Source organism: Aulonocara stuartgranti (genome assembly GCF_965226115.1).
Source record: "Aulonocara stuartgranti genome assembly, chromosome: 4".
Taxonomy (NCBI): Eukaryota; Metazoa; Chordata; class Actinopteri; order Cichliformes; family Cichlidae; genus Aulonocara; species Aulonocara stuartgranti.
Window position 1 is genome coordinate 16,649,405 of NC_138942.1, and position 277,377 is coordinate 16,926,781.

Here is a 277,377-nt window from a genome sequence, read left to right on the forward strand (position 1 = left end):
TGTTGAAGGACTGGGTGCTACCCTGTAAGCTGCTTCATGTGGTGTTTGAGGTATGAGGGGTTTATACATCCCTCCTGCCTTTAAAGCACATAAGAAGAGGAAAGGATTATTAGGATTACTGTAATTTAGATTAGTTGATTACATGAAATCCACCTAATTTTTTGCCTAATACCTAACTGACCATCAGCAGTATCATTGGAAACCTGCAGGTATGTGCGACCTGTGCTACTTTTTATTATCCTTTAGGGCACTGCTGACAACAGAGAGACAGAAGTTACTCAGTAGTCAGTTGCTGTTATTATTTATAGGAACTACCTTGTAAACACACTCTTCCACATATGAAGGGATATTCACCCTCCCTAGTTGTTGAAACTCAACTTGGTCTCTACGCACAACATATAATGCGCTTATATTTATCATACAAACATAAAGGATGTGATATGAAAATACAACTACTTAGTTCAATATCTTTTTAAAGTGTTTACAGTAGTCTGCTAGTGTGCAGTTTTCAATATTTAACTTGGCTGGTGGTACTGTATTATGTAAATAGTCATTCCCTGGTTGAAACTAAGGTGTGGTTCAAACAGGTTACATAATGTGGTGAGCATACTTTGTACTGCTCAGGTCAAATCAGTCCAACCAGTACCTTATTTTCTCATTTCAATGGCACTTGGTCTAGCTTTCTTTGGAACTGAGTTCATTCTACTTTTTTTGTTGCAAGTTGTTTGGCCACAACTTACAAGCATATTGACACAACAAGGAACTTGTCACACATCCATGAACATATAATTAATGTGATCTGTATTTACTACACTCAATGTGTTTTCTGTCTTTTTCTGTTATCTGCTCAGATGCTCACTAACTCACCTGGGCTTCTACAGCATAATAGCCATACAACAACAGGGCCACAGGTGTAAACTACTTCAGTACTGTGCTAAAATTAGGCCTACTCCATTAAAAAAAATGTTCATTCATTTTGGTGCTTCTTTTGATCCCTGAGCTTTTAACAAGCATTTTTAACAATTGGACAGAACATGAACCCTCATATTTTGTGTTTTCCCCCCCTAAATATTCAGTTAATGCTCTCTGGACTTTGGAAGTATTTTTGTGTGTGTCTGCATTATTATACCTACATTATAATCAATCCACTACTTTTTGGCTACTTGATATATCTTTTTAGAACTGTGATATTGAATTTGTTCCAATTTATGCTGCTTTTGAAAAACACATTTTTAATGTCACCGATCTGACACCGACGTACCCGGATGAACAAAAAGCGACTTTGCCAAAAAATGACTGGGGGATCGCCTTGTTACAGGAATGTTCTTTCTGGCTCAAAATGACTTGATATCATTTATGAGAGATGTGTTTGACAGATTATAGACCAACAAGTCATTTATAACAGGCCTGTCATCATTTTTTTTTTCCAAACACATACCGGAAATCCCTTTTTGGCAGGGTTTCTCCAAAAACGAAACTGTGAGCATACACTGTTTGCAGCACACCGTGCAAACAACATATCGCACACAGGCGGCACTGCTTTCTTTGTTCCTCTATTAGCCTGCATTCTGGAGCAGAGAAAAGACTCTGTCGGTACTTCGCCAAGGTAAGATAATTGCCTTGCCATGTTTTGTTCCATATTACAATCTCCATGCGTAGTTTTAAGTGACCCGGTTAATGCACTACAATATGATTCTAATATATTGAACTTGCTTGGTGTAACATGGTATTGTGCAGAGATGCAATGGGCATGAAAATGTGGAATATTGAAATGTCTTGTAGGCTCATGGTGGTTGCCCGGGGCGGCATCGTGGTGGGGGGCGGATAAAAAAATTGCTCGTACTTATGCTGCCCCGACATCAGCCAGCGCGTACTGGGAATGGCCTAGGCACCGATCGGTTTTCTATCGCCCATTTGCTGGGAGTAAGGGCGCCCTCCGTTAGCGAGGTGCGCCTGCTGCTTGCGGCACAGGGAGGAGAGGGCGGCGGAGGATTCTCTGGCTGGAGCAGCATCTAATAACCAGCTCGCAGAATAAAACAAAATAAAAGCAAACAACAAACACGAAAACACCAGACATTATGACACAGATTTATAATTTGCACCGATGTTTTTTCGAAACGTGAAAAGTGAGCGCGACAGCCCTCGGTGCGCCTGCTCGCTGCTGAAGTCAAAGTAAACTTTATTGTCATCTCCGCTACATACAGTCCAGTATATAGAGAGACGAGGCTCCAGTTACAGCAGTGCAAGTAAACAAACAATAAATATAAAAAGAGTAAGAAAATAAATATACACTTTAGGACCAGGGGTAAAGGGATCAATAACAATTTATAATTTACAGTTTGATGATTTAAAGTCTCACACACAACCTGCCGAAAGGGGAGGGGGGCCGGCTGCTTCCAAATAGAGCACATTTCATTCATAATGATGTAAATCCAAGCCCATTATGTATTCGTGATTTGAATCCTGGGTTGTGTGAAATCCCAGAAATACACCTTAGACAAAGTGAATCTGTGAACTAAGGTGTAGGTCTATTAGGTTATGTTGTGGTGATCCTCGAGTTGGTGGATTTGTGGTCATACTGGAGTGCAAAATTAAAACCAGTGGAAGATGGACAAGAAAAGTTCAAAGCCATCAGGTGCTCAGTTTAGAAAAAATAGAAAAGAAGAGGAGAAACTAGCAAAAGATACAGGTAAGCAGGTGTGTCATTGGATAATGGCAGGGCATGTATCCTGAAACAATCAGAATCAGAATACTTTATTAATCCCTAAAGAAAATTATGTGGGTTACAGTTGCTCCAAGAAGAAATGGTAAAAATAGTAACAGTAACAGACTAAACTCCAAAAAATATATTAGGTTACAGATTTTAATATTAATTAGTCATTGTCAATTGTTGATTTGTCCTGTTCTCATTGTATGACGAATTATGATGGCGGTTTAGTAGCCGTTTGCATGTAATGCATACTCTCTCTCTCTTCGTGTGTGTGTTTCTCTGGTGAAATTCAGTATGGTTCCGACAACAGTTTTATGTTAATTTACAATCCTTAATATGTTTTATGTGTGTGTGTGGGCGGGGGAGGAGGGCCAGAGGGAGTGTTCGCCCGGGGCGCCAAACAGGCTAGGACCGCCACTGTTTACGACTAAAAACAGACCTGCAATACAAATGCATTATTTGGGAGCAGGTTATGAATAAAAACGTGTGATCACGTTAAGCCCACACAGCCCAGTTTTTAAACAGAAAAAAAAAAAAGATGCCACAACAGCAGCAGTGATGATGACGCTAGCACACTAACGTGGAGGCAGAGTCTGTTTACACAACACAAGGAGCAAAGAGACGGAGCCGTTACCGAAGCAGTGAGCTCAGAGTGAAAGAAAATGTGCTTCTAGCGTCCAAAACAGCAGCGCTGTTCCTGTAATCACCGTTAACACCTTTACTGGGGAAAAGGTAGCAGGAATTTGCTCTGAGGATATCCTTCATCAAAGCACCTGATCAACAAACTCCATAATGAAGAAAAGGGAACTTTTTAACTGCTCCATCGACCGCCGTTTGTTTTACACAGCAAAAACAAACTGCACTATTCCCCTGCACTAAATTGTATTAAAATCTGCAGATTAACTGTTTACTTAGTCTAACACCTGACTGGTTTAATTATACAGATTGCTGAAGGCTGACGGCGGCCATCCTATTTAACATGGAAGCGATACCTGCAGCAAACGATGGTAAGTCGAAAGGGGAGTGTGAGGTGTACTAGAACATGTTAATTTCAAAGGCTGTAACATTTTTAAAAGATAAAAAGTGAAATGATATGAAATATTGTATTCATGAAATTGCATTATCATTTATTACCAGGCAGTTAAAGATTCAGGCCGCACAGCTGTGGACTTTTCTATGTCAGGCAGTCTGCACACGGAGAAGTGAAGTACAATTCACAATTCAAAACATATATTAGACATATGAAAACACGAAATATTTGTGATTGGCTACTGATGGGGAAATGCCATGGTTCAGATTCAATGCTCCCTGATTTGTTCCTCTCGTGGTCCTTCCACATGGCAATGGTCTTTGACCTCCAGTCAGGGATCTTGTCCTGCGTGAGAACATTCCTCCCTACTTTACAGTTGTTACCAGGGATGTTTTATTTCCATGCTGATGTCAGCTTTAACCCACACAATAAAGTCTCCATTTCTTGTTGACTAGAACACCCGGTTATATCCCCCCACACACAAGGCCAAGGCAGTCTCTCCTATCTGAAACTGGTGTGTAAGCCTGTAGCAATTGATAGATGATCTGATATCCTCGTGTTGGTAATGTTCCCACATCATCATAATAAATGTTGTTCCAGGTTCAACATTGCAAGGGACCAATCACATTGTTGTGACATCATACTTTTGCAAGCCAAGTGATTCATTCATTTATGAAATTCCAATGTTGCAAGGACATTATGTATAGTGCTTACCGTTTATTAAAGAACAGTATCCGGAAATGCAACGAATTGCTGGATTGGCGGACAGAGGCGGTTTCTTGCACGTTTAGTGATGTGTCGGTCGCGAACGAAACGGCTCTTAGAGCCGCCTCTTTGAAGTGAACGACAAGAGCCGGCTCCTTATTGGGAGCCTTGTTTTTTTTTTTTCTTTCTCTCACCCTCTCTCTCGCCCTTTTTTCCGCTTCACTCCGCACGCGAGCCTTGTGTTTTGCGCTGGGAAGAGGAGGGAGGGGCGGTAGTTGCACTCGCAGTAGCACAGGAACAGAGCAGGAGGGAAAGAGAGAGAAAGAGAGCCAGGGACAACAACGTCACATTAGAAAGGTATAATAATCATCCACAACTATTTTCAGTTGCGGATGATAAAGGATTCAGAAAGTTTATTCCTGCAGGCCCATATGACAGAGAATGTGCATCTTCTTTTTGTCTTCATATATTAATTTATATTTCATTGTGTTGTGGTTTGCAGTGTTTTGTGTTGTTTCACTTTAAATTTGTTTAAAAGGAAAAAGCTGAAAATTTAAATAGTTAAAAGTTTAAAATGTAAATAGTTGGGTTTTGTATCATATGATTTATTTATTACATTTTATGTGGAGTGAATAAATAAAAGTATATTTACGGTGGCCCCTACAGACAAAGCACATACAAACTCCAAAACACTTACAAACTCCAATATATATTTATATATAAACACATATAAATAAAAACAGAGTTGTTTTTTACATTAGGAATTCATTTTGTGCACAATTTTATATTGTTGTTAATAATAAATTAATTAAAGCAACAAAACAACTTGAAGAGCCCGTTGGGAGCCAAAAGAGCCGGCTCTTTTTAGTGAGTCGAGCCGAAAGAGCCGGTTCTCTAAAAAGAGCCGGAAATCCCATCACTACGCACGTTAAGTAGATTCTTTTTTTTTTGTTTTTTTTTTTAAGGCGTTTTTTTCCAAAGTCGCAAAAGTATGACGTCACAACAATGTGATTGGTCACTTGCAATGTTGAAACTTGACACAACATTTATTATGATGACGTGGGAACAACACCGACACGAGGATATCAGAGGATATCAGATGGTGCGTAGCAATTTACCTTCAACACTCCACTCTCTGTGCCTCTTAGTTAACCATTGTTGGTGTGATTTTGATGCTATTTCAATAGAATAGAATTAAAATGAACTGAAAATTTCTAGGCGCAGACAGGAAGTAGAGGTTGGAGAGATTAGTGGTCACAGTGTCACCTGAGTGTGAAGTGTTTGTGAACAGAATCGACAGCCCCAAATCTGCAGCCATTGCTCTTAGTTGGGAAAAGGGCGAAGTGTGCGTTGCGAATGAGTTGCTGCCCCAAGCAGAGTTTCTTAAGGTCTTGTTTACCAGTGAGGGGAGGCTGAGGGGAGAGCTGGGTAACTGGCAGACAGACTAGTGCAGCATCAGTAGCAACACTGTACTGGTTTGCGGTGGTGAAGTGCGAGCGGGAAACAGTCGATTTACAGTCCATCTACATTCCTACCCTTACCAATGATCATGAGTTGTGGATAGTGATTGAAAGAATGAGACTGCAGACAAAAGCGACAGCAGTTAGCTTAGAGATAGGACGAGGAGCTTGGTCATTCGGGAAAGGCTCAGAGTATAGCTGCTGCTCCTCTTTATTGGAAAGAGCCAGTTGAAGGGGTTCGGACGTCCGATCAGACGTCCGAACCCCTTCCGTCTGTCAGGAATGTTCCACTGTGAGAAGGCCTCGGGGTAGACCCAGCACACTGGATAGATTTTGACTCTGGGCTGCCTGGTTGTGTTTTTATTTCAGTTATTTTATATTGGAGTCTAAATGACCCAGATTAGTTCATCATTAAAATGCAAATGAAAACTAGTACAGATTTTTGGTTGACAAAATATGTAAAGAAACAAAAAGTAGCAAAAATAATAATAATCTATGTTTTCTTAGACGACATTAATTACCTTTGGTAGTCCATGAATGCAAAATATGTTCATCAGATGAAGGTTAACATGCACCTTATACTATACATTAGTGTCTAATAATAAATTACACAACACTGCGTGAGTTTTTTTTCTCTAGTATTCTGCCTTAAAGATCCTATATCAGTAAGCTCTATTCTTGAATATTTGTAATGTGTAAATTCTAATGTAAAATCTGACAGTATTTCGCATTGGATTCAGGAGACATTTGGTACAATAACTCTATCAGGAAAGATAAAATTTACTAAAGTTATAGTCAGTTCCAGTTTCAAAAGTTAATGATAAAATTTGACAACATAAATGACCCAGCAAAAATAATACAGGACTTAATGTGACGGTTTTTCTTTTTGACAGATGGAATGTGATGATAAGTAAAAACCAATACTGATGTGTGACAAAACAAGAAAGGAAATCATGGGTGAGTGAAGTTTGTTTTTATGAGATCCCTTTTTTTTCTTTTTTCTTTTTTTTTTACATACATGATACTTTTAGGTTTCTGTAGACTAATTGTATTTTGTTGTTTTAAACATTCCATGTTTAACTGGCTTTATCATCAGTGTATAATAACCAGACAGCTGAAAATGACTAACTATTTGCTAAATCTGGGCTATGGTAACTGCTTTAGTACAAACATCATCCTCTACTACAGCGGTCCCCAACCCTTTTTGCGCCACGGACCGGTTTAATGTCAGACAATATTTTCACCGACCGGCCTTTAAGGTGTCACGGATAAATACAACATGCTCTCTGGTTGCTATAGTAAAATGCGTAAGCATTTCGCATAAACACGGGAAAAGACCCAGGGAAACCAAGTTAACAATAAAAACTCTGAAAAACCCTGAAAACCATAAATTTCACACCTGAGCCTCAACTCTCGGGGCCCGGTACCAAACGACCGGTACCACTGCTCTACTACACCAACTTAACATGACAAAATTAAGTCAGATTAAAACATATTTAGATGTATGCACTTTACATGGACATCTTCACATCTTCACCATATTGTCCTTCTTCCTGGCTTAAGAACTTTTAAATGTTACAGCTTCTTTAGTTGAATAAATACCTACTATATTACCAAAAATATAGTAGGTATTCATTATTATTATTATTATTAATAAAGTATTGTTAATATAGTAGGATTTATTATTAGCTGAAAATGACAAGTTGTGGGGGAATTTTCAAACCATTCTTTTAGGAAAAGGCAATAAAATACTATGAAAACACCTCAATACACATAAAGGTATTATTAGAAAATTGTACATAAAGTTTCAAAAGTAAAAATAATATATATACATAATATACATAATCTTCTGTAAAGCATATATTTGCAGTGGCTGTCCTGTGAGAAAAAAAGATCAGTTGTTTGTAAGCTCAGAATCACAGGCTTACATCTTTTTTTTCCCCACAAAGTGTATTCAAATATTAGTAACAAAAAAAACATCTAAAAAGGCTTGAGCCATGTGTGACATAGTTAGATATCATTATTTACAAGCAGAATATCAATGCACAATGAAGATATAGTGTTGGCAAAAGAGCTCATTAAATCTGCTAAATTCAGACATTCCTATAGATGCTAATCTGACAGTTCTGTATTAGTGCTGCTGTCCCCTCTCCATCATCTTCAAAGTCATCTTCAAACTGCTTCCCCCTGCTCTCAGCCTACCAGGCTGAGCTGTTTCGGGACTTGGGCCACCTGCTGGATAAAGGTACTCCTACAGTTTGGGTGGAGATATTTATCGTCACTGATCTTATTCTCTGGACCTCTATGGGCGATAAAAAAATAAATAAAAACGCCACTACCACAGCCACAGCCAGGCATAGAGTCAAGGATGTTTACAAAAAAAATCTGAAAGTGGAGGTCAGTCTGTCACCTGAGACATCCCCCAGGTCCATTAGCTGCCAGAGATGCATGTGCAGTCAATCCATGGGTGTTAACAACTGTTGCCAGGGATTACAGACTACAGTTTGCAACAAAACTACCCACTTTCAGTGGCGTGGGTTCAGTTGCTACAGGGGAAGCCACAAAGGCTTTAGAGAGCAAAATCTCCTCTCTCTTTAGCCGAGGGGCAATAAGAGGAAATTAATCTAGACTTTTATTCCAGATATTTCCTCATTCTGTCCCATTCTGGATTTACGCTCCCTCAATTCTCATCTCAGAAACTACAAATTTAGAATGTTAACACAAAATGTGCTGTTTTGATCTATTTGATGGAGTGACTGGTTCACATCTACAGAATGATTTCCACATAAGCTTTAGTCCAGCACACAGGAAATTCCTAAGGTTTGTCTTCCAGGGCATAGCCTACAAATATCAAACCCTCCATTTGGGATCGGCCCTTGCCCCAAGGGTTTTCACCAGGTGTGTTGAAGCAGTTCAGAGCAACCATTTGACCTGCTTCAACACACTTGGTGTGTTGAAGCAGGTCAAATGGTTGCTCTGTTTCGCAACAGAAAGCTGGTCTCATTAAGAACTTGTATTTAACTGGGCTGGTAGGCACTGAAAACTGCTGCAGATCTGCTCTCCAGATCTTCTTTATGGAGAATGGGCACTCAATACAGAAATAGTGCACCAGTTGTGCATAGAGGTTTGGCCAGGCGAACCTCTATGCACAGTTCCTGTCTGCAGTTTTTCCCAAATTATAGAAAGGTGGCTCTGTGCCCTAAGCCTACCTTTGTGTCTAAGGTTAGGGAGTCTACCATTGGAGCTATCAGCTTTTCATCCACCGGCCATTTGCTGATTAGAGCCAGAGGCGGCTTAATTCACTTTGTCCTGTCTGCGCATTATGCATTTAGCTAAACAGGACTCAGGGGTTTAGGAAAAGCAACCAATTCTTTGTGTCCTGGGCTACCTCTCATAGAATGAAGCCTATGTCACATCTATGGCACAGGGGCTATTATAAAAGGATGTCTGTGTATGCAGCTTGCCTCTCGCCACATACATAATGCGATTAGGCGGAACGGCGAAAAAATGTTTTAATATACAAGGAATTTCAAAATAAAGAAGCAGTATAATATATTGTCAGTTTTTGTCATAAATAAAAAAAGTTATTGTCACACATATTATTTAACTGATGTTTTTATGCATAGGGTAATTCATGTTTTGTTCTGCTTTTTTGTCCTTTCGCAGCTGACACACCTCAGCAGTCACCCAAGAATTGGACTGAATCTGAAGTAAGCACCTGGCTAAGATCAATTGGAGTGAAGGAACAGTACATAGAAAAGCTCCATGAAGAAGAAGTAAATGGACAAATCCTACTTGCACTAAATGAGGACTTTCTAAAAACAAAAATCTACATGAAGTCAGGGCCTGCTCATTTGATTATTCAGAGAAGAGATGAGCTTATCAACTCTCAGCAAAAATGTCAAGAAAAGAAAAAAACTACTGGTTCCAAAAGAACTGAGTTTGAGGAAAAGAGGAGTCAGAAATTGGTTCAGTCTCTTTCAACAGTAAGTGATGGTCCTCCAGCACAAACTACAGAGACAGAACAAGATGTCTTTGAGGAGAACCACGCTTCTCAGGAACAATGTGTGTTAATCTCAAAGGAAGACTGTAAACCAAGGCCATTTGATCAAGAAGGGATTGATTTTTTATATGTGAAACACAGAATCCTGCAGCCTGAATCAGGTGCTTTTAATCTGATATCGCCATGCCACGAATTTAAGTCTTTTGCTGTAGCTGCTACATTGGATCGCACAAGACTCCAAGCTAAGTTTGCCAAAGAGGTTCTTAAATTTGCAGCTGGTTGTATGAATATCAGATCAAATGGCACAATACACTTTGGTGTGATGGACAGCAAGGAGGATGGAGAATATGTGCACGGTGAGATAACTGGTATCCCTGTAACAGACAAGGATATTTATGTCGATGCTTTGGACTACATTGAAAGGAGTTTCTCCTCTGACAAAGAGCACATACGCCAGTGTGTGCGACCGCCAAGGTTCATTGAGGTTATAGATCGACAAAGTACAGAAAAGCGATATGTGGTAGAGGTTGACATTGTGCCATTAATAAGTATTGTCAAGAACAAAGTGTATGCAGTCCGTCTGCCAAATTTCAAAGAATCGGCAAACAAAGTAGAGTATGAGAAAGAGATGATTTTGCGAAGAGTGGGTTCAAAAACGGAGCCAGTGAGTGACAAGGACCTAAGTGACTTTTACCAAAGAGTCAAAGATCGTGATGCTCAAAGAGAAGAAGCAGAAAAAAATCATTTCCTTATTGCTCCAGAAGTGTGTCAAGACCTTGGAAGGAAACTCACCATGCTGATGACCAGTGGTAAGAAATTCATTGAAAAGGAAAAATGGTTCATACTCGTAACAAACAAATTCAAACCTGATGACCTTTGTAACATTGACTGGCTGATTAACATGAATATTTTCTGCGTGTTTGACTTTGACCCAGACTCAAAGATATCAGGTCTTTGCAGTAGATACCTTGAGTACCGTGCTGCAAACATGCATTTTTTGCAAAGCTACAGAATATCCACTGGCACAAGCATCAAAGAATTCACAAACCATCTGCATTTATTTGATCAAACTAGTTGGATCTTTTGCAATGGCCATACTGACTTCAAAGGAAATGAAACTTCATGTGACGAAATGACTTGGATCAAGACAAAAATGACTTTACTCCGAGAGTCTGTGTCTTTGATCTGTAAACAGATTTTGCCAAAAGGTACATTCCAGGTCATATTCCTATTAACATCACCAGTTGAGAAACCACTCTTGCACACCTTCTATGAGTTTTTCACAGACATGGAAGGCCATGAAGACATCATCTGCATCTGTGAATCAGAGGAAAACTTCCATAAGTGGCAAAGCTTTGCAGAGGGTTCATGTGGGAAAGAAGCTCTAAACAATTCCAGTGTTGTTGGAATGAAAATGAGCCACATTAATGCAACTCTGCAACATATACAACCTATGAAAGTGTGTTTCACCAAACACTTGCCGGTCTTTGTGAAAGGAACATGTCGTCTTGAAACACAAGTAGAGGAACAGATGTACTCACTGGAGATTCTAACGGTCAATCATTGCAATGAAACATGCAAAGAATTCATCAATGAGAAAAAAGAAAACATTGAGCGCCAGTTCTACCATGGTGGGAGAGTGACCTGGTTGAATTTCTGGCTTGCTGAGAACAAATATGCTGGAGAGGTCATTGAAAGAGATGCTTATCACGATACTTCCAAACTTCTCAACGATGCCTTGAAATACAATGCAGACCAGACTCCAGTGAATATCATAAACATCTACCATCACCCAGGAAGTGGTGGAAGCACTGTGGCAAGACAAGTGCTGTGGAACAACAGAAAAAGTCTAAGGTGTGCGGTTGTGAAGCCCTCATATCCAGTTTCTGTTGTTGCACAACATGCAGTTGAACTAAGAGAATATGAAGAAAAGGATCCACAGAGATGTCTTCCTGTGCTGCTCCTCACTGAAGACTCAGACAAAGAATATCTAGATGATCTCAGGAATGAATTAGAAGTTGCAGTTAATGTTAAACAAATCCAGTATGGCACCCTGTGTTTCATTTTGTTGAGCTGCAGACGCTCCCATGATCCAGAGAGAAGATGCAAGGAGTCTCCTTTACAGAATGTGTCTGTCACTCATAAACTGTCTGATCAAGAGAAGAGAAAGTTTTCTGGAAAACGGCAGGCACTCGAGGAAAGATATGAACCTCAATTCATTCTGACATTTGTTTTGATGAGTGAAGGATTCAGTGAGGTTTACGTTCATCAGTTTGTGAAACATCTGCTCCAAGACATTGACCGTCACTCTGTTGTCACTCGACTCATTCACTATGTAGCATTGCTGAACACAAATGTTCAAAACTCTTTCATCTCTCAATCGCACTGTGAAGCTTTGCTTGCCTTAACGATCCACTTGGAGAGGTTTCGCCACTACGAGTTTGAGAGCTCTCTAAGTGATCAGGCTAAGCTAGTCTTCTTGCACCTTCGAGATGACAAGACGCACATTGAATCAATCAGAATCATCCACCCACTTGTTGCAAAAGAAATTCTTCAACAACTTCTGGGACCCCAACAAACTCAAAGCAGTTTGGCGATGGATTTGCTCCACGAGGATGTGCTCTTTGAGCACAGATTTGGAAGGGATGAGTATCTCACATTTTTGAGACAACTTTTCATTCGGAGATCCAGGATAAGCAAAGGAGATAAATATGATAGCTTTTTCTCTCCTTTCATTGAGCATGTGTGTGAAAATGAGAAAAGCCCGGACAAAGCAATTGAGTTGCTCAAGGAAGCATTCGAGCGTTTCCATAATGATCCATTCTTTGCACAACAACTTGCTCGTCTTCATTATACTTATGAAAAGTTTGAAGAGGCTAAACACTGGGCAGAGACAGCAGCTAAACAGCTGCCCAACAACTCTTATATACTTGACACAAAGGGACAGGTATATAAGAAATGGTTCCAAGCAAAATGTAAAGCAATTGAAAATGTACCAAAGACGGTGCAAAACACAGCAGATGCTGTGGAAACTGCACTGAAAGCACTTGAGTGTTTTCAAGAATGTGAGAGAGCAGCTGATGCTGATATGGAACATGTCAACACTTCAGGATTTTTTCACGAAGTTGAGGTTGGGTGCAGCCTGCTCAAACTGATTTCTTCATTACAAGTGTTTGCAAACAGATCCAATGGCCATGCAGAATGTATGAAGTACCTGTTAACTGATTACATCCCAGAGGAAGTTGAAGATGTTTGGGAACCATTCCATAACCGTTTGAAAAAACTTCACAAGACAATGCAGGATGCATTGGAGTGGATTTCAGAGGACCTGAGTTACTTCCAGACAGACATTGGTGCAGATGAAGAAGAAACACCTGAAAGTCCCGAGGAGAAAATAAGCCATCCACTGACATGGCTGGCAAAAAAATCCTCTGAGTATGGAAAGTACTTCAGTGAAGCGTATTCCACTGCAGTCCTACAGCATGGTAAAGCAATCCCAGCCAACCTCACTCCTTTCCAAAAACGCATGATCATCTATCATCTTGGTGGCGGCAATATAACATCCATCCTTTCCAAGCTAACTGATCAGAGGGATGCAGTAAAACTTCTAGAGCATATAATTTCTCTCTACCCCAGTAATCCATTAAAAGCCAAATTCGGTCAAAGGGACATTGTCAATTACATTGTGGCCCATATTTCTCTGAACTGCCTGTCACCGCAAACTCACAAGGTAGCTCATTTGAAAGATCTACAAGCACTTTGTTGTCAGTTTCCATCTGATAAAAGGAAATGTTTGCCAAATGCCCTGTTCTTGCTTACATTGCTATTCTGGCCAGAGGATGACGACACAGAGCATGAGAAAGAAACCAAATATGAAATTGTACAATCAGCAGTTGAACACCTTGAAAAGGGTTACTGGAGCAAGATGAAAGACATTCCTCAGCGGAAGAGAAGGATTTATAGCCATTTTTTTCTGGGCAATGGGAATGGATTGGACAAGTTTGTTCACAAGAAAAAGTTTGAAAGAATCACCAAGTGGTTCTCAGTCACTGAAAAACGCATGAAGTGGGTTAGTGGTGAGGCATGGAAGATGCCACAGATTGCCACAATGCTGAAGCGGGTTTCTGGGTGGACTGAAGATCGTGTGGTTTATCTTGAAGGTCCTAAGAAAAAGAAGTTCAATATCCTGCCTCTCTATGTACCTTCAGTGCCTCATAGTAATGAAAACATCACCTTCTACCTGGGGTTCACCTTTAGAGGCCCTGTTGCCTGCAACATCCTTGTGAAAAAGTAGTTGGTTGTCAACTTGCTGAAGCGTGGGCCTAGAATCCAGCTTACTCCAAAGGGAAAGAAAAGATTGTGGATGATGACTGAAAAACCCACAAGCTTTAGACTGTTAGTCAGTTGGTCAAAAAACAAAACTTAAAACATGATTATATTCGTGAAGGTATTTAAGGTTCTTAAAAATACAACTGAACTTGCTTTGTTATAATATTGGCCTCACCTAGAAAGCACTTTGGGGTCATTTCAGCTTAAAATTGTTCTTTTTAAGTGTACTATATAAAGGAAAAAAAATTATATATTTACTCTGAATTTACAAATTAATACAAATGTATTCCTTAGCTTGTTAAATGTAATTTTTTAGGGTTCTGGTTGTTTTTGAATTCCTCTGTTTTCCTGTTTGTACTTATAGTTTAGAAGGACTGAAGTTCATACTTGGCTGACCATTTGTACACTGATTTTACAAGGTGTCTTATACATGTTTATGTAAGCAAACCTAACGTGCAACCATTCAGAATGCATAGCAATATCAATGGTTGTCAAATTGTGTTCCATTTTACATTATAAGTGTTCTTAAAACATGTAAAGAAAAAGAGAAAAAATTAATACATTAAACTCTTTTTCCATTTATGATTTTCTGTTGTTGATTCTTTGACATTTCTTCTCAATTTGATATCTCCACTCCAGCTTAAAATAAAATTATGATTTAACATTGGAACAACTGTCAGCTTTTAATGCAGACTTAACTGGAAGATGAACTTCCATTACATCAGAGGGTGTGGGACTGATAATTCATGAAGTATGTGAGAAGTTTTGTCTATTGCATGATGCATAAATGCAAAAGTAACATGAAGAACTGTGCACCTTTGAGTTAACTATCTTAGAAAAAATGTGGGTCCTGAAGGAAATCAGAATGGGGAAAAATGGAAGTTAGAAGCTGTTAATGTACCAAAAAACAAAATGTATTGCATTTTTTTCATAATCTCTATCAAAGCCTTATCATTCTTGCTTTTTTTGTTTTGTTTTGACTTGGATCAAAACAAAAATGACTTTACTCCGAGAGTCTGTGTCTTTGATCTGTAAACAGATTTTGCCAAAAGGTACATTCCACGTCATATTTCTATTATAATCACCAGTTGAGAAACCACTCTTGCACACCTTCTATGAGTTTTTGACAGACATGGAAGGTCATGAATACATCATCTGCATCTGTGAATCAGAGAAAAACTTCCAGAAATGGCAAAGCTTTGCAGAGGGTTCATGTGGGAAAGAAGCTGTAGACAATTCCAGTGTTGTTGGAATGAAAATGAGTCACATTAATGCAACTCTGCAACATATACAACCTATGAAAGTGTGTTTCACCAAACACTTGCCGGTCTTTGTGAAAGGGACGTGTCTTCTCGAAACACATGTAGAGGAACAGATGTACTCGCTGGAGATTCTGACGGTCAATCATTGTGATGAAACAAGCAAAGACTTCATCAGTGAGAAAAAAGAAAACATCAAACACCAGTTCTGCATTTTTATGTCCTTATAATATATAAAAATAATAATAATGAACTAAATACATTAAACTTCTTTTTTCAGTTTCAGCTTCTACAGTTCTGCTCAAACTAAAAGAATTATTTCACAGTGGAACAAATATCACCTAATAACGCAGACTTAATGGGACAATGCCATTACATCACGGGCTTGAGGAGATACTCAAATTAAAATTTTCTGCATTGAGGAACATTATTCTGTAATTTTTTTATATGTTTTTAAGACTGGTAAATCTCTGGTTTCTATACTTCTGAGAAACTCTGAGATGCTCTTTTTATATTTGTCATGTTACTGCTGCCAGTGAACCTAGTTAGCTGCAAAATGTTTCTCCAGCTTTCTCTTTTCAGTGCCACTTACTTTTCAAGACTTGTGTCGTGCCCATTATGTTATTCTAATTTAAATATTTTGTTTGTTTTCTATGTTTTATTGTGAATAAAATATGAGTTTATGAGATTTGCAAATCATTAAACTTTGTTTTTATACACCTTTTTAATAATGTCCCAATGTTTTCTGGAACTTGGGTTGTAACTGCCACTGCTCATTTGTACAATACAGAAAACAGATTTGGAGGTAAGTTATAATTATTTTATGAAATATAATTAATGTTTTTAATGATAAAAGATAACCATCTGGTTTCTGTTTTTCATCTAAACTATTGCTATTTTGATCACTTTTGTCCCAGTATAGTGATGGGATTTCCGGCTCTTTTTAGAGAACCGGCTCTTTCGGTTCGGCTCACTAAAAAGAGCCGGCTCTTTCGGCTCCGAACCAGCTCTTCAGGTTGTTTTGTTGCTTTAATTAATTTATTATTAACAATAATATTACGCACAAAAGGAATTACTAATGTAAAAAAAAGTGGTTTTATTTATATATGTTTATATATAAATATATGCGGTGGCCCCTAGACAAAACACGTACAAACTCCAAAAAGCACGTACAAACTCCAAAAAGCACGTACAAACTCCAAAACACATTTCTAGCATGAACTGAACTTCCAAAACAGAGCTACCTAGATTACTGAAATTACACAATTGAAAGCATGAAAGCATATGTGTATTGTTTGTGTATTTATACACAAGCATTCATATATAGTCAAATAATAAAAATAAAAAAAGTTCATTTACCTGTTATTGCCACATACCAAATCCAGTCGTTGGTACTTGCTGGCTTGTATAGCCACTAGGTAACAAAAGCACAACACTGCGCCTATCATCCTGGAGCACTTCTGTTGTCTTTTGTACGTGTTTTGGAGTTTGTATGTGTTTTTACATGTTTTGGAGTTTTTACATGTTTTGGAGTTTGTACGTGTTTTTATGTGTTTTGGAGTTTTTACGTGTTTTGGGGTTTTTACGTGTTTTTGAGTTTGTACGTGCTTCAGGGTTCGTACGCAGTGTTGGGAAGGTTACTTTTAAAATGTATTCCATTACAGAATACAGAATACATGCCCCAAAATGTATTCTGTAACGTATTCCGCTACGTTACTCAATGACAGTAACGTATTCTGAATACTTTGGATTACTTAATATATTATCATGCTTTTTACAACAACGTGAATGTACTATTGCTGTGTGATTTATTACTGTTACTGAAGGTCCGCGACTCCGAACTGTAGTAAAGGGACCTCTGACTAATACGGCGGGGTCCCTGTCGGCTCGTAGCCGAAAAATAGCTTTACTTTGTTGTGTGGGTCAACTTTTCTTGACAGAGAGACAGAGAGAGGCGTTGAAAGGCTGCTCCAACAGAACTTATTGTTTTCGGAGGAAAACACGAACACGGTGTACAGTCGAGTCTTAATAGCTTACTTACAACTGGGCTCCTCAGGCACTCTTCTTGGCTGCAGTGGTTATTATTATATTTACATGCTTCCAGCTCCCGTTTTTCCTCGATGACAACTCGTACCTTTCCACTCCCCTTTTTCTTCCTCCTCGCGCTCACAGACCCATAACGTGTATGGCAGTCCATTCTCCCTGCAGCACGGACTACACTGCCCATGATGCTACATTCTTTAGAGCTATGCTTGTAGCATTCTGCCTGTTAGCTTAGCACAACAACAACGAAAAGGCGCTCTCTCACCCAGGAAACACACAGTCGCAGAGAGAGAGAGAGAGCGTCGCCCTGTAACCATGGCAACCGTAACACAACAGAACGTAGCTGTCAAACAAAACCCAAACAGTCCTGACCCGCAACAAAATGAAACAGGAAAGTACCGCAGTGTAATCCATTTATTTCAACAAAGTAACTGTATTCTGAATACCACCTTTTTAAACGGTAACTGTAACGGAATACAGTTACTCATATTTTGTATTTTAAATACGTAACGGCGGTACATGTATTCCGTTACTCCCCAACACTGTTCGTACGTGATTTGAAGTTTGTATGTGCTTTGTCTGTAGGGGCCACCGTAAATATACTTTTATTTATTCACTCCACATAAAATATAATAAATAAATCATATAATACAAAAATCAACTATTCACATTTCAACTTTTAACTATTTAAATTTTCAGCTTTTTCCTTTTACAAATTTAAAGTGAAACAACACAAAACACTGCAAACCACAACACAATTAAATATAAATTAAAATATGAAAACAAAAAGAACATGCACATCCTCTGTCATATGGACCTGCATGAATAAACTTTATGAATCCTTTATCATCCGCAACTGAAAATAGTTGTGGATGATTATTATACCTTTCTAATGTGACGTTGTTGTCCCTGGCTCTCTTTCTCTCTCTCTCCCTCCTGCTCTGTTCCTGTGCTACTGAGTGTAGCTACCGCCCCTCCCCCCTCTTCCCAGGGTAAAGCACAAGGCTCGCATGCTGAGTGAAGCGGAAAAAAAGTGCGAGAGAGAGGGTGAGAGAAAGAAAAAAACAAACAAAAAAAAAATCCACAGCTCGGGACAAGGAGCCGGCTCGCGTCGTTCACGTCAAAGAACTGGCTCTAAGAGCAATTTCGTTCGCGACCGACCCATCACTATCCCAGTATGCTTGCCCTAGTTTTGCGTTAGCCTTCATGTTGCTGTTTTTGCTATTAATGGTTAACCTAATTCACTGTAGACGTCTTGATTTAATGTGTCGCAACTTCACAACAATGTCTATTTTCCGACACTGCGGATAATTTGATTAGAGGGAACAGATAACCGCTGGACACCGGACTGGGACTGCTACATGTAGCTACATGACCTACTACATACCCTACTACCACTGAATATTTTCATGAAGACAGCGCAAAGTTCATTTAAGGATAGACTGAGCAATGCACGATGGGTCTGTTGTCTCACTTCACTGTAGCCGTGCTCCTCTTCGCATTTTCTTTATTAGCTTGTTTGTTCATGAACCGCTTTTTCACCAGTGAAGCCCGACTACAGATTGGGTCAGTTCGGGATGAGCAACATGACATCACGGCACATGGACGGCTTGTTTATAATCCCGCAAAGCCACAGAACAATTCAAGTCGGGGTATACACCCTGAAAGATCCCAGAAATGTAATATTTCCAGAGGAAGTGAATGCGCCATGGCCCCAGAGAGTCGGTTTGACTGTGGCAGGGACAAACTGCTCAGCCAGAGCGAGTGTGAGGACAGGGGATGCTGCTACGCCCCTCTGCTTGACTCCGCAGGACCACCCTGGTGCTTTTACCCCCGTGTGTATCCTGGCTATAAAATGGGACCCCTCATACCTACTCCTCGGGGTCAGGGTGCCACACTGACTCGTGCCAGCCCCTCCTACCTCCCCAAAGATATCTCCACTCTAAGACTAGATGACATTCAAGAGACAGCAGACTGTTTCCACCTAACAGTAAGCATTCATCCCCAAACGTGATCAAGACAACACAGTCAAGGATAATATTTTAATTTTATTTTGCTTTATTTTTATGTTTGAAATAGTCCAACAAATCTATTTTATAAAAGCACGTTTGTCTTGAATGTCCTTGAATTAACCCAGGAATGAATATTTATGCTGACTTTTCCAGTAATTTTCAAATGAAATACACAAATAAAGAGTCCCACCAGTAGGACAGGCACCACAGTTTGAAAAAAAACTGAGTATTGGACCCTCTATTATTTTACATACTTTGTCATTTCAAAGAAAAATAGTTATCAACCTTTTTTTTCTATGAAGTTAAAGGACCCATCATCTCAGCGGTATGAAGTTCATCTGCCAGGCGGTGTTCCTCAGAGCAAAGCCAATACACAGAGTGTCCTCTATACCACTGAATACCAGTCTGACCCATTTGGCTTTATGGTGCGACGGAAATCCAATGGAAGGGTGATGTGAGTAGTTCACTTCATTTTTAATGTATTTGAGGATGGACTATATAGTGAATTTCATCATAGTGTCAGTCAATAACTTACTCTTATTTAGTCAGCTTGTTCATATTTGCTCTGTTATCTCTGTTCATATTTATCATTTTGTGCTGGTAGTTTTTTCATTTCACTTATATGTTTAAATCACTTTATTTTTTGTTTGTACACATCCTCTGCCTGTTTAGTATGAACACCACAGTTGCTCCTCTGCTGTTTGCTGACCAGTACCTGCAGCTGTCTACCACACTGGCCTCTTCTTTTGTGTCTGGCCTTGGGGAACATTACACCTCTCTCCTCTTGGATCTAAACTGGACTTCCCTGACTCTCTGGAATAGAGACATGGCACCTCATGTGAGTCTATTGCAGTGGTTCAATAACAGTCGTCAAACTCAAAGGTTAGGAGCGCCCCCTTCTGGACCGATACTCAAACGATTTAGACTATATGTCTGGCAGCAGACATTCATATTAAACAGTCTTTTGTAAGCTTTCTTTATGATGTTGACACTGTCTTTCCCCACAGGCTGATGCCAACCTCTATGGCTCCCACCCATTTTACATAGTACAGGAAGAGGATGGCTTAGCACATGGAGTTTTCCTTCTAAATAGCAATGCAATTGGTACTGAGCTCTCTGATCCAACATCCCACACTTTTTGAATTCGCTTTCCATAGAACAGATTCTAGCATCTGATGCCATTTCACTGACTTCCCAAATGTTTCTGTAGAGGTGATTCTACAGCCGACCCCTGCTCTCACCTGGGTGTCCACCGGTGGAATCCTGGATCTCTACATTTTCTTGGGTCCTGACCCTCAAAGTGTTATACGACAGTACCTTCAGATCATTGGTATGCAGCATGAGTTGTCTGGCTGACATTCACTAACACATGTCCATGCAGTAATAAGCATGTATACTTACTACAAGAGATGTGAAGTTTGAAAATAGTAATTTGTAAAAGCATGTGAGCGTTTGTGCATTTGAACGAGTCCTGGGGCATCAGAAAAAGAAGGAATGCATTTATGTGTTTCAGAGTTATCATGTATCTGTCCCCAGGCTATCCTATGATGCCTTCTTATTGGTCGCTGGGCTTTCATCTGTGCCGCTGGGGTTACACGACCACTAATACGACCCGAAAGGTTGCACAAAGCATGCATGATGAAAACTTTCCGATGGTATGAAATTCATAGAAGATTCTCCATCTGTGCATTTGCTTTATACATTTGTTTAAGAAAGTATTCAAAATTTTATTTTTCATTCTAAATTTTCATTTTAGATTGATAACATTAACGATCCATGTGTAACAACAGTAACTCTAATGATAGTTAAAAAATGAATTGAAGGCAGTTTGTCCTCAGTTTTTCATGTTTATGATTTTAATGTTTACTTTTTTAATTATTTGTTTATAAGGTGGCTGATGTGCCAAACTGTCTAACTAAATGAAAATATCTTTAGAAGTCTTAGGCACTCACTGATTTTATGTGGCAGCTGGAGTCTTCATTAAACTGCCTTTTTCCTGAGAATATTTAACCGTTTTCACCAACAGGATGTACAATGGAATGACCTGGATTACGCAAACAAGCGAAGGGTATTCACCTTTGACCCCTGGAGATTCGGGGATCTGCCAGAAATGGTGGAGGAGTTTCACAAGAGAGGCATGAAGTACATCCTTATTCTGGTGTGACATCTTTGTGTTTAAAAGACCTGACAAACTACTATATACATATATACATTTGCATTTGAATTTGATGCAAACAAAACATTTTTGTTCTTGCTTTCACTGGAGCTAAAAGCAGGTATTAACCATATTTTTCCAGTGGAGGGCAGCAAAAATGTCCTAAGTTTTGACTGAGGCTCCTCGTTTATGTTACAGGACCCAGGGATAAGCAGCAGCAGCACCCCAGGAATGTACCCTCCCTTTGATGATGGACTTAAAAGAGATGTCTTTATCAAAAACGCTACAGGGCAAATCCTGATAGGGAAGGTGAGATAGGGTCAGGGTGGGTGGGGGGCGATATGTATGTAGCATTTTTTTTTATCTGAAAATGTGGGGTTGTCATATTCTGTATACGCAGGTTTGGCCAGGCCCAACAGCCTTTCCTGACTTCACGAACCCAGACACCAGACAATGGTGGGAAGACTGCATCAGAGATTTTCACTCTAAAGTTCCTGTAGATGGTCTCTGGATTGTATGTGTACACAGGACAGGGTTGTAATTCACAAATAATGTGCATGACTTTTTTGAAATGTGGACATTTATTATACACTATCAAATAAAAATTGCTTTCCATGTTTTTCTTTCCACACAGGATATGAACGAACCAGCCAGTTTTGTGCAGGGCTCGGTGGAGGGCTGTCCTGACAGTGACCTTGAGAACCCACCATACACACCAAGTAACACATTTAAAAGCACATAAACATTCAGATTTTATGTTGTTTTTTTAAGACAAAATGTTATTCTACAAAACTCTCCGACACACAGGTGTCGTTGGAGGACGGTTAAACTCAGGAACCCTCTGTATGTCGGCTCGGCAGAAGATGTCATTTCACTACAACCTGCACAATCTTTACGGACTCACAGAAGCTTATGCAACACACAGGTTGGGCCAGGATGTGATTAGACACAGTTGCACAGTTAGTTGTTTTGTTGTGGATGAAAGAACGAGTAATAAATATATAGTAACACTTTGTAAACATGATAATTTTATGAAACAGTGATTTTATTGTTGCATAAAAAAGTCAATAATTTGAGATGAAATGACAGAAATCGAATGCTTTTACCACCTGGTCATATAACTTCTCACTTCCTGTGATGTCTTGTAGGATTCAGAATTTGAATTTGGAATAATGGTGCCCAGTGTTACAGATTATGTACATGTAGCTGTTCTTTGTGGGGGGGGTTTTATCCTGGGGTTTGTTCCCATCCTCAGTGCTTTGCTGAAGATACGGAGGAAGAGACCCTTTGTGCTGTCACGCTCCTCTTTCCCCGGCATCGGACGCTTTTCTGGAGTGTGGACAGGAGATGTCAGGAGTGACTGGGAGCAGCTCAGATTCTCAATTCCTGGTGAGGAAATGTCATTTCTGAAAGGTCACATGAACTGGCTTTTTGAGATCCTCTCAGCTCGTAAGAATATTGACCCAAAACATCAGAATTGGAATGTATTTTTGAAGTTACCACAGCTTAATAGTGAATTGACCTAAATGGAGCTTTTGTACCTGTCCCCTCCAGCGGTGCTGCAGTTCAGCCTGTTCGGGGTCCCTCTGGTGGGAGCGGACATATGCGGCTTTGGAGGCAACACCACTGAGGAGTTGTGCGTTCGGTGGATGCAGCTTGGGGCCTTCTACCCATTTATGAGGAACCACAATGACAAGCCCAATGCTGTGAGACATGGACGCTGATACTGGTTATGTTTATGGTCTGTTAATTCAGATGCATGTGCAAACTGTTTAGTGACAGTAACTGTCGGGGGAGTTATATGATGAAGAAGAGGTTTATCCAGCATGTTTTTCTTTTCTCGGGTCATGTAGAGACGTCCATCTGTTTCATCTATTATTGAAAAGGAGTAACTCAATCTCTTCACTGTGTGTGTGTTTGTCTTGTCCCTCAGGCTCAAGAGCCCTATGTGTTTGGGCAGCGGGCCCAGGCAGCCATGCGGAGTGCGCTGTATCTCCGTTACTCCCTACTGCCGTTCCTTTACACACTCTTCCACCATGCACACGCCTCTGCTGAAACTGTGGCCAGACCTCTATTCATGGAGTGTGTGTCCTCTTCATAGCTATTCTTCCCTTACTTTTTTGGTACTCTATTGTAATGCATAAACAAAGCCATTTAGGCCATCTCATTTCACTTTTCATCTTTCTTTTCCTCTTCCCTGTATGTCCATCGCTCTTAGGTTTCCCAATGACCCTAACAGTCGGACCATAGACAAACAGTTCCTGTGGGGGAGTTCACTTCTTATTAGTCCAGTTTTAGAGCAAGGGGCTGTAGAACTGGCTGCATACCTGCCCCCCGCCACTTGGTACAGCCTGCACAATGTGAGTCACTCAGTCATATTCAGCCGTCTCTGACAACACCACTAGAATGTATGAGCCACACAATAATAAATCATGTATGAATCATGTATGAACCATGGAGGGACGTGACATTAGTGTTTACTGGATTTACAACCTTATGTTGTGTTTTGGCCTCTCAAGGGTCAGCCTTTCTACAGTAAAGGGCAGTTCCTGCTCCTGCCAGCTCCTCTGGACACCATCAATGTTCATGTGAGGGAAGGACACATCATTCCCCAGCAGGTGGGTGTTTGTTTTAGGGGAAAAAAAAGCAAATGTTTGAAGATCTTGATTCTGTTTGGAGACACAATTTACAGGTTTGATGGAAAAACTGATTTTAAAAAGGGCTTGTTAAGTTATGCTTGAGTTCAGTATAAAAGAACAAAGCAAAGCACATCGTTTACTGGATAGTTATTCATTCAGACAATGCAATTTACGGTAGTCATTATCAGTACATCACTTCACCCTGTGATGCTTTTCTTTATAAGCAATACAGCTCTTTGAAGGAATTATTTCGCTACATGGGAGAAATCTCTTTTCATCCACAGTTTCTATGATCAAATGTTGACCCATTACTGTCACGACTTCCTAGATGAGGTGTTAAAGTTCAAAACTAGCTGAGACACTTGGAAGAAAAGAGGATGTTTTGTAACTTAACATCATATTTTCTTTGATCTTCCCTTTTCTTGCGCAGGAGCCTGCTTTGACAACCACAGCCTCACGCAACAACCCTTTCTTCCTGACTGTGGCGCTGTCAGCGGGCGGCTGGGCCCGGGGCGACTTGTTTTGGGATGATGGCGAGAGCGTCGACACTTTTGAAATGCAAAATTATTGCTACGTTATCTTCTCTGCTGAACAGGTAAGTAGAGATTATTTATATTTCCATATGGAAAGCAGCAGAGACTTTGCTATGCATTGTGATGCACGACTGCTTGATGCAAAAAGTGTGAATGAGGGACAGTGTTTCACACACATCTCTGGCTTTACTTCAGTCTCAGGTTGTGAGTAACCCTCTAAAGCTGAATGGGGCACTGGACAGTCTGGTGCTGGGAGGGCTGCAGGTTTTCGGGGTGCCTTCACCACCTCGCTACATTTTAGCAAATGGGGAGAAAGTCAGGGACTTTACATATCGCACTGACACCAAGGTGAGCTTTTAACCAGCAACATATGAGCCCCACTACTTCCATCATTTCTTTGCCTCAAATAAACTTTTGTCTTTCTCCTCCCTGTCTCTTCTCGTAGGTTTTAGCAGTGACTAGTCTGGCCTTACCCATGTCAGAAGTGTTTACGGTCCAGTGGGTTCTCTAATACACTGAGTTTCATTTAAAAGAAAAAAACACTCATTTTGTGCACCGTAGACTTGCTGCATCTCTTCTTCAAAATTGCCTGGAATTTGGATCAGCAGGTTTGTTGAAAAACAACAACAAAAAAACAAAACAGGACATGATAATATCAAAGAGCCACCGTGGTATATCTGGTTTGCATGTCCTAACTGCTACACTCAAAACGGTTTAATGCCTTGAAATGTATTTATTTTTTATAACTATTTTAATTGTTTTTATTTTTGAAAATGATTTTTGCATTTATTTTTTTGTGAAATAGTTAAAAAATAATTCAAAATTGTTTGTCTGCAGCACTTGTGTAGCATTTACTATGATGAGATGTCACATTTACTGTGTCCTCTGAACAGTTTGATAAAAGCCAACCATGATGTAACTGACTCATAGCTGGATGAATCCTTGGATGAGGGTGATCATGCTCCCTCTGAGTAATTGGACTTGCATGCCCCACTAGTGTATGCATTTGACACAAAACTACTGCACACTTTGTATTCTGAGTGGTATGTATGTATGTATGGTTGTATGATTTACATTAAGCATATTATTCTAGTGGGAAATAACCTAAAAAAATAATCAGGTTTGTACTGGCAGGTAAAGGCAGCAGTGCTGGTGTGTGAAGAGCCTCTGACCAACTGTATTCAAGCCTTTGCCAGTGACCTTTAAAACGTCACTTATGATGAAAAAGCTCTGCTTTTTTATGATAGGCTGGGCCCGATGACGACTGCGGATGGTGTGAAATGCATTTGTATTTTCAAATGCAGCCATGCTCCAACTTTTCTTTCACTATTTTGAATATGAAATCTACGCCCAGGCTTTTTTGGATTGAAAAACCCATTTAAATTTCCGGAAGCAGCAATAAATTTGTGGATTGGTCTGGGAGCTGTGAAGTCAAGTAGGACGCAAACGATCGGGTAGTTGTAGGAAGCGCGACATGTGCGGGCTACAAATTAAACCGCACGCATTGTTAGTCTAGCGCGAGCTTTTACTTTGAAAATTCGAACCGGAAGTGTATTTTTTCCGCTGTAGAAACCGCAGCAGTCAGACATGTAGCGTGCCCTGTCGGAAAACAAGGATACAAACAGGACTTACAGTTAATAACAACAGAGCCGGATCTGGGAGAAAGGAGGCGAGACAGCGCCGGTACGTCCCGCTCGGCCCCTGCCTGCCCGGTGTGATGGCTGTCCGGTGTGGGCTGTAGACTCCTGCGGCGGGACTGACGGTGAGAGCTCAGCTGCTTTAGCCCCCTTCCCCTCTCGCTCCGCTTCTCTACAATTTGCTTGTTATTCATTCATTTCTGCCGTTGGAACAGGTGTGTGCCAAAGCGCCGAGGAGGACGCTTTTCTCCGGTACGAGCCCGAAGTGTTTTTGTCTCCCGGCAACTTTTAAGTTGCATGCAAACGCGGACGGCTTTAAAACACCAGCCAAGCAATCGGATTTCGGCCATGGCTCAGCTGAGCTAAAGTAAAATATTTATGTTCAAGGTGCTACAGAGTGAGGCTCAGGCCACAGAGCCACAGTAAAAACTCGTAAGGGCCTGCGTGTAAATAGGCTTGTCCATCCTCGCCTCCGCTGTCAGGCGGATGCTGCCTGTCAGGACTGTATTGATAGCTGATGGACATCACGGCACGCCTCTGCTGCACAGGCTGCCCCACCGCAGTCAGGGCAGGGATCAAACCACCCCCAGGCACCCTTTTATGTCCTCAGAAACGCGTTGACCCACGTCACGGGTGCACGTCTAATCTGTATAACCTGAGCGCATCGTAATTAAGTCAAGTTTCTCAAAGTGCTCCCTATGTGTGGGACCTGTTAGAGACAAGTTGTAGTTTGTGGTCTGTTTCTGTTGCAAAATGAGATGGATACATGTTATCACTTCATATTTAATAAAATAAAATTAAAAAAGGTGAATCATCTTTTCAATTCTATCTATAAAAAAGCTACTTATCTTTGTCCTGTTTGTACTGCAAGTTATCAACACCATATCTGAAAAAACTTAATATTGGTTTACACTTAAGTCATTTTAACATGTAAAACACCAAAAAGAAAAAATGAGAGAACTATGCTGTGTTTATAACCATTTCCCAGAGTCACCTGTAACATTTTATCATAACTCGCTGACTTCAGAAGAATCTTGTTTCTCAGCCTTCCTTTTTTCCATCTGCCTTAGGCATTAATATACAGTGGTGATGAAATAGGAGTGTTAAGTATTGGCTCCTTCATTCATATGTCACAATGTGACAACTTAATTAATGTAGCCCAGAGGTGAGAATTTGAGATCGTGGAAGCTTGTTGCTTTCTACATTTTCAGCTCAGCTTCAGTCTTGCAAAGTTTCATGTTCACATTAAGAGTTTCAATCTTTCTGGCAGGTGATCCGTTAAAAGTTTGCGAAAAATGTGCATCATTCTGTCTGTCACAGCAGGACTAGACTGAGGCGAACATGGTGTTTCAGTCTTGAGCATGTGAGCGGTTTGATAAAACTGAAAGGTCAGAGAAGAGAGGGAATGTGCGCGCACGCCAAGGCATTGACAGCATAAAGATGAAGGGGGAAGGAAAGAGTGAGAGGACGCTGTCCAGCCTGATTGAGAAGATGACCCGGTTCACCCTGTAATCGCATACAGACCAAAATAACTACACAGTAGCAGGGATTTCACAAAAGAATCATTTTTACGGTCTAGCCCTCTTATTATTTGAATAATGGTCAGTTTGCATGTTTTATGTGCATGGATCAGAGTATGCAGAAATACAACTATTCTTTTTCTTCATTTACTGCTAGTCTGAAGTATTTATGTATATTCACTCATAGGCTACTGTATTAGCTGTACTTTCCGAGTAGTGGTTAGAACCCCCTTCCCCCTTAAGAATTGCCTTCATTCTTTGTGGCACAGATTCAAAAAGGGTGCTGGAAACATTCCTCATAGATTTTGGTCTATATTGACATGACAGCATCACACAAATCTTTTTTGGCTCACATCCATGATGTAAATCTCCTGTTCCACCACATCCCAAAGGTGCTCTGTTGGATTGAATCTGGTGACTGTGGAGGATTGCCAAGAAAATATCCCCTACACCACAACACCACCATCACGTGACCTGCGAATGGATCCATGATTTTTATGTTGTTTACCCTTCAAATGTGGCAGCAGAAATTGAGACTCATCAGACCAGGCAATGTTTTCCAATATTCTGTTGTCCACTGTTGGTGATCCTGTGTGGACTGTAGCCTCAGTTTCCTGTTATTAGCTGATAGGTGGTGTCGACTTCTGCAGCCCATCTGTTTCAGTGTTTGAGGTGTTGTGGATTCATTGATGCTGTTCTGCAAACCTTTGTTTCATCAAAGAGACATTTTTACGCAGACAAATGCCGCTCACTGGTTATTTTTTTCCTCAACCCTTCTCTGTAAACACTAGAGATGGTTGTGTGGGAAAATTCCAGGAGATCAGCAGTTTCTAAAATGCTCAGAACGGCCGTCTGGCACCAACAACCATGCAATGAGCATTTGTCTCTATTCTGATGCTCAGTTTGAACTAGAGCAGGGCGATATGGCCAAAAATATTTATCACGATATATATTTGAAAATTTGCGATAACGATATAACTGACAATATAATTGATGGGAGACAAAATACAACTCCACAACTTTACTAGCGCAAAAAAAGCAGCTGTTTTTTATGTGCATTAAAGCTATATAAAAATTTAACAGTGCAAATGCAAATTTCTTGCTGAAAGTTTAATCCAAGGGCATTTCCAGTAGAAATGGGCAGATGTATCCTGAGCATAACCATGTATAATATCCACTGAAGTTAAAAAGAGGTGCTTTGCAACATTAAACTGCATTGTGCCAAATAAAAAAGTCAAATACGTATTTTTCGGACCATAAGGTGCATGAGATTATAAGGCACATTAAGCGAAACAAAGCAGTCAGATAAATCAAACTTTATTCAACTCATACTTCTTGCTTCCTCCACTTCTGTACCATTGATTCCTTAATGCTGTATTCTATCACAGCTGCTCTATTCCCATGTTGTTGCAGTATATTAATGACTAACCTTGTATTGTGGCTGGATTATCTCAGACTGAAGTTTGGTCCGTTTATAGCATGCTGCCATGCGATTGCATTTGTCTCTAACCATCGGGAACCCTCACGTTTATCGAGTGGAAAAGTGTTAGCATTCATCCTGCAGCTTCACTGTTTTTACTATGCTAACATAGCTGTGTCGCTAGCGATCACGTAGCACATCATTATATACCAGCTAGCCCAACTTCAGTAACCCTACAAACGTCACTGCTATTTAGTTTCCTGTCTTCATTTATGTTGGAAGTGATAGCAGAGCTGTACGTTTTAATTTTTTCAGAAATCTCTCCGTCAGAACATGCAATATCATGCTTAGGTAGCTAGTGAAACTAGCGAGCTAACTTCCTGCTAACTTCTAACTCCGTTAAATGTAATAAATTCTGTTTTCATGGATGCTTGGATGTTAAACTTAATTGTTACACCTGGTAAAGCAGCAGTGCTGATCATTTTATTAAAGGTGAAATCATTTAGACAGTTTTTAACTCTCAATATGCCACAGTTGTTCGTTTGACTTTGGGACCCGGCCGCTTGCATGTTCTACAAAAAAATGTCCTTTGGTGGGTATCTGACAGACAAACACCAAACCAGTTCAACATCACTGAAGTTGCACCATTTTTACAAACCAATTCTGGTTCATCCATTGCACTCAACGATCCGCTTCCCCCCTTCTCATTCTCCGTTGCCGCCATGCTTTTTGGAACAAAGGCACTGCGCATGCGCGTTTTACCCATATTCTATCGCGATATTTTATTTTCTTATCGTTGCCTAACATTATACCGGTATTACCGTGAAGGGTATAATATGGCCCAGCCCAAGTTTGAACTTCAGCAGGCTATCTTGACCATGTCTTTGTGCCTGAATGCTGTCATGTGATTGGCTGATCAGACATTTGTATTAAGCAGCTGAACCGTTGTACTTAATGAAATGGCAGGTGAGTGCACAATAGATTGTCTTATGACGGGTTCAGTAGCAGACTAATCTTGTGCCAAATTCAACAAAATGTTAATGTGTTAATCTACTAATTAATCTACTAAATTAAAAACAGTGATGAGCAAAACTAGTAAAATGGGACTAAGCCTAAGATTACTGACATCTGCAAGAAACCACAGACACTTTCTAACCCCCACCCCCCAAAAAAGTGGTCCTGCACCGGATTTCGTGCCAGTAGCTTTCCTGTCTGGGGCCTGGCATCAGGAAGTGGGGTGGCTTCTTAATCAAGCAGAGGTAAACATGCCCTCTGAGGAAAAAGCAGGGAACATTCCTCAGATAGTGAGGAGTACATGCCGGGGTGTTCAGCCTGCAAGAGAACAAGGTTACACACTTGCATTGGATTCAAAGATACAGGCACAGCTAAGATAAATAAAAGTTATCATTGCATTCTGCAGTTCTTTGATGTCAATGAAGAGAAGTTAAATGCAAAAGTAAGGCTTTAATTAGTTTTCTTTGAGTCTGCAAACTAAGATCCCCTTTAAACCTTATCATTGACGAAAGCCTTCAACAACACGCTGAAGCAGAAGCTTCAAAAGAGCCCTGTTACATCTAACTTGACATCGCACAAAGCTTTCTTTCTAAAGCAGACAAGTTAAACACTGCTGGTGTGACAAGCTGATCCCAATTCATTGCTGGCATTGATGTCATCTGCTGGCTACTGATAACTGCCCTGAATTTCACACAGATGGAGTAAAGTGTGTTTGCGCACGTCTTTCTCTCCGTGTGTGTACACACAACGGCATATGTGTGTGCTGTTTGCAAAAGGTGGGACACCCTCGGCTACACAGTAGTACAGTATGCAGAAGGTGGTAATGTGTTTGGGAGCGCAGGTGCATGGCAGAGAAAATGTGGGATGGGGAAGTGCTGAACAAGTACGGCGGGGAGAGGGGATCCTTGTAGGGCTGGGCGTTGCAGTAAGGACACTGCAGTAAATACTAGCACACGTGTGACAGAGGATCAGTGCAGCTCTTAAACCAATTTGTGCTGCACCTTCTGTCAAATATTTACCTTACTGAAATTATACTTTTAATTTTTCCTTTATATCCTCCCCTTCACCTGATGACTTTTTCTACTCCCTAATCTCTCATATTCAGAGGATGGGCGCAGTGTCCTGGTGCCTGAGGAGATGTCTTTGGGTCGGCTCCTACGGCGTGCCTCCTCCAAGGCCTCCGACCTCCTGACCTTTAACCCTGGGGCGGGGGGCTCATCGTTACGCTCGGGACTGGATGGCGAGATTATCTTCTCCAAAAATAATGTTTGCGTGCACCCCGCGGAGCCCCTGCCTGGCCTGGCTGAGCACCACCCAGGTTAGACTGAACCAAGTGTTTCTTCTTCTAAACTTTTCAACTTGACAAATACAACAGAAGAAAATACATAAATGTGCTGCAAGTAGCCAAGACAGTAATACAGTTGTTTATAGAGGTCATGATGAAAAAGTGAAAATGGCTGAGACACTTGTTAAGTGTTTTGTACCCTTTTAATTTGCTCAAGTCAGCTATTTGTCCCCAGCTGTTACTTAGACTTTTTTGCAGGGTATTACTGACTTTGCAGTGCATTTGTCTGTTTGATTGTGTTGTATTTGCAGCGCATGCATTACATTACATTGTGTTTTATCTATCTGTAGCTGGCATGGAAGTGCTTTTTACACCTCGGCGCTGGCAGCCGCCACAACCGGAGGTGTTATACTTTGGGGGATGTGTGTTCATTCCAACTTGTGAATGTGATATCTCTTTGGCGGTTTGGCACAACTGGTCAAAGTGCAAAGACGGTCAATGTGACATGCCTCGTTCTTCAGAACATGTTATTTGAGAAACTCCAGGAGATTACACTACTGTGCAAAAGTCTTGATTTACCCTTCATTTCTTTTTATTTTGCTAAAAAATGGGAAATGGGTGCAGCAATTTACAGTATATATAAGGCAAACACAGCAGTTAAAAGTCAATATTTAGTGTCACGGCACAGCGTGAACTCTTAGCAATCTCTCTTGTAATTTCTTTAAGCAGTCTTCAGGAATAGCTCTCCAGGCTTCTTGAAGGATATTCAAAGCTCTTCTCTGAATGTTGGATGCCTTTTGTTCCTCTATCTGTCAAGATGATCCCACACTGAGGTCTGGGGTCTGGGTTGGCCAGTCCGTGGCTAATGTTCCACTCTGTGTTTTTTCTATCCCTGTAAGCTTTTAACGTATTGGCCGTGTATTTTGGGAACGCTGTCATACTGAAAAATAAAGCAGGTGCCACGTCAGACATCTTTCAGATACTTATGGTGGATGAAAATCTGAAGGTATTTTTCTGTACCTCAGTTTTGACAAAATCCCCAACACGGGCTGAAATGCAGCACCAAACCATGACAGTCTCCATCATATTTTACAGATGGGTCTAGACACTGTTATCCCTCTCTCCCGACCTCCTCCTTAGATATTGACAAGTTCTCAGCCTTCTTTTTCTTCTTAACAGCCACCCTGACAAAGCTTCTGTGAACAGTTCATTGATCAGCTGAATAGGATGTGACTTTCAGACACTCTCCAGCTATAAATTATAGCTGGAATTATACTAATTAATAAAAATTATAATAATTCACTAAAAGGACTAGATGTCCTTTTGCTGAATTATTATAATTATTATTTTTTTGTTAACGCCTGACACTTCTTCTCTTGTCTCTTCCTCAAATGTTTTCACCTCATGGCTCTGTAGAAATCACTTTGTTGGTGCAAACATTTCACACTCGTCCAACTGTCTTATCTTTGGCTACCTTTGGTTAGGTGCCGTTTTGTATGTTTGAGTAACTCCCAGGTCAGTGTTAAGTGGCTTAACCAACAAAAGTGTTCCCCTGGTATAATTGAAAATATATTCAGAAAGCCTGAAAAGCTACTGCTCAAGACCAGGATTGAAGTATGAACTCAACAGTCAAAGGTCAAGGTCACTTTGACCTAATAAAACGTGTTTGTGACCACAACTCAACAATCCACATGCCAGCGATGATAGAATTTCACACCAGTGTCAAATATGTAGAAATGATCTAGTGATAACCTTTGGATTTGAATAGATGGAATATAAATTTGCCTGTTTGGGGAAAGTGTTCAACTGTGAAGCAAGCGATGTCACACTCTTTTAGCTATCATGCATTTAGATATAGAAGAAACACAAGGGAATATAAAAAGACAAACATGAAAACCATAAAACGATAAATGAAGAAGAAAATGTGAGACGACGTTTTAAAAATATAAAAAGAGCAGTAAATTTAATTGAGTAAAAAGGCACTTGATTTAATATAAACCTATATAAACCTCACTGATACTGCTGCTAATCCAAAAGAGCACACTTTTGCTTTGAAATCAAGGTTAAAATAGCTAGAGTTATACTTCTAACCTCTATCTAAAAGGTAAGATTAAAGGGGCTCTAAACCATGTGACATTTATAGCTGTGTCCGATAAGCTGCTGTAAACTTCATTCAGGTTTTTATTGTACTGCCTCATAAATTCAAACAAGAGCTGTTCCTCTGTTTTATGAAGCCTTATTCATACATGTAAAGACCGTACACGGCTAGTGGAGTGGTTTTGAATACGTGTTGTCTTTTTTCCTGGCATATATGAGCAACACTTCCTCTGTCATCATCATCTCCCTGTTCTCGAGTTATGTGTTTGTTTTAAATTGGCTGCTATATATAAAATGCTTCACAAGCTCTTCTTACATTCCCAAATTACCTCCACCATAATTAGTCATAACACGATCAAGGTTTTGTTGCCCTCTGCAGGCTACCTCTGTGTCCATGTGGAGAAGGATGAGAGCCTGGGCACCACTCTTATCCTGACCTGGGTCCCCAACTCCCGCATCCAGAGGCAGGATGAAGAGGCGCTGCGATACATCACTCCGGAGAGCTCGCCTGTACGCAGGAACGCCCGCCGCAGAGGCAGACGGTACAAGAACGTGTTACTTAAAATGTGTCTCTGGGTTGTTTATGCGGTGCTGATATCTCGATCAGCACCACACAGTAGTGGGAAGCAGTTTTCAGTAAAGCATGAACTGAAATACTCTCAAGGAACTCAATTTATAAACATCCTTTCCAGACCTCACTCCCGTCCCCCAGCAGCCCAGGAGGAAGACGAGGATGAGGAGAGGAACATTACGAGCAGCACCTCCACAGAGAGCCACAGCCTGGTGGTCGAGGCTGGAGCCGATCCGTCCTCACACCAGCAGCAGCTCCCCTCAGGTGGGGAGGAAGGCGACGAGGGCTCCTGTGAGCTGTCTGATGAAGTGAGCCGGGACAGCACTATGGGTTCGGACTCGGACACCTTCTCCTCTCCCTTCTGCTTGTCCCCCGTTAGTGAGGCCCTCTGTGAAAGCAGTGGCTCCGTTTTCCTGGACAACGAGAGCAGGTCAGTGAGAGGATTGAAAGTCGCCTTATTAATAATAGAATAGAATAAATTTATTGCCCACATTAGTGGAAAATTTGGCTCACCAAGTCACAAATCAATTAATAATAAAAAGACTGACAATTATGAGCAAATGTTGCATTTGGCACAAATTATCTTTTATACAGCTTTTTAGTAGCTAGAGGCAACTTATAACCTTGTCCTGAATAAAGACAATAATCTTTATTATTAGTTATACATAGGAGAGTTTAAACTGTTTAATTTTGTATGTTTTTTTTTCCCTTCAAGGTTGAGTAAAAATAATAATTATTAAAAAATATTATTATTATTATTATTATTATTATTATTATTATTATTATTATTACGAAAACACACTAATTGGTCAGGTCACTTTTTTCCTTCTCATATATATATATATATATATATATATATATATATATATATATATATATATATATAAGCATATATATATAAGCATGCTACTAACTTTAGCCGAGTGATTTAGACAGCTGTTAGCACATGATTCTCCTTATGCTGCTGAGAATATAGCCCAGAAGAAGCGGATAGTATAGCTTTTATTTTGGAAAGAGACATTTCTCTGTAATAAACTCTCTTTTCCAAAGATGAGTGATTCCTCAATCAGATACAGGGCTTGCAATATCGCTAGCCCGACGTCCTGGAGCTAGCGATTTTTTTCAGTCGGGCTACCAAAATCTATCTCTGCCCTGCCCGTCGGGCTATTGTAGGAAGGAAAAATATATGTCAATGCTTTTGCATTCTTTCAGAAATGTAGCTGGGTAATTATGTCATTGGCATCGGTGAGCCACTGTCAATATGTGACATATTGAAATTGCGTTTGAATTTGCGCTTGTTTTTTTGCTTTCACTTTGCAATCGCACGAACTGTGTATAGAGAGCGACAGCACTGATCTGTGAGTGATGATAATTTGTGCACCAATTCCTCTGACATCGTCTTATTAATCGTTAGCTTACTATGCAAACATGACAAGTGAAATCTCCTGCAGCTTAAACATGTGAGAGGTTGATCGCGCAGAGAATCGCTGAGCTTATGTGAGTCCGTGTGTAAAAGCATTTCAGTTCTGCTGAGCCAAATAAGACAGGTCAGGGTGAAGAAGTGACAGCCAAAGAAAAGCTTACCACAAAACGGAGAAGTTATGACAAATCAGACTATAAGGCAAAAAGAAAGTGCAGCTTTATGGTTTCATGGACAAAAGAATTTCTGTGGCTGCAATATGACGAGCTAAATAACCAGGGCTGCACATAAGTGGTCCGCAGGTGCGCATTCGCTGTCAAAATAAAAAACACGCACAAGGGTTAGGGTTAAATTTAAAAACTGTACTTTTGAGTTAAAATATATATTTATAATTTTAATAAATGACAAATTAAAAAGGCATGAACATTTTTTTTGCACCCCTAATATATATATATATATATATTAGGGGTGCAACGATACACAAAATTCACGGTTCGGGTCGGTTCGATACCTTGGTGTCACGGTTCGATATTTTTTCGATACAAAAAAAATGTTCATGCCTTTTTAATTTGTCATTTATTAAAATTATAAATATATATTTTAACTCAAACGTTCAGTTTTTAAATTTAATGTTGCAGAAATCCCTCATCTTTGGAAAAGAGAGTTTATTACAGAGAAATGGCTCTTTCCAAAATAAAAGCTATACTATACGCTTCTTCTGGGCTATATTCTCAGCAGCATATTAAACATATCAGGTCCCCATAAGGAGAATCATGTGCTAACGGCTGTCTAAATGACGGAATAGATGAATGATGAAATAGTTCCAAAGGCCAGATCTGAATGAGGGTGGGGGAGGTTCAATTTCCCATGTTGCAACGAGCTTAGCTTCTGTCTTGCTAGCTTGTGCTGTGCTCAGTGGATCTGCGCTCGACAGTGCAGCCTAGGCGGAGTAGTCGAACGCAGATCCAGTGAGCTCTCAACACAGACAGCATCGTCAGAAGCAAAGTTGATAAAATAAATTAAAAAATTTGTATTGTTCGATACATATGCTTACCGAACTGAAAGCACTGTATCGAACGGTTCAATATCGATACGAGTATCGTTGCACCCCTAATGTGTGTGTGTATGTGTATGTGTGTGTGTATATATATATATATATATATATATATAAAAATAAATTTTAAGCACAATGCAACACTAAATCCTTCAGTGCGTGCAAACTCAGTTTTAAAATTATTCGAATGTAATTATTTGTTGGGGTTTTTTGAGGGATGGTGTGACTTAGCATTTTACATATTGTTTTGTGTTTGTATTTGTTATCATAAAAATAAAGACACTGTGTGAAAACTACAGTAACTGACCCGTTGTTGTCCAGGTTCTCAAGTTTATTTAACAAACAAAGAAAGGTGAAGCTAAACCGTTTACACTTCTGTTTCATACAGCAGGGTTCATACACACATCTCTGTTGACTGGATAACACTTCTAACCAGTCACCAAACAGGAACTAACACATTCAAAGCCTGTTATGCGCAGTTTTAAGAAAATATAATCAAAAACTTTGGACAGCTTTTTTCAGACTGAGCCTGCCACGTGTTTAGGAACTAACTTATGGGAAGGGTTATTTTGGGTTATTTTTGCATACATTTAAAGATCATGGAAGTGTTGTGTGAGTAGATTGTGTTATAAATATTATGAGATTGTGTGTGTTTCTTTTAAAAGCGAATGAGGCTATATTAGTGGGCTGTTCCTACATTCCTCGAGGTATTCAGTGGTACTCCAAAGTAAATTTATAGTAAATATTTCATTCTATTTAATATCAGCTAAGTTGCTCCATAAAGTCAAAATGATTGATTTCTTTCCCTTTCTTGTTGTGGCTTCGAATAACATAATGTTAAATTTTCCCTTACTGTAATTTTTTGTGTTATTTTTATTCACAAATTGTTTTTTTTAGTTGCCCTAAGCTACCAGAAGGTGGAGCCAAAAAGAAAAGAATTGATTGCATGTGAGCTGGTTTACAGTTTGAAGCCACAAGGTGGCTCACTGCACTACAGCTAAATGTCCCGAGCGACCTGAAAGCAGGTAGATGACTTCAGCAGGAACCATGAAATGTTATCAGGCTTCACAATTTCAATTTTTATTTAAATTGGCCTTCGATCTAAATGCTGTGTAATGTCACAGAGGTCTTTAAATAAGTCTCCAAATCCTAAAAAAACAAACAAAAATAAAGCAAGCCAAACCACAATCCCTCCACACACTGTTCTGTAGTCAGGGGAGCCATCTGTACAGTAATTGCGTTGCTGTTCAGACCTCGCGGTCGTGTGATTTTATGATTCCCTTCGCGGATGTTTCCTCACGCAGCTATGTGGCCTGATATGTTGCCCAGAAATGTGTAAGCCTGTGTCAGTGTCCCCCCCCCCCCCCCCCCCCACCGCCCCACCCCCACCGAAAAAGAAAAAAAAGAGTGAGACAGTGTGACTTTAAGTGTTTTTAGCCACTTTTTCACATTCGCTGTAAGTGCAGTCAGTGTGTGACTTGGCATTGCTCTTTGCTTCACAGCTTCTAACCTTTACTCCGTCCCTCTCTTCATCCAAAACTCTCTGCCTCACTTGCTGTTGGTGTCTCTTCACAGCTCTCTGGCACTGTATCCATCTTTTCCTCTGCCTGTTATTTTTTTCCCCCCTCCTTCTTTTTCTTCTTCTTTTGGATTCTCCTCTGTTCTCCATATCTGTCAACTCCTCCCACTTTTCTCATTATTATTATTTCACATCTCTTCCTTTTGCATATTCTCGAGTTGTTGTATCGTTTGGTGTTGTCCACCTCTCAAATACTTCGGCCCACCACCACCACCCCCTTTCCCCTTCCCCTTCCTAAAGTCTGTGTGAAGCCCTTTGATTCTCAGTGCTCCCAGGGTTGTTGTGCTGGGCTGAATGTCAGCTCTCTGGATTAGAGGACTGAAGAGAGCAGAGCAGCAGCCAAAACCCTGGAACCCACTCAATCTCTCTTTCTCTCTCTCTTGCTTTAATTGACACTGTTAAGGGGCCAGGAACTGGAAACATGTCACTTGGAATCATTCAAAGAGAAAGCTCTGCGAATGAGAGTGAGAGCGGATGAAAAGGGGGGGCAGAAAGAGGAGAGCGGTGGGAGAGGGCAAAAAAGAGGGAGAGAGAGAAATCTGCAGCAATCTCTGTCGAGCTTCTTAACAAGTTTCTTTAAAGTTTAACATTAGTTTATGATGCTGTCAATGCGTACTGCCTTCTTGGGGCTGCACTTTGTGGAACGTTTAGTATATGATTATGTCTAAGAACAGTGGTTTTTTACTGTGACGCCTGAAAACGTTTGCAACCATTTGTTACGTATATTTGGTCTGGCAGTTGCGATCTTAGTTTTTCCTTGTTTTTCCAGTTTTCCATGTTTAAATATTTTTTCAACTACCTAATTGTTATGTAAGGGGGAAAAAATCGGTAAACAGGATTTTTTTTTTCAGCAGAAATATTTCTTTCTTCTTTATCTGTTGGTTTATAATCAGATTAAAGTACATTTAATATGGACAAAAGAGTGTCCAGAGTGCAGAAAGTGCCTTTGAGGGATTATTTCCGAAAAGGATAAGATGATGCTGGATGTTTTTTCTCCTTTTCTAAAACTTCAAATTGTGTGGGCGCACACTTTTCAGTGTGCGCCCACACCGCCCCCTTCATCTGAGCCCTCCCTTAAACTCCCTGTTCTCTCCAGGGATTAGCTAGAGGACCTGGGAGTCTCTGTAGGCCTGTTCACTGCGTGGTGGTTCTCAGGGTGACCTGGCAGCACTTTCCCCCGGAGTAAAGCCTTATGTGTGTGGAGGGAAGCATTACACAGGGCCTCAGGGCAGTTTGATCTCACCCTGGCCTGGTGGGACATGATGGTTACAGCAGTCTCACTCAAGCAAAACAGCTTGTTTATATAATGTACACTGTGCAGAATTTATGGCGTGACTGCTGCCTACTTTTGCTCCCTAATATAAATGAATAGAATCGAGCTCTAAACACTGACAGATGTTGTTAATCACTTCTTGAGTTTACGCTTGAACGCAGCACAGTGAATGACCCATGCTCAGATTTCAGAAATCAAGTGCTTTTTCACTCTGACCTTTGTTACTTTTTTTTTTTGTCTGTGTGGCGAAATATACAAAAAGATTTTAATGTATGAGTCTTAAGCATGCAGGAAAGAGAGAAGGAAATGTCAGCTGTAAATGGGCTTATGGGCCTTCACAGTCACTTAACAAAAAAAAAGGGGAAACACAGTTGTCCGTTAAAAGATCTCCTTCATAGTTCACATTGCCTAACTCTCTTACCAGAACTCTCTGCGCCTCTCTCCCCGTCTCGTAGTCTTCCACAGTCTGGTTTGTGGCATGATACATGAGACAGAGAGCAGTAAATCACCAGATAGCATAAGGAAACAGTGCAGCTTGGATTGATCAGCCTTGTTATTTTCCCATCTGCTAACAGGCAAATTATTAGCAAGACGTGATTGATTCGGGGCGTAAAAGGCTCAGCCGGCCTCCCTCGTGATCAAAGAAGCCAACGTGTCAGCTGATGCGAGCAGAGTGGAAAAAATATATACATTTTTACAAATTGATATTCTTCTCTTACTAAATTTTGATCGTGAATGACCTTTTCTTGGCTGTATTGTTAAAAAATATATTTCTGATGCATATATATATATATGTGTGTGTGTGTGTGTAGGATTTATAGCAAGTCATAATCAGGCAACTTAATTTACACGTGTGCTTCTCAAATGTCGCCGGGTTTAATGCATTTCTGTTTCTCAGCGTTAGCAGGTCTGGAGACGTGTTTGCGAGTGCATTTTGGTCATTAGCTATGGTCCATTCTTGAGCGTCTGTGTGTGTGTGTGTGTGTGTGTGTCTACATGTGTGTACGTTAGAGAGAACACGCCAGCCAGCGAGCAGTTTGGCTGGCGTGTGGTTTGCTGCGGTGCGCAGTGCGTGTTTGTGTTGGCCACGTACATATTTTGGCATTGTCGCATGCATGTTTCTCTGCACACACGTGTGATTATAATGTGTGTGTTCTTGTGTGTCTCCTCGTGCAGCAGAGGAGCCTTCAGCTCAGGTTTCAGTGCCGGGAACAACATGCTTGCCATGAGGGAATGACAGGGGAAATTGGACAGCGGACAGTGTGATTTGTGTGTGTGTGTGATTTGTGTGTGTACAGATTTCCTTGTGTGTTTGTGCATGTGTGTGTTTCTGTCCTCTGACGCCTCCATGCATTCCTCCTATTCTCAGCCTCTTGGTGAAAAACATATTGAGACATAAAACAACAGGGGAGAGCTGAGCCGAGGAGTGTCTCCACCAACGGCCTCTGACTTTGTGATATTCACTGTCAATGCTTCACGTTGAAAAACACAACTTTCTATCTGAATGTGAGGTTAAAGAAGCAAAGAGAGAGAAACTACATTTAAAGACTCCCTATTGTGATGTAAAGGGGAAAATACTTGAATTAAACAAACCCCCAAATTCTGATTCCAAAATCTTTTTTCTTTTTTTTTTTTTAATTTATTTGTTTTCCAGGGAGCTGTGCGAGGAATCCATGAACCACTCGGCCAGCTCTGCTTCAAGTTTGGACAGCCATGCCCCCTCTGAGAGCAGCAGCCAGTCGCAGGGCATGCGGTGGGAGGAGCAGCAGAAGCTCCTAGCTCTGGAGCAATTGTGTGGAGTTTTCAGGGTCGACCTGGGTCACATGAGGTCGTTGAGACTCTTCTTCAGGTCAGTCGGAGAGTGCAAAAGGTCGGAGAAAGGTCGCGAGGGGTCACTTTGCTGCGCTACTGCGTAATGTTTCACTCTCTCTCACAGGCTCTTTGTTCGCTGCGTGAGGTTCTTTATTACTACAGTAGTTATTGACTTTATCATTCACCATTGTGTTGTTGCAGTGACGAGGCCTGCACTAGTGGCCAGCTGGTGATAGCTAGCAGAGAAAGCCAATATAAGATCCTCCACTTTCATCATGCTGGCCTGGACAAGCTGGCTGAGGTGTTCCAGCAGTGGAAGTGCTGCAGAGAAACTCAGCTCAAAGACCAGGTCGGGTTACAGCCCAAATTCCCAGTTTGGCTTCTAGTTTTATTGGAAAAGGAAGCATTTTTTTTTAACAGTTTTTATTCAGTTGTATTGTCCTCGCCAATGTGTTTCTCCCCTTTGGTCTCATTTAACATCAGGTGTCAGATGAGAAGTCTTGCATGCAGTTTTCCATCCAGAGGCCCACCCTGCCATCGGCCGAGACTCACCCAGAAGAGAGGCTTTATCGAAGGCTGGATGTCACCACTTGGCTACGTCACCTCAACCAGAACGGACAGGTGGAGGAGGAGTATAAGCTGCGCAAGGTATGTATGCAGGTGTGAACACAAGCAGGCTATTATAATTCTGAGGAATCAGTCAGAACGTAATCAATCAGCTAATATGTTAAGCTCAGTCATACCTATCCATACTGTAAGCATCACATTTTCTGGTAGCACATGCTTCGGAAAGTCATTTTGAAACTCAGCCCTACACTGAAGTTTCAGTTTGAATCAGCACTCCCAGGTTGTAAATGATGAGAGGATTGGTCTTGGCCACTGTCCCCCTGTGACTCATTTCAGTCTTCTTTGATTGACTCAGTTTAAACTTTACCATATTGTTGAAAATGACTCAGAGGCCGTTAGACTCAGACCAAAACATTTCCTCAGTAAATGCACAAGTGCAGGAATTGCAAAAGAGGACTGTTCTTGCTGGACCTGCTGACAAAGCAGTGTTTGTTTTTTTGTTCACCCCCCCCCCCCCCCCCCTTAACATTACAGAAGTTTCAGTTTTGCAACATTTTGCAGCACTTGATAAACAAGCCTAGTGAGGTGATAGTTCCATTGCAGGCTGTGCCGCACTGTCTGCATGCCTTGTTTGCATAAAGTATGGTTTGCTCTTATAGTTATCAGTTTTGGCCCCTGCTTGCCCTTTGAACGCAGAGAACACACTCCCTCTGTGCTCACCTCTACACTCTTTTTACCAGGCCATCTTTTTCGGTGGTATCGACCCATCCATTCGTGGTGAGGTGTGGCCCTTCCTGCTGCACTACTACAGCTATGACTCCTCTTCCCAAGAAAGGGAAGATTGGAGACTGCAAAAGCGTAGCCAGTACCATGACATCCAGCAGAGGAGGTATGTTTGTGGAAGTACAGTGTTAACATCATGAAGTCTTTTTAAAAGTATTAAAAAAAAAGAAAAAGCTTGTATTGAGAGACATCTGTATGCTTCACTCTCTGAAACACAGATAAACTATCATGTGGCTGCAGTGTCTGCTGCCAAATGCTCAGTCAGTCAAACATTAAACCATATGTGAGCCTATTGTGGCTTTTCATCGCAGGCGCTCAGCAATCAATAGGCGCAATCAGGAAAGTGTTAAGGGGAGGTGCTGGGTGTGAAATAAAAGGTCTCTTGAGAAAAAAACATGTCAGCGCTTATCAGATCATACTGTCTTGTCGGATGGAAAAAATAAAACAAAAACAAAAAAACAGAACACAGCTTCGGTATGCACGGCCAACCACACGCACACGTCACACACACACGAGCACGTTCCCCAGTCTTCATTTGCCTCCAGCCTGCCATCAAAAAGGTTAAGTGTACACATATTTTCACACATTGTGCCCCTCTGTCTGTAATGAATATGATAATTGGACAGGTTTCATGTGTATGGCCTATTAACATTTTGAGTGCTTGAGAAGGTCTTATTGAAGTCAGGTAATTAGAGTCCTTGTTCTGACTGTGATGTGGATTCCTGTAAAGAGCCTTTGAGTAGAGCCAGCCTCCGGGGCCACTAGTTGATCATTAGGAGCAAAGAGACATGTCTTTTCATTCTGTGTCACTGTCAGATGTGATAACTACCTGGCCGTCAATGGAAATGGGGCAGCAATAACAAGTAAAGCAAAACTAACCAGACTGACACTAGATTATTGTGATTACTGTGTATGACTGTGTACGTGACAAATAAAATTTGAATTTGAAATGTGAGCGCACAACAAGAAAATATGCGAAACTAACAGAGGAATGTGAACATACATTAAGCATACCAGTAGTTGTCCTTTTTCTTATCCCTATCATTTAAAAAACATTTCAAGCTGTTGTCATAATTTTTTTTGTTTGCAGCTTTTATTACATGATATATATTGAATAAGAAAATGTCCTCTGGCTAACTTGAAGATAAATTGTTTTATTTCATTTTTTTTAGAGCTTATAAGTATAAGTATACTATACTATAAATAAAAGTTATTTTAATTTTTTAAAGTGGTCTTGAGCAATAGCTCTCCAGGCTTTTCTGAAGACTTTTCAGAGGTTTTCTTTGGACATTTTTTGGACTTTTTGGCTGCTTTTTCAGTCATTTTCACTCTAGTCCTTCTACCTGATGATTTTTGTAGGAGATTTTTTGTTAAGCCACTGAACTCTGACTTCTGAACCATTCAAGGATTAAAAACGGGTGACTAACTCAAGGGATGAACCAGTTTAGGGTCTATACACACAGACAACTTGGCAAAGAACCAATTTTAAATTGTATCTGTAGGTTAGCTATTTTTAAATTAAGACTGCTCAACTTTTAAAAGAAAATGGAGCAGATCTGTCCTCAAATTACAAATAACAAAACAAAACAATAAAAACACATTTAAAAGATCTTACCTATACTGCTACAATGAGAAGCCTTTGGCCTTTAATCACAGTCTAGTTATTGGATACCAAATAATCCAGTTGATAAGGCTTCTGAGCTTTTATACTTACCATACATATGTCAAATTTAACTTGCTGCTTCTCACTTGTGGCATGACAGGAATCATGTCAATCGCATTTCTGGTCTAACCTGAATAATGTCCGGCAGATGATATCATCCGATTAGGTTTCTTTTTAAAGCAGATAAAGGTTTCATTGTTTTCAGTTCCTGCTTGAAGAACGTTTAAAAAAATATATCAATGCCATCAAGATTAAAATTAAAAATAGTTCATTATTGGTTTAAGAAAGTTGTTAAGAGCCAGGTTTTCTTGTAGTTTTTAAAGGGGTCTTGAGCAATAGTCTTTGGACATTTTTTTTTACTCATTCGTCCAGTCTTTGTATAGTATATGACCGCTTTCAGAGTAATGTTGTTTGTTGATTAAGCCACTTAACAAAGACCTGTGAAACATTGAAGCATATAAAAGAGACCTAATTCAGGGGATGAACCAGTCTACACATAAAAGACAACTTGGAAGAGAAGCAACATTAAATTGTATCTTTAGGCACTTTGTTACTTGCAGCCTGCCACAAAAAACACACAATTTATTTCTTTAGTTAAAATTTGAAAAATCTGAAGAGAGCGTTTGATCCACCATGAATTGCCACGTGGAAAGAGTCTCAAAGTCTCCACGACTGCATCCCACACACAGTGCGATGGAGTTGGTCATGGATTGGCCTCCCCAGAGCCTGGAGGTCAACATTATTGAAGCAGTGTGGGATTATCTTAACAGAGAACAGAACAAAAGGCAACGAACATCCAAAGAAGAGCTTTGACTGTCCTTCAAGAAACCTGGAGAAGTGTTCCTGAAGACTACTTAAACACAATACACAAAAACGTGCCTAAGAGAGTTCAGGCTGTGCTCAATAAAGGTGGTCACACCAAATACTGACTTTCAAGGTTGTTAGACTCATGCAAACCAGAATTGTTTTTGCCTTATATCCTGTATTTCCATGTATGTTTGCACATTTTTCAATAAATTGCTGCACCTATGTCCCATCTTTGCAAAATACATAGAAACGAGGGATAGATTAAGACTTTTTTTCCCTCAAAAAAAGTCTCACCTCAGAAAAGTCACATAAAAATACAGATTTTTGCCTCATTCAATTATAACTATCTATGTTCTTATTGTCTAGGCTTATGAACTACAAAGTGATGAAAACAATTCAAATTTCAAGTCAAAGAGAAGTAGAAGGGTCCAAGGACACGAACACAACAAAAACTAAACAGTTGCGTGGCATTGCATCAGGTGTGCGCTCATTATTCCTGGTGGGGCTTCATGGAAAACAAACAGTGTTAATTAAATCCCCTCTGCTTGTTAGGACTTGAGTACATTAGTGCCACACTCAGAGTACATTGCTAATATAGTTGCTAACATCTACAGGGAAGGATAGGGGGAGTTTTATGGTTGTGGTATTATTCTCAGTGGAACACTTGATTGTAAAATACCCTGCCAGGCCCACTGTTTACACACCCCTGGATTTTTTGTTCATTTCTAGCTAAGTGTTAGTGTTACACCTGAGTCACATTTGCATCAACGATCACTTGATAACCCTTCATTTTGTGATTCTAATTACCAAGCATTTCCTAAGAGACTGTGCAGTGAAAAACTTTTTTTTAACGCCACCGCTTTAACAGCTTTATTAACTGCTGCAACTTTAAGTTTGCCTTTTCTTTCGCTTAATATTTCTGTTGCTTTCTGGTGTTTATATGAATTTTTCTCAGGTTGTCCATGAGCCCGGAGGAGCACAGTGAGTTCTGGAGAAAGGTCCAGTTCACGGTGGATAAAGACGTGGTGAGAACGGACCGCAGCAACCACTTTTTTAGAGGCGAGAACAACCCGAATGTGGAGATCATGAGGTCAGACCACCATCTTTTTCTCATTTTTCCCATCCACTTTAAATTTCTATCTGTCACCTTCTCCCAGTCCAGCCTTATCGTTCCTCAGCCCAACGCACAGGCGTACCTATTCATTTCATATTCTGAACCCTGAGGGAACGGCAAATGAGTTTCATGCTTTATTGACTCTGACTAAGCCGTCTGAGCACTTTTGATGCATACTCAGAGCTAATAGCTTTCCAAACGAGGAGCAAGAGGATTTAAATAGCATATTAGTTTAGTGACTCTCATCAAGGCTCCTGGTATTTGTCCTGGCATTATGTCTCATATTGTATGTGAGCTGGGGTGATACCAGCACTGCACATGTCCAGATAGAGAGCACTCATCTCATAAGTTAGCTCACAGCTATTACTGATATGTCAAATAGACATTTGTCTGGATCATTTAGTCTAAGCAGAGAGACCGGCATCCTCATATTGCAGTCTCCGTCTCCACAAATTCAGTCTTTGTTTTTAATTTAGTGCTCAAACAACAGAAACTATCTTTAGCCTGTTTCCTTTGTTTATGCAGTACTTACTAAGGTCTGAAAACAGCAAAGGAAGTTTTCTCAAAATTGGTAACCATGCAAGAAAAAGGGAAAAAAAAACCTGAGAGTGTTTGGGTGGGACTATACATTTGGTTTGGCAGGACTGTGTAGAGGCTGTATTGGAGACTGTGAAAGGGGTTTATGTTTATGGTTCTACTGTGGCCACTTACAGCGCTTTTTTTGAGATGCTGAGATGTTATGACACCACTAAGATGTTCGTGGTTGTTGTCGCCTCAGGCGGATTCTGCTCAACTATGCAGTGTTTAATCCTGACATGGGCTACTGCCAGGGCATGTCTGACCTGGTGGCCCCGCTGCTCACTGAGATCCAGGATGAAAGCGACACCTTCTGGTGCTTTGTCGGCCTCATGGAGAACACCATCTTCATCAGCTCCCCGCGGGACGAAGACATGGAGAGGCAGCTGGTAGGCAGTTTCTCTGTGCGTCTTTTGTGAGTTGTACGAATGTCTGAATTGATTCTGCAGAGACGCTTTACACCACAGCTTTCTGACACTTCAGCTTCAAGTTGTCTCTAACAATTTCTGTAACTTAGACATTTATATCTATTTTCTTGACCAGATGCAAGTGGCTAGATTAAGCTTTCTTTGTTCATTCTTTAAACAACTCTTTCAGTTTTCTGATGAATCACATTGTACAAAGCTACTTTGATCTACTCCCTTATTCATAAGTCATCACCACAGTTGTTGGTGCTGCATATTTGATGCCGAATGCCCTTCCTGATGCAATCCTCAAGGGATTTGTCTCTCCTCCTGGGATCTTTTTGCTTGTTAGGTGACTGTATAAATCATTACGCTATAGAGCCACTATGCAGTATAAAACTCTGACTCTGTGATGTCAGTGAGGGTAGATATCCCTAATATGGTCATCCCAGCCACACAGCTCCACAGCCTGCTGTTCAAACTTTGAGTTTATGAAGGGCAGCCAATCATAAAGTTGGCTTAAATAGAAGGAGAAATAAGCTTAAACAGCTCTATGATCCTGCTTCCAGATGTACCTGCGGGAGCTGCTGCGCCTCATGCTGCCACGTTTTCACCAGCACCTGACCAGGCTCGGGGAGGACGGCCTCCAACTCCTCTTCTGCCATCGCTGGATCCTGCTCTGCTTTAAGAGAGAGTTCCCCGACACCGAGGCCCTGCGCATGTGGGAGGCGTGCTGGGCACACTACCAGGTCAGGTCAAAGTCCGAACGGCTCCTTTGCATACACAAGTTTGAAAGAAAAACTTTGCATATACTACGCTGCATGTTACTCCTTTAATGCTTCCCACTGCAGGCTTCTGTAATCCTGCCTTTAAAGCCTGTAATTGCTCTTCAAGGGGTTTAATGGTTTTGTTTATTTTTGGGTTTTGATTCCCAGAGATTACAGTGACCCCTAATAGCATATTAGCTTAAAAAACAAATTGTAAAAAGTAAAAATACTGTGTTTAAAAAAAAAAAAAAAGTCATTTGGCTTATCTTGAATCGATCTACCCAGTGCATATTTTCCCACCCTTTCTGTATTTTATCAGAGTTAGTCATGCCTGTGTAGTGCGTAGTGAGAAAGAGGTTAACACCTCTCCTCAAATATCAGCCTCACTGCTTCGTGCCATCTGCTCAAACTCTCTTCTAGATGTTCTGATCTGAAGCTACAGGTGGTGATAGAAGAGATATGAGAGTGAAACCTTGGTTTAGACAGTTGAGTGTCACATACCAGATGGGCTAAAAGCAAGAATTTCTGATTGATATCTGATTTTTCTGTGAAAGGGAAGAATCGTGTAATATTGGGTCACACAATATTTATCTCGACAGTTCTTGCTAAACGAAATGTTTGGGGTTAGTCCAAAAATAGATTTTTCATGAACAATGTTTTGCTTTTCTTAAAGAATTTATTGCTTTCTTAATGATAAAAGGACAGGTAAACTGTAAAAGTCTGGCTATTCCACCAGGAGGTGAAAACAGACCTATAATAAAGGCATGGGGGAAGATATTTTAAAGTGTTATGGACAACTGAACAAATACTATTGCACATCAATAGCTCATTGTGTACAGTAGATTTAATAAAGGCCTTATTTAATTTCGTATTGAAAATCATGGTAATTTTTGGGCTTTTAATGATTTATTTGAACCTGCATCCACACAGGGTCAAACGTAAATATACACTCACTTAAATCTTTTAATAAATGGTCCTGAAGGTTCTACAGTGTCTTTGAACTTGCCAAATCATATCAACTTTTCATTAGTGATCATGATTGGCTACAGCTGGTAGTTTCTGGTAGACACCTCCCATTGGATTAACCAACACTCAGAACAATGAGAAGGTTCGAGGAACTCAGTGATCATCTAGATTTACATAAGTTACAGACAGTTATACGTAAGGACAAGTTATTCTGATCTTACACCACTCTGGTGGCATATATTCCACAAAGTTGCTGGAATTAACCACTCAAATCAGCAGCTAGATGGTTGTAACTTGGATACAACTGGGTGTTTCAACAGGATAATTATCCCAAACACACAAGAAAACTGGTTTTTAAATGGATAAACCAGGCTAACATTAAGCTTCTGAAATGGCTTTCACAAAGCCTCGACCTCAACGCTATTAAAAATCTATTTACTATACTTAAAACTCTGGTCTATGCCAGTAAACCAAATAATTTAAACGAACTCTGCCAATTCTGCCGGGAAGGGGGTCAAATATCCAGCCATAATCATGCCAGAAAATTATGCCAGAAACTTGTTGATGGCTACCAAAAGCATCTGATAGAGTTGCAACTTGTTAACGGACATTTGAGCAAATATTAGTGAGCGTAGATGTATCCTTATCCTAGACGTGTCCTTAACGTTGTTCCTTATAACAAAGGCATGAATAAATGCAAAGCACTTACTGAAATTTAAATTTGCATTAGTAACATAACTGACTGTACACCACAGAAGCTGATAATATGCATATTTTCCTTCTACCTTTCACTTCTTTGCTGATCTCCTCCTCTTTAGACGGACTACTTCCACCTGTTCCTGTGTGTGGCCATCATTGTTCTCTACGGGGAGGATGTGACAGAGCAGCAGCTCGCTACTGACCAGATGTTGCTGCACTTCAGCAATCTCTCCATGCACATGAACGGAGAGCTGGTTCTGCGCAAGGTATCACAGTAAAACCTTTTTTTTTTGGTTTTCATGCCTTTATGTTACCATTTCATCTCACTACTCCGCTTCCTTCATACCAAAAATAAAGGTTATCACGCAGCAATCTCCAAATATGAGAATAATCGGTTGTTTACGATCATCATAAGAATTCTTCGACAGACTGCTGCATTGCTACACATTTAAACCAAATCCAGTGCTGCTTGCATTAAGGCAGCCCTGCCCCAATGCTGCAGCAAAGCAACTGATGCACATTAAGTTGCCCACAGAGGCCTTGAGGTACTAAATGGGAGGCTGCCATGCCAAAGTGGAGGATTTATGATCTCCATCCCGGCTATTGTGTCCATGCCTGCTTCCTCATGTTTATGGATACTGTGTGTTACTACTGCAACCACAGGCAGCGAGTTCATGTTAGCATGCAGGTGGTGTAACTCCACAGCTTTGCTGCATGCGATGCGGACTTTGTAGCTTTAGGCAACATCACGCTTTCTGACCTTGAGAGTCTTTTGTTATCTTTTAGCCTGGAGTCGAGCCCATTGATTTATTTTGGTGTTTTAATGCGCTGTTTGATATCAGCATCGATCTGTGTTGCATTTATTGGCTCCGCATCGTGGCAAACTAGAACTCCTTTCCTCTCGTCCTGCTTTCCAGGCCCGCAGTCTACTCTACCAGTTCCGCCTGCTTCCCAGGATCCCGTGCAGCCTTCACGACCTCTGTAAACTGTGCGGCCCGGGGATGTGGGACAGCCGCTACATCCCCGCCGTGGAGTGTTCGGGTGAACATCCAGACTCGCAGAGCTGCCCCTATGGAGGCACCTCCACCCCCCAGCCCTCCTCACCCTCCCCGTCATCCACACCCTCACCGAACCTCACCCCGACACCTCCACCGGAGGGCAAGAGAGGCTCTAAAACTCGAGACATTTTCACCTTTCGGAAACAGACCTGAGGTGGAGGTTATGAGGTGCTTTTGCTTGTCACCGTGCAGCACCTGTCCCCTCCCCATCTCTCTCTTTCTCTGTGTCTCTTCATCGTCCATGCTTCTAGTTTTACACTCTTAAAAAGGATATTTTGCCACACATGGAGCAATGTAGAACACTGCCTTACCAGAATGTTGTTATTAACATTCATTTCACAAGACTCCGTGATGAGGATTCGCTGTTGGATAGATCAGAGGTCAAGAAGCTACTTTCCTCCAGGAGCAAAATGGACAATCACCAGCCTCTATGTTGGCTGGAGTTACTTTCAGGTTCTAGTCTGCCGCTGGCTTGGCTTTCTTCCAGGGGCTTCGTGGGTAGGGGGTCACATCAGGGTCCGAGGCAACTGGGCTGAATTCTTGCGGATGCTGACCCAGGGTCAAAACAAACTGGAGATTCATTCACAATAACTTGAACTTTACATTTTGAACACTGTTCCCATGTCCTGACAGTGGAATATTTGTCTGAGTATCAAGTTTATACATGCATATCTCAAGTCTGAGCAGGACATTTTTAACGTGAAACCTGATCCTTTGGTGTTAACAGAGAGGCGTTAACCTACATATGATGAATTTGAATGGATTAGCGGTCTGTTTAAGTTTTGTTTGATTTTTAAACAAAGTGAATGTTTTGCGTTTATATCAACAGTTACAAATATTTAGCAATATTATATCCTTGCATGAGCAGTTCTTTACATATAGAGGGCACAGCGTACAGTAATTGTTTTTAGAAAACACAGAGGTAAGAATGTGTTTACAGGACAAACACATCCTGAGGGCTTTCTTGTATTTCCTCATCAGATGATGGGAAAGAACCTTCTCGTAGTTTCTCCTGAGGAGCCGGAGAAAAACAACAACATTCTTCCTTCTGAGAAAGTCAGGCTGTCATGTTACCTGTTGAGTAATAGGATATTTATTTTTCTTCCCTTCCCGTTTTCACATTAGCATAAAAAAGCAAATGAAATGTATTTTCTGCTCGAGGTGTCGAATGGGTGTGACGCCAGAGAGAGCGCGGACGGCGGTTTTTATCCAGACAGGAAAAACTGATGACTTTCTCTCCTACTTGAAACTTCATCCTCGTCTGTGTTGAACCATGTTTAGACAGCCTTGTGAAAAATTATCAGCACAGTTTTTAGTCTGTTTTCCCCCCTTTCCTTCCAGAAGTCTTTCCACTTCACCTTAAAATGAATGACAACACTCAAGAATCAGTTCACATGAATGTATTTGTGTTTTTTTGTTTTGTTTTTTTGCTTCGTCTCACTCGACAACAGAAGTGTTAAAATCTTTGATATATGTATGTGTGTGTGCGTGCGTGTGTGTGTGTGTGTGGAAACTCGATTGGCCGCTAACATCTGGTGAGTCACAGAATGCCCTACGACCAGATTAGCAGCAGCCACCCTGCAGAAAAAAACCTGGTAGATAAATTAGAAAGACAAGCCAGCCGCTTTAGCAGTTAGGCTTTGAGGAGGGATGCGTGCTGATCTTAAATCAGACTTAAAGGCAATCTCCACTTGGAAAACGTCCCTGAGACATTTTGAGCAACAGGCCTCTAAGTGAAAACATCTTTAAATTGTTGCTAAAACGCAACATTAAGATCTTCAATCGGGCTTTCTCCACCGCCCCCACACCGCCGCACTTCCCCCTTCTTTCGGTTCTCTGCATCTCTCAGCAAGCAGCCTCAGTAAATGACATATTAGTTATCATGTGCAGCTGTTTGCTGGAGATGCCCGCAGAGTTTTAAAGATGGGGAGGCTGCGGCGAAGTGAGCAAAGTCAGAAAAACGGAAAAGCAACGGTTGGCGCGAATGTGTGTGAAAGGGAGCTCATGAATTGTATTAGCATTGAAATCACATTTGTTTACACGGACACTGCAAGTCACAAGCTTGATTAATGAACACTCCGATTTCCAGGGGTGGTTGTTGTGAGTTGTGGTCACGAATGTACAGCTGTTAAGCTCTATGATATGTTGATGCATTATTGTACACGTCACAGGGAAAAAAGAGCCTATTCTTATCATTGGTATCATTGAAAATGACTGAAATAAAATGACACTAATGCTTTCATGAAGCACTTCTGAAAGATTGTTGTTGTTTTGCTGATTAAATAATATTTCAGTTTATTTCATTTTGAGGATAAATTGTTTTGATCTGGTAGAAAATAAAGCAGAAATGGGGTTTACTGCACTAGAGCCAGCATTTTTCTGTATAAAGATTAAAAAAATACTAAAATTTAGTATTTTTTTAATCTAATAAATAAATGCAAGTATCAAGATTATGCCCAAATGAACCAAAAGAAAAAATACCTAATGTCTCAGCCATGTAGATATTATAGTGTATTATTACTAATACGACATATCCAGGCTACAATATTTTCTTTAAGTAGTCTTTAGGAAAAGTTCTCCAGGCTTCTTCATGGACATTCAGAGCTCTTCTTTGGATGTTGGCTGCCTTTTGTTCCATCCTCGGTCCAGATGATCCCTCACTCCCTCAGTAATTTTGAAGTCTGGACTGAATAAAAAACTGAACTGAACAGCTGTACTGAAAATGTTCAGTGATTTAATTGGTGAAAGGTATATTTTCTGTTTTGAGTTTTTCTATCAGGCATGTTTTTACTGGAGATCATTGCCATGAATCCAAATTTGGATTCAACACTGCATCAGACCGGTTGCCACTGATTTTTTTTTTAGTCTTGTGTAATTTGGGATACCTGAGCCTTTTTCCTCCCTCCTTCCACTAAGAATGACTTCTTGTCAGCCAACCTTCCAATGAGACCATTTCCGATGAATTTTGAGTGAAGAGCAGATGCATCTCTGAGGATTTTCTTTCTAAAGAACACTACTTTCAGTTACTGTTCACCTACTCTAGACTTGTTTCTGTCCTGCCCCTTCTTCATTTGTCCTCTTCACTCTTTTAAGGACACACTGCTCACCATGCTGAGCTATATCAAGCTTTAGGTTTGTAGCTCTTGGGAGTCGCCTTGTTGGTGCATAAAATATTATTTCATGCCAGTCAAACTGTGTTATCTTTGGCATTTCTTTGTGGATTCACTAAAGAAATGTGAACCAATCAATGTTTATGCAACAGGCAGTTAGTAACAAAGTGCCTAAAGATCCATTAAAATTGATTCTTTTCCAAGTTGTCTGTTATGTGTCGATGCAACACTGGTTCATTCCTTAAGTTAGGTGCCTTTTTATGCTTGAATTATTCATAATGTGTGTTAAGTTGTTGTAATGAATAAAAAAGAAGGAAAGAAAAATCTGAAAATGATCAGTATAAGGACTGGACTGAAAATGAGTGAAAAAAGCAGAAAACGTGAAACTTTTAAAGATCTCCAGAAATCTCTGGTTCTCCAGGATCTTGGAAGTAGCATATAAAGACACGAGGGAAGACTTAAGACTTTATCACAGTACTACACCTGTGTTATGTTTGGTTAGTCAGATTCTTCTTATTAATAATAGCAATAATGGTACCAAAACCTTTTAAAGCCAACAGTAAACCAATAACTTGAACAGCAATGACGCTTTGCGGATCCCTCTGTTATTTTTACTTAAACTCATTCTTCCAGCATGGACTTCAGAAACCGAAAGTCATGGGTTCCTTTATTTAAATTGCTTTTTTACTTTTAAGAGGAGGAAGAAGCTCCATTTTTCTTTTTAAAGTTGCGCGGTCTTGATTTAATCTCTGTGGTGATGTGCAGGAAGATGTTTTGTATTTACACTTCGGGGAAGGGATGGTTTTTGAGATCGATATCATATAGAAAGAAATAAGATAAATGATTATTTCACATAAAGCTACTAGCTCCAACATATCCAGCTGATTCCACAGTTTTAATCTCAAAAACTAAACTGACAAATGATGCTAGCAGTATTTTGGGGGTGAACTGTTGCCAATGTAAAACATGGTTAACAATAATGCCTTGAATATAAGCCACATTTAAAACATTATTTACTTGTGGGTTTTAGAAATCCATAACACCTGACCAGATTTGGCATTTCCACAAAATACTGGCATTCCTGTGAATCCCCTAAGCACACAGTGTTGTTTGTTCCCATTTCATTTTGCCTGCGAAGATGGAAAAAGACAAGGTGTGAATTCTGTCGAATTCACGAGGGATTTCCTTTCCGGTTTTCTGACAAACATTTTAAGGCCTCCCATGAGAAAAAGAAGCCATGAGAGGCAGACGGCGTGTTTCCCAGAGTTCAACCCTAAACTGTCTAGCAAAGTCTTTTCAGCCTCTACCGTTTGCCGTGTGTGTGTGTGTGTGTGTGTGTGTGTGTGTGTGTGTGTGTGTGTGTGTGTGTGTGTGTGTGAGAGAGAGAATGAGAGTGAGTGATGGCTCAGGCATTTGACAGGAATCGAGTGACTATCACGGACAGCTATAGAGAGTATCAGATGCTGTCATTCCTTGGAAACGCTGGAGCAGACGGAGTGTTGTTTTTTTTGTGTGTGTGGAATGACTCAGAGCAGGTATTCTGGTTTAGCCACTCAGCAGTTCCAGGAAGACCAAATTTCAGACATATTTCTCTGGAAAAATCCTCAAATCTTATGAATAACACAGTCAGGGTTCCCCCCCCCCCCCCCCTGAAACTCCCTCGTACTTCGTCCATGTACTTTTGTTTAAAACCATAAATATACTAGCCGGGGTGATTATTGCACTGAGATGAGTGTAATGGTTTCAAAAGGAAAATGACTTGAGAATTTCCTCTAACCTGGGATCACCCAGGGACCGAATCCACTGTAGGTCTTTCTCTACTGTACAGGGACCCCGTCGCTTGTGATGTGGGTGCCTCCCTGCCTGCAATTACAACCCATTAGCTCCCTGATTGATAGCTTCTTTCAGGGCTAATGCATTTCTATAACAGGAAACTAGATAAAAGGAAAATGACAATAAATACATAAATGAATAAACTCCCACTTTTCATTACTCAAATCTTTGGCCTCTGCCCCCTTTAAAAAAAAGAAAAAAAAAAGAAGCACAATTGCCATTTTCATTCGCAGAACATCCAAATGTATCAAACACCACAACGGAGGCACAAAAGACACAAAACATCACCTTGTTTGTTAAGTCTACCTGAGAACTGCAGTTTCCGTTGGAGGCTTTTTGCTTATTTCTACTTAGATAATTTTTAGTGCATCACTTTGATAAAATCTGTGGTTTAACAGTAACATGGAAATGGGTGTGTGTGGAAATACATGGTCGACCTATTGTAGCACACCCCCAACAGTGCTGCAGCTTCACTTTGTTACCTGTGGTATCATAAGCCCCACACACGCTATCAGTGACCTACGCAAAGCACTTGAGTTCTGTGGAGGCTCTTTGTGTTCTCTATCAGTCCTTGCATATACTCTAAATCCAGCCGGAGTATACATGTGTTATTGTTTCCAAGTTTTTTTTTTTCCTCACCTCTAGACAAATGCACCCCTTGTTGAATTATAGCCCTTAACCCCCACCTCCTCCTCAATTCTCTAGTTTCCACTGCCTCTGACTGAGTGACAGTGTGGGGCCTGGCTACTATCCTGTCTTAAGGCCTGCACTGAATGCTGGGTTATTACCCCCTAATTATCAATTACAGGGCTCGGCTTCCACACCTGCAGCAGGCCAGGCTGGGAATGAGCTTAGCCCATTAGGAAGGACCTCCGGCTGGGCTGTTTATAGAGGGGGCTGGGCTTTACCCTCTGGAGGTGTTAATGGGCCTTCCAGGGCTGCAGTCAGCAGGCTGATCCACCGGGGTGTCTGATAACAGCATGAGAGGACAGACTCATGCTGAACTGCAGTGGGGATTCTGGTGTTACTGCAGTGATAGATCGACTTTATTAGCCAGAGCTGCACATGCACTTTTCCACATGTGTCACTTGCAAGTCCTGACATGATTTTTCTCAGTGAGCATTCAGAGGCAGTTGCAAGGGAAGAATAATGGCGACGTTACTTTTAATGTGCAGCTTTGTTTCAGTGGAAAGATTGCCATTACATACTGGGCACATTGCTTGAGCTGTCACCATGCAGTAATATACTTAGACTGTAGTTTTATGCTGTCAATCTGTTGCAATCTAGAACAAATGTACTGTTAAATATCAGCAGTGGGAGAAAATAATTATTTGATCCCCTGCTGAACATGTAAGTTTGCTCAGATCACAAAGGCATCAACAGTGTCTAATTTTTATAGTAGTGTTGTTTTTTGTTTTTGTTTTGTTTTGTTTTTAACAGAGAGAGAATATCAACAAAGAAATTGAGAGAAAAACTCATTCAATTAAAGTTATAAATTGATTTGCATGTCATTATAATCCAGACAGAATCCTGATCTCAAGTTCTTATGTGTATGACGCACACTTGTCCATCCTGTCCACCACCGTGGGCAAGAGCAATGAGCAATCAAAGGACACCAGGGACACATCTTAAGTTTGACCGTGAACATCTAAATGGTTCAGAGAAGGGAAGGGAAAACGTGCTTTGGTCAGATGAAACTGAAATTGAGGGCATCAGTTCAACCCACCGAGTTTGGAGGACGAGAAATACTGAGTACAAGTCAAAAAGCACCATTGCCACAGTCAGGCAGAGATGTGGAAACATTATGAAACATTATGAAACATTGAAAATGGGTCATGTATGGGTCTTCCAGCATGACAATGACTCAAAACATACCACGAAGATAACAAAGGAGTGGCTAAAGAAGCACATTAAGGTCATGGAGTGGCCTCACCAGTCTTCGAGTATCCATACAGCAGCTAATAAACCTAAAGGATTTAGGTTTCTGTAAAGAGGAGCAGACTAAACCCCCCTGAGACGTGTGAAAACCTGGTGACCAACTACAAGAAACGTCTCACTGCTCTGCTTCTACTAAGTCATGCTTTGCTTGGGGGTCAAATACTTATTTCACTCAAATTTAATTTATAACTTTTATCTATGTTCTTTTTTCTGGATTTTTTTCTCTTACTGTTAAAATGATTCATTTGTTTGTAAGTCAGCAAGCTTACAAATTCAGCATGATAGCAGTATGTATGGTGCTGCAAAGAATATAACATTACTCAGTTCAGTTATGTTTTGATTACCTTAAATTACATAATCACTGTGGAATGCACATTACAAGTGGTACAAAAATAAAAGACTACACTAACTCATCACTGCATCTCTTACAGTAGTGACAAGTTAAATTAGGGCCATCTCATTTTTAGCTGTGTTTTTAAAGGATATACGAAACAAACTACGCTCACACGAGTGCAACACTACATTTATATATTGATCAGTTACACTGAAATTTGAAGAAGGGCAAAGCAGGTTCACCTATTGAATTTACCCAGCAAGTATGAGAACCATGTCTCTGTACAGTCAAGGTCTGCAGCGGCATTAAAGAAGAATCTGCTTCTTGAATTACTGCCTCATTGCTCTGGTAAAGTGCTCATCCAGCTCGGCTTACGTTTGATCTTCAGACCTCAGCAATATTCACAGTGCGATACATTCAGAAAAAGAGCCACTATCTCCCATACAAATTCCACTCTCCGCGTAGCGTGTCATTTGCTTATTGCTGCCGATATCATTCAGCAAGGAAAACCGATCGAGCGTGACAGAAGACACAAGCTGATCGGTGGTTTCGTACTCCCATATACATCTGTGTCCTTGTCTCTTTTTTTCTTCTATTCATGCATAAAAAATGCAAAAAAAAAAAAGGATTTCTTTTCATCCATAAATGCAAATAGATTGACTTGCCCTCTTATCATCACAATAGGAGCTCTTTCAAATGCCTGTCTTTTCAGTGCTCTGTTCAACTGTTGCTGTCATTTAGGTGAAGGAGTCAGCTTATGGCAGCCATGCACTGTATCATACACAAGATTGAAATGAAAATGAGGCGTTTCTCAAAATAGCTACAGGCAGACGGGGACGGCGGAGGGGTGGGGGAGTAGTAAGACGGGGGATTGAGGGTGACAGGGGTGAAGATATATGTTATGACTTTGTGTGTATTTTAGAGCTTGTGGGTTGTTTTAAGTCTCTGAATGCTTCTGAGATATGTCACAGGTGTTGAGATGGATTGCGGAGCGTGCTGTGTGCCGCATTAACTTTGCAATTGGTTGTGTGAATGTGACATGCAGAGAAAGTGCAGGTGAATGCGAACACATATCTCTATTATTGCATGCATATCTCAGATCCCCTCCCTCTCCCTGCCGGGTTTCCTGGTGGTGATGGTGTGTGTGTTCGCATATTTTGGTAGAGGCAGAACAAGGAAGGAAACACAGCATTTCCTTTACTTTCATATTATGAAAGTTCAGTAAATTGCACAAGATTGAACATGTGCTTTTTTTTTCTCTATCTGCTAATGGTGCTTCATTGTGTTTACAGCCATGTATGTAGGTTACAGCTGCCTGAAAGTACACACAAAAACACATCAGTGAGTTGCACTGTGGGACATGTTTCTTTATTATTACAAATGTAGACGAGGTGTTGTACATCATCCCGGCCCTCTAAAAACCAAACCAAACACGCATCAATCCACAACTTGTAATAGTCTCCTCCAACAATTGTACATCTTTAAACCTTTTTTTAAAAATACATATCTAAATATTTATGAGGATTTAAAAGCTTATTGTCTTCACTGGGCACGAATGGATGTACTGAGTGGCACAGACAGGACTGAAAATCCTAAAACAACCAAGAAATGGACTAAAATTTTGCAGAATGGCAAACATCCAGAAGAACATCAGCCTTTAGATAACTAAACAAACTTATTTGTCCATTATAACAACAAAAATGGGTAGAAGTAGCCACTTTGCACTTTATTTACCCAATCATGATGATGAAATTGACAGTTTGGAGTCATCTTGAGGTGTAGCCACGATGTGTCCACACAGACGCTCAGTGTATTAAGCCTCCCTGCTGTCCCTGCCGTCCCCCGTTGTGCTTCACTGGGGCCGTGGGATGTGTGCACTGACGCAAACTCTCGTCTCTCTTGGGCAGCCATGCAGGTAGATAAACTGGTGATTGTGTGCTGAGGGAGGACATCACATGCCCAGATGGAAAAGCCTGTTGATTACTGATTAGTTAGCCACGGTAATACTCTGTGCCCTGACTCTCAGCCTCGGGATGAGCTTTGGATCAATCTTTAATAGGGTGACCGAAATACAAATCTTCTATTGACCTGCAGGAAAAACTCTCCAGAGCGCGGTGTCATTAATTTGCATTTAATTGCATCTATATGCAGGCTTGGCAGAGAGTCATCGATTTAGATAGAGAAGATGATGAAAATTGCCTTTCCCTTCAGTTTAAGGAGAAAGCCAATTTGAAGAGATTGAAAGTGTCCTTTCATTTAATGTGCAGCTACATCTTTGCTCAGTGCGTGCGGTGGGGGTGGCAGTACAATCTATGTGGATGACTTTTCTTCATCCCCAACATGGTTTAGCTTTCACCTTAGTCGTCATGAGAAACGTGACACATGTTGAGTAAAATCTTGTGTCACTATTTGTGATTGTTTTGAGCATCTGTGTGGTTTCCCAGCAGACTGTGAAGCCCTCAGCTGAAATATGTCTGTGTTTGTCAAGATGGGAACACACACATATGCGCACACACGTTTCAGGGATGTCATTAAGAAAACTGTTGCCATTCCAACAATGCATCAATTAGTGTGTGTCCCGTTGTAATAAAGTGCTGGGGGCTCAGTTCTTCCCAGTCTTCAATCTAAATCTTTGCATTCAAAGCGCTTGTAACATCACAAGGCCTATCCACCATTATCCCTCTTTACCATTATTCATCTCCAATAAGCACTGCAGCTCCCCTCAGGGTGACAAGGCGAGGTTTGAACCAATTCACTACTAATCAGACACTGTTTGCCTGTTTTTGTTTTTTTTTTTCTTTCTTTCTTTGGATTGGCTGCTATGTTCTCTCACGACGCCTCAGGCACAGCTGACTGTGACGGGGCCCCCACAAGGGACCCCACGGTCGCCCCACTGGGAGACTTCCTAATCCAGGATTATTCGCTCAGACCCCGTACCCTGCTGGATTAGAGGATAGTAGATGGAAAAGGGCACCGTCAGCACTCTTTCCTGAGCAGCTCAGTGGATTAGAACCGCGCAGACGCCGAGCTGCCAGAGAGGTGCAGAGAAGGAGAGGAGCAGCAAGCCTCGCCGGTCCCCTCACAGCTTACTCAGGAGCACCATACATGGAGATGGAAAAAAGGGGATGGTTGAGTGCACACTCATACAACACGAAGAGTTGATTTTTCCAGTCTCAAATATGGTGTCAGGAGATAATAGGTTTAGGTGGACTGTGCTAAACTAAATAGCCGAAAAGGTCATTTAAATAAAAGCTGCATTCATCCTATTGTTGTCGTATCTCACGGACATGTATGCAGCATCCAGACGGACCGATGACAGCTTCCATACAACTGCAACCTCCCATCCTCCTTCAGACACATTATCTATACTTCAGTGTCTGTCAATTTGCACATTTTACAGCGTGCTTTGTGTGAGAGCAATTTTGAAGAGCAGTTACTGGTTTTTAAGTCTATATCCTGTGCTCACAGTGGTCTGTATGTGTGAAAACCCAGTGCATAACCACAGCAGCAGAACAGATACTCTAGCTAGTTTCACCAGCCAGTAATCAGCTACTATTGATTGTGAAGTAGTCAATGAGACTAAAGTCTCAATGCGCCCTCAAAGCTGCCGACGGATCGATCACGGCCTGCTGCTGCTGCTGCTGCTGAGCTTTTGTGTGACCGGCATAATGGAATGTGCACGACAGTGTGCAGTGTTTTTTTTTCCTTGTCAGGAAAGGGAAAATAAAATAAAAGAACATCTTATTCAGATTTTCCAGAAGATTTGCAGGTATCTTGTTCTTGCAATACACAAAAAATACAAACGCAAGTTGTTTACCTGTGTGCAAACAAATAGGCATGTTCATCCATGAGGCTGAGATGCATGCAACCACATTACCTCCCCATCAAAACCACATCCTATCAACTTAATGCAGATAAAGAGGCCATATTGAAATTGCCAGGTGCCTAATTTGGTCTTTGTCGCACATAATTGAAACCACTCATCCCTCCCCCCACTGAAGAGGAGAAGAGCGAGAGAGAGAGAGAGAGAGAGAGAGAGAGCGAGGGCACGGTGGGGGAGAGAGAGAGATAATTGCCTTATAAGGCAGTAGGCTCTTATGATTGTGACGTCTCATTCCCAGCAGTGCTGGCAGATGATACGGTAAAGCCCACATCTCAAATCCATCTGAAGAAAGCTGGCTCTCTCAGGCTTTGGTCTGATAGCTCCAGCTGTCTCGTTTAGGACTGCATGTGTGTGCAAGTGTGCACATATACTGTATATGTATGCGTGTGCTTTGGGGTTGGGGGTGGTGGTTGGGGTGCATGTATAAGCGTGCAGATTTGAAGAGGAGCGTTGTGTGTGTGAGTGGGTGTGTGTGTGCTGTGATATTGACTCCTGAATGACTTCTCTGGAAGGGGGGAATTTTTGCTGGAATTTTGTGTTTGTGTGTGGTGGCAGACAGAACAGGAATGATGAAAAGAGAGGCGTGTTTGTGAGCGTGTGTGTGGACAGAGTGGTATGCTGAGTCAGGTGGGTGATTTATAGTCTGACTGTTGGCGAGCAGATGGAGACGCAAATGCAGTGATGCCATATGTAACGTGATTTTTCCTTTTCTTTTGTTACCGCCGCACCACCTCCTCGCCTCTTCGCTCGCGGTCCTTTTTTTCTCGACATCCCCCAATTCCGTCTTTCTTTCTTTTTCTCCCAATCTTATCAACCCCTCCCTTTTGTTGCATCCTTCTCCTTCACTGTCTCCTCACCAATCCCTTTTTCCCCTCTCCATCACTATCCCTCTCCATCTCTCTGAATCTCAGCATACCCTTCCCCCAACCAGACAGCCAGGCTTGATTTTGTGTGTGTGTGTGTGTACGCACATGTGTGTATGTGTCTATGTGTGTGTGCGCTCCCAGCTGGGGGCAGCAGTAGGGAGGGATGTTCTTTGGGGAAATGGAGGACAGCATGCAGTCTGCTCCTCTTGGAAAATCAGTGCATCATGTCTTTCTCTCCCTCTGATTTCTTCTTCTCTGTGTATAATAAGCATACCTCTAAAATGCTCCATCTAAATTGGCACTGTTCTATAAAATAAAGAAAAAAAATCTACCTGACACCCTTCCTTGTCTTCTCCTGCTCTCTCTACATCTCTCTTCACATTGATGTGCCAGGATTTTTTTTCTTTTTTCATGCCGGTGTCCTCTCAGCATGCGCATCTGTCCCCCACAGAGAGGGTTTTCTCCTGTCACTACACACTCCTCACAGGGCATCCTCTTGCTACCACCAGTCCCTTTAAAGCACAGCCCTCCATTTATCTCAGCTCTTCTTCTTCTTCTTTTTTTTTAGAAGTGCCGCAAGCTCCTTTCAATTATCTTCCCTTCTACTCTCGCCGGTCGCTGGGAGACTGCTTTTCAGTGCAAATATTTGCGTTTCATGAATATGCCATCATTAAGCACCCTGCATAGGTGCAGGCACGGCAATGACGAAATGTTAATTGCGACTCGGTGAGGCCCTCCTGTGCATTCCTCCCCTTGCAGGAATCTGGCAGGAGCTCAGACAGGGAACAGACGTCTGGGTCAGGGCTCCGACGGAGAATAAGGGAGCAACAGAAAGAAGGAAGCATGTGAAGGGAGAGCGAGGAGAAGAGAAGGAAAATGAGCAGGGTGGATAAGAGGAAGGAGAGTTCGATTGACCCAAGTGTAAATGACATCTGAAGCATCATCAGGTCTAGGATCCCTTCTCATCCTGTGGGCCTAAGGTGTAACATAAAGCACAGGGGGCTTAGAATTTTGGAGGAGGTGTCTTCTCCATCTAGAATGCACACCCTGTCCACCTCCAAGCACATTTAGGCAATCCTAAGAACACTGATCCACTAATAATCACAATATTTCCAAGTTATCACTAGCTGATCTCTAATTCTAAACCCTTGCACATTTTTTCTTTTCCATGCTGTTTTTACCTGCTTGTAATTATCACGTAGCTTAACCCCCCACCACTCTCCCCATTTCCCCTGCGAGATTTGCATGTAATGAAACATGTGTTATTTATAAAATGCATTATCACTGTTATTACTAAAGCCAGAAAAAATGAGAGTGCACATGCCCGGGGGAGTTCAATTGTCAATACTAGTACAACTGGATGAGGCCCAAGAGGCCAGCATGAAAGGGGGATTAGAGTCCGTTTTAACATGGAGCTGGTATCTGTTGCAAGATCGCCTTAATATGGTGAACAGCAATGGCTTTGTTTTAGGCGAGGAATGTAGCCGGTCCAGCTAAATTAGAGGAGGCTATTTCCGTTGGCATAGGGGGCTTGGCTAGGTTGGCAGAGCTCCTCGATGGAGCGGCCATGTGACATGGAGTAAAAGCAGCTCCAATCTCAGTCAGAGGAAACTGAGAGAATCAAGTCAAGTGCAGAAACGTTTCTATAAAATCAACAGATTATATATTTATTTATGTATTTTGGAACATGCTTGTTGTTGGTTTCACGGCTCCATAATTAATGAAATTATCTACAGACCAACAGAAGCCTTGTGCGAAAAAGATCATAGCTTAACAGTAGCTGCAGCGCAGGTGAAATACGCTCAAAGCCTGACAGAATATGTCTAAAGTTCACCTTGTTTTTATCACAGGAAAGCATAAAATTGCTCATGCCGTGAGAGCTTTTCAGAGTACAAACTGCCATGCTGTGTGTGTGTGTGTGTGTGTGTGTGTGTGTGTGTGTGTGTGATAAGCCTTGAAATGAACAGATCTATTACTGAAACCGGGCTTCATGAATGTCAGCGGTGCCTAAAGCAAGCCACCCCAACCAATGCTGCCCTTTGTGTTTAATCAGCTCTGTTTTTGGTCTCAAGGCCTGCTTGAAAGAGTCCGCCTGTGCCTCCGCCAGATGGCTTTGGTGACTAGTCTGTCACTGGAGGAAATCTCAATCCAAACTCTTTTCCTGTGTGGTCTCTCTGTACTGACATGAGTTGCCAAACTTATTTGGGCCAACAAAATCTGTCTTCAATAACAATCTTGACCTCATGAACGAAATACTAGTATTTAGTATAAGATCTTGTTTTTTTATTCTTCTTTCTGTCTCTCAAAAAATGCTGCTTCTTGTTTACTGATCCACCTGCAGTCTGGAGGAGCTTGTGGTAAAATAAGCTGGACTTAAACAGAGCACCTTTCAACTCAGCTGGGTCTACTACTACATACATGATATTTATGCCTAAGTGCTTTCTAACATTCACACACATGCACTCTCATGAATGCATCGTGGGCAACTTGGGCATTAGTGTCAAGCTCAAGGTTATTCCAGCATGCATTCAGGGATTAATCCACTGACCTGCAGATTGGTAGAAAACCCGCTCTACCACCTGAGCCACAGCCCCTGCTGTCAGAAGAAATGTTGGACCTTTTATTTTTATTGCATCCATTCTGAATCCAATTCAACAATTGCTAAAAGCAAATAAGACTTTTTGATGACGACGTAAGACAGTATACAGTAAAAGCTGATGGCTGCAGGATGTGATTTGCCGGTATTGTATTTAAAACACTGCTCTAATCTCTTCAAGCGCATCAGCTTCCTCTGCTGCCGACAGACAGGACGTGGTCTCCTGCGCTAACACATATCTGACCTGAACAGAGCCAAACTTATGAGATAGTTCACATAGTTAACTTAAGCTGCATTGCATCATTCACACATACAATGAGTCACTTTTCTCAGAGTCATTTACCAAACACACATTCGTAAATTAACTTTATCTTTTTAAGCTGCAGATTTCTCACTCCTTTCTCCAGTGCAGCGCTGACCCCTCCACCACACCAGCAGGGCTGGATCAGGTGACCATGAACCTTTTCTTAGTTGTGCTGAAACAGACCTCAGCTGGCCGAGGCTTGTCATGATGTATTGAATCGTCTTCACTCTCCCTATTACACTCACCATGTGTTCATACATCACTCTCTATTTAATCATTAATTATTACCAGTTCTGCCTGAAGTTTCTACCTGTTAAAAGGGAGGTTTTCCTTCTCAATGTCAACAAGTGCTTGCTGATTGTTGAGGTTTTTATTATAAAGTTTTTACCTTGTAATATAAACTGCCTCATGATGACTGCTGCTGTGATTTAGCGCTTTATAAATTGAATTGAATGGAACGTATTTGTGGGGTGTGGTGAGCTCCTAGACTCCGTAACCACCGTATTCTGCTGCTGTAATAAGCTATTTTAAAAATGTGAGTAACTGAACTGTACTTGGGCATGCCAAAAGAGTCTGGTTTGATAGGCCCATCCCAGCAGCTGCTTCTTGTGTCTGTCTCTAGTCTGCCTCACCGTCGCCTCACTTCATAAGGTTGGGTTAGGCTTATTTTTATGTAACAGGGGGAGATGGAGTCGGGGGACATGATTCTTCATGTCTGCAACTTTGGAAATCCTCCAGTTTCCCCCTTGCATTGTTTTGCCTCCCACTCCACCTTATTTCAATGGAAATCCCTCTTTTCTTCACAACTGTCATCAGCAGTCTTATTTGAAAGTGTGAGGTTCCTGCCTTGCAGGTGTGTGGGTGGTGTTTTCTCTGCGCCAGATGCCTCGTTATCCCCTGTTTTATCCTCCCACTTTAACCCTAAAACATGCTTCCTTCCTCCGGCTCCGTTCTGTTTCCTTTCCACAGGTGAATTTTTGCTGCACCTTTCCCTTAGTCTCCGCACCATCACCTTCCTCTCCCCCTCCCCCTCTCCCTCTCTGTCCCCGCTGCTCTCCCAGAGTAGTCAACCTGTTATCGGCAGGGTCTATGAATAGAACAGGGTTGGAGTTGCGACCCACTCACCTCCCCACCATTGCTTGTGCCTTATGTATGGCTCCAGCGTGCCAGAATCACTTAAGCTCCATTTCTAGCATTACTGCAGCTCCAGTACTGCTTTTTCCCCCTCCAATTACCTGAAGGTGTGAGAGAATTACACACCTTATAATACATTCAGTAATTCATTGCAGTTTAAGGGAATTATTTTACAGTGTTCAAATATGTGTGAACAGATCTCTCAGTGAATTCATTCTGTCTGTCTGAATGCAGGTGTCTCAGGTGTCTGCATGTAATCTTTAAAAAACTGTGGAGCTTAAAAAACGAAGAAAACTACGTGTGAAACTGCTAATAAACAATTACACACCTTTGCATTCTTGATATTCACCCAGCTTTTCCTCCTCCAGACACCAGCTTACACCATATAATCATGTAAAGATTGTGGCTCAGCATTTAAGGCTGGCTGTGTATACCCAGATGCAGGACAGAGATAAGCATCCATATCACTCTTCCTCTATGTCGCGCCTGAAAATTTGGGTATGGGAAGTTGCTTATTTTCCTAGAACCTGTTTATGCTGAACGAGAGGTGGTATCATCCTCCTAGTGTTTCTCTTCTATGCCACAGCTTCAATAATACACTAGGGACAAGGAGCTTAGCAGTGACAGCCCCCAAATCCCTCTTTCCACAGCACTGATTTCTGGATTAAGGAGGGGAGATTTCCACACCTCTGAATTGTATTGTGTTACAGGGCTCACACATCTTTTCATGCATCTTTTTTTTTGCGGTTTGCATCGAAATGGGAGCGTTTCCTTATTTACACAGATTTAGAGCGATTCTGGATGTCCCAATCCATGTTCCAGCATCCAGTGTCCCAACTGGAGGCTGGAACATGGATGAGGCTCGAGGCAGGGAGAAGGTGGAGAATGAAGACGGTTGTTGTGGCAAAACCACCTTTATGGAGGGATTTCAGAGCCTCATAATAAACCGAGCACCTAAGCAGTGTGCGTATGCTTGTTTTTTTTTCTTCCTTAAAAGCATGCTCCACACAGTGGTTTTTTTGGGGGTGGCTGAGAAGAGGCTATAAATTCCAACTATACTTAATAGTTTTCCCATTACTTTGACATATCTGGATGGCACTATTTTTATTCCAGCATGACTTAAAAAAACCCCTCATTTGATCTTTTCTTCCTCCTTCTCTACTTTTTGGCTGGTTCTATTTTGCATCCCTTACCCTGGTCCTGTCATCCGCGGCCCTTCTTGGGTCCTTCGTCACTTTTCCCCCACATTCCTTTGTCGAACATTGTTTTGACTTTCCAGGTTCCGCATTCCTCTGGACAGCATACCAACCTGCCCAGTCACACTGCCAGAAAAATTCCTGGCCTGCGATTATCCACTCGTATTTCATTTATACACACCCACACCCACACAGAGGCAATAAATTAATGGAAGGGACTTTACTCTTTCATTACCTCTGAAGGAAGGTTTATTGTTTCGTATTGTAACCAGTTAAACTGATTTACTGATACGTTCCTAAACGTCCAAATGCCATTGATTTGCTTTTTAGTGATCAATCTGAGGAGTGTGTGTGTGTGTGTGTGTGTGTGTGCGTGCGTGCGTGTTCTTTTTAACTCCAAGTTTGTGTGTGTTGCCCTAATTTGCCTTGTTTGCGAGCCAAATCAAACACAGCTTTACTGCACACTTATATCAGATTTACTGAGAAATTAACTTCTGAAGAGCAATTAATTAGGAGTCGGAAATGATGAAAACATAAATCAGTCAAACAGAAATTTCCCTCATGATGCGTGTTTAGATATGTAAACGCATTAATAATCGAGACAGGGCGCTCATTCTGTCAGGAAAAACTGTATTTTTCCTAAATTAATAGAAAAAATAAATTAAAGCTGTTTATGTGTGCACTGAGATGTTTGCAGCTTGCACACACACGCACACACACACACACACACACACACAGCCTACCAGTTGGCAGTGGGTGTTAATTGTGTTGGGCCTCAGGGCAAAAATAACATTGCACCAAAGATAGAAAGACAAAGTGTGTTTTTTCACTCATCAGCCTACGCCTTTATCCTCAAGACTAAACAACATGTTCATGCTGGAATCATAAAGCAAGCAGTAGCTTATTTATTAATATCCCGAAACAATCACTCATTAGATTCATTACACGTCATGAAAGGATACAAGTACGAGTCTTGTTTCAAATGCTCTTTCTTTTCTTATTTACAGCCGTTATCCCGCAGTGAATCCCGGTGGACGGTGTTTTCATCACTATAGGACTGTTAATTGCTAATTAGGCTGGGGTAGCAACAGACCTCAGTGTGAGGTGATAGCACTGTGTCGGTGTACACAGAATAATTACAATGAAAGGTGTTGTGGGAACGTGTCAGCTTCTGCTCCCTGCGAGGATGTATGAAACAAAAAAAAAAGATTGATGAGAGAAGCTCTCACAGACTGACGGGTTCTTTTCATCTGCGCTGTGTTTTTGGGGGGATTTGGAACATTTTGCGGGTCATTTGCTGCAGAACAGCTGACGTGGAGAAGTAGAATAGAATAAATGAGCTTTTCTAATAATTATTTGGGCAGCATTACTGTAATTTGCAATTTTCTATTTAGATTTTAACAAATGGCTGTCATTTTTTATTTCTATTGTGCCGTTACAGTTGGTGATTGCACAATGGAAACCAATGAAAAGACCAAAGAGCACCAGTATTAGTATGATTATCTCATGATGACATCTCTGGTTAAATCTACCAATGCTGCTGTGGCAGTTTCTTGTTCAAGAGATAAGTTTGATGTGATGTAAGCCTACATGCGTGGGTAATCGGATGGCTGTCTTTGTGAGGCCTAGCACCAGTTTGAGACCTTGGAAGTGAAGACTTGATGAATCAATGAGCTGTTTGAGGGTTCCGTTTAGTTTTAGGTCAACCAGACAATGAATTATCATCACAAAGACAGCCATACAAATTTGAATGTGAGCCAGCTAAATTGTAAAGATTAAGAACAAAATGTTCTGTAAGTAACCAGTAAAACAGGACTGAAAGGTTGGTGCTGTCAAAGATCCTCTTAATGCAATAATTACAGTGTGCCGCTCTTATACTGTAGCTCTCATGCAACAAACATGCATCCCCCCCGTTGTCCTTTACTCACTGTGTGTGTGTGTGTGTGTGTGTGTGTGTGTGTGTGTGTGTGTGTGTGTGTGTGTGTTTGAGGTTTGGTGCTGCAGCATGCTGAAAAGCTTTTCTGCGGGTAACCCTTTGCTGAAAACACATGTTGGTCTAATGTATTTAATATGGCTGTAAATCACAGTCAACTGAGTGCTGTAGCATCAGTACCACTCACATGGAAATGAGAACTACTTGAGTGCCTTTTAATGGTGTATTCAGAGCTTTATCAGCTGTGTATGTGTGCATGTGTCTGCAAGTGTGTGTGTGAGCGCTGCATCTTGAGTTCCATGCATCTTTCAGCTGGTTGAGCTGACTGTGTTTGAGGTCAGTTATGTGTTTGGTTATTCTTTTTGTAAAGATCACTTCCACTTACGATCATAAATTTTATGCTGGTTTTCATGCACTGGAGCAGACTGGATGGATCATTAATTTAATGCTTCGTTTAAACCGATTCCCTAATTAGTCAGGCAACTGATCACACACACACACACACACACACACACACACACACACACACACACACACACACACACACACACACACACACACACAGACACACACACATATATGCACAATATCTTTTAAAGGCTTTGAATTTGAATTGCAATAGTGTGTCTCTCAATTAACCGCCTCCAAAATTAGAAACTGAAGAAGCTCTCAGAGATTTCTCTCCAACAGTAGCAACTTCAGCAGCAGCGGAGCAATAGGCGACGACTACACTACATGGATGCAAGCGAATGCGTGGTTGTGTGTGTGTAGGTGTTTGTTTAAACTGTTGATTGTGTGAGTGGTGCTTGTATGCAGGCATATTTTAACCTGCCTCATTAGGCCTGCCTTCCGTTGCCATGGTTGTCTATTAGAGCAGCAGAGATTAAAGACTCATTTACATGTGAAAGAGGAGAGTGGTGAGAGAGGGAGAGAGAGCAGGAACTAACTGCGCTCTTCTCACATGAGTGTAATCTGGAGAAGAGGTTCAGATGGGACACGAGGCCATGCTTTACCCATGCATGTTAAGTATGCGTTTGGGGGATTTTTGCATTTTTTTTTACGTATCATGTTAATGTGCTTGCTGTTTTTTTCTTTATTAGCTTTAATGCAGATAAAGATGTTCGAGCATCTAACCACTTAAAAACGTTGATGACTGAGCGCTCTGTGGCCTGTGGTTTGACACACGCACCATGGGAACTATGCTGCCTTCTCCTTGTGTTTCCTGTTGATCTTTACCATCGAATGAAGGCACAAATGCTTAAAAAAATGGTTAGATGTATTTCAAATTATCTGTACACACTGGATTATAATGATGACATAAATCTGTAATGTAATCTCTCTAATGACATAAATCCCCTGTGTTATGCAGCTTCCTGACCTTAATATCCACCCAGTAGCCACTTTATTAAACACTGTAGCACAGTCTACTGCCAGCATGATGCTGATTTTACCGTAATATTATGAGATTTAGTTGCATTAGACTCAATATATAAACTTGGCTACTTGGTATAGGGTGTGTGTGTGTGAGAGAGAGAGAGGGAGAGAGAGAGACAGCTGGAAGTTTTGCATATTGCATGTAGGCCAACATCTGGCATCTGCCACACCTGATCCTCTAAAAAACAAGAAGTAATAGGAAGAGAAATGCATATTTAAGTAAAAGAGACAAGATCTGGAAATTTATTCCAGTTTTAAGGTTTGGAGAAGCAAACGTTATAGTCAGACTGAGGGAAGAAGAAGAGCCGTAATGTTTTTGCCATTGTGGAGCTTGTTGTTCTGAGATCTGCAAGGTGATTTAATGAGTGTAAGCATGTAATTAATGAGGCTGTTCATGGGAGACATGAGTCACCTTCCTCTTTCTCTCTCTCTCTCTCTGCACATCGTGAACCAATGCAGAAAAGGCAAAGTAGAGCGATCTTTTTCACTCTGACTCACTCCACCACAGTGGCCAAAACAAGCCGCAAGATCAACCAGTCAGCCCTGACTGAGCAGCACAGACCTTTGAATCTGTTTCTCAGTACAAGGCAACAAATTAACAAAAGACTGAGCGGCAAAAAAACAAAACGAAACAAAACAAAACAAAAAAAAAAACAACAAGTCCAAAATGGTTTTACTGAAAAAACTAAATAAGCATATGCACATAATGAGAGTTACTGCATCAATATAAATAGTCTGCAGTATTCATAACATGACTGATGCCAAGTATCACCCTCTCTCTCTCTCTCTCTCACTCACACACACACACACACACACACACACACACACACACACACACACACACACACACACACACACACACACACAAATCACAATAGCCTTTCCCATCAGAGAGTCTGCAAACCATATTTTAGATTCCTAATAAGCCAAGTCTGTGGGCTACAACAACAGACAGCAAAGAGAAATCTTCTCTATGAATATTAATGTGTGGTATGGAGGAGGTTGGGGGGGGCAGGGCGGGTGGGGAATCAAAGCCTCCTCCAAATCCTTCGCAGATAAACTGAGAGAGAAAGAGAGATGATTACACGCATGGTTTTTCACAGGGCTCTCCCAAATCTCATTTTCTGTAGTGCATTTTAATGGGATCCCAGCGCACACCTCAGCCCGGCTAAGTCCCTGGATGCTGCCTTTAAAGACACTGCCGTTAAATTCGCAGCTCGCGTGAATGTTTTATGCGGCGCTGTGAGGTCGAGTCGCGCCGTGGTCTTGTCACGGTTTTTATGCGAGCAAAAACTGGGCCTTGTCCACCTTTTGTCTTTGTAATGCGCCATATGTATCACTGTCATTTAAATGCGGCTTCAGACAATGGAGAGAAGCAAGAGATGGATGAGACGAGGCGCCGAAACAGGAATCAAAGTCATTCTCCGCTGCAGATGATGGAAGAGGTCACCGCGCACGAGCCCAGAGGGAGAAGGATTTAGATATACGTGTGACAAGGAAACATGACACAAAATTAGATCGTGTGAGGAAGAATTACGCATATTTGATGGTGATGTTCAGATTTCTGGTTGCACTTGTAAATTTTGTTGTTAAATGCCACAAAATTGCATTGGGGGAGGGGGCGGGTAAATCTGTGTTTCCGGGTTTGAAATCCGATACACTCGCATTGATCTCCAGCCCCTCGCTGTCCACCTCCTGTTTATTGCTGATAGCGATCAGGATGACCTGAGTGCACACCGGGGACTATTTAATTACACGCTTTCTCCGCGTGCCCATCAATAACGCAACTGATGCAATCATTCATGTGGCCATTTTTATCAATACTTTCATGAGAACTGCAGTCAAATTGTGGGTCATAGGGCAGAGGCAGCACTAGTTAATTCATCTGTCCAGAGTTTGCCTGCCTGTGACTGACAGTGTGTTATTTAAATGGGCCCCTCATTAGTCCCCGTGGAATGACTTCACTTTCTTATGGAGGATTCACAAATATAAGCAGCTTTAGAAACGTGAGTCAAAATTAAATATTGCAGAAAATTTGTGTTTTATTGCAATAACATGAACAGGAAGCAGTTTATTTATTTCACAAAAAATGTTTGCTGATGGGTGATTAGCAGATATCAGGGGACGTTTTTATCGCTGTTAACATTTTGCACCTCACATTCAGCAACAGGTGAAAACAAATGAAGTTAAAACTTGCCTTTTACTTTAAAGCTAAGTTCTGCTTTTCCTTTGAGCCAAGAAAGAGACTTTGCTTACACTCTGTTTTTTGCCAGTTTCGGAGTATTTTGATGTTATACACATGCATCTTTGCAATGTTTATATTCAATTGAATTGAATTGAATTTTATTTATATAGCACCAAATTACAACAGCAGCTGCCTCAAGGCGCTTAATATTGTAAGGTAAAGACTCCACACTAACGCAGAGAAACCCCAACAGTCCGATGATCCCCTTTGAGCAAGCGCCTGGTCACGGGGGGAGGAAAAACTCCCTTTTAACAGGAAACCTCCGGCAGAACCAGGCTGAGGAAGCAGGAGGGAGACAGGACAAAAGACACACTGTAGAGCGAGCCAAAGATTAATAATAATGCAATAATGAGTTTTATAAGAAAGGTTGTGGTTGCTTTTTTATTGTGGCGACTCAACAGCTGGTATATTCTCCTTAACAAGCCCCCTCTTGTTCTGCTCCCACCTAACTTACTGGCCTGCATCCATCAGAAAAATACAGGAAGTTATGATCTTTGGTTTCAAGTCCTTCTATCTGCCCCTAAAGCTGGCACTAAGTTTAAATTTGAAGCTCCTTTTGCCTGGAATCAGGTGCAAAACGAATTAAGTCTCATGGAGTTTGTTGCACTAAATAAACTGGAGGTGATTTGTAAATGATGTGCAGGCAGTAACTTCAGGCTGCAGATGTTGTGCCTGAACATTTCTGCCCCTGTTCGGGACACTGGCTGGTCCTTTTATCGACTGGAACTTCAGGATGTATTTTATTAGAGCTTATTTTGTGTGTTACAGGACACTCTTGCATCTTTTCCCCTACCTCATAGATAATGTTTAGTTAAAAATAAAAATACTAAAAGAGTCACATTTGCTCAGTTCATTTTAGTCTGGTTTTCAAGTCCAGTGAACACATTTTTGCACTCCTCATTTCCAACCACTACTGAGGGAGCGAAGCCTTTAAGATAGCTCGAGAAGTCAACTCTCAGTCATTTTCTATTTCCCTCCCAATTCGGCAGTCTATTTAAGCTGGAGAATTTCACATCCATCCAACATGTCATCTGGCTGCTGTTTCAACCCCTTCACCACCCCAGCATCCACCCATAGACTGGGGAGATAATCCTAACTCATCACTCCCCAAATTCTGTTCGTAATATATGTGTTTGGAGCTCTGAGCTCACAGCCTGTACGGCAAACTCCCAGAGCTGTGGCTCAAATTACACTATCCAGTCACAGTACTAAACTTTAAGGAGACTATATGTCCTCAAGACGCAATTAAGTGTGGAAGGTCCCTCTGGTTTTCCTGATTTTAGAACCTTTGCAGTAGAGAAAATGAGTGGACTTGTGAATGTGGCACTTGATCTTTTGTTCACCTTGCAACATGTGCTCATTGTGGTATGCACACTGAGCCGCGTTGCTAGAAACAACATGATTTGGCAGTTTTGCAGAAATAGGACAGAGCAGATGATCAAGTGGCTGCTGTGCGTGTTTTCACATGTATGATTGATAACTAGAAAGATTTTGTTAGTGTCTGCGGTGTGTGTGAGAAGGAGTCCAACCAAGCATAAAGCTTTTTTTGTTGTTGTTTTTTTGCATAGCTTGTTAGGTTGTGTTTCTGTAGCTGCATCCATCCTCTAGCAGGATGTGTGAACATTGTGGTGTGATTCTGCCTAGACCACAAGGGTTTGTCTTTGAGAGTTGGGTACTTTCACAAGATAGCACTTTATCCAATCAGTAAGTTGCATTCGACAGAGCAATCTGCAGAATTTTGAGGGTGTATATTTTTGTCTAAATGATCTGTTATTGGTGAAATTAGAAGATTCAATTCAGCCTTCTTTAGCTTCAAGTGTTTGAGAACAAAGCCATCCGAAGTAAGAAAAAGGTGACAAACAAGCCCTGTGTGCACATTTCTACACGTATGCATGACTCTGTGAGCGAGATAATGCACACGATAAGTCAGATTCAGCTGGAAGTTGGAAAAGTGAGAGTTCAGCATTAGTTTAATGTTGCACATCCCAGCTCTCCTCCTGGCTCTGTCTTCTATTACTCTGACTAGACTCAAACCAGGCAATCCAGTATATGCAGAAAATGTGTGTGTGCGTGTAAATAAACCTCACCAGCCTTGTGTTTAAGAAAAACCTGTGAAACTGTGATGTTGCCCATAATCCACTTTTAGTAATATCAGTCTAACCTCTGAGCGTGCACAGGGCACACACTGTTTATTTGTGGAGTTTTTGCAAAGGTACGAGGCACACCCCAAGATCTGCGATATGATAAAGTGACACAATATCATCTATAAAAAAAATTACACCAGAGCTCTTCATCATCTACTGTGTTGTGTGCATTAGGTAGAAAAAAATTTCTTTTCAGCACACTGCCTAAAATGCTTTGTGTTGGCCACTAAACTTCTAAACTTCTAATTCATGCTTTCATTGCCAATGAAAGCATGAATTAGAAGTTTAGTGTGTTTGATCTGATTGCGCCCACGTGGAGAGAAGTGGGATCAACCTGACAGCCTGTTAGTCATCAGCGCTTCTCAGCCAAAAGAAAAAGACAATAAATGCTCTTTACAACAAATTTCCAACTAAGGAACCAAGATTTTGGCAAGCTTCACCACAACGAGGGCGCTCCAACTCGCCACACAATTAAAGAAGACAACCTTCAGTTTGGTCAGTGTGGGAGTGAAGCTGAACAGTCACAAACTGTTGCCTCAGCTGTCATGATATCTGGATGTGTGGTGCAACTCCCTTATTTCCCACCCCCACTATCCCCATCCTTAAATCGTACCCAAAGGCTATCAGCAGCAGCGGTGGCGGGAATGATTAAGCAGGATTTGCTGGTGATCCTCAGCCCTTCCCTCCTCCTCCCGCAAAGACAGGTTCGCAGCACTTCAGAGCGCAGTGAGTCACGGAGGGCTTGCGAGCTGTGTCAGAGATAAAGACTATGGAGGAGGCACTGACTGACAAAATGGAAAGTGTAAACACAAGAAGACCTCCAGGCATTTTGACAGCTGTCTCTTCTCTCCCCTGGTGTTTGTCGTCACTACTGGTGGTTCATGGAGATTCATTTCCTTGTTTTTCTTTGATTTCAGTCTTCTCCTCATCCTTCTGTCCTGACCGCTTCCACTCTGACCACGGGAAGAAAGGAAAGAAAAAAACCCAGCATTCCTCTGTGTAACCACTCCTGTGTTCTCTCTGCTCAGTAGGAACTGCTTTCCAATCCATAAGTCATGATAACAACCATCTTCCTCCTCCTACACCCGCCCCACCACACACACACACACACATATATTATAACTCAGGCAGTGGAAAACCTACTCGCTCAGTGGATGATGTCAGACATCTCCTGGCTGACAGGCCTCACCATGGGAAAAACATGCATAAGTAGGTGTGCACACATACACACACACACACACAAACACAACAAAAACACACACACACCTGAGACCTTTCAGGCACAACACACTCCTCCACACGCCTGTCACATGTTCAGACACGCTAGCTGACCTGCACATTAACAAAATCCCCAAATTTAAAATTGTTGCACATTTGAACTTTCAGAAACAATCACGCAGCTTAACAGCGATGATGATGATGATGATGATGATGATGAGGAAGAGGAGAAATTTCTCATTCAGACCCACAAAAGACAAGAATGATTACACATTTATTTTTAATGCAGTTTTAAAATCCATCTACCCCTCCTCCCCCCTTTTTTTTGCCAAAACTCCAGTTCAATTTAGCCTCCCATCCTTTAGGCTGCTCTATGAAAAGCCCACTCTTCCCTGTATGTGCTATTGATTTGCCATTATGTTATGCGGGGGAGAAAATCCATGGGCCTCCCTTTAAATAACCATCACAAGAAGACAAGAGAGATATATCACGGAGAAACCATATCGAATTGGAACACACAGGACGCCCAGTGTAAGCAAGGCAATATTTTCTCGGCATCTTACGGCCAACAAAGAAGAAGCTGGTGTATTATCTTAAGCTTTGCTGATTCAGGCGTTACTAGAGAGCCTGATGGCGCTTATTGTTGCGAGGGATTTCTCTCGACATTGAGTTCCACCAATAAATCTGAATGTATTTAAATCACAGAGGAATCACAGTGTTGGCACGCTCAAAGGTTCCTCCCTGACTTTAGAAACGCCAAAAAGAATATAGGCTTTCTGTTTCTGGAGAACAGAGTGGCTCACATTTGGTTCACGGTGACATACTTTGTCCAATACAAGTACTGTTTCAGCAACATTAGAGTCTGTATAACTATTTAAGTCTATTTTATGCGACATATTCGGTGGAGGAGTTTTTGGTCGCCGGTGCACCTTTCTGCACTAAAAACACATCTGGTTTGGAGGCATCACCTTAACTCTGGCTGAGCTGTAAAGCATTTTTTTTACAGGTTTTCTTTCCCTCCATCGCTTACATTGGAAGTGATGCAGTTTCAGTGCAGCAATCCTAGTTTAATCCTAGACCCATGTGTTTTATCCCACAGAGCATTAAATTATGCCTTGATTTTCTGTCTTTGATTGAAAGGAGTGATCTATGCGCATGAAAGGTTAGTATTATATCTATGAAATATTGTTTCTACATACCTAACAAAGATCCAACACACTGAAATGAAATGTTAATAATAAGAAGAAGAATACATTTTATTTATAGTCACCTTTCAAAACACTCAATGACACCTTGGAAGCAATTAAGCAACAAATCCACAGCATAGATAAAATAACAGTAAAGAGACACAAAAGAATTAAAAGTCATAAACTCAAATCAAACAGCATGAGCAAGTTTAAATAGGCGTCTTTTTCTAATTTTCTTATTAACCAAGTGTATTGACCTCAGCTTTCATCAGGCAGTCGTGCAGGTCAGTTTTCCCGTTGTCTATAACTGTATTATTATTAGTAAAGTCCCCCAAATAGTGATTATTTTCTTCTCACGGAAGAACATGAAACAAGACAAAAAATGTTTTTAAAGGGATTCAGCTGACACACGTGCTATGTACATATGGGTGTGCTATGTGCTACACTGAATTGACGTATTTGCAACAAGTCGCAGTGACAACAGGACCTCACGAACAGCAGAGGGGGATAATACAGGACATGCAACAGACAAAAGGCTGTCTGTGCTGTTGTGTTCAGGAAGAGGCCTTTCTGTTCTGATGTGGTAAGCTGCAGTACCTGTGACACACAACGGGTTCCTGTGTTGAGTGTATGATGTCTGGTGCAGCAGTTCGAGCGACAGGGCGATGACTGACAGGCGCACATACTGCCAGCCCTGCTTTTATGAGTCCTGACAGGCTTGCCTTAGGCCATCAGAGTGGGTGTGAGGGTTGATTATACAGCCGTGTGGGTATTCCGGCTTATTGTCGGAAAAGTTTTCTATAATGTAAAACAGATTTATGCTAATGTGAATACAGAGAGGATGCATGCACAGCTCCAAGTTGGAGAGATTTTAAATTGAGGTTCTGAAAGTGTAGCTCAAGAATGTAAAATAAAAAAAACAGAGAGTGAAATACAAAGAATGAAAACAATAGATAACATTGTGCAGCAAAGTCTTTGTTTATACTGTGACTTTAGAACTGCTGTGGACGGCAGTTTGTGAGTTACCTTATTGTGAGAAATGGCAGACGCTCCGTGGCGGCTTGATTATCTCTCTAAATATTATACAAATCTTAAATCCCTGTCATGCTCTTTGTCAAGTAAAGAAAGCTTGCGTTATCTCTCTGCTCCTCTCCCCCCGAGAAGCCAATAAAAAAAGAAAAGGAAAGAAAAAAGCCAAAGTGAATTATGAAAAATGAAGCAGCAGAGTGAACAGCCCACTGTGTGGCTGAATTTCCATATAGATAGTCGAGCACATTAAACTTGTCTACCTGCGAGCTCTCTGTCCACTCTGCCTCTTATTGCATTTTGATGGAGAGATGCTCGCTTCATCTACATCATCAGCTCGCAACACCCCCCACCCTTCCCCTCCCATTTACCCCTCCCATCTCTCGCTCTCTGCCATGTTTCTCTCTGCCCTGGACACTTGATTGTTCCTGAACCGGTGTTGACCCCATAAAGAGGAACCTGCGCTTGTTTTTTTTTGGGTTTTTTTCCCCTGCCGTGGTTTGTTGTGCCCGTTTGTGCAGTGTAGAGTCTTATTGCTCCATCGTGCCTGCCCTTCCTCTTCTTTAAAGCTGCGGTTAATGATTCCTTAGCGGTGAGAGAGATGGAAAGAAATGGGGAAGCAGAAGAAGAAGGGGGGGAAAAGAAAGAAGAAAAAAACCAGCTTCTCATCACGGTGCTTGCAGGCTTACATGTAAATTAAAACGCAATTAAAAACAGGCAAATAAGCTGTTCCCGGGAGATGGGTTGGGGGGAGGAAGAAGGGGAGGGGAGAGGAGGAAAAGCGAGGAAAAGGAGCTCTCAGGATAAGGGCCTGTGTCACTCATAATTAGCATGGCATTAGAGTGAAGGGAGCTAAATCTGAACACTGGGTCAAAGGCACATTTGGAGAGAGCTGTTCCTGCCACTGTGAGGTCTTCGCACCAGTGAAAATAACTGCACCATCCCATCCAGTAAGATTCATTTCTGCCTTAGATCAAACAAAAAATAAAATCCACGCAGTTACTCAGTGGATTATTCAGCTATTGTTGTCTGAAAGCATGCTATTGTGTGCTTTACTATTGTGCTGCGTGAACAAGCTTACTATTGTGTCTTGCTGCATGGAGCTGCAGAGTATCTGTCGCCGATGGTAGTGAACAAGAGATTCCAGCATGTCGCAGCATTCTGAATGCACATTTGTGGCAATGTGCTAGAACACAAAGATGCGTCCCTGTTAGCGGCCTGATGTCCTCGCTCCTCGCCTATGGCTGCAGCTCAATACAGTATCGACAAGTCCTGTATTCAGCTACAGTCTGCTAGAATTCCACTGCACCACCCCCTTCCTCCTCGTTTTCTTACTCCTCCACTGGCCTTGGCCCTCACCCCTACCAACCCCCTGGAAGCCTACTCCTCTCTATGCCCCCCTTCCTATCTCTCCCAGGCTCCCTTTCCCCCACCTATTGCTCAGGCTCCTGGGTAGGGAGGAGGCGGGGGATCAATGGGGAAAGTGTATGGCGGTGGAGTTGAGGGGAGGGTGTGAACCCCACACGACGGCAGCCTCGCAGGCAAGGAGGCTTGTGGAGGGGGGGCAGAGAGGAAAAGAAGTGATGGAGATGGAGGGAGGAAAGGAGGGTGGTCGCTGGGTGTTGGTGGTGGTGGGGCCACCCTGGCAGAGGAGCACCCCTCGGCGCAACAATGGCCGTGACAATGACACTGGAGGAGGAATTTCCGTTGCCCCCCCACCCTTCACCAGCTACCACAGACACACACACACACACACAAATCTCCCCACCCGTTCCTCATAGCGCATTAAAATCTGCAAGATGAATGACTTCCTAATAGCTTTCATTTGTTACAATTATCATAATTAAACATATGTCAGGGGCAGACAAAGGAAAGGAGAGATTTCTGTGTTAGCACTTGAAGCAGAAGGGGATGCAGGTACTGGAAAGGAGAAAGCTTTTGTAACAGCGTAATTATCCCCGAACAGACTCGCGTTTGGGAATCACAGCACATATTTACAGTAGCCAATTAAAGAGCCTTTGTTTCAGTCATTCGGAGGTTTCATAATCTGTTTTCGGCAACAGCGCGACCCTGATTCTTCTGTCTTCGCCATTCTTGTTTCATCTGCATGTCCTTGCCACATCAGCCTGTTTGATAGCGGAGCTTAATGACTGCCTGCTGAGCACTCTGAGAATGGCTCAGGGCCCTCTAAACATTTTTGCAATACCCCCCACCCCTCATCCTCCTTCTCCTCCTCTCCACTCTGTCCTTGTATTCTGTCCTTAAACCAGTCAACCCTTTTCTCTTTTCCTCTGTGGAGGAATGAATCAGATGCTTGGCCACGGTTCTTCGTCCCTCTCTGCTGTCTCCATCCTCCATCTTTTTGCAACGTTTTTTTTTCCTTTTTCCTGAACACTGCAACAGTCACAAGTTCCCAGCTACCTCCTTCCCTCCTCTCGCTTCTCTCGATTCCCTCAGCTGGCAGCCCTGATGCAGCGGGTGGCAGGTGCCAAGGAGGGAAGGCCTCCTGGCTTACCCAGAGCCACCATTTTGTGGATTGCACCTCGAGTGAGCCAGCTGTGTGTATGCAGAGTGTGTGTGTGTGTGTGAAAGAGGGGGGAAAGGGAAAATGATGAAAGAATTGGTGTTGCAATAGAAAAAAGGTCAGAAGACTCAGCTTTCTATGCTTCCTGCTGAGGCTGGACTAAAGATCATAGATCACGACTTTACCTGACCCTGGCCCACACACACACACACACACACACACACACACACACACACACACACACACACACACACACACAGCCATGTAGTTTCTGCATCTTGCCTGTTTTCCCCCCTCTGTAGAATTCCCACTCAGGATTATCACAACACCTCCTCTAATTTAAAAAAAAGAAAAAAGTTTGTAGTTTTGATATAAAAGTAGCCAACCTAAACACGTTTCCTAAAATGTTTCTTTTCTCTCACTGCTGAGTAATAATCTGAACCAGTGGCACGAAGAGCCTTGTTGCGGATGACGCCATAGGTTGTTTGAAAAGAGTCCCTTCAAACAGGAGATAAAAAACAGACTGGTTGACCCTGAGTTTATCCTCGTGTTTTAGATAACGGCTCGATTGACCTTGACGGGCCACAGGAAGGACAAAATAAACGTGGAGAGGGGTTTCTGCAAACACTCTGGTGCTTAGGGAAAATAAGAAGAAAGGAGAAAAAAGGAAAGAAAAAGGAAAAAACAAGTCCATAAAATTTGAACTATTGACAATGAAATTATTTAATTAATAAAAAATGTATAAGAACAGCGTTGACTGTGCAGTCTGCTTGGGCGCATTTGGTGTTTATTATGACGCATTTTCCTGGATAAAATGCAAAGACTCACAACACAAACTTATCCCACCTGTAATTTTTTTTCTCTGAATCGGCATCGGTAGATTTTGATTGCCCTTCCTTTGATAAAATACTCGCTCACTTTTTTGTGTATTTTGTGTGTGTGTTTTAGTCTCCCTCTCTCTGTGTCTCTCTCTTTTTCTCACTGTCGGCAATCGAATCTGCCCTCGAAATCTGGTCGATTTCCACGGAGCGACGTTTATCTCGTTCTGAAAAGTCACAGGTGAACAAGTGCAACAGGGCATGAGCTCACCTGAGCGCATTCCTGAGAGGGCACGGGGAGCGAGTGGAACACCAGAAACCTTCTCATTTCCAAACAAGAACACGCAGCTGTGGCGCTGTAAACGATTCGATCTACATGTGATGACTTTCCAAAGTGATCAGAAAAATTACCACAGTGCTTCGGGACAAATGGAAATCGCAGGTGTGATAAAACATTCACACCGGTCCACAAAAAGTGAGCTCAAGCTCGTGTGGGAGGGGAAAAAATCTAAAAGAAAGAAAAGAATCCTCACACATCTGTAAAAATAATAAAAGTGTCATTCCTGGTGTTGGCAACAGTGTTTTAATTCAGAATAATGCGCGATTATTAAATCCCACTGAGATGAAGCCCACTGATTGCAGACTCATTGTGAAATATATTCAGGTTACATGATGTTGCGCTGTGATCAGATCTCCCCGACAAGCAGAGTCAGAGGATTTTCTAAATGAATGTCTTTGTCTTGACGCAGACATCAGGCGTCCCTCCCGCCGGTACAAACATAAAATGATAGATAATTTGTATTTTGGGTTTCTGTTGAGTAAACAGAGCTGACTGTGAAGACTGTACAGCTCCCAGATTTGTGTTTTTTTTCCCCTTTGGTCTGTGCAGTTTGGAGCTCGACGATTTTGAAGGCGCTTTTCGATTCGACAGAAAAGATTAACAACGTATTCTTCTTGTCACGACCTTTGTTTGTTTGTCACAAACTTAAATTCTCACTCTCTCTCCCCCCCTCTGTGTCTCTGCCTCTCTCTCCCCTTTCGTGCTGTTGCTAGGGAAGCAGGGCGTATACGCTCCCTGGCCGCGGATGAAGGGCATGGAGAAAAAACGGGAATAGCGCATAAATAGTTGGCTTTAATCGAGCTTGTTTGTGACGGGTTGGCTCTTAACCCCCTCCAGCACACATTTCAGGGCTCAAACTCGGGAATTAAAGAGTGTAAAATGCGATATTTCGGCGCTTTTGCGCCATTACCTTATATGGCAGGGCAGAGATATATCGTGCCTGTATTTAATAGGCTGTTCGCTGCCGCTCTGCTTAGAGGCTTCGTTTTAACCCTTGTGGTGCTGAATTTTTTTTTGAAGCGAGAAAAGCTTGGGCTTTTTTGGCTTGTTAGTTTCTTTATGGCAGCATCGGCTCATCGCACACAAACGAAATTTGCCGTTTTTGCTGATTACGGTTTGTGGCGATCACAATTTACGCACAAAAACTGTACTTTTGTGCACTAATAAAGTCCATATAAATCAGCTGACTAAACGTGGATGACATTTACAGCCCAGAAAACATGCTCACTGCTCATGTGGTTTATGCCGCTTGATTTAAATTGTCTTTATGTGGATACGGCCAATATTTCAAGCTATAAAAGGCTATCGTGGTGTTTTCTGGGGGGATGGGGTCGAATCAGGGGCTGTGGGAGCTGATTCGACTGCTTTAAAGTTGTCACAGGTAGAGTAAAAGCTGCACAGCAACCCCTTTCTCGTTTGTCAAATTAACAGCACCGAGCCCAGGGAACATGGCACTGGTTTGACTATCTCAGCGTGTGTGACCTATATTTGCACAGCGCCGTTAGAAAGCTCCACTGTGCACATCTACAACTGTGCTGATTCACGGAGAGGGATAGCAAACAAAAAGAGAACTTCTACTTTTAAATAACTTAGTCAGCTAGTCTGATGTGGGGTGATGGCCCGAGCTTTGGTGACACTGGGCTCTCGCGTAAAAGGTCGGGGCCCACCTTTGTTCCCGCGCTTATAGACTGGTCTCTTGATAAACCAGTGTTTGCTCCACAGCAGAAAAACAGGTGACTAAACGGAATTTCAGCCCCAATCACTCGCAGTATTACACGACTGCTCCGATACTGCTGGAAACAGATCACCTTAACTTCTGCTGGAGTATCGTGCTCATTTTAATTTGCATGACTGATGCAAACGAGTCTGCCTTTTACCTACACCTGTGCGTGAAGTGTAGTTGAATAAAAGTCATTCAGAGTGATTTCAGTGGCTTCTGGGGTGTTCACGAGCGTCTCCACTTTTACGTTTGACAGCAAAGCATTACATTAGCACCATTACAGGGGCGGGTTTCGTGCTCGTGACGATAAAGTTGGGATTGATTTGAATTCCCAAACATTCGTCCCGCCGTCCGGTACGCTCGGGATAAAAAAAAAAAAACCTTTCTGCAAGGTCCCCCAATCCACACTGCCCCCCTCCCCTCCTGACGTCACACGGCGAGCTGAAGCTATTGCAAGAACAGAGCTGCTCGCAGCCGCACTACTGTGAATGTCTGTACGCTCAGTACCAAGATCGTGGAGTGTGCAAAGGAGAGAGAGGGAGAGCGGTGGGGTGGGGGGATACAGTTGAATTCGGATACAACTGGAAAACTACCAAGCGCGCACAGCACGCACCGAGCGGACGGCACATCGACTGTGCGTAGCCAGCAGTACATCTACTCCCCGTCCGCTTTCGATCAGATTGAGCCGAGAATGGAGCTCCCTGCCGCTGGAGAGCACGTCTTTGCGGTGGAGGGGATCGAAAAGAAGCGCATACGAAAGGTAAAGAGACACGAAGCGTCTTTGTAGGAAAGAAATGGGGGTTAAAAAAAAGCGCGGACGATGAAAATGTCGGGTTTAAAAAAATGTTCTCCTTCTCCACCATCACAGGGCAAGATAGAGTACCTGGTCAAGTGGCGAGGCTGGTCTCCCAAGTAAGTCTTACTGCACGCTTTCTAATGCATTTCCAGCGATTCTGCATCGAAACGATGCATTTCAATATTATGTCACAAGATCAAGTGTTGTTACTTAAAAAAACGCAAACCATGAAGGGCGAGCGTGCACAGTGACTTGTACGCGCGCACGTGAGTGTGTGTAGAAGCTGGAAGAGCGCGGTCGGTATGCGTTTCAGTGTATCCGCGGATGCCTTCACTAATTTATGCGAGGGAAGGGGGGGCTAGGCACAGCCATGTAATCCCGTTTTAATTATTTCTGCTTTGCCAGCGAATTTTACGAGACAGGAGTGCTAAAATGGCCGACTGCATGTTGGTGCTGGAGAAGCGTTTGGAGAGCTCACACAGACGCTTTCTGTTTGACATTTCCCCCCTCTGCCAGTGGATGTCCCCATGACTGGTAACCTGCTGCGGGCACTGCGACTTAGCGGGGTTCCTTGCAGATTCGATCATCTTGATTTAATAACAGTAAAATAAAAAAAACAAAGCAGGAACCATTTGTTTTTACATTACACTGGAGATCTGGATACAGCTTTCCTTTCTAACTGCACATTAGTTGTGAAGACGTGGGAGTGTGTGTGTGTGTCATAGGCAAAGCCCTGTGCGCCTGTCAGCTGGGGGTGGAAAAGCCAGGCTGCACGTGCCAGCTTTCTGACAGTTGTTTGCTCCTCTCTGCAGATACAACACATGGGAGCCAGAGGAAAACATCCTTGACCCGCGCCTCCTCGTCGCGTTTCAACACAGGTGAGAGAGACGTGGACTTCGGACGAGGCCGCTCAGCCTCCAGTGCAGCCATGGCCATATAAGGGCATGGGAGGAGGGGCGCGCTAGTAACTCTAGCGCTAACCCCCCCCCCCCACCCCCCCTCCTTTTCTCCCTGGTGTAAAAACTCTAGGGATATGATATTGAGAATTCCCCAATGTGCTAATGGACTGAAGGGATCTGCACGAGGACCTCCATTTTCTCTTTATAAAAATCTATCATAATAAATGTGATTTTTTTTTTGTTGTTGTTGTTATTTTTGGCCTGGAGAGCTACAAGGATGGCCATTGGCCAATCTAACAGAGAAAACAGGAGAAGGTGCATTTGCCACAAAATGCATGAAGGACAGTTAAAAGGCAGTGTAATCTGTGCGTGATAATGTTTGACGCGTTAATTTGCTGTGCAGTCAGGAGCCAGAGGATAAGCTGCACTGTGGAGAGTGTGACTAGTGTTCAGGACATGAGCACAGCAGGTTTGTTGTGGGTTTCGATGTGAGGAGGGCCACGCTGCTGCCTGATGGGATTCTCCTCACTATTAGTTTGCCAAAAGGCTAGGCTGGCTTCTGCTCAGCATTCAGTTTTGACACATCCTATGAAATTATCTTCATTTTGGACCTTGGATGCTTGTGTTGACAGCCTGCTATCAATCTGGGTTTACCCAGAGGCCCGTAAAACAATCAAGAATGGGTCAATGTCTACCTAAGAGGTGGAGATGTTAGTTCATTCAAACTCTACAGCGCACAAACAACTACATCTTGTCTGGGTTGCTGGACCCATGCAGCCCCTGAGATCTTTTCTCTCTCTGTAGACCAGGAGGCAGCAGCTCATGGGACTGGGTAAAGACATGATGGCTGGGGAAAGGAATTTGCTTCTCTGAAAAGGCTAATTGACACGCAAGCGCTCTTCAACGTTTCCAGTGTACCGCTCTCATATTCCCCCACAGCCTGCTTGCCCGCCTGCCTGGTTCTGTGTGTGTGTGGCTGTGTGCTGATGGTCATGGAGTGCTGCCTCTGCACTGTGTGTGTGTGTGTGTGTGTGTGTGTGGATTCCTCTCTGCTCCCAGTGGATGGGGGATGGGATTCGACGAGGGAGTCTGTAATTGCCAAATCTTCTGTGAATAGGGGTCACCCCGTTAGTCGCCTTTTTGAAATCATACACATTATAACAGCGTCGACTGTTTATTGTGGCAATCTTCTGGCAGCGCCGATAGTTTGAACATCTGTAGCAACAATAGGCTGGCTTTACTCGCGCCTGGTGACGCCTGTGTACAGCCGGCCTTCGCCCACTGCTGTTATTTATGAGCCAAGTGATGAGTAGAGGTTTATATCAGGGAGCAATATTTCAAAGACCGGGCCTGGTCTAGCCAGTGCAACTACAAAAACACACGTCTGCATCTCCTCCCTCAATAAAAACAGCTCCAGTAGATGTTTGTTATTAATCTGATACTCTTCACCCTGCACTTTCAAAGTGTAGGCGTTGTCTTGCACAAGGCCTGGCATTAGGGTGTATCCCAGATGTACTCCACAATGTAGTATTTATCCCTTTTCATTTGTACCTCATGACCCTAATTAAAGATTGAATGTAAGAAGAGGGAAGGGTGTGCTGTAGGAGGGAGGATGTTTGAGATTCTCCCTGCTTTAGCCTTAATTGAATTTCTTCAGTATAATGAGAATAAGGAGTGGACCGATTACCATGGAGAGCTATGCAAATAAGGACCATAATGCTTTGCAGTGGGTCACATGCGGGCATTCATTAGTCCTCTAAATCAAAATTCCACTTTTGACCTTGAATAATTCAAGCGTCAGACGTGTAGGTTTCTAAAGATGTCTGGGAAATGAAGCATTTTATATGTTTATGGGAGACGAGCATGTTGCATGAGATTTAATGCCATTATTCTTTGTTTTCACAGAGAGAGGCAAGAGCAGCTGATGGGATATCGAAAACGTGGGCCGAAACCAAAACATCTTTTTCTCCAGGTATTGTATGAGTCATCACAACACGGTTTCCGTAGAAACATTTCCACTGAATCTGTCAAAGGCTTAAACAAGAGGGATACTGTCAGGTGTGCTAGAGCTGCTGTCTTGTTATCCAGAATCGTGTGTTGCTTTCTTTCTTTGGTTTTTTTAAGGGGGGGGGGGGGGGGGGGGGTGCAGCTGAATTTCACTCCTCACTCATTCTGAAACTGGGTCTTATGCCTGAGGGGGTTTTTTTTCATTGTTTTTTGAACCAAGTGAATCAGTACCAGTGGAAATGTTTTCTTTCATGTTGCCATTTGTTATCCCAAGACGAAAATATATGGTTCAAAGCAGCATTCCGCTTTAATTTCCTCAGCTCAGGCATTTAAAGGCCTGAGCTTACATGACCTGAGCCAAGTGTGATTATATATTTTGAGCGACTCGGAGCTGATTGTTATGGACTGTCACTCCTTAAGAGGCATACCATCCTGCCAGAGTCACACGTGGCCGACAATCTGAGATGGAGCGTGACACGTCAGGTGGCACTTCACTGACCTGAGGTCATAGTCAAATCGTTCGGCTACCGCGTCTCTGACGTCAGCGTGGTCGGCCTGTACTGGTAAAGCAGGAGGGGGCAACATGGTGGGAGGGTGGCGGCGAGCTGAGAGCTCGTTGGATAGTTTTATTCGATCGCTGATAGGTTTTATAATTTTTTATATTAGGTCTTCAAGCAACAAATGTTAGTTTATTATTTTTTATGCCCAACCCATAAAAGAACAAACGGCTTTGTAAATGGACTGGTTCTTATGCAGCGCTTTGCTGCTGTACTTCCACACACACATTCATACTCCAGTGAAAGCATTGGTGAGTAACTTGGGTTTCAGTATACTTCAAACCACCAACCTTCCTATTATTAGATGACCTGCTGCACCTCCTGAGGTACAGTCACCCCTTTGTCAAGCCTGACCACACAATTCTGTTATGACTAATGTCTTAATGAAGCTATCTTAGTGTACTCAGTTCAGTTTTCAGTTTTAAAAAATATGCATGACAAATTCGGTGGAGCAGTTTAGAAAAACTACTACTTCTGAAAACAAATCTTGCACAAGCATTTTGGCTGTTATAAGCACTTCCCTTTAGTGTTGCCAAATAAGCAGAGATTCCATAATAAGGTCGGTATGTTACTTAACCCTAACCCTTCTCTGGTTAAGAGCTTTAATTTTACTTTAAACAATCCCAGAATTTCAGTCAGTTTTCTCACATTTTCTTTATTTTGTTACCGTATTGTGGAGTACAGTGCAAGCTTTGTCTAAATGTGGGTAAATTGCTGAATTGAGTCTCATCTCTTATTGAAGGTGCCCTCGTTTGCCCGAAGATCAAGCATTCCTGCTGGTTTTGAAGAAACATCTCAGGATGCAGAAGGCAACCTGAAGTCTGATCCCATTCAGGCACAGCAGCGCTCCCAGCCTCAGCAATACCAGCTGAACAGCAAGAAGCACCATCAGTACCAGCCCAGCAGCCAGGAGGTCCCCGGTGACCAGCTGGCCAGCAACAAGAAGAAGTTCATCTATCAGCTAAACAGCAAGAAGCACCACCACTATGAGCCCGACCCAAATATGTACGACACGCAGGCCTCTAGGCTCAAAGAGGTGGTTAAAGTTCAGGAGGCAGCGAGTAAACCTGCAAATCCAGGCTGGAACTTACCTCTGGCCCTGCAGCAGAAGTGGATCCGTGACAAAGACACAGGCTGCCTGAGCAAAGTCAAGGAGCTGGCCGTGGAAGTGAGGAAACCGGCTGTTAAAGAGGCGGAGAGTGAGCACGCCCTTAAGCCCAATCCCAAGGATGCAACCCTGCCGAGTGCTATTAGCAGCAAAATGAAGATAATCAAGAATAAAAACAAGAACGGACGTATTGTTATTGTCATGAGCAAATATATGGACAGTAACAAGGTTCACGGTGCAAAGGGTAAACACGGGGAATCATCAAGGGAAGACAAACCCCAAAACATGAAGACGTCAGAAAACAACCCAGCACATGCAACCAAATTGGAGGAGCACCTGGAGAACGGTATCCCCAAAGAGATTTGTAATGGAAGTTCCCTCTCTGTAGCGGAGCATCCTATAAAGTGTTCCCCAAAGGACAGGCATTTCTCCAAACCTTCACCAAGCACAGCAGAGGAATACAACACCGAAGTGGCTCGTGGTCAAGCTGATTTACCGGACGATTTACCCTTACAGCTGACCGCTAGCTCTCCTATGACTTCTTGGGCTGTTGACACCAACATTCCAACGCCAACAGCTGTCGACCAGATCCGGATCCCTTCTTTTCCCGCTGACCGCAAGAGAAAGCTCTCCGATCCCGTGGAGGATAGGAGTGTATCCAAAATCTACCTGAGTTCGAGGAGCTTCAGCGTGCCCAGCACTGTGGTCACGCCACCTCAGGATAAACCTATGGACCTCCACTGCAACGGCCCACGCCAGAGCGGTGTATGTACGTACGAGGATTTGGGTAGTCAAGAGGAGCCGATGGACCTCAGCTGCCCAAAGACTAAGAAGCAAGCTCCAGCAGAAACGCCGCCGGAGCCAGAGCCTGCTGTCAAAGATGCACCTCCTGTGACAGAGGACACGCAGATATCCACAGAGGCATCTAAAGAAGCGCCTGTTAAAAAAACCTCCCCTTTTATGGGAAATATCATCATCACTGACATCACAACAAACAGTCTCACTGTAACCTTCAAGGAATACGTTTCTTTCTAAGAAACTATTGATAAAACGGGACTAGTGTTTACCAATTGGACGATCCTGTTCATATGTGCATATGTTTAAAAAAAAAAAAGAAGAAGAAAGAAAAGAAGAAAAACACCAGAATTTTGTATATATGGAAATTTATAATTTATCATGAAAATTCAATATGTTTCTTATAATGTTTTATACTGTAACTCCTCTCTGTGACGTCATAGCCAAGAAAGTGCCCTCGAGGATTTGAGCGAATACATTCAGGTGGAAATATTCACCGAGAAAAGAAAATAATTTCTGGTTTAAAATCTGTTAATTTGTCATACGGAGCTTGATGGGAAACTTTTGCTGTTGTTTCATACCTGTACCAAACTTATAACCCGAGATGTATGAAGGTTTATACGTCTTTTGTATTAACGGTATCTCTTATTTTGGTCCTGATAGAAGCTAGAGAGGACGTTGTTGAGTATATGCTGATCAAAGATCAATTCGAAAGCACTTAATTACATTTTCCACACGTTTACTTGTGTCATTACTACCAGAGAAACAGCTAGTCTCTTTGATTTTTCTTTGTTTTTTGTGGGGGGGTTTTAAATCCCAGACAAATACCCTGACACTGAAATGGCCTGTTTTGTTTGCAGCTTGGTTTAAGGATTATGATTGCCCATGAAATGCAAATTTGGAAAGCAGGTGCGTCTGAAAACTGTGTAAACACAGTGGCAACAGTGGGACACACTCAGCTGCAACGACGGCTTTTAAGTGACGTTCCCAGCCTTTTCTTTTTACTGGGACGCTGCAAAAGCAGTCAGCAGCCGATGCAACCTGCACAATCTGCTAATATATTGCACATTCTCCCACTTAAGAATCATTTTAGGAAAATAAATAAATAACATGTAGACTTTTAAAGGCCCGTTGCACATGAAGAAGATGGTGTCATTTATCAAACGTGTCTTCCCGTCAAGATCACCCCCTCCCTTGATTAGATTGGGGTTTATTACCATACTGCTGATATATTGCTGGAGTTTAAAACACTGCTAGTCTTGTTAGAAGGCTTAACGTCACACTGCTTTACAACATTCATCTCATTTTTCTTTCAAAGCTCATCCTATGATCTGAGGAGTACAAGTGAGGACTATTTGTTGTACAAGGAAAAAAGGAAGCTGCCAGGGTCATAAATGAGTATGCTACAGAGATTAAATGTGAGTTACGAGACTGACTTTGTATACTGTTACATGCAATCCGATGAGTGCGAGCTGTTTCGACTATGCTGCTGAGAATTCAAATGTCAAAGCTGTTGGATGTACCCTACATTTGAGTCTAAACGGCTGTCTTATGCACATTTAAAGCCAGTGAGAATGCTAAAAATGCTATAATGTTAAAAATGAAGAGTGCATATTTATTGACACTGAGCATGTCGTTCGAGAAGCATTTCCCAGATGTCTGCTGCATCAGAAGTTGCGTGAATCCACTGAAGAGTTTCACCCTCTCGGATGATTTTGAGTCTGTTTGCTACTTCTTCCCGTCCCCTCCTTTCACCTTACTCTGTTCATTCCTTCTTGCACTCATTTCAAAAGTCAAAATGATTGTTATAAAGTATGTTATACCCGGAGTTGGCTGACTTACAGCTGTTGGCGCAGCTTACTGACTGGTATGTTTCACAATAAAGAAAGAGATTTGACCTCTGATGTGTGGCACTGATATCTGCTGGGGGCAAACTGGGAGCGCTGTCAGTTTATAATTTGAACTGGCTTCCTTTTATGGGCTAACGTTTCACGGCCGCCCTTTAGAGTTCCAGTAAAAACCGCCGTGCGTATCAATGCTCTCACCCTGCAGTTTGTCTGAAGCCTCCTGGCTCACGCTTGGACAGAATGAAGCGTTAAACTTTAGAAACATTAACTTGGCTGTTAAGCAAAAACAAAATAGGAAAACAGATCATGTTGCATAATCACTAATGACCCCGCACAAAGAGCGCTCTGTATTGCACAACTGCACCGGTCACTTGTATTATTAAAACCTTACCCAAGAATTATTTTTCTATAGCAGCTTGATCCAGAGCAGGAATCTAAAATCTGCTGAAGGAAGGAGGTTATGTAATTCTTAGATTTTATCAAGAAGAAAGTCTTCATGGAGGGTGTTTGGCCTGATGCTGTTTTGCATTGTGCCGTCCAGCACAATGCAGAAAGGAAAGGACGTCAACAATAAGAGGTTTGAAAAAAAAAACCCAGTCTGCTAGGAGGCTTTATTGTGTTTCCAGCTTGCTGTAAAACAGGTCTGTGTGGCCTGCAGCACAATGACACAGCAAGTTTTTCTGCACTGTCATCATACAGAAAGGGCTGATACTCGAGTGCACGACTTTTTGTGAATCATCTCTAAACACTGACCTTTCTTGACACCTTCAAACTCTGTGGGCCTCTTCCAGACTTTATGAAGGCCCGGGGAGCCTGGAGCCAGGTCTGAAACTGTACGGAGAAACAATCTACTCTGTTATAAGAGGATTACAAACTGATTAGAGGCATAACATTTGCATGGTGTGACAAACAGAAAGGCCCGGAGAAATGTGTGAGGTGTATTTTGGTTGTTTCTTTAGTCAAGTCATTGTCTGTCAGTGACAGCTGACTGATCAAAATCAAACAACCATATAAGGAAATGAAAACCTACAAAAGAGGGCCACAATGGTGCTCTAACGTTACAGAACGAGTCATGTGAAGTCCTTTAATTACTTTAATAATTAATATATTATTGCCAGGTTTAATTAAAAGTGATCCCGGAGCAAAGTGAACCATTTAACGTCGCTTTCTTCTATTTTTTTTTTATTATTATTTTTTGGGTGGGGGCGTGGGGGGGGGGCGAACTAGCTGCCCTGTAATCTTGACATTAATGCCAACTTAGAGTTAGTTTTTAGGAGACCAACTATATCAGTTTCTTGATTTTCAGAGAGGAAAAAAATCAACCTCTTTGATAAACAAATGCATTTTTCCACCTACGTAGGTGGAAGACTGCAGGCACAATAGGTGACGCATATAATGAGGAGGTAATCTGCTGGCATTTTTACAAGAATGAGCTCACTTCCGGTCTAAATGACACTCTCACATAAACCTTTATCGAACATTTCAGGCCATTCCCCCTCTTTCTCTGAGATTTCGTTTTGGAAATGGCCCCTTAATAATCTTGTAATATAGACTTAATTAACCAGACTTTCAGCTAAAGCGGGCAATAGATTATGAGTTACTATTTATTTATCCAGGAATCATTTATTTGTGGATGAACTGGAAATGTATTTGTGGCCATTTTGGGGAGCTGAGGTGACCTGCTGAAGTCTCAAATGCTCGATGAATCCTAACAGGCCCACCGGAAGGTGTGCGGTCGACTGAAACTGGCAAATAAACGCATACTCTGTTTTCAGAGTGGTGAAGCTTAGTCGATATTTTCCTATATCTTATATATTTCATGCAGCTTTTTTCCACCCTGGCTTTTGAAATCTCTCTCGCTCTCTCTATGCGTGAGGCTCTCTCTACAGGCCTTCCGTGGCTTTGAACCTGTGAGCCAGTCATGCATCAGCAGCTATAGGAAACCGAAACATGTTTTAACAGGGGAACATATTTATAGACCAAGTGTGATGTTTCACATACCCCCTTTATCATCGTACCCAGCAGCAGCCTGCACACAGTGTCGGTTTCATCTCAGCAGTGCAGCCTCGCAGGAGTGCGCGAGCAGCAGGGATCACTTCTCTAATTTAAATCCCTGCGCGTGGACCGCTGGAGGCCTGCGACACCCCAGAAACGACAGAAATATGAAGGGATTCAAAATAGAAGCGAAGGCTCTTCATTTTCTCCCTTTTTAAAAATTTCCTTAAGCATCTTTCTTTTTTTTTTTTAATGGAGCTCATTCCTTTCAAAAGAGCAATTAAAACACATATAGCCCCCCCGCGCCTTAAAGAAACCTGAAAGAGGTTCTGGTGAGAAATTAGACATGGAGCTGCGGTTGCGTTTGCTGTTGTAGATAATGCTTTCTAATTCAAATCATGCGCTCATGTCTGATTCAGGCTGCAGGTCAAAGCCACACGGCTTCACATCTTCTCGCTTGTGGGTTTTTTTGTTGTTGTTTTTAAAACATCTGAGCAGCCACCTTGAGCAGAAAATGTCGCCCGGTAAGTAGGACAGCGAGCTGTGCGCAGCAGTTGCCCAGAAACCAGAGAGCCAATAATGTTCTCACAGAGCCAGCTCTGTTTATTCATGTACGGCTGTCGCCATTGCGGCTCCTGCAGACCCACTTTTCACCGACTCGCAGCCAAATATGGAGAGCCGCAGAAGCAGCAACGTGTCTGTATGTGCGGCTGCCTCCTGTCAGCACGCACCAGTCCGCTCTCTGCCTCTGCAGAAGCAGTGTAGGCTGTACAGCCATTCTAGTACCGACAGGAAATGTCGGTCTACAGGCTATGACTATCAAAATGGTGGTTCATATTTCGACGGCAGCCACCACGCATCTTTTGTCCGCTGCGCTCCCGCCTTTGTCTGCTCCACTGCTGGGAAATTTAAAAAAAAGAAGAAGAGAAAAAACAGACAGCAGCACAAGTTTATCAGCCAATTATCCACGATCTCTCAGACGATCGAGAGTAAAGACGGACAAATTGGTGCTGCACCTCTCCTCAGAGCAGACTGAGTGCCTCCTTCCTGATTTCTTTTTTTAGAGGGGGGGGGGGGGGGGGGGTAATTTCATTCAGTAGGTCCCAAACATGAGATTAAACGTTTAAGTGATTCACATAAATTCAATTACATTCAGCATCTGTCCGCCTCTGTCCTCCTGTTTCCAAGAGTTTCACTTGAGGTGTTGTTTGAGGTGCTCATGTGAAAATTCAAGATCAGAGATCAGGGGCGAAATATATACACAAATACACATACATATACATATATATAGAGAGAGATTTTGCCTCTACAGATAATATTTTTAATCATCTTAAAATTTCATGATCAATCCATCTGTGGACGAAGCAGAGTCTTTAAGACAAAACAAATTGCCAATGGACCAAAAACTATCAATCAAAACAGATCAGCAGCGCGCACACAGCCAAACGCAACATCAGCATGAAGGTTTAATGTCAAATAATCCGTGCAGAGACTTGCTTTACTTATTCAACTGATACACTCTCGTACTCTGAGCTGGTCGTGCAGCTTTGCCTGTTTGTCATGTCAATAGATAAACTTTAGGAGGAAAAAAGTCGCAGAATCTTGGAACGAAAATTGCGCATTTCAAGCACCGTCCTCGTGTTTTTGCTGTTCAGAGCAACGTGAAATAAACTGCGCGGAATACATTTCAAACCTGGAAACCTTTCTGACTGACATCAGAAAGACACGCGTGGATGGCCTAACAATTCACTGTGATAAGGACTGTTTAAGAATAAAAACCCACTCATTCAAGAGAAGCCCAAATGCATTATTATTAATATTATTTTTATCTAATTTTATTTTCATGCATTATTTTAACGAACATGAGCCCCACAGAAAATACAACTGGAAGGCACAGTCCTGCCCCAGTAATCAATACTCAGAATAAATGTTACAATCGCATTAAAAAATATCAAAGATATTCCAGAAAATGTAATACTAATACTAATAATAATAATAATAATAATAATAATAATAATAATAATAATAATAATAATAATAATAATAATAATAATAATGATGATGATGAAGCCAACAATTTCTGCATTTTTTTCTGATAATTTCTTTAATAACTGGAAATGATTTTATGTTCTCAATAAGTAATTATTTAAAATTAAATAAATGAATAAATAAATGGCTGATCTGTCCAAGCAGAAAGAAAGCCATTTAAAAAAATATTTCATTATTAATATTATTGTTATTATTATTATAGACAGAGTATGTAAGCGTTTGTGTGCATTATTTTAAATAACTCTATAGCAACTCAAAGTTTCAAAGTTCCTGACATGTTGTTTTCTCTCATATCTTCCCAGGATAAACTCTGATAGGATGCTGTGCTGCAAGATGTGATGTCGCCCATTTAAAATAAATAAATAAATCCCAAACAGATGCATATATATTTCGCTTTATTCGATTTGTATTTAGCTTACAAGTGAAAGCTGATGGAAGCTGGTTGAATTTCAGCCCATAGTCCAGTAAAATGAGATGTTCCAATTTAATCATTGACTTAATGAAAAATAATTGTTTATTGTGTCGTGCGGACTCTTTTAACGATTTATAAAAATTCTTCAGGGAGCGAGAAAGGGAGATGTTCGGGCCGAAAAAGAGGGGACCCAAGCCTGAGACATTTCTTTTAAAGGTGAGTGTTTGTATTTATTTCTGGGTATTCCGTTTTATTCGCTTGTCTTTCCGAGGCGTGGCTTCATGTGCACAGGCTGAACCATTTCAGTGATGTGTGCACTCCTATAAACTTTGATGCCACTGTGTTGTGGTTTCACTTTTTTGAAAACAATTGTAAGTTTAAAAAAATGTCTCCAAAGATCTCTTTTCTCAAGGGTTTCTGGTCATGTAATGTTGGACAAAGAACTTTACATGACTTTACATGTGAATATTAACAGTATTTTCATTCTTACAGCCTTTCATTCCCTTTAAATCACAGAAACTTTAGGTCAAGGCCTCTAAAACTTTACATTTGCTCAAGAGACTTAAGATTTAGATAAGATAAGATAAGATAGAACTTTATTAATCCCTCGGGTGGGTTCCTCTGGGAAATTCGACTTCCAAAAAAAGCACAGCAACGACCGAAGTTACAGTTACAGAACTGTTATATATATATACACACACACACACACACACACACACACACACACACACACACACACACACACACACACACACACACACACACACACACATATATAAATACAGAGACAAATATAAATAAAATATACAAAGGGGATAAATAGAATAAATAGGAATAAAAAATAAAAATACAAGTGAATTGCACATTTCAAGTATTGAGTCTATTGCACTGTTGACTATTTACAAAAAGTATTGCACAAGGTATTGTACAGTGAGGTGCAGAGGCACTGCAGCTTAGTTGTTCCTCCCTCCTTTGATCTCCTGTTTCCCTTCCCTCTCCCCTCCAGACAGGAGGGGAAAAATTTTCATTTCTGGGAAACTTTTCGTCACAAATGTATTTCAGCTACTCTGCACTTCGGAAGAAAAATCCTTTTCTACTTGAACACTACACATAAAGTCGACGTGAAGCTTTATTTTTGCACCGTTTTTGTTAATAAAAAGCACAAGAAGGCCTTTTTTTTTTGCTTCCTTAGGCAAAGCCAAAGAAAAGGGCCAGATTGCTGGATTGCGCACAGTGGATCCAGCAATCTGCCCGCCCAGCGCGGTCAACAGAGGGGGAGAGAGAGAGGACCCAACACAACTCCAGCAGCTGCTCTGACGTTCCAAGTGTCCCAGCAGTTCTAGAAAGAAAGAGAGGACGCAAACCCAATATGCACATGCATTATGATAAAGACGACGGCAGCAGCTCAGCAGAGCCAGACGCCAAACATAGCAAGCTCATGAGGGAGCCCACGTCTCACCACAGCCGACGCCCGCATCATCACGGGCAGACATCAGATCACTGCCGCATGCAGCTGACCAAGAGGTTTCAGGAGGAAACCACGATAACACCCAAATCCCACAGCGAGCAGAGACATTTGCGCAAAAGCGAGCAGGGGAGGCACATGACTCACTGTTTGAGCATGAAGCGGCCTGCAGCGAACGAGAACTCTCTACCCCGGGAACAAGCTTCACCTTCACACACCGATTCCATCCACGAATCCTCCGAGCATCCAGCCTCATCCTGGACCCCCTGTTTCGCTCACCTGGACACTGTGACCGTAACCGATGTCACCTTGAACTTCCTGACAGTCACCGTCAGAGAGAGCAGCACGGACAAAGGCTTCTTCAAAGATAAAAAATGAGTATTTCATGTAGTTCAGAGGAGGCCAATACCTGCCAAGGAGGTAACTGTGTAACAAGCTACTAACAAACAGGCCTACTGTAATACTATATTTTTTCTATGTAACTTTCAAACGTGTACATACCGATATTTAATACGCTGCTGATGAAATTAAAATCAAACTGAAGTTTAAGGAGTGTTGTTGTTGCTGTTGTTGCTCTTTGACTGTCCACCCGCTCTCACTATTTCTTTTTGCACTGTTTGTTTATACTTGCAGAGTTTCTGTAGAGTTATCTGATCGCGATCTTTGTGGAACAATCTTTGCTGGCTAAAATTCATTCAGTTGGAACATTCTTTGACAGCGATGCCAAATACGATTTCTCGCTGGCTGACAGGTGGTTTTGTTTGAATTGTGATGAAGTTTTGTACGTGATTCAGCCCAATTTCTAGCTTTAGGTTTGCACCATCCTGCGTTCAACAAAACACCGCGATTTTAATTAAGATCAGAGGTTATTGTAATTGTTTTTTTAATTAGTTTGCCCATACATTACTCTGTTTATAGTAACCATTGTCCTTGATGTAAATATGTAAGAAAAACATTGTGTATGTTTCTGCTCTGTGTCCTGTGTACTGTTTGTTTGTATATGTGTCTTTCTGGTTGCTGTTACAACCAGATTTCCCCTTGTGGGACAATTAAAGGATTTTTCGATTCTATTCTATGCTAATTGGTGGGAGTGTATTATTATCCAAAAATAATGTAAATCTAATGTGTAATGTTTTATCATTCCTGACAAATAGGAAATGCACAGATTCATATTTAGAAGTGTCTCCAGAAAATTGTTTATCGCGACTTTATATTTTGCGTCAAGTCCTGATCTTAAAACGCTTATTTAAACATGTGAAAGCTGACAAAGTCTTTGTAAGCACTGATCTGTATGGGCATGGAAAATGTTGTTAGCAGATAAAATCTGATTATCCTTTAAATTTTACAATTTTGATTGTAAATTTCACTTGGACAGTTTTTTCTCCTCAAAGTTTCAAAGTCCCTGACATGTTGTTTCCTCTCACATCTTCCCAGGATAAACTCTGACAGGATGCTGCTGCTTGTGCGTTAATTTGCAGAACTTAAAATTAAATCGTAAATTTGCTCTTCATACTCTTTAGATCTTCTTGTAACAATCGTTTCCATAACTGTTGCCATTGAAATAGCAAATTAAAACAAACCGACTTTGTTTTATGTGCCAGAGATTTCTCTTCTGCCATAAAGATTTACACCAGTAGGTCCCGGAATTGCCGCTAAAAACAGACAATTTTAAAATTCGTATTTTTAAATAATATTTCTATTATCTATTATGTAATTTGAGCCATGCTGGCTGAATTATGGACACAGACAGTGAAAGTGTTTCAAGGACGGAGCAATGGGAACAAGTGGGAACAACCTTCTTTAGAGACTCGGCGTGTGAACACGACACTGCTTACATCTAACATTAAATTATGTTTTTATAATAAACAGGTCATTAAAAAAATTATTTAGATCTGTAGATCAGTTAAAACAGTAACCCGGGGTTACTCAGTACAAGCTTGATACGGTTTCATTTAATACATTTGCATCTGCATGTCATTATTATCATAATAATTATTAGCCTGTTATTTTAGCGCTGAGTAGTTCATGCTTCTGCTTTTTATAGACTTATATTTTGTGGATTTTTTACACCTTTATTTGAGCTTTTTAAGTATACAATCTTTCATTAAATAAAGGAGTTAGTCTTCCATCTTTGTTCGCGTTTCTTTTTTATTCTAGTGGAATTCAGCGTTTTCTTCTCGCCGTGTAGGGGAGGGCTCTTTGTACCCCCTCATGGACCTCTGGGGGGGTCAGTAGACCCGCTCCGAGACCCTCTGACTTTGCTTAGTCCACTGTGCCAGACATTCCTGTACGGCAGCCACAGCACAAGACTCCGCCCCATTCACTCAGAAATCCGGAGCACGTAGCAACAACTGAGCCAATGCGCTCCGCCACGATCCGTCCTACCGACCGCGGCGCCTGGCAACAGAAAAAGACGTGATGACGTCCTGTTGTGCGTATTATGGGATGTGCGGAATTAAACAACCCGAAGAGGACGAGGGGAAGCCAAAAATAATAAAAAACACAGAAATAAACGAGGTGCATGGTGAACCATGGAGCTCTCGGCTGTCGGTGAGAGCGTCTTCGCAGCCGAGTCCATCATTAAACGGCGAATCAGACGGGTATTCGCTGTTTTTTTTCCTCCACCCGCAGGCTGTGTCTCTGCGTCTCTAACGCAAACATGTGCGTTTGCAGTGTCGACACGTAGACATTTGATAACCTGACTCTGTTGTGGGTCTGTTTTTGCAGGGTCGTTGGGAATATCTCGTGAAATGGAAGGGTTGGTCTCAGAAGTGAGTATAATAACCGAAGCTGTGAAGGACAGCGCTCCATCCTGGCCGCTTGCACAACTGCACCATCACACAGTGTGGCGTTACTCAGCTTTGTGGATGTGTGGTTTGTTTTAAAAATAAAATAAAATGCATTTCACGCACTCGGTGTACGGCGGTGCCGTGTGCCGTGCGCCTGCTGGCTCGTGTGCACCTGGCAGGTGTTTGAACACATCTCGCTTTCAGCCCGCTGAGATGTGTTGAAGTCTACACTAGCTTTAGCAATGGCTGAGTTCACCATGCGTCACTGTCCTGCTACGTAGTCTGTAATTGCAGAGCGAGCAAAGCGAGATTGCTTTGATAAAAGTGTCAGGAGCGCGTGTTTTTGCGCATTGACAAATGAGCGTTTCTCAGTGTGTGTCTGTGTGTCGCCAAACACCTCTCCTCTCGGTTGTTGTGACGTAGGTACAGCACTTGGGAGCCGGAGGAAAACATTCTGGATGCACGTCTCTTCTCTGCCTTCGAAGAGAGGTGAGGGTTTGACAGTGAAACAAGTAGGCCTCTCTCTCCCTCTCCCTGCAGAATCGAGTTGGCACCGCGCATTTTGCAAAAGTGTCACTTTAAATAAAACATTTAGTCTGGGTTTAAATCTATGAGCCCCACATCCCCATTCCTGACAGGAAAGTGTCAGCAGAGCCACTTTAAGTAGCTGCAAGATGTGATGTCGCCCATTTAAAATAAATAAATAAATCCCAAACAGATGCATATATATTTCGCTTTATTCGATTTGTATTTAGCTTACAAGTGAAAGCTGATGGAAGCGGGTTGAATTTCAGCCCATAGTCCAGTAAAATGAGATGTTCCAATTTAATCATTGACTTAATGAAAAATAATTGTTTATTGTGTCGTGCGGACTCTTTTAACGATTTATAAAAATTCTTCAGGGAGCGAGAAAGGGAGATGTTCGGGCCGAAAAAGAGGGGACCCAAGCCTGAGACATTTCTTTTAAAGGTGAGTGTTTGTATTTATTTCTGGGTATTCCGTTTTATTCGCTTGTCTTTCCGAGGCGTGGCTTCATGTGTACACAGGCTGAACCATTTCAGTGATGTGTGCACTCCTATAAACTTTGATGCCACTGTGCTGTGGTTTCAGTTTTTTGAAAACAATTGTAAGTTTGAAAAAATGTCTCCAAAGATCTCTTTTCTCAAAGGTTTCTGGTCATGTAATGTTGGACAAAGAACTTTACATGACTTTACATGTGAATATTAACAGTATTTTCATTCTTACAGCCTTTCATTCCCTTTAAATCACAGAAACTTTAGGTCAAGGCCTCTAAAACTTTACATTTGCTCAAGAGACTTAAGATTTTCAATTCTGGGAAACTTTTCGTCATAAATGTAATTGGGTTTTTTTTTTCTTCTCTTTTTTTTTTTGCTTCCTCAGGCCAAAGCCAAAGCCAAAGAAAAGACGTATGAATTTAGAAGAGAGGCTCACAGAGGGATCCAGGTTTCCTATCCCATCCCCGAGCCTATCATAACACCGAGGGCCAGGGAGGGTTTGCGCACCGTGGTTCCCACAATCTTCCCGCCCAGCGCGGTCAACAGAGGGGAAAGTGTCCACATTCGCCCACCAGAGTTGGAGAGAAGACCCAGAACAACTCCAGCAGCTGCTCAGCAGTTCCCCAAAAAGAGAGGACGCAAACCCAAAATGCACATGCATTATGATAAAGACGACGGCAGCAGCTCAGCAGAGCCAGACGCCAAACGTAGCAAGTTCACGAATGAGCCCACGTCTCACCACAGCCGACGCCCGCATCATCACGGGGAGACGTCAGATCACTGCCTCATGCAGTTGACCAAGAGGTTTCAGGAGGAAACCACGATAACACCCAAATCCCACAGCGAGCAGAGACATTTGGGGGGCGCGGGCTTCTCTTACCCGTGCGCATTAGCTTCGGATTTGCGCAAAAGCGAGCAGGGGAGGCACAGGATTCACTGTTTGAGCATGAAGCGGCCTGCAGCGAACGAGAACTCTCTGCCCCGGGAACAAGCTTCACCTTCACACACCGATTCCATCCACGAATCCTCCGAGCATCCAGCCTCATCCTGGACCCCCTGTTTCGCTCACCTGGACACTGTGACTGTAACCGATGTCACCTTGAACTTCCTGACAGTCACCGTCAGAGAGAGCAGCACGGACAAAGGCTTCTTCAAAGATAAAAGATGAGTATTTCATGTAGTTCAGAGGAGGCCAATACCTGCCAAGGAGGTAACTGTGTAACAAGCTACTAACAAACAGGCCTACTGTAATACTATATTTTTTCTATGTAACTTTCAAACGTGTACATACCGATATTTAATACGCTGCTGATGAAATTAAAATCAAACTGAAGTTTAAGGAGTGTTGTTGTTGCTGTTGTTGCTCTTTGACTGTCCACCCGCTCTCACTATTTCTTTTTGCACTGTTTGTTTATACTTGCAGAGTTTCTGTAGAGTTATCTGATCGCGGTCTTTGTGGAACAATCTTTGCTGGCTAAAATTCATTCAGTTGGAACATTCTTTGACAGCGATGCCAAATACGATTTCTCGCTGGCTGACAGGTGGTTTTGGTTGAATTGTGATGAAGTTTTGTACGTGATTCAGCCCAATTTCTAGCTTTAGGTTTGCACCATCCTGCGTTCAACAAAACACCGCGATTTTAATTAAGATCAGAGGTTATTGTAATTGGGGTTTTTTTTTATTAATTTGCTCATATTAATTCGTGGGAGTGTATTATTATCCAAAAATAATGTAAATATAATGTGTAATGTTTTATCATTCCTGACAAAGAGGAAATGCACAGATTCATATTTAGAAGTGTCTCCAGAAAATTGTTTATCGCGACTTTATATTTTGCGTCAAGTCCTGACCTTAAAACGCTTATTTAAACATGTGAAAGCTGACAAAGTCTTTGTAAGCACTGACCTGTGTGGGCATGGAAAATGTTGTTAGCAGATAAAATCTTTTTATCGTTTAAAAATAAACATTTTGATTGGAAATTTTGTCAAGGCAGCCAAACGGTGGAGCTTACGTTCCCAAGAACTTCACTTCATACTGTGAAGGCCTGAGGTCACGCCGAAGAAATCATGAACTTCATCATTAGTTTTTACATTTAATTCAATAGAAAAAAAATAGAAAAGGGTTTTAACTCGAGAGTAAAAAATGAACTGTGGAGCTTTAAAACCTAAGACCGAAAAAATAAAATAAATTTAAAAAAAAAAATCAAAGTTATAATCTTTGAATCTGTTTCTTTCTTTTTTGTAATTAATTATCTCAGTAGATGAGATCGCGTTTACGTTATGGACACAGAGAGGCCTTAACGCCACTGTCAGTCAGGCATTGAGTGTTAGCGTTAACAGTTTGAATTTATTTAGTCAAATAAATAAAGAAATAAACGCAGTAAATGACACACATCTGTAATTAGTTTGAGTGATTTGTGGTTTGGACATAAAGCCTGCAGACATGACCACAGACACCGTGACCCCGTGCCCCGAATGCACATGAGCGATGAATACATTTCATTAAAAGTTAAATTAAAAAAATACAAAATGCACGAATATAAAGCGATGGATTGATCGTGTAGATATTGTAGTTTTTATATTATTATTAATGATATGCAGCACCTTGGTTCGTTTGGCCTCCGGATCCAGTCTACACTGTAAGAGGTCACGCTTCACACACAAAGCCTCCATTCATTTTTGTTTTTGTTTTTTTTTGTTAGCTTTGTCTCTCTGTGAGCCGATCCTGGAAATTGACTCTTGCTTTTCTTTTCTTTTTTTAAATTTGTTTGTTTATTTTTAACCTCTTTAACGTTTTCTAATGTTGAACTGAAGCTGCAAACAAGGTCATATTTAAATGGGAAACGGAAGTGCGGCGAACACTTCTATAATCGTATTTAAAATAACAGAAAAAGAACTTCACGATTTTAAAAAGGCGTATAGTAAACAGGGACTAAAAACTACCAAGCCTATTTTCACACTTGTAATGTCGGGTATGATTTGATTCCTCCATATTTGCGGCTTACAAGCAGCTGAGGCGACATCTGATGGGGGGGACTGTCCCCGTGACTGCTTCTACTCATTGTCAAAATCCCCTCCTGTCAGGGCGTTTTCGACAAACACGAAGCGCAAGCTCTCGGATCAGTTACGTTACTGTTACGTTCCGCACACGTCCACGAGATGTCGCTACCAGCGGGACTTTAAAGGGATGCCAACCTACTTAAACACAAAGACCCCGCAGGTTAAAAATTCAGAAGAGCTCCTCAGTGGATGAATTTTTGATGACAACTCAGTGACTCACTCCACTCTGTACCCAGCTGCAGAATTAGAGGCAGGAGGGGAGCAGCCTGCTCCTGCACTCGCTCTCTTTTGCAGAAGAAGCCCGCAGAAGGCTTTACTTTGCCTTCCAGATGTGGGGAGACCTTGCGGTGCATCATCCCGCCACTAGATGAAGCTCAAGTTCGGATGCATGTTTCCCTCCTCCTTTGCCTGCTCTTTCTGTTTGTAGATGGCCTGCCTCTAAAAGAATGTCTATACAGAGATCAGGCTTCTCTTAACGCAGTCGGGGATTTGAAATCAGACGTTTTTCCCCTCCCAGGAACTGTAACTTTTTTTTGAAAATGAAAGCAATTTTATGGCAAGCAACATTTTTGAAAGTTGAATGAATCAGATACAAAATACAACTTAAGAACTCCAGTAAAACTTAATAATACACCCTGAACACTTCGGGAGTGAATGAATTACAGTGCAGAAAAGCGCAAAGATGTTAACAGATGGCTGAGGGCCTTCAAACCGATTGTGTCTTTATAGAGCAAAGACAAAGAGCTGGCCGGCAGTACCCAACAACTGGATCGCTCCTAATTAGAGGTTGACAAAGAGAGGGGAGAGTGTGCTAACTGCTGTGTAGCGAGAGAGAAAGAGGGAGAGAAAGAGAGAGAGAGCACAGGAGCGATGCCCCCCCGCCCCAGTCCCCAGAGAGCAGCAGCAGAAAGCCCTCACTCTGTTTATTCACTGACAAACTCTCCAGCCATGCACTGCTACCAGCCTCTCTGGGGTTTTTTATCTTTGTGTGGGTGAGATGTTGCCAAATCTGATTATTTTGACGTGTTTTCTGGCTCTCCGCTGTGCAGCTGATTTGTGTAACTGGACTGGAAGGTAAGAACTCTGATTTCAGATGGGATTTTTCTTTTCTTTAAACGATTTTTTGAAAATACTGAGTGCAATGTTGCTCCTCGGGTAAAGATTGGGGAGAAGCTTTGATACTTTTCTTATGTAACTTATATTTTTTCAAACCGTTCGCTTTGTAGAACATTTACAATCCGTTAAGAGGATTAAAACAGGAGGCTTGGTAGATGAAAGAACATTAATGAATAATTCATATTTAAATCTGCGGATCTGATGGTCGGAATTTATGAACAGACTTTTTAAATTTAATGCAGAAGGGATAAACAAATAAGTTGGAATCTGGTCCATTTGAGTTTTTTGTTAGATTAATATGGTTGAATAATTTATTAAGGATCGAACCATTTAGTTTTTATTAGTAGTGATGACATCCATGCAGTATTTGATTTGGCATTTCCCCCCGAATCCAGCGGTTTTGCAGCTGGCGTGGATTCCAGGATTGTACTCCAGGTGCGATTACGCTGTACAAAGGGCTCGGTGAGGTGGGTCTACCCGGGTCAGGCCCTCAGAGTGGTCCTCGAGCCCAATCTGTCCTCCGCCCGGCACACCTCCATCTGCATCAAACCGTCTCCCTCCTTCGGCGGAGCCAGCGTGTTCATTGAGCGTGCCGGGCAGCTGGAGCTGCTGGTGACGGACAGCGGGCGGCCGGAGTATCAGGTGTTCTGCTTCCGGGCAGACGGACCTCACAAGCCCGTAATCTATCTCCAGGCCAGCCCTCAGAGTGATGGACCGCGGTACAGACGCACGGTGGGCTTCAAATACGAGCTGCTCACCAACAGGAGTGCTGCGCCAAACCTCGGCCCCAGCGGGCTGGAGAGTGAGTAGTAATCTTTTGGTTCGAGGACATTGAACCTAAATCAAAATTTGGCTTTAGGTCCCGATAAAGCACCATTATGAACGTATTAATATTTCTTATTTGCTAAAGCAAAATCATTTCAGTCAATATCGCAGTATTAATGTAAAGGCTCTGCTTTAAAGTCACGTTTGCACGTATATATATACATATATATACATATATATATAAAAAAACACCCAGCACGCCCCTGCGGGCGGTTTATCCTTCAAGCTCGGGTCCTCTACCAGAGGCCTGGGAGCTTGAGGGTCCTGCGCAGTATCTTAGCTGTTCCCAGGACTGCGCTCTTCTGGACAGAGATCTCCGATGTTGTTCCCGGGATCTGCTGGAGCCACTCGCCTATCTTGGGAGTCACCGCACCTAGTGCTCCGATTACCACGGGGACCACTGTTACCTTCACCCTCCACATCCTCTCGAGCTCTTCTCTGAGCCCTTGGTATTTCTCCAGCTTCTCGTGTTCCTTCTTCCTGATATTGCTGTCATTCGGAACCGCTACATCGATCACTACGGCCGTCTTCTTCTGTTTGTCTACCACCACTATGTCCGGTTGGTTAGCCACCACCATTTTGTCCGTCTGTATCTGGAAGTCCCACAGGATCTTAGCTCGGTCATTCTCCACCACCCTTGGGGGCATCTCCCATTTTGACCTCGGGACTTCCAGGTTATACTCCGCACAGATGTTCCTGTACACTATGCCGGCCACTTGGTTATGGCGTTCCATGTATGCCTTGCCTGCTAGCATCTTGCACCCTTACGTATATATATATATATATATATATATATATATATATATATATATATATATATATATATATATACAGAGGTATGTACTGCTATAGTGACTTCAAAAGGCAGATTTGGATCTTCGAGGGAGACTTGCCTACCAGTCATAATTCCCAATTTGAAAAAAAAAGTGGTTATTGAATTATAGTCTTGCCTTGTGGACTGCAGCATGCAGCTGCTGGTCAGTCTAGTTGTCTGGTTTCCATCAAGGGACAAAGCAGATGGGACCGAGCAGACTGCATAGTGGCTGGAGGGCACCGGGCCAAGGGCCTGAATTGAGACTGCAAATACTTTGCAGATTCCACAAATGCCTTATCATTGTGCTTGTCTGTTTATTAGCATTTATCCATGTGTGCAGGCTGGTTTCAGTGTGGTGATGTCATTCTGTGCCGATAATAGACAGCTGCAGGTTTATCTTTTCTGTATTGCCAGTCTGGTGGAGTGTTTGACTCCTGCAGGCTCCTGCATTGGCACGGGGTCAGTCAATTAGGCAGATACAAAAGGAGTCAAACGTGGGGTCGAGACTAGCGTGGGTTTTTGATCTGGTGGTGCGATGGGCAGAGGCTAGAAGCAGCATTCCTCTGGCCAAGCCATGGTTTCTTCAGTGTGTGATGTGAGAAGGGGGATGAATGGAGCCGGTATGTGGGTCAGATTTTAGGTCAGTGAAGTGTTGGCGAGGAGAAGTGACACCTTTCTGTCAGTCACTGTCAGCTATAGAGCTTTGAATCATGACGGTTAGGAGAGAAAAGAGAGCTAAGCAGGCCGAGCGAGGACGTGACTGACAGAGAGAAGTGGGTAAGGCGAGAAACAACATAGCAGAACAAGCGGAAGATTACTCGATGCAGATGACTCGATAGTCACAAAGCTGCCCAGCAAAGAGCACATTTCTAATTTTGTGAAATGATTTTCTCCACCCACAGCATCCTGTCGACCCTGCAATGACACAGAACTTCTCATGGCTATCTGCAGCAGCGACTTTGGTGGGTATCTTACTCAGCGAGATGACAAGATGACACGTCTCTTGCTATTGTTCTTGTTCCCTCTGGCTTTTCCTGCAGCTGCATCATTGAATTTATCTTAATGACTCAGCAACAGTAAGATTTTCCTTGAAATATAATCTTGTACATCACACCACTGTCTAAAGGATCTCCTTTCTCCTGACTCCCTCATCCTGAACTGGTCGAGGCAGATGGCTGCCTTTCCCTGAACCTGGTTCTGCTGGAGGTTTCTTCCTGTTAAAAGGGAGTTTTTCCTTCCTATTGTCACCAATGCTTTCTAGGGAATTGCTGAGCTTTTTCTCTCTATTATTATAGGGTCATTATCTTACAATATAAAATGCCTTTATGTGACTGTTGTTGTTGTGATTTGGCTCTATATAAACAAAATTTAATTGAATTACAGCTGAATGCACTCTCCACCTGGCAACACTTCAAAACCCATCTCATGTTAGGCTGCATAATGGGACAACAGCAGTGCAGACAAACTCAAACAGATGTTGATGATCTGCTGAGTGAGGCTGTGACATTTTTTGTCTGTGCTTTTGTTTGTTCATTTTAAAGGGAGACTAAACTCTGCTTGAGTAGTTCTTCATATGTCCCAGTTCAAAAATAGTCCTCTGTCTTGTTACACTTAACCTTTGTTTAGCCCCCATCAAGCCAGCTTTTTCCCCTAATTAAGTGACCACTTTATCTGAAACATCCACTGGATGCGGCGTAAACACGTGGTTCTGCTTTCCTGTCTTTTTAAGTTGTTCGAGGCTACATCAAAAAGGTCACCCATGACTCTCGGCGTCAAATGTCCTCAGTGGAGGTATCAGCGCCGAGGGTGTACTGGCAGCGCAGTGGAGTGTTTGAGCAACATCTGGATCCACTGGTGTCATGTCAGTCCTGGCGTGGACACATCCACACACTCCTGCAGTGCCACGTCAAGCCCGGAGACGGAGAGTTTCTTTTCACTGGGTCGGAACACTTTGGGGAAGCTTGGTTAGGGTGTGCCCCGCGATACAAAGACTTCCTGTCTGTCTACCACAATGCCCGAACGGCACGCCAGAATTCCTGCGACTTTCCTTTAGACTGAGGAGGGGTGTGTGTGCGCGAGTCATCTTAGCAATACTGAGCTGAGAAGTCTAACCACCTCTGCACTGGCGCACTTCAGATCCTTGCTGTCACGTTCCACCAAGGTGGCACCAGCAGCGAAAAGCCGCTGAAATGCTGGTGATAAAAACTAATTTGGAGGAGGAGAATAGAGTTAACCAGCAGGGCCTCCTGCACTGCAGCTCAGAGAGGGCCGGCCTTTGTCTCTCTTCCATCAATGCCCTCAGTCCTGGGAGAATAAGGAGGGGTTGAGTTGCTGCTCTCTTTTTGTGCCTCTCCCTGCATTAACTGTTGTTCATTTTGCTGCCTCTCTGTGACAATTGCCCTATGAACTGAGGCAGGAGGGTGCACAGCCATTTATTATTGCCAGTTTGTTTTACTGAATAGGAGTGTACATATATACGACGTTTTATCACTTACAGCATTGTGAAATCATCTGTTTTGTGTTTACTCCTGTCTGTTGGATCCTGCACGAGGCAGTTCTTTTCTTTCTGATTCAGGATCGCAGTGCAGTGATCTTTTTTCTTGCAGCTGGAGATGTTTGCCGTAGATATTTTACTTTATTTCCTTTCTTTTTTTTCGGTTGGAGAGTGGATGAAATCTAGAAACAACTGAGACTCTGGATTGCTGAGCTTTAAATAAATCAAATATGTCTACACGTCTCCGTCGCTCTCATGTGCTCATTTTGCCATTTTAAAATAAATAACATAAATAATGTTATTCAGAAGAATGTTTTTTTGTAACAGATAAATCAACATTTCATTATTTACACAATCAATCCACAGATGGGTTTTTTTTTTTACACACTCTTTTAAACAGTTTGCACAGATGTTGTGGTCAGCTCATAACTGTGTCTGATGAAGTGTTGAGAAGTGCAATGAGCTCATGATCAATGAATAAAACAGACATTTCATGAGGCCCTCTGTTTAGACAGAATATGCTTTGGCCTCTTAAAAGGTGCCTTTGTGATGACTTAAATGACTTCCCACCCACTTTCTCATTGCATGCAGCATAATCTGTGTTGTTTTTTTTTTTATATCTGTCTGCACAGAAGAGGATTTAGTGCCAAACTTCCCTTCAAGCTCATTTTTGTTTTCTTTCACTCTTTAATACATCTTTTCGCCCAGGAATCAGATTCTTATGATAATAGGATAACCCTTCCTCGAAGTGAATTACAGAATCTTAGCTGGCCACAACTCTGAGCAGACTGAATCGGGCGTTTCTTTTGAGCCGTGTGGCCTGTGCATCATGGCCCAAGAAGATGAATAGACAGATGTGAGGCCCCCTGAAGCCCGGGGATCCTCCCCTTCAGCCCCTCCCAGGAGAAGGGAACAATTAATTGACTTTTAAAGCAACTGCTTTCTGAGCCTATTCCACACTTCTCCTTGGCTGAGCAGGGCTCACAAATTGGTGTGTTGAACGTTTTATGAGGACTAAATAGCTGCCAATGAAAGTGTAAATGACTGTGTGGTGAATGGGGCACACACAATGGCCCTGCGGCGACTAGGCCTCTGGCAGACATAATGACCATTGTCACGGCTGCTGTCATCTAGAAACCATCAGGGCTCATGAATGCAAGAAGTCAGAGGAGAGGAGAGCCCTCTGTTTTCTTTAACTCCATAAATATTTTCTCTTCTTGCACATTTAGGTTCAGTTTCATATTCTAGTTTAGATTTTTCTCCATCATTCCTGTTAGTATTCATATTTGCTTCTGCCAAGGCACAGCAGCATATAGACCCAAAATGTGCTCATTTAGTAAAAGTTAATTTGTAATTACCTGTAGAAAATATAATTTGTTATGTGCATATTTTATTATAGTTCTAGCAGATGGGTAATATTTCTGGAGATCAGAGTTTTAGAAAAAAGCCCATTTTCTTCGCATGTGTCTCTGCAGAGATATATGTGTGAGTATAAGAAGTGGATAAAGGTCTAAAAGTGCCTAATGTTGATGAATGGTCCACAAAAATGAAGGCTTCCACAAATGTTTTTTTTAATCCTACGGAAGCACAGTTTGAAGTCTCCTCCTTCAGCTTTGTCCCAGGAGGCCACCATGTCAAATTTCCAAGCAAAATATAGTCTCTCTGCAGGCCTTTGAGACCACACTATTCTCATCTCTGGGAATTCCAGCAGGCTCTCATGGGGATCGAGCCTAGGAGGGCTCGGCCCGGAGCTGCTGCATGGTGCGCCGGCAGGAGTCCACCCAGACTGGGGGGTAATTGGTTTATCCCACCGCCTGGTCTGCTTTCCCATGTGGGCCACTGCTGTGGGGAGGCCCAGGGGTACAATATGGAAACAGCATGATACCCTCCAATGCCGAGCAGGCATTCACCGCTCCCGCTATAGAGACCTGGGACATGGGTAGCAGCAACACAAAGCTGAAGCAGAGATGTTTCTTCGCTCTGAAAAGATCGCTATTTGGTCTCCTTTTGAAAATGGGCAGCATTTGTGTTTGAAATAATCAAATTCTGACCAAAGCTTTAATAAAAAAAATACAAAGGGCATCAGTCTGAGAGCTTTTATAAAGTTGTGTCTTATTGCCATCATTCCAGCATCTGGTTGAACATTACTTTCTATCGCGCTCTTGGTAATTTGAAGCTGAAATAAAATTGCAGATACAGTCTAACACACAAATACCAACCTAATCTCCAGATAAACAACATGTTTTTCTTTGTATTTGAAGAAGAGGCTGGTGAACTGAGTTCCATCATCAGCTGTAACTCTGATTTGAAATTAAACCTACTGCAGTGTGAAGCGTTGTACTGTTTTGTCTCCAACACTGCCAGTGAGAGAATGCAAAAACTTTACACAAACACACACACCTTTACTAATGTGAAAGACGTCTAATTTTATTGTATAGGAAAGAAAAGTTTTTTGCCCAGTCTCTGTCATCACATTTAGTGTTAGTCATAAAACTACCAGTGTTACTTGTTTGGCTTTTTTTTTTACTCATAATGAATTTTCTACTTTTTTTTCTTGTGTCCTTTTTTGTTCTTTTCCTTTTGTCTTTGTCAGATTATCTGGCAATGATGCTTAACTGACTTTTTTTTCTATAAATATGTCGGCAAGAAGGCATATTTACAACATGCCCTGACATTGCGAGAGAGCACTCGCTAAGGTAAATGTGTAATGTATTTGCTGATTAGGTTTCTTTATTACCTTTTTTTCATGACTGGGGAAGATTAGGACAAAGCAGGGTGTAAGGGCACTGAATGCAGAGATGACGTATTACCTGAAAATGAAAAGTTCAGACTTGTCTGTTTTTCTTTCCCCCTGAAGGTCAAATTTCTTACGTGTCTTCTCAGAGCACAGTGTTTACCTTGGATCACTTAAGTTCACTTAAATTTCATGACACGGCACAGCTCAGTCATTCATTAAGATGAAAAAGTTCCTGTGTCACAGAGGAGAACTGAAGCTATTGTGCACATGGCAACAGGAAAAGCAACTCAAACAGTAATGCTGAGTAGTTTGCAGTTTCTTAAGGTTTCTTATAGTTTATTACAATTATTAGAACTATTTGTATTTATAGGATAGGTGTCAGCCTGCATGTCAGCAAAAGTGAGATGGAAAGAATACATGTGTGCGTGTGTGTGTGTGTGCGTGAAAGGCAGACAGTGAAGGTAAATGAGTTTAAATACCTGGAATCAACCATCCAAAGCAAAGACAGAAGAAAAGAGTGCAGGTAGGATGGTGATGATTTGTGAGGATGAATTGTGGTAGAAGGATAGTAGCAAAAGTGAAAGGGCAGGTTTACAAGAATAAACCCCACAGAATAATTAATTAAAGATAATTTAGTCCAGTAACTGATTTTAAAAAAGGTCATTTTCCCCACAGCAGTACATCACAGTTTATACATAGAAACTATTTATGGCACTAGTTGTTCTTTAACAGCAGATGACCACATTTAAAGTACCTTTAACAGAGTTTGACAAGTTTTCAGCTCAGGGCACACAGGAATGATTGCGTGCTTGCTGTAATTTATTGGGATCATATAGTCCCTACCAGTCATTGCTGTGACAAACAGGGTCTACAGTTCCCGTAAAATGATTGCTCCTCAAGCAGGAATGACCATCAACAGCCCTTCTAATATAATCAAGGTGGGGTGGTGCTAAGAGAGTTATGAGCTCTTTAACAAGGTTATACCTGGGAGAATTACAACCGCCTTGACTACCATTCATTCACATTAATCCCCCAACACCCAGACAGGCAGTCGTGCCCATATGAGTCTAATAATGAAACTGATCGGTGAAGAACTGCTGAACAAAGCCTTTGCGTGACAGGCACAAGGTGGCGGCAGATCACTCCGGAAAACTCTGTGCTGGTTGGTGACGAACTGATCTGAAATCAGACAGTTAGTCACAATCCGGGTGAGCAGTGACCCGGACTGATCCAGAAGCAGCGGTTAAAGTTGTATAATTTTCTGCTATTGTTAATTAATTCTTAATGGCTTTCACGTGCATCACAACCACGTTTTTAAAAAAATATATTTTGGCACCACACTACAATACATACTACTGCATTTATGAGTTTCTGTCACGTTTCTCTGATTTGTCATTACTTGACAATCACCCCCGATTTAAAACTCTGATATTTATTCTGAAGAATTCATCCCCACGTTAAAACATGTGACTTTGCAATGACCAAAGTCTTTTTTTTTTCATGTTAAGGTATCACATGTCACCACGGGGCCCATGCGGCTTCCAGTGCGGGAAGTAAAAGCACTTCCTCCTTCCTATCACAGCTGTAGTAGAGAAATCAGCCAGTCTAACAGGAGCGCTGACATTCTTGGCAATGGGGACCCTGAAGGTCGTCCGCCGCTGTTTCTGCTCACTTCCCTGCGCGTCTTAACGGTAACGGCCGATGTCACCGGGTTCAACCAGGAAAACTGTTCAGTTTTTGTGACTAAAAGCGGTCGGAAGTCAGGTCTTGGTAGCACAATGGCTGCGACGTAGCGCAACTTTTTTTTTCTTTTTTTTTTTGGTGGATGATCGACAGCGTTCGTTGGTGCCGCAAACTTTTTACGGACTTGTAGGAAGAAGCTCACGAGACTTGCAACATGAAGAAGCAGTTTAATCGTATGAAGCAACTTGCCAACCAGACTGTTGGAAGGTAGGCTACATAACATTGTTGCAACGTGATGTCATACATTATTGTGTTAGGCCAGCGCTTCTAATTTATGTCTCCCTGTTGTCATCTGGCTGATTTTTATTGTGGGCGGTGTCGGAGGGGCTGACCACGATTTTGTGTGATTAAAAAAATCTGGAGAATTTCTAAAGGTTTAGATTGCAGTGAAATTGTGTCAGAAGCACACAAAGCTTGTCCAGATACCAGAACAATGTTTTGTTTGTTTGTTTGTTTGTTTCAAAAAATACAAGAAGTTTGAAAAGTAGATTTTCCAGATTTGGTTTAAAAGTATGTGGCTGTAACTTTGGGAAAACATTTAAATTTACTAGCATTAAGTAAGTGGATTCAATGGATAAATGGCTACAACAGATTTTTTAAAAATCCTTATTAATAACCTTATAATCAAATGTTCTTTTAGATTGTATAATCTATTGAACATAAAACCAATTTTAGATGAGAACAAACGGCTCTCATCTAATCTGCTGTAACAGTTCATGTACTATCACAGCTATTGCCTTTAATAAATTAATGGCTCAAATGGAGGCAATGAAAGTATGTCTTTCTTTAAATAGAGAAGCCCTGCTTAGGATGCATGTGATACTATCAAAACATACAAACCGCAAACAATAAAACAACAGTGGCAAATATTAATAAAGAGGCATCACTGTAAGGGATGGAGAGACTTAAATATATGCTAAATAGATAAATACAAATATTTCTATTTGCTCTCTATATTGCACTCTTTTAGTGTACTTGAAGGAGGCCTCGATTCTGAATTCACTTTTGTCATCAACACCTATTTAATTAAGTCTGTCAACAGTCCCCCTTGCCCTTCTGTGGACCAAAGAATGACCCCATCCTTTTACTGCACTATGTACTCACATGTGCAGGTATATGTTCAGTTACAGGGTAGGATGTGCTCACACGCATGTTACCTGATGGGTGTTGATAGGGCAAACTACGTATACCATCCTTCTTCCTGCGTCTCTGATTCAGTGTCTCCATTTGTTGCTGTATTAATTAACCAGACTGCTGTCGATTAGTTTCCAAGTGATACCCTGCAGGTGCTGGCCTTGGATTCCTTGCATACATGACTCCACATGTTGTTGTGTAAGAGCAGTAAAACTCAACTGAGAAGGCAGGATGACAGCTTGCATACTGAAAGGCAAAATAGTTTGCTTGCCCACACCCACTCTGGATTACTGCTGGGCGAGTTTAACATGCAAGAAATCCTCGGGTGCCATTAATACCACAGCTTAAGTAAGAGTGGGTGGGAGCTAGAAAATAAACAAAAACAAAAAAAAAAAATCACAGAAAGCACTCAAGTTAAATTAAGGTTAAATGTTACCCCCCCCCCCCCCCCCCCCCCCCGTCTTTATGCTACACATGATCACACATCATAATCCATCAAGTGAAGTTATAAAGGTCTAGATTAGATCTCTGTCTCGAGCTCGGGGGTAAAACAAAAAAAGGTTTTCCTGCTAATAAATGCTCCAAATACAATTTGACAGAATTGAAATTAAGCTGGCTGTGAAGATCTAGATCATAAACCAGTAAATCTGTGTCCACCCGCGTGAGAGTTTGTGATGATTTGTGGTTTTCTGTTTGGCCCAGGAAAGGCTGGACACACACACACACACACACACAGGTTTTTAGTTTTTGTGGAGTAAGCATTTATGTAGCTGTTGACAGCAGAGGCATGGCAGGGTTCGGGCCGCCATGCAGCCACAAAGTCGTTTTTTATAAAAGAGGAAGCCAGATTTCATTTGCATGTGAATAATAAGAGGAAGCGATTCAATTTAGATGTAGTTGCATTGCGGTAGAAGATGGCAGGGTAGCGTGTTTTTATAGGACATGCTTACACAGTGTCCTTTACCAAAACTGAGTCAGTGAAACATGATATGATCCATCTTTGCGAGCAGCTTTTAAGATTTTGTGTGTTTGTTTTGGTCAGTTTTCCTACAGGTGCATGTTTTACAGTTACAGTTGTCCTTCACCTTTTTTTTTTTTCCAAGGTCCGGCTCCAGCTGTCGGTTTTTTTAAGAACAGTAGCTTCTGGCTAGAGCCAAGCTGCACTCCACTCCAGTTCAATCGATTCTAATTCCGTGTTGATAGGAATCTAAAGATTGCTCATGCAGCTTTTTCCTTCAGAGACAAGCCTGTAAAGCCTAATGTTTAATGACGTCATATGGATCCATGTGGAGGTATTCTAGCTGCATTATGTTAATAAATGGCTTGTTTTCAGTTTCTGTTTACTTAATACATTGGAGTCACTGACTTGTATCCATTTGTCTATATTCTATTTTAAATCAGTTTCTTCTTTGTTTGGGTAAAACCATTTTGTAGCTAGGACATCTGATGCTGACTATGTGGAATAAATTGGCAAGAAAAATGCACACATTTGCGTAAATATCTTTGTGAAGACACTGACTGACCCTCACGCTAATCGTAACATAAATATAACATTAAAACCAGTTCTTCACCCTCAAGCAGGCCTTTAAAGAGATGAGATGTAAGGACTAACCAAAAGGTCCCCACTTTTTCAAAATGTCCTGACTGCATTGGTTTTAAATCTCAGACTGGCCCTCATTAGGATGCTTTGACAAGTACACCTTGAGGTGTGTCCCATCATCCAGACCCTAGAGATATTTAATTAAATGGAAAATGGAGAGGCATATATCAGGTACTTTTTCTGGTCTTATTGAGCACATTCACTCACACAGCTTCATTCTAGAGTCACTGCTTTGCAAGACGGTCCTGGGCATTACCATAGACTAATCTTCCTACACAAGCACAGGGAGAACGTGCAAACTTCTCACAAGAAGGGCTTACTCGGGTTTGAACTCAGGACTCTTCTGCTGTGATCCACTGTAATGCCTCACATTTTAATCTTCCACAGACTCTCGCACTAATATCTGAGAGACTGCATATGGAGTACTGAACAGCATAATTAGCAGCTCAGAGTAAAAGTTGTCTTCAGAATCATTCAAAAAATTACTTATTCATTTTATGCTTTGCAAAGTTTTACCAATGTGAATTGGTCTTATTTGTGATCTGAGCTCGAGACAGCAGACAGCCACCACAAGCAGTTTCGCTAAACAGTGAGAGTATTTCAGGCATGAGTGAGGTAAGCTTGTACTGCATTTTGAGAGTGTAATGTGAAAATCTTATTTTTGTGTCCCACGTCAGTATTGGGTAATAATTCTTGCATGTGAGCGGATTATTTTATCCCCTGCAAGGTGTAAATCTACTGTGTGTTTCTTGGCTGGTGCTGTTAGAGGGTGGGGACAGGCCTTCAGAGATTTGTGCATAAATACACAACATCTGTGTATGTGTTGATGGATTTATTGACGGGGAAACCAATCACTCCTTTGACAATCTCACCAGCTGAGCGAGATGTAAATCAAATGGCTAAAGAACAGTTGCTGAAGTTTAAAGGGTTTGGCTTTTTGTCAGCATTTCCTAGAAATGTGGGAGAGCTGTTGTGCCATAATATTTTCCACAGACTCTACGACAGTTCAGCATGTATTTGGTGTGTTTCAGAAATCAACAGGCCACCTGGCAACTTCCTCCTCACTTCATAGAAAAAGGCACACCTTTACGTGTTGCCATAACAAACACGGTGCAGATGACACCTGGGGAAGTGTGTTTTTTAGACCAGGAGGGGGATCAGCATTACATTTATGCATCGATGTTCAACATGGTTGTACAAATCCAGTTCAGTTTTAATTTGTATAGTGCTAATTTACAAAAACAATCCAGTCAAGGTGGTTTTATAGTGCAACGTAAAGACCCTACAATCACACAACCTTCTATGAACAAACTCTTGGTGACAGTGGGAAGGAAGAACTCTCTTTTAACTAGAAGAAACCTCCAGCAGAACCAGGCTCGGGGAGGGGCTGCCATCCACTGCCTGGGGGTACCAATAGTAGCAAATAAGTATATCATTATAACAACTGATTGTAGATTTCAGCTTATTCTGTTCACTTACTGCAGGCATACAGCACAGAGTGCAAACTGCAGACTGGTTGTGCTGGAGATTGTGCTCAACTTTGGTGGTCTGTAGAGTCCCAGAGTTTATTTAGCAATAGAGAGCTGTACACAAAAAGCAATAAATGCACTATACATAAATAAGTACAAGTGCATATAATGTCAGCATCACTAGTCTCATATTTCACCAAAACCACCAGGAGAAAAAGGAGAGGAAAAACCCAAGCTCAGCTGATAACAGGCCAGTCAGGTTAACATGCCTGCAATGACACTGCGTGAAGGAGGTACACCTGTTTTTACTACAGTGAAGCCTGAGGAAAAAATGAAGGCAATGCCAGATAGTCGTAAAATGCAATAATAACTCTCTTGTGCAAGCTTTTCGTGTCTCACCTGTATTGCTGTAGGACTCGGGTGTGTTCTGTATGTCCTCAGTCTTTGACCACTGGCCTTTGTTTCTCTTCACAGGGCTGAAAAAACTGAGGTCCTGAGCGATGACCTCCTGCAGGTAAATCTTATCTTCTCTTATTTAAAGGGACTTTACGTCCAATAGTTTTTATTATCTTTAAAAAATTCCATTTGGCAGTCTAATGAGGGGTGGGCAGGTGATAAGCATTTATCCTCAAATGTGAACAATGCTGTTTTTAATGGTGGTAACCGGGTAGAAGAATAATAAATACAAAGTCTAAATGTCATAGAAAGTTTTCTCACATCTGTGGTTTAAGAGACCTATATACTGGTGCAGCTGCTTATTTCAGCAAACTCAAGTTTATGCACATGTACAAAAACACCTTCAGGATGTGACACGACTGAATGCTTTTTTTTTTTAGTCCATCAGTTAAATGGCTACCAAGCAGAGTTATAATAGTTTTGTATTTTCTTATTAGTTTTTTTTCTAGTTTTCATTTTCATCAGTTTGAAAATGTTTAGTTTTACTTTAATTTTTATTAGTTTTAGTGTTGATCCATAATGTGCTATAGTACTGTAAACATCCAGAGTCTAAATGAACATGTTTTCACATCTAGTTTAAATTTTTAGTTTAGTTATATGTAACTATAGTAACCTTGCTGCCAAGCCTACCTGAAAGTCAATGCAACCTTCTTTATTTAGAAAAAATGTAACAGTGCTTAAATGCAGTGAATTTGTCTGCATGATGTTTCATAGGCAACATTAACTCAACCACTCATTACGCCCAAGCTATGCAGAAAATCATCTCAACACACAAAACGTCAAACCTTGAAACAAATGGGCTACAGCAGCAAACCACACTTGTGTGCCGCTCCTCCTATGAGCTAACTGAAACTGAGGCTCTATCCATCCTGCCTTGTATTAACAGTTCAGGCTCCTGGTGATGGTGTAATGGTGTGGAGGATATTTTCTTGGCACGCTTTGAGTCCCTTAGTAATGTCCATATGCGTAACACCATAGCGTATCCATGTCCTGTTGGCTGCTTCCAGCAGGATAACAGCAGGATAGCTGTGTCACAAAGCTTAAATCATCTAGTTTCTTATACATGACAATGAATTATGCAGTCACCAGATCTCAATTCAATAAAGCACCTTTGGGATGTGGTGAAACAGGAGATTCGCATCATTGATTTACATGTGACAAAACTGTGTGATGCTATCATGTAAATATGGAACAAAATCTCTCAGAAATGTTTCCAGCCCCTAGTTAAACGTATACCATGAAGAATAAATGTCATTCTGAAGGCAGTTTCTTAATATGACTTCACATTTAATTTTCCTCAAATCTGTTAGTCCAGTAAACTCCAGGGCCTCACTGGACTTTATTGTTGAACCCCTATAACAGTTCAGGTTTTGCCCAGAGCACACGATAAAATATGTTTACACTGGGACTGGGTATCTGCCACCTATGAAAGATGTCCTGTTCACTGCCTAACCATAGCTTATTTTATGTCTGCATGTAAAACCGGCTTGTTTAGATATAATTTTCTGGTAGAGTAAAATACGGAAGTTATCAGAAGACTTACAAGCTCCTCGCAAAAGTTCTGTTAAAGCAATCGTGCCTTTGCGCCTTGTTGATGCCAAATCTGTATGCAATCTCGGAGTATAACTGCTGCCATTAAAACTTTACTGGCTAGTCTTTCATTCAGCATTGCCTAGCCAGCTCAAGGGTTTGGCACAGCAGAAGCGCCTTATGGTTTTCCACTCAAGGCAAGCTCTGGCGATTCTCTGTTATCTTGAAATTATACTTGATGTCCACTGTAGCGCTGTGTGGCGGAGGGGGATGGGGAAGCTCTGGCTAGTGAAACTGTGAGATCACTGTTGGGAAAATGGTGTGAATAAATATGACAAACTGAGAGGAATAAATCATGTTCAGGGAAGAAAGCAACTTTTGTGGAAGAAGGTAAAGATGAAGGCTTGATGGGGGAAAAGACTCACCAACCCCCATTCAGTCAAGGAAGTCATAGTTCTATGATAGCAGCTGACCGCTGAACCCCATTCACACAAAGTAGTGCATAAGACGCATTTCTGATTGATCATCAACCTGCGACCTAGGGTGCCCTGTGCACTCATAGAACTCACTTATGATGGAAGATGGTGTTTTTGTTATGGATAAACCATGATTGGCAAAGACATCAAATAACAGAGTGACAGGAGCTTTCTGTTGGGAATTCCTTAAGCTCCGGCTCTCAGTAAGGAATGTAATTGGCAAACGACGAGCATAGTGGAAAACTCATATCAGAATCTGTTCTTTTTTGCAAATAACGAAGACCTCGTATACACGCAAAGAATCTGTTTTCAGATTTGCTGCCTGTTTAGTCATCTCCATACAGTGTGTAGCTGCTGCACTACTGATTCACATAGCAGTGAATCAGTATCGCCATTGTAATTTAATCACACTGCCTGGAAAAGTTTTATTTTTTTCCCCTCTTTCCAAACATGAACAGAGAGAGAATAAGTTTTCCTTTCCCCCTCCCCACACTCTTCCACAATTGCCTTCCCTGAGAAGTTCAAATTGAAATTTGACTCTATATGACTTCTAGTCTTTTCCATTTTTCCATAGTCGTTTGCATTGGCTAAGGCATTCATCTTGTTTGGACACGTCCTGCTTCAGAGGGGGAGTTGAGGCGGCTGTCAGACTGGATTGTATCTCTGCTGCCTGATCTCATACTAGTGAGCAAGGCTAGAGCTGGACCCATGCCTAAGTACTCAAATTGATATGAGGGCATGATGGACTGATAATTGATAATGTGTAACAAGCAAGTGGCTACCAGTGAAACGGTTGGTGAGGAAAAACAAAACTCAGGAGTCTCTGTAGAGAGTTCTCCAGCCGGTTGTCTTATCTTGGGATAAAAAAAAAAACCTAAATTTTAAACAACTCCTTTACTATTTCATCACAAGCTAAATGCTGGAGGAAAACTGTCTTACCACTTTGTCATATTTCCAGTCTAATGTAAACAAAACCAGTTACTTACAGACACATTTAAAGGACAGACACGTTTTTCTCACATAACTTGTGAGACTACTCCTTTCAGTCAAACATGACACTTTGTTTTGTTTTTGCATTAAAGTCTCAATTCGGCTCAGTCATCGGCCCGTCGAATAGTAAACCGGCCTGCCAACAAGGTCAGCCACAGCGTCACCTGCCAGCCGGCAGTTAACCAGCCATTCAGTCCAATCCAGAAAACATGACTGCATCCTGTGTGACTCACTAAATGTTCCATGTTTTTTTTTTTTGTTTTTTTTTTTGTTATGGAAGGTCAGAGGTTGTCAGCTCTCTCTATTCTGATTTCATTGCTGTTTAGGGGGGAAAAGTTGGCAAGTAGACTGTAGGACTGTAAACCTTTGGACAGCAAGTAACTGGAGAGTGGAAGTGCTCATTTCTGTTGTGTTAATTGTCTGTGTGTGGGCTTGTTTCTGCCTATGATCAGGGAGTGTTCCTATCTTTTTTTTTTTTCTTTTTTTCCCAACTCTTATACTTGGAATCTCTCTGTTTCCTTAATGGTGGCTCTTCCTGATGATCCTACAAGTTTAAACCCTGAGACAAACTTATTAGATTTTGTTACCACACCATTTATTATTTTAATACGGTTCCAGCCCGCACATAGCTTGTCTCTGCTGTATTACCACTATAAAGAGTTAAAGATATGCACATCTCATTTATTTATAAAAAGACTTCAGAGGGCTGTATGAAAACACTTTGTCCCCCTTTGTAATTCCAACAATTCCAACTTTACCACTTGATGACTTAGGCATGCTACTGAAACCTCCATTTAATTCCAATATACTGTGTAAGTCAATTTGCAACCCACCACCATCATATCTGAATTAATAAATCCCATATCTGCTGTCCTTGATGCCTTTTCTGTGCTGTAGGGAATCTTAGCAACTTCCTCTCATATTCTCTCAGTTCTGATTAGAGATGGACCAATCCAATATTATGTATCGGTATCGGTCCGATACTGACGTAAATTACTGGATCGGATATCGGAGAGAAATAAAAAATGTAATCCAATCCATTAAATATCAAAAAGCACCTCACAAAACTTGCGACATGGCATAACTCGGCTCATAACCGTAGCACGTTGCAGCAGTATGCGTCACGTGATAGAGCGGCTGTGTGTATTTGTAGCCTCTCTAGCAATGCGGCATTTCATCTCCGAGGAAGTTATCCCAGAGAGAAGTAAAGCAAGTGTGTAAGTTCATCTCTGAATGTTTGTAAAGCATTCCCACGTTAAGCTTAACAACCGATATATGGAGGAGTGCCTCTTCTCCCTCCCTCTCCTGCTGCTACTTCAATCATGAAACTGATCAATGATCAGCTGATCGGCTTTTCTGTCGCGAGTCCGTCTCTCTTGTTTGTTTATCGCCCACTTCGCGCCAGAAAAAGGAAACCAGCGGCTTAACAACATCAGCACGTTTAACCTTGATAACCTTGTTAGAATTTATTTAATATTACTTTCTACAGCAGGATCCTTTTCTACGTAGCTCACGGCTGGTAACTGTGCAGGGGCGGATCTAGCAAAGTTTAGCCGAATCTTACACCCAAAGTTTTAATCTGATGTAAAATGTATAGAAGTCCATTACTGTATATAGTAACTATTAAGTCTAATATACCCTAGTAAGCTATAGTACTTTATCCTTTGGGAACGTACGATCTGTGCAGTCTGCAATTCTGTTGAAGAAAGATATTGAATCTATTTAATTATTCTTGAAAAATAATTAATTTCTGTGCATTTTTCCCCCCAACCTGCATCAAATTAAAGTTGATTACGTCAATTAAGCAACATGAGGTGGAGGGTGGGTGGTTCCCTATATTATTATTTTTATTTTATTTTTTTCTTTGCTAGGAGTTTTAGAACCCTATTGTTTAGGTTGCTTACTCTTTAAAATACCAGAATAGGAAGGACTGAGTAGGTTTAAGTTTATTAGATTGATCAGTATTGCTGAACTATGAAATATTTTGGGTGCAGTGTATTTTTTGCATACAGGTATAACAGAATAGCTTTAGTGTTTTTTGGGGGTTTTGTTTAACTTGAGTATGAACTTATACAAAAAGCAGCAAGATATTAAAAAACACAGTTTTAGTGATTAAAAAACACACTATATCGGATTCATATCGGTATCGGACATAAAAAAAAAGTGGTATTCTGCCATCTCTAGTTCTGATCAAGCAAAAGAAAAGTTTGTGGGGTTTTTGTGAAAAAACACTTTGCAGTTTATGACAAAGTATTTTATAGACAAGCTTGTAGAATATCTTGAAGTCTGTCCCCAGTTTATTCTGGTGTGCTCTCACAAAAAAGAAGTCAATAAATAGAACCAAATGCTCTAATAACACTAGTACTGTGATTATCCAGTCTTTTCAGTCCACAATACCGCCCACTTTGCAGTCACTCAGGTCTTTTTCTTCCTTTCTGGCCAAAAGTGTTGGAAGTCTGGATGCAATTGAACTGGAATCAGCTGAATAGTGAGTGAATCAATTGGATCCAGGCAAGGAAGCCAAGTCCAGATGTGGTTTGGCATGCTGCAACAGCTGCAGGAAAGGAGGAGCAGAGTAAAGGGAGGGTGGAGTAAAGCTGTACGAGTGTATGGGAGAGACTCAAACAGGGCAAGGAGATCAGTGAATTTGGGAGGATGAAAACGAAGGAAGAAGATGGGATCAGACAGCAAATGAGCAGCTCTCAGATCTAGCGCTGCAGTTAAATGTTTATACTGAAACAGGAAGAGGAAGTGGATACTTATGGCAGACCATGTTGGTGATTATGCAAGCTTCAGCAGATTATTTTTTTTTTACTTCACATAACTGCTGATCATTTACAGAGTAAATTCTCTCTATAATTGCCATCTTTAGCAGACTTTTCAAACCCACATCTGGAAGAGTCAGGAACTAAAAACTCAGCAGAGCACAGTAATTCTCACAACGTCACTATAGGTACCTGAAACTCTGCACTGGTGGTGCATTTGAGGACAGTCTGACAGTAGAGAGTTATTGGGCCAGTTATCTATACCAAGATTTGTAAAGTTCTCCTTTTATGTTTGTTAATCACTAATAATAGTAATTGTAATAGTAACTGTAATAAAAAAATTGTATCCACTACAAGTTTCTAAGCAGATTTTCCAGAAAATGTATTGAATGCAAATGTGTATTTGTCTGTGGGAGATTTACGTCCTAACCTCTACACGGGGGATACCAAGGCGTTCCCAAGCCAACCGAGAGATGTAATCTCTCCGCTGTGTCCTGGTTCTTCCCAGTGGGACATGCCTGGAACACCTCACCCAGGAGACATCCTGGTCAGATGCCTGAACTACTTTAGCTGTCTCCTTTTCTACTCTGAACTTCTCACCTCATCTATAAAGCTTTATTTAGACTTCTGTGGGAAATTTGCGTCCTAACTTGTGTAGTAACAAAAAACTCCTTTTATCCCCACACGGCAACATTCCACGCAACCCAAGTGTTTTGTGGAGTGTGTCGAGCCGATGCGTAGTCACAGTTCTCGGGATGGGCACATAAGGTTACTTAGAAGGTTGTGGCGTAGGGCTAAAATGGGGTTCTGGTTGTGGTGTAAGTTTCGACATAGATCTGGCGCAGAAATATAATTCGCAAGTTGGAGTGAGCCCGGCCACCCTTCAGTGGAAACTCATTTCCGCCACTTGTATCCACAATCAAGTAAGATTCTTGGTCATTTCCCAGAGTATGTGACAATAGGTGAAGGTGTGAACATTGATCGATCAATAAATCAGCTGGGACTCTCTCTTCACCACAACAGACAGGTACGGCATCTGTATCACTGCAACTGAACAAGTCTTAACAAGACCCCAAGATAAATAAACTCCTCCACTTGGAGCGATCACTCTATCCTTTGCCAGCTGAGAACCAACAGACTTGGAGGCGCTAATTTGCATCCCATCTGGTTCACACTCGATCACAGGCCGCCCCATTTTTAGACTCGAGGTCATCGCTCAGTAACGCTGACAAGACCAAAACCAAATACTAATAGGAAAAAGGCACAAGAAAATATACAGCATAAGAAAATATACAGCATAAGAAAATCTAGCGTATCATATTTGGGTCTTGCCACGCCCAAATACAACTTCAAAAGTGTATTTTTTTTTGTAAGGTCTTCACCAAGTGACCTGACAGCCTCGATACCCACAAACCACAGTCTCCATCAGCCCATCGATATAAAGTGTCTGGCTACAGAGGAACTCTCAACCTGATTTGTGGGACATGATAGTTTTTTCTTGGTGACTCAGTTACCAAAGGCCACAGTCCCACCCTGGTGCTGGAAAAATGAAGCAATAAAATACAAGATTACTGTCAACTCAAAGTGTAAATATGTGTTGGTTATCCTGCTATGTTCTTTGTAGTTGCAGATCACTGTTGTCTTAATTTTCAGCATTTTTATCCAAATGTTGCACATGCTGTCGTATTTGGTGATTGTGTTTTTCTTGGCTCACTTGTGTCCTGTGCACTCAGGGCCACCGTAGAGAAAATTAGTCAAATCAGTTGGGAGCAGACAGCAAACGAGGGCAGAATGTGGAATTGTTGTTGCTGGCTTCAAGCCTCTTAAAATTAAACCGTTTTGTCAAGCTACAAAACGTATAGCATGCTATAGGGGGTCATGGAAATGTGAGTGAAAGAGAAACAAAGACATCGAAAACCACTGGGAAAGTGTGCTTGATGCCCTCCATTACCAGTAGCTCAGGCCTGCAGTTAGACTGATGCATCTGCTTTCTTTGATAGCATCTCTCGCTTCCTGTTGTCGGTAAAGACTTGCTCTTGACTCTGATTCCTTCCATCTGGCTGTCAGAGCTGCACGCCATGTAACAGAATTGGACAAACAACCTAGAACTGCCGTCATATTTCAAAAACACTAGCAGGGTGGGAAATATGCGAGATGAATGTGTGCATGTGCAGCATCTGTATTTTGATTTGTAGCCCTCACCTGTGTTGTTTCTGCTGAACAGGAAGGTTAAACGGTCCATTACACTTATTTCCTTCATCCTTGTTTAAATCAGTTAGCTGATCTCTTCCACGGTAGACCTGTTTTGCTTGTTCTAATTTGATAACACTGCATTTTATCTTTTGTTTTTTTTCTTCTTTTTTTGTGTGTGCCCACAGATCGAGAGGCGGCTGGAGCTGGTTCGTTTGGTGTCTCACAACACGCACAAGAGGCTGGTTTCCTGTCTGCAAGGTCAGCTGGGCACAGACACAGAGAAGAGACATGTAAGAGGCACCTTTTCTTTTTTTTTCTCTGTCAGATTCATTCCATCATTTAGCTTTTTCATTTTCACTTTTTCATCCCATCATGTTAGCAACATGCCACACTTTGGATATGGCTTCATTTACAAGAGCATAATTAGGATGAATCACTGTGACAGCCATTCTGAACTAGGGCCCTGCTATCATGTGTTTTTCTTATGTAACACATAGATATGACAGAGACTCTCCTTCCAGCTTCACTATCACCATTTAGCAGACCCAGCCCAAAGGCCAATAAAACTGACGCAACTCTGAAGGAATCCCTGTTACGTTGTCATACTTTGATTACTTTTCTAAATTAAGTCATCTTGATGGTGCAGTGTTTGGCACTCCTGCAGGCAAAGTGAAATTAACAGATAAGCCAACGTGGTTGGATCAGTTGTCCTTAAACTGTTGGGTAGAGCCACAGCAGGCAGGGTATAGATAATGAAGGGGAGAAAAAAAATGAGCTGAAGCTAAGCTGAATTGGGGAGGGGGTTGTCTACATGTTTCCTTGATGCTGTAAGACCTGCCTTTATATCCCCCTTTTCGCAAATTCATATTTAAGTTAAATATATGACGTATTTGGTATTTTGGTGTTTGTGCAACTAATTTGAGTCTGATCCAAATCAGAAAAGAAAACATGTCAATGAAGTGAACGTTATTAAGTAGACTGAGCTTCTTTCTTTCTTTCTTTCTTTCTTTCTTTCTTTCTTTCTTTCATTCTTTCATTCATTCTTTCATTCATTCTTTCATTCATTCATTCATTCATTCATTCATTCTTTCATTCATTCAGAAAAAGCTGCCCTTGACCGGGCTGTCCCAGACCATGCAGGAGGGCGGCAGTCAGCTTGGAGAAGAGAGTATGATTGGGTGAGTTTCCATCGAAAGACCAGTTTCAGCATCGTTTAAGTTGAAAATATCACCTTTAAATGGGAAAAATTGGTGAACAAGTAAGTGTTTATCAAGATCAGTGTAAAAGTATTTAAATAAAAATGGGATGTGGGATCTAGCTGAAGCTCTTTACATATGTTTTACTCGCTGTGAGGAAAAGTAGTGATAACTGGGATATTTGCATATATGTCTCTGTGCACGTGAACAGCAAGATGATGGATGTGTGTGGCGAAGCCGAGGGCAAGTTGGCCTGTGAGCTGCTGCAGCATGAAATGCAGATGGAGAAAGACATTCTGGATCCTCTCAACCAGCTGGCAGAGGTAAAAGCTCATGCATACAACCATTGATTGGCTTCTTCCTTTTAATCCCTTTAAAATCATGCACTATATTTTAAAAACAAAGACCCAGCAGCAGAGACATCAAGCTGAACTTTGTGTTTGTACCAAATTCAACGATGCCTTTAGCACTGTTTTGGGTTCATTGCTATTCTGTATCTTTAAAATTGACACAAGGTTCTCACAGGAAAATTGCTCAAAAGTGCTCATTATACCTTTTGCAGTGCATGTGTAGTCATGTCGTTCTCATGGTTCCTCTTGTTTCTCTCACAGGTAGAGATTCCCAACATACTGAAACAGAGAAAGCAGCTTGCTAAGCTGGTTCTCGATTATGACTCTGCTAAAACACGGTACATTTCCACACAGCCTGATAACAATTTTTTAAAATTGTTTTTTAATTAATAGTCTTTGTATGGCTCCAATCTTTCAAATGTTTCCACTAACATGGTTACTTAAATAATCCTTTGTTCTGCAGGTGGTTACAGGCGACCAAGTCCACCAATCCAGCCATGGCAGCTAAAGTTGACTCGCTCAAAGACGAGATGGATGAGGCACTCAATAAAGTAGAAATATGCAAGGTAGATTTCATGTCGACTCTTTCCCATGAGCCTTGCTGCATAAGGTTAGGATCATATTTGATGAACTGGCTGAACAAAGAAGGCTTTATAAGGGGGACTAAATCAGGACACTGATGCTATGCACATTTTTGGACCGAGTAATTAAAGCTCATAGCTTTGTCATATCCATGTCTTCGTGAACAGTTTCTCATTGTTTACCATACACGTCATTCTTTTGTCATTTCATGCAGGACCAGCTCTCTGCAGACTTGTACAACTTTGCTTCTAAAGAGGGAGACTATGCACGCTATTATGTGATGGTGAGTGCACCTCAGTTTACTGGTAATGGAAATGCAAATATGGAACGTTCCACTGTAACACAGTTACTAGGCGATGTGTGATAACCAAGTACTATGTTCACATTAGATTTGGTGTATGTGATTTTGTGTGTGTGTTTCTGTATAACAGTTATTAGAGACCCAGGCAGAGTACCACAGGAGGTCTCTGGCAGCTCTGGAAGTAGTTATACCCACCATCCAGACACAGCAAGGTGAACAATAAGACACAAAACATATTATTAAACATGTAAATAACATAAACACTTAAACTTTGCTTCTTCTTTTTGTTGCTGATCTGCTGGTTTAGGGTTAGAGAAATAAAGAGTGGCTTGTCATCCTGCTTAACAGTTCTCACAAAGGACTTCACATTATAATTGTTTATTTTGTGGTCCCTTAGCAGGGTGTGCTGTTATAAATTTTGCAGGTTTTCTGTCTTATTGGCTGGTATATATCACAGACGACGTGTGTGTGTGTGTGTGTGTGTGTGTGTGTGTGTGTGTGTGTGTGTGTGTGTGGGGGGGGGCCAAACTGTTGAATTTGTTTATGACAAGAAGCTTTTATCTCATTTGCGAAGTGCACTGCTTATTGCAACATAGTGAAACGACTCACTACAATTACATCGTCACATTAGAGGGGTTTTTGGGGTTGTTTTTTTAAGTGTGTTTATATGAACCTTAGAATCAGCTTTCTGATGTAATCTGATTATAGATTTATTTGTTTGGCCCAGATTTATCCAGATGAAAGCCAGGATAACTGGATTTCAAGTTGGCTTTTTACATGTTTTCATGCACATGACAAAAGAGCAATCGTATCACACAAACATACCTGCAAAGACTTCTTTTAAAAGTCTAAATAAAGAATGTGGTATTTCTGTTGTCAGCTGTAGAACTATATAAAAATTGTTGAAAGCCATGAAGTTAACTGCAGACAGTTAGTGAAACGAGTGCCAACGCAGAACATTGCCGATGCTTGTCTCACCTAGACTCCTGGATAGAGAAGCCGGCATTTGGCACGGCGCTGGAGGAGCATCTGAAAAGGACCAACCGTGAGATCGCTCTGCCGATTGAGGCCTGCGTCATGATGCTGCTTGAGACCGGCATGAAGGAGGAGGTACGGATGGAGAGATGGAAGAAGAAAATTGGAGACTTTGCTAAAGTAGGGCAAAGTTGAGGGTTAATTGACCAGAATTTGGATTAAATTTGTACCCATAAACCTCCTGTGTGTTTGAACTGGAAGGACATGTGGGTCATGTGGACTGCGTTTTAAAAATGATGGCATGTAAAGTCTGGAAACATCTGCAGCCAACTTGAGGTTAGCCAGTCTTTGTCCTGTGGGAATAAAACCTCTGTGTGTGTGCACACACAGGCATCTGTTACCCATTAGTATGATCGCTGTTGCACTCTTGAAATGAAACTGTATCACTAGACTCCCCATGAAGTACGATTCAAGACATTTCTAAATGGAAACAAACCTCTTCTTGCTGTGCATCCGTCTGGTGCTCATCCTGAAAGAGTCACATCTCTGTTGGTAGCAAAAGCATTTCTCTTTACTTTTGCAGACATTCAGTACTCGATTGCATTACTTCTTCTTTTGTGTTACCAACCCAGACTCACTTCTTTAATTTTAGGAGAGAAACAGCCTCCTGTAACCAGGCACTGCTGTGACCTTGCTCTCCCTTATTTTCTTTTCAGGGTCTATTTAGAATTGCTGCTGGAGCTTCAAAATTGAAAAAGTTGAAAGCAGCGCTGGACTGCTCCACCTCACAGCTCGAGGGCTTCTACTCTGATCCCCATGCCGTGGCTGGTACTACTTCTACAAATCCACAGAAAGTAAAAACATCAGCTCCAGGTTTTTGTCTCATGGCATATATTTTGTTTTTGATACACAGGAGCTCTCAAGTCCTACCTCAGGGAACTTCCTGAACCTCTAATGACATTTAGCCTTTATGATGAGTGGATACAGGCCTCCAAGTAAGACACTGCACACAAAGACACGACTCCTGTAATGTCCTGTAAAACACTTGTGCAGCACTAATAAACTTTAGATACATGTGAAGTATGTTTGCAGTAAATGTTGTTAATGTTTCAGTACCTTAGACTCTGACAAAAGACTTCAGGCCTTGTGGGTGACATGTGACCATTTGCCAAAGGCCCACAAAGCCAACTTCAGGTACTCTATATTACTCTCTTTTAATTACTATCATTTATGCCAGCCTTATTATTATTATTTTTTAAATAACGCTGTTTTTTTTGGTTTGTTTTTTAAATGTAACCTTTTTTGTACATGTTTATTCATGTGAGGAATTCACCAGATTTTGAGCCATCCCTCATTTCTTTATATATTGCCAGAAAAATGGAAAATTGGAGCTGTAATTAGCAAAAGATAAAGATATCATCATTATTCTTGAACAGTTCAGTCTGTGCTCTCTGAGAGTTCTTTTTTTTGCCATTAAGTAGTCTTCAGGAATACTTCTTGAAGGACATTCAAAGCTCTTCTTTTGATGCTGGCTGCCTTTTGTTCTGTTCTGTCAACATGATGTCTGTGTTGAGGTCCAGGCTCTGGAGAGATCAGTCCATAGTTACACTGTGTTTGTTCTATCCAGGTGTGGTTTTCCTGCATTGGCAGCAGGTTTGAGATGATTGTTATACGGAAAAATGAAGCCGTTGGCATTTGGGCACTTTTCAGATGGTATTGCATGTTGGATCAAATCTGACAGTGCTTTTTTTTTTTTTTTTTTTTTTGGATTCATAATTCAATTTTGGCAAGATCTCAAACACCACAGGCTAAAATGCGGGGCCCCAAACCACAACAGATTTTGCAGTGGATTTTTAAGTGAATTTCTTGTATAATTTGGCATACCTCCACATATTCCTCCAGTTTGCCTTCTTTAAGCTTCTTGAAACCCACCCCACTTCCACTGAGACCATTTCTGATGAGACTTTAATGGACAGAAGGTGAATCAAATGAATGGGACAGATGCATCACTCAGATGCTGCATCAGGTCTAAAAACTCTGCTGGATTTTTTTTTTTAAGTAAATAGCTCTTTGAGAATCATCTTTTTGGTTAAACAATGGGAATAAATTGCCTTTGCAAAAGGCTGCTGGTAACAAATTGGCTCTACAGTTACAGCTTCTTTGTTAGGTGCAAACACAAAAGTGGTTGTTTCTGTGAGTTAAACACCTTCTTTATTTCCCCTTTTTTCTATGTCAGACTGGTTCAGGAGTCAGAGTTAAGTGGTTTAATACGCTTAACAAAAAAATGAGTGGAAAAAATCGCAACATTAATTTAAAAAATGACAAGAACATCTGGCTCCTTGAGAGCAAAATACTTAGAAATGAGGGTTGGCTCAAGACTTTTGCACAGCACTGTAGATGGAAAAATAGGTGTGTATTTCACCACTGTACCAGATGTTACTTTGATGCTCTAGTAAACCAGTTTACTGGTTGAGCCTCTCAGGCCACATTCACAGCAAGGCCGTAACTTTCTCGAGGAGTCAGAAACCCACTAGGTTGGGGACAGTGTATGATTAAAGGTGGGAAAAATATTTTGGAGATATTTTTGTTTTTTAAGGCAGTTTGTGTCTCCGTTGCAGGTATCTGGTGAAGTTCTTGGCTAAACTGGCTCAGGACAGTGATGTTAATAAAATGACTCCCAGCAACATCGCAATAGTCCTGGGGCCTAACCTGCTGTGGTCGAAGACCGAAGGGTGAGCATGTCGTGGACGGTTCACCTCACTTTTATGTCATCATTCTGAAATGCAAAGCGCGTCGTTCTCTTAGGCTGACTGACCTTCCTCCCGTTCTTATCTCCGTCTCTGTGCTCGTACTCAGGACGCTGGCAGAGATGGCAGCAGCTACATCTGTGCATGTACTTGCCATCATTGAGCCTATTATCCAACACGCTGACTGGTTCTTCCCTGAAGGTGAAACACTGTTGTTGTATTTGCAATAATTCTCCTTCTCTCTGTCTGTTGTCTGCTGTTTGGCGTGCTTATTCTCGATGATATAATCTACCTGAACCTTTGCAGCGTGTGGTAATGCGTCCGTTGAGTGCTGCTGCAAAAGATAACATTTGCATAAATTTCCATTGTTGATTTGTGGAGTTTGCCAGCACTTAGTTTTCATGCAACAATGTTAACGCGCAGGCTCATCCTCTGTGGGTTGACAGTGGGTACTTTGAAAAATGTTGAAGCTCATTAAATTGATGAATAGTAGCTGAAACGGTTTCTCTCCACATTAGCCAGCAAGGCTAAGAGTCTGTAGCCATGCTAGTGGCTCTGTAGGATGTGGCTGAAGCTCAGAGCACATTGTTAACCAAATTCTAAAATTAGCATGCTTGTGATGATAATTTTACCCAGTTCACTATCAAAGCTCAGCTTTAAGTTGTTATGATGATGAAATCCACAACTATTATTCAGTTGTGGTTTCTATAATGAATTTACTCTGTAACAGCTGAGCAGAGGGTGCATTTTTAAAATAACTTTACTGAGCCTTAAAGAAAAGGATGCAGAGTCTGTAGGTATCTGCTAGTCCTCAATTTTGCTAACTTGAGTGACTAATCTGGACCTTTTGACTCTAGTTTTGAGTATTTTTAATTAAATTATCTGGAGAAAAAAGGCTTATTGTGTGTTACTCTAGTTTCAGTGAGGGAAATTGTAGTATTCTGTTTGTGTGTTGGTTGGCACTTATTAGCTGGTAGGTGTATAAGTTATACACCTGTACGGTCTCCTAGAGTCAGCTGATTATAGCACACTCTACCGTCTCTTGAAAATATCATGGCTCCAAGTGGCCAGTGAGTGATGTCACAGAGGCTTTGTACATCTTTTGTATACAGTCTTCTTGCAAGCTGTAGGTCATTTTTAATTTGCTTAATTTGCTTCTGTCCTCCAGAGGTGGACTTCAACGTGTCAGGCATGTTCTCCTTGCCCAGCCATCCACCCACCCCGGACCCCGAACCTATCCTGGACAGGAAACGCCCCGGCAGCATGGGGCAGGACGGGGACAGTCACACCCCTCGTAAAGACAGGTACCTGTCTCGTCCCAACCTCAGCCTCAGCCTGCCCCTCACCCTGCCGTCCCGTCCCAAGACACTGAGCAGGCAGGAGTCGAGGGGCCCAGCGGTGTCGGCCCTTTATGTCGTGGCCAACGAGTCCATCACGGTCACTGAAACGCCCACTGAAGATCTGCCCAGTCCAGACTTCAAGGCTGTGCCGCAGTCTAACGTAGATCCCACGAATCCAGTTACTAATAAGTGAAATAAGGGAAATGATGCTTTGTGTGATTTGTGCACTACATTTGTTGTGTTTTAAGCTAATCAGTTATATTTTGCTGAGATTCGTCCGTAACATGACCATAACATTTATGAAACACAAAGCCTTTTTAATAATGTTTGGGAATCCATTTATGTCTCAAGTTTTTATTTCTCTTGTGTTACTGTTGTGTACTCTTGTGTTATCTCCTTAATTTCCAATTAAAGCTTAGGTTGCACTGTAGGTTGCTGGTTTTATGTTTTGCGTGGGCTTGCATTTTTGTCATCTTTTTTTTTTTTTTTTCCTCTATTTCACCTGTCGCCGCATTAATGTTGCAGTTCAAAGTTGTTCTATTTTAAAGGTCACTCATGTGGTTTTATGTCCTCTTTGGGTTCTTCTTTCTGAACCGGTTTCGTTCCACTCAGGAAGTGGCGTCTCTTTCTGTCTCGACATCACAACATCTCTCACTGCTCTCGCTGGGTTCTTTCGAGGGGGTTTTTGTTTTTGTTTGTCGTTTTTGTTTACTTCTGTCTCTGAGTCTCTTGCTCCTTCACTCTTGTCTGATGGCCTGTGGTTTGCCCTCCTGAACACTCTCCCCTCTCCCCCCCTCCCTAGCCCTGTTAACAAACAGCCGGAGCCCGCTCCTCGCAGAACCAGCGTCTTAAATAGAAAGCAGTCACCACTAACCTCACCCACCTTCCAACCCCCATTACCCCCTCTGGAAGCCGGGACTCCTACACAGCTCGAACCCCATCCGCCTCCTCCTCCTTCAGAGGCTGAGCAGCCTGGCTTGAGTGTTGCTGGCAGTGGTGGTGGTGGTGGTGGTGGTCTGGTTGGTGGGGTCCAGGTAGCCACAGTGCAACATCAGGTTGTAACCCAGCTCAGCACAGAGGAGAGCAGGTAAGGAGTGAGCTGAGGTAGCACCGGTACTCCACTGCAGCCAATCATCCGATCCGGAGCTCGCCACCCTTTGTTTGCCATGTATTTGATTAATATGATTTACTGGACGTCACAAAAAAATCATGAGCATAAAAATGTCTATAATGTCTGCAAGTATTAAATCTGCTTCATTAATTAATAATGTAAATAAATGAAAAACACTGTTATGCTTTGCACAACTTTCCCCCTGCCCTCTGTTTGTGATGATCAACAGAACTCTCGGTTTCTGTTTATAAAGAGAAGCTGTCTTTCCTTCCTGTCTGCTCGTCTGTTTGGTGGTTTAACAACTTTGAAGCTTTGAAGACTTTGTTTTTATGCATGTGTCTCATTACTGAACACTTGTTCCGTCCGCTGAATGGACTTTCATGATTTTTGCATCCCGTGCTTTCTTCGTGCGTTTATCGATCCTTTTGAGTCATTCTTTCTGTAATAACCTAATCAAGTATAATTATTCTTTGAATGGAAAGGTGTGCAGTTGGTTTTATGCATGAGCACTGGTGCCGCACTTGATCCTTGAATGTTAAGGGTGTATGACACGGAAATGGATTAATAATTGGAACTGTGGTGTTTTCACAGCCCGGCCCGTGAGCACATGTCCACCCCGCCTCCGCAGAGGAATGGTTCAGCGGTCCATCTTGCTGTAGGAACCCCACACCCTCAGGGAAGCTCCAAAGGGCCTAGTCCACACATGGTCCGCAGAGGTGAGGAAATCTAAATCTGTTATTTTAGTGGTTTAATATAGCAAATGAGATTTAATAAGTACGTTTTCCTCTGAAGGCACCAAGAAGCAAGCCCCAGCCCCACCCAAACAGGCCAGCCCGTTCGCCTCTCAGCTCAGTAACACCCAAGCACCCGGTTCCCCGCAGCACCCACCCATCACGCCCCGTCGTGTCCACAGCAAAGATGCCCTAATCCAAGCTCCGAGCCATCCACCCCCACAGCCGCCTACACCCCAACAAGCCCAGGGAGAGTCAGAGCACTCTCCCCCTAGCAGTCCCACCCCTCCTGACACTCCGCCGCTCTTCCACTCCGGATCTCTCCCTCGACCCTCGAGGCCAGCTCCAAAACCGAAACCCCGTCCCAGCATGCCACCGCCTCCGCAACCGGCAGCAAATGACAGCGGCAATGGCATGTGCAACTCGGCCTCAAAGATCATAACAGGTAAACCAGTCTGTGTCTCAGTTTCTTTTTTTTTGTATAAAATTAATATACTATACTAAAAATATTTTATACTAAAATACAAATACAAAGGTTTGCATCATCGACTTAAATGGTGTCAGCAATACAGTGTGGCAGAAATCAACTACTGCAACAAAAACATTGCTAAAATAAGTTGTATGTGTACATACAAAGCTTTAACCTCTAAACAGAGTAATCGTTGATTTGGCCACTTTTGCAGTGCAGTGGTTGCAAAGATGTGATTTTTTTTTTTTTTTTTTTTTTTAATATATATTTTTTTAAATTTATTAATTTATTTTTTGTTAACTTTAAAAACTCTACTTAAGGGTCGTGCATTCGAAGAGCTACCAAGAAAAAAATACAAGAGTACAGAAGAATATGCAAATTAAATAACAGTACGGTGATAAATTTGATGCGACCCCAGATAATAAACCACATAATAAATCATTAATCTGAAATGATCATGTAAATAACTGTAATGCAGTTGTAAAATGGATTTCAATGGGATCATGAATTATAATGGTGTGAAAGTGGGAAGTAAAACTACAGTGCAGTACAAATATTGAAATGTATATCTGCTAAAATGACCTCCGAGTAATGGTGAAGTATCATTTTAACTTAACATCTGACCACTTCCACCATGGTTACACTCCACCTTTGAAAACAATATAGATAAAAGGCAATTGTTGTTTATTCAGACAAGTTTTTGAAGGAAGTTACCAGATCTACTGAAGAATAGAAGCTTTCTTTGGTGTGGGTTTTGTTTAAATGATTTTCTTTGTGCAGACATTCCCATTATTGAACTCACTCACTTGCTGGCCGTCTGCTGGTACTATATTCACTTCTGTTATTGAGTGATTTCAGCTTCTTCTCGGAGCAGTGCTATATTTAGCTCAGTGGCTTTTGGTTTCACTGTCTCATTTTTGGCTCACACACTTACAAAAGAGCTGTGGTGATCTGATGCATGACGGCATATGTGTAAATATTGCAGATGTCTGAGCTGCGGGCCTGCCTGTAAGATGAGCTTTGTAAGGCAGGTAATGGTAAGGATCTGATTGGCTGATGCATTAACCTCGGTCTGTGTCTACTGCATGTGCATCTGTCTGGGGGAGAGAAAAGTGGCGTGTGTGGGCGTGCACATATACATTTATATGTAGGCTTGGTGCTTTTGTCCTAGGCTTTAGCTATGCTTTGCAACAACACTAACATGCTTGCAATTTTTTGTATTTGTGGTTACTAACACACACAGAGAGAGAGAGAGAGAGAGAGTGTGTGTGTGTGTGTGTGTGTGTGTGTGTGAACAGATTTTTATTTTTTTTATTTTTTTAAATAATTTGCATTGCATTTAAAGATTAACACACCAAGGAAACTCTCATGACTGCCACACCAACTAAAAAGAGTTACTCAAGTAGTGCTGGTTAGAATAGATTTATTTATGAGAGCAATCCTTGGTGTCTTGCTGTGTGTGCGTGTTTGTATGTGTGAGTGTGAGCTCCCCGGTCTAAAACTGTGTGTCTATATATGGTTTGGTTTATTGATTTGTTTGCTGATTGGTTCCCTTCAACATCCTTTCCAGAAGGAGGCCTGGTTCTAAAGGGGATTGGAAGAGCCATCATTCCTGAGGTGATTGAGGACGAAGAACGGGAAAGCTCTGCTGGTCAAGAGCCTGCCACCGCCACTACTACCACTAACACCCCCCCAGCCCTGAACCCAGACCCCAGCATCCAGACAGAGAGCACCGCTTTTTAAAGTCTGGGCTTGACTGTTTATGATCAAACATAAGACGGGGTAACTCAAAATGAAATCACTCCGGCTCTTCAAGTACCGCTCACATGATGTCGGAGTGTCGCTGGAAACGAATGGCTGCCTTTTCCTCTGCTATACTGACTCACACCAGAAACCTCATCTTAAGTTAGTCGTTCAGACCACAAGGGCCCTGTCCAGCTATCACTTTCCACATTAGACTGCACATTAAACGGTTTGCTCCACATACTGCTTGGGTATTCTCTGATTGGACTGCAGGGCCTTGTGAGGAACAAGGCTAGCGGGGCTTTAACATAAAACCTCAGCAATATCGCAGCTGAATATCGCAGCTGGCTTCAGAATGCTGGTAAAGTTAATCTTTTTATTTTTTTAAAACTATTACTATTAAATCTTCAATTATGCAAACACTTCTTTAAAATGTGAATCTGGTTTTACCACATAAACCCAAATAAAGAAAATTTTTCAGTGAGTAAATAATTCCCTCATGTCCACAGCAATACTATGAAGGACCAAAGGAAATGACTGTTAGTCAAAGCAAACTGAGTTCAAATGTTGAGCCATTGTTATGGTTGCTAATGACCAAATATTTTAGTGTGAGTGCAATATAACAGTTTCTCTTCCACTGCTGTCCCATCCCAGCGTGCACACACTGCCATTTATTAGTTATTCAGGGCAGTTTTCAGTTAGAATTTTCTTTGATTTCCATGGACCTGATTCACAAAGCTGACAAAAATATAACTGATTTTTCTATCACACTCAAAAGCTATGACCAAACTCCAGCATGTGATTAAAATTTGTAGAATTTTTTTTTACTATGGCTCATTAGCTTTGCCTTATTTTCAGCTTTTTTTTTTCTTTTCTTGTTTTGGTTGTTTAAGCATTTTTATGGTGGTTCTTCTGCACAAAATGCACTGCGCAATGCGTTTTTGATCTAAATAAAGATTGTTCAACAGTTTTTATCTTGAATGATTTTTTTATGCCAAATATTATTGCTCATAAATGGTCTCTTCTTTGGGAAAAGAAAAAAACAAGTTGCCTGCACTCTGTCCATTACTTGAGGGGTTTTTTTTGTTGTTGTTTTTTAAGCAACAATTGACATGACATTTTTATATGATTCGTATTACAAAAAGTCAACCACATTTTTATAATTTTTAAGATAAAACTTTACAAAGAGTGAAAAAATAAAACATTCAAATCTCTACAGTCTTTCATGCAGCCCATTCTTTGTCCATTTACTGCCCATCAAGCCCAGTAACCAATGATAAAGGCGGTTACAGAGAGGCAAATGATGAGGTTTGCATTAACAATGAGTTGTAGACGGGGCTTTTCCTCCAGAGAACAGATCGTTTGTTCAGGTGCAGGAAGCGGAGCGGGATCATCTTCCTTGTTCCGTCTCTCCATCCCACACAGCCAGTAGAGGGCAGACATCAGCTTGGACTGACTGCGTACACTGCTGGCAGACGATGCTGAATCTAAAGGGTTAAAAGGAGAGAGGGAGGGGAAAAATAACTTGGAATTGTCTCATAGATGCGTTGAGCTGAAGAGTTGCCAAATGGAAAAGAGCAGGACAGAGACCCACCTTTCCTGTGATGACACGCGTTTCCATTGCTGCTTCCCACCTCTCTCCCAGTGGCTCCCACATCATCAGTCTGAATAGCAATTACATCTAATGTTGTGCTGCTTTGCTCTGATGCAAACACCTGCTCTCGAGGCTTCACTGGGTCGAGTCTTGTGAACCATGTGAGTCGACTAATCTGTTTGTTTTTTTTTTGTTTGTTTTTTTGTTTTTTTAAAGAAACAAAAGTGACAGTCAAACTTTCTGAGAGTTAAAGAAATCTAGAGAGGTGCGACTTACACTACATATGTTGAAATGTTCTCTTCAGACTTTAAAAGGTAATTAACAAGACAGTCTCATTATAAATGTACCCTGTGGTATTATTGACACCTAGTGGTGCTACAGAGTGATGTTATGAGCTGATCCTTGTAATGTTTCCATCCATCCATTGCTCATGTCTTAGCAAAAGTGTGTTTAAAGACAGTCGGCATTTTCTTGAAAGTTAACAGTGGCTTCACCTGCTCTGGTTTTGGTTCCTCTGTAGCCAAGCTCACTACAACCACCACAACGAGGGTAATGAAGGACAGCAACATGGAGAAGTAGAGGTAATGAACATATTTTAACACTGCAGGTCTGTCGTCCTCTTCATAGCACAGTGGAGCAGGGTAGATGAAGTCCAGTAACATACGAATACACCCGACCACAAGGCCAATAGCCAGGCCCCAGAAAGCACCCTGCACCAGGGAGGGAGTCAAACATCAGCATTATACACAGTGTAATGGAACATGAATATACACTCAACGGCCACTTTATTAGCTACACCTCACTAATGCTGGGTTGGACCTGCTTTTTGCCTTCAGAACTTAACTTCTTTAGGGCATAGATTCAACAAGTTGCTGGAAGCATGCCACACCAAACAGCAACTGTGCCAAGTCACTTAAATTTCCTTATTGTCACATTCAAGTTCAGCAAGTCGTTTTGAACACGTCTGTCAGTCACATGGCAGCATTTAGTTGTTGCCATGTGAATGGCTGTTTAGATATTTGCAGTAGCGAGAAGTTGAACAGGTGTGCCTAATAAAGTGACCAGCGGGTGTATTTTCCATGAATTACTTGATCAATCGCAAGAACATTCTGAAGAAGAAGAAAAAACATCTTGCCTTCTCATTGGTCCTCTTCCAAAAGCAGCCCATGAGGAAGATGATGGAGACGGGGGGCTGGAGGTAAGTGCTGATGGACTGGATGTAGATGAAGAGCTGGCCACCCTGACTGGCCTGGACGACTGGAATCCACAAAACGGACACCACAACCAACACAAGCACAAACACTCTGCAGCACACACATCAAACCATAAAACGGGCGTTATGCAATAATAATGAGGTTCTGCAATGCACAGATTTGACAAAGAGCAGAAAACTAAAGGCGCTGGAATCTAAACGACACAATGCATTTAGCCATTATTGAGTAAAGTTTGGTGGATGAGCTCACATAAAGGGCCTTATACAAAGCTTTCTCAGACAGGACCACTTTAATTAAAGTAGGTTGTTATTTCCATCTGCAGTAATTCATATATGAGCTCTCTTATGGGATCACCCCACTCTTTCATTTTGCATGCATGCAAAGCTGGAGGCGGGGAGAGCAGCATCAAAACGCCTCTTACAGAACAGAGCAGGCATCAAAGACCACAAAGATTACATTCATTAAGTCAGACAACATAAAAAGAAGGAGCTGAGGTGGGGGTGGGATTCAAAATAGCTTGCAGAGGCAGCAGCAGCAACTTAAACAGTGTCCCCTGTGTGAGATTTGTTGATTGAATCATAAAAGTTTACGCAGGTTGGCATTAACAAGATCGACTTACTGAACTAATACTATGCTCAGTTTTCCAAATGTAGATGCTCTAAGTGAGAATAAAGTGCAGAAATGCTTTTCTGCTCAAACTTCAGTCTCAGCATACGATATACATGCTGCATGTTTTATATCAGAATGCCCTGACGCGGTCACATACCTGCCCACAATCATGAGCTCCCATTCAGAAGCACGGGATCTGAAACTCTTCCACAGGTCCATGGTAAAAATGGTGCTGGCACTGTTAAAGATGGAGGTCAGCGAAGACATGAGAGCAGCAATCATCACAGCCATCATCAAGCCCCGCAGTCCTGGGAGGAAAGACGCACAGTTACCATAAAAGACTCGTCACGTAAAGCATGAAGCAGGAAACGAGGTGCAGCAGAAAGAGTCTCTCACCTGCAGGAAGAAGCTCCATGACCAGTTTGGCATAAGCGATGTCTGAACACCCCACTGGATTGCCACAAATCTCTCTGCACACCTCAGGTTCTGCACAAGCCACTTCGTCTATGCACAGTAGAAACACACCCGCGTCAGTCAAACTCAAATATCCACAATATTTTTGTTTAGTGTTACCTAAATACCTCACACACTTTCAGCACCATTATGGAGGCTAATGTTATAATATGCAGTAAGGTCAAACACAGTATTCCAGCTGCAGCCTACAGTTCTCACTGTACCTGTGTAAAGTATCCTGCTGATCATGCCGGGGATCATGATGGCAAAGAAGGGCAGAACTTTGAGGTACGCAGCCAGCAGGGAGCCTCCTTTTGCATGGGTCAGGGTCTTGGCAGCCAGAGAGCGCTGCACAATGACCTGCAGAGAGTCCCGAATTAAAAGCTGACCAATAAATATATATATAAATATATATATGTAAAGCAGGTAACTACATATCTGTGTAATGTAAGGCAGAATGGAACCACAAAGCTTACTGCTATCACTCAGGAATTTGTAAGATATCAGGGGCTAAACAGATGCTGCTGTGTATCTGGAAAGACTGTAAATGCTAATTAAAACTAACCGTGCTTTTTCTTATCTCACTTCAGTTGGACCTTTGAAACATGCCAGCTTCTTTACGGAGTAATTCTCAAGATGAGGATTTTCAGATTAAAACTCTCTGAGTACTCCAGAGAAAATTTTTAATCGGCGTCAACAAGATGTAAAAGCTCTAAGTTGTACTTTTATATTTTATAGATGAAAGATCTCTTGACATCTTACATCTTAAATTCATTTTTAATGCTCATGTTGGTAAATCAGGGCTCACGAGCTCTGAACTGCCTTCACTGTAGAAACGAGGTTTGCCTATGAAGCCTTTGATTTGAACTCTACCGATTAAACACTCTCTGAGGGGAAAGCTTCCTTTCATAACTTTAACTTTCATAACTTTAGCTTTGAAAATCACTGACCTGATCAGAGCACCAGTACCACATGGAGGGGATGGACATGCCGACAATAACACCAGGCCAGGGGAGGTCAGAAGTCACTGGATCTCTGAATATGTGGAAAGCATCTTCTCGGGGGATGCCACAGGTCGAGTTGGGTACACGAATTGATGGGATGGCTTTGCCGTAACCCTCCATGAAAGCATTCCAGCCTCCAACCTCCACAAAACCTACACATAGAGACAAAATAGTCAGATCAGCTGGATCATAAAGGGTTGGAAACTGGAAGCTGTGATTTTCACTCATATCCTCACTTACTGAAGCCCATGAGGGTCAGAGCTCCTGCCAGCATGATAGCAGTCTGAGCTGCATCTGTATAGATAACTGCAGCCAGACCACCTGTGAACAGCAAACAGCACATTATGCACTTCTAGAAGCTGGTAAAATACAGAACAGCCAACATGAGCGGGACTGTAGCTCACCTGCTACAGTATAGATAGCAGTGACTAACAGCAGCAGCACCACAGCCAGGTAGATGTTCCATTGTAAGGCAAGCTGAATGAACAGGGCACCTGCATACATGTCCACCTGGCCAAAAACACACATAGGTTTATGCTAAGAAACTAGAAAGAAATTAACCCAGATAAAGCTTCACAAAATAAATCACTATTGTGGATTATAGCCTACCGATATTTTTGTAAAGATGTAAATAAATAAGGAAAGGATGGCTATAAACAACTGAGTTCTTCTACCACCAAACCGCCTCTGCAGATACTCTGGCATCGTTGTCACCTGTAGAAGAAATAAGGTCAAGCCCTATGAGATCACGGGGGAATAAATGACCAAAATCATGCATGCAACAACTTATTGTTTCTTTTGTTCAGAGTGTGTGTAGAAAACTCACACCAGAGGCAATATAAATGGGCAGGAAGAGCCATCCCAGCAGCAGTACCATCATCATACCCTGTCAGTTAACAAATATCAGCACCATCAAGAATTTAAACCTATTAATATTTCATATCAAAGTTATTTTTGACAGATTATTTTCTTACATTCCACTCGTATGCAATGGCACCAATTCCCGCTGCGGCTCCTGACCCTGCCAGGCCGATGAAATGTCCACTGCCAATGTTACTGGCGAACAGCGAAGCACCCACCTAAATATAGATGAGAGTCCGAATCAGAACATTTTGCCTCCATCTGACTTTTAAAGTGTGCTCTAGATAGAGTTTCTGCACAACTCACCGGCCACCAGGTCATGTTCTTCCCGGCTAAGAAGTATCCATCCACCGTGCTGCGCTTTGTCCTCCACATGGACTGGAAAAAACATGGGAAATGTTATAGAACCTCTTAAAGGTAACAGTAACAGAAGACCTATTTATTCATAATGCTGAGATGGAATCTATTTGTAAGATAGAGATTAAGTTAAAAGGCTTCTAAAACTTCTAAGACAACATATCTCAGGGACCACAAAACCCAAATTTCGCTGCCCAATCCCAAATCTAAACATCCCTCGTATCTTCTGTGTATAAATTATCACAATGCGTCTGCTTCTAAAGATCCCGGCTGGCTTTCAGACCCACCGGCTCACTTATTTTAGCTTGTAGAGCTACAAAATCCACCCATGTAGGTGAACTCTGTAGCTTCATGTGCCTTCATGTGTCAACACAGGTACCTCAAATCCACCTTTTTACATTTAGAGGTGTTTTCTTTGTTGTTATCAACAAAAAAACACTGCATTCTTACTGTCGCTGGACAGTAATATGATCTTTAATCTCCATTTGTGAGCATCCAGGTTATCAAAGGAAGTTAATTATAGGAGAAGGGCAAGAAAAGGGGCAATATAAAAAAGTGGAATGTAAATTCTGATAAAGCTTGATACAGATCACTCTGCTCTCATTGAAGGACATTTGCCGATTGCAAAGATTAAGTAAGAAAAAAGCACTGATACAGATACTATACAGAGGTCTTCACAATATGTTTTATATTTAAAGGCATTAGATCTGAATTCGTTTTAGTTTGTATGACAAAGAATACAGATTGCCATGTAAAAATGTTGGTATCATTTTCTGTGCTTACCCATAGGCCGACTCCCAGCACCAGTAGAAAATAGATTACCAGCACCACTATATCCACGGTGTCAAGCGTACTGCCATGCCCTGGAGATGGCGATGTGGATGGGGATGGGGGCACGCTGGTCCCCTGGCGTTCTACTGGAAGGTCAAAGGTCATCTGGAATCCAAGAATTTAAAGTCAGTCTCAGGAGCCAACAATGAATGAAGTAGAAAATTCTTTTCACCTTAAACACAGACATAAAATCCAATTACCAGACTCTTTTTTTTTTTTTTACACATTGCTAGAACTGGGTTGGACTGGCTTTTTTCTTCATGGCATAAATTCAGTTAGTTTAGCAAACGTTTCTCAGAGATTTTGATCCAGATCGACACAAAAGCATCACACGGTTGCTGCAGATTTCTCAGCTGACCGTATGTGACAGGAATCTCCTGTGCCACCACAGTCTGAACTGTTGACAGAGTGGATCCATGCTTTCATGTTGTTTACACCAAATCTTTTTTTATTTTATTTTTTTGAAGGGATGTAAAGCAAATTTACCTTGCCTATGGGTATAAATAAAGTTACCTTGACCTTGACTCTACTATCCAAATGTGCAGCAGAAATGAAGACTCATCATCCAGGCAACATTTTTACAGTCTCCTTTTGTCCAACGTTGGTGAATCCATGTGAACTGTATCCTGTTCTTAGCTGACAGCAGTGGTATTCGGTGTGGTCTTCTGCTACTGTAGCATGTCTACTTTAAACGTTTGACATGTTGTGTGTTCAGAGAAGCTCCTCTGCATACCTTAGTTGCAACAAGTGGGTATTTGCCTTCTTGTCAGCTTGAAGCAGTTTGGCCATTCTAGTCTGAGGCATTTTCTCCCAGAGAACTGCTGCTCACTAGATATCCTCTCTTTTCTTGGACTATTCTCTGAAACCCTGGTTGTGTGGGAAAATCCCAGCAGATCAAAAATTTCTGAAATATTTAGACGAGCTCATCTTGCACAAACAACCTTAATAAAAAAAAACCTCCTCCATTCCAATGCTTGGTTAGAACTTCAGCATGTCCTCTTGAGTTGGCACAGTTGCTGCCATGTGATTAGATGATTAAAGATTTGCCTTCATGAGCAGTTGTGCAACCCAATGTGTACCTAATAAAGTGGCCAATGAGTATATGTACGCGTGTGCAGTTGAGTTGACCACCATGTCAGACAGACTGCTTTATACAGCACCAAAAGTACTTCACTCTTAAACACATCTGCTGGCTTGTTTAAGACTTAGTCAAAGTTCCTCCAATATAGTAGAATTAAAAATGACAAAACAGCTATATCTGAGATAACGGCAACAACTGCAGCTCGCCATTTTACCCTCTTAGGCTTTCTGTTGGATATTAATTGAATAAAACAAGCTTACCTTTCAGTACACCGTCACACTTTGTATCATTCCAGCTGGGCTCTCTGCAAGTCAACTCGTGCAAGCCAACCGATTCACAAATGTGTCATGAATGACTTGGGAATCAAAGCTTCTTCCACTTCCATTCCAAAAGATCAAACTCCACTTTTACCTCGTCCACGACACGGTGTAGTTAAAATGTAAGAGATTTATTACTCCACACAGGGAAGTCTTTTCACAACAGAGTCCCGTTGCCAGTAAAATAACTGTGATTGCTGAATGTGTTAAATGCATGTAAAATACACTAAAGATGTGGGCAGTGATAGTATGCTATCAAAGTAACATTGAGATTGTGTGTGTGTGTTCACGTCCAGGAGAGAAAAATGCAGATACAGGCTTATCTTACAAAGACAAAGGCTCATTAACACTGCACCTCAGTAGCAGAGATTAACTGGTTGCAGCAATGCCATGTGGAGCAGTAATCAGGTTGTAAGGACACGGGTATATGAGGTGTTTGATTTTGCCCTGGCATAAATACAGTCCATTCAGCATTCCTGTATAAAGACAGCTTAAGTTCTGAAGAAGACATTCACCCAAATGTGGATCTCACACAGCTCTTTATATTTGTCAGATTTAGATTACAATACAAAACACAGACTTAACACTTAGTAGGCCTTAAATGAACGCCAGTGTCTTAGAGGTTTACATTCTGTACTTTAGCCAGAACATTACAACTTATACCATTAGAAAACAAAGGTTTTACTGACTGCACACATAACTGTTACCGTAATAATTTGTCTTATGATTTCAAAAAATATTAGCTATAAGCTTCAGTTTTTACAAAGCACTGGAATATCTGAACAGCTGGTATACTGCGTTATTAGTTGTGTGTGAAAATGATATCAAATGCTGCTACACGATATGATATTTCGCCCTCTCAGTGGTATAACTCTATGGTCCCATCATATCACACATTCAGTAAAAGAAATACTTGGGTAATACATTAAAGTAACAAAGTGCTTTATAAATTGTAGCGTATGTTTTCTTCATATTCTGGCTTATTCTGTACAGTCCACACGCACAATATAATCCCTATTTACACTTTAATAGATATAACACCAAACAGTGGACTACAGTTAAACATTCATTTATTGCACAGTGCCCGCTGTAAGATCCACATAATCCCACTTCGGCAATCTGTTATCAGTGTCTTCGAGACTGGAGCCAGTGTCACCTTTATATACGTACATGTTGGTAGGATAAGAAGTAAAGCATTATATAGGAGCAATGCAGAAACAAAATGAACAATCCAAAAAATAAATAAATCCTACTGGTATATTGGCACGGTTTGAGATGGAAAATTCCACCAACAGTGACTTTGAGCCAATGATTAATATACACAAGTTGGTAGGGTCAGGAGTTAAGCATTATACAACAGCAATACAAAAAAAAAAATCTTACCACCACAGCTGGCATGGTAGAAAATGGAAAATTCCACTGAAACTAAAGGAGTGCTGCAAAGAAAGCATCCTAAGCTGAGGACTTACTTAAGAAAACAAGCATCACTTAGTAAAGAATTTAGGTTACATTCAGTGCGGTGGGCACCTTAAAAAGGTCAAACTAATTCAAAAACTGCTTTTTGTACTTTCATCTGAACCAACGAGTGTGAATATATTTAAATTAAATATCTATTTTTGGATCTATGTCTTAATCGTGGTTATGCCACAAAGATTTTATTAAATCATTGTCGTACCGCACTATGCAGGTGCTCAATGACCTAAACTTAGAGGGCTTAGAGAAATATTACTTAAACTATGCGATGTTACTGAGCGACTATCAAACAGCAGAGTTATCCTGAAGGTTAAACAAGGTTGCAGTCTACTGACTGGTCTTCATCATTGAAGATACATATAATATAGTACAACACTGGTCTAAAGCTACATTATCTGTCTTTGATGCCAATGTTTCTGCTTTTCCCTTCATCTAACTTGTTTTTTTTGCTTGGTATTGTGATGTGTGGTTTATGTGCTTGTATGTTAGTGTATTTATATACTGGTATATGTATATAGGATGTTTGTGTACTTGGGTATACTTTGTTCTGTATGAACAACTGCATGTTGTAATCTCCACACGTGCATGTGTGTTACCAGGCCAGCGGGGAGGCCATTCGTGGACTCCTGGGGCTTTTTGGGATTTCAGCAACTTGCTGATCACTCAGAGCTCTCTGTGGCAAAGAAATGCAGAAAAAAGATGATGCAGGATTTTCTTTTAATTTACTTTTATATACATCCTTTGTTTTTCCATGTAGTATTATTTTTAGTTTTTCTAACCAACTGCTTTGTTGCATGCATCCTGCTTATTGAAATATGTAATATTTCTAGATATATATTTGTATTTTTTGTGACAGTCGTTGTGCGTGCCTTATATGGACAAAAGTACTGGGCCACGTGTACAGTACACCTGCAGGAGGTGCTCAGCCATGGAAACCTATGCCATGAAGCTCCAGGTGCACAGTTTTTGCGCTGATGTTAATGATGTAGGTTGCACTGGTTGACTCTGCTCTTAACTTTATGTGGTCTGCCCCTTTGTAGCTGAGCTGCTGTGGTTCTTAAACACCTCCACTTTTCAATAACACCTTTTAGAGTTGATTGTGGAATATCTGGGAGGTGAGAAACTTCATGAACTGACTTATCCCAGTGATGTTTATAAAAACCAGAAGGTACGGGCAGGTACTTGATTTTATACACCTGAAATCATAGACAAAGAGGTGTAGCCCTGTACTTTTATTCATGTGGTCTACTCACTACATAGAAATGTTAATAAACAGGTGTAAAAAAACAAAAAAATAATAAAAGTTTGATAAGTTTGAAAACCACAAGCACAGCAAAGTTCAAAAAGAAAAAGCAGCAGAGGAAAAAGGAAAAGCAAAGAGCTGCTGCACTTAACATACTGAACACTAAATGCAAATGACAGAAATATGCAAAACAGTGTTACATTTTTCAAAACTCTGCTTTTTTAAAATTTAAAAGTATAGTATCTAAAACCTCCAATATCAAACGTCTGGCGGGCTGGAACACGTTAATGAATGCTGAGTGTTTACAAAGTGGCCCTGCTAGTTTACATCATGAAGCTCATTATCAGTGCTGTAACCTAGCAGAGTGCTTTTTTGATTTAATGCAGACAGTGCTCATTACTAAACACAATGCACGGCCCTCTCTAAAAATAAAAACACTGGCAAAGCAGAAAATATAGCAAGTAATGAGGCAGTCATCAGATGATAACACAGTGCAACTGTTTATCTGCAACCTTTTAGGTTATGCATCACAAGCGGTTGAGCAAAAGCAACTGAGACGGCTGGGAGGGAACTACAAAGGAAATATGCTGCAGACACAACAAAGATAATCATTTGAATGAAGAATGGCTCAATATTTCCTGCTCACCTCAAACTTGTTTATGAATTCGGCAAAGATACCAAAGAAGGCCTCGGTATTTGTGGCTTTGCCGTCTTCTCCAAAGTAGGAGGCAGTCTTGCTGAATTCTTCCATGGCTCTCTGTTGGAGAGACTCCAGAGACTGGATTGCAGGATGACTGTTTTCCAGGAAATTCTTAACACCACAGAGTTAAGGCACAAAAATGTTTAATCTTATTTACTACATAGTGTTTTCTTTGTCCCCTGACCCCAGTGAGGGGGTTTTAAGGATACACTCATGACAACAGCAAAGCGGTCGTCAGAGGTCGCAGGCATCTTCTGACAAGCTGAGCGAATGTCCTGGATTGTGGTATGAAGGTCATTCAGATCGGAGGTGATGTTCCTCTGGTTTACTAAAAGCAGGTGTGCGTGCAACATAGGAAACCAGAGGCAAGAGGAAAAAGATGCTCAGAGACAAAAAGCAGATCTAGCCAAAATGAAAACAACCACTTAAATTTGACAATCGTGCCAGTACATTTTTGGCACTCTCAACGAATGTTAAAAGGCAAATGTATGTATCTACCTTTTGCTGCAAGTGGAACCATCGTAAGATCTTTGGAAAAATCCAACACATCCGGGAAATGTTGACATAGCGATTTAACCAGGATATGCAGAAATGTTGACTTCCCGTCCACTGTTTTAGTTGTGCTCAGCTGCACGCGATATTGTGGAGTCATAAAATACACATGCAAGCCCATACATAAATACTCCATAATATGTTAAATATCATTCGGTGTACCTCTGTAAGGAAGTTGATCTTAAAGCCTGTAGTTTTGTTGGTTTTAGGCTGGCTGTTATTCAAGTAGTTCCCCATCGCCAACACAAACTAAACAGGGCACAAATTAGTAAGCAGATCTGTTATTGTATCAACAGTAATTTATCTTGATCGTTAATTTTCACCCCTAGTTTATGAGTGTAATTTTTTTGCTCCAGTAATTTAATTTTTCTTCTTTTCTTCTTCTTTCACACAAAAAAGACATAATTTAGCGAATGTCCTTCTTTGCTTCTACAGTGACTCTGTCTCTTATCAGTATCTCACAGACTAGTCAAAAAAGTATGTGGTATTTTCATGTGTTTCTAATCTACAGTGACATAACCTTTCTGAACATAAGGGCTACCTCTAGTATTTTAGCTAGCTTCTTGCTGGTCTTCAGCTCCATGGAGGCATTGTAAATACAGTCATATGCTCCTTTCAGCTCCTCTGTCTTCTCCTGAAGAGAACACTTGAAGAGGAGGCACTGGAGGCGGGTCTGGTACTCCGGTACTGATAACATCTGATATATGCACAACAGGCAGATCAAGATAAATGCAAGATCAATGAAACTCAAAAGTAGCCCGGTAACGGTAAACCAGAACTGTACCTGCAGCACAAACTGATCTGGCTCGCTCAGTTTGCTGGGGTCCTGTCTATACTCTTCATATTTTTTGACCTCCTCTGCATCGGGGGCATACAGTAGCAGCTGTTTAATGTGGGCTGGCTCCAGCCTGTCTGTGGCCATGTTCATCAAAATCTGACGCAGTTCCCCTGGAGACAGCTTCAGGTGGGCTATCAGGATGGCTAGAGGCAGAAGATAATCATCATCAAAGTACTTAACTCTGATTCACAGAGCTACAACTATGGTTTCTAACTTTCATCTTGACATCTTAATTACAAATGACATTTGAAAAATTTTATTAAAGGCAGTCATACTCACAGGCATTGTAAGCTTTCTTATGGGACAGAATTTCTATAACATCTTTCTTCTTGAAGGTTTCTAGCTGAGGGGATGGTTCTGGGGCAGGCACTGAAAATTAGACCGGGGAAGTTAAATGTCAAAATTTAGAAAGGTAGGTGAGAGAGACTGGACAAACAGATTTAGTCTAAATTTTCCTTTTACATAGCTTACATTGATTTCTTAGAGGCAAATTATATAGAGTACAATGACAGATCAAGCCAAGGTCCTTCAACCCAAAGAGGAAGCTGCCTCGTTCTTTGTTTAAAAATCTCTGTATCCTTGGACTGTGATTAAAGACATCTGAAAACCTGATATGTTGACGTATAATGTTGTCTTCCCATCAAATGAATCACTAATCAAAGTATTTTTCACTCTTTATACTGGGCTTCCCTATCTCTTATGAATATTTAGCTGTGCACACAGATAAAAGCACTCCAGTTAGGCACACAGCCCCTTATACTCACTGGCGCTCTTCTGTGTTCCAAAGTGCAGCTCCAGATCCAGATACTTCACCATGTCATGCAGTTTTTCATAGTCAGAATTTGCTCCCAACTGTTAGAAACACAATTTTTTTTAGTTTAAAAAAGGTCTAAATGTTATAGTTTTGCAAAATATTTTACATTTAGAATTCTAAATCTAAACTCGGTGGCACTTTGAGAAGCTTTGGCTTCCAATCAGAACTCACCTGTCCCCATATTGTCCCTTCTGAGTTTTCCACCTGCTCCCAGCGCAGCCTCTTTACACTCATATGGTTGGAGTCCATTCTGGACAGACTAGGTCTTGGTAGAGGTGGAGGGGAGCAGGGTGGGGGAAGAGGAGGAGGTGGTGGGGGCTCTAGGTGCTCCGTGGGGTCAGAAAGAGAGTGGGGGAGGGACTGGGGCTGGCTCTGGCTGTGGGATTGTGACTGGTGTTGAGATTGCAGCAAATGATGCGAGGGCTGTGACTGTGGGCGGGCAGTTTGGGTGGAGGACTGGGGGTGTTGAGGCAGTGGCTGAAAAGTGGAGAGGGTGGGTTGGTGTGGCTGCAGGGGTTGAAACGTGGAGAGAAGGGGCTGGGGCCTGTGAGGCTGCTGGGGAGGGTGGATGACCTGAATCTGGTGCTGGTAGTCCTGAGGAGGTGGCTGTGGGGTCATGTGATGGATGTGGTGGATCTGAGGAGTGCTGGAATGGTGGTGCGTCTGCTGGATAGAGTGGGGTCTCTGGGGGGAGGGTTTTGTGGGCTGGGGGTGGTGGGTTTGGTGGATCTGCTGCTCTTGGTGCCTCCCCTGCACCGACACTTCAGTTTGATGATGGCCCTTTAGACTTCTCCTGCTCTGATGGGAGTGGCCATCCCGATTTAGCTGAACTGGGAGGGATGCAGGCTCTTGCTGGGTTTGATGCAGAAGCTCTGTGGAGGAGTGATGGGGCTTGGGTTGGTGCATTTGATGAGCCTGATGAAGAAGCTCTGTAGAGGAGTGGTGCGCCTGGGGTTTATGAATTTGATGGAGCAGCTCAGTTGAGGAATGGTGGGGCTGTCCTCGATGCATCTGGTGGGCTTGGTGGAGAAGTTCGGTGGAGGAGTGGAGAGGCTGTATTTGCTGCATCTGTTGAGCCTGGTGCAGGAGCTCTGTTGACGAATGATGGGCCTTGGATTTGTGCATTTGGTGGAGCACTTCTGATGATGAGTAGTGGGCATGGACTTGCTGCATCTGTTGAAGCATCTCAGCAGATGAGTGGTGGGCCTGGGATTGCTGCAACTGGTGCAGCACCTCAGCTGAGGAATGATGAGCCGGGGCTTGGTGCATCTGGTGGAGCATCTCAGTTGAGGAATGGTGGGGCTGGGGTCTTACACTCTGATGACTTTGGTAGATGCCCTCTACGTACTGACCTTGTTGGCTGGGATGGCCTGTTGGTTGGGGTGACGGCTGGTGTGGGGGAGGCGCAGAACGGGACAGACGTCGGTGATGATGAGTCTGGTGGGCCTGCTGCTGCTGTGCTTGGCGCATCATGTAAAGAGGGTGGTTTGCGTGGTGATGGACGGAGTCTGGAGAGGGAAGAGGAGGTAAGGACTGAAGAGGAAGAGGTGAATGGGCTTTCTGCTGCGTTGGCTGGGCAGGCATCGAGTGGTGGCTCTGGTAGATCTGCTGCAGCTGTTGCTCTTGATACGCTTGCTGCTCCTTATAGGCTTGTCGCTCCTCATAGGCTTTTTGCTCCTCATAGGCCTTTTGTTCCTGGTAGGCTTGAAGCTCCTCGAATGCTTTTTGCTCCTTGTAGGCTTGAAGCTCCTCGAATGCTTTTTGTTCCTTGTAGGCTTGACGCTGTTCATATGCTTTTTGCTCCTGGTAGGCTTGACGCTGCTCGTACGCTTGTCTTTCTTGGTAGGCCTGTTGCTCTTGGTACAACTGTTGCTCTTCAAAAGCTTTTTGCTCCTCGAATGCCTTCTGCTCTTCATAAGCCTGTCTCTCTTTGAAAAGTTTCTCTTGATAAGCTTGTTGTTCCTGCAAGGCCTGCTGCTCTTGCAGGAGTTGTTGTTCTTCAAAGGCTTTTTGCTCTTCATATGCCTGCCTCTCCTTATACGCCTGTTGCTCCTCATAGGCTTGCCTTTCCTGGTAGGCTTGTTGCTCTTGGTAGGCTTTTAGCTCTTGTATGGTAGCATGCACCTGTAGGTCTTCCCTTGTAGGGAGGACTTTATGCAAGGAGTGGCGTTTAGGTGGTGGATTACTGCGGGGAGGAGGTGGGGGAGGAGGGCCGGATTTCCGGCGGATGGGCACGTATGTTCTTGGGGAGTGTTCGGGAGTGTAGCTTAGTTGCTGCTGCTGTTGCTGCTGTTGGTGCTGCGGTTGACTCTGTGCAGGTGCTGGGGGCGGAGGAGGCGGAGGTGGATCATTGAACTGGACTGGTGGGGGTGGAGGAGGGGTCATGGGGGGTGGGGGAATGTGATCAGAGGAAGATGAGTAGGTCAGAGATGAGGCATTTTCTTCTCCACTGCTGCTCTGGACATCACTCGGGCTGCTGAGCTCTGGAGCGACAAATCCTCCACTTTCTTCTTCATCCACCACCAAATCGTCTTCATTATCATCATCCTCTTCATCTGGGAAGCCCATCTGCACAACATCCTGGCATTAACACCAATTACACTTCATTAGACCTAATGCCAAAGTGGATTTTTTTGGTACATTTGTCAAACTACAAGAGTTAACCAGAAATAAAATACATAAATGTGTAAGCAGGTTCTCTACAACCTCCTCAATGTATTTCAATGCAAATGCTGCAGTTAAGTTTTTAAATCCTTTACATGCTCTTTCATTTGAAGATTTATTTGTCAGGTCAACAACAGCTTGTGAACCTCTCTCTATGACACATATTATTCTATAAATTGTCTTTGATTTTAAAAACACCAAGGTCAAGGCAGTCCACCTATGAGAAAACCTTAAGATTGGCAGTAAATTTTAATGATGCTTTATGATGTTGTTTGAAGTCACAGAAACAACAGAAATTCACTGAGGGTAACAGACTATTCTGGTCAAAGATAATTTCATAATACTTTAAAATAAAGCACATAGAACCCTTTAAAACATGCAATTCTTAGTCACAAAAATAAAGAAAAGACAATTTTTATTCATCTTTCATGCTGGATTGAGCAAATATGACATGTTGTACTGCAAAAATAAAAATATAAGCAGATAACCTACTCCAAAATAGGAGCCAGAGGCATGAGACAGATTGACCTATACAACAAGAGAGACTAAACTGGTAAACTGTTGAAATCTTATATTAAACAAACTGGGGAAACATGTCCCAGCATCTTTTATTACAAACACAGAACAATGTCTTTGTGTGTCCTGTGCTTTGTGGCCACAAAGGATTTAACAGGCATTTTATTTTTTACTGCATAAAGCACCTTGTAGAAATTAAAGGAGTTTTGATTACTGTGAAAAGTTAAACATTAGTTTTCCCAGTAGCTAAACAGTTACTCGATGATAATTTCATTTCAGTGCTTTGCAAAATTGGTGCAGTGTTAATGTGATTCTACCTCTTCATAGTCGTTTTCAGGAGTCAAGAAGTCATCGACAATTGCCACCCTCTGTCCCAGCTGCTCGCTCAGTGCATCCAGAAAGCGGTCCGTGTCTTCAGAGCGAGGCGGTTTGGAGAAGGTGTAACGGCGCTTGCTGCTGCGGTGAGCAGGGGGGCTAGACGGGTAGTCAGGGGGTTCTGGAGGTGAGGGAGGGGGACTGTCAAGGCTGATGTAAGGGTTGGACTCCCCACTGGTCTGGCTTGTTAACCCTGATGGGTAGAACTGGGATTGTGGGGGGCTGGGGAGAGGCTCCGGCCAGGATGTATGGGATGAAGGGCCTTTGCGGCTACCTAGGACAAGGAAATGATATATTGTAATGATGACAACAGAATCTTGCCTTTCTTAATTATGTTGAAATGTAGCAGTTAAAAGAAATGTCTCTTTAATGATACCTTGCAGTCAGTGAATTATGAGAACAAATACAAGTAATGATTCTCGTGTTCATATTACATACAGTAATTACATTACTATCAGAGAAATCTAATTTTTGACTGACAGGTGTACTTAATGGTGTGTTTTCTAGTTCCACATCCACCATCACCAAATATGTATGCAGCTCAGTGTTCGATGACAGCACTTTGTTACTGATGTAAAATTTTTAAATCGTCAGAGCCTAACCCAGTGTGATCCAGATTTAATTTGTGAGGACTGCTCTGATCCTTCCCACGTGGGTCATAAAAAAAATAAATTAGCCCTTGGGAAAAGAATTTTTTGAGGAGATTAAATTTTGTATTTGTCTCAAACCTCTGCTCTGCTGTGTATTTATGTACAGCAGGAAAACAAATCTGTTCGTTTAACCCAGGATTTTTGTATATATTTCTTTTTCTGCAGCCCTTTTTTGTCATTCCCCTTCACTTCTATGTTTTCCCTAAAATCTCTCTCCCTCACACACACACACACACACACACACACACACACACACACACAACGTTACCTAGGTGGTTGCTAGGTAACGTGACAACGCCCCAATAATATGTGACACCGATAAGAAATTTCAGGGCTCTAAGATGTACCTGTGTGTCAGGTTTGGGTGCTCAGCTCCTGATCATATAGGAGGTTTTCATGATGTACAGACAGATGGAGATTTTGTGTATTAGAGTAAGATTCCACTCCAGCTCCAAATGCAAACGTCTACAATCAGCTACCTGTGTTAAGGTGTATCGTAGGGGATGCCGTGCGTGACGGAGGGTCCAGATCCAGCAAACTCTCAGGGGCAGGAGGCGGGCGACTCTTCAGAGACTTGGACCTCTTGGCTGAATACATGTTCTCCAGTTCAGCGTACACTGCTGACAGCTTACATGGTGAAAATGTGCAAACGAATATATAAATATATATATACTGGTTTGAGAATTCTTATCCTAACTCTTTAATTGCCATTATTATATGCATCTTGTCTCATTAAAATGGGCATGGCTACGTACATTAGTGAGGTTGTTGGGAGTTTCAGGGAGAGAGGTACCATCCCCTGACTGTCTCTCTCCTGGAGCTAGCCTCATCCCCGTCTCCAGTAATGGCTCTGCACGGTGGCCTATGATAACACAACCATTGGAAGAACTTAGACTCTTATGAGTGAGATAGACCTAAATATAGATTCCAGCTTTGCATGTGTTGTTAGTATTTGGGCTTTGGGTGGCTTGTGAGTTAGTGAGCAGAGTGAGTGAGATCAGCAAAGAGATATACTGGATTTAGACTGATGTTACTACATGACTGCATGGGATCATGTTAAATACATTAAATAATACATTAAATATGCAAATGTAAAAGCATGTAGTGATTTCAACAAAACTGTTCATATAAAAGAAGCTTGAAGAAAATTTAATTCTGATCAATAAGTGAATTTAAACAGGACCGTGTGGACAGGCACAATGATAACAATATCAGTGCTAATGGCGTCATGATCATGATAGGAGTCAAGCGTGCCGAGGTGGTCGGGGTGTTAATGTTGCTGCTGATGATGACAGAGACAGTAAAGTTCAGTACCCATGCCCAAGTGTGTACCAATGACCAGGTCATCAGAGCTACGTCCCCTCACACTGCTCCTGTACGTGGTCCCTGTCACCCTCATGGAACTGCTACGGCGGTGGGGCTCAGGGACAACCTCGGGCTCCGGAGGAGGGGGAGGTGGTGGTGGTGGAGGTGGAACTGGAACACACACACATGTATTTGCAATGCAGGAGTGTAAGGGGCTGCAGCACCTGGGTTGATTGCATTTCACCGAACTAGCGATTCTATTTAAGATCCCCAAAAATGACCCGTGATTATCGTCAGGACATACGTCTCTGCAGATTCTCAGTCATCCTGGTCATAGTAGTCCTAAGAGCTTGAAACGAAGTCGACTGACTTCTTTAAGTTGTTTGGAGATGTTCAAGAAGCTTCTTCGGTTCTTAAACCAAAAGATGGTGAGTCCCACAAATTGGAAAAATTGGGAAACTGTCTCTGAGGAGGTGGTCATTATGCATCGTAACATGAGCCAAGCCAAGCCATGAGTCATTGCTACCAGAGGCTTCGAATGAAACCACAGTGAGTGGCGTATCGATTCTCAGCCTTCCTATCATATGACCTGTTGAGATCACCTGACACAAGATGTGAATGGGGGTTGAGCTGCCTTAGATGGAATCTCAAAAATGCATTGTAGGTGGCTGACAGTTGGTGTCGTAAGCATCACCTCTGTTCAAAGATGGTGATTCACAGCGGACATAGATGACCTCTTTTACTCCTCTTCTCGGTCCAAAATGTGAGCACTGGCATCCTCAAAAGAGTGACCTTTGTCCTTTAGGTGCAGATGTACAGATGAATCTTGTCCTGTCGAGGTGGCTCTTCTATGCTGTGCGATGTGTTTATGGAGCGGCTGCTTGGGTTCTCCAATGTAGAGGTCTGAGCACTCCTCGCTGCACTGCACAGCATACACTACATTGTTTAGCTTGTGTTTGGGAGTTTTGTCCTTGGGATGAACCAGTTTTTGTCTGAGTGTGTGGTTGGGTCTAAAGTGCACTGGGATGTTGTGCTTCAAGGGAACTTTTTCTGCCCGATTCGTCCCGATCACCCCAAGTTTGTGTTCCAGAGGGTGGTGGGAGTCAAAGAGTAGGTACTGGTCTGTGTGGGCTTCCAGTAAACTTCAATGTTGAGGCTTCCATCCTCCGTAATACAACAGCACAGCCAGAAACATTAAATTATTATCTTTGTATTAACTTTGCATCTTCCCTGGGGAACTTGTGAAGGCTTTGTGTTCTTGAGTTTTGATTTTGACCCAGGTGTCACTGATGTATCTGTACCAGTGGCTAGGTGCTGTCTCTGTGAAAGAGCCAAGAGCTTTACTTTCCACTTCCTCCATGCAAAGGTTGGCTGCAATGGGTCTTGCTGGCAGTCTCCACTGCTTCATTTGAAGTTATGTGAAAAGTGAGACCACATCAAAGGACACTGCCGTTTCATTAGAAGAGTCTCCATCTCACACACAAACACATTTTCATAATCCATATGTAATACCAAGTGTCATAAAAATGTAAACTACAACAAATTTGTGCACTTACCTGGGGATTTGTATCCAAGAAAACGTGAAATCTTGCTCTGGCAGTGCTCTTGCTCTTCATACGTAAGCAGCTGGTAAACAAACTGCCAGATCACCTGTTTTGCTGGAGTGTCCAGCACTGGGAACACATCCACGATCAGAGTGTCAACATTCCTGTCATTGAAGCACAGGCAACGGGACAGAGATCACCTGGCTGTCCAGTTAGAGGTCAAAGGAATTAGAGGGTAACAGGAAAATTTGAACTCAGGTGTATGGCCATCATCTATGTAGTTGGCCCAAGTTATTGAACTGAACTGAAATCCAAACCCACAACTTAATTTGCTTCTAGCTGAGCAAAATACAACCATATTAATATATTACTAGCAATATTATTGAGTCACTAGCTTTCTCTGTCTCCCCCTTATACAGTACACAATCTATGGTCTCTATTAGGGGTGCAACGATACTCGTATCGATATTGAACCGTTTGATACAGTGCTTTCGGTTCGGTATGCATATGTATCGAACAATACAACATTTGTAATTTATTTTATCAACTTTCCTTCTGACGATGCTGTCTGTGTTGAGCGCTCAGTGAATCTGCGTTCGACTACTGCCTAGGCTGCACTGTCGAGCGCAGATCCACTAAGCGTTCAACACAGACAGGATCGTTAGAAGGAAGAGCGCAGGGCAAGCTAGCGAGACAGAAGTTAAGCTCTCCTTGCAACATGGCAAATTGAACCTCCCCCACCCTCATTCAGATCTGGCGTTTGGAATTATTTTGGTTTTCATGTGACGTATGACCCTGAAGGTAAGCGCATCATGGACTAAAGTAAAACAGTATGTTGGATGTGCCACGCAATGCTCAATTACATGGGTGGGAACTAGTGCGTTAGCGCAGTTAGCTTAACGTGTTGGCTGTCTAGCCCCATGCAGGGGTAGCTCGTTAACGGAGATTTGCCATGTTGTGGCGTTAACGTCATTTCAACGAGATTAACGCTGACAGCACTAGTGGGAACACAACGAATATGACTGCACATTTACGCCGACATCATCCTAGTGCAAAGACAAGTGGAAGCAGACAAAAACAACAAGCATGCATGCTACAAACTTTACCCGAGTCATTTAGACAGCCGTTAGCACATGATTCTCCTTATGGGGACCTGATATGTTTAATATTGTGGCGAGCTCAGACAAGGTGGAGACGGAGGTGTCGTTTGGTCTTGCTTCCAGGGAGCACAGCCGTTTATTGACATCTGCAGAAGAACACTGCTGCTAGCTAACTGCTCAGCGCAACCGCACAGCAACAACAACACACAGAGCGCCCTCTGACCCCGGAAGGACACACCGTGGCAGCGAGAAGGCGTCACCCGTCACTATGGCAACATAAACAAAACATAACTGTACAAACAGAACCCCGAACAGCCCTGACCCGCTACATAGCCCCCACCTAAGGGGTCAGTCGTCCCCGACGACCCCATTACCCCACACAAAGTCCTGCAAATGTCAAGGTGCCTTCTTTTGGCGCACCGGCTGGTCACGACCGGCGGGGGAAAAGTCACTCGGGTCAGAACATGGGGTGCCACCATCATCCCACTTCTGACACCAATGTGGCGAGCTCAGACAACGAGGAGACGGAGGTGTCGTTTGGTCTTGCTTCCCGTGAGCTAGCCAGGGAGCACAGCCGTTTATTGACATCTGCAGAAGAACACTGCCGCTAGCTAACTGCTCAGCGCGGCAACCGCACAGCAACAACAACAACAACACACAGGGCGCCCTCTGACCCCGGAAGGACACACCGTCGCAGCGAGAGGGCGTCACCCGTCACTATGGCAACATAAACAAAACATAACTGTACAAACAGAACCCCGAACAGCCCTGACCCGCTACAATATGCTGCTGAGAATATAGCCCAGAAGAAGCGTATAGTATAGCTTTTATTTTGGAAAGAGCCATTTCTCTGTAATAAACTCTCTTTTCCAAAGATGAGTGATTCCTCAATCAGATACAGGTGTTACCGTGCCAGATCCGCGGCCCCGAACCATAGTAAGGAAACCTCTGGCAGTTACTTGAAGGTTCCGTAACTGACTCGTAGCCAGGTGTTGTGCCAAAAAGTGATTGTCTGCCAAAAACTGATTTCCGGTATTTGCCAAAAAGCGATTGCTCATATTTAAAGTGCTATAAGTAACTTGTTGGGCTATAATATGTTAAACATATGTCAAATGCATCCCTTATGGATGACATAAAGTCATCTTGAGCCACAAACAACATTCGTGTAGCAAGATACAAGCCGCAATCAGTTTTTGGCAGCGACTTTTATATAACCTTTATTTATGCAGTAAAAAAAATCTCATTAACATTAAAAATGTATTTTGTAAGAGTAAGTTGCCCAACAGGACAGCAGAAATGGCAGCAAATATTACAATAGTTCTGTAAAAATATTTTAAGTGGGGATAAAGGACCGGATTGGTTATAATGTAAGTACAAGTTGTAAAGATACTTAAAAAACAGATAATGTTTTAATTCTTTATGTAACCCCTTTGTATCCCCTGTTCACCGAAGTCTATTTACGAACATACGTAAAGATATTACACATAAAAAATACACAGAAACACTGGAAATCAGTTTTTGGCAGACAATCACTTTTTGGCACAACACCGGCAACAGCTTACTATACAGGTCAACTCCGCTAGCAAAAAGATCGAAGGAGGCGTAGGAAACTGCTTCACCGAACTTTATTTCTTCTCTAAGGCACGAACACCACATACAGTGGGCTGAAACAGTTTACTCACCGCGAGCATCGCCGACACAACTCTGGCTGTTGAGGGAGTTATTATATTCCTTTTATTTGTTTTCTTTTCGTCTCTTCTGTAGCTAACCGTTACCTTTTCCCCTTCTCCGCTTTCTCTCTCTTCACACACACACACACACCAGGCAGTCCCGCTACACACATCCCGAATACATTTCCCATCAGGCTTCATCCTTAAAGGGCCATGCCTGTAACACAGGGCTTGCAAAATCGCTAGCCCGACGTCCCGGGGCTAGCGATTTTTCCAGTCGGGCTACCAAAATCTATCTCTGCCCTGCCCGTCGGGCTATTGTAGGAAGAAAAATATATGTCAATGCTTTTGCATTCTTTAGGAAATGTAGCTGGGTAATTATGTCATTGGCATCAGTGAGCCACTGTCAATATGTGACATATTGAAATCGCGTTTGAATTTGCGTTTGTTTTTTGCTTTCACTTTGCAAATGTCCAGGTGCCTTCTTTTGGCGCACCGGCTGGTCACGACCGGCGGGGGAAAAGTCACTCGGGTCAGAACATGGGGTGCCACCATCATCCCACTTCTGACACCAATGTGGCGAGCTCAGACAAGGTGGAGACGGAGTTGTCGTTTGGTCTTGCTTCCCGTGAGCTAGCCAGGGAGCACAGCCGTTTATCGACATCTGCAGAAGAACACTGCCGCTAGCTAACTGCTCAGCGCGGCAACCGCACAGCAGCAACAACAACAACACACAGGGCGCCCTCTGACCCCGGAAGGACACACCGTCGCAGCGAGAGGGCGTCACCCGTCACTATGGCAACATAAACAAAACATAACTGTACAAACAGAACCCCGAACAGCCCTGACCCGCTACAATATGCTGCTGAGAATATAGCCCAGAAGAAGCGTATAGTATAGCTTTTATTTTGGAAAGAGCCATTTCTCTGTAATAAACTCTCTTTTCCAAAGATGAATGATTCCTCAATCAGATACAGGGCTTGCAAAATCGCTAGCCCCGGGACGTCGGGCTACCAAAATCTATCTCTGCCCTGCCCGTTGGGCTATTGTAGGAAGGAAAAATATATGTCAATGCTTTTGCATTCTTTCGGAAATGTAGCTGGGTAATTATGTCATTGGCATCGATGAGCCACTGTCAATATGTGACATATTGAAATCGCGTTTGAATTTGCGCTTGTTTTTTGCTTTCACTTTGCAATCGCGCGAACTGTGTATAGAGAGCGACAGCACTGATTGGTGAGTGATGATAATTTGCGCACCAATTCCTCTGACATCGTCTTATCAATCGTTAGCTTACTATGCAAACTTGACAAGTGAAATCTCCCGCAGCAAGCTTAAACATATGAGAGGTTGATCGCGCAGAGAATCGCTGAGCGTTGTGTGTGTGTGTGTGTGTGTGTGTGTGTGTGTGTGTGTGTGTGTGTGTGTGTGTGTGTGTGTGTGTGTGTGTGTGTGTAAAAGCAGCAGGATATATATTTTAGTTCTGCTGAGCCAAATAAGACAGGTCAGGGTGAAGAAGTGACAGCCAAAGAAAAGCTTACCACAAAACGGAAAAGTTATGACAAATCAGACTATAAGGCAAAAAGAAAGTGCAGCTTTATGGTTTCATGGACAAAAGAATTTCTGTGGCTGCAATATGACGAGCTAAATAACCAGGGCTGCACATAAGTGGTCCGCAGGTGCGCATTCGCTGTGAAGAAGAAAAAAAAAAACCGCGCACAAGATAAGAAGTTGCAACACGTGTTTGCATACATAAGATTTTCTGGAGGAGGACAGACATTTGTTTAGAACTCTTAAAGATGTCGAAGAAGCTCCTTTAAGCAATTACTTTGGTGTTCCTCCACCTCCAAAGAAATGTCACAAAAGAAGCGCGTATTCTCGGAAAAGTGGTTGCAGGTGGTGAGCTGGCTTCAAACAAATGATGAACGCACAGAGATGTGGTGCGGAATGTGCCGTGAAAATCTCACTCTAGCGGACAAAAACAGTGCTTTTTATATGGATGCAAACTTGCGTTGCAACTTCTTATCTGGTGCGCGTCTTTTATTTTGACAGCGAATGCGCACATGCGGACCACTTATGTGCACCCGTGTAAATAACATAATGTTCTGCCGGGTGTGTTGTTGGTTTTCTCTCGATTTCTGAGTCGACAAGCGCCTTTGTTACTGGGACCAGTCATTTTAAGAAAGGCCCCCATTAGAACCCATGAGAAATGCAAGAAATGCATTATTGCTCAGTCTGCAATATCTTTCCCAGAACAAACACCAATTGCAAATAACATACTAAAAATAAACCTGAAAAATCTGTTTAGAACAGCGTACTATGTTGCAAAGAGTGAACTACCACTGGCAAAATTTAGCAGTCTTTGCAAACTTCAAAAAGCAAATGTCCTAGATCTTGGTTCCACTTATCTCTTACCCGTGACTTCAGCGGAAATTTCAAATTCAGGATCTGACACAGACTGATTCAAGTCCTACACAGTTCTTACAAGTTCATAGAAATTTCTGTTCAATTAGAACAAAGTATTTGAGTTGATGATTGTAATTTTTATACAATGTTGTAATTTGTTTTTCAACAATTTTTTGATTAATGTTTTGTTTCCTTTACAATATTATACTTTAATGTATAATATTGTAAAGGAAACAAAACAGGAAACAAAACATCAATCAAAAAATTGCTCTCTTTTTTATTCAGGCTACTTAAATTTACTTTGGGCTACCAGGGATTTTGAAATTTTGAGAGCCCTGAGATATATTTATTTTTTTAATTACTTTTGTTTCAGCAACATTAAATTTAAAAACTGTACTTTTGAGTTAAAATATATATTTATAATTTTAATAAATGACAAATTAAAAAGGCATGAACATTTTTTTTGTATCGAAAAAATATCGAACCGTGACACCAAAGTATCGAACCGAACCGAACCGTGAATTTTGTGTATCGTTGCACCCCTAGTCTCTATCCATACTCTCCCTGTGCTTTGCTTACCTATGCTGGAAGAAGTTCTCCAAAGCTTTGCAGATTGTGTATCTCTCCTGAATGGTCAGCAGGTGCTCCAACTGCTGCCCAAAGGTGCGACCCTGAACCCTGATACTGGGAGGCAGAATCTCTGCCACCCACTGGAGGGAGCTGAGCACAGGAGAGCGGGCCTGTTCTGTAGGAACGCCGCCTCCTGCAAGGTCCTGCTCTGCAAGGGTAAATGTAGGCGGCCCATCCTCCACTACCAGTGTGGGCATGGCACCGCTTCCCTGCAGCATGGACACTACCTTTTCATGGGAGGAGGTCCTGCAGGCGGACAGATGGTATCCAGGATGTCAAAGGCATTTCTACCAGTCTACCAGTTATTTAGTAGAAAAGCTAAAACTTAATATTTAGTGATGTCACTACTACTTATGTCATCCAAATAACCAGTAACCAATGAATGAAAAGTTGCTTTGGGGGGTACTTTCTTGTCATATTTTGTCTTACTTCAGTCTTGTAATATATTCAAAGGCTCCAAATTTTACAAATGAAAAAAATATCTTTAACAGTGGGACCATAACAACATGTTTATGCTAACTTCCTATCACTTTTCTTCTTTTTTATTTCTTTACAAGCAAATTGCTTTAGGATTTGCACTGTTTTATGCAAAAACATGCAAAGAATATGTGCAGTTTATGCAGTTCAACCTCATGTCCAGTCCATTGAGAAACAGGATGCGGTCTCCTGGTTTTAGACCGGCTTTGTCTGCAGGACTTCCTGAAGAACAGAGAAGGAATGACAGACAGTTTACCTATATGGAGTTCTTATTGAAGTCCATTATCTGCTTCATTCTTACCAGGGATCACGGAGTCAATCCATACTGGAGCATGGCCTCTGAGAGTGAAGCCAAAACTCATGTTGCCCTTGCAAACTCTCACTGTCCTAAAGAAGCAAATTTAAGCTTCAGTTAACAACCATACTCAGAGCTCCTTTGTTGTAAAAGAAAAGCAGGTCACCTGAAATAATCTATCACATTCAGGGGCTAAATCAGCACGACTGTAGTAAATATTAGAAAACCGGTTACAAGAAAGCCCTCTTAAACTTTTAAACATCATTAAAATAACATCCAGTGGACAGAAACTGTTACAATAAATGGGGTAAAGTTCATTAATTGTCAAGCTCAGTGAATGTAGCCTTGAGTCACATAACATAGTTAAACATAGTTCGTCTGCCTTTTCTGAAAGAAGCTGAGCAGACTTCCATATTCAGCACACTACTTTAAATTCACATCCTGCATGAACAAGCCTACTTAAATATGGACAATCTGTCCCCAGGGAGCTGTATAACGAGGAGATCGGGAGTGTCTTGTGGCGGTTTACTCCCATAACTTTAGCAGAAGGTGAAAGGGTGCTTAAATCATGTTTAAAGGTGTTTTTCAAAAACCTCTCAGCATTAAATCTTTAAATGAGTTTATATGAGTGGAAAAGCGAATGACGTCAATTCATGATGAAAAACGGCATCACTGCAGGAAAAGAGAGCAGGCGTGACTGTCCTAATAGGTTTATGTCGCCACTGGTTTTACCACTTAAGGGTCTATTTTTCACTGAAATCCTACATGTTCCAGTTTAAATAAATTCCCTGCTTACACAGAGACGGCGGTTCAGGCAGTTTTGGGGATTTTTTTGGAAAGGTGCAGTGATCAAACATAGGAGGATAGACAGTTATTTAAAGAAACTGGCATCTTGAAGACTAAAAATGACATATACTGTGTAGCTGAAGCCAGCACACTCTGGAACTGATTAAATGTTAGCAGAAAAAAATCCAAATTTCTTATACTGCTCATTATTTTTGCAGAGGTGGGACTTGTGCACCTCTATCTTTTTGCTCTAAATAAACTTTAAGGAAAACCAAAATCATTGTTACTTAACACAGACCTGCAGTTTGTGGTGGTGCCACTGGAGTGGCCAGCTATGAGTGACGTGGTCTTGCGCATGCCTCGGGCAGGGGGTACCACACCTTCCTCTGCGTGGGTGCGTGGCACTGAGCTGGCGCGGGTGGAGACAAGAAGGCGTTCGGGGTGATCTTCGCTTCGGCTACGGCGAAGGTGGCTGCGGCTGGGGTCACTAAAGCTGCGCCCCTTCAGCCGGCTCATCAGGCTTTGGGAAACCACTTCGTCAAAACGCTCCCGGTGCTTCTTGGGAATGAAGATCCTGACAAACATTGTGGGATCAGAACAAACCCCAGAGAGACTGGATAAGCTTTTACAGCAAAGGAGGAGCAGTTTCCAGTTCAGCTTCTCTTGTGTTCAGTCAGTACCCAGCAATCTTTTTTTTTTTACATTTGTACAAGAGATCAGTATCATATATAATAAAAACAAGCAGTATTTCACCCTATACCTTCCAAACAAAAATCATATTCTTTATACTAATGTCTCAAAACATCTGTTGTCCGAGGTATCAAAACTGCAGAGGGATTCTTGTTCTGATTACGTATTGCTCCAACAGCAGGATCCACTTAATTGGCTTAAAAATAGTTCAATCCGTATCATCTCATGGGAGTGTCGAGGCAAGCAGAAAGAACTGGTCCAACATCTGAGTGTGTGTGTGTGTGTGATTTTCGTGAGAGTTTGCATGTGAGTGAGAGAATGAAAGAGAGAGACGAGCTTTGTTGTGTGATCCTGTCACATTAGCGGCTGCAGGTAAAAGTGTTCAGTATCAGTGACAGCTCACTGCTAATATACGAAATGTGAGGAAGCTCAGTGCCAGAGCCACCTCTGGGAGAAAGCACTTCATTCCCCCCCTACTACTGGTATTTTGCCCTCCCATCATCTACTCCAAATGTGGGTTTTTTTCTTCTTAAAGGAAAAGCAAACCCTCACATCAAGTTGCCATTAAATTTAGTGTGTTAAAGGGTGTGTTATGAGGGTAGTGCACCCAGTTCCCCCCGATCTTTTGTATGTTTCATGCACAGAGATTAAAAATAACAAAACAGAGTTGTAATTTCTTTTTCAAATAATGAATCAAGCCAAAGAGAGCTCGTATTTCAGATGCACAACCTCTCAGAAGCTTTGCGTGCATCAAAAAACTTGCTGCTATTTATTTGATACAAATTTCTCCCTTTAATGCCTACATCATGAACCTGATTTTTTCCAAACTGCACAATACATTTTTAAGCAATACACTGCTAAAAAAATTAGCCAAATATAGCAAATATATTTATGATATATGGAAATTATTTTCTTAATTTGTCAGAAGAACACCCTATTTTCCAAAGATTTGAATTTTCTCACAATTATTTCATGGTTCAGGCTTTGAAGGGTTAAGATCTTTAGCATCAGCTTTAAACACTGATAAAGAACCATTTTCTTACGGTTTCTACTCACACCCAAACCTGACATTTGCCACTGATCTTTTTAGATTGCTTGAAATGTCTGGTCCCATTAAACTGTCTTAGTCTTAGTGCTGTCTGCTGGTTTATATTTGGCCAATTATCTGCAAGAACAAGAAAAATGCATAACAAAGCAATAGAAGTGACCTAGAAATGGAAGAAATATTGCCAATAACTGTTTTGGAAAGTGTTCTATCGTGTGCTCCTTCTTTAAATATAGGGCGCTCCTCTGTTACACATACGCGTGCACCTCCCCGCCACCTTTTCTCTTTTGCATATCTTCCTCCCCATCCTGCCTACAAAATGATGCTCCCTCGATTCTCAACACAACTCTCTCTATCTCTCTAACTTCACCGTGAATCTCCTGGGTGCTTCCACTGTTGCAGAGCAGGAAAGAGTGCTTTGTTTTTTTCAGAGTGCACCAGTTCCAGTGTGGCTCCATGTACACAGCATAAATTCTGATTTAAATCGCAATAAGGCTCAGCGGCGCACTTTGGATTTCAAAGCTGTCACAGTGATTTTAGAGGTACATTTGGGAATATCGTTAGGAGGCAAAGATTAGATTATTCTCAGTTTTGTAGTTTCTTAAAAATCCTTGCTTATGTAGTGTGTTGCCTTCATACCAATATCTTAAGATGCAAAGCTGAGGGAATATAGATATTCACTCTCTAGAGAATTATTAACACAAAGTTATGACTCACTTAAACTTAAAGGTTTTTACAAGTGCACACTGATATACACCAGACCATAGCTTTAATTAAAACCAACCTGGAACACTGCACATTGATCGGTATCCAAAACCCAGCTATGCACAGGTGTTCCAAAAATACAGACTGAGACTTTTAAAACTTCTATAAATGAGGTCATGCACTCCCAAGCTGTATGTTAAACCACTACCAACATCCAGTGCTCATCATCCACAAGAACAAAACACTCAGTTTAATACAGTCTCTACTTTTGTACTGTTGGTAAGACTTGTGACATTTATTTTGCTTACTGGTTGCACCTGCAGCTTTCATACGGTTTATTACATTTATACAAGAACAAACCTGCAGTACACTTGTATGTATATTACAAGCATAACTCAAAGAGCACAAAGCCAGAAGCACTGCAAAATTACAGTTTGCTTTTCCACAGTGTCTCCTGGTACAGAAATTATTCCACCTTGACTCAAACACACTCACAAATACATATGGGAACTAACTGCTGATTCGCTGTATGTTTTTCAACCTCATTAACACTTAATGACTCTCGTGGTCTAACCCAGCCATGGACAGACTCGCAGCATCATCAGGTATTTTCCCTTAACTTGAATAATGGAAAAGCAGTCTGGATGCTTGCAGTCTCACTGACATAAGACCAAACCCATGAATACACAATGCACTTAATTATAGTCACTCTTATGCAAACCTTCTTTGTTTCACTGAAGAAAGACACACTAGATAAAGCAATGCTGTACATTTTTTTTCTATTCACTGATGTCAAAAACTGATTTATAACTGTCAGTTACACCCATCATCAGGGAAAAATGGAAACATGAGTGAGTTGAGGTGGTAAAGTTGCTTCAGTGACTATCAGATAATTGGTTTTTCATGTAACCAAACAGTGTAGTATGCCAAGTGGCGTTCCCCATGGTGCAATCACGGGCCCACATTAACTTTATCAAAAGAAGCTCTCTTCACATACTTCACAGATACAGTGTTTATTAATGCACAGAACATTGTTGAAGACTTGTGTTGAGGCTCATCTGGAAAATGTAGCTGAAATACAGAGTCTTTACAAAAGATTCAAAGACTGTAGTAAATACATGTCCACTTTCACCACAACCATAAGGTCTTCCTGTTTCCTCCTGCCTGGCAGGTCTCTATTCAACATCATTTGTCCAATATATTCACTATCCCTCCTGTGTATTTGTCCAAACCATCTCACCCTTGCTTCTTTAACGTTGTCTCCAAGTCACACTACCTGAGCTGTCCCTCTGATGTACTCATTTCTATTCCTGTTCTCTCCTGGACAGACCCAATAAAATTTCCTAGCATCTTCAACTCTCCCTACCTGTTTTCTTTTAGTGCCACCACCTCCAAACCATACATCATAGCAGGTCTCACTACCATCTTCTAAACCTTCCCTTTCCCTTTTACTGCTTTCTGTAGCATGTTGGGACAACCTCCTCAGTGTTATCAGTGACAAAAATTCTTCCATCGGTAATGCTTCATCCACCTAAATTCATGTTAATTATGAACCCAAAAAGGTGTGTATGAGGGTGACAATGATTAAGTGCACTGTGTATTCATGCAGCAAAAAGTCAACTCTTCCCTGGAGGGCAGCAATGTGTTATTCTGTAACACCAGATTGCTTGGTACTGCTATTCCAAGGACCATGCTCCAGTTATAAACAGCAATACATAAGAGAAAACAGTATCCATCCAAGCCAGCAGAAAGCCAGAGTGAGTGACAAAGAAAGAAAAAGTAGGAAGAAAAGGAAAGACAGACAAGCAGGAGCTGATGAAGTAACGGCAAAAAACGGAAAAGAGACTGATATGAAGACATGAGCTGTAAAATCTGATAGTGTCATGAGACTAGGAAAGAAAGAAGGCAGAAAACTAGAGCTCTTTCTAGGCCAGGGTCATATAACTATTGGGAATGAAGTTGTATGTTCTGCGCTTACACCCTATGTAGGCCATTCAACTTTCCTGAAAAACAGTCATACATCACCATGGTTCCCCGGACAAACGGAGTTGGGGGGAAATACAAAACAGAATGGGGCCAGTTTTTACACGTTTATCACATTTCATTCTGTCAGTTATTGGTTTCTTTTGCTGTCATCGCCTGTACTCCCTCTCTACATCCCTGTACTGTAACTCCGCTGAAACAATCCGACCTACGTCAAAGAAACTTCTACTTGTAAAAAAAAAGAAAAAAAGTTTAGCTTAGCCAAAACAAGTGAGCAGAAACTTCAAAGCTTCTCTCCAGTGAAGCTGGATGTAGGCCTTGGGATGCCCTCAATTATAAGGAGGGCGAGATAAATCTATAATTAGGTCTGAGGGAGGGGTGGATCAAGGACATGATGCACAGAGGGATGAGTGACAATTGCAATCAGCTGGGAAACTCAGTGCAAGAAAACCATTATTATCATCATCATCAGACCCACTTCTGATCAGCTAATTTAACAGCTGGGCCAAGTATGAATCTGCAAATAGGAATCACACTATGTGACACGGTGAAGTTAAAATAAAGAGTGAAATTAAAAAGCCTCCAAAAGAAAATGCAAAAGTGGTTGTTGGGAGATGTCAAACTGAGTTTTGCTAAAATCTAGAGGTTTTCTCATCCCAGCTGGAATCTGATATTTCTAGTTTTGACATTTTCACATGCTAACACAAAGTGTAAAATTGATCATCATTACACACCTTGATAACAAGCCCACCAGATATAGTTGCGCAGCAGCGCTCCAGCAACTTCACATACAGCTCAGCACAACAACACAAAGCACAGTGAACACTGTTCTGAGATCAAACAAAAAGTGCCATACCGAAAGTGTCTGGAAAGGCTCCTATCCCTTCCCATGGCTCTTCAGGGCTTTGAGGAAGTGTCTGAGCTCAGTTAAGCAATGCAAATGCCTTCCCTCTGTCTCAGTTAGTCCCCATCTAGTTTTGAACAAACAACTCTCCCGGACAAAGGAGAAAGGAGAGAAAGATGAGAAACGCAAAGGTGTCCTGGATCTCAAAGGTGCCTGCTGCAGGCTCGGAAAGCAGCCAGATGAAGAACGAGACCAAATGAGAGAGAGGGAGGGAGCAATCTATAAGAGTGGCTGTGGTTTAAATCCTTCCACACCTCCAAAACATCCTCAGGCAGCATCATTAGCTCTTCTCCAACTTCATGTTTGGGGGAGCACTCTTTGTGCCTTCCCATCCTTTATCCTCGTCCTCCACAGGCACCAAAAGACAGAAGCAAAGGCTCGAGGTCAACACAAGGTTGTCTTCTTGGTCTCGGTTAAAGGATAATCCTCAGTATTGACTTGTCCATCATTCAGCAGTGAGAGGTAGTGAGTGACAAATCTTCTCTTCCCTCAGTGGAGGAAAGAAAGAATGACAAGAACAGAGGAGTAAGTGAGGAGGGAGAGAGGAGAGAAGTGGAGAAGAGTGTGGAGCCCCAGTGGAATTTCATAGGCAGGTCAGCACAATGAAACTGTAATGTGCATAAGTGAACATGCAGGAAGTTTGGCAGTTGTGACTGTGTGATTCATCCCTATTCATTACATGTATGCTAGGTAGGAAATGTATCCAAACTGGTGCAAAAACTACCAGAAAAGACTGATTCATAAAGCAGAAGCTGAAAACATTTTGGCACTCAAACACAAAAGGATGTGAAAGTCTAATTAATTCACACCTTTGAAGTCTATATATGGATGCAGTGTCAGACAAAGGCTGACACTTCACTATACTCACAAGTTATCAAAACACTGCACAGCCACATGAACAAAAGAGCTAATAGGTACTCCCAGCTTGTCGCTATTTTCAATTGTTAAGCACTTGCTGACCCCTAGGCTTTACAGCATTTAAGAATTGACACCGGCAAGTGCGCCAGAAACCTAAGAGAGACTTTATTAAAAGAAGTAGGCTGCTTAAAAATAGAACACATCCTTTGGGAGGAGGGGAGGCGAATCAGCGATGGGGACAGAGGCAGACTGAGCAGCGTGTGGCCCAGCTGGTCAAGTTTTCACAAGGCAGACAAAAGAAATAGTTTCATGAGCTGTTAAGCACACCTCAGATCCTCTTACACAGACCCCTCATTATCAGAGGGTGGGTGGAGTGTTCTCACATTCGTGTGTAAATGCATGTGCATGAGTGTGTGAGGGCTGTCGTAGTAAGTAACAGTGATTGAGGGACACAGACCGGCAGATTGGGTGGCAGAAGGAGAGCAAACACTTGATTCTCCGCGCTCAGAACGACGACACAGGCACCAGGCTCATGACGGAGCACACTAATAATCGTATATCTTGCTGTCGGGCATCTTAATTCCTTAGTCAGCGGCTTGGATTCCCAGTACAGCTTTTCAGATCACTGCGATTAGGAGTTATAGCACAATCAGTATACTTAATGAGACAAAAAAGGCATTCAGTATCAGCAAATTCAGGCTAGGGTAACAGCTCTGAATAGCTCCGTCATGCTGATAAGTTAAATGCAATAAATGGGGAACACAGTTTACTAGTTAGCACCAAAATGCATCTGAAGTTTTAAGAAAGGTCACAAGCAAATAGCTGAAATTATGACAATTCATTGTGAGGGGATCATGCACTCAATTTTGTGGACCTTGTTCTAATCTGGAGATTTTTCACTCAAAACGAGCAATGTAAACCTCATGGTTTTAATAAAAGATGCTCACTGGAAAGTCAAGCCTATAAACTGCAGTCAGAGGGCTTTTTCATGGGGAACCATGAAAGTCTGAGCAAAATTAGCTAAGAAGACATTGCATTCATATTACAAATTTCATTGTCCACAGAAACTGTTTACATCGACCAACACAACGCCTGAGGCACAGCTCCTGGAAGCACAACTCCATACGGCTCCCACCACAGACAAACTAAAGATTCAGCTGAAACATAAAGACCTTTCTTCTAAATGTGGAATATAAAGTTTATTTTTAGCCTTTCTTGAGACTACAAACTCAAAAAAACCCTTCCAAATCTTTTTTTTAGCTGTAGGCAACATAACAGGCAGACACAAAGACAAAAGCGTGGAACGTAGCACATGTACATCGAATCCTTTCAAGGTTATAGCATTCCTGATTCAGCACCACAGTATGGAATTGTGGGTAAAAGAAGGTAGAGTTGATTTTTTTAAAGACAGACTCAAACAATTATTGTTAGAGTTATTGCTGAAAGTGAGAAAAACAGCTCAACAGTCCTCAGTCCTCTATGGGTGCAGCTAATGCATAATTGATGGCTCTCCTGTGGACAACAAACATTGCAAACCATTTGTTTTTCCCAGGCAGCTTTCTAAGGATGGAAATGAGCCATCAGTGCTGTGAGACAGACATCTGTGTTCAAATGAAACTGAGACGGCTGGACAGCAGCTTTGTTTTTTTAGCTGCAGGTAGAACAGATTCGTCACCAAAAAAAAAAAAAAAGAGGCACAGGGAAAACTCATCACTAATTGATTATGACAGCCGACTTGTTACAGAGTGCTTTAACAGCAGTGCAGTTTACTTGATGACCAATCAGAAATGACCACACACGACAGATGCCAAAGAAGGCAAACTCAATGACCAGTTACATGCTGAAAACGCTCTGAAAATTAATCGTGACAAATTGTTCGGTACTCACCTGAGACAGCAACTCATAATGTCTCCCAGTATGGAACTTCAAAGCCACGACTGTGTGGATGGAGATTGAGCATCTGCATGTTTCACTGTGTGTTACTATGTGTGCAAAATCTCATCCACCGGCAGCAAACTGGCTGTAGCAGCTAAGAGCTGTATGCAGAGGAGGGAATAAAGAGCATCCAGTAATGTGATCCACACAAAAAACTGGTGCGTGTATCAAAGAGTGCATCACAGCTGACAGGGAGATGTGGGAAAGAAAGAGACCAAGCGAGAAAAAACCAGAGTGAGAGTGAAGTGAGCAGAAAAGACAGAGAGAGCGGAAATGCAAGCGTGTGCAGCTGTGTTGTGGTTTGGGTTTTGATTTTCCAATGATTGCTGAGAAGGAAGAAATGCAATATTCGGCGGTCACACTTCTAATCATACGCTTTTTGCATACTATACCTGAGGTGGGGGGGAAACAGAAGAGTGACATTCAAGCACCCAAGAGCAGTGTTAGACATAAAAGAAACTTATTTATGTGTGGTTTTGACGTGCCCCTGACACAGTAAAATGCTGAATGAGCAAGCAAGAGGCAGGGTACAGCAGTCACACAGCACTGTTCACAATAACAATAAAATAAATAAGAAAATGAAGTGCCATAATAGCCAATAAAAAGGCACCGTAAGACACGATGAAATAAACAGGTCTTTTAAAAATAACTGAATAATAATGATTCAATAAAATTCCCCGTAAACTGGGGAACAACTAACAAATTCTGAGCCTGTGAAGACAGCGAGCAGCAGTGTATTTTGTAAGAAGCTGAGATAAGAAAAAAAAACTGGCTGTTTAGTGCTCTGTATGTAAATACAAGAATTTCCTGAAACATATTGGAACCAATGTAAAGACTATAAAATGTGAGTACGTGAGCTTGCATTTTATACAGCTTGGAGTAGTGAAAGAGATGATTATAATCCAAGTCTAAATACTAAATATCATATCAGGTTTGGCTTTGGTCTGAAACCAGATGTAAAAATGATCAGAACTGTGTTGCACTGTGAGTCTCCCCCTCATTGGTATTCCAGGGACATCTAAGTACGGGAGGAACAGTTTTAAGAAACTCCCGTTTTTCTGAGAAAGTGTTGTTAATCACTGCATAAGAAGAAGTAAATCATTGAAGCCAATCTTCTTGAAAGATGCACATGGCATTTAGTCAGGCTTGTTTTACCCCCAAGTCTCTCTCTGATTGCATATCTGGGTGAATGAATAGCTACCTGACACTGTCAATCAGTTGCTGATGCTCCTCGGTGATCAGAATATCAGGCAGGGCCTCAGCCAGGCTCTCCACATCCCTCTCAGCAGCGTACTGCTTTAGCACCTCAAACAGCTGTTCCTTCACATCTGGCTCCTCTCCTAACACTTCCTCCACCTGACAGAGAAAGAAAAAAAGGCATCATTAAATATGTTAAGTTTCAATTCAAAACATGCAGAAAAATGATAGAAAATTACTTTTTTATTGAACTCCATGGCCTTGTGGGCCCGGCTCTCCCTGACGCTATCACCGCTCTGTGACAGCACCCTCATGCTGCTGCTCAGCCGCTTGGGTCGACGAGCCATGCTGAGCACACCCAAACGCAGAGGTCGTCCCTGAGCTGCTTTTATCATGGCGGCTGCTGTTTCGTGGTGCTTCACTGGAATGCCGTTGACCTCCATGACATAGTCCCCTGCCTTGAGGCCACTGCGGCCAGCTGGACCATTAGGCATGCAGTCCTCAACCATTAGGGGGCTGTCTCCCACAATGGTGAAGCCAAAACGGCCATCTGGGCCAGGGTTGATGTCGATCTGAGAGGGCAAAAAATGAATAAAGTTTGCCACCTTTGCACCGTCTTCACCATTGTAGAGCTGAATGTGGGTTATTGACTTTCAGCTGACCTGTTCAATCCGTGACACCACCCCGATGCTCGGTGGGACCGTCTTGAGGGTCTGAGCCAAAGCGATCAGCGCCGGTGTGCTGAGGTTGGTCACATCCTGGCCCTCTATGTCCACCACCTGGTCACCGGGCTGTAGGCCAGCCAGGTAGGCACTACTGCCTTCTACAACAGACAGGATATAGCTGGGCCCAGTGCCTCCAAGTCGGAAGCCAAATGCCTCTGGCCAGTTCTGATTGGTGGCTGGGAGGCCGAGGTCTGGATAACAGAGAGAGAAATAAAACTTGGAGAGACGCAAAGAAATAGCTCATTTATACATTTCTTGGGCGGAATTAGGTATTAACAGAGCAAAGCCTCAGACTCAAAGATGGTTATATCAATAGGCACTTTACGAAGGGGTGAAACCATCTCTGCTTTGCTGCTTATCGCATGTTCTGAAAGCATAAAAAGAGCATTGCTAATCTGGTCCAAAGCTCCTAATACAGTGGAGGTGGTTGCGAGCTGTAGAATAGAGGTCAAACCGACTGTTTAAATGGGCCAACTGAGATATGGAGCTGCTTGTAGCTGTAGCAGCAGGTGCACTGGTCTATTTAATGAAACTGCAAAATTTCAAGGCACTCTCTCTGTTTTAGAAAGATTGACTTTTAATAAACCAAAGGAGGTTATTTATGCCTGCTGCTATCTAGCCCACATGTCAAACCAGCGACCTTCCCCTGGTCACTGGCCTCATTAAGCTGCTGTAGGTCTCCCAGTAGAATCACTCGTCTTCCACAGCCATCCGAATGCATCGAAGATATATGTAGGACATTATTGGGACTGTTTAGTGCACTTTGACTTTACGTGTAGATGCTTTTATTTTGTTCCAAAATCTCTGTCTATGTTCTTGTCTTTTGCAGCATCCATATTTGTATTTGTATTACAGTGTTGCTTATTAGAACCAGCTAATTTGTACATAGTTGTCATGTATGTGGCCAAGATTGAAAACTTAGATGCAAGTTATTTGATCAAACAAGTCAAGCCAGTGCCGCTACTCCATGAAAAATATAAATTATGACATCATGATCCCAAGGCAGAAAACCGGAAAGGAAAACACATTAAAAAATATTTACCAATCGCAACAACCAGCACCAAAGAATTGTTTTTCTTCTTGCAAATGATTCGTCTTGTAAAGACACAGAAAAGAAAAGAAAGAAAGAAAGAAAAAAGACTAATTAAAAAGCTCAAATTCTCTGCAAGCCTTTGTAAAGTAATCTGAAAATGTCAGACTCTACTTCAAAACAAGACATAAAAAAACAGATCTTACCAGAGCACAGGGATGAATATTCAGGGCGGTGAATACAATACATATATACAGACTCAAAAACCCACAGAGTTTGATCTCAGAAACAAACAGTAGCTGATTAAGGCTTTAAAACAGACTGGAAAATCGCTACTACTGAGATGTGAATCGTAATCTTCTCTCCCTGCAAGAACATAAGCGGCACTATCGAGACTTTCTTGTCCTCTTCTCTCCGGCTTGTGACACAGATACACATCTGAGCTCCAGGTCCTTTTAAAGCTTCCCTCTTTATCTGACTTCCACTAGATGAAACACCTCGGGAATAGTATAAAAATAATTATCATTCTGAGAAATAGACTTACAGAAATCTTTGGAGGCACTCCGAGTTCCCGACTTGCTCTGGCGCAGGGAGAAGCGGCCCTTTCTGCTCAGGAAACGCCTCATCCTTGCCCGGCTTGCGGCAGGGCACGTTCCAGCCAGCCTATCTTCACCCCCAGCTTGGGGGCCGATGCAGCCAAAGAGTGTCCCAGGACACCCTCACGCTGCTCCTCACCTGAGCTCACTACCTCCAAAGGCTTCTACCCACGTAAGTAAATCAAGTGTACCTGAGAGGTCACATTTGGAGATTACGTAGGCCAGTGCCTCCCCCTGTTCTCAGAGAAGTAGCAATCTGAGGCAGTGGTGGTGGAGGCTGGAGGAGAAGGGAGAGTGTCTGAAAGTCAGGTTCTCCATCCTGGGTGAAGCAGCCTCAGTCCAAACCCTGTGGCTGACGATCAGGAAACTGGGACATGCACACTTGGTCCTGAATAGGTTCTTTGCGAGAAAAGGTACAGCGAAGCCCCATTTTTCTATAAATACCTTTCTCTCTCTCACTCCCAGCCTCTCTCTGTCTCCCTCTGTAGCTCATGTGCATGAGGCCCTCTCAGAGGGCTGAGGGATGACCCAGAAACTGTAGAGTATGAGCCAGGGACACGTCTCTGATTATAGCATCTGTGCTAACCTTGCTACTGGAGCACTGGTTACAGAGATGGAGCCTACAGATAGGCTCAAGGTTATACACACATCAAATACAACAGTGGTTTTTTGGAGGGTTTTTTTTTTTTTTGGCTAAGCCAATCATCCACAGTGAATTTGCCACAAGACCACAGGGCTAATGGATCAATAGATCCAGTTTGTCTCTGTAGGAATTATGACAGAACAGCGGTGCTTTCATGTTCCTACAAAGGAGCCACAGCAGTGGATGCTGTGCTTTACCTGCCAGGTGTGTATGCTTTCAAAACAGGTAGGATTCCCAAGACGGCAGGTGGTGTTCACTCTACAGCAGTGGTAGGCAACCTTTCTGATGACGAGTGCCATCTAAAATTTCCTCAGAAGTCAGTGTGCCATATGATTGCATTAGCAATAAATTTAATAGCGCTCTATATTAATAGTTACACACTATATAGAACCACTTTATAGAATTATATTTGTTCGCAGCTATCAGCAAATAGTTATCAGCTATTTTGAAACAAAAAACGACTTTTTATCCATAACAGCAAATGAACTGTACAACAGAAAATACAAATGCTATTTATGGTCTCCTCACAACAATGATAAGAAAAATAAACTGAGCCAATATGGCATGTCTGTTAATACACTCTGATCTCTGGTCTCCCACTCAGAGACACAGGTCTCCGAGTGTCCAGCATTCAGACACTCATGTGAGAGAAAATCTGCTCACACAGATATGTAGAGCCAAGTACTGTCAATAAGGCCTCTGCAATGTTCTGAAGACAGTTAAACTTGTCAGGTAGTGATGCCCAGCAGGTAAAAATGCAAGCTCCATGAACACACACAGCTATGGATTCCAGCTGCTTCAATGTTGCATTAACTGGCATTAACTCAGCCAGTTAATGCGAGAGAAGTCTAGCTGCTCATTAAAGATTTCTGGTTTGATCAGAAAATAAAACATTGGTCCATACACCTGAAAGTCGCAAAAATGCATTGTGTCTGGAGTCTACGGATATATCCGTGTATTTCTTCCTTCCCTTATAACTTCCCTTCAACTCATTAATGTCACCTAAAAGGTAAACCTGTTTCTCCATCACCTGTTCAGCTCTGATGATTCAGTAAGGACATCTCCTGGTTTCATTTTCATGTTTCCCTCTCAACACATATCCAAACAGACATCATGACCAGCAGCTTTACAGCTGTGGCTCCAGCAAACATCAGCTGATACTGGAAATTAATATTAAATCAATTCTAACAACAGCTGATCAAGCTTAAACATGCTGCTGTTGTTTAGCGCGATATCCGCTGGTTTCCTCTTTCTGGCGCAAGGCGGGCGATAAACAAACAAGAGAGAAAAGCCGATCAGCTGATCATTGATCAGTTTCATGATTGAAGAAGCAACAGGAGGGGGAGAGAATGAGAGAAGAGTCAGTCACGGGACAAACTGTGTTCCTTTTCACCTCAATACCAAACGCGTAATATTTTCTCTGAATACGGGACATTCCGTCTTTTTACAGGACGGTTGGCAACTCTACTAACCTTATGAATAAAATAAAGTTCACTATCAGTAACATCATAGCACCCACCCAGCTGCAGTACCAGTTGTTGTAACTGACTGTAAAAAGTCAGCATAACGAAAATAAACTCCACTTAAACTTGGTTTATATCTGACCCAGATAGACTACAGGTCATAACTTCTTACCTGAAGTTCAGTTCACACTCGGACCGGCGGCCGCCTAGGGGCTCTCCTCTTGCCTCCCCTTTCCCTCATCCACCTGCTGGCCTCCACCACTTGCTAATGTTACTGAATCTGAGGAAGCTCCGCCATAGCCACCACCAAACTACTGAGTTATTTTTATACACCGGCCAGCATGTGGCCAATCCACCATCTTTCATTGTTTATACCGTTACAAAATAAATAAAATAAATCATCGGCCCATAAAAACGGAATATCACCGTCGGTTAACCCTTCGCGTGCCTGCCGCGGCACGCGTGCCTGCCGCGGAATGCGTGCCTAGGGTTGCCGACCCCTGCTCTACAGCCACATATACACTTCTACAACAAAGAAATAAGAACTAATTTAAGACCATAAAGTAAAATGACCAACAACACATTATTTTAGTCAAGCAGCAAAGACACAAAGTAGAAGCATCAGGAGTTTTTCCACTCAGAGAAAACATGACTGGAAAAAAACCCCCAAAAAAACTGAACTATGTAAGAAAATAGCATTTATTTGATGCAAACTCTAGCTAATCTGATATTTTTACATCTATCAAACTTAGAGATTCATTGTGACTGACCAGCTCAGAACAGCCACAGTGTTTTTCACACCTGACCGAGACATGAAGGAAGGAAAAACTGAAATTAAATGATGTCATTTTATGTAAAAAACAGCTATTTTTATTTGCCGTACAAAAACTGCCAAAAACTAGGCAACGACAAATGGCATGTTTCATTTATTTCATCAAAAAACAAACATGCATTTGTGCATGCCTATCATTTTAAGATCCAAAAGTTCCCAAATTAGACAAAACATTTAATGAAGAGAATAATGTTAGTAGATCGACCAACAAAAATGAGCTGTGTGATGAAGCAGTAGTCCTGTGGCACACTTGTGTACCGCATGAATCAAAAACACTTTGGCCTTAGTTTGGGTTTTTTTTCACTTGAAGTGCAAATAAACTGTACAGTTACTGGCTACAAAGTCATAATCAAAGCCACAACAGTCTGTAGTTAGCATCCGCTTTGATCATACAACGACTGTTTGAAACTCCACCTCGTCTGGGGAGGTGATGACATATTCCTCTTGCTGCTGCACCACTTGTACTCCTTCTTCCAATGTTTCCTCCGTGGTAACCATAGTAACAGTTCCCTCCGCTGTACCTGCCCTGGCCAGCAGTCTGCCATCACTGATGGCGGAGGCCAGCGTCATGGCCACCTGCTCGGTGAGGCTCTCGGGCGTGGCGATGGTGATGGTATCGCCGCAGTCAGAGATGGACAGGCCTTCCTCGTTCTCGGCCACATTTCGCACAATGATCTGGTGGCTGCTTGCGCCACCCGCACTCTGCGATTGGCTGACGAGTCTCTGCACCACCTTCACGATGTGGTTTCCCATCTGGGAGGGACAGAGTTTGATGGCTTTTTTGTTTCATTTTGTTTTTTTAAAACACTATATGGGTTCAACTTGAATTTTAGCAAATAATGAGATTCACATATTCTGCAAAATGCTCCAACACACGTTCATATAATCCTTGTGAACCAACCTCATTTTGGCTGTCTTCAATGACCGTCACTTCTTGCTGCACTTCCTCCTCCGTTTGTGTCTGAATGATGGAAAACAACAAAGCAAATTAATAATCAGGATTTTTGTGTTTATTTAGACACTGTGGATGCATGCAAACAAATCCTTTGAGTGGACTGCAAATGGACTTAAGGTATCTAACAGGACCACACAACGTCCTTCTCCAGAGTACAAGTCTAATTGGCCCTGATTTAGAGTGCACACAGTTGCTTTTAATCTACTGGCTGCTTTGAAATCCACCTACATTACAATTCCTGACAAAGTCATATCTGTTGCACATTTTATTATGTACTTCCAGTTCCTGCTCTCCCTATTTCAATCTTCCCACATATGGACACAAGAACAGGAGGTCCCCAAGTCCACAAAATCATAGGCCAAATATATGCGTTCATGAATTCTTACAAATGCTTCACAGCCTTAAGGCAGCTTGTACAGAAAAAAAAATGCTTCAAACAGTGCTCAACAAAAGCCATATTTGTTTTTGCTGGTTTTCAAACTAAATTTCTCTGGTATGAATGGAAAATGCTCAAAGTACTAATTTGGTTTAAAAAAAAACTTTTGATTTTTTGTTTAAAAAGATAAAAGGAGTTTTCCTTTTGAAATTCAGACCTTTACAAACTGCCTTAGTTCTGACTTTCCACTGAATACAAAATTGCTCTTCAAGTATTTCAACCCCATTCCAGTCATTCTGCAGTAACACTTCTCTTTAAAACTAATGAAATATCACATACAACATTTTGCTGTGGTTCGGAAATCTCGTAATCTAGGCCCTAAACTTAGCAAAGGAAATTGTTTGGCTGTAATCAGCGACCCAATCAGTTCGCTGCAGATATAATCATTTAGTACAACTTGAAGAGTGAAATTACACACTTCAGCTTGCACTTTAGTCGCTGATCTAAAAGAGAGAATAGCACCTGCTGTGACTGAACTCTGGACAGATTTGGCAACATGCTCCAAACTTTGAACCCCCCCTCACAGCAACTGTTTAACAGCTTTGTTTTTTTCTGCCCATCTAATAACTGTTATGCAAAGACTATGTTTTCTGTTAACCTGTAGTGCTAACCTTGATTATATACTCTTGTGTGTCTGCCACCACTGAGGAGAACTCCACCAACACAGCGTTAGGATCGTCTGAGATGATGGCTGTTGCATCGGGACTGTCCAGTGTTGTCTGTCCTTCTGTTAAAACAACCTGCTGCTCACAGGCGTCATCCTTATGGCAGCCGCCTGGTATAAATACAGGTTGTGTTAACTGGGCTGTTTGCATCTGTGCTGCCAGTACATAAGTCAGTTAGGCTTTGTGTGTCGTCCTGACCTTTAGCGCGCATGTGCCGATTGAGAGTCCCGTGCTCAGCAAAGCCCCGTGCACACTTTGGGCACTTGAAAGGCTTCTCGCCGGTGTGATGGCGGATGTGTCGTACCAGAGAGCCTTTCTCTCTGAAGCCCCTCGAGCAAAACTGACACACATACGGTCTTACATCACCATGAGTCCGCTGGTGCACTTGCAAGGCATTCTGAGAAAGAGAAGAAAATCTGTTAGACTGGAGTGAAATCCCCCATGCCATTAGTTCAAGAATTTTTTTTAATGAATTACCTTGGTTTTGTATGCCTTGTTGCATCTGGTACAGTGGTAAGGTCTGTCATCTGAGTGTGCCCTCATGTGTTCCCGTACATGGCCAATGGTTTTGTAGAGCTTGCCACACTCGCCGCACTTGTATCTCCTCTCGTTGACATGGACTTCCATGTGTTTCTTCAGCAGGTAACCAGTTAGAAACTCTTTATGGCACAGTGTACACTTGAAGGGCTTATAACCTGCATAAAGAGGAAGGGAAACACAAGAACAAAACATCTTTTACCACAAGTGGCACCTATAAAGCAAGAAGGTCAGAACTGAGACAACAAAAGACTGAATCCAGCACACTTGGCATGACTTTGTAGAGTGTAAATAACGATAGAGAAATCAGCGGCGACTTTCTGTATTTCTCTGTATTTGGCAACAGGAACAACTATGTTGGAAGTTGGTAAGACCGAGTCACACGATGAGAGTTAATTTCAAAACAAAAAAAACAAACAAACAAACAAACAAAAAAACATGACAAGGACGAGGGAGGTCTCTGGTGACTAAAAAATCTCATTAACCCTAATAAAAAAAATTACAGGTTAAATAAAATTACGAAAGTATAGCTAACAAAGTTGAGCAAGCAACCAAAAGACGTGTGAATGACAGAGTGGACTCCAAGTCATTCGCAACATTTTGCTCTCCTCACTTTCCCCATCTACTCTACTGCCCTGTGAAAATAAAGGCCTAATAATTAAAACATAAATAAATTACTTATTTATCTATATTTTTTTAAACAAAATCCTGGCACCAGTATAATGGGTGTGGTTAAATGTAGCAAGAATATTCAGCATATATTTAAGAGCCACTGGAAAGTGACAAACAATCTTTAATAATGAAGTCGTATTTTTAGCTAACGTTAGCAGTGCTAGAGTCAGCAACCTTCAGTCCTTGCTGTTTAACATCCACACGCCCATGAAGAATGTGATTCCTGTAGTCAAGTGGTTTCATACCAGTTTACTCTGACACAGCCTCCATACAACCATTAATTGATGAAGTCGCAGTGCTGGGTAGAGACTTACCTAAATGGCCCTTAACATGAAAGCGGAAATAATTCAATCCCTTGAAGGAGCGGTTACAGTGTGGACAAGTGTGCAGTTTTGATGATGTCCGATCACCACTGTCACCCGTTTCCTACAAAACAAAAACCACAGAAAACTTAAAATGCACCAGAAAGAAAATACAACAGTGTCTCGTGATGAAAAACCTTGACTTTTAACAAAATAACGAAGTGTACCATTTCCTGGTCTGGTGAATGTATATGCTGTGTCAATTCACACTCCCAGTACTTACCTCCTCCATCTCCACAAACTCCTCTTTAACTTGGATCTCAATGACGCCTCCGTCGGCTTCAGGGTGCTCCGAAACAACTTTATTTATCTCCTCAGTTGCATGTGGGGTCTCTGTCTCTTCAACTACAGTCTCCTCTGTCCCCAGTGCAATGCCAGAGTTGATGATGGCCTGACAGATGAGATTGTCACCTGCTGCTGCAGCAGCCGCCAGAGCTTCTGCCTGAGACTGCTCCACCACCACCTGACATGAGAGAGACCGACAGCACAGACAAGGAAAGAATGACAGGCTTTAAACTAGAGAGCATGAGTCATAACACAATCTGTGCTAATTTCATTAGACTATCCTGCAGCTGACTGTTGCCTCTCACCAGTCACTGCAGCCCGGAGAGTAGCTGGTGAGCATTTTGTAGACAAGTCTGTCTCTTACATGCAAACTAAAGGCGATGGCAGCGATATGCTAGCAACCAAATAATCACAAAGAGGTTTCTGCCAACTGATCGAGGAATACACAATGTTTTCCCCAGGGAGAGATGAGTCGCTATGAGAAAACCAGTGTCACTGACTGGTCTCTAGGCTTGTGTGACTGGGGCTTTAGCAATGATTTTCCCAGCAATTGTCATCAAGCTGCAGCCACCACATGCAACCGGTCAGTGAACTTATTTTTCCCCTCATGACCTGCGGTTGCCAGATGGTCACTGACCTGTGTGACTCAGGCCTTATTCACTTAATCCTACATTTTCACCTTGCTTGTTACATCCCAGTTAATGTCACATGGTTACCAGTCACACATCTGCAAAACCTCAATAGTACCACCACTGCCAACTAGTGTATCTGCAGTGTAATTACAGAGGGGTGCAGATATTGAAAAGCATGTTAGATATAAGTGGGATAAACTGATTTCATTTTTACAGGAAAGCTCTCTGTAGTAAGCTGGAGCACTGTGAGAAATGTTACATTTGAACAAATAGAAAACTACATCAAAGAAAAGTTCCAGAAATTATGAATGCTGGCAATCATCTCTTTGCAGATTTGAAGAAAAAAAAAAATTCTGTGTAACTCTACTTTAAACTGCCTCAAAAGAATCTCGTGCAAAAATGCACCAAATAACTTTAAAGGAGAGGATTCAGTATGTCTTATGTGTGCATTTTAGCAAGAGTTTAAAAATAGTGTTTGAATCTTCATCCTAACCTGTTGCTCCTGTGTAGTTCCATCAACCTCCATTGTAAAGTGGACCTGATGGAGAACCTCTTGGGAACCAGACTCTACCACACTGACCACAGCGGTCTCAGCCTCCACCATTTCCTGCTCCACCGGCTGCTGCTCCTCCACAACTACAACCTCTTGCTGGGCAGCCACTGCAGCTTGATCAGCGTCGATTCCTGAACAAATCGCAAAGAATCAGCAAATCTTCAAACTGAGGCATAATACACTATAAATTAAACTGACTATACATCCATAAAGACGACTTGTTAGTTTTTAGCTAGTTTCTTAAGAACAAATACACAAAGACAGGAGCTAAATCCAACCTTTCTGCACTCCATCCTTGCTGACCAGGATTTCCTTGTACTGAACAAAGCGGATCTTTTCTGTGCATGGTGTGAGAGCTTTGAGGTGTCTGGTGAGAGCACCGGATTCTCTGAAGGCCTGGCCACACAGGGTACATCGATACGGCCGCTCATCTGCAAGAGAAAAGATGTCATTTAAAATGTAGTTAGGTCATTTTCACGAGATGACGTCGGATTAAATAAATAGGTCTCGTGTGACGTCGGTTTTCTCGTCGTACCGGTGTGGCGACGGTTGTGACGAATCAGGGAACCTTTTGTTCGAAACGACGTCCCACATAGGTCACATGAGAAGTTTTTCTGGTCACTGTGAGTTTTCATGTGCGTTCTCAAGATATTGGTCTGAGAAGAAGAAAAAATGAATAAATCACACAGGCCAAATTAGCAACATAAACTCCTAATAACCATTGTGTTTACATTTTCCAATTAAAATAAATGCAAACTCACAGTTTTAAATGTTTTTTTACAAAGGTGGCAAATGTAACGTCCCTCTGTGTTGACTTTATACATGAGCTTGTCACTGTCACCACTGTCAGATACGACTCCTTCTGTTTCATCTGACTGGTCAGACACTTTAAGGGAAGCAGTTTTCTTCCTGCGCCCTCGACCTAACTGAGTGTCGCTTACATCTGTGAGGAGGAAAAAGAAAAAAAAGCCAAAGTAATAATTCAATCTGAAATCTAATAAAAAGCTTAAAACAATGTTAACTTGAGCTGAAGAGACTTGTCACTAACATACTGAACATTGTCTCATCTCAGCCTCTTAGGATTTAGATTAATGCTGGGATTAAACACACATTGAGAAAAATACAATGTGGGAAATGCAGGTAAATACAAGCCAAATTCAAAAAGATGGGTCATTGTGTAAACTGTAAATATAAACAGAATCCATTTCTAAATCTCATAAACCCTTAATTTATTCACAATAGAACACAAAAAAAACATTAAATGTTTAAACTGATACCAGGCACAATTATCTCATCAAAATTACTGTATCACGGCTTCTCGGGGCCAAAGCTCATTTAAAATGGATTTGAGGCAAAGTGAAAAACAGATCTGCGGTCAAATAAAGTCAAAATCTGAAATTCTTTTTGGAAAAGATGGATGCAGTGTCCTCTGGATTAAAGACAGAGAGACCATGGGATTGTCGTCTGCGCTAAGGTCAAAAGCCTGCATCTCTGATGTTATGAGTGTGCACTAATATTTATGTAATTACAAGCTTGGGCATCTGGAAAGGCATCATTAATGCTTTTTCATAAAATATGGGTTTAAGAGGTTTGAAAATCATTAAATTCTGTTTATTTATATTTACAAAGGATCCATTTTTAAAATTTGTATTATGAGGTCTATCATTGCATTAGCTAAACGGCTAACAGGGGAATAGATTTTGCTGCTTGACTCACCGTCGGTAGTCTTCACTGCCTCTGCTGAAGATGCTCCTTCAGCCGTTTTCGCCTCTGAAGAAGAAATTCCATTGACCGCAGCAACCTGTGAAAATTTTACAGCATTCAACCTGATGTGACTCAGTAAAAACCCTCCGATTTTAGAGTGTTCCCCGAAAACACACATCACATCTTATACCTCTGGGCTGCCATCGAGGCTGCTGGCGTCCCGTGCCTCCACACGTTTGCAGTGGTGTAACTTGTGCTGGATGAAAGCCTCCAATGTGGAAAACTCGGACTGACAGCGTCCGCACTTGTGTACATCTTCATCTAAAAAGCACAGAAACAAGCCCTTACAATGTGCGGCAACCTCACCTGTTTTTGCAGTAAGCCATCACCTGTCTGCTGTAAAGTTTTCCCAAATACTGGCTGGACTTCTAACGTGGACAACGCTGAGGCGAGGTCGCAAACAAGCTAATCTTGCTAACGGCAGTTAGCAACATTTGAAGATGAAGGAAGTTAGGCCCAAACACAATAATCAATAAACAGTTCAGATCTGCTTTAGCTGCTATGAGGACTCACCTTCGTCTCCCAGCGTGGTTTGAATGGTGATCGTCTCATTGCCGTTCTTCGTTTGCTCCCGCTCACTTTCTGCCGTATGATTATTTTCCACACTCATGTCGTTTCAATCCTCCGTCTCTGTCGCAACGCTGCAAAAGGGAGGAAAACATGGCGGATTTACGACCCCGTAGTCATAACAACAAAGAGCGCGTGCGTATGTCTTCTCGCGGACAGAAAGGCGAAAATTCATTATGTTGAAAATGCATGTTTACATACACATAATACAGGCAGCTCTCATTCAGCTCAGTACATTTAATATAAGATTTATTAGGAAAGAATATACAATATTTCTATTTCTATTTTTCCTTCATATATGCGCAGTTGAAATGACGTGTGACGGGTAAATAATATATAGAGACATTTCTAGAAGAAAACAAACTATAAATGGCGCTCGCTGTATACATGTATGTCTTTACAAACCACTGGGAAATCCCACAAACCGGTGGCAATAATACATGTGAGGAGTGCTCCTTTGCACCCACACTCTTAAACGAGTTAATCCCAAATGAGTTAAACTTAAAGGAGTGAGGAAAACAACGGTTTCTGTTATGCTCCAGTTGGTATTTTTCCTGGTATGGTTAGAGCTAACTGCTGAGTGAAAGGTAACTTTAAATCACTTCTAAGTTGTAATACTTATCTTCTTCTTCTTCTTTAATGCCAGAGCTAAATCGACATTTTGAATCATCCTCTCAAAATTTCAGATTATTATGTTAGAATGTCAGTTTACTGAGTATCTTGAAAATGTATGATACAAAAATTTTCAGCAGAAACATGTTCCCACTGCTGAAGAAAACTGTTTTTTGCTATTTGTAAGACAAACTTTAGATATATTGAAAAATTTGAAATTTCATAAATAACTCGAAATTTTAAGATACTTAGTAAGTGGAAATATGTAACTTGAAAGTTTGAGATAATAACTCAAGATTTCGACCCAGCTCTGCCTTACTTTTTTTTTTTTTTACTGTGGCAGAAATAAATTTCCACATCCATGTAACAAGTGTGTAGTCTAGGTTCATGCTGGCTGTAGTTGCTCACATCGAACCTTGATAATGGCCCATGGCATTGCACTTAATGCAAGGGAGACTTCTTCAAGAGGTCTAATTTTATGAACTTACATTTGTATTGATTTAAATGGAGAAGGAACAAACTCTTGTCCCTGCTTCACATCGCCTGTTTCAATGCTTCGTTGCCTTATGTTACAGTCATTTCATATTTACACAGAGACCTTTATGAGTCATGAGTGGCAACACTAAGCAGTACAAAAATAAGACTTTGGCAAATGTACTGGTGATCTTTTACCCTTAAATGACCTTGCAGTGGGGGGGTCATTTAAGGGTCAAGTGGTTTTACGCTTTAAAGAAAACATTCGTAGAAAAAAGATAATTGTGGGTATCAGTGTTTTGGCTTCGTAAAACAATATAATTTATGTATTTATTGACATAGGTATACAGTTGACATTTCTAAGGTTTGTGTCTGTGTTTCTCCCTGCTATTCGCGACATACGAGTAAACTTTACGGCAGTAAATATGGCTTCTCATTTCAGCGGTGTGCTGCAGCTGACAGACCTCGATGATTTTATAACTCCTTCTCAGGCAGGTTTTGTAACACTCGTGTAACATCTTACAATATCATATGTACTTTTGTGGGACATCGCTAACGAGTGATTAGCTTCACGTGTATGTATAAAAAAATAATACTAATTGAAGAAAACCTACCCAAGTCGCTAGCATATCTAACCGTAACTGTTCTTATCTGTTGTGAGTTGACATAGAGTAGTTTTCGAACAAAGTTCGCCATATTACGATATTTATAAATTGGAGTAATTTTGTCTCAGTTTGTAAAATCCGTGAACTTTAAAGTGACGAGACGGATGTTGCGCAGTTAGCTTACTGCTAGTTATAGCGATCATGACGCAAGTATGACGAACTGCTGGAAACAAGTCTTTTAAAAAGAGCTTATCGCGCTCGCTAGCAATGGTTTTGTGTTTTATGTCCTATCATATACTTTTTCCTGTGTTGTTTTAGTTTTCTTTGGTGCCTCTGGGCGTTGTCATAAATTGTTTTCTATTGTACATGAATGGAAAGGCGGTTGATCGAGATGACATACCTATGGAGGAATGAAATGCCTAGTGAACCTTTTAACCAGATTAAGCTGATGAGCCACACCATGAAGATATGAGAAAAAAGGTGTGGACGTTAGGTTAAGAAGACCTAAGGTGAAGGTGACCAATCAGTGAGCAGCAGTATGTGTTTCAGTATGTTGCTCCGAGAAGGAGCAATGTTTGCTTTGAGAGTGTTGATAGAGAAGGTCTGAAGGTGTTGCACTGTGTCTTTGTGGAACCAGAGAAAGCAGGAATGGGGAGAAGAGGTAGACCTTAGTGAGATTCATGGATGTAGTGAAAAAGGACATGCAGAGAGTTGGTGTGACAGGAGGGGATACTAGGGCCAGGTGGTGGAAGATGATCCACCGTGGCAAACCCCAAAATTGAGAACAATAAAAGAATTAAAAGAACATTGTATGTGGATTTAGCATTTAAAAAATTGCTAATTTATTTTTTCTTGTTGACTTTTTTCTGCAGGAGTGTGTTAAGCCTGTCAAAGTAGAGAAGAAACAAGGTAAATCTGTGGCCAAAATACAGATAGAAGATGATGGCAGTTATGTACAAATCAACAAGGTGGGTTTAAAGGCTTGAGTTTGAGTTGTTGAATTTCAGGTATTGCACCGCCCCATATTTTGAGTTCATCAAATGTGTTTTTAGGATGGTGGGAAGCAGAAGTTGGAGAAAGCAAAGATCACACTGAACGACTGTTTGGCCTGCAGTGGCTGTATCACCTCAGCTGAGAGTGTCCTCATCACACAGCAAAGCCATGAAGAGCTCTTCAAAGTGCTCCGTAGGAACAAGGTAGAGTTACGTCGTCTGAATGCTACTTACATGAGACTAATAATTTAGCCTGGCATCATTTTCACCTGTGAATCATTTCAACTTCAGGCCAATGAGACAGAGCAAAAGATTGTGGTGGTGTCAGTGTCACCACAGGCCAGAGCCTCCCTGGCAGCACATTATAACCTGAGCAGTAGTGAGGCAGGCAGGAGGCTTACCTCGTTCTTCAAAGACCTTGGTGAGTGTAAATATGCATTCAAACAATGGGCTTATTTAGGTTGACATAGTCACCTCTGAAAATTGTTGTTGTTACTGTTGTTGCAGGAGTTCATCATGTGTTTGATACCAGCTTCAGTCGGACCTTTAGCCTGCTGGAAAGTCAGAGAGAGTTTGTGGAGCGTTTCCAAAGGAAGGAACAGGATAGTAAAGCCCTGCCCATGCTAACGTCAGCCTGTCCAGGTATTCCACCAGAAACACTCAGGAGCACAAAGTAAAATTAGTGATGTTGGAGGGTCCTGCCTTTTTCACGTCATCCTTGTTTGTCTTTCATCGTTTACTGTCCTTGTGTGTAAAAAAAAAAAAAAAAAAAAAAAAGTTCCACTCTCACAAAGAAAGATAGAATGTTTAAAATTTTATTAGGTACTTGGTATATTTATTGATTTGATCAAAGGTTAAATTAACAGAAGTCAGTCCTCCAGTGTCAAATAATATCTAGTAATCCAGTATGCAGTTGGGTTAGTTAACAGTGATGGGCCACATAACTGACATAATACTGTGTAGAAGTCTTGGGCCACCCTTCATTTCTTTATATTTTGCTAGAAAAATGGTGGAAATAGATGGAGTGATTTATTGAAATGTGCAAAATGAAACTGAAATAGAGTAGATAATGGGTACACAGAGTTTGTACAATTCTAACAAGCTTGAAAGTCAATAATTAGTCTGACCAACTTTATTCTTCAACCCAGCCTGGACTGTCTTAGGCAAGTGTCTGTCTTTGGTTCAGGGTGGATCTGTTATGCAGAGAAGACTCACGGGGAGTATATTCTTCCATTTATTAGTACCACTCGCTCCCCCCAGCAGATGATGGGATCTTTGGTCAAAAGCTATTTTGCTGAACGACAGGTGAGCTTTGTATTTGTTGAGGAGTGGTGTAAATATACACAGTTCAAAAGTCTCAAAAAGAGAGGCTGCTGAAATGTGTGTTCCATGTATTTTTAGAAGCTGAGTCCACAGCAGATCTACCATGTGGCAGTAATGCCTTGCTTTGACAAGAAACTTGAGGCTTCACGGTCAGACTTCTACATGCCCAACGCTGAGACCCGTGAAGTGGATTGTGTCATCACGTCTGGTACAGTGATTACTCCTATAGTGGTCTTTGTGCGTATGGACTCGCATTATCGTCGGTCTTATTTTTCCTATCTATTAAAGGGGAGGTTCTGAAAATGCTGGAGGAGGAAAATGTGTCCCTTAATGATCTGGAGTCTGCTGCCCCAGATACAATGTACGTTCTTTTTCATTTTGCTTTTTTTTTTTTTTTTAAATTTGATAATTCACTCACATAAAGTAATTATACAATTCCACCTGCATAGCTAGACTCATTCCCTATTCATTTATTTTTTTTATCACAGGTTCAGCAGTTTCTGTGGAGATGAGTTCCTGAGTCATGCTGGGAGTGGATCAGGAGGTTACCTGCATCATGTTTTTACACATGCTGCCAAGCACCTTTTCGGAGAGGAGGTGAAGAATCTTACCTACAAGACCCTCAGGTGAGCATGTCGCCTCTTCTTAAAGCAGCAGAAGCGCTTCACGGTGGTGTGATGTGTCCTGGAACAGCCAAGCTCGAAACCAAATATAAATGAGGACACATTCTGTGCTCGTGATGCACATTCACAGTAGCTAGATCATCTCAAAGTAACACTACTCATGAGACTGATTATGCCACTCCACCATGTCAGGGGAATGTTCAGTTTCTGTTGATTTATATGATGCAAGAACCCGACACAATCACTCTTTGCCACAGGAATAAAGACTTCCAGGAGGTGAGTCTAGAGAAAGATGGCGTTGTCCTGCTGTGCTTTGCCTCAGCCTACGGCTTCCGCAACATTCAGAACCTGGTGCAAAAACTCAAGAGGGGAAAATCGCCTTACCACTTTGTTGAAGTTATGGCCTGCCCATCAGGTGAGGTGAAAAATGCAGATGTTCAACTTTCCAGATACCTTTTTTTTTTTTTTTTTTTTTTTCTTTTCATGTGAGCCATTGAACTTTTGACCTATTAGAATAGGAGGTTACCCACATAAGAGACTGAATTGTTACCTCAGCACTATCATTTTTACATGCAAATTAGCCACGGTAAGCGATAAGCTGGTCCGAATGTTTTAAAAATGGCATTGCTACATACAAATGGACATGAAATTATAAGATGCAGCATTTAGTCACATCTGTGAAGTGAATAGTACAACATGCATGCATTACATCGTCAGGGGAATAACCAACAAACAAACTCCACAATAGTCACATCAGCTTGCCGTTTGTTATTTAATGTTTATCTATGTTTGTCTTTACCTCTTGTTCAGGATGCCTGAATGGCGGCGGGCAGGTGAAGCCCTCGACTGGCCAAAACCAAAAGGAGTTGCTCCAGAAAGTTGAGGATCTCTACAAAGCAGAGCGCCCCCTGTTGCCAGAAGATGACGCTCGCGTAGCTGAATTGTACCAGTCCTGGCTCAACAGTGTAGGAGATGAAAGAGCCAAAGAGCTGTTACACACACAATACCACACTGTGGAAAAAATGACCAATGGTCTCGCTATGAAGTGGTGATACATGTTTTTTGTTGTCCAGCAGAGTGTTTCTGCAGAGTTTTATTTTGCACAAATTTTGGACAGGCTGTGTCTACAGATCGTCCAAATATATAATATTTGTTTGCTAATACCTCTTTGTAAAACACTTTCCTCACCTAAAAGCTTTATGGCAGAGGGGTATACAATGAAGGAAGACCAACACAGTCAGGCTGTCTCTTCCTTAGCTGCCTTGACAAAACCTAAAACCAGAGTCGGCGATAATGGAGGTGGTTATCAAGTTTCTCTGTTAAACTGGCATTTCTGCTTCAGGTTCTATGTACACTCACATTAAAAAATGAGCATTTCACACATCACACGACGACTCTTGCACACAAAATGATCCCTATGAGTGTCATCCAATTCTAATCAGAGATGATGCTTTACAGCTGAGCTTCATTTGTGATGTTACTAAGATACGGCTTAATAACGTGCACATATGTAAGGTATTCCACCAGCAGAGAATCTGTATTGCATTTAAAGATGAAAATGTGCCATTTAACCTGCTTTGAACAGGTTCAGCAAAAGTCATCGCAGTGATTTAGCCACTGGGCCACCTTTGTGCTGCTGAAAACTTTGGTATAAAGTTGACACAGCCAACAAGCTCATATATTCTTAGTAAATATGTGAAAACCTGTTAAAATGTAAGCAAAATGTATTCATTGATTTGATCGTTACATGTGTGTACACATTTTGAAAATAAACATTAATTATAGCTGTGTGTTTTATAAGTTACTGAAAAAAGAACACTGTGTCCTGAATATGGATTGAGACCGATGTTTTATTAAATAATCTTTTGACTCCCATATACAGCATTTAGGCTCTTGTATTTTGTGCATGTAATCTTTGGGATGAAAATCATCAATTTACATTCATAGTGATGTTCACTGCATGTATTTTTCTACCCTTGTAATACACTTTAACATATTCGATACCTGTCCCAAAATAGTGAGCACAAGGTAGAGTCTAAATGACAAACAAATTCACTTAAATTAAGGTAAATTAGATCTGAAGCTTTCACTTCCAGAATTAAGAGGACAAAGACACTGGGAAATATATATATACACATATACATCATCTCTAAACTGACCAAAAAAGTTAAATGAGAGAACTGTAGCAATGTTACCAGACAGAAAAATGTCTATAAAAAAAAAAGTAAATATCAAAGCAATGAAAGTTTCACATGCATACAAATAATAATGAACTGAAGGTTACATTTCTTCCAAAACCAGTTATTTGAATCAATAAATACACAAAATGTAATCTCGACAGTTTTACTGAAAATTGGTATTAACAGACGTTAACTGGTGCAGTTGGTGTGTAAGAGACTGGGAGACCGGCCTCTAAATTAATTTGTTTCTGAGGAATATTTAATGACAGCAGCTTTGTACTGCATTTTAAATGCAAAGAGGGGATTCCACTTGATGGTTAACCAGCACTCAGGGGTGTATTGGTCAGACTTTGTTTTAAAGCAACAAAACAATGCACTCTACAGGTCTTGTGTCTCGCTGCATTCAGTTTTTCACCCTCATCCTCATTCTGTTAGCTCTGGTTAACTGATTTACATACTACTGCTGATGCCTGTGAATGTGGACTTCAAGGTCTGAGGAGCCCCCATTCCAGAGCCAGCATGGCGTGAGGAGGAAGTCTCTCCTTGGGCTTCTTGAATTTGTCCTTCTCTTTTCGCAGGACCCTCAGCACCTCTATGGGGTCAGTCTTCCCCGTGAACTTCTGCACTGCTTCCTCCCTGCAGTAAAAAAAAGATTTGAAAAGGAAGAAACACAACTGATGCGCCACTACACTACACTATAGTACAAAATAAAAATATTTGAGAAAACTAAGAGCTTCCCTCTAGTTCAGTCCAGGTTTTAAAAACAGTTGACCACAAACTGATTCAAGCATAGAGAATAACACACGGTTACTGAGCGTTTCCTGTTTTTCAGTCGTACGTGAAGTGTTGTGCAAGTCTTGAGTCACCCTTTTGCTTCCAAGGAATCAAACTATCTTGTAACGTTTTAAAGTGGTCTTGAGCAAAATAGTGTGAATCATTTTCAAAGGAATGTTTTTTTATTGTTATTATTTACTCAGCCACTTAACACTGACCTATGAATCATTCGAGCATAAACAACGAATCCAACTCAAGTGATGAACCGGTGTTGTGACAAATTAGCAAAGAACCTATTTTAAACAGTATCTTTAGGCACTTTGTTTCTAGCAGCCTGTAACAAAAACACATAATTTGTTACAGTTACATCTATGAAAAATACCAAAGATAATACAGTTTGACTGACACAAAATAGTAGCTTAAAAAACTATTCGCTGAAAGCTTGGTGTACAGTGTCCTTAAAAAAAAACAAGAAGAAAGAGAGGAAACTGGACAAGTGGAAGACAAAAGAAGAAGTGGCACGCCTAAAAAAAAAATATATATATTGATAGCAGATGAACACCATCTGAAAGTCATGCCATTAACAAATAGGAAAATCTGTTCAGCCGCAGGAAGTGGAAGGGTGGCTGTTAAGAAGCAATTTTTAAGGACAGGGAGGCAAAGCTGAGGTATGCCAAATTACACAAGAACAGCACTGAAGATCAGTGCAATGTGGAAACGACACTGTCAATGCAGTAAAAGCACACTTGGATAGAAAAACAAACAGTGAAACACTATTAGTCATGGACTGGCCTCCCCAGAGGCTGGACTGCAACATTTTTGAAGCAGTGTGGGATCATCTGGACAGAAAACAGAACAAAAAGCAGCCATGATCCAAAAAAAGAGCTTTGAAGCTAATTCAAGAAGTCTGGAAGACTTTTCCTGAAGACTACTTAAAGAAATGATGAGAAAGCTTCTCTAAGAGAGTTCAGGCTGTATTAAAGAATAAAGGTGGTCATATCAAATATTAACTTTAAAGCTTGTTAGGATTGTACAGAATATGTTTTTGTCTTATATACTTTTATTTGATGTATATGTTTGTAGCTGTTTCAATGAATCCCTCCACCCATTTCCCATTTTCTGAGCAAAATATAAACAAAGATGAATCGTGACTAGAAAATGTATCTAATCTGTTTGTGAGGGGTAGCCAATCACAAGAAAGTTAGTTACTTAGTTAGTAGGAGGCAGTTCCAAGAGCCATTATAACATAAACAAGGGTTATTTTAAACTGTGAATGATGCAAAGCTGGTAAAGCACAGAGCTGGAAATGACCCAAAGGGTTTCCCACAAAGGGAGTTTTTGTTTCTGGAACAGGAATTAAAGGTTGCTTATAGTGACTAACTTGATTTTAAAGTAATTGTGTTTCACCTGACCCATCACTCTATATATGCTATACATAAACATCCAGACTCACGAGACACGAAGAAAAGGGTTGTATTCGAATTCTTCCATCAGTGTAGATGGCACTGTGGGTTTGTCATCATCATCTCTTGCCTGCAGAGACAGCAAACACTTTAAGAAACCTGGTATAAACATATTTAAATGTATTTGAAGATTAAGGCTTGGACTATTCTCTGTGCAGCAAAAGCCTGTAAAGGATTACTTATCTGTGCAACAGACCACCATTGTTGTCCAAGATATTTAAAAACAACAACAACAACGATCTAACTGAAATGCCTTTAACACACTGGAAATAGTTGTGGATCACCTACTATGTAATCTGTATATATTTGCGTATCAGGAGACAGGCTAACACCAGAGAAAACTGCAAGCCTTATTCTTGTAGCAGCTTCCTGTATCATGCTCACCCTGGCCCAGCTCAGCATCTCCTTAACCTTTTCATTTTCTGGCTCCACCAGCATGGCAAACTTCAAGTTCTTTATGGTGTACTCGTGCCCACAAAACACCTTCTAAAAGATGAACAAAGCCTCATTTAAAGTAGGGATTAGCTCACAGCACAGCTTCAGTATCTTTACTCATTCTGGGCTTTGTGCCATTTTTAAGACAGTTTGTACTATGAAGGGTGAAAAGAGAGCCAGTCCTGCCCTCAATTCACTGATTGTTGTGGAGTGATGATTCACTATAGTGATTTAGACTTATCTGAGGTCATGCTAGCTGTTGTTAACCCTGTAGAGGTCGTACACACATGCATACGCAAACAGTTAGTATTTCTTGTTTCCACTAACCGTGTCTTGAGGTAGGGAACCAAGCACCTGGGTGAGGTTGTGGTACATCTGCTCTGCTGTACCCTCAAGGAACCGTCCACATCCACCAATAAACAACGTATCCCCTAGCAACCCAAAGAAAGGACAAGGGGATGTCACAGGAGGCAGTGGTCAGTTTTTGTCATCGCACACAACATGGACAACTTATAGTATTCATATCTCTAGCCACTCAGAAATCAGTTATTAAGATTATTTGCCTGAAGACACAACAGTTGCAACATGAAGTGAGTCATTTTTTTGCCTTTACTGTACAGTCAGAAGCAGTATGGCGAAATCTACTAGTGTCTTGGATTTCAACCGGTGCACTGATTCTTTATGTGTACAGAAAAAGACCTGTGAACACAGCAGGGGCGTCAGTGCACTCATCCTCCCAAACAAAGTAGCACATGTGACCAGAGGTATGGCAGGGAGTAAACAGGCACCTCACATTGATGGAGCTAAACTGCAGATGAAGAAAAGGACAACGAGGCAAAAAAAAATCAGAACTGAAAAAGACAACAGGTTTGTAAAATTTCAAAACGCAGCTAAACGGCATCTTCATCGAGCTCCTGTAGGTGCTTTGTGGACACCTTCAGTTCCTGTGCATTTGTCACTTTATCCGTCAGACCCCCGATTCGATCGTCTCCCCCGTACACCCTCAGGCCAGGGACCTCCTTCACCAGAGCCTCATTCCCACGAGCGTGGTCCCTAGTAAGCAGAGGCACCAAATTACTCCATTAGCCTCAATTTGACTGAGATGCTTTGCAGTGTTGTTACCTGACACGAAACGCTCCTCTTACCAGTGATGGTGTGTGGTGAGAACAGCTATCAAGGAGACGCCTTCTCGTTTCACTATTTCTAGCAGCTGTGGGGGGAAAAAAATCATCCAGTCACTTTTAAAGCAAAACAGCCAAACAGTCCTCAGGTGCAGCTTCTTTGTCCTATGATTGTTTTAGCTTCAGAAAAGTGTAATAGTAGGAGAATGTACAAGGTGCATTAAATGATGAGGAAAGCAAACATTTATTGCAGCCCTTAAAATTCTTCTTCTTTTGTTGGCTCATAATTAAACTGATCCACCTTCCCTTCTTTTGCCCCTTGCAGAGTCACACCTGTCGCCCTCTCATTCACACACATGTATTCTGTTTTGCTTCACTCTCACTACAAATCACAGTGTCTGCTGCAAACATGATAGTCCCCACAGAGACTCCTGCCTGACTCCTGCCTCATCATAGCAAACACACCTCACCACCATCTCGCTGTCCTCATACAGGTCCTGCATCACCCTACTTCTCTGTCACTCCTCACTTCCTCATACTGACTTCCAGAGTGTGTCTCTTTGCACCCTATCATGCCTTCTCTGGAGACAGTGCAATTCCTTTTGACCTCTGTATACCTCTGACCTCTCCATAAACACTCTCAAAGCAAGTATGGTATCTGTAGTGCACTTTCTCTACAGTATCTATGAATATTGCTTATTGCTTTTTAAAATGTCCTTATTTTTAACAAACCAGTTTTCGATTTTTCACTGAATCAATTTTTAAACTGTTTCCTTGTTTTGTTAGATACATAGATGATCAAAAAAATAAGTTGAAGTCTTTTCTGAAGTATGACGCCATTTTTAAATCACAGGCACAACAATGTCTCTCACCCGGTGTGGCACAGCCGGGTCCACAGCTATCGCCTGTTTGCTCTGCTCCTCTATCACCAGGTACATGTAGTTGTCTTCCAGGATGGAGATCACCTTTACCTTCATGGTACCCGCACACGCATGCGCACCACAGTGAGCGACGCTTCAAGAAGAGGTTTGATTAGTCAACGTATGAATCATTTACTTGAACGCACCTGTCTTCTGCACGAGATGTTAAATACTTCGTCAAGCATAAACAGGTAGTCGATATAAGCATGCTGGCCGGTGTAAGCTGCGCCAGCCCGTAGACTACAGTGTCATGTAGCCGAGTACTTCCTGATGATGTCACATGACTCTAAAATCTAAAAATAGTTTTAAAAAAATCAGAGAAGAGCTACCTCTCTTTAAGTGTACCGATCAGGTCGTTTATTGCAGCTGGACGGTGCCCATCTTCAAATTATTAACTCACATTTCTGTCAGACGAAGAAGTTATCGCGACATCGTGGAATCAAAGGGTCAAAACTAAGACCTTTTAATCGAGCTGGAAACAGTCAAACGCCTTTAAATTTGTTACAAATATATACGTGTGTGTGTGTGTGTCGTAGGGGCTTATTTATCAATGTGTTTTTTCTTGATTCATGCTTCTCTGCCCCTGGAAATGTACAAGCCTTGGTTAAAAATAAAAACCAGTTAAATTATTAACATCTAAAATTTCAAATAATTATTCACATTTTTACATTGTTAAAGACTATAATTATTTTATAATAGTAATTAACTATTAGTAAAGCATGAATAGGCATTTTCAGACATTATCTGACACCTTTTAGGATGGCTAATCATTATTTTGCAAAGAGTTTTTATATAGAAGCAAACATGAATGTGGTGCATTTATATAGTTCAAATGACTAAACAATGGATAAAGTATGGCTTTTTAATAGTCAATCCAGCCTCTAGGGGCATAATATCAGCCTTGTACAATTCAATTTCCAATTTAAAATGTTCTTCAGTAGCTGCCATCAAATCTAAATGGGAACAGGACCTTAACTCTCATTTGACAAAAGAACTGTGGGACTCTATCCTTGGCCAAGTTCACATTATATCATTGTGTGCTCGACACACACTCATTCAATTTAAGATTGAATTTAAGGGCTAAGTTGGTGCCAGAGGCAGACCCAACCTGTAGAAGGTGTGGGGGTGCCCCTGGTAGATTACTTCATATGCACTGATCCTGTCCTTCGTTGGCCAACTTTTGGACCTCTGCTTTCTATATAATGTCTGAAGTCATGCAGCATCAAATTAAACCAGAGTCACTCTGTGCTATGTTTGGTGCGGGCCAGAACCTGAAGTTGGCCAACTCCAGACACAGAACATTAAACTTTTCATTACTGCTGGCCAGATGAGCTATTTTACTTAAGTGGAAAGACTCTTCTCCCCCCTCGTATGTGCAATGGGTAAAAGATATGTCCTGTATGGATTTAGAAAAAAATAGATATACAGTTTGTGGGTGAAAAAACACATTTTATAAACTGTGGTTCCCTTTTCCGGGCTTCTTTGAAAGGCCCACAACTATTGTTTCTGAGTAGCCCACAGATTAAGTATGGCTACATATCCATAATGTGCTTACACATATGTTTTTTTCCCCTCAATTTCATTATTAGGACTGTGTGCACACAGTCCTAATAATAATAATAATAATAATAATAATAATGTGTCCACATCAATAACCTACTAAATGAAACAAAATAATAATTATTTTTAAAAAATGCTACCGGACCTGCTTCTTAATACTTTCATCATATTTAGACATGAGAGAAGCTTAATTCCATGGTTTGCTAATAGACAAGATTTAGCAATTATAACCCAAAGCATCTCCCAAAATGTAACTGGAAAAGTTAGATAACACCGATGAAAGCGTTCGCCAAAGGCAAACTTCTACTACTGTAATAATCCAATAATATGAGATGTATATGAGAATATAACAGTTTTAATGGCCTTATTCTGCATCAGGAATATATTTTGCTTATGACACAATTTATTGACACAAACTTTTGTGTAAACCTACTGAAACAAATGTGCTTTATTGCTTTTTCCAAATTGCTTCATGCAATAGTCCTTGAAAAATTTTACTTTACGAGCAAAATATGATTTGGGGTTTCTAACAATGCTGACACAAGAGGTAGACAAGGCTGAGCTCACAGATCACTTTGATTACTTATATGTAAAGGCAGCTATGCTGTATTTTGCACATAAACAACCAAACTAGCATCTTTTAAGCAAGCGTGAAAATAAATGACATGAAGAAACATTGATACAAAGTTTTGTAGGCGAAGAAATGATTACCTATTATTAAACCAACTCACGGAAAGTGTCCACATACGCCAACATTTGTTACTCATGTGGTCCTCGTCTTGTTAAATGTTTAAACGCTGAGTGAAACAGTAGTTTGAACATCAATATATTAAAGCATAAGACTAAATAACTTTTCTGATACATTTACAGAATAACTACATTTTTCTCATTTTAAAACATTCAAATAATGGCCATTTATTCCTTAAAACTGCCAACCCAAAAAACTCAAATATATCTAAAAGAATGATTTATTTATAGATTTATAGTCTAATATGTTATGCTGAACACTGTGATAGAAAAAAATGTACCTTGAGTTAAAGTCAATGCAATGGATGTGCTGTTTTTCAGTCGGTTTACAGATTAGTTGCAGGTATTTCTTTGAGTATATAATTGACAGCTTGCAGTGTTGTAATCAGTTGAAATGCCAACTCTGGTGCACTTTCACTCCTTGGGCACTCGGAAATTATCTTTTTCCTTCCGAAGACTTCTCATGGTCTCGATAGGGTCTGTCTGCTTCACATGCTCTTGAACGGACGGCTCTCTAAATTACACATTGGGGGGGGGGGGGGAGAAACAAATGTAGTCAGGCAGCACTCTCACTGTAGGTACCTCAAAACAAATTATAATCATCTGTAATTACTACTACAGTGATGTGAAAAAGAGAAATTTCACAGGGCCCTGTACTAAGTAAGTGCACCCCAGGTTCAGTAGCTTGTAGACCAGCTCTAGCAGCAATAAGTAATGATTTCCTGTATGACTCGCAGTCTCTCACATCATTGCAGAGGAACTTCGACATACTCTCCTCTACATGACGTTGCTTCAGTTCATTGATAGTTGTGGGCATTTGTTTTTGCACAGCACTCTTAAGGTCCCACCACAGCATTTTAATCAGGATTAAGGTCTGGACTTTGTCTGCGCCATTGCAACACCTCCACTCTTTTTGGTTTCAGCAATGCTGGTATAGATTTGCTCCTGTGCGTCATCCTGTTGCATGATCCAATTTGGGCCAAGGTTTAAGTTCTGGACAGATAACCTCACATTTGATTCTAAAATTCTTTTGGACAACATGTCCAAGGTCGTGTGGATCAAAACAAGCCCAAATCATCACCCCAATAACACCTCAAATATGCTGTGTTAGCGCTGTACATTATGGCCAAACATCTCCACTCCTGTGTCGTCTGTCCAAAGGCAATTGTGGTTTGATCCAACTTTACAAAGTTTAAGTCATGCTGCCATGTTCTTTGTAGAGAGAAGAGGCTTTCTCCTGTCAACCCTTCCAAACCAGCCCTACTTGTTCAGCATTTTTCTAATTGTAATGTCACAAACTTTTACATTTAACATGCTAAATTATGCCTGTCAAGTTTAAGATGGAGCTCTCTTTTTTTCACTTTCTCTGAGCATTACAGTCTGACTGTTAGATGATTGTGCCGGGACATCTACTCCTGGGAAGACTTGTATTACCTTAGTTATATTAACAGACCCCTAAATGCGCCAGACCAGCAAGCTGCCCAAATGTCAGCTTTTCTACAAGTCCACACTCGCTGATAATCAGTTAATTAAGTCCAATTCATTAGCAGCATCTGGCTACTGCTTATTCTCTAAATTCCTATAGAAGTAGTATTGCTGTACTTAGTTTTTTACAAGACTACATTAAGTCCTGTGAAAACTCTTTTTCACAAGGCTGTTTTTAATGAAGTTATACATACTTTACTCTCATAAAGGGGTTAAATGTGAATTCATCTGCCAGAGTGGACGGAATAGTTGGTTCTCCGTTGCTGCACTTCTCCTACAGACAGATAAATACACAAAAATTGCAAAGTTGTTTTAATTAATTAAGGATAACTGATTTGAAGTGGTTACTGTATGAATCACGTACCTTTGCCCAGGCCAACTTCTTCTGAATTACTTCATTGTGCGGTTCCACATGACGTGCAAATTTCAGATTGTTGACGGTGTACTCATGACCACAATAGACACGCTTAAACACAAACACGCTAAAGTTAGTCACACACCTTAAACATACAGCAAAGTTAACTCATCAACTACTGAAGAATTTAAGTCTTTCCTTTTCCATCCTAAAAATCTGTAAAATTAACGCCTATGTTTGCAGTTACCGTTTCAGGAGGAAGGCGACCCAGAATTTCTATCAAGGCTTTGTGCATCTGCTCTGCTGTACCCTCAAAAAATTTCCCACAGCCAGCCACAAACAGAGTATCCCCTACATGGGAAAAACAGGAGTTCTTAGGGCCTTTAAGTTCACACAAAACATGTCTTTATTTACACTCGCAGTTTATCTCATATAAATGTTTAACTTAAGTAACCACACCTGTAAAGACAGCTGGTGGTTCAGTGCTGTTTTCTTTGGTCACGTAGTAACAAATGTGACCAGTCGTGTGACAAGGAGTAGAAAGGCATTTAACATGGAGTGAGCCAACCTGAGGAGAGAAAAACATAAGTGAGCAATCATTCATTTGAAGCTTATAGTTGGACCACAGAGCAGAGAGTTTGCTCGTCTCACTTTGAAAGCGTTGGAATGAGAAACTTTCTTTGTAATGGCATCAACTCTGTCATCCCCTCCATAGACCTTCAGACCTGGCATTAGTTTCAACATCTTCTCATTTCCACCGGCATGATCCCTAAAACAGAAAATTAGTGTGTTGGTATTACTCTTTTGTCCAATACAGGTTTAGCAGGTTCTTAGCATAAGAAGCCAAAGGAAATGTTTATTTATAAAGCGTGCATTTAGTGGGCAGTAGCGTTTAATACCAGTAAATGGTATTCACAGCAAAACAATCAAGACAATTTGCCGATTTCTGGGAAACATAATGACAGGAAATGGGTGGGGTGATGACGTCTTAAGTAGTAGGAGCATCTTCTGACTTCAGCATCTGATCTTTTGGGATCATGTTTGCACAGCAACACCTTTTAGGCCATCATTCCTTCTCTTGCAGGCTATTTGCACCATTACTATAGTAATGCTAGTATAATGATGCAGGTAGTTTGTGGTCTGTGTTGTCAGCCAGCATCAAGCTAAACACAATGTCTGCCACAAGCTTTTCCTAGAAGCACTTTGTTAGACTGGAGAATGCTGCTGCTAAATGCAGCATGTGACCAGGTAGTAAGATGCACATCAGCATGAGAAAATTAAAAGAAAGTAAATCAAAGCAAACAAAATCACTTGACTCCTACTGCAGCCCTGCGTGAGAAACTGGTGGAGAAATATATAAGCATACCTTGTCCTAAAAAAGACTTTACAAATTTTGAGTGAGTACAGTACAGTAGGTAGGTTACTTTGCAGTCACAGCCTTCCATGATCAGAGTGGACCTAATACTTTGTTCACACAGCACGTTGGATGTGAACGTGGTTATATTAATGGTAATGGTGATGAATATAAAATGTATCTTTTGCCTTAACAGGTACAATAAGTATTTTTTTTAGCTTACTTATTATGGAGAAATAATCTTGAAAAAAAAAAAAATTCATCAATGTTATAAAATAAGCAGCAGCTTACCAGTGGTGATGGGTGGTTAGAACTGTGGTGAGTTTTACACCATGCTTTCGGACAGCTTCAACAACCTGTTCAAAGCACACACACAAAAAAAAATGCTGAGTGGAGCCATGCCAATATAACTACTTAATTTATCAATAAGTATCCAACAACAATTAGTTATTAAAGGTCTTAATGAAGAATAGGAGAGAAAAAGCTGTTAGTTACAGCTTTTTCTATGGAGAATTCACAGATTTGGGCCCTACTACTAATTTATTAGGGCCAGTCAGGGTTCTTGGATTTTGGACTTGCTGAAAACTTGCTGAAAACATCAAATTGGTATTTCTTACTCACACGCTAGTTTTAAATGTAGCAATGACCAAATACTTGATATTTTCTAATATTATAAATACCTTTGACTTGATAGTAGACTTTCAAACTACGCAGATTCTGTATATAGTTGAAAGGAGATTGGTCTTCTTCCAAACTAAGGACTACTGCGTAGTTGGAAAGTTGTGTCTGTCCTTCACTACATATCATTATAATGCCCAAACAAAGGTCGGGCAGATAAAAATGCACATCATATCAAATTTCATTCTCAGTATTCTCTGAATAAAAAGATTGGATGCATTTTCCTGCAACAGTTACAGTATTCTATCCAGTACATACTTAACCTTTTCTCACACTAACCTCAAACTGATATAAGGTACTCTGCACCTTTCTGCAAACTGTCCTGAAAGTAGGCACCTCCCATACAAAAATAATGAAATAAAAATAGTAAAATAAATAAATACATAAATAAGAAGAAATCTATCACGCTTGGATAGAATTACGTAGTGTTTTCAATAGTCTAGGGTTATGTTTTGACCTACACCCAACAACAACAACAACAATAATAATAATAATAACAACAACAATAATATATTTTTCTTAAGTCCACAATATCACCAGCAAAACGCAGAGTGGATTCTCTCAGAGTTATGATGCTGAACACTATATGTATTCTCATTGATGAATGACTATTTTAACCCTTATAAACTGTTCGCATTTCAAGCCTTCAGAATATGGTTGGGGTCAGTTTTGACCCATGCTAAGAACTGGTATAAATGTTTATACAACATTTTGAACTACAGATTATATAAATAGAATATGCATAAATAGCATATCTAAAAAAATTGGATGATTAATGCTTAATTAATGTTTCAGAGACCAGATAGTGTTTTTTTGAGATTTACAAGATTCATTTTTAGTGAAAAAAAAAATCTAATACTTGAAAGCAGGAGAAAAATTATGATTTAATTATATTCTACTCAAAGTGAAAATGTTAATGACCTCAACTTTTGGGATTTATTATATAACAATGCAAAACTATTACAACTGTTAAACACTGCCCCTTGATATGTCATAAAAAAACTGCTTGTAACTGCAGCCTATAACAATATCTATAATAATTCAATAACTTGTTCATTGCAAACTAATGTGTTTATTCAGGGCAGTGGTAGGACACCTTGCATGTGTGGAACTTGCGCAAGTGTTTCCCACACTCACCTAAATGCCAGTTCAGGTATCTTTATAATCTTGCTGAAAGGCAACAATTCTAATACTTCTAACCATTGCACCATCATGCTGAGTCATTTCAAATCTCATGTCTGTGTCAAGGCACCATCCCTAAAGGCACTCACTGACATCTATGTAACCTCTTGTGCACTGTTTGGAGATCACTCCATCTCACAGACCAGCTGGTACTGGTCTCTGTGGGAACCTGGGCAAATATAGTGAGGACGCAGACAGTCTACGTGACAGTGTCAAGGTCCCCCTTGACGTCTGTCACGTCTGTCCAATAAAAAGTAAAGAAGGAAACAACCCACATAGGCATGACTTGCACACAAGATTCCCTAAAACCACATTTTTTTTTATTTGACCCACACTGGTAGATCTAAAAATCACATTTCATCACAAACAGCCTCAGTTTACAAAAGATTGTAGCACCTGTACAACAGTATAAGATTTTGGATCATTTTAGGTATAGTCATAAAGTCAGTCAGAAACACAAAAACTAAACAAAAAAAGTGTCTAAACTATTTCACACACTTTCTCTCATTTAAATGAAGCAACTACTACAGTACTCTGTGTAGTAAATACTTAATTTAACTTGGTTATTCCTCACACACACACTAACCTCAGGTGAACTGGCAGCAGGTACAATTGCACCTTGAACGAACTGCAAACTGTCCTGTAACTAGACACTTCCTCAGATACCATATCATGTAATAATTATAATAATAATGATAATAGTAACAACAACAACAACAATAATAATGATAATATTAATACTTTCAGGCTCAAAATAAAAAAATAAATAAAAGACAAAACAAAAAGAAAACTATGTTGCTATCAAATATTTGTAAAAGGACACAATTTTGACTTGAATAGTGTGTAAAGATTAACACAATCACTTGTAGGTAGACTTTCTGCATTGGTGTTAAAGTGTTGTCAACTGGTTTATATAACATTACTTGATATGATACAGTGACTGAACAGACCTTTATTGGCTCCACGGGGTCTACAACAGCTGCTTCTCTGGAGTCCACATCGATCAGTAGGTACATGTAGTTGTCAGACAGCGCAGGGAGCAGTTCAATCTTCATGTTTGCTTGCTCCACCAGATTAGATTTCCTGACCACACTGTGAAGGAGGGCGGCTGCCTGGGCCTTGACTTCCACCGGAGCTTCATGAGGGGATAAAAGCCGATATTTAACACCGAGCCACATCAGACAGAAATCGGGACAGTTTAACTTCTAGTCCCCTGTACCTCTGTAATATATTCACATACTCCTTGCCTTACATTCGTTTAATGCCACAAACGCGAGAAACTTAACACACCTCACCGCCCCGCTGGACAAGTGAACGCCACACGTTAACACGCTTCGGTGTTGGATTTTTTGTGGGCACGCTAATTAATTACACCGATATGACTGTCATAGAGGAGGTTATATAAGAGGAAACAGGTATGCGCTCAGACAGGCCGGCTGTGCTCATGTGACAGCTCCCCCCATTTTAAGACGACAAAACATAAACAAACGAACAAACGCCATCTACCCACCTAACGGCAGCGAAGCAAGCGAAAACTACGCTAAACCTTCGCGGGCTGAAAATGAGAGAAAACCGTGTGGACGTACCGAATTTTAAGGCTGTCGCAGCTCCTAATAGAGTGCAGGCACTCCCTACTAGTGACTTGAATAACATAACAACAGTAGCTAAAGTCTTATCACGTTTGTGCAAACCAGAAAAGTTTGGTTTTGGTTCAGTTCCGCCTCCGCTCCCTTTGACCTTTGCCCTCCAAGGCTCCGCCAATCAAGTCTCGGGTATATAGATCGGGAATGATCTATCTACGTATTTATTTACGTAAACAAGTTACACGTGACTGTCTAACTTGTTTACGTAATTCTGCACAAGAGTAGTTTAATAAAGTTAGTAAGTGGTTTTGTTTTACATTTTAGTCCCAGTAATTATCTCAAATAAGATAGCATTGATTCGACGTTTGTGCTCTGCGCATGTCCCTTCAGGCTTGCCGTAGGTTGATGTTCCGGAGCGGTCAAAACGGTGTCGGTCAAAGTTTAGTTACACTCGTGCTGACTGCATCAAGGCAGCCGAAACAGCTCACGGTTCTCCACGATGACAGCACGGAATATTTCCCGGTTCTGGGAATGGGGGAGGAAGATCATTTGCGTTGGGAGAAACTATGCGGATCACGCCAAAGAGCTGAAAAACGCGATTCCTAAGGAGCCTGTCTTGTTCCTGAAGCCTCCTACTGCATATGTGAGAGAGGGCTCGCCTATCTTGGTGCCCCTTTACACCACTAATCTGCACCATGAAGTGGAGCTGGGGGTGGTGATCGGGAAAGGGGGCACGGCCATCCCGCAGTCCGCCGCTATGGAGCATGTTGCGGGTTATGCTCTGTGCTTGGACATGACAGCCCGAGACATCCAGGACGAGTGCAAGTCCAAAGGTCTGCCCTGGACCATGGCCAAGGCTTTCAACACCTCCTGTCCTGTCAGCGAGTTCATCCCCAAAGAGCGCATCCCTGACCCGGCGAAGGTCAGCCTGTGGCTGAAAGTAAATAATCAGCTTCGACAGAGCGGCTGCACCTCTCAGATGATCTTCTCCGTCCCATATCTCATCAGCTACATCAGCGACTTCATCACCTTGGAGGAAGGGGATCTCATCCTGACCGGGACCCCTAAAGGAGTCTCCGCCGTGCAGGAGCACGATGAGCTGCAGGCTGGGATCGAGGACATTGTTACGATGAGCTTTACAGTAGACAGACAAGACCATTAGCGGGAAAAGAGACTTAACTGAGGCAGATGAGATAATAAAGACTCGTGAAGAGAAGGTGCTTCAATCTTTTTTAAAATCTTTGCGCATCAGCAGATGGCAGTGCTGTGCCACCGAGACTGTATTTCTGATCAATTCTTGCTGCCTTGCCCAGCATTTTAGAAGAGCCGAAGTACAACACACAGTTTCGTGACACCGTTTGAGCAAAATCAGGACAACTATAATCTATTTTACTGTATTTTAGCCATGATATAAAAAACATATTCATCACACAGTGTCACTATGTCTTTCACCAGACTATGAAGTAATTTATAGTATTAAAATGAAAGGTGTAATGATGTAAAAAAACAAAACTAAAATGAGCATTAGATCATTATATTTTTGTAATTTATTATTCTTTTTTAATCATTTGCTGTAAAAAATAAAAGGATTGCAGAAACTTGAAAACAGCATCTTGTATTCTCCTTTTTGAGAAACTTCATATTTTTCAGAAAACAGTAAATAAAACAGTAAATAAGAAAGCTATTTCATAATAAAAACAAGTCCTCCATTAAAAAAAAATACTTGTCATTGGTAATGACAGTTCATATCAGTATTCATCTTTTTATAAATGCATTAAAGTTCAAATAGTATTCTCAGCGCAGATGTGATCTATGTATAATCACATATATGTTTTTATGTTAATGTTGAAAAAGTGTCTCTTCGTAATCTTGTACACCAGATGTTTGAAACACACTCAAAATACTTAAAAACAATTACTTCAAAATGTTGATATAAAAGTAGATTTTTTCCCCCCCACAATAATTAGTGGCATTGCTTTTGTTCCCAGTGGGTTATATAGTAAAATCTAAAATTACAATAATAACAGTAAGGTACAGGTAACGTTAAGAAAGCATTCCTTACATTATAGTGTAGATGTAAATTGCATGAAAGACCATGAGTTTTACAAAAAACAAAACAAAACGTATGGTTCATTTAAGTATTAAAGTTTTAATATATCTAAGGAATTATTACAATTTAGAGAAGCTTATGGGTTGAAAATGTTTGTTGTCCTCAGAAGAATTCAGTTTGAAAAAACCTGTTTGATTAGCACGGGATCAGTTCCATAGTGTAGCAGTTTACACATTTACCCAATGAGTGAAAAGTCCTTCTACAATCCCAGGAGAAGAGACAAATCCCTTTGGGGTTGCATCAGGAAAAGCATCCGGAGTTTAAAAAAAAAAAAGTACATCTGCCAAATCAAACATGTGGAGCTACCCACTGTGGCGCCCCCTGTGAATAAGGGAGCAGCTGAAAGTAACATCAGATTTGTCACTGCGGGAGTTTGAAATACAGGTTTCACTACCCAGCTGTTCTTAATTTAGGAACATGGCTACACTTACCAGCCAGTTCAGTACATACTGTAGCTACCTGCTTTTGCCTTTAGAAGTGCTTTAATTCTTCACGGCACAGACTCAACAAGGTGCAGGAAACATCCTCAGAGATTTTGGCCCATATTGACATGTTAGCATCACACAGCTGCTGCAGATTTGTTGGCTGCACATCTATGATGAGGATCTCCTTTCTCAGCACATCCTAAAGAGGCTCTATTGGACTGAGATCAGCTGACTGTGGAGGCCATTTGAGCATTTGAACTCACTGTCATGTCACAACCTGAACTGTTAGTACAAGACAGGATGAATCCGCTTTGGGTGTTCAGAGACGCTCTTTTGCATACCTTTGTTGTAACAAGTGGTTATTTGATTTGCTGTTGCCTTCATTCTTCTCTGACCTCTGGCATTAACAAAGTAACAAGTTTTTACCCAGAGCACTGACGCTCACTGGATATTTTCTCTTTTTCGGGTCTTTCTCTGTAAACCGTAGAGATGGTTATGGGGGAAAATCCCAGTAGATCAGCAGTTTTTGAAATACTTTGGCAACCACGTCGCAGTCAAAGTCACTAAAAGTCACTTTTCTTCTCCATTTTCATGCTCAGTTTGAACTTCAGCAGCTTTCTTGTCCATGTCAACAACCCTAAACGCACCAAGGTGCTGTCACCATCAACTCAGAACAACATCTCTGGGCGGAAGCAACATCTCGGATCAGTTGGATGCGGTTGTGAGGTCTCAGAATCTGCTATGTGAGCAAAAAAGAGTGACAAGACCACAGAATCGACGGCTAATAACGTCACGGAGAAACTCGCAGCTATTAACGGGAGATTGAGAGACCAGTATCGGAGTGTTAAAAACAGCTTGAAATTCTCATGAGTTGTTTGCAAAAGAAAAATTACCATCATAATGCGGCTACCCCTTCGGCGCCAGCTGTGGGCTCAAGGCTGGAGCCGAACAACTGTTCCTTCCCATTCCCTACAAGGCCACCTGGGTTGGCTGGAAGATTGTTTACTTAGCCTGGCGGGGCGAAGGACACTGTCTCAGCTCAACTATGGACACGCACACACATACATATACTGATACTGATAAGCACTCACTGACGCATCACCCTCCCTATCCAACGCCACCTCCAACGGTTACCTCCCCCATGATGTGGACATCGGGTCAGCTGGAGGCGCAGTCGAAAGATTGCAGCGGTCCCAGATGAGATGTACACACTGGAACACTTTCCCATGTTGCTTGTCTGTGTTTATTGTGTTATGGTGTGTTGATACCTGTGCATTCCTGTATTATCCTTTTGTGTTACACATTTCAATGTTTTTTCCTCGCTACCTGGCCTGACCTGTCTCCCCAATGTGATGTTTGTATTGTATGTACGGTCGGCAAGGTCTGTCATCTCGGTTGTGGGCAAAAGACCTGCAACTGCCAAATAAAGGCTATCTCATCTCATCTCATGTAATTGATTAGATATTTGCATTAACAAGCAGCCTAACAGGTATAACTAACAAAGCGTTTGTTAAACCGGGTGTATTTTGCTGCTCATTGAACCAGCCGAGATGTATTTCCTTCCGAATGTTTAATTGCGTCACACCTAAATACTGCATTTGATACTTTCTTTGATTTGCTTGAAACAATCTGAGACACATAAAAGAGGGCCTCCATTAACCCAGATTATCAGCTGTGGTGTTTCTGCACATCCAGTGTAATTTTGACTTCTAGGATGTCAACCTTCACCGTACCCTGATAGTTCTTAGACTTTTAAACTTCTCTTCCAGGTTCAGAGACAATTCTCCCACAGGCTTCTCTGTTTTCAGGATCAATCAGAGCCTCCATCAGCCTGTCCCAGGCCAATCTGCCGTAACCTGAGTCTATATACATCATCTTCCTACACCTGTAGGGCATGTTGTCTGCAACACTCTTAGTGCCAAGCCCTGGCCTGCAGGGAACTCTGGGGTTATGTATGTCTGTCATTAGAACAGTTATGACAGATTCAATTAGATTCAGGAGCTGGGAAATGTTTCCATGGCCCATTTTTTTCCTCATCACAGGGTTAGTATGCTATGTGCTCACAGGTGTCGTCTTTTATGAGGTATGAATCATACTATTCATTGTACCCGTGTGACTGCAGGTATTAAAGCCTCACAGGTTTTTAACAACGGCTTCAAAGCTGGAGCTCAGCTCTGGTTTAACATTCAGCACATAAACCAGCACCGTGTCAACGAGCCTGAGAAGGTTTTTTTGACGCTTTGAGCAGGGATTACTTGAGGACCACAGTCTTTCGGTTCAGCAACAATAACGGTGACATCACTCATGATGTCAGCCCAGGTGGTAACTGAGTCTTATAAACAGAGTCGATCAGAGTACATTGTCAGAGAGCTGCTGGTGTGCATTTAGTATCTGAGAATTGTTATGTGGTCGTGTGGTGATTAGCACTACAGGCTGAGGCTACTGGCCTGCTCGGATTTTCTGTGTGGAGTTTGCATGTTCTCCCTGTGCCTGTGTGGGTTTTTTCCAGATACTCCAGCTTCCTCCGGGAGTCCAAAGATGTGCACATTAGGTCAAGTGATGGTTCAAATTGGCAATAGGTGTGACTGTGAATGGCTGTCTCTCTGTGACAGCCCTGTGATAGGTTAGTGACCTGTGCAGGTGTACCCTGCCTCTCGCCCTATGACAGCTGGGATAGGCTCCAGCCCAAACATGACCCCGAAATGGGTAAAAAAAAAAATGGATTGACAGAAATGTTATGCACAGTCCCTTGAATGGTAACAGTGAACATCATAGACAGAGCAAACTGTCCTCAGCCTGTGGATTTAACACATTTTGTAACTTCATGTAATCCCAGACTGACTCAATGTTGATGAGTTTAGGGCTTTTGTAGAATTTGGGACCAGCGATGTGCTATGTATAAAAATCTAAACGCGGAAAGTGGCAACATTTATGAACACTTCCTCATCTACAGATTATCACAATGCAAGAATAAACAACCACATATTGTGTCTGAAGACAGAGGTTCACAAAAAGACTACAGGGTAGAATAATTTGGCAGGATGTGGCTGGTTGAATCTGAGACCTGTTAAATCTATTGTAAAATGACATTTATGGCATATTCTGGCAGACTTGTTTCAACATTTGTTAATAGCCATCAGCTCATCGCGAGACTTAGTGCCGAGGTATCATCTTGCTTGAGGTAATTGCGTCAAATATCGCAGGTTCAGATGAAAAACAATGTGCATGTGAATACAGGCTTGAACATGTACCTATTCTTTAATGATTCACTGAAGGGAAACTGAACTGTTTTCAGTTTGTTTTATAATAGTGTGTAATATCAGTTTAAATCAGCATCCAGCCTTTGTTTTTTTGAATATACAGTGTAAGGCAAGAATGCTGCAGCGTTGAGTCTAACTGAAAAACAACTATAAATTTTTAAATAAGACGTTGGACTGTCCATTCTCTGAGAGAATAAAGCGTTATCCCTTGATTACCAGCTCGTGTCTGTCTGTGTGTTGAGCAATTGACCATTCGTTAGGCCTAGATTTGCGTGCTGCACTGCAAGTCACCAGATGGGGCTGTGGTGTGGCTATTCTTAGGGAAAAAAATACCAACCATAGGAAGGACTGAGTCAGAGGGAATGCATATGACATATTGCATCAAAGAGACATGCTCTCATACGGCCAAGAAATTGATTTGATGTCATTTTTGGAAAGGCATAAAAGCAGCTCCGTGTGACAGGACTCTATGTGCATACTTATACATCAACTGAGGTTTTTCGGTGAATATGTGTCTTTATCCCGTGTTTGATGGACTCTCCTGTGCGTGTGCACATGACAGTTGCATTAATCATTAGTTATTACTAACACAATGGAGGAAATTAAAAACGGATGTGTTATATCTTCACGGGCCAAACTGCGGAGCCATAATTCATTCTCACCGACTAATGAATGGGGTCTTTGACAAATTAAAAAGAACCATGCATGACGCCCAGGTGCAGACCTCTTTCATTCAAAGTGATTGACTGCACACAGTTTGTTAACACTTTGTTTGAAGCTGCTGGCGGAAGGCAAACCGGAGCAGATTTAACAGCTAAACTGCGAAACACGTTGCTTCCATACAGATGTGGACGCAGCAAAATAAAAATAAAAGCTCCTCCAAAGAGTGTTTCCAGAAGAGTTGAATACAGTTTTATTTTTAGTGTGAAAGCTTTCCATTCATTTGGCAACACGCTGTACCTCATCAACTAAGTGCAAGCTTCTCTGTAAAGGTTTCCAATCAAAGCTCAATAAGCAAACTGGAGCTGGTATTCTGTAGTCTAAAATAGAAATGGAAACATGTGCTGAAATGTGTCCAGAAAAACAATGCTATAAAATCCTATTGTAAAAGTTCTTAATCCGGCGTCCCTCAAAAGTTTTCCTAATTTGCACTGAACTGCCACGAGCATTTGAAAATCTCCCCAGCCCAAATTTCTTTCTCATCAATTAAAAGCGGAGTCAAAATTTAACAAGATAGTGTGAGGCCTAACCACAACGAAAAGGGAGAAAATCCCCAAGCATTTCTTCCCTGAATCCACGGAGTCTGCGGTAAGGGTGGAAAATGTGTGGAGTGCTCAGTATGAACTATCTTCATTTGTGGCTGCTCAAAGGGGAAACCACTTTTACACGCTAATCCTACTTTTAATCTGGTGTGTAGAAATCAGCGCTCTTCCCCTCAGCGTGGTCTTCAGTTCATAGCCCCCCCTCCCGAGTGTTTCTGATTAGTTAGCTGGGTGCCCATTATTCAAAAATGAGAGTCATCAAAAAAAAAAGAAGGAAATAGACATCCACCATCATGCCTAATTTCAAATAGTCACCGTGGCCTGTAACTCAATCCACATTGGGTAGTTTTTCTCTCATAAAAACAAATCCCTCATGTTCTGTATTGATGGCGTGCAACTGCAGACTGAAATCACTGGAAGCTGCATGCTGGTGAAAGCTAAACAAATTACTGTTCCCATGACAAGGGGAGGATTACAAACGTGCAATTTATAAATGTATCTTTTGCATTTTAGTTGTTTTGACCAGTTATGGTATTATAGATTATCTATATTTCAAGCAATCTTAGAGGAAATGTTGTGTATACGTTAGCACTTGTCAGGGTTCCTGGGTCGTTGACCCAGCGATTTCAGTTTGTTCGTGTTCAGTTTCCTACATGCTTGTGTTTCACTGTGCCAACCTTCTGTCTCTGTGCATTATGTTCTAGTTCCACTGCATGTGTCATTAGTCAGATTATGTTCAGCTGTGTACTCACCGGTCTCCAATCGTCATCATCAGTCAGAGTATTTAAGTCTTCAGTTTCCTTCTGTTCACCGTGGTGTCATTGATGTTGTCACTGCCGTTCCCGTGTGTTCAGTTCTGTTCAGTCACTTCATTTCAGCCAGCCGTTTCAATAAATACCATTATCCGACACCGTGAGTCCAGCGTTTGGGTCCCTTCCTCCCGTCCTCTCATCCACACACGACACTCCTGACAGCACTTTTCTGACTTTTAAAAAGCACATTATGTTATCTGTCATTTAAGAGCAGGTGTAGAAGAGGTTCGATTATACTGCAGAGTAACAATGGTTTATTACCATTTATTACTGCAGTTTTTTAATTAATTAATTTACAGTATTATTTTAATTTTATTTTAAAAGTTTCATTCTGTTCATCTGGATGTGACTGACTACTATGTTGAACAAACGGCCCAAAATTTGTGTTGCCTGACTGCAAAATGTGCAGGTCTTCAAAGCCCAAACGCTTGTGCTGCAGTTTGCTTGATGCAGCAGGAATCCTTTATTGCTTCAACACAAGCCATAGAAAAGAACTGTTTTCCTAGCACAGCGCTGTTGTTGTTCTGTTGTATGTGAAAGGCACAGCAATTTAAACAGTTTGAGGTCTAGACTTTGACCTGGCTTTTTTCAGCAGCTGTTTGCTGCTGTGCTTCGGATCATTGTCCTGTTGCATGAGACAATTTAAGCCAAGCAATTGTTGTCAGACAGATGGCCTCATATTTGACTCTAGAGTACTTTGGTATACAGAGAAGTTGATGGTTGAATCACTGACTGCAGAGCGCTCAGGTCCTGTAGCAGGGGGTCCAAAACATGACCCCTCCTCCACCGTGTTTTAACAGTTAGTATGAGCTGGCTTTTCTGCAGTTTCTCTGAGAATGGCACGGTCTGACCTTGAGGTGAGTTTGCTGGGACTCTTACTGTGATGGCATTGCGTTCACACAGCGGAATGTGCCAGCAAACTTCCAAACCCTGTCATTTTCACAGGTGGTTGCTGATGATCAGTTAATTTAATTAGAAGCACCTGGCTGCTACTTGGATTATTAATTCCTATGGGTTTACTTAGTTTTTTACAGGCCTACACAGACCTGGGCAATTTAAAGTTGCATTGTGGATCACGACTGGTTAAAAACCAACGAACTGCAAATACACGCTTTGATATTTCATATTTTAGTGAACACAGAGACAATTTCTTTCTTTAGAATGAAAATGAGTTGTTTTCTGAGTACAAACTGGTTTGGAATTGTAAAATACATCCATATACATTTTGATTGTTATTTAAATGTCTGGTGAAATCTGACACTTTAAATGAAACCAAGACTTTTGTGAATTGCTGGATTGATGGCGGTCATAAAATATGACAAAATGCTGGTGATGTCGACAGACTGCTGCGGCAGCCGCAAGGAGAGGGCGGCTTCTCGTGAGGGCATATTCAGAGACAACACTTTAAGACTTATTTGCTTCTATTAAAAAGTTGGATGAAGTTCTACTTTTATAAATGCGCAGTAGATCATTTTGTTCCTGGCTCTCAATCACTTGCCAATTCTTCATTCACCTCAATTAGATTTCTCACATCATTACCAATGTTTAGTGACAGCTGTAGATTATGCAGAATGTCTTGCTGATTTAATCACCCTTAATGACTGGGCTAGTCCTGTGAAGATTGATACAAACATCTTTCCCAGATGGCAGAATGGGATATCAGTTATCTTTTAATGCCTGCTGCTGGGCTGGCACGGCAAAATGGCAGTGCCCTATCAGCGTGCCTGGTAATACAGAGTAATAAAAGTTGGCACAAATGAAATGAGCCAAGTATGTTAAAAATTTTAGTGAGACCCACTAAACGTTAATGCCAGACAAATAAAACAGAAGGGGAATGTGAGAGAAATACTGACTGGAGCTAAAGGAGAGAAGACGTAAGGAGTGTGCGTGCTGTGATGTTAAACTTGCACATATACACACATCAGCATGCTCATGCAAGCAGCCGGCCATTTCATTCACAAGCCACTGACGTTTCCACAAACAAAGCTCACTCTTAATTTAAATTCTGTTTTAACAGTTATTTTAACAGTTAGACATATTTCAGTAAATTAGTTTTTAAAAAACGCATGACGCCACTATGTGTATATTTCACTTCACAAGCTCTTTTGTTAGTTGCTTCACAGGAACCTTTTATTTTCTTCCACACAGGAATATACACCATGAAAGAGAAGATCTCTGCTGTTAATTGTAAGCCCCGAGTGAAAGGAGGGTTTTTTTCTGTGTGATCTGACATATTTCATAATTAAAGGCCACAACACATGGAGACCTCAGACTGTAATGTGGTCGCACTGCATGGAAGTGGTAAGGACAAGCAGCGCGAGAGACTGGGAACTAGAGGGCAGAGAGAGTGAGTTTAGTGATGGGAGGAGGGGTGAACAAGGGCAAAGTGAGAGAGAAAGAGAGGGAGGAAAGAATAAAAGCATCTTAGTGCCAGGATAACAGCACAATACTTTGTCAAAAGTTGAATAAACAACTTTTATCAATCAGAATTATAGTCAATAGGGAAAAAGTGGTAGGCAGACAGCAAGAAGTTATCTTTTGGTTAACTTTTCTTTTCTATGGGGAAGCATGTTATTAACGGAGGCAAAAGAACATATATTTGAAATAAATTACTGATATAAAAAAGGGGGGAACTGAATCGTGTTTCAGACACATTCACTTTCACCTAATTTGCTGAAAATCCTATATTCAAGACTGGGAGGAGTCACAAGCCCAGCTGCAGGTGGACACAAGCTTGTACTCACAACTGTGATGACATTTCTGCTGCCCTCTTGAAAATGGCATTTTAATATCAAAAACACTTTTATCTGGATAAATAAAGCATATACAAAAATGATTTTGCCAAAAACTGAACGTATCTTTAGCCTTGTGACATCGTTCATGAGATGGATGGTTGACAGATTACAGCCCAAGAAGTCAGAGAGGCACTTTTATTGATATGTGACTGTTAATTTTGAAACTCATTTCTGCCAGACTGTGATGCACCTGAGACGAGTGCACAACACCAATTTACTTTAAAAACTGCCTTTGGCATCTTAGTGCTATATATCATATTTGGCTTGTCAAAGAAATGTAAAAAAAAAAAAAAAGCATATCAGATGTAATGCCTGCTGTCTTTGTATTTATGATGTGTGCAAATAATTTAGCTAAATATTAGCCTGAATTAATGAGCTAACTAGTTTTCTCCAAAATGGCACCTTTGGGTCAAAGTGAGTCAAATGTGTGGGCTAAGTTGAGCCACTCAGCCCTTCAAAAGCCACTGAAGTTAAATTAAATCTGAACTGCTAGAGAACCCATCGCTGATGACAACCAGAATATACTTTGCACCTGATTATAAACATATATTGATGCTACACATCTCACTTTTGGGGCAGTTAAATTCTGGTGGTAACTTTTTTTTCTTTTTATTCATTTGAGTGGCATTACTTTGTTTCAATCTCCGATAGTTTTGGTAACAGTATTCAATTTATTTAATCATTTTAATTTATGTTTTTATTTAATTTTGCTCAATAATGTCTCTGTTTTACTTGTTATTTTATTTTTTTAGGGGGGAGGTTTTCTTGTGTCTTGCATTTTTCATTAACATTAATTAATATAATCTTTCTTTGAACACCTGTACAGCTGAAAATCAGATTTTGTTGCACTGTACAATATATGTATGGTAGTGACAATAGATATATTCTATTCTATTCTATTCTTAAAATGCAATCAAAAGATATTGAAATTTAAACTTCATTTGATTGGTTTACTCATTCATTTAAATGGTCAGCTTACCCCCAGATGGTCCACTTATCCCTTAAGCTGATGCAAACTGAGCCACAGAGACACTTTTTCTCTAAGAAACCATATTTTTAAAACGTTTAAACAGTCTAAAAACTTTCACGGATGGTACTTACACATTCCTTTGTTTTCACAGGACTTTGTTTTCTTGATATGAAAAGATCCAGCTGTGTAAACTGTATTACATAGAGAATGGGCAGTACAGTACAGTCTTCAACCTCTGGTGACAATTTTGCAGCCTGATGTAACCATACAAAATCTGACCTTAACGCTAACACATGAAATGAAAACAAATTCGTTTGTCACATCAGATAAAAGTTTACTTCACAACACAGAGAATCAGAGGCACATTTTTTATACACTGTAATTTGAACACTTTTTTTTTTTACAGTTACAGTGGTTCAGAATAATCACAGATCAAAAGTAGCAATTTATTGTGAGTAACAGCTGATACAATTGATCCCATCCAGGAATTACAATATAAAATATGATGCGGCTTTTATTGGAAAATACTTACAAATGGAATGTGTCTACGGTTTCGACTTAATATTTACAAATGAGGTATCATTGGTATATCAACTGCAATGCACTGAGGAATGTCCTGCAACATCAAACTGTATGTAGCATTCAAAAGACTGGAAAATATGTAAATGCAGGCAAAGAGTATTACATTACTCCCAATGTCCTGTCAGATGTTGGTATTATGTCCGGCTTTGTCACGCAATAAATACACTTCTTTAATAATAATAATAAAAAAAATACCTGTTGTATTCAACAGAAACTATAAATATCACCTTTTCTTCTAATCTGTACATAAAGAATGTCAAAAACAGTTTAACGGTTATATATTTAAGCCATTAACTAAATTTGTCGTTTTCATATTAGCAGCACTATGTCCGTCTGAGCCTCAAAATACAACAAAACAGTGACAGTTCATGAGTGCTGCATGTCGTGTTGACTCCACTGAGGCAGAATGGACTTTGTCTCTCCCAGTACCCTGAGAACATTAGCCCTGTGGAAACAGTAAATGAGCATCTCTCCACAAAGAAGACTCTTGCTTAGTCCCAGCCAAAGTCCTGTCCACTCATCTGGTAGAAACGGTGGTTGAAGGGCCTGTAGAAATCTCTGAGTCTCTGCAGTACCTCAGAGGGGATCTGGGGATGAGGTCTGCCTTTAGACTTTCCGAGGCAGCGGGGTCTGCTGCTCCCCTCTGGCTTCTTCAAGCAGGGAAAACCTTTTGTCTGGTTGAAGTAGAAGTGCTTGTCTGAAACAACCCTTTTCAAACCCAGGAAGTCCTGAACTCGGCCCATCTCCCCAGCTGGATCAGACACCAGTCGTTCGCCGCTAACAAACAGAAACTGAGACAAAGGGAAGTACTGGAGCCAGTTCTCCAGGTGCTTGGCATAGAGGCCGATGCGCACAGCACTCCACGTGGTATCAATCAAACCTGTGGAGGAGTTTTTCAAAGCGAGGCTCTGGAAGGATGGAAGCCCTGGGTTCTTGGACAGCGTCTGGGTGTAGTCAGACACAGCCCTCGTCACCGGGTCCCTGACGACGACAATAAGCTTGGTTTGACAATTCATAGTGCAGATGCGACTTGGAGCTTCTTTGGTGACAAAGTAGCTGGGTGTCTTCTCCATAGTGATCTGCCCATCAAGTGTCCGAGGCATCAGGTTCCTAAATTAAAAAAGAAGAAACTGTCAGATAAATATTGACACAGTCTATTTCACTTCAGTACATCCAGCAGGTCTGGAGCTTAACTTCACTTGTTTTGATTTCTTGAAGTGTTTTTTTTTTTTTTTTAAATTTGGCCACTTGAAGACATTATGTCCATATTCTGCTTACGTTATATGTCGAGCCAAGTTGTGTGAACCTGCTATGTTACATGTATTTAACTCAACAAAACACTCTTGATCCGGCTACACCACTGGTTTCTGAGCTACCACAATAAAGTTTCCATGTTTATAACTCAAAACCAGCACCACTTGCTGTTTTAATCCCATGCTACATTCAGCAAAAAGACCACTAAGAGATAATGTAAGAACATCACACACTGTTGCTATTAAAGCATCTCAAAATCTGTGTGATCAAAGCTTCAGACACTACTCTGTTAATGTTCGAGGGCCCCAGACAGCCCCTCCGGGTCTCACTGCAAGGTCTGCAGAACAGGACCATCCACTCACCACGGGCCCAGTGAGTCAAAACCACAAAGCCTCGAGAACCACTTAACAGCAATTTCCTACAGATTTCCACCCCCTCTTCTTCCTGCAAGAGCAAAATGCCCACCCCCTCACCATCACCTCCCCAATAGGTTCCAACAAGGACTCAAGCAGGCCAAAGTCTGCAGGAAGTGCGACCGGGATGGCGAGCTGCTGAGCTCAGCTAGTGTGTTAAACACATGGCAGTAATGAGGAGAGATGCTGGGTAGAATATACCAGTGGAAAGACTTGTGCTAAATTAGGTGTTACCGTGTTGGGGTGATAGATTTTGCATTATGATGCAAAATGTACCTTAAGCTTTAACCAGCGCTGTGACATCTAATCTGCTGATTTATCTTTCATGGCACCTGCTCTCCTGAGATGATTAAGCAAGTTTTTCTTCTTCTACTGATTTGATTTAAAACCATCGAGTCACAGCTGCATGAAACACCCTTGACTGATGCGGACTCCTCTTATTTCAGCAATATCTGGCCAACAGACCGTGAGGGAAAACATGGCGTTCAACAGGTCCAGCATTTATTCATGTGTTTACATTTAACATTGACAAACTGCCTGAGCCAGCATTGTGGTGGATTTGGATTTCGGAAACAAATTGTTTGCACGACAAATGGATGATGAGCAATGTTTAAAGCAGCAAATGAATCGCCTGCAGTTCATTTACCCAACACATCCTTTACTGTGTTACTGGAAACAGAGAGCGTTCATGTGGTTTCCCATAAAATAAACAAGTAATGGAGCATATGTGCTTTATTTGTTTCAGATTGCAAGTTTGCATTAACTCCAAATGTCAATGACAAAAGGCCATTCAGAAGTGTAGATGACATCCGAGGGGGGATTTGTTTTTCATTTTCCTGATTATTTTAATGAGTATTTGTAAAGTAACCGTGTATTAGTGCAATGTAGTAAAAATGCTTTTAATCAATTAGGAAAATAAACACTTTCAAATGGGTTTACTTGAGTAATGACAGTTGCATGCCCACATTATTTAAAGTGTTTCCTCTTTGATCTGAGGGAATTAAGGTTCAGCAAAGTTTCATGACTTCCCTTTCACGGAAACAAAGCAGCAGATGACTGTAGTCCATGCAAGTTCACTGACTTTACTTTTGCTCTTTAAAAACATATCTAATACAATATACCAGGGAAATATGAGAAAATGTACATCAAATGAAGAACAAGAAATAGGCTGTTGATATTTCACTCAAAATGAAGATCTTAACGCTTCAACAAAGTCAACCAAACACAGTAAAATCTCATTATAAGAACTTTTGACCACCTAGATAGGTTTTGTGCAATTGCATTAACCTTCTTCGTAAAAACAGTGCTCACACACGCTTCATTAACCTCAACTGCTCATTAACGCAAACATATAATTGGCTGCGACTCAATGCGTTTAAGCATGCACACATGGTCAAGACTTGCAGAATTTCAAACTGAGCATCAGAACAGAGAAAAAAGTTGATTTAAATGACTTTGAATAAAATATGGTTGTTGGTGCCAGACTGGCTGGCATTTCAGAAACTGCTCATCTACTGGGATTCTCCCACACAATCATCTCTAGGGTTGAAAAAAAAGTGAGTGGCAGTTCTCTGGCTGAAAATGCCTCGTTGATGTGGCCAGACTGCTTTGAGCTGATCAGGAGGGAACAGCAACTCAAATAACCACTCACTACAACCAAGGCACGCAAAAGAGCATTTCTGAACAAACAACGTGTTGAACCTTGAAGGAGATGGGCTAAAGCAGCAGAAGACCACACCGATTCCTTTCCTGTCAGTTGAGAACAGGAACCCGATGCTGCAGTTTGCACAAGCTCGCCAAAACTGGACAATAAAAGATTGGAGAAAAAAAAAGTTACCTAGTCTAATGAGTCTGAATTTGTGCTGTAACACTCAGATAGTAGGGTCAGAATTTGACATAAGCAACATGATAGCACTGATTCATCCTGCCTGTATCAACAGTTAGGGTTGCTGGCGGTAGATTGTTGGGACCCTTATTACTAATTAATTAAAAATGTCACAGACAATCAGAATCAGAATCAGAATACTTTATTGAATACTTATTGACAAGTCCATCCCTTTATGACCACACTGTACTCATCTTCTGATGGTTCCTTCTAGCAGGATCACGTGAAATGTCACAAAACTCTAATCATGTCAAACTGGTTTCTTGGACATGACACTGGATTCACAGTACTCAAACAGCCTCTCAGGTCACCAGCTCCCAACCCAATAGAACATTTTTGGAATGTGGTGGAACGAGAGATTCCCATCATGGATGTACAGAGCCGACAAATCTTGGGCAACTGTTTGATACTGCCATGTCAACGTGGACCTAAATCTCTGAGGAGGTTTTCCAGAAACTTAGTAAATCTATGCCACAAAGAATTAAGTCAGCTCTAAAGTAAAAAGATGTGGTACTAACAAGGTGTTCCTGCTCATTTAACTCCTGATGGAAACTCTATTCTGTGGTTCAGTGTTTAGTTTGGTCTCTTATTTATGTAAAATGTTCTCTGTAGAAGTTTTAAGAGGAAACAAAGGTTAAAAGTGCACAATAAAGTACATGACTTTGAGTGAGAAGGAAACTTTTAGAGATTTGAGTCTTTCCTCTGCATTTAAAGTTAAGCCGTTTCAATCCATCCCCATTAAATGATCCCCATAATAAAAGACCATTAATTGATTACTATCCAATTTCAAGAGCTGCAAATGGCCTATCACTGCCTGCCCGTCCCCTGTTTATCTGTGTCTGATCAATACGTCTGTCTCTATATGACAGATTGTGCTCAGTGTGTGTCGCTGTGTGTATGACTGCTTTTTTGCACATGTGCATATTTGAGCACGGAGGTGTCAGTGAATACTGATGAGAAAATGAACATCTTTACACCCACAGTGTCCGTCTTCTGCTTTCTCATTCATAGTTTTGGATTTCTCCTTCACTTCTTCACATAAATGACACTTCTGTAATTGACCATAAGTTGTCTTTCCATATTCATGAATAGTTAATGAATTGTGACTTTACCCCCACTCTGCTCAGGTCCCTATCTCCCTCATCACAATCAGTCTCATTATCGGAGAATCGATAGAGGCCATTTTCTGTCATAAATCTGTCTGTATGTGGTGTCAGTATACTGTAAACAGATCAGGGACAATTAATCTGCAATAATATATGCTTTACATACACCTCTTTGATTTAGCTTAAGGGAAATGCCTTTTAGCCTACTATTGTTAACATTTAAATGTGCAAAGAGAAGAACTCAAACATGTTTTCTATTTAGCGTTGTATCGGAAAGACTTGCTGACTCGCCACTCTAGTCTGGAACTCCCTGCTGTTAAAAGGATGTAGTGCTTTTCCTCCCTGAAGTGCTCCAGAGCTGATTACTCTACTGATATGTTCGAGGGAGCCTGGATCATAAGATTAAATAACAACCCTGGCAACAAGGATGTGGCCAAGAGACTTCCTGCCCCCCAAGATTATGGGCTCTCCCGCTGAAGTGGGAGCCACATACTCCTGCGGCGCAGAAACAAAAGGTATTCTGCACAGAAGTGGAGCCGGAAAATCCAATTATCACGTCGGTTTGTCGATCTGAAATTCCATCAGTTATCACAGATACGCTACACACGGTCTTCCTGAAGGAGGCTTCTGCTTTGGCAGGCATCCACACCAAAAGGCCTTTTCAGCTGAGATCCAATTAAACAGGTGGTGAAAAATCAAGGCTATAAAAACGAGAGAGAGCATAAATGTCAAACTGAGGGAAACATTTCCCAACTGTGTCGCTATGCTCGAAGGGTGACAGAAGCAACCTGGAGGCAACGGAAAGTCTGTCAGTCTGACAGGATAAGTGTGGGAACCTTGATTTACAGCATCATGTCTGGATGAAACATATGTTGCTATTCCCCTCTGACCAAGCTAAGGTGGGCTAAACCAGTACAAACAAGAGTGTGGGGCAAATCTCATCTAGCTACAAGGAAGTGAACACATACAGCAGGAGGCATTATTGTCTCTAGGATACAAAGTGCAGTTTTTCCCCTGCTATCGCCATGTTTGAGACCTAAAAGTGTCACACATCAAAGTTGGAAAAGAACATAAGCTGATGTGTAGAAAGTGAAACATTGAATGAGAAAGTGTGGAGCAGAAACTTTACAAATAGTATTGCGTATGTGTGTGTGTTACCACTGAAGTGACTTTCAACCAGACACAAACACACTAAACACCTCTGCAAGTGTCAGTCACAGGACCACTGGATGGTTTGATCACGATTGGAACCCAGCTGCGAGAAAAAACTGTTGCCACCCTCTAGTTTTAATTGCATTGGATGATGTTTTCCTCTACAAAGTAATGGAGTTAGTAAATGGTTTTCTCTGCATGAGGTTGGCTGAAGTGCAACACTTCCACAGAGACCAGAGTGTGAGTGTGTGGGTGGAAAGGAGTTAAAATCACACACATACATGGGAAGGGGGGAGTCCATCTATAAAGGAATTACTTTATGCAGGTCGATGCCCAATTAAAGACTGAATGTCCAGTTATAATTAGGAGTCCTGACAGGATGTGAAGTCCGTGATGCTTTGCTGGGAAGTTGGCGCCCACAAGGGCAGAATTCTCACTGGGGGGAGAATCTGGGTTTGAATCTATCAGCAAGCGAAGGTCTTCGCATGTTCTCAGCGTGCCTGCATGGGGGTATCCAGCTTCCTCCCACAGTACGAAGACATGCAGCTTGTGGGGATAGGTTAATCGGATAATCCAAATTGTCACTAGGTGTGAATGTGCGAGTGAATGAGAGTGCGAATGGTTGTCTGTCCCTGTGTGTTGGCCCTGTGACAGACTGGCGACCTGTCCAGGGTGTACCCTGCCTGTCGCCCTATGACAGCTGGGATAGGCTCCAGCGACCCTGAAAAGGATAAGTGGAAGCAAATGGATGGATGGAATTAAGGTGGATGAGTTTAAACACTTGAGGTCAATCATCCAAATTAAAGGTCATTGCGCAAGAGAGCTGAAGAACAGAATGCAGGCAGGAGGGTGGAGTGGGTGGCGATGAGTGTCGGGGTGATTTGTTACAGAAGGTCCACAAGTTGGTAGTGAGACCTGATATGATGTTTTATTTGGACATGATGGGGCTGCCAAAAAAGGGCTAAGCTCGAGTTGGCAGAGCTGAAGAGCATGCTCTGATTTTCTTTGGGCATCCTTACAGTATTAGAAATGAGTATATCAGAAGGACAGCCCAGGTTGAGGACTTTGGAGACAAAGTTGAGTAGAGGCAAGGCTTAGATTGATTGGACACAGGCAGAGTAGGGATAGTGGATATACTGGACAAAGGATGCTTAATATGGAGCCGCCAGACAGGAGGAAGACCAGAAGAAAGATTCATAAATGCAGTGAAGGAGGACATGCAGAGAGTTGCTGTGATCTTCTAAATTAGCAAATGTTAGCATGCTAACACCCTGCGCTAAGGCGGTGAAAACTCTATAATTATTAAATCAGCATGTTAACATTGTCATAAATATGTAAACAGGGATTTTTAATAATCAAGACAGATTTTGCTGAAGTTTGATGAACCCGGGAGCTAAAAGAGAAAATTGTGAGTGTGTCTCTGTTGTTGTTCATCTCTTATGAGAATCAGATACATACTTTTCTTTTATAGATCTGGATTCATTCAAACCCTTTAAACATCGAAGCTATGTGGTAAAACATAGTCTTTTCAAATTTCCCAGGAGCCATATTATTGTGTTTCCATTGGATACTCTCGTGTTTTTTCAGGCTCACGCTATTCTTTTCTGGAAATGGTTGCCTGACTGAACATGACTACCAAGCATTTGAAACATTTAATTTTGGCCCAAACTATTATTTCTTCAAAAAGTACTTTTCTCACCAGCTAACTGCAGCATAGAGCTGAGGGGGGGAAAAAAGACAAGACAGAAACCTCCCCAAGATTTTACAGGCGCCCCATAATGGATTACAAAGCACCCCAAATTATTATAATTCTCACCATATGAAGTGTGAATGTGGCTATTTTCAAACCTTATAATACCACCTAGACTTAAGTCCAGCCAAAACCTGGCACCATTAAAACACACTACAACCCAACACTACAGAGACCACTTCCTGGCCTGTTACACCAATCAGCCATGTTCAGTGTCTAAGGCTAATGGCCTGAGGGCTGTACACAGAATGAGGTGTTGAGAAAATCACCCTCACTCTGGAAAACGTTCCCCCGTGGACGTGCATTAGGCTCCACTTTCACCATTTCAGCTGTCAAAAATCCAAACTGACAGGGTAAGTGCCTGAATCTCCCCTCTCGGATAATACTGAGATAAAGCATGCACAAAGCACAGGATGACTTTGGAACAATCCAAACTGTACCATTAGTACCTTAAGTATTTAGACAGCGACATAACTTTTGTTATTTGGACTCAGGGCGAGCACATGCAAAAGGGGGGCTATGCATAGAAATGGTTGTAAATCCTAAAAAGCAATGATTTTGTTAAACCACAAAATTATAGTGTGTCATTGTCCAGATACTTATGGACTTAACTGTGGCTATATCTTGTCTTATTTATACTTCAAATAATATTAAAGATATAAGTTGTTAAATGATGTGCACACAAATCTGTCCCAGCTGACTAAAGTGCCTGAAAATATCTTATTTTTTTTTCAGCTGAACGGATTATACTTGACATATAGGTTTGCAAACCTTCAGTGACAGCAGTTACATTATTGTGCATAGAAGACGCTAACATGTCTGCAAACACGTAATGAAAACTGAAAGAACTGCGATGCAAACCGTAAACAGAGAATGTTCACATTCGAAGAAAGGATTGACTCCGGTGCTGCAGCCAATACATTTGAAAAGGTGCAACTTTTACTTTGAAGGCAACTTCTAGTTTGTGTTGCTGTTTTCACAGCTTCGCTACAGCTCTGAGGATTGTTGATGAGTGTTTGCAGACCACTTGGCGTTTTCCATGCAAATTACCAGCAGTTGTGGCGTTCTGCTGGCAACCAAAGCAACTGCAAGGAGGTCTGTGCCAACTGGTTGGGGTTGCTGGTGGTTGCTATGGGTCACCAACCAGAGCTCTAGGCCTATGTAGAGTTTAGCGCTAGATTCCATCGTGCCTGCCATCAGCCTGCAGCAACTGGTTGGAGAATACACATTTTCCCCCTCTTAAAAGGCCGGTGTGAACGGGGTCTTATTCACTTGACCCTACAGCAACACATGTTGATGTGACATTGTGAGCAGCCATGTCTCTCCAAAACCTCAGCCTGTGGGAAAACACGCCTTTGGCTCCTTTGATCTATGACCTCATTAAACACTTTTCTGATGAGTTTGTGGGCTCAGATGCAAATTTCAAGTCTTACCTAATAGAACGTGACATTCACTTTGTAATTTAAAGTCTCCACGAGAGTCCAAAAGGAGGATAAAGCAGGGTACGGTTTGGAGCTGCCATCCTCACCACGCACAAGTGAAGTCTGATGGTGGCAGTGAGAGCGCCCAGCTTAAGGCTTCAAGCCAGCATTTCACTAACCAATGGGTGACCGCACTGTGGTTGCGTCCATTTTTTATATACAATCAGCTAAAATTTAAGGAAGTGGTCACACTAAAATGAATCTAAGGCGATTTTAAATGACTTGGATGCAGTTCGTTCATCCTGCAAATGTTTTGCCTGAATATTACCCTTGTTTCTGGCGTGAGACAATATTGATGTTTTAGGCTTCATTGCTGCTGACGTTTATAAATTTTTGGTTGTCGTCGTACTTTATTTTCACCAGCTGTATTTTTGTATAGTTAATTTGTGTATTATTCTGTTTATATTTGTGCATGTGGTCTAGTTTATGCAACTTAGTTGATTGCACTGCTGTCTTTTTTGGCTAGGACTCTCATCGTCAGGATTTCCAGAGTAACTAAAGCTGAAATATAACAGTAATCTAAAATAAATAAATAAAAAGAGACATTTAAAATGTGCAGATATGTATATTTTAATGGTTATGCTAGAAAAATCAAGGGATAAAATTAAATTTTGGTGCTGGTGTAAATGCTGATTATACGTTTTAAAGTAATAAAATCAAATGTGTATATCAGTCTGACCCCATAAAGATCGGCATGTCCTCCTCTTATTTTGATCTGTTGTCATCTATTTCCAGTCTTGTTTGTATAAATCCATTTCTGATGTAATTTTTAGCAGAGCTGGCATTTTTGCTTGCCCTTGTGCTGTTACCCTTAATGGATTTATACCATGTTTTAATTGCAATCCAATCAGGCATGGCCTGCGGTGTCAAGACTACAGGTCAGCTAATTGATAACCTTGTAAAATATTGATGAGCCATGAGAACTTGAGTTTTTCCTCAAACAGAAATGAAGAAGTAATCTTTCTAAAAAGAGTTTGTTCTTCTACAAGATGAGAAATAAATGCGCTCACTTTGACGTCATCAGACAGAATTTAATCATTACTCACTCCAGGCCTCATCACTGTGACAAAGCCGTGACAATTACAACTATTGTGCCATGGAAAGCTGAGGTTTTTCAGCTTTCTGCGGTGGCTCTTAAGTCCCATATGAAACCCATCACTCTGTGAAGTCTCTTTAAAGCCGTAAAACAACACAGAAAACCGTTAAATCTTTGCCTTATTTTCAATGCACTATTTGTGGCTTTTCCATTCCCGTAATGGGCTCGTATGCACACATGCAAACGAGAGAACGGCATGAAGAGACAGACAGGGCGGAGAGGGAAAGAGAGCGGAGACTGACTTGATCGCTCAGATAAAAGCAATGGAAAACACACATGCATGAGGTCTGAGCTTGTCTTCGAGAAGACAGTGCTGTTGGAACAACACGCACGGGAGGGTACTTCTGTCTGCTGAATCTATGAAGTGTCTCCAGCATGCAGATCGCCCCTGGTTTCATCCAACATCTGACAGCAATGACTCAAATATGACAGATTACAACCCTCATCCATCTGCTACAGTCGCCTTCGGTTTGTGCTTATTTCTCCATCCAGGAAAGAGAGCAGACTATGACAGTGCACAAATTGCTTTCAGATATGCAAGTGTGTGACCATGTATCTTGGCAAGCGGCTGTTTGTTACTTATAAAATCGTGACTCGTCTGTAAAAATAATCAACAGCAGTTCCAACGCATCATTTTTTTTTCATGGGGATTATGGCAGATATATAAGCACGCAAACGTCATATTTGTCTGAAGGAAAAGATTCAGGATTAAAGCGGTTTATCATCACTTTATCACCTATGATATGGATAAATAAGTGCTGTGGTAATATTAAATGGATGATCCGGAGGAATATCTACAGCAATCGGTTCTCTATCTTATGAGATGAGATGAGACAGAGAACTTCAGAAAGATTAAATGTCAAAGCAGGGGTTGCGTTTTCAGAGCCTGTCTTAAACTCCTGCTTTACACTGCATTGAGTGTGTGCGTGTGTGTGTGTGTCACATCCAGATGTGACAGAGAGTTGACCCTGTGACTGACAGTCAGATGAGGAGGACTTGCTTGTTCCACATGGATAAGTTCTTTCTGTCACTGACTCTCTCTCTCTCACACACACACACACACACACACACACACACACACACACACACACACACGCACACATGCACACACACACATACACACATACACAAAATGCTGCTGTCTACAACTTCCAGCGGCTTCTTTGTGGGTCACTGCAGATGACAGCAAACAGATTTGCTCAATTTTTGCGATTCAGTGACAACAGCGGAATCATCTTTCAGTGATTTCATCCGGTATCATGTTGCTGCTGTCGCTCTCCATTGTTGCATTAATCCTTCCAACTTTTCTCCGCCTCAACTTTCAGTGAAGTTCACTTCTTTAAAAAAAAATCACAGCAAAAGACAAAACCATAATTCACATTCACGTTCTGATACTGTGAATGTGAACAAATGCAGGTATTATCAGTTATATCCATGCAGAACTCCCATTTAATCTCTTAAACACTTACAGGTGATCACTTTACTGTAATTACACCTCTTAACTTGGCTACACTTTGAAAAATGTTCATGTTGCATGTGGTGACTTAGATTTGTCGTTGGGTTTAGGCGATATTACTGCACGACTGATCTACCTTTTACAGGCCGTGTTTTTACAGGCCGTGTTAGTGGCAGTGCTGTGTTACACCGTTAAGGCCTAACAGCTTTACAGCACAAGTCAGCCTAATTAAAACACACATAAAAAAAATGCCCCGGAAACACCAGTTTGGCCACAGGTATTTTCACATTCTGCTATTCTGAAGGGAGAGTGAGGAGAAGAGAAGCAAGGAGAGAAGGAGAAAGTCACAAGGAAGAATCTGGGGAGAAGGATGAGTTGTAAATGTGGCATGGAGAGACAGAGGATAGGTAACATAGTGCTTAAGATTGCTAACATACATACGGTATATATGAGTGTTTGTGTGTGCACAGAGAAAAAGTGAGAGAGAGGAAATTTAACGGCATGCTAAAATTATCAGTGGTGAAACCGTTTCCATGTGTCCTTATGTTCCCTATTAAAAGGCAGCAAAGGGGGGTTTAGAAAATAAGGCAAAGGAAGATTAAATTACACCATCTTGCTATCAAAGTGCCTGTTATTCATGATCCTTACCCTGTCAAACCTCTGTGTAGTTATGACACCTTTCTTGCTTAAAGGTCCCCAAATGGCACTGTGTTCTCACACGCTGCTCAGCTGGGATCATGTCCAGAAGCTCGTAGAACATATGGAGATGATCAGGACCAGCTTCACGGGCAAATAAATCCTTCTTTAGGGCCTTAACTACACCCAAATGAGGGCTCTGGTCAGCCTGGCCACCCCAAATCATGTGCTGTCAGTATGACAGTAGCATTTTATGTGCCTTTTGTAAAGGAACTGTGCGATCACATTAACTAAGATCATCACTCAGTGTTTGCTCTCCTTGTCAATCAGATTTTTGTGTTTTTGCTTTTTTAAAATTCTCTAATTCAATTCAATTTCATGTTATTTATATAGCTCCAAATCACCCCAAGGTGCTTTATATGGTATATGATGAGGTATTTGCTGTAGATTTTACATGTTAGAGTAATCGATGTGATGTTTGCATGGGTTCTTTGTGGCTCTGTTGCAGAGCAAAAAGGGGAACACTATACAGGATGTCATGCTGAAGTGAATAAATGGTGTTTAGATGACTGTCAAGATGATGAAACGCTCCTCTGGGACCTCACTAGCCCTTTTGATCTAGAGCAGCACAAGAGAGGGAGCATTGTCTAAAGCTGATCCGAATCTATCAACCAGCCAATGCATTGCTGTCTCTTCTATTGACGGAGGAAATCAGCACATCTGCACAGGTGATAAGATGTCAGCAAAAACATCAGTGCTGCTCAGCTGACCCTTTACCCTTACAGCATATACAATCCTGCATTGGCCCGCATGACATCCAAATATGCAATCGTGTTCAAACTTTTTCCAAATAAACCCGTCAGATTCACTTATAAAGAGCACATCGGTTTTTACAGCAGACACCCTGTGTCGTTTTAAAGTTTTGGACTGCCTACGATGGTCCACGATTTACAGTTTTTACATTTTATGATTTGCGGTCAAACCTGGGCTAAAAGCCAGCCACATTCTGTATGAGTGGATTCGTGCGTTCATCCTTACCTGTACCACTCCAGCCCTTTATCGTAAAACCTGTCGAAGAAGTGCGGCTCCGCGCCGAACGCTCTCACGTCCGGGTGGATGCGGAGAAACTCCAGCAGGGCGCGTGTCCCTCCCTTCTTCACGCCGATTATAATCGCCTGCGGAAACCTTTTGGTCCCGAAAGTGTTGGACACGGGGATGCCGTTGCTCTGGACAGTCTCCTTTTCGCTGTCCAGCGTATTCTGTGACGGCTCAGCCGGAGCGTCCTCGGAGCCTGTGCGGTTCCGCTGAAACGGCGCATCGGGGAAGAGACGCCGGGGTGGCCGCAGATCGTCCAAAATGTCATAGTCCAAGTCTGAAGTTTCTTGTCTGTATGCAGCTCTTGGAGCCGAATCACAAAATCCGGTGAGGCAGTAGAAGAAGTAGGTGAAGATTAGGACCATGGTGAAAAAGACCGAGACTTTGGACAGCGCCTTCCCAAAGTTGACCCTGAATCTGCATCCACTACATCCCATGAGTTGATCTCCTGCTCGATGCCAAAGGGCCAAAGCGGTGACAGCATGCTTCTTTTTGTTCCCTACATGGATCAGAGTTCGAGCTTAAATGTTCTTTGGAGAACCTGTTGCGCAAAGCTGATCCATCACACGGGGAGCTTCTCTCAGCAGTGGAGTGGCACAGTGGACTTGTCAGAAGTTACATTCATAATTCAGAAAAGAGCTACTAAAGATGTCCTCTGATCATTTTGAATCGTTTGTCCTTTAAAACTCAGTTAGCTGAGACTTTCCAGCTTGTTGTGTCTGTGCGCTCTAGGGTCCTGGAAGCTCTCATTCAAGGTTTCTTTGCTTCTTCTACACCCCCTACACCCCTCCCTTTTTCCTTTTACATGTCCCCACCCTTTTCCTGCTGTGACATCTTATAGATAGATCGTTCCAGCACAGATAGGATGAAGGGTTTTTTATCCTGTATAATTAAAAATTTATGAGGCATAACATTCTTAATAAATCATTACAGTATGTATCATCATAAGAAAACAACTGTAGCGTATTAAAGCACCATTAGGAAAATGATTTTTTTAATAAGTTAATAAAGAATTTAGTCATTTTATGTCAAGTCAAGTGTAAGGCACATGATTTAGCTTCTTTAGCTCAGCAATGTGGGAAAAAATGATGAGCACTTTATTCTAAAGAGCCCACGTCAGTGTTTTACAAATGTAAGATGACTCCCCACCAAAGAAAATCTTCCTCGCCCCTTTGAACTCATGATAGACATCCCAGTCAGCTTTGTGAATAACACGAGCCCCGAGGACGTCTATCTAAAACCTCTTGTACTCTTCTTGCACTCTGAAGCTCAACACATGGTCTCTTGGCACAAACCTCCCCCCCAAAAATAATAGGCCTAACATAAGGAGGGGATACCTGCAACCCATATCTCTCTTGTACCCTCTTCCCATAAATACAGTATCTGAGACTGAGTGTGTCATCTTTGGGGGTGAGCAGGAAGGATTGGCTCTGGGACATTCCCCTGACTCCGAGCTGGAGCAGATATAGAGTTTCTTCAGGCAACGAGATGAATTCAGACTTTGAACCTGATTAACACACCGGCTGTTTGAACGGATGAGAGGATGGGGGGGGGGGGGGGGGTTAAAGGGTAGATAATCTGTCTGTGACACGCTCAGCCCTGGAGCAGACAGATATAGTAAATCCACTTGGCACTGCACCGACTAATTGAGAATTTTAAGCTTTTTATTATCATTCACCTTCGTTCTTTAACATCCTCAGAGAAAACAGAGTTCGGCATTTTTGAAAATGCGCTCTTTTGATTTCTGTACGAGTGAAACATCTTGCCAGTTGTGTTTAAAGGTAACAGAAGGAGCTGGCTTATTAACATATTGTATTTGGTGTGTATAGAAAATCAAAAATGGCAAGAGAGTGTCAGCGGTTGTAGGGTGTGAAGTGCGAGGCTAAAAACAGCAGACGCTCTATGTTTCGCTCCAAAGTGCAAAAAAATGTGTTTTTACACTTTTTACTTCTACAGTTTCTGTGCAAACTACAGAAGTGACACAACGTGATCTCTGTAGATCCTGGGTGAAGTTTGTGACTTTTCAGATTTCCCTCCCATTTTCAGTCTTTGCGCCAAGTTAGCTGATTGCTATTAGTATTCTTAGCATCCTGATAGGAGAGTGGTATCAATCTTTTCATCTAAGTCTTGACAGTCTCTTAATAGCTCTGTCCCGCAGTGTCTAACTTTTCCTTTAAGGAAAAGCTTTCAAAGTTAAGAATTGCAGAGCCCGTGATTGCAGTTTCCGCCGTCTGCTGAAACAAAGGTCTCTGTGGATTCGTACATGACCCAGGCAAATATAGAATAATGATATGTTTTGACACACAAACAGCCATTGTAAATCCACTGCAAAAGAGGCCAGCTTGGCATCGAGGAATTCACAGCTTTTGGAAATGACCGTCCGCTGGCTGTAGTGCCACATTCAGTCAGAGTGAGGTCAGGATCCGGGCTTTGCTTTCATCAGACGTTTTATTTGCTTTTCCCTCATGCTAATTGCCCTAGCTGGAGTTATACTGGCAGGTTTGGACGCAGAAATATAAACAGTGAGATTAAAGAAACAAACAGGCAGCAGCAGTGTTGAAGAAACAAATGTGATATACAAGTCGTGAGCTGCATCTGTGTATATAGGATTGAGGTCGGATAATACAGTATATCAATCTGTGGGTGTGTTTGCCTGTATGCTCCTCTCTATCTCTGTGTGCTCACGTTTTTATGTATGCATGTGTGCAGTCCAGACTATATTTCCCACCGCTGTGCCTGCAGGTGCGTGCTGGCGCCGCATCCCTGTGTGCACCACAGATAGAGATTTCCATAGCCGGAAGCCTGCCGATGGCGCGTACATGTGTCAGCCATTACAGCAAATTACAAATCCTGCACAGCAAAAAGCTGAATGTTCCACTCTCGTTGTGTAATTTCCAGTGTGAGGAAGAAGCTGTCGCCCATTTGCAAAACCCAGCAGAACTCTTAAAACAGGGGTGTCAAACATTAGGCCCTGAGGCCAGAGTGGCCTGCCAAAGACTCCAATCCTGCCCAATGGATGGCTTTGGAAATGTGAAGAAGGGCATACATTTGAGATTTTTAACTTTATTTTCACAAGTTTGTCAGCTTTTCGCATTGATAAAGACTTCCTCCATGTTCATTCATACTACACCAAAGTAAATAATTAAAAGATTAACCGTTAAATGAAAGAAAGTTCCAGTTTTTTCACTATGTACTATAGAAATGTATGATATTTACAGTGGGTTCACCATAAATCGCCCCCTTCCAAAACAAAAGACAAAAAGTTTGTGCAATAAGCTAAGTGAACTGTTTCTGTAATTTCCCATGTTTCTTTTTACATTTTAGGCCCAAAGCAGCATTTCTTTATCATGAAGAAAATTGAGGTGTTTTGTTAAAATTGCGCTTTTTTATGTTAAAATATCCCAGGGATTAAATGTGTGATTAAATTTTACAGTATCAAAAAGAAGAGTTTGACTGGTCACTTAAGATCAAAGTGGGCTGCATGTGGCCCACAATATAAAATGAGTTTGGAGTCCCCGCCTTAAAACCATCATGACAGATGTTTGAAACCAGGAGATACTCATCAAGCAGTGCAGAGGCAAGGCTGTATTTTCCTTTAAATGGAGCCTGAACCGTGTGTGTGTGTGTGTGTGTGTGTGTGTGGAATGAATATCAGCAAGACATTTCGTAGTAGTTAACTGCAAAGTAGTATATACGGACAAAAGAGCGTCCCCCTCTGATTCTGATGAATGTTCTTGTCAGGTTCTCATGTTTACTTGTCATGTTCTCATGTTGTTGCTAAGGATTGTCTTATTGCACTGGAGTCACACTGGGTTAAATATTTACACTTGGGTTTTAAGGGGTATTTATTATTTTCTTCATTATTTTATTTACGGGTTGTACGGAAGCCCCAAATGCAATTTCATTGTTCTCTGACAATGACAATAAATAAATAAATACAAAAATACAAAAAAAAAAAAATACAATACAATGTTCGCTTTTCGCCTAGATTTCTTGTCAAAAAGAAAGTTTTATGCTCGTAATGTGCACGTTGTGCCTGAATCTCTCTTTGAAGCAACAACAGATGCCATGCACACTATTTCCTACATGCAATATGCTCAGTGGTGGATCCCTCAGGCAGTGAGGATGAATTCAAAGGCCCACAACAAAGCAGCTGCGAGGCCCCACCTTCCTAACTTTTATCTGCAAATGTAAGCAACCTCAGTGAGAATGACTGATGGACAGCGTGAAGGAGGAGATGGAGGACTGAACAAAATCACTCTGATCTCTCCAGCCGCGCACTTTTTTCTGCCCCCACAGCTTCCTCTTCTCCTCCTACCCACCATCCCTCGTGTCCCGCCACCTTCACGCAGGTGTATCAAACTTTTCTTCTTTGTTTTGCCTCCAGCGGGACCTTCGGAGTCCCAGACTTGCTCTGCAACTTTATAGAGACATCACTAAATGGATCAATGTAGTAAAGATCTGAGAGGAGAGATGTTCGGAGATTATGCAAGACTTTGAACGGCCTTGGAAGCATTAGACAGTGCTAGGCTCACATCATTCCTCAAGTTCAACATGGGAATAATTTATAGCTGAGGGAGAGTTCGCTGGCGTTCATTCTGACTTCACTGGAGTTAAATCTGGGCAATACCCCAAAACCAGGAGCTTCAATTACGTAGCAGTTATGCACGTATAAGCCTATGGATATGTTTTGCATAAACAAAAATGCACAAAAGCCTTCCCCGACTGGAAACCAGCTGCACATAACAATTTTCTATACGTCTTTCATCTTGACAATTTAATCTAAAATGCCTTTCGAGGAAGCATGTCCCTACAGGAGCCTCGTGTTTTCTTCTTCTTCTTTTTTTTAACTCTTATTTACTTTCTGTGCTTTATTGTAGCACCAGAATCAGGGGAGCAGGAATCTAAAGAGAACGGAGGGAATTAAACTGAATGACAATCATGTCATCACATAAGCCGCAGACCGTTTGGGAAATGCCTTCTTTTCTAATCCGCAGCTCTGTGGTGAAAAATGGGATCTGGTGGTTGGCTCTTAAGTGATATTGGGTGTGTGAGGAAGGGCGGAGGAGCAGGGAGACGGGGATGTGAAGGGTGCCTATATGTGTTTTTGCCTGTGTGACAGGAGCTGTGTGTGTGTGAGAGAGAGAAAGTTTAAAAAGAGATGTTAAAAAAGAGACGGAGTATAGAGTTTCATGCCTTCGAGCTCAGTTTGGGGGATTCAGTAAGTCATGTGGCTCCAAATCTGACAGAGCTGCAAAGGTGAAGCAGTGCACTGGCATGCACGAAGACTTTTATAACTTCACGCTTTTATACTACATATAACCACGCGCCTGTGGAGCCCTATTGTTCCCTGTCTGCACGCTCATGTACAGCTTGCGGTACCCGGTCTCAGACTGTTAGTGAAATGCTTGTGGGCTGCTCTGTGTGGCTTCCTTTCACTGAAAGGCCCAGTCCTCCTAAATGTTGATTGCCATGACGTCAGCTCTAAACCTCAGCCCTGCCTTTTATGTGTCACTGTCACCATCTATTTCCGCCCACTGCGTGAAAAACAACTTTCTTTCCATCAGTGCAGTTCACTGACACGGACACTTGGGTTGAACACTGTGCTACTGTTACCGGGCCAGAACCGCCACCCAAATGGAGGCGCTCGTCCATTTTCACAATCGCTCGGCTGGTCCAAAACAATTAAAAGGGTGGGGAAAAAGATGCGAATTGATCAACTGAAGCGAATGCCCCATGTGTAACAAGTCTGTAAATGTGTGTCTGTAAATAAAAACACAAACAGTCATCAGGCGGGTGTTAACTGACTGTAATTACTGCTGTAAAAACCAAAGCAGTTTGTCTTCCCCCTTTTTCTGGAGTTTCCCATGTTTTCCAAATTCCAATCTGTCACCGCGGCTGTGAGAAAACGAGAACTGTCAGCCTCAAAATGAAAAGGGAGGGGGGAGAAAAAAGAAGTCTTCTGTCCATTGCCTCACAGTTGAGTCAGGTCTCACCTGTCCTGTGCGATCCTGCAGGCCAGAGGGAGAGCGAGCACGTGTGCCAAACTGTTTTTATGCTGCAGAAACAGGAGATAGGCTTCCACCCCCGTGGGCCCTGTCTGCGTTTCACTGGAATGTGAAATTGTGTGTGACTCAAACAAGCAAACCATCAGCTAAGGTGCTGATGGTTGTTCTGGCCAAGGGCGACAAGAGTGTACCAAAGACGTGACATATCAGACCTTGTGGGAGATAGATGAGGTGTGAAAATTTGGATTTTTCACTTTAAAGATTGACTTGTTTGGCTCATCTGAATCCAGCATTTGACAGTGTTAATATTGCTTTAACATACACGTGTCTGCATTATCTTTTCAGTTATCTTGTGCTAATGCATGCATTCAACTCGCATATTTTAAAGCAAAAGGATAAAAAAAATGGAGGGGATACAGCTTGGGTGTGTCCAAAGTCACCAAAATCTATGTTGCAGCCCCAAATTTTCACTTTCTTGTACAAACGAAGTGAATTTTCAGTTTTATACTTTGGCTATCTGAGTGGGGTTTTTTTTAAAGGTTATATTAAAAAAGTTATGTCTTTAATCTTAGTTGTAAATTCAACTTTTGCACATCAACACATTTATCATTTTGCAGTGGAGTCATGAAAAAATCTGCATATCTGCTCTCTTTAGTCAAACCGACACCGCCACACCCTCACTTTGTTCTAAAGCTGATAATCACATCGGGTTGTCTGTTAGCCTCATTCCTGTGGGAATGTATTCTGAGACTCTGACCTCTTCTTTTTAAACCCCCTCTACACCAACACACATAAAGTCACGCACACGCAGACCTTCTCCTTCTTCTTCTTCTGCCTTCAGCTCTCATCTGGACTCACTTTAGGTTTTGAGGGCTGTGATTTTTGGGGACACAACAGAGCTTGCTGGTCCAAAAGAAGTTTTTTTACTTCTGTGAACTCCCCCAAAATAAATTTTTAAAAGAATTTGGATTCTGTTCTCTTGACCGAGCAATCATTCGCTTCCTCCAATCATTGTTAAAGATACACAAGGGGGAAAAAAACGCAGACTGCTCTCTGTCGTCAGTGTCGTTAATATTGGCATAACACGGTGTTCTCTGCAAAAATCCAGGGCACTGACAAGCCAATAGGGAGAGGCTGAAGGACTAAGAGGAGCAATTACTGCAGAATAGCTCACAGGAGTTGATGGGGATGTGTGCTCTTCTGGCACAGACGTAAATGGAAGTAAATGAAGGTTTGCGGGTGTGGGTGCTGAAGGTGAAGACATATTAATCTAAGAGTAATTAAGAAACCAGGTGTGTGTGTGTGTGTGTGTGTGTGTGTTTCACAATATGTGCTGAAGGGTTTATGATGGAGGTATGGAATTCCCCCCCATACATGGGGACAGATATGATCATACAAATAAACACACACATCCACACACACACATATAAATACAATACACACAGATATAATCTCACAGATATAATACACAATACAATCATTATTCTTCTTTTGGGTAGAGTGTCACAGAGTTCACATGTGCTTTAAAGAAACAGTATTTTGAGGAATGTCCTTTGTTTCCTGATGGTGAGTTAAATAAGAAGATCCATATAATTCTCCTGTTTGTACACTTAAGATGAAGCTAACTTGGAAGACGGCTCTTTTTCTCCAAACTTAAGCTCCAAAGCTCACGCATTACATCCCGCTTGTGCCCTATTGAAGCAGTGCGATGTAAAAACAATAATTTGCTATTTTCCTGCGGTTTATGTGCTGAGTTACTTCTTTGTCAGACGTTGCTCCTCCCTGGCAGTAAGTACCTATCTGGTGCATGAACCCTTAGGAAAACTGTACTTTTGCATTCTGGTTTTCATATAGATTTGAAAAACATGATTTGCTTGATTTTCTCTGTGCTAATCAGAAACATCCTCATGTTTGCTTTATGGCTTTATGTTAAGCTAAACTTACAGGCCGTAAACTGCCCCTTAATGATTTACACCAATCAGGCATAACATTATGACCACCTGCCTAAGATTGTGTCGGTCCCCTTTTTGCTGCTAAAACATCCCTGTTCCATGGAGGCATGGACTCCACCAGACCCCTGAAGGTGTGCTGTGGTATCTGGGACCAAGATGTTAGCAACAGATCCTTTAAGTCCTTTAAGTCGCGAGGTGGGGCCAACATGCATCCCACAGATGTCCGATTGGATTGAGATCTGGCAAATTTACAGGCCAAGTCAACACCTCAAACTCAATGTTGTGCTCCTCAAACCATTCCTGGACCATTTTCGTTTTGTGGCAGCGTGCAATATCATGCTGAAAGAGTCCACAGCCATCAGAGAGTACTGTTTCAATGAAAGGGGGAACATGGTTTGCTTAGGTAGGTGGTATGTGTCAAAATCTGATTATGTGGATGGCAGGAACCAAGGTTTTCCAGCAGAATATTACCCAAAGCCTCATACTGCTTCCACTGGCTACCCTTCTCCCCATAGTGCATTCAGGTGCAAGGTGTTCCCCAGGTTAAGTGACGCACCTGAATGCCATCCAAATGATGTAAAAGACAATTTGAGTCATCAGACCAGGCCACCTTCTTTCATTGCTCCATTGTCTAGTTCTGGATTTCTTGAACCACTTTTGTGAGTTTGACATTCTGGCCTTTGTCAATTTGCTCAAATCCTCACACTTGGCAATTTTTCCTGCTTCTAACACGTCAACTTTGAAGACAAAATGTTCATTTGCTCCCTGATATATCCCACTCACTAACGGGTGCCACGATGAAGAGATAATCAGCGTTATTCCCGTCACCTGTCAGTGGTCAGAATGTTATGCCTGATCTGTGTATCATCACTGTACCCATCTAACATAGCACACTTTTAAAAAACTGTCAAACTGTTGATGTAGCTATCACTGCACACAAGCTCACAAAAATACCTCTTTTGCCTCTCACTGTCTCTACTTGTTGATCTTTGGTGAAAAAGTCATCTGAAAAATGTCAAATACTATACAAGTGACTGAGGCCGAGAATGATGTATGCTGTAGATTATAGGTTTCTGATTGAGTCGAGTGGAATGAAGAGCTTAGGCACCTCTGAACATTTTCTGCACAGAAGTTAGCAATTAGCATGACCAAAGGAGCAATTTTGACTATTACGACCACCCATCTGGGGTCTGTGGGGAGTAAAGGGTTTACAATTTCTATGCAACCCCATATGTACAGTACACAGTGTATATACAATGCAAATACAGACAGCCGGTAAGAGAAAAATGCAGGCTCAAACAAGGAAGGGGTGTGCATCGACATGCTCGCAGTCTTCTTTAAGTCGCACAGTATGATCTGGATGGCACATGAAGCATGCTTAGATTGTTAATGAAGATGATAGAGGATGAGCAGCTACAAATTGCAGGGAGTTCGGGTTAACTGACTGGGTGGGTGTAGTCTGGGTAAGGGGGTGGGATGTGAATAAAAAAAATGACTCTGTGGCACGATACCCAGAGAAAGGCTGAAGTAATTGCTTTCTTCTCTGCAGCACAATTTAAATGTCTAAAAAGATGTTTGTAGTGTGCAGTCATTTACTTAGACGTCAAAGACTTGTGACATTTCTCGGCATGCGCTGACAAAAACACTGCATTTTCCCAGTCTGTCACTGTTCTGAATATCTGCGAGCTTTTCAACTGAAATCCTAAACCTTGCTCGTATTTCCATAGCCTGAAGATAGCGCTTTGATAAAGGTTTCCCTGACTCCATTTGACCATTTTGGTGATCTGTGAGGCTGAACTCATATAGAAAAATAACAGGAAAAGTAAAAAGATTTGCATGACATGAGGGCAGAACCTTCCCAAAGTTCCTTCCTGGATTACAGTGCCCACCTTTGAGGCCTTTCAAACCCCGTATAGTCTCTGATCAAGGCCGGATAAAAGTTGTCATGTGGGCACACAATCAGCCAGTCTTGTTCTCCTCTTAAACCTCCGCTTTTATCCCTCAGTCGGTCCAGCATCCCCGAAAATAACGACCCCCACCCACCACCACCCTAGCCTGATCTGTGCAAACAATACCTGTGCCACACACCTCAAGTATTCCTTTGAAGCTTTTAGGACCAACCTGCGCTGCTCTCTCAGGGTGCTATCTCTCTAAAGCAGATCAGATAGCAGCTGAGTGATGTTTGCAAACATGTATATGTTCAAAAACCCTCGCCGTGTTTTTGAAGTCGGCGGCTTTCGCAGACAGGAATGTGATAGAGATGACAATAAAGTGGCAGAAGCCACTGAGATTTCACGTGTTGTTTATTTTGTTTTCATTGAGAGCCCTCATGCTGTAAGCTGTGCAGTGCGCTGCTTTGGCTCTTCTGTCTGCTTTTGTCTCCTGCATTTTGAAACCTTTGACATTTTGCTGGAAAGAACAGAAATGTGAGGTGGCCTATTGTTTCCTCCTTAAAGTAACTGTAGTTTTATAACTCTTCTTCCTGCTTTTACTATGTTTATAAGTCATCAAGATATGCTTTTTTGTATACCCACAGCACATAACATGAGTTCCAGTAAACCACACATCATTGAGGTGCGGTTTACCTTGCAAAGAGGATTTTCATTTCGGTTTAAGCCCTGTCTCCTTCGAACACATGCTGACCTGATAACTATGCCCAACCTGGATCGCCTCGAGTTTCCATCTTTCTTTGATCCAGAGCGGAAATCATCCACCAGTGTCTCGTATAAAAGCTTTGTTTATTCTTTCATTCGTTATGCAGGGAGATGGAGTTTTGGCCAACATATGTATGCCTAAAACATGTGGAGGGCAGGCCCTCAACGTATGTATGGATGGAGACATATAGTGGGTTAGCTCACATACTGCAAATATTACCCCCTGATGAAAGGATATCTCTTTATTTAAGTTGCAGTCACGCATTCAGGCACTTTATTCCTCCAGCAAAATGATCACAGCTTGCGGTGTGTGCAGACGCGCAGCCACTGGGTGACAGATGTTTTAGTGAGCTTTGCTACCTTGATGAACTTGAATCTAATGCCATGGCGTGTGGAAGCAAAATAAGCTCTTTTTCCCCCTTTTTTTCTTTTTTTGTCTGGCTTGGCTCAAAACAGAAGCAGGTGTAGTGCCCGTAAACATCCACATCTAAGCAACAGCCTCATATAGGGTACAATTAAAGCAAGATGTCCTGTGAATGAGTCACTGGCGCACACACACATATGGTTAGCCCAACCTCGAGGCTTGGCCTTTGGAACTGAGGAAGACTTTGGAGCAGTGGTGGTTTAATGTAATTAAGGATCCCATTTGTTTACGAGCAGGATGAGACACAGAGGTCAGTGGAAATAAAGTCTGTCTTGTGATTCTATCGGAGAATTGCCACTTCCTCCTTCCTGTTTGCTTCCTTTTGGCCATACAGCTGTGCTCAGATGCCAGCCAGAAAGGCTGTTCTCACAGATAGCAAATGCTAATTGTACTCCTGTTTTTGTTTTGTTTTTTTGTTGGAGGTGGGGTTGGAGCAATTTTCTTTTCCTCTCCATCTCTCGTTGTCACATCTGGTTTATCTCTGCATTTTTGTCTCATCCCAGAGGGCAGTTTAGTCTGTGCACTCGTATGTTGACATTACAGAGAATGAGCAACATCTAATCAGTCACATGGAAGGTATTAGTTAATTAATGAGAGTTTGAGGTAAACACTGGAGCCAACATTAGGGTTAGAGCTGACAGTTTGAGGGATTGGGCCCGGTGTAGTCTGCCTGATGATTTAAAGTCTGTGGAAAAACTGAGCAGTACTTTAGACAAAGCTCTGACAGCAAGAAACACCCGACAAAATCACATCATATCTGCACATTTGTAGCTGCTGTTTTGATCGTGCTTTCCTAAAATGTTAGTTTATGGTTTTTTGGGTTTTAAAAAAAACTAGTTTAAACAAGTTTTTGATGCCAGCAGCTGGCTTGCAGAGAACATTTACTGCTGTGTGGTACATATCACATTTTCTTTTAACAAGGCCACGAGAAACTACAATGACCAGCTGCTGCTGTTTTTTGTTTCATAGTTTGCCAAATGTATTTTCCGTAGGTGACAGGTCTCAACTGCAGGCAAGCCACATTACCAACCAGACTGCTTTACTATGCTGTTAATATATCTAGGATGTAATTCCTGCTAAAATAATCAAGGCCTGCTATGAAAAACACATAATTTATCAAGAGATGGCAGCATCTCTTGCTCCAAATCCAGATGCACTAACGTACCACAACACCATGAGAGATACTAACTTTTAAACTATGCGCTGGTAAGCATCAAAATCCAGGATTTACAAAAAGACTGCTTTGTGGTTTTGAACCATTAAAAAATCTAAAACCTAAAATTAGCTTTTGCTTAGAGAAGGCAATTAGAAGCGTGCTAGACTTTTACCTTGGACTGTGGATGCAGTGACAACTTTATTTACCGACTGTGGTTTCAGTGTTCCCATTCAGGGATTTCTTTTATGGAATTGTATACATTTTTAATGTAGCGCTGCTTGAAGGATTGGAGATCACGACCCTACATTCAGCCTTGCGTCTTCCACACAGAAAAATACGCTGAGAAATTAGCGTCTCCCAGTTTTTCCAAGTGAAAGACTGATGCTCTTTTTCTATCCAGTAACATTTCTGTATATGTTACTTACAGGTTGTATGGGAGATGTTTGACCAGGTGAGATGTTCCACTAGTGTTTTGTTTTCGTTTTTTTGGGAAATGCAGCTGCAGAAAACATCAGCACCGCTAAAACGAGCAAAGAAGTCTATGCTTTAAATACTTTAACATCACAATCTATGAATGTTTGCACTTCCGTTCTTAATCCTCTGTCTGACAGCGAAGCTTTCATCTCCCCCTTAGATCTACCAGCCTTTGAAAATCAGCAGCTTCACACCTGCTCATCCTAGACACTTAAACAGCATGAGAGCTGTTGAATATACACCCACATGCTCACTTTGTTTAAAATTCCACCACTCCACCAGCCAAGAACTGCTGCTTACTGAGATATTTAGAAAACTTTACCAAGTGGAGAAAAAAAACCCCACACACGACCCCCTAACGTCTGTACCAGAGTATTACTGCTCAGCGCCCCATAACTGCAGGATCTAGATTGGGAAACAAGCTGCCGGCTTGAAAGGCAGACAGCACGGTGCGGTGGAGACATGATGTACAGATATATGCAGCACTCTCAATCAGTGGATCTTAGAAAAAACTCACCTAAATTCCATTAGAAAAAGAAAATCAGGCCTTATTTGTGCAGAAGCGTCTTACTTTTACTACAATTACTTAAAGTGAATGAACAACATCTGTGAAAAGTTGCTGATAAGTTCAGCATTGCTTTGTTGTTGCTGGCTACAGAGAATGAGGATAATTTGAGTGCAGAGAGCTGATAGAGACTTTCTTCTCTATTTACTCCAGTCATTCAGTTCACACTAATCAAGGTCAAGGTCACTGGACACTTTGTTAGGTACATCAGTTCAACCTCTTGTTAAAACAAATATCTCACCACCCAATCAGTTTAGGCATGTAGACGTGGTGAAGAGGATCTGTTCAAGTTCAAACTGAGCTTCTGAATGAGGAAGAAAGGTCGTTTAAGAGATTTTCAATGTGGTATGGTCGTTGGTGCCAGACAGGCCTGAGTATTTCAGAAACTGTTGATGGGATTTTCCCACACACATAGAAAAAATGTCAAGCGAGCAGCAGGTCTCTGGGTGAAAATGCCTTGTTAATGTCAGACAGTACAGGAGAATGGTCAGACTGCATGAAGCTGATAACAGTTGCAACAGTGAGTCAGATAAGTGCCCATTACAACCAAGGTATGCAGAAAAGCATCTCTGAATATGCAACATCTTAAACTTTGGCTCAGATGGGCTACAGCAGCAGAAGGCAGCAGAAGGCTTTCAACAAAACTCCACAATAGAAGACGGGAAAAACGTCGCCTGGTCTGATCAGTCTCAACATTTAGTCAGAATTTAATGTAAACAACATGAAAGCATTGATCCATCCCTTCTTGTGTCACCGCTTCAAGCTTGTGATGGGGTGTAATAGGATGGGGTATATTTTCTTGGCACACTTTGGGACCTTTAGCACCAAATGAGAACCTTTTAAACACCAGTTACCCAACTATCGTTGCTGACTATGTCCATCCCTTTATGACCACAGTGGAACAACCTTCTAATCGTTGCTTCCAGCAGGATAACAAACAATGCCACAAAGCTCAAATCATCCCAAACAGTTTTTTTTGGATAGGACACTTTACGCAGATGACCTCCGCAGTCAGCTGATCTCAGTCCAATAGACCATCATTGGGATCTGGTGGAACAGGATTCTCATAAATGATGTGCAGCTGAGAAATCTGCTAAGAACAGGAAAGAAAGGCTACAGTTCCCACAGACTCATCAAAACTGGATAATAGAAGACTGGAAAAAAAAATACCATGAAAGCACAGATCCATTCTTCCATGCACCAACAGTTCAGGCCGTGACATGACAGTGAGTTCATTGTTCTCATTGGCCTCTACAGTCAGCTGATCTCAGTCCAATAGAGCATCTTTGGGATCTCGTGGAACGGGATTCTCATCATGGATGTGCAGCCAACAAACCTGGAGCAACCGTGTGATCCTATCATGTCAAAATGGACTAAAATCTCTGAGGAATATTTCCAGCACTTTATTAAGAGTTCTGAAGGAAAAAGAAGATCCTACACAGTATTAGCACTGTTTACCTAAGAAAGTAGCCAATAAATGTATATTGAACTGATGTACAATGTGATACTTTCATACAACCGTAAGGTAAATTAACAACTAAAATGACTTTAAATCAGTATCAATGCTCTAAGCCAAATTGGTGCAGTGTTTGAGGTACTTGGCAGGTACTATAGCACATGTAGGGCTCACTCCTTGAGCGCAGTGTGAATGAAGATAGTTCCTTATGATTCTAACTGTATGAGTCCAGTCATGAAACTCTGAGAGCTTTAGAGGTTGGGACCAATCAAACCAAAAGGGTTTTTTGTTTGTTTTTTTATACAGTAACATCATAGAGTGACTAATAATGCAGAAAAACAAAGCTTATTTAGGCTATATAGCACCATCAGCTGGTGGAATCACAAATTAGACATTGGCACACAGTCATTAACACATTTTCCCAGACATGGGTTAATTTAAACTGAGACTGTGGCTGATAAACATCTGACACTCTTTGCCCAGGGGACAAGTTAAAAAAAAAGTGCAAAGTTCAAACAATGTGGCTGAATTTGAGCTATTTCCTGTAGCTGTAGCTATTTTTTGTGTTGTATGCTCACAGTTGAACGATTTGTTTAGACCAGTCCTTTCTTCCTAGTGTCCACTTTCTCATCAGTGCCCAGGAGATCCATTAAACTTTATCCTGAGTACTTCATTTGCTGTGAACACATCAGCAGGAGGGAAAATTCTTGTCTTTCACTGCTCACTTTTCTGTCCATCAGCCTTTTCTGTTTAGAGAAAAGAAGAAACAACAGCTGGTTGCAGGTGGACAGTGGGGGTGTAATGTATGAAACCAGCTGTGCAATGTAGGAAACCCTTGATAGTCACCTTTAGGGATAAACATAAGTGAGCTGCTGAAGATTCAGAAGCGTGACAGCCCTTCTCTTGGTCCATCATACAAGAACTCGTGACCCAGTCCATTGCCACACTTCCCACAACAGACCTAAGTATTTTAATCCAGATTGTGCAAGTCAAACCTTATACCTGATTGGTAACAGTGTTAAATCACATCTAGTCCAGCTTATTATTTGAAGCTTCCTAACAAATGTTGTTTACTACCTTTATCGGTCCCCAAGCTTCAGGGTGTTTTGAGACACTGTCTTCACGGATAGTCTGTGAAAACGCCGGCCACGGAGAAGAGTGCTCGAACTTCGACATGCTTGAAAATAACTCGTGGCCACATTCGGAGCACACATATATACCTGAGAATGAGGAAAGAGGCACAGTCTTCTATATTTTTACAGCAGTGTCTTGTTACACAGTCACATGCAGCCTCACACTTTCTTTCACTCACCAGGCTGGAAGTGATTTTTATATTCTTCACCACCAGAAAAAGAGCAGTGAGACATTTCATCCATTTCAGTCAAAAGTCATCAGAGCCAAAGCAGTTTATCTCTACAGTTGCCCAGCTTAGGCCTGAAAAACCTTCGTGCACAGATCAAGTGTCAGCAGCTCCGTGACTCTTGTGTAATGCCCGATCCTTCTCTCATTGCTTCCACCTGGTGGCAATTTTCTGAAAAACTAAAATGCATACCTACTTACCTTCATTCACAAATACTGGAACAAAAAATTCATCAACCAAATGAATATAAAAATATAATCATTAACAAATAGTCTATTTATAATTTAAAATATATTTTTTTATTGCTGTGTATTCAGGTTATTGTGACCTATTACATAAAGCCTCTCTAGAGAGAGAGGTATATTGCACAGGAATCATTTCATTCAATGAAAAAAGGTTTGCGTGGCCCCTAATTTTCAACACCAAGCGCCTTAAACAAGAGTTTAGGACATTTTTTTTTTTTTTTAAATGAGCAATCTTTGGAAAAGATTCATGGGACGACTGTGATAAGTACTGCACTGTCAATCGAAATAAAAACCAAGGAGACATGGAGACATTGAGGTTGTGATCAATAAGTTGCAAAGTCTGTGATGATTGCATAGCAGATGTGTTGAAAGCTGTCCTCTGTTCTTGCTGTCTAGTGAGACCATCGTCCATCAGAGCTCTGGTGCTCCCACGCTGGGCTTTGTCCCAGAGTACTTCATTGACTGTTCACACCTTTAGCAATGCAAAGAGACATCCATCCAGCAGCACTTACTCCTGAAATCTCACCTTACAGTCCATCAACTTTATCTGTGGACAAGGGACAAAGAAAAGGAGATGGAATATGTAAATCTTGATGAGCACAGTTAACTGTGAAACTCCTCTGAAGAAATGTTTAAACTCTGGTTTGATTTTAACTAATACCTTTGAGGACTGTGTCACAACAGTAACACATCCTTAGGCTCCTCTACACTACACACATGAACGAGGACATAACATTCTGGTTTTAAAGCAAATTTAAAGATGAAAAAATAACATGGGAGCTGGTTAACAACACTAGAACTTTGAGCTCACTGCAAATCGCGATTCCTAGGCTCATATCACAAATTATAACTTGACAGGTACACTAGTCTCAACCTCGTGTGGAGAAATAGCCTGGCTGTTTATACCTTTAGGGATGAACTTCAGTGAGCTGCTGAATATTCAGAAGCGAGAGACTCCTTTGGACGGCCCATCATTCACAAATTCATGACCAAGTCCATTCCCACACTTCCCACACCGCACCTTGAACAAGACAAAAGTGACAGATAGAAGAGAAAAAAGTGATAGAAATTAATTAACCAGCATTTAGCGCAGCCAAGAAAGTCCATCACAGGAGTCCTCTGACTTACAGCCAGCTAGTGCTTGAGAGTAGGTTCAAGATTCCTTATTCGTCACATGCATAGTTATACAAGTATAACACACAGTGAAATGTAACATGACACGCCTCTCGACTTGTGCAAAAAGAGGGGGGTGGGGGGGAGGAAGAACATTATACATAATATATACATTAGGTGAATGTGCATTAGTAGCATGTATAAAGCAAGCAGGTGAATGAAGTGATATAAATCCTATTCAAACTGGTTCAAACTGATCATACACATGTGAAACTGCGCATGGGCAGTTGAAGAAGAACCTAGTCAATTAAAAACTTAAAACTATTTTAATTATGGTACCTTGTATGCCCCAGGCCTCTCCTCATGTTTGGACACACTGTTTTCATGGATGGTCTCTGTGAAAGCTGGCCAGGGTGAAGAGTGTTCGTACTTGGAGCGGCTGGAGAACAACTGGTTATCACACTTGGTGCACACATAAATCCCTGAGGAATAATAGGCAGGAGACTGTTATGTAACATGAAGCGATAGTGTCTCTACTGCAGTTTTAAAATAATATGTACATTTATATAATATATACAGTTATTATATATACACACAAACACACACACACACACACATATATATATATAAAGATTTTTTTTTTACATCGTTTGAAACACTAATTCTTTAAAGATATCGTTACCTTTTTAGCTGTGGTTAAGGGTATGTAAAAAAAATTAATGACATCCTTGTATGTGAAGCTTAATCTAGTTTGGTAATCTGGTTGTTATGTAACTTGAACATGGTTACACAACAGGTTGAACGTTTTTCGCTATTTACATCACAATCACCTGCGACCATGGATATAAAAACAGTACTTCCTAATAGGTTTTATAGGACAATGAGTACGAGTTAGAACGAGCTAACCAGCAGTTTGAAAAGTTATTTGTGCTGTATTGGATAGTTCACCTGTCTCCAAAACCGATTAAGTTATATAGAAACATTAAATAAAATACAATAAGTTTAAACAAAAAAAGTCATAGCGGTACCTGACTTAAAATGGTCTTTGAAGACCTCTCCACCGAAGAAAGAGCAAAAAGACATCGCTTTTTCTTTCCGTATGTTCAACGTGAACCTACACTGAAGTCCACAGAAAGAACTGGTTGCAAACAAAACAACTTCCGGTCCAAGTTTTTGACCTTCAAACTAAAAGCATCCTGCTACTTTTTTCTTTTGTTTCTTTTTTCTTTTTTTGTGGGTAATGATCAATGACTGTATGGTACATTTCACCGTCATCCAGTGATTCCTTTTGTGAACCTGCAAATATGAAAATACAGCAAAACTTTTTAAATTATTTCTATATATGAACCCTCAATGTTCCGCATATTGAAAGGCTTCATCAATGTGAAACCTAGAGTATTTAGAGCACGAATTAAGTTCAGCTTTTATATTAGATTTTTTTCTGGATTGTTTTAGCCTCGATGTAATTTGCATTTTGCTGTTGTAACTCCCAAAAATGTGACTTCTACTTGCACATTCCGTGTACGCTCCAATTTTGAAAGGCCCAAACCGGAGGTAACATAGTGGCTTCTTAACTGTCCATAGGCTGTTGGGCTGATGCTCTGAGTACGTTGGAGTTTGTCTTTTTTTAAACAAACAAAAAAAAAACCAACTTTCTTTCTCTTTTTTTTGGTAACCGTTGCTGTTTTTGTTTCTTATCGCCCACCTGAGGCACGGACGCCACGATGTTTCAGCTCAGGTTGTTTGTTCACCAGCGCCTGTACGCTGCAGCTGAAGAGATCCTCGGGCAGATGGAGAACACCATCACGTTAGTTTTGCACGAGGCGGAAAGTCTGCGACACCAGCTGAAATCAGGTTTAGGACGATTCTTTACATTTTTTTTGTCATGTTTTTTGTAGTCGTAGCTTTATAAACAGCTTTGTGGCTATGAATGATGTTCACGCATGCGCAAATAATTCACGCGCGGAATACCAGAAAGCTTTGCTCCTGCATAATGAGAGATAGTTCAATACAAAGCTAACAAATAGTAAGGTAGCACTTAATCATCACAGAATAAGATAAAGGTAGTTACTCCAATGATATCAATTTGTTCAGCTGTGAAGTACAAACCATCGTAAATGCATTTCATCTGCTTTGGTGAATGAAAGTGACAAAAGTTGCACTGGTGAGGGAACGACAAGAAAACCCGCAAGTATAGTTTCATGCTGCCAGAAGTGACAAGGACTCTAGCAAGAAACATAACTGGAGAAGGGTGGTCGGAAAGTATAAGGAGATGGCAATGATCTGCAGCCACCACCTGCAAAACCAACACCTTTTTGTCTTATTGTTCTCTCTCCAGTGTACCTGCCATCACTTTCGTTTGTAACAAAAGAGCTGAATTTAATTTGCAATGGTTCCTGCTTCCTAACTGGGCAGATTGATATCCCTTAGGTCTGACTTTGTGGTATATTCTGATAATCAAGTGTTCCCTAGCTCCAGGTGCTCCAGGTAATAACTGACATTCACAAGTATGCTCAGTTACATAGTTATATAAATTATATATATGTTAGATAAAGCATTTCTTGGCAAAAATGCAATGTGAATGTTGAAAATTTGAAGATTTTGCCTCAAATATTAAAAAAAGATTTTTTTTAAAGATACTCCATAGGACGTCTTCACCTAACAGTATTTAAAAATGTGGACGTGCACACGTTTACTCTCACAAGTGAGTTGTGCATCGTTATTACCTAACACTATTTAAAAATATATGCACACACACACATTGATACACACCTGCCTCTGTGTTTCTCTTCCAACCAAGCAGTCTGAGTCTATGACTGTCTTTTATACAGTCATTGATCTGAAGGTGCTGAATTTGTATCCACCAATCAGGAGCAGCTTGTGTCTCTTTCCTTATTTTTCCTACTGAAACTCAGAAGAAATCACTGCTGAGATACCCAGAAACAAACGGTTGCCACACGAAAACCTTAGGTCCCACTGACAAACTTTTGACACTACGAGCACAAGGAGATTTTACTAAAGCAGGATATGTGTTTTTAAAAGACACAAAACGCTAAACATTTGATACCAGAACAGTTTCTGTAAGCACAAAGTATGCAGAAGAAGTTAAGTGCCAAAAAATGTGCAGGAGGGTAACAATAATGTGAATGTATTCACATTAAGCAAATGCTTAAACAGGAGATAGTTAGTTCGTGATATTATTCATTACACTTACCTAAATTTACTGATATCGTATTAAAGACATTGGCCTGGATAGCAATAGCAATTTATAGCCAGCAGCCTGTCTTATTTATGTTTTGTTTTTGTTTTGTTTTTAATACCATTTTCAAGCAAATATATTATTTTTTCTTTTATTTTGATTAGAATGAAGATTTAAGGTCGGGTGAACTCCATTGGATTTTTGGTTTTTGAGGGGGCCGCGTTACTCTTGACTTTAAGGCTTGACTGCTTTAATCCAATCCAATCCAATTTTATTTTATTTATAAAGCACTTTAAAATACAAAGCACAGGACCAAAGTGCTGTACAGAAAATAAGTTAAAAACAATAGAATAACAGAAAATAGCAAAAATAAATAAATAAACACATAATACATGAAAAATTAAAACAGCCCTATATTAAAAAACAAGATAAAACAGCATAGAATCCACTAAAAACAACTAAAATAAAACCAAAATCTCACATGTTGGTCTCTCTTAACTCTATTTAGAGGTGTGAAGAGCACTTTTCCAGAAACTCTCAGGACAGCATTTTCTAGCACTTACATTTATTTCCATTTAAAAGCAAAGAGGAAACCCTACAGGTGATTGGGTAACATTTGTGGATATTTTCCTTTGTAGCTGAAGAACTTCCAATGACCAACAGTGCCGTCCAACATAGAGATGAATGTGACTCCCCGCTGCTGCAGGAGTGCGAGGGACCCACAAACACAGAAGAGTTTGACTTGACACCGAGCCCTGAGAATCCAGGAACCCCTGAGCCCACTGCAGATCTAAGCAGTAACAGTGGGAACTACTGCCTGGTGGAGAGGCCTGAGGTGAAGATGGAGCAGGAGGAGCATAGGAATGAGAGTTTTTTCTCTCCTCCAGGAACTGTGAAAAGTGAGGAAGAACAGTCGGACACGCAAATACATGAAATGCAGATGCTTTCTTCAAACTTGTCTGCAGCAGTTAGTGAGGAGACGGAGAGAGGAGAACAGGCCATAACTGTGAAACAGAGAGCAAAGATGATGCAAGGTGACGGCATCAGTGACGGCAAGAAAGCCCAAGCAGCTTTGTCTTATAAGAACTGCTCGGTTAAAAGGAAAAAAGGTCGCAAGTTTTGCCATTTGTGCGGGAAGCGTTTTCACTACACCGCCTCTTTAATGAAGCACATCAAAACGCACGAGAAGTGTACCAGTTGCATTATTTGTGGGATGAAATACGGGTGTCCAAAAGAACTTGTTTTCCATTTGAAAAAGAAACACAGAGATGCATATTTTTGTGATGTTTGCGGTAAAACTTTTTTCAAAGTCCGCAGCCTCCAGACTCACGAAAGAAAACACACACTGACGAAAGAGTTTGTGTGTCAGGAATGTGGCAAAACGTACCGGTATAAACACTGTTTGATTACGCACATGAAGAGCCATTCTGGGGAGTAACCATACCCTTGCGATATTTGTGGTATGCGCTTTAGTCAAAATTCATACATGACATGACACAAGACCACCCATATGGGCGAGAAGCCTTAGCCTTGCTATATGTGTTGTTTGCACCTAATCTCAAGTTGCATTTGCAAACATGTATCAAAGCAGAGTGATCCCTTTTTTTCCCGTCTAGTTGAAATTGGATAGCTTTTAATATCATCCACTTAACACGACTGTGCCTGATGTGGTGTCAAATAACTGTAATTCATAATGTTTGGTTTGCTTTAAAGACCATTGCATCATTTCTACAGCTATATGCTGCTGTTGGTTAACACGATTTTGCTGTTTTCCCTAGTGGGCTTTGATGCAAGATTAGTTCAACTTTGACTGCATGAGTACGAGTGTAGAACAACACATCTGCAGCTCTTGTTGCCCTCTGTGATGCTCTGGTGTTGTGAGTTTAATTTCCACAGTTGACACTAAGGTTTAACATTACGGTGATCCACTTGTCTCTGGCTGCAGCCATGACGTGCATACATTTAGATGGTAAATGGTGTTAAATGTAATATTGGTATGTGTATTGTCTCAGATCTGTGGATAATGTAGATAATGTATGTGGATTTTTTTCAATATGTTATTACTTCATAAAACTCTGCATTTTGATGGATTAGAGTCTGGGAGTCCTTTGAATGAAGGGAAAGAAGCTTTTGATTATTTATTTTTAAACGATGTCTTTATGATGCCACAAAATTAGGAAGTTCAGTAGATTTCATAGGAGCTTATTTGTTTCTTTGTGTCAATTTTCAACAGTTTTCCTGTTATTTTGAATTCCAGTAAAACTTCTGAGAAAATGCCTAAATCAGGATAAAGAAACTTCATTTGTTTTTTGTATTTATCAACTACAATACTTCTTTGACTGAAAGTCATGATCTAATCGCAATATTTGATGATCTCATAATGAAAAGACCTTTGTAAATATATACATTTTTTAAGTGTTATGAAAAAGACAACAATCAGAGACTCGGAATGTCAACACACATGCAGTAACTTAATTAAACTCCTGCCATCATGGCTTTAAAAAAAGCATTAAAAGTCATTTAGGTTGTTGCAGTTTCTTTTTTGGTGTGTTGGGAACTAGATCACCACCCTTCAAATGAGATTGTGCATGGGGTGTATCCTAATAATAAATAACTTTTCTTTACATTTTTATCTACTTTAGCAAATTTAATTTTGTGCTATTTTGCAACTGGCAGCATGCTGACATGCTGAAGTGAGATTGTGATGTTCTTGCATTTAAATGCTTGAATGTTTTCTTTGCAGGATGAGAGATCAAAATAAAGAGGAGCAGTTATGTGAGGCTGTGGATAGCATCAAGGAGAGCGCTCTCAGTGGTGCTTAATGGAGTAGTTTTGGGGGAATTGCTGTTTAAAACTGGCCCCTGGGCTCAGAAGATTACACATGAAAGAGAGGGTCATTTTGATAATAGTTCTTTCAAAGCGGTTCTTGACTGCAACAATGAGACTTAGCAAGATCAAAAAAGTACGAACACTTTATAAGAGTAGAGGAGCTACTAAAAGCACACGACAGCCTAAACCCATTCACAGTGTTAACTGAGTGTTGTTTTTTGCCCTGACTCATGCTTCTTATTAAGTGCACCTGCTTAAAACCCTGTTTGCCTTTAGAGCTGCTCAAAGTCTCTTAAATCACCTTTCTGATGCTCATTTAGAAACTCATGTTGCAGTTTGAACTGGATTAAACACCCTGATTATTAATTTTCAGTTGGAAGAATGAAACACCTGCACTCTGTCTGCAATTACTTGGTCATCTCCAGTGAAGGTGAAAGATCAGAAGGGTTATGACGAAACAAACCTGACCTCTCAACTGGAGCCACTTCTGACAGTGCACGGACTATGCTGTCTTTGCACCTTTGTTAAATGTAGCATTTAGATTACTTCTGAATCACTGAATGTTGTTTTTATGTTACACCGTGAGCCCCAAAAAGCCACGTGGGTCTGTTCTCCTATGACAGGGGTAGGGAACTCCAGGCCTCGAGACCGAGTGTCCTACAGGTTTTAGAAGTGTCCTTGATCCAACACAGCTGGTTTCAATGGCTTAATTACCTCCTCAACATGTCTTGAAGTTCTCCAAAGGCCTGGTATTGAACTAATCATTTGATTCAGGTGTGCTGACCCAGGGTGAGATCTAAAACCTACAGGACATCTGCTCTCGAGCCTGGAGTTCCCTACCCCTGTCCTATGAGATCACAGGAGGGGCCGTAGGGGTTTGGCGCTTAGTGGATTGGGTGGCAGTCAGAGGCAGAGGTCTTGGCCCCCCAATCTCTGGCCTCCAAAATTGGCTTGTGGTGCATGGGATGTCACCTCACTGGTGCGGAAGGAGCCCAAGCCTGGTGTGTGAGGTTGGGAGTTAGCAAATATATATATAGTCTGGCTCATCTCAATGCATAGCTCAGGCTCTGGAACCAGTGTTCAGGAGAGGGGTTAGACTCTGTTCCACTCTGGAATTCACTGGCTGTATATTAGGATTTACCCCAGTGGATTAGAGAATTGCTTACCTGTGCCTTCAAGTCGGGAAACAGGTCCTGACCATCGATGGTGCCTATACACCAAATGACAGTTCAGTTGTTGTTGTCTGTGTTTTTGCATCTTATCTCCCACCTGAGACAAGGACGGCATGACGTTTCAGCCGTGGTCATTTGTTCACCAGCAGCTGTACGCAGCAAAGGAGATCCTCGAACAGCAGGAGAAAACAATCACAGAAGTACTGCATGAAGCAGAAGTTAATCAACTCTAATGATGAGGGGGAAAGTCTGCGACACCAGAAATCTGGTTCAGTTCTTTAAATTGTTTTTCTAGGCGTATCGAGTGGAAGCTTTATAACTAACTATGGATGGTGCTACACACATGCACACACAGTCGACGTACATAGTACCAGAAAGCTACACCGCTGCTATAACGAAACAAATAAAAACATACAAGTAAAATACTCACAAAGCATTTTTGCGATGTTGGTGGTAAGACTTCTTACCGGATGCATGGACTCCAGATTCATAAAAAAACACGCACACACACATTAGTGTGCCAAGAAAGTGGCAAAACACTTCACCGCAGAGATAATCTCACTGTGCGTGTGAGGACCCAATCTGGGGAGAAACGTACCACTGTGGAGAGTGTGGCAGACTTTTTTCTGCAAAGCAGTCGCCTGAAAATACAAATGAGGTACCATTCAGGAAAACAAATGGACCCTTGTGATGTTTGCAGACCACACATGTGGAAGAAAAGCCTTACACCTGCAATTTTTGTAACTACAGTACTCTCTTTGCCTCTAGCTGTAATTTTAATTTGAACTAAGCAAATATGTTAAGTAGCTGCAGAATAATCAGTATGGTTTTCTGTGTGAATGAACTAGATTTAACTAGAGGAGTGGTAATACAATAGTATTACAAACTATTCCACCATATGAACCTGAAATCTGTGGAAGAGCTGAGCTGTGCAATGGTAGAAAAAAAACAACGAAATTTGAATTTGTGTGTAAATTTGTGCATTTTTGTCTTTTTCTTCTCCAGACTGAGGCTGCTGACACTTAATAAAGTCTGACACACAAACACAGTCATGTAACAGCTGCATTTTGATAGACATTTCAATATCAGGTGTATGGATCTGATACAGAGGAGTTTTAAAAAATGAACTACATGAAAACTGCTGTGAGTGCACACTGCTGAGAAAAGACCCACAGAGATTCTTACAGAGTCGGTTCAGCAAAGTTTGCTGCAAACCTTACTACACCCCGTTTTATGTTCATTTAAACATTCCCTTGCCAAATATATATGTGCTGTGAAGTACATCGCTACAAATACATATGCAGTAAGGCCAGCCAGCATGCTGCATCCATGCTTTTCAGACCCAGAGCTGATGCTGCACCTCGTTACTAAATCCAACAGTGGCTTTTTGATGATAAAAGAGGCTTTTTCTGAGCCGTGGACACACTGTATTTAGATTTCCCTTCAGACCCTGCAGGGGAGGTCTGCATACAAGATGCATGCAGACAACCATTTAGCTCTGCACCACCACAAATCATCATGTACTTTGTTTTTCTTCTTCTGTCAGACGTTCAAAATACAATATTGAAATATCAGTCAGATATCTGTCCAGTACTCTGAGCTGTCAGACTTTGACATGAAAAGCATCAGAATTCATAAGATAATAAGTAAAGGTGAGAGTGCATGCAGCTATCCCTTAAGGGGGGAAGTAAGAAGATAGAGCTGATGAAGATTCGGTTTAGTTTTATTTATATAACCCCAAATCACAACAACAATCGCCTCAAGGTGCTTTATACTTAAAAGACCCCATGGCCCTCTGTGAGCAAGTGTTTGGTTACAGTGGGAAGGACAAACACGTTTTTTATGGAAAGAAAACTCCAGCAGAACCAGGCACAGGGAGGGTCAGCCATTTACTGAGACTGGTTGAGGGTCAGATAAGGGAGGACAAAAGTCACAATGTGGAAGAGAGCCAGAAAAATTATAATAACTAATGATTAAATGCAGAATGGTGTGTTAACACCAACTCAGAGAAAGTGACTGAAGAAGAAATGAAAAGTGCATCACTGGAAGCTCCCAGAGGCCTATTGCAGCATAACTGAGGGAAGATTCAAGGTCATCTAATCCAGCCATAACTATAAGCTTTATCAAAATGGAAAGTTTTAATCCTAATTTTTAAAGTAAAGAGAGTGTCTCTCTCCCAAATACGAACTGGGAGTTGCTCCATAAAAGAGGAACCTGAAAGCTGAAGGCTCTGCCTCCCATTTTACTTTATCCTATCGAACCAGATGATGTTATGTTCCTAAAGTGAATTTGACATTTGATCATACTTGCTCAGTTGTAGCTGAATTGTAACAGAGAAGTAAATCACTCAGGGCACAAGAATTTTCTTAGACACAATGTTCATTCAACAACGCTGCTTTAACCTCCTGGGACCTGGCGTCCACATATGTGGACATCAGATTTTGGGTTATCCAGATCAAAATACTAAATTTTGCTCTACAGGGGCCTGATCTCCACTCGTGAGGACATTGTTCTGCCACTGTCCTATCAAAATTTAAAGCAAATGTCCTCATATGTGGATCTCATTTTTCTCAGAAACAAAAATCAGGTAAAAAAAATAAAATAAATTAATTCTTTCTTTTGACATTCATCAGGTCCCAATCAGCCCAAATAGAAATGAAAAATGCATGCCATGAAAACGTTTGGGTCGTAGGAGGTTAAGTGAGCAAATAATGAGTTCTGCTGTTTTCCCAACAGGTGGCAGCAGACACTAAATTTAGGACTGATGCACCATGTCGCAACACTGTTGTTTTATAGGCGGTCCGTGCCTCAACACTTCAAGCCTTTAAGACCCCAGTTACTTATAATTAATGATTGTCAGTGGATTACCCGAAAAACTATATTAAGCTAGCACCCACCCTTTGTTTGTTTGCATGTTTCAGCACAGGACCCAAAGGTTTATGCAATAACTGATATCTGAAGCACAAATAATAATAATAGTAATAATAATAATAATAAAAACAATACAACCGTCGAGCACAAATACAGCTGGCAACCTAAAAGCAGTCGCGGGAAATCAGGTTATTGCCTCCCGTTTAATCCTTCTCTTTCTAAATGTATATTCCTTTAAGTCACACAAGCACAAACCCAATGATGCAAATCATTAATATGGAGCTTTAAAAAAACAATGTTAATGATTTAAGTCAATTAAGTAATTAGTAAATTAATTAGAAGGGAGTCATGAAAAGTTTCCTGTTTGCACGCACAGATGAAAGCGGGGCTTCAATGTTAGCTGGATTGCCATAAAAACAGTCTTTTGAACATTAATCCCGGCGTGAATTTTCCAGGTCGCGCAATTACATAAGTCTGCGTACAGCGGGGACTGCGGTGTGGAGCGGAGAGGAGGGTTGAGCTCAGGCTCTGTTTTCACGCTGTGGGGCAGAGCAGAGAGGAGTCGTCACTCCGCCAACTGTTGGCCTCTGAGATCTAATCTGGATTACAGTTTGGTCCACTCTGCAGCCAGGACACCGATAATCACATTATTCTGTTTCGGCCTGACGCCTCCCGAAGCGGGCGGAAGTGGCGATGTCAAGTCGTGGCACCGCCGCTGGCTTGCTTGTCTCTCAAAGCTGAACTGCGCGTTTAAACGCCAGTCATTTGTTCTCGGGAGTTTGGATGGTTTCCCCAGCGAAGGTGATGTGAATGAAGTTGGGTGAGCGTTCCTGCGGTAGGTGGTTGGCTGGGTGGCGTGAATCCCCGTGTGCAGAGCACGCACTCTGCAGCACATCCAGACCGATCACTGCAGCCTGCGCTGGAAGCGCAATAAATTACTCTGGACCTCACCCAACCTCTGCCACTGATATATTAGAGGGGCAGATGGTCAGTCATGGCACGTTTAGGTAAGTACTAACGCATTGCTGTTTTTCTTTTGTTTGGGAAAAATCTCTGTCAGTGCAATAGAATAGATTCTTTTACTACCAAAAAATCAGAGTTGTAGGATTTTGTCTTGAGACACTGATTTTCTCGTCCTCATCATGCTCTGGTGAATTTGGTGTGTTTTGAAATAGCTCTACTTATCAGCGGGGAACGGTTTAAAAGCTAAAAAACAAAAAAGTTTTGAGGGAGGATGTGCTCCAACAGACTCTTTAAGCCCCTGAAGTATTATCTTAATAACCTGCTTCAGTTCAAGTCCACTGATACTTACCTTGTGATACCCAAACAAACACCACCCAGTGCCAAATGTGTCACCGTGGTCAAATGGTTGTTTGAGGGCAAGATTAAGAGGCACAGGGATGGCATGGAAATAAAGGTGCGTGATGCCAGCCTCTAGGGCCAGTCCTCAAATGATCCCAGGTAACAGTTAAATCTATTTATTTTAATGAATTAAATCTTTCTCAGAAAAAAATAACATTTGAAATATTATTTTGTCTCCTCTTTATCCGATTCCCCCCACTTAATCCAGGATAAAAAGGCCAAGAGGAGGACAGAGCAGGGGAGACATGACACTTTGGCAGAATTCAAAACCGTGTTGACGTCAGGGATAAAAGTGGGACTCTCTGCTGGTGCCATCATTATTCCCTCAATCCATTCTGACTCATATGTTGCTGTCTGCTGATTGGAAGAATATGCTGGAAGAATATATCAAATGCACATCATTTGATATCGCTTTCAGTGTCAAACGTGAACTTTGTCATCTCAGCTGTATGCAAGTGTGCAGAGAGATGGAACTGCAAATCTCGGAGACCCCAGTGAACACATAGTGCAAATAAAACAAAACATTTTGCTTCAACATGAAGAACAGTGCAAATACTAAATACGCACAAGTAGGCAATATGCTCCTAAATTTAAACTAAATGATGTGGTTAATATTTACAGAGAATATAGGACGATGGTTGAATTGACCAAACGTGTTCTGAGTGTATGGGCAGGTATAAATGACGTGTGCAATACAGAAGCTTAACCTGAAGACAGAGTCTGAACTTACAGACCTATGAAATACGACATGTGCATTCTTAGAGTTCAGTGTGTGACTTTTTCCATCAGTGTCCTTGTGCGTGAGTATAAGATCTTTTAGCTTGTGACATTTAAAAAAAAAAGCACATTTATAGAAAGTTTTCAGGTCTGATAGTTTGTCACGGTTAAGCCTTCACACTGAAAGGCTGGGAGTCGCCCAGCTGTTGACAGCTTTTTAATGCCAAGAACTGCATTTTCAGTTATCATTTCTCTATTATTTTCTTAACAAGCTACTAAACTGTTATAACAAAGGATTTATTGCTGTCTCGGTTTCTTTGCATTTTACTTTCTCTTACAAAATGAGCTTGTTTCCTTTGAACCGTGTTTTTAGTTCTTTTTTTCTGCTCATTATTTCTTTCCTGTGACAGAAAAAATGTTGGTGTGTAGATTCTAATTTTAGCTTCTAATCCTTCATATTTTTTTCCAGAGGAATATCTGCTCCACTTTCCACTCCCAAACGACAAACCAAGAACACGAGGTCTAGGCTTGCCTGTATCTTTGTCTCCAGTCCTCTGAGGGTTACACCTCCTCACTCTTACTTGTGCAAAATTGCATCCACAGTCCTGCCTGGAAAGCTGCCAACTCCCTGCTGACTCTATATTCCACTGAGCAGCGGAGGTTTTCCTCCCCCTGTCAGCACGAACTGATCCAAATTGACTTGCAAGTGGAAATTGATTAGGGTAATGCAGTACTGTCTAGGGCAGCTTAAGCACTCAAAGAGCAGCACTTTTGGTTAATTAGATTTGACAAGCAGCCCAGCAGCTTGGTGCTAAAATTAATATCTCGCCGTATGAGCGTCATGCAGAGACACAGAGAGATTTGGTGGCACCCAAAGCAAGTTAACCGGTTTCTTTTTCAGGCCCTGAAAATTGGTTTCATCAAGATCATTTATAACACACAGAACCAATTACTAATCATGTTGTTCAAATTTTGCTTCTTATTTCCTTGCATGACTGTATTTGCTCACTAATAGCCGCATTTCTTAGTTTATTATGATGCAGATGAGCAGGGTCACATTACATTGCTCATAAAGCTTGACTGATACTGCAGATCACACTGTGTTGTGTGTGTGAGCTAGTTTATGGATAAATGCACTTGAAACTGACTGATTCATCAAATGCAACTTGTGCCCTGAGTGATTTAGTTCTCTGTTACAAAAGCTTCTTTAATCAGGAAGATTACAGCCGTTTGATGTGTTGACTCTCAGTGAATTAAACTGTACAGTCTGCCTGGCAATGATATATGCTCGTGATCGATTTAAAGGGTTTTTAACCTCCTAAGACCCGAACTCTTCCACGACATGCATTTTTAATTTCTCTTTGATATTTGGGCATATTGGGGCCCGATGAATGTAAAAACAAAGAATTACCAGATTTTTTTTTTTTTTACCTTACTTTTGTTTTTAAGAAAATAAGAGCCACATCTGAGGATATTCATTTAAAAGACGAAGGAGAAGGTGCAGAAAGGACTGAGAGAAAAAACAAGTGACAAGAGAAAGGGGAAAGAAACTTTCAAAGGTTTGGAAGAGTGGAACAGAGAGAAAGGAAATAAAGGGCAGGTCAAAGTAGTGGATTTAAAACTATATTTTCACTGTTTTTTTCAGGGTCCAACACAATGGACTGCACCCACCCTGAGAAGGATTTTCCAGTTGTCCATGCAGTTACAGTCTCTCATGCATTCGTGTCTCGGAGGGCTACAACTCCATCTTTTTGACCACATCCTCATCTTAGCTCCTCATTAACAACCATCATGGAGGACAGCAAGCTGATCTTCAGTCTGGACCGCCATGAGGAGGGTCCTTCTGTGACCTTTTCCAAAGACAAACCAGAAAGCAGGGAGAGCCGGCCTGAACCCAATTTGTGGATCAATCTGGACCTTAGCCAAGGGCAACGCTCCCAGCCTCTCTTCCTGCCTCACTCCCCCTCTTCCCCAGGCTCGTTAGCTGATCTATCAGAATCATCAGCAGGTCTGCCTGTCACCACCAACCTAGTGAAATCTTCCTCCACGGATCTGGAGCCAAGGGAAAGCAGCTCTTTAAGAAGCAAGCCCCTCCTCAGTCTGGTCAAGTCTCTCAGCACAGAGATCTCCCGCCGTGTAGAGCCCGAGGTCAACCTCTCCAAGTCTGACTCCAAGCTACATTTGCATCCTTTTAAGCAGCTTACATATCCAAAGATACTGGAGGCCAGACCTGAAACAGGAGGAATGGGTGAGAACGACGCCTGGGTTTCACCTCCCTCCACGGGCAGCATGTCTCCCACGGAGCCACGGGGCAGTTCCCTTATCGCCGAGCTGGAGGACACGCGGCGGAAGTTCTCGGAGGCCATGCAGGACCCACTGAGCATGCTGAGTAAGATTATGGGGGATGAAAGCTCTGGAAGCCCCAAGCAGGGGAGGACTTCTGGTGCAGGAGAATCACCAGCCCCCCACAGCACTGGTGGAAGAGATGGAAGCAGCGACGAAGCAGGCCTCAGGTGTCGGAGGAGGACTGACGGTGAGCACAAAGGGGTGTGTGACACTGCCGTCAGACGACTCCAAAAGGATTCATTAACAAAATCCTCCATCTCCCCAGAACGGCACACCCTAAGCAGAGACAAACATTTGGAAATCTGCACCTATGGGGATATGATTCAGGTGGTGGAGCGCCAGAACAGCTCCAGAGAGACACATCCTAGAACTTACCCTCAGTGTCAAGTGACAGTGCCGGGTTCATCTTTGCCTCTTTACTGGCTCTTTCCTGTGGGCCTTCTAGCTTATGGTTTCTTTGTCCTGCCTCTTCCTCCCTACGTGACAGGTCTGTCAGTGGGGGTTGCATGTGGCTTTATGCTGGGCTTGGTACTGGTGTTCATGTTTGCCCCACAGCGCTCAGCCGCCAAAAGGAACTGGGTCTTACATAGCAAACTCAGTGCCGTGAATGACAATCCACTGGACGGAGAGCTCGCAAATCTACACAACCTACAGGTAATAAATTAGTTTTTAAAATTACTCTATACATGAGCATAGAAGAAGACTAATCTAAATGTTACCTCTAAATCCGTATGCAGTCAAACTGTGGCAGATCAAGACGACAGATACCCAGGAGGACTGTTGTTTTCCCTCTAAATGAAATTGTGCAGGTCAAAGTTTGTATCGCCACAATGAATCTGTTTTAATAGCTTTCCACCTGCTTTAATTCTGCTTTGTGTTCATTTGCAACCATTAATATGATAAAGATTATTACAGCATTTCCATCACAAACATGTTGCCGTTTAAAGAGCCATTGTTGTGATTACGCACACTCCGATCTGCCTCTGTATGCAAAATAACCTCTGCAGCCACTCCTTTTCTGTTTCCTCTTTTGCTAATTTGGCTACATGGAAATGCTCAAATGTTTGTTTTGCAGGATGAGAGATCAAAATATCAAAGATCAGCGGGCATTAGATAGCATCAAAGAAAGATAGTGCTTTGAATGGTGCTTAATGGAATCGTTTTTAGGTAATTGCTGTTTTAAAAGTAGCCCCTGAGGACCGATTATTATCCATGAAAGAGAGGTGCAGTCTGATAATAGCTTTCTCAAAGTACTTCTGTGTCAGTCTGACTAGAACAGTGATACTTAAAAAGATTTTAAAAAAGACAAATTGTATCAGGATAGAGGGCCTTAAGAGGGTGTTAAGTGAGAGTTGTATTGTGCCCGGGCTCGTGTTTCCCCTCCTGCTGAGCTGTTTGTCACAGTTTGCACCACTTGCTGTGGATCTAATTTGCCACAGTACAATCTTTGCCTCCCTAGCCGTATTTAATGCTTAAATGTTAACTCTTGGTTAAATGCAGCCTCAATACAAATACAAATATTTGTATTTGTAGATGTACTTTAGTTTTACCAAGAAAACATAAAATGGTTTGTGGCTGCAGAGGTTTCTGCTTGAATCCTGTCCTTTTGGATTAAATGTTCTTATTACTCACTTTCAGGGCTGGATGAATGAGACCCACAGCTATGACCCTGAGACTTTCCACCCCTCCATCACACACTCTGTCTATGTTACACTGGAAGGCAGCCGGCTGCAACTAGCATACCCACGTGCCAACATCGCCCGGTGGGCTTCTTTCGACGAGACACCCCACAAAGCCGTTTTTCTGCGTTCACGCACTTACCAGCTGGCTAACTGTAAGGTCAGTTCATTTGTGAGAAAGCAAGCCTGCCTTTCAGAGGGACATTAGAACCACCTGAACCCCTTGCTCTTATTTCTCTGCGCCCACTGAAACAGTTATGACCAAAACTAATAAACCGGACCTCTCCGCTATCTCACCTGCCCACTGAGGCAAACTAAAGTAGCTCTCCCTGTATGATAACAGAGTAAAGTTAACACACATTCACTGGCAGTGCTTTCAGAGCATGTTGTATAAATGCAGATGGAACAGAAATGAAATGAATAGTTGGTCCTTCTTTTCAACATTTTTACTTCAGGTGTCTCTGGTGCCTCCTGGTTTGGCTCGTAAGAGGGTGTGGAACAGGAAGTACCCAATCTGCATCACTCTGGCTGAGGGGGAGGTAGGGGAGGAAAGCGTGGTTGAAGGGCAGGAAACCGAAGAAGAAAGGGAAGAGAAAAACACAGATCCCCACCAGCAGTTTCCCGTCACCCTCTACCTGTTTGGTCGCACTGGAAGAGAGAAGGAGGAGTGGTTCCAGCATTTTGTGTCAGCCTCTAGAGCCTTAGCCCAGACCAGTGTAAGAGATGAAGGAAACACAGGTAAGAAGACGACTTGGTTGAGTGATATGGAGAAATTCAGCTGGTTGCGATACTATATGTAGCCCGGAAAAGTCACCTCTTTCATTTAAAATACATGTACTACAAGTTACTCAATGCCAAATTTGCCTTATTCGATCATTCTTTCAGCAATATTTTTAGATTCACCAACTCTTTACTTTCAAATGTGTCACACAGAAACACTAAGCAGTGGAGAGACCATTAAAGAAAGCACAGAGGAGCTGCCTGATTTCCCAGGAGCAATGAAAGCAAGAACCCTATTGGACTACAGCTCCTACATGACTCAGCTAATGGGCTCAGAAAGTTGCAATCCCACCCCCAGCCCCTGCCACAGTGACAAGGGAAGCCCCACGACTTGCAAAAAGGTCAGTGAACAAGCTTTAGATTGACTATCAAGCATCTCTCGAAGTGATGTAAACTTTAAACTTCCCGTCACTGTTTTTCAGGTTCCATTTAAATAGTTTTTTTTTCCATCGGGGGGAGATATAGCAGTGTTTCTTAGCCCTGTTTAACTCATGTCACAATAACCCACACTGATCAGAGCTGCTTTATATCCACTTTTCTTTTATAGTGTTCTCTGTGCTCACATGAGCCTTGTCCAGAATGCTGGCTCAGCTAAATACACCTGCTGACTGGACCAAATTTTTGTATTCAGCAATATCAGATATCATCTGGCTGGAAAACTATAAATAGTAACTCATTGGGACTGGAACATACTTGTCTGTGCTTCTAATGCTGAATTAGGTGGTTTGGGATTGGAACCCCCACAGAGGGACAGTCTGTTCAGATGTTTAGAGGAGGTGCCACAGAAAATGAGAGTGGTATTTATTTTAGATGACAGTGCAAGTGCGTATTTTGTTTCTCAGTCCTATTTGGTCATTTTACTCCTGAAAAATGTTTGTGGAAATATATATGTCTCATTTTTTTTTTAAATATTTCCTGCAGATTGACGCCAAAGAGCATGGTTCTGGAGGTCAGGGTGGAGCTGAGGCTGATGCAGGTACTGGGCCGGGGGAATGCTCTGCAGAGAGTGAGCCCACCTGGGTTAACTGTCTGGTGGGAAGAATCTTCTGGGACTTTCTCTGGGAGAAATACTGGGCCGATCAGGTGGCGCACAAAATCCAGAAGAAACTCAGCAAGATCAAGGTGATGGTGTATGAGAATGTGTGTAGGTTAGGTGTGGGGGTTTTTTTTGTTTGTTTTTTAGCAAACTAAAGGAAAGAGAAACATAAAAATCACATTTGGCCCCTGCATGCTACCAGAACTGCTGTGATGCATTACGCCTGTGGTTTACTGCTCTATAAGGGGACAAGTGCACCCCAATCATACTAGCAAACAAAGGTGCCAGATACACTAACCATAGGTTGGGTGTTGCTCATTCTATGCTGCCTTTCATGGATCACAAAAAGTTAGCAGTTGGCATAGGGGAGCTGAAAATGTTATTTATTTTTCGAGCTTAGTCAGATACCACAGCATCAGCAGTGTCCCTGTGACTAATGATGTGGCTTCTTAAAGAGATGGAAACTAAATAAACTGTAGGACAGCCTGAACATCAGGTCAGAGGTCAAAATACATGACATTAAGTGCACAAACGCTGCCTTTCTCCTTTTCTGTGTGTGTGTGTGTGTGGTGTGTTCCTGTCTAGCTATCTTTGTGAGGACCAAAATCTGCATTCTACTATACTTGTGAGAACCAACAGTCACTTGTGAGGACACACTCACCGGTCCTCACATGTTTGAAGGCCTTTTTGAGGCTCAAAATGTGGTTTTAGTGTCAGAGTTACAGTTGGGTTATGGTTATGGTTAGGTTTAGGGTAAGGGTTAGGGTTAGGCATTCATTTTTAATGGTTAGGATTAGGGGAAGGGGCTAGGAAAACCTGTCAATGAAGGTCCTCACTAAGATAGCTGAATGGGGTTGTGTGTGTGTATGTGTGTGTGAGAGAGAGAGAGAGAGAGAGAGAGAGAGAGAGAGAGAGAGAGAGAGAGAGAGAGAGAGAGAGAGAGAGACTGCTGATAATGCACTCCCTCTGGCTCCCAGGGCAATGGGTGGGGAGTGCTTAGAGGAGCACTGATGGTCCTGCAGCATCCCATTGCTCATTGCATACACTCCTCTGTGACACAGACCTTCTGTTTTTTTTCTCTTACACAGTCACACACATATTCACACAGTATAGTTTCCCCTGCTCGCTCATTTCATGGAGGTAATTAGCCAGCCTTGTAATACTTCTGCTGTGCTTTTGCCTGACTATATTTTAAGAGCTTTCTTTTACTGACGTGAATGCACCAAGACTCCCTTTGTCTCATTGTAGCTGCCGTACTTCATGAATGAGCTGACTCTAGCTGATCTGGACATGGGCACCTGCCTACCTCACATCCTTAGCACATCTAAACCTACGCTGGACTCCAGAGGTACACCATGGTTGTGTTCATATGCTTCCTTTGTCAAATACTTTCTAACGCACGCATTTTAACTGCATGCGAGGAGTAGCCAGACTTTACTGGTTACTTAACAGCGTATACCCAGATCTCTTTCTCAGTCGCATTCCTGCTGTGAGTACAGGCCAAGATCTCAATTGTTTCATTACTGAGTTTGGTTTGTCATGGCCGTCCTAAAAGCTTTCCATTGTCTCCCGCTGAAGCGATTAGCAATCCTCTTAGCCCGAGCTATCGTCGACCAACAATAACTAGCCGAAGCTATCATCCGCCAGTCTAATGTCCCTTCTGCACAACACCGTGCCAAAACGGATTAAGAAGAGAGACTAAACCAAACTCAGGGTTTTGAACTAATTAAGAATTCAGCTGCTGTAAGCTTTAAGCCCTTCCTTTTTTCCCCCACACCTTTATCCCCAAGGTCTGTGGCTACAGCTGGAGTTGGTGTACACCGGCTGCCTTCAGATGACCCTAGAGACAAAGATGAACCTGTGTAAGCTGGGTAAAGAGGGAGAGGATGAGGCTCACAGTGTACCAGAGACCCAGAAAGTGGGGTGAGACCCACTTTAGCATTTCAGTGTTTGCGAAGAAATGTGTTTTTAACCTGAGCAGGTTGATATGATGACTAGAACTGTTATGTTTTTTTCAGCTCTAAGATGAAGCTGTGTATACTGGCTGATAGTGATGAAGAGTCATCCAGCGCAGGGTCATCTGATGAAGAGGAGGTCCCTCCATCTGAGCTACACGGATGCGTGGGAGACAAGAGTCCTGTAATGGCGGCTGACGGGTAACTTAAAAACTTATTTAGAATTTTTCCACCTAGAAATATGAAGGCATGGTGATGACATTTCATCACTATGAGGTAGTCCCTATTGACTGTTCTTGGTCTTTATCCTTTACAGGCACGCAGGTGGCAGGACAAGCAGGAAAATCTTGAGATTCGTGGACAAGATAGCAAAGTCCAAATACTTCCAGAAAGCCACAGAGAATGAGTACATAAGAAAGAAGATATCTGAGGTTTCCAACATGCCCCTGATGCTGAGCGTTGAGGTCCTGGAGCTTTCTGGGACGCTGGCCATCAACATCCCTCCTCCTCCTACTGATAGGATATGGTGCTGATTCTCTTGGCTGTCTTACCACTTCACTGAATTTAATTACCATCAAGAAATTCAGTGCAAACTGCAGGTTTTGTTTCTTTACTCATTATACACCATGGTGATAGCCGCTCTCTTTCAGGTACAGTTTCCGGGTGCCTCCCAGGTTGGACCTTCATGTGCGTCCCATGCTGGGGGAGAGGGAGGTCACCTTCACTCATGTAACTGAGTGGATTGAGAAAAAACTGCAGTGTGAGTTCCAGGTCAGTCCATCAGTGTTTCCGTTTGCCCACGGGGATGATTCCGATTAATAATTCATGCATTTATGTTCTGACAGATTGATATCAGCATGAGCAGAAATTTCCTGCGTCTGTGACAGTAACGTTTAATGATTGCATTAGTAATTAAATATGGTTGTGTTGTCCTTTGTCTCTGAACAGAAAGTGTTTGTCATGCCCAACATGGATGATCTTTATCTGCCCCTCATGACATCTGGACTGGACAACCCACCCGCATCCCACCATTCCTCAATCCATTCCTCATCCCAGCAATCGTCCATGGAGTCTCAGGAGTACCTGTCAGAGTAGGCGCGGCTGATGCCTCAGATGTTGAGGCAAAATTGCTGATGTTCAGCTATTATCCTGAATCTCTAATGGATTCAGAGGCTGCTGCAGCTGGGTCCCAGCTTGAGTGGGTTCTCTGTTACCAGTGCAGGACAAACGTCTCCTGAAGCCTCGCTGAGCTCAGCAGTGACCTCCTGACTGTGAGAATGATGCTGCAGTGCCCCCTACTGTGAAGTTCATTACTGACAAGAGAAATGTTTTTTACAATGCTGACAACTGCTAACTGCACAAAATTAAAGGGTTATTGATGTATTTTTAAAAGGGAATGCTGTTTGAGCCAACTATCATCCATCCGTCCATCCATCCAGGAAAGAATAAAATTTGATGAAAACTTTCCTCGTGTGTTCCTTATTGATTAGAAACACAAATGCAGTTAAAACACAAAATTCAAGTATAACTTACACATTTTATTGTTCTGTAGGGTTTATAATCCACACTTTCAGGCCTCCTCTGGCAGAGGACCTGGCATTGTTTTTTGGGTGTCTTTCTTCAGAGGCCCCTGCAGGTAAACAAGAGGTCGGGAGTTAAAACACAGCAGGATAATTACAGATTTTATTATGTCATCAGTGGATAGTTTGAACATTTGAATCATATTGTGCTGTTATTTTGCCTCACTCGATCAAAATCTTTGCTTCCTGGTATTCAGTTGGGTTTTTTTGGTTGTTGTTTTTTTCTTTATGGTTGTTTTTTCACACTCACCATAAATGCTCTCTTCTCCTGGGCTGTCTGGAAGCGCCCATGGCCAAATTTGGAAGTGGTGTCAATGAACTTGAGCTCGATGCCTTCCTTGGACTTGCGCGATGTGTGCGTGAGTAAAGACTGTGAGGAGGAGCAGCCAAAAACGTTAAACTACACTTACACGAATGATACCTGTAAGAGCTGAAGACTTTAAATTCCTCACCCTACCTTTCGAAGGGTGAGGACACGTTTTTTAGCCCCGATAATGCAGCCTTTCACCATGACAAAGTCATTATTCACTTCACCATAGCGAGGAAAGCCTCCCTATGACATAAATGTAGTAATAAAGGTTAAAATATCTCACCTGATGCAAACTCTTCATTTTATATTACTGTTGATACATTATAAATATCGACTTTGGATACGAGAAAACTTTCATGCACAATATGATACTGTAACACAAAGCTGGGAGTACTATGGGGGTAATGGTTTTCTGGCTGATGTCATAGTTAGTAGACGCATTGTTCCGGATCACTTTTCCATCCTGGATGTGAAGACCCCTACCAATACGGTAGATCTGAAAAAACAAAAGAGGACATCAAGATTTCAATTATGGAAAACCCCTCATACTAATAATAATAATTCATAATACTCCTTATTTAAAGAGATGTTTAGGCAACCAACAAACATTGACTAGGTGTGTGCAAATATAATATAGTAAGTTGTTAAAGCTATAAACCTTTTTGTTGATCTCAGTGCGGTGATGATAGCCTCTCTGACCAGCGCGAGCTTCAGTGTAGCCCACACGGGCAGGATGCCAGGCTCCAATACAAGCTACCTTCCTCAAACCCTTGTGAGTCTTCCGTGGGAGTTTCTTTGTGTGCCAGCGGCTTGTCACGCCTATCAGCCCAAAGACGTAAAAGTCATGGTTGGACCTTCCGGTTTATTACTCATTAAACTTTTCAACGCCTGGAGCTGCCACAGCACATTTCCTACCTTTGAAGCCGTGACCTTTCGTGACACCGATGACATCAATCATCTCATCCTGGTAGAAGACGGCAGATACGGGCACAGCCTGCTCCAGGTGCTCCTTCGCCCAGTCCACCTTGTCCGAGATGGTACCCCCATTTAGCTGCACCTCCACGACGTGAGCTTTTTTCTGCCTTAAGGGCAACAGTCGCATCTGGAGGCAGATGGAAAGTAATTAGGGAAGCCTGCAAGCTGCAAACAGAAGCAGCTCCCAAGTCTAAAACAACTATGTTGTTAAGTGCAGAGCTTGAGAAGCATACTGAAAAGCATCTTGCTTTCAAGTTACTATAATTAGATTTATTATTCAGCATGTGGCCATGTTTGAACTCTCAGATGTAACACCAGTCACTTGGAACAACTCTGATATTTAAATGTGCATGTTGATGTTTTTTTTCATGAGCTGAGGAGGCTTGATCTTAGCAGGATTTTAAGAACTGAAATCTTGGCTGATCTTTGGCTTCATGCTGCCAACATAAAGGCAAAGACTCTGTGAGTGGCCTTCATCCCCCGTGAAAATTATTTATAAACTGCTATTTGAAACTGCCCTCCAGTGCTCCCCACAGGGTGATCGTTGTAGTCAAAGCCATCCAGCTACCGACAGCCAAGAGTTTGGGGATTTGGAGGCTTTTGTCTCTGTTGCATGTGGGCAGTTGGATAACTCTGACACCTCTGCCCCCTCCATGGGAGAGATTTAACAGAAGGAGATCAAGTAAATAAATATCAGTGATTATACTAGCCGATGACATCAGATGGAAAACTAAAAACGGAGCTAATGTGATGCAGGATGGTGATTTTAGAACCTACCTGTGAGTGAACAATAACCCTGATGACTGAACAGTACTTCTTCATGGCATTGAAGTCTTTGTTAAGCTGCTTCTTGCCTGTCTCGTCCTGCCACTTCTTAGCATACTTAGTGAAGGCCTTCTTCTTGCTCTTATACCTGAAACACAGAAAAGCTCAGCACATATTGAAGGAACAACAGTGTGACAAGACCGTATGTGCGGGTCAATTACTTCTATGCACAGGAGAGCTTTAAATGATCACACACGCGTACCAGTTTTTATAAAATCTGCGCTTGCACTCGTCACTCAGGTGCTCAGCAAAGATGGTTTTCAGGGAGCGCAAACCACGGATCGTTTTGATGTATCCCACAACACCCACCACAATGACAGGCGGAGTCTCGATGATGGTCACCGCCTCAACTTCTTCTCGCTTTGATTGCTCTGTGGAAGACAGAAGGAGGCAGATCCTGCTAGGAAAACTGACAGATTCAAGTCAGTGAAACATGCAGCAAGTAAACAGAAGGTGATAAAAAGGTAAAAATATGCAAAACAAAAGAGACGTGAAGGAATGCATTTT

At 41.6% G+C, this 277,377-nt stretch overlaps 19 protein-coding genes and 1 pseudogene across 37 annotated transcripts in view; 11 read left to right on the plus strand and 9 right to left on the minus strand.

Moving 5' to 3' along the window:
* Positions 1-6,805: 6,805 nt before the first annotated feature.
* On the plus strand, positions 6,806-14,819 carry LOC309704751 (sterile alpha motif domain-containing protein 9-like). The gene is made up of 2 exons (XM_082530138.1): positions 6,806-6,862; positions 9,572-14,819. The coding sequence occupies exons 1-2, from the start codon at positions 6,832-6,834 to the stop codon at positions 14,200-14,202; spliced, it is 4,662 nt and encodes a 1,553-aa protein (XP_082386264.1). The 5' UTR covers positions 6,806-6,831; the 3' UTR covers positions 14,203-14,819.
* Positions 14,820-17,882: 3,063 nt separating this feature from the next.
* On the plus strand, positions 17,883-27,326 carry gaa (alpha glucosidase). 2 transcript variants are annotated; one of them, XM_082530149.1, is made up of 19 exons: positions 17,884-19,529; positions 19,854-20,005; positions 20,224-20,389; positions 20,559-20,655; positions 20,762-20,881; positions 21,088-21,206; positions 21,578-21,709; positions 21,905-22,015; positions 22,107-22,220; positions 22,341-22,425; positions 22,514-22,631; positions 22,962-23,095; positions 23,261-23,412; positions 23,640-23,788; positions 23,925-24,066; positions 24,226-24,324; positions 24,776-24,940; positions 25,074-25,226; positions 25,324-27,326. In XM_082530149.1, the coding sequence occupies exons 1-19, from the start codon at positions 18,996-18,998 to the stop codon at positions 25,387-25,389; spliced, it is 2,808 nt and encodes a 935-aa protein (XP_082386275.1). In that variant the 5' UTR covers positions 17,884-18,995; the 3' UTR covers positions 25,390-27,326. The 2 variants fall into 2 exon arrangements, with proteins under 2 accessions (XP_082386276.1, XP_082386275.1); XM_082530150.1 differs by lacking the exons at positions 24,776-24,940; positions 25,074-25,226; positions 25,324-27,326 and having other exon boundaries at positions 17,883-19,529; positions 23,925-24,114.
* Positions 25,392-53,222, plus strand: tbc1d16 (TBC1 domain family, member 16). Of its 3 annotated transcripts, none has more exons than XM_082530159.1 (13): positions 25,392-25,486; positions 31,575-31,787; positions 34,231-34,393; positions 34,544-34,852; positions 41,403-41,597; positions 41,762-41,909; positions 42,044-42,208; positions 42,868-43,016; positions 46,336-46,470; positions 47,273-47,459; positions 48,044-48,223; positions 50,026-50,172; positions 50,824-53,222. In XM_082530159.1, exons 2-13 carry the CDS (start codon positions 31,607-31,609, stop codon positions 51,115-51,117), a joined length of 2,253 nt encoding a protein of 750 aa, XP_082386285.1. In that variant the 5' UTR covers positions 25,392-25,486; positions 31,575-31,606; the 3' UTR covers positions 51,118-53,222. The 3 variants fall into 3 exon arrangements, with proteins under 3 accessions (XP_082386285.1, XP_082386284.1, XP_082386286.1); XM_082530158.1 differs by lacking the exon at positions 25,392-25,486 and adding an exon at positions 26,532-26,640; XM_082530160.1 differs by lacking the exon at positions 25,392-25,486 and adding an exon at positions 31,032-31,394.
* Positions 53,223-85,107: 31,885 nt separating this feature from the next.
* On the plus strand, positions 85,108-92,813 carry cbx4 (chromobox homolog 4 (Pc class homolog, Drosophila)). Its single transcript, XM_082532001.1, has 5 exons — positions 85,108-85,507; positions 85,616-85,659; positions 86,356-86,421; positions 88,348-88,414; positions 89,749-92,813. Exons 1-5 carry the CDS (start codon positions 85,439-85,441, stop codon positions 91,147-91,149), a joined length of 1,647 nt encoding a protein of 548 aa, XP_082388127.1. The 5' UTR covers positions 85,108-85,438; the 3' UTR covers positions 91,150-92,813.
* Positions 92,814-101,030: 8,217 nt separating this feature from the next.
* cbx8a (chromobox homolog 8a (Pc class homolog, Drosophila)) lies at positions 101,031-103,821 on the plus strand. Its single transcript, XM_082530170.1, has 5 exons — positions 101,031-101,277; positions 101,405-101,448; positions 101,890-101,955; positions 102,369-102,435; positions 102,868-103,821. Exons 1-5 carry the CDS (start codon positions 101,209-101,211, stop codon positions 103,648-103,650), a joined length of 1,029 nt encoding a protein of 342 aa, XP_082386296.1. The 5' UTR covers positions 101,031-101,208; the 3' UTR covers positions 103,651-103,821.
* A 1,426-nt stretch (positions 103,822-105,247) lies between these two features.
* LOC309704769 (meteorin-like protein) lies at positions 105,248-110,993 on the plus strand. The gene is made up of 4 exons (XM_082530174.1): positions 105,248-106,615; positions 107,053-107,459; positions 109,199-109,258; positions 110,026-110,993. Exons 1-4 carry the CDS (start codon positions 106,539-106,541, stop codon positions 110,352-110,354), a joined length of 873 nt encoding a protein of 290 aa, XP_082386300.1. The 5' UTR covers positions 105,248-106,538; the 3' UTR covers positions 110,355-110,993.
* A 4,078-nt stretch (positions 110,994-115,071) lies between these two features.
* On the plus strand, positions 115,072-140,398 carry arhgap17b (Rho GTPase activating protein 17b). Of its 5 annotated transcripts, XM_082530155.1 has the most exons (21): positions 115,072-115,477; positions 119,948-119,987; positions 128,069-128,173; positions 128,985-129,061; positions 129,291-129,402; positions 129,691-129,767; positions 129,893-129,995; positions 130,226-130,294; positions 130,443-130,524; positions 131,295-131,422; positions 132,004-132,115; positions 132,201-132,282; positions 132,401-132,481; positions 133,906-134,019; positions 134,144-134,235; positions 135,203-135,338; positions 136,177-136,461; positions 137,077-137,201; positions 137,278-137,661; positions 138,671-138,716; positions 139,256-139,367. In XM_082530155.1, exons 1-20 carry the CDS (start codon positions 115,425-115,427, stop codon positions 138,676-138,678), a joined length of 2,265 nt encoding a protein of 754 aa, XP_082386281.1. In that variant the 5' UTR covers positions 115,072-115,424; the 3' UTR covers positions 138,679-138,716; positions 139,256-139,367. The 5 variants fall into 5 exon arrangements, with proteins under 5 accessions (XP_082386281.1, XP_082386280.1, XP_082386278.1 ...); XM_082530154.1 differs by lacking the exon at positions 139,256-139,367 and having other exon boundaries at positions 138,671-138,722; XM_082530152.1 differs by lacking the exon at positions 138,671-138,716 and having other exon boundaries at positions 115,073-115,477; positions 139,256-140,398.
* Positions 140,399-140,504: 106 nt separating this feature from the next.
* Positions 140,505-147,800, minus strand: slc5a11 (solute carrier family 5 member 11). Of its 2 annotated transcripts, none has more exons than XM_082530162.1 (16): positions 147,693-147,800; positions 146,304-146,456; positions 145,470-145,541; positions 145,277-145,381; positions 145,129-145,188; positions 144,912-145,016; positions 144,707-144,812; positions 144,543-144,623; positions 144,249-144,454; positions 143,523-143,658; positions 143,242-143,349; positions 143,003-143,153; positions 142,158-142,326; positions 141,517-141,732; positions 141,023-141,197; positions 140,505-140,915 (listed from the first exon to the last, which is right to left on the minus strand). In XM_082530162.1, exons 2-16 carry the CDS (start codon positions 146,454-146,456, stop codon positions 140,686-140,688), a joined length of 2,073 nt encoding a protein of 690 aa, XP_082386288.1. In that variant the 5' UTR covers positions 147,693-147,800; the 3' UTR covers positions 140,505-140,685. The 2 variants fall into 2 exon arrangements, with proteins under 2 accessions (XP_082386288.1, XP_082386287.1); XM_082530161.1 differs by having other exon boundaries at positions 147,085-147,800.
* A 189-nt stretch (positions 147,801-147,989) lies between these two features.
* On the minus strand, positions 147,990-179,622 carry grid2ipa (glutamate receptor, ionotropic, delta 2 (Grid2) interacting protein, a). Of its 4 annotated transcripts, none has more exons than XM_082530135.1 (23): positions 179,404-179,622; positions 177,767-178,020; positions 177,344-177,676; positions 177,109-177,263; positions 168,086-168,361; positions 167,008-167,093; positions 166,859-166,928; positions 166,179-166,475; positions 160,436-160,587; positions 158,889-159,050; positions 158,330-158,436; positions 158,054-158,201; positions 156,867-157,198; positions 153,541-155,937; positions 153,320-153,407; positions 152,835-152,924; positions 152,502-152,698; positions 152,259-152,414; positions 151,880-151,966; positions 151,664-151,793; positions 151,375-151,493; positions 151,112-151,276; positions 147,990-149,895 (listed from the first exon to the last, which is right to left on the minus strand). In XM_082530135.1, the coding sequence occupies exons 1-23, from the start codon at positions 179,483-179,485 to the stop codon at positions 149,815-149,817; spliced, it is 5,964 nt and encodes a 1,987-aa protein (XP_082386261.1). In that variant the 5' UTR covers positions 179,486-179,622; the 3' UTR covers positions 147,990-149,814. The 4 variants fall into 4 exon arrangements, with proteins under 4 accessions (XP_082386261.1, XP_082386260.1, XP_082386262.1 ...); XM_082530134.1 differs by having other exon boundaries at positions 153,541-155,949; XM_082530136.1 differs by lacking the exon at positions 179,404-179,622 and adding an exon at positions 179,066-179,177 and having other exon boundaries at positions 153,541-155,949.
* A 2,644-nt stretch (positions 179,623-182,266) lies between these two features.
* Positions 182,267-189,879, minus strand: e4f1 (E4F transcription factor 1). Its single transcript, XM_082530151.1, has 14 exons — positions 189,768-189,879; positions 189,385-189,515; positions 189,207-189,291; positions 188,252-188,433; positions 188,026-188,146; positions 187,769-187,921; positions 187,431-187,621; positions 186,244-186,483; positions 185,973-186,084; positions 184,927-185,144; positions 184,648-184,846; positions 184,396-184,559; positions 183,295-183,354; positions 182,267-183,146 (listed from the first exon to the last, which is right to left on the minus strand). The coding sequence occupies exons 1-14, from the start codon at positions 189,862-189,864 to the stop codon at positions 182,781-182,783; spliced, it is 2,319 nt and encodes a 772-aa protein (XP_082386277.1). The 5' UTR covers positions 189,865-189,879; the 3' UTR covers positions 182,267-182,780.
* A 968-nt stretch (positions 189,880-190,847) lies between these two features.
* narfl (nuclear prelamin A recognition factor-like) lies at positions 190,848-196,234 on the plus strand. 4 transcript variants are annotated; one of them, XM_082530164.1, is made up of 11 exons: positions 190,848-190,901; positions 192,385-192,480; positions 192,565-192,708; positions 192,796-192,925; positions 193,012-193,146; positions 193,691-193,809; positions 193,906-194,035; positions 194,116-194,188; positions 194,316-194,453; positions 194,708-194,865; positions 195,261-196,234. In XM_082530164.1, the coding sequence occupies exons 1-11, from the start codon at positions 190,863-190,865 to the stop codon at positions 195,500-195,502; spliced, it is 1,404 nt and encodes a 467-aa protein (XP_082386290.1). In that variant the 5' UTR covers positions 190,848-190,862; the 3' UTR covers positions 195,503-196,234. The 4 variants fall into 4 exon arrangements, with proteins under 4 accessions (XP_082386290.1, XP_082386289.1, XP_082386292.1 ...); XM_082530163.1 differs by lacking the exon at positions 190,848-190,901 and adding an exon at positions 191,309-191,398; XM_082530166.1 differs by lacking the exon at positions 190,848-190,901 and adding an exon at positions 191,699-191,722.
* A 46-nt stretch (positions 196,235-196,280) lies between these two features.
* hagh (hydroxyacylglutathione hydrolase) lies at positions 196,281-201,795 on the minus strand. Its single transcript, XM_082530175.1, has 9 exons — positions 201,673-201,795; positions 201,296-201,437; positions 200,448-200,512; positions 200,238-200,355; positions 200,002-200,110; positions 199,630-199,733; positions 199,252-199,353; positions 198,858-198,937; positions 196,281-197,266 (listed from the first exon to the last, which is right to left on the minus strand). The coding sequence occupies exons 2-9, from the start codon at positions 201,398-201,400 to the stop codon at positions 197,116-197,118; spliced, it is 834 nt and encodes a 277-aa protein (XP_082386301.1). The 5' UTR covers positions 201,401-201,437; positions 201,673-201,795; the 3' UTR covers positions 196,281-197,115.
* A 1,447-nt stretch (positions 201,796-203,242) lies between these two features.
* LOC309704767 (hydroxyacylglutathione hydrolase, mitochondrial-like) lies at positions 203,243-210,437 on the minus strand. Of its 2 annotated transcripts, none has more exons than XM_082530171.1 (9): positions 210,291-210,437; positions 209,655-209,839; positions 207,136-207,200; positions 206,142-206,259; positions 205,950-206,058; positions 205,738-205,841; positions 205,500-205,601; positions 205,330-205,409; positions 203,243-204,164 (listed from the first exon to the last, which is right to left on the minus strand). In XM_082530171.1, the coding sequence occupies exons 1-9, from the start codon at positions 210,355-210,357 to the stop codon at positions 204,065-204,067; spliced, it is 930 nt and encodes a 309-aa protein (XP_082386297.1). In that variant the 5' UTR covers positions 210,358-210,437; the 3' UTR covers positions 203,243-204,064. The 2 variants fall into 2 exon arrangements, with proteins under 2 accessions (XP_082386297.1, XP_082386298.1); XM_082530172.1 differs by lacking the exon at positions 210,291-210,437 and adding an exon at positions 210,215-210,233.
* A 105-nt stretch (positions 210,438-210,542) lies between these two features.
* On the plus strand, positions 210,543-214,265 carry fahd1 (fumarylacetoacetate hydrolase domain containing 1). The gene has a single exon (XM_082530176.1). The coding sequence runs from the start codon at positions 210,787-210,789 to the stop codon at positions 211,447-211,449; it is 663 nt and encodes a 220-aa protein (XP_082386302.1). The 5' UTR covers positions 210,543-210,786; the 3' UTR covers positions 211,450-214,265.
* Positions 214,266-222,131: 7,866 nt separating this feature from the next.
* LOC309704765 (heparan sulfate glucosamine 3-O-sulfotransferase 6-like) lies at positions 222,132-236,604 on the minus strand. The gene is made up of 2 exons (XM_082530169.1): positions 235,771-236,604; positions 222,132-223,613 (listed from the first exon to the last, which is right to left on the minus strand). Exons 1-2 carry the CDS (start codon positions 236,262-236,264, stop codon positions 222,995-222,997), a joined length of 1,113 nt encoding a protein of 370 aa, XP_082386295.1. The 5' UTR covers positions 236,265-236,604; the 3' UTR covers positions 222,132-222,994.
* A 13,986-nt stretch (positions 236,605-250,590) lies between these two features.
* LOC309704772 (methionine-R-sulfoxide reductase B1-A-like) lies at positions 250,591-251,977 on the minus strand (annotated as a pseudogene). Its single transcript, XR_014280858.1, has 4 exons — positions 251,829-251,977; positions 251,594-251,736; positions 251,363-251,477; positions 250,591-251,262 (listed from the first exon to the last, which is right to left on the minus strand). The product of XR_014280858.1 is annotated as a methionine-R-sulfoxide reductase B1-A-like (transcript).
* A 175-nt stretch (positions 251,978-252,152) lies between these two features.
* LOC309704773 (methionine-R-sulfoxide reductase B1-A-like) lies at positions 252,153-254,396 on the minus strand. Of its 2 annotated transcripts, XR_014276369.1 has the most exons (5): positions 254,263-254,396; positions 253,574-253,716; positions 253,028-253,142; positions 252,391-252,668; positions 252,153-252,353 (listed from the first exon to the last, which is right to left on the minus strand). XR_014276369.1 is itself a non-coding variant. In XM_082530177.1 (4 exons), the coding sequence occupies exons 1-4, from the start codon at positions 254,315-254,317 to the stop codon at positions 252,649-252,651; spliced, it is 333 nt and encodes a 110-aa protein (XP_082386303.1). In that variant the 5' UTR covers positions 254,318-254,396; the 3' UTR covers positions 252,383-252,648. The 2 variants fall into 2 exon arrangements, 1 of the variants encoding a protein (XP_082386303.1); XM_082530177.1 differs by lacking the exon at positions 252,153-252,353 and having other exon boundaries at positions 252,383-252,668.
* A 381-nt stretch (positions 254,397-254,777) lies between these two features.
* On the plus strand, positions 254,778-259,197 carry LOC309704768 (uncharacterized protein). The gene is made up of 2 exons (XM_082530173.1): positions 254,778-255,088; positions 257,072-259,197. The coding sequence occupies exons 1-2, from the start codon at positions 254,959-254,961 to the stop codon at positions 257,869-257,871; spliced, it is 930 nt and encodes a 309-aa protein (XP_082386299.1). The 5' UTR covers positions 254,778-254,958; the 3' UTR covers positions 257,872-259,197.
* A 4,281-nt stretch (positions 259,198-263,478) lies between these two features.
* LOC309704755 (testis-expressed protein 2-like) lies at positions 263,479-274,646 on the plus strand. 2 transcript variants are annotated; one of them, XM_082530147.1, is made up of 12 exons: positions 263,479-264,312; positions 267,030-268,384; positions 269,369-269,569; positions 269,865-270,147; positions 270,343-270,530; positions 271,111-271,311; positions 272,474-272,573; positions 273,016-273,148; positions 273,244-273,381; positions 273,497-273,706; positions 273,831-273,951; positions 274,129-274,646. In XM_082530147.1, exons 2-12 carry the CDS (start codon positions 267,176-267,178, stop codon positions 274,273-274,275), a joined length of 2,931 nt encoding a protein of 976 aa, XP_082386273.1. In that variant the 5' UTR covers positions 263,479-264,312; positions 267,030-267,175; the 3' UTR covers positions 274,276-274,646. The 2 variants fall into 2 exon arrangements, with proteins under 2 accessions (XP_082386273.1, XP_082386274.1); XM_082530148.1 differs by lacking the exon at positions 263,479-264,312 and adding an exon at positions 266,867-266,943.
* Positions 274,647-274,697: 51 nt separating this feature from the next.
* The window catches only part of LOC309704764 (large ribosomal subunit protein uL3-like), a 4,049-nt gene continuing 1,369 nt past the window's right edge, over positions 274,698-277,377 (minus strand). The window contains exons 3-10 of the mRNA XM_082530168.1: positions 277,073-277,241; positions 276,823-276,958; positions 275,986-276,172; positions 275,729-275,889; positions 275,465-275,566; positions 275,218-275,313; positions 275,011-275,130; positions 274,698-274,810 (exon numbers count right to left, since the gene is read on the minus strand). Of these exons, the coding sequence (XP_082386294.1) occupies positions 274,751-274,810; positions 275,011-275,130; positions 275,218-275,313; positions 275,465-275,566; positions 275,729-275,889; positions 275,986-276,172; positions 276,823-276,958; positions 277,073-277,241 (1,031 nt within the window). The 3' untranslated portion in view covers positions 274,698-274,750. The remainder of the gene's footprint in view (positions 274,811-275,010; positions 275,131-275,217; positions 275,314-275,464; positions 275,567-275,728; positions 275,890-275,985; positions 276,173-276,822; positions 276,959-277,072; positions 277,242-277,377) is intronic.

Bases quoted from the DNA above. Each gene is read 5' to 3' on its own strand.
- hagh (XM_082530175.1), bottom strand. From the start codon at position 201,400: ATGAAGGTAAAGGTGATCTCCATCCTGGAAGACAACTACATGTACCTG. The intron at 200,513-201,295 runs GTGAGAGACATT...TTCCCCCCACAG, and splicing joins ACCCGGCTGTGCCACACCGG to CTGCTAGAAATAGTGAAACG. The intron at 197,267-198,857 runs GTGAGTCTGGAT...TTTTTACTGCAG, and splicing joins AACCCTTTTCTTCGTGTCTC to GGAGGAAGCAGTGCAGAAGT.
- LOC309704769 (XM_082530174.1), top strand. From the start codon at position 106,539: ATGTTGCCAAATCTGATTATTTTGACGTGTTTTCTGGCTCTCCGCTGT. The intron at 106,616-107,052 runs GTAAGAACTCTG...CCCCGAATCCAG, and splicing joins TTGTGTAACTGGACTGGAAG to CGGTTTTGCAGCTGGCGTGG. The intron at 107,460-109,198 runs GTGAGTAGTAAT...CTCCACCCACAG, and splicing joins CGGCCCCAGCGGGCTGGAGA to CATCCTGTCGACCCTGCAAT.
- LOC309704755 (XM_082530147.1), top strand. From the start codon at position 267,176: ATGGAGGACAGCAAGCTGATCTTCAGTCTGGACCGCCATGAGGAGGGT. The intron at 271,312-272,473 runs GTGATGGTGTAT...GTCTCATTGTAG, and splicing joins AGAAACTCAGCAAGATCAAG to CTGCCGTACTTCATGAATGA. The intron at 273,952-274,128 runs GTCAGTCCATCA...GTCTCTGAACAG, and splicing joins AACTGCAGTGTGAGTTCCAG to AAAGTGTTTGTCATGCCCAA.
- LOC309704767 (XM_082530171.1), bottom strand. From the start codon at position 210,357: ATGTTATTCAAGTCACTAGTAGGGAGTGCCTGCACTCTATTAGGAGCT. The intron at 206,260-207,135 runs GTAAGCTGCTGC...TTTCTGTTTTAG, and splicing joins CTAACCACCCATCACCACTG to GGATCATGCCGGTGGAAATG. The intron at 206,059-206,141 runs GTGAGACGAGCA...TTCTCTCCTCAG, and splicing joins CTCATTCCAACGCTTTCAAA to GTTGGCTCACTCCATGTTAA.
- LOC309704768 (XM_082530173.1), top strand. From the start codon at position 254,959: ATGTTTCAGCTCAGGTTGTTTGTTCACCAGCGCCTGTACGCTGCAGCT. The intron at 255,089-257,071 runs GTTTAGGACGAT...TTTCCTTTGTAG, and splicing joins GCGACACCAGCTGAAATCAG to CTGAAGAACTTCCAATGACC.
- e4f1 (XM_082530151.1), bottom strand. From the start codon at position 189,864: ATGAGTGTGGAAAATAATCATACGGCAGAAAGTGAGCGGGAGCAAACG. The intron at 185,145-185,972 runs GTAAGTCTCTAC...CTCTTTATGCAG, and splicing joins TCATGTTAAGGGCCATTTAG to GTTATAAGCCCTTCAAGTGT. The intron at 184,560-184,647 runs GTCAGGACGACA...TATTTATACCAG, and splicing joins TCGGCACATGCGCGCTAAAG to GCGGCTGCCATAAGGATGAC.
- slc5a11 (XM_082530162.1), bottom strand. From the start codon at position 146,456: ATGACCTTTGACCTTCCAGTAGAACGCCAGGGGACCAGCGTGCCCCCA. The intron at 145,542-146,303 runs GTAAGCACAGAA...TGTTTTTTCCAG, and splicing joins TGCTGGGAGTCGGCCTATGG to TCCATGTGGAGGACAAAGCG. The intron at 144,455-144,542 runs GTAAGTGAGGAT...CTCTATGTGTAG, and splicing joins TCTGACCCTCATGGGCTTCA to GTTTTGTGGAGGTTGGAGGC.
- tbc1d16 (XM_082530159.1), top strand. From the start codon at position 31,607: ATGTCTTTGGGTCGGCTCCTACGGCGTGCCTCCTCCAAGGCCTCCGAC. The intron at 34,853-41,402 runs GTCAGTGAGAGG...TTTGTTTTCCAG, and splicing joins TTCCTGGACAACGAGAGCAG to GGAGCTGTGCGAGGAATCCA. The intron at 50,173-50,823 runs GTATCACAGTAA...CCTGCTTTCCAG, and splicing joins GAGAGCTGGTTCTGCGCAAG to GCCCGCAGTCTACTCTACCA.
- narfl (XM_082530163.1), top strand. From the start codon at position 191,333: ATGGCTTCTCATTTCAGCGGTGTGCTGCAGCTGACAGACCTCGATGAT. The intron at 193,147-193,690 runs GTATTCCACCAG...TCTTTGGTTCAG, and splicing joins GCTAACGTCAGCCTGTCCAG to GGTGGATCTGTTATGCAGAG. The intron at 194,866-195,260 runs GTGAGGTGAAAA...CCTCTTGTTCAG, and splicing joins AGTTATGGCCTGCCCATCAG to GATGCCTGAATGGCGGCGGG.
- arhgap17b (XM_082530152.1), top strand. From the start codon at position 115,425: ATGAAGAAGCAGTTTAATCGTATGAAGCAACTTGCCAACCAGACTGTT. The intron at 119,988-128,068 runs GTAAATCTTATC...GTGTGCCCACAG, and splicing joins TGAGCGATGACCTCCTGCAG to ATCGAGAGGCGGCTGGAGCT. The intron at 137,662-139,255 runs GTAAACCAGTCT...CATCCTTTCCAG, and splicing joins GGCCTCAAAGATCATAACAG to AAGGAGGCCTGGTTCTAAAG.
- grid2ipa (XM_082530134.1), bottom strand. From the start codon at position 179,485: ATGAGGCGTTTCCTGAGCAGAAAGGGCCGCTTCTCCCTGCGCCAGAGC. The intron at 157,199-158,053 runs GTAGCTGATTGT...TCCTTGTCCTAG, and splicing joins TACGATACACCTTAACACAG to GTAGCCGCAAAGGCCCTTCA. The intron at 151,277-151,374 runs GTATCCTTAAAA...TGTGGTGTTAAG, and splicing joins GCTTTGCTGTTGTCATGAGT to AATTTCCTGGAAAACAGTCA.
- fahd1 (XM_082530176.1), top strand. From the start codon at position 210,787: ATGACAGCACGGAATATTTCCCGGTTCTGGGAATGGGGGAGGAAGATC.
- cbx4 (XM_082532001.1), top strand. From the start codon at position 85,439: ATGGAGCTCCCTGCCGCTGGAGAGCACGTCTTTGCGGTGGAGGGGATC. The intron at 85,660-86,355 runs GTAAGTCTTACT...TCCTCTCTGCAG, and splicing joins TGGCGAGGCTGGTCTCCCAA to ATACAACACATGGGAGCCAG. The intron at 86,422-88,347 runs GTGAGAGAGACG...TTGTTTTCACAG, and splicing joins CTCGTCGCGTTTCAACACAG to AGAGAGGCAAGAGCAGCTGA.
- gaa (XM_082530149.1), top strand. From the start codon at position 18,996: ATGGGTCTGTTGTCTCACTTCACTGTAGCCGTGCTCCTCTTCGCATTT. The intron at 19,530-19,853 runs GTAAGCATTCAT...TTTTCTATGAAG, and splicing joins CAGACTGTTTCCACCTAACA to TTAAAGGACCCATCATCTCA. The intron at 24,067-24,225 runs GTGAGTCACTCA...TGGCCTCTCAAG, and splicing joins CTTGGTACAGCCTGCACAAT to GGTCAGCCTTTCTACAGTAA.
- LOC309704765 (XM_082530169.1), bottom strand. From the start codon at position 236,264: ATGGGATGTAGTGGATGCAGATTCAGGGTCAACTTTGGGAAGGCGCTG. The intron at 223,614-235,770 runs GTAAGGATGAAC...TTTTTAATTTAG, and splicing joins AAAGGGCTGGAGTGGTACAG to GAACCTGATGCCTCGGACAC.
- cbx8a (XM_082530170.1), top strand. From the start codon at position 101,209: ATGGAGCTCTCGGCTGTCGGTGAGAGCGTCTTCGCAGCCGAGTCCATC. The intron at 101,449-101,889 runs GTGAGTATAATA...GTTGTGACGTAG, and splicing joins TGGAAGGGTTGGTCTCAGAA to GTACAGCACTTGGGAGCCGG. The intron at 102,436-102,867 runs GTGAGTGTTTGT...TTGCTTCCTCAG, and splicing joins CTGAGACATTTCTTTTAAAG to GCCAAAGCCAAAGCCAAAGA.
- LOC309704751 (XM_082530138.1), top strand. From the start codon at position 6,832: ATGTGTGACAAAACAAGAAAGGAAATCATGG. The intron at 6,863-9,571 runs GTGAGTGAAGTT...GTCCTTTCGCAG, and splicing joins AACAAGAAAGGAAATCATGG to CTGACACACCTCAGCAGTCA.